Here is a 288358-nt window from a genome sequence, read left to right as displayed (position 1 = left end):
AGCTCTTAGATGGAAACTCCATAAATTACTGCAACCACAGGCAGGCTCTGCACCACACCCCTACCCCATTCTCCCACATACATATTTTTCCAGTAAAGGAAGTGGTCCTTTCTAATCCCAGGATATCTCCTAAATTATGTTTTGAATTCCATGCTTTCCGAACTTCTCTGGAATTTTATATTGGTTAATTATCCCTACTCTCATTTTGTGTAATTAACATCTCTTTTACAACTGCATCCTTCCCATCAATATTTTCAGATCTTCTATTCTATTCTGCTTAAAACAGAACCTACACCTAAATCCAGATAACATTATCTCTTCTTTTTTTCTTCCAACTAACTTCTCCTTAGATTTATCCCTCCTCAGTTCACACAAATCTAGATTTGCTTTCATCACATCACCAAAAACAGACATGCTTACTCAAGAATAATCTTTATTTTTCTATAAGCAAAAGGCATTTTCAGTGTCTTTTATTATTTATCATTCACTTTTTAAAATGAGATGTTCTGGACTCTTGAATTACATGAGACAGCATGCTTCTCTTTCACCCTACATCTCTCTGACAACTGTTTCTAACCCCTCTGCATGATTTCTCTACATTTGGTCTTGGAGTTCCTCTCAGACTGACCCTAGCGCCTTCCCTCTATAGACTTTCCTTAGGCAATGTTATACACATTGACTTCAATTTCAGCTATGCAAAAGGGATCTAAACATCCTTGTATTTCCTGGGATTCTCAAGTAGGAAATAAATATTTATTAAGTGAATAATCAAATAGAGCTCTCATTTCAAGTTATGCCTTTGTGTACCTTAAAACTCTTCACTTTTTAAAACTGAAACTAATGTGTTGAACTTATTTTTTTTTTCCTTGGGAAAATTAAAAAAAAAAAAAATCACCTAGGGAGTTTAATTACCAACTCTATAAAAATTTTTAAAAAATAACTCCCCAAAAGAAATACAATTTTTTTCTTTTTTTCCACTAAATATATGAACAACTCACATAATATTGGTTGTAAATAATTAGCAGTTTCTCAGCTGAATGCTTTACTCCAAGGGAATTTTTAATGGTCATACATAAGAAGTACAGTGTCCATCCATGGTTCAACCCTGTGTGAGGCACCAAATTCAGTTGCACCTTCAGTTTTGCCAGCATAAGGAAAGTAGTTCAAAATAACCACTTCTATTCCTTTTGAAGACGAGGGTGGGGGCTAGGGGGCAGGTGGCAGAAGTCTGTTCAGCTGTGGTTTAGAAAGTAAAATGCATCAGTGCATAAGCTCAGAGACACCAGTCCTTGCCATATAAATAAGGAGTGGAGTTGAATCCCTCTGGATCTGTGCATTCTTAAATATAAATAGAGACTAATATTATGTATCTGTAATTTAGTTTTTTTTTTTTAAGTTGAGATCAGTTTGCTCATTGGTAATATGGAAATCATAAGATGTTCCTCAAATTATTTTAGGAACAAGTCAAATAATTTACATTAAAGTACTAGCATTGTACTTGTTTCATATTAGGAGCTCATTAAAATTCTGTTATCTTTCTTGGTTTTTGCATTTCAGTGTACATCCCTTCTCTAGATGTAGCCCAATATTAATATGTGCTAGTCTTATCTATTATCTATCATCTATCTGTCATGTCTAATCTATCACTTGTCTCCCATCTATCTTTTTCTTTCCCTTCTATCCATTTAATCTATCTCCTCTCTTATCTTTTTCTTTCTCTTCCTTCCTTCTCTCATTTATCATCATCTATATATTTTTTACATAGCTCTTATTATATTTTGTTATCCATTAATATCTTAAATGACAACATAGTAAGTTTTTCATGACCTCATCAGAGAGGAGTAGAAGATAAATCTAGATGAGCATCCATCCTAAACTACTGATTAAAGTATACAAACTATGGTGTCAGAAAGAAGTGAGTTTGAATTTTACCTTAATCATTATAATGTAAGGCAAGTGATATTATCTTTCTAAGCCTTCATGTGAGAAATTAAAATGACATTTAATTTGTGAACTGTTTGCAATATTCACAATATCTGGCATATATGTAATAAAGCACTCAATAAATGCAACCTCTAATTTTCATTGTCACCCCTGAAACTACTAGTATATCTGACAATTCCTTATTCTGCCTACTTATAAGAGCTGATCCTAATACAAATATAAAGCATTGGGTATGCATAGATATTTGTGTGATTTTAATACCAGGCTTATAATTACTGTTTTTGAAAACTTTTAAGAAAGAATTAATTTCTATAATATCTCAGTAAAGTTTTATTTCCCTAGATTTAATGATTTAATAAATGAAACTCTGGAAGTCCTAGAGAGATTTAGCCAAGGTCTGCTTTTTTAAGTTCATACCAATTCCCTCATTTATTTTTAACTTATCAGAGCCTGGGATTTTATACCTCTCCACTTGCAAAATTAAATTAAATTGCTTAGGCTGCACTTACTGTCCTGTCCCAGGCTCCCTGCCTGGTGGGCTTGTAATACTATTATTACTTAGTCAGACTTGAGCTTTCCCTAAAAACAACAACAACAAAAGTATTTAATTAGAGTTTAAATTAAGGATGTGAAGAACTTATTAAATATGCATATTTTAGGATTTTATATGTTTCCCATAGTTTCAATGTTAAAAAGAAAATTTCAGGAATGTACACTTAAGAGCAATAAGCTGACCCATTAAACAAATGATAAATATCTCACATTATTGTTTCCTCCTTTGAGCTCATTTTGGTATAATCCTCTTATTTGGGACAAACTTACTTTAAAGTAACTTTATAAGGAAAGAATAGGAAGTAGTTGTTTATTAAGTTCTGTCAATATTTCATAACCTACCTTAGGATGTTTTTAATTATTTTAAAGATTGGGATGGAAAGTAGCATGGCTAGTATAACTATGCTATATGCAATTTTAAATATTACAGACCACAAATAAGTAACATTTACTTCAAGAATAATTCTTTTTAAAGCACTCAAAACAAAATGTATCCTGTGTATGTGCCTATTTCCTATTGCTTTAAATTGTATTGATGTAAAAGATTGTAGTTTTGTTGTTTCATATATTCAAGCCAGCATTAGTCCTCAGTCAATATATAGTTTAAATGCCAGATCTCTACCCTTCTACTTGAGCATGGTAACAACTTAAGTGATTATATATTTTTAAAAAACACAAAAATCTCATAGTCAATGTATATTTTATTTAGGCATTCCTTTATGCCCTTTTTATGTGTTAATTAGATAATACTCAGTAACTCTATGGGTTGGGCTATATCATTGTCCTATTTTACAGTTGAGGAAATTAAGACATGGAAATACATAGAGAGTTGCCGCAGGATACAGAACTAAGAAGAGAGTGCCATGATTATGACCCAGATTGTGGACTCCAATGCTCTTATACTCATGAAACTGACTTGATTGCCATGGTATAATATATACCAAGTGCAATAAACTTATGACATTTAAGTTGCTGTACACATGAGATGTATCTGATATAAGTTTTAATTTTAATACCAATTATGAAATATCATTTACATATTGATAGTAGTTAAACACCAAACCTCTAAGTTTGTGACAATAGAGGAATAATGTGTTTGCATTCTAAAGGTAAAGAAACTTTGACTAGAATGAGGTTGCAAATTTGAAGTTTGCTTGGAATAGTCATCATAACACCTACAAATGAAATTATTAATATTTGACTATAATTTTAAAGACTATGGTTCTGTTTGATTTATCATCCAGAGGGACAAGAGTTCCAACATAACTCATCTAAAAGCTGTGGTAGGAAAGAATTCTTTTTTTCGCCTACTATGCATTTTTTTCATAATTTTGTCTTTTTTCTAATTAACATATATTGTAATATCTGTTTCAGAGGTATAGGTCAATGATTCATCAGTCTTACATAACACCCAGCACTCACCACAACACATACCCTCCCCAATGTCCCTCACCCAGCCACCCCATCCCCCTACCCTCCTCCTTTCCAGCAACCCTCAGTTTGTTTCCTAAGATTAAGAGTCTCTTATGGTTTGTCTTCCTCTCTGGTTTCATCTTGTTTCATTTTTCCCTCTCTTCCCCTATGATCCTCTGCCTTGTTTCTTAAATTCCACACATCAGTGAGATCATATTATAATTGTCTTTCTCTGGTTAACTTATTTTGCTTAGCATAATACCCTCTAGTTCCATCCACGTTGTTGCAAATGGCAAGATTTCATTTTTTGATGGCAGCATAATATTCCTTCTGTGTGTGTGTGTGTGTGTGTGTGTGTGTGTGTGTGTGTGTGTGTGTATACATACTATATCTTTAGGCTCTTTCCATAGTTTGGCTATTGTGGACATTGCTGCTATAAACATTGGGGTGCAGGTGACCCTTCAGATCACTACATTTGTATCTTTGGGGTGAATACCTAGTAGTGCTCTATTTTCAACTTTTGAGGAACCTCCACCCTGTTTTCCAGAGTGGCTGCATCAGCTTGCATTCCCACAGACAGTGAGGGGGGGTTCCCCTTTCTCCACATCCTCGCCAACATTTGTCATTTCCTGACTTGTTAATTTTAGCCATTCTGACTGGTGTGAGGGGGTATCTCATTGAGGTTTTGATTTGGATTTCCCTGATGCCCAGTGATGTTGAGTACTTTTTCATGAGTCTGTTGGCCATTTGTATGTCTTCTTTGCAGAAATGTCTGTTCATGTCTTCTGCGTATTTCTTGATTGGATTATTTGTTCTTTGGATATTGAGTTTGAGAAGTTCTTTATAGATCTTGGATACTAGCCTTTTGTCTGATATGCATTTGCAAATATCTTTTCCCATTCTGTCCGTTGTCTTTTGGTTTTGTTGACTGTTTCCTTTGTTGTGCAAAAGCTTTTTATCTTGAAGTCCCAATAGTTCATTTTTACCCTTGCTTCCCTTGCCTTCAGTGATGTTTCTAGGAAGAAGTTGCAGCAGCTGAGGTTGAAGAGGTTACTGCTTCTGTTCTCTTCTAGGATTTTGATGGATTCCTGTCTCACATTTAGGTCTTTTATCCATTCTGAGTCTTTTTTTGTGTACGGTGTAAGGAAATGGTCAAGTTTTATTCTTCTACATATGGCTGTCCAATTTTCCCAACACCATTTATTGAAGAGACTGTCTTTTTTCCATTGGATATTCTTTCCTACTTTGTCAAAGATTAGTTGACCATAGAGTTGAGAGTTCATTTCTGGGGTCTCTATTCTGTTCCATTGATCTATGTGTTTGTTTTTGTGCCAGTACCATACTGTCTTGCTGATGACAGCTTTGTAATAGAGCTTGAAGTTCAGAATTGTGATGCCACCAGTTTTGCTTTTCTTTTTCAACATTCCTTTGGCTATTCAGGGTCTTTTCTGGTTCCATACAAATTTTAGGATTATTTGTTCCATTTCTTTGAAAAAAGTTGATGGTATTTTGATAGGGATTGCATTAAATGTGTAAATTAGAATATATATTATTATTTCAATTTATTTTAAGACATAGCATATTCAGATGATTATCTTTCTGTGAGTTTTGGTAGTTTGTGACTTTCAAAAAATTGGCCCATTCCATATAAGTTATCAAATTTGTGGGCATAGAGTTGTTTATGTATTCTTTATTATCTTTTTACTACTATAGGGTCAGTATTGAAGACCTCTCTCTCATTTCAGTTCCAATATTGGTCAGGTGTTGCTTTTCTTTTTGAATGTCCACCAAAGGCACTCTTCATTTTCTGTTACAGTGTTTTTGATTTCTCATATTTCCCTTTGATTCTTAGAGTTTCCATTTCTCTGCTTACATTACCCATCTGTTCTTGCATGTTGTCCAGTTTTTTAATTAGCACTCTTAACTTATGAATCATAGATATTTTAAATTTTGTGTCTGAAAATGATAACTTCTGTGTCATAGCTGAGTGTCGTTCTGATTCTTGCTTTTTTTCTTCAGACCAGGTTTTAGCATGGCTTTTGGCAAACCTTGTAAGTTTTTGTTGAAACCTAAACATGTTGTACTGAGTAATAGGAAATCAGGTAAATAGGCTCTTAGTGTGAAGTTTTATGTTAATCTGGCTAGAAGCTGGACTATACACAATGTTTGCTCTGGCTGTAGGATCAAGAGGCTTCAAGTTACTTTAGTGGACTTGTTTTTGTCTCCCCCCTTACTTTGATTTTCCATGTGTAGTCTCCTTAGTGACAATCTGTGTCTTGCAGATCTGTCATTTGTAGACCATAAAATTACAGATAACTTTCTTATTTATATCTTTTACATATTCAAATTTAATGGATATCCTGATTTCTTTTTCATCTTGGATATTATGGCTTATCCTTGGGGAAGTCCAAGGCAGATTAAAGAATGTTAGGTTATTGGGGCGCCTGGGTGGCTCAGATGGTTAAGCATCTGCCTTCGGCTCAGGTCATGATCCTAGGGTCCTGGGATCAAGTCCCTCATTGGGCTCCCTGCTAGGCAGGCAGCCTGCTTCTCCCTCTGCCTCTGCCTCTCTCTCTCTCTCTGACTCTCATGAATAAATAAATAAAACATTAAAAAAAAAAAGAATGTTAGGTTATTATTTGCAATCCCTATTTGGCTAAAATTATTTTTAAAGTTTGTTCACTAGTTAGATGAAATATTCTTATATATTTAACCAATTCTATCGTAAAGAAGCCAGAAGCTTATGACCCAGCATATTCAGCATTTGGATGATATTCCTTAGCTTTTTTTTTGTAAATTGCTCATAAAAACTACCTCTCTATCTTAGGAAATTCTTTGAGTATTCTGAACTATCTGGCAATTCTATGGTCATTTACTGCATGGTATGCCACATGACATGTAATCTTCTGAGTGTCCCGTACCTTTTTACATGGTGTCATAATTCTTTTTTGAGAGAGAGAGACAGAGAGAGGGCGGGGGGTGGGGAGAGAGGCAGAGAGAAAATCTTAAGCAGGCTCCATGCCCAGGACAGAGCCCGAAGCAAGGCTCAATCTCAGGACCCTGGGAACCTGACCTGAGCCTAAATCAAGAGTTGGACACTTAACCAACTGAACCCCCCCCGCCCCCTGGCACCCCACATGGTGTAATAGTTTTTAAGACAATTAAGGATCCATATTCACTTACTCGTGGCTCAAATAATATAAATGAGATAACAATCTAATGAGAAGTCTAATATTCACGGGTCCTGGTTCTTGCCTAGTTTAAGCAGAAAGGGAATTGATCATATAACATTAGGTAACTAACAGGCTTTCCAGAAGAACCTGAAAACCAGGTTTGGGTGCTACACAGTCATGAGAACTACAGATACTGAATGGATTTGGTGAAATCTCCATTGCTCCCAGGCTTTGCATCAGTGAATTGAGGGAGGATGACACATACATCATTGTTACTGCTACTACTGCAAAGGAGGGTATGTTAATCCTCCCATATGTTAAATGATCAATACTGTGCATACCTGCTTCTTCATATAATATACTTCTTCATGTTGCTCAAGTTCAGAATTATAAAGCATAGATGTCCTTCACTTGGGGAACCTGGGTTACGTGCCAACATTCCAGCTGCAAAGGGAATGAGTTGTAGCTTCTGCTTTGAAAAGGAAGGACAAGTAATGTGAAAAGCCTCTTTGAATAGAAATATGAGCTTATTCTAAGTTAAATTTGAACACTTGCAACAAACGAAGCTATATGTACCTAGATGACTGGTAAAATTCTTCCTCATTTGAATGTAAAGCAAATGTTGACTTTAAGAAGCTTAATATGTGAAAAAATACGTATATCTTAGAATCAAGTACAAAGGCATATATCATTTGTTTTCCCACTCTATGAATAAAGAAACTGAAAGCACAGCAGTGAAGTTATTTCCTCAGAATATGAGTTGTGGAGCCAAGACAATTACCTTTTTACATATGAGTACAAGTTTCAGGTTAGGAAAAAAAATGATGTATACTATTTGGTAGATTAACTGTAAATATAAGTCATGTTTTAAAAGACCCCGTTTTATTATTTACTGGTAAAGAATGGATTTCTAATTTATATAGTGCATATTGAGTGACAGTTATCACTGTCGAATTGAGAACTTGGGTGACTTTTATGGAATACATGGATCTTAATACATGTATTCTCAATATATAATTATGTTTCCTAAGTAGCTAGTAAATAAATGTCTAAGTAAATGATTTGAAACTTTTCCAGGACCTCAAAAGTGGAAGGGAAAATTTGTAACTGCACTGCAAATTGAAGAGCATATTACGATCTTTATAGAAGTTATTTATTTTAGCAATTACCTGTCATCTGCTGGGATAAAAGGATGGAAACAGAACCAGAGAGAAGTAAGATTCAAGGGAGAATTTTTTATAGACCCAAGACTTTGCATAATTGAAATTTTTCATCAGGAAAGAATGATCCAAAATTGATCTTTCAAGCTATAAAATTGACAAGCTTTTTCTGAGTAAATGGTGAATCTCGGGGTGGGGGGAAGGCTAAGACAATTTTATTTCTGATATTTGTATACCCCTTTCTATAATTAGAAGCATCTATTTGTGAATTTTTATTATCTCCTCTGTAATATATGTTAAAAAATTGTGACATTGAGATAACATGGCTAATATAATTGTGTTGCTCTATAAACTAAGAATTTACAATATGAATTGTTTTTCAAGACTTTAAAATACGGAGAGACAATGAACCTCATATGGTGTCCCTTTAATAGAATTTTACCTAAGAAGCTGATATCTAGACTGTACTTATTATTAAATCATAATATAAAATCATTAAAGAAAATAGAAAGGCATGAAAGACCAGAAAGAAAGAAGAGAAGCAAGGACAGAAGAAAGGGAAAGAAAGGGGGGGAAGAGGGAGGGGGAGAGGAAAGAAAAGAGGGTAACTTTCTCTTCCTTTTTTTCCCATACCAAAACTTAAAGGATTAATTAATTCAAATATCGATTATGTCAAATACACTTACCTAATTTTTTTTCATTCTTTAAATCTTTCAAAAATGGTGGAACCTTGCCATAATAGGGGCTATGTTATATGATGTAGTGTGGAATAACATGATTAATAAAGTAGGATCAATTTTTTGAATGGTTATGTAACAGGAAAAGATTTGCCACTTTACTGTACCACTCAGTGCATGTGCTTTGCATGTTCCCTTTCTAATGAGCAATGAGTCTCTAGTATTAAGAATGCCACTTTCTGTTTGGGGCTATTATGCATGTCCTGGAACTTTGAATGGTAGCACTTCAACTTGGGATACTACAAATGGATGACAGCAAATTCTTATAGCGTGAAATGACATCACTGCTTCTTGTTCACCCACATACAGCATGTAAGGAGCTGTAGAAGGAGACCTTCAGCAAAGATCAACCAGAAGGTGAGGTCAGCTAAGAGGGATCTCAGCTCTGCCAATAGAAAGTGCTCACTTAAAACAGTTGCAGGTGTTTTGCAGCCTTGCATAATTCTGGGCAATTTTTAGGTGCTGATTCTCTTCTTCCATTGGCAGGTGTAATCCCCTTGTCTCAGGTTTTCCGGATCAGCTTCAAAGTCATGACTCTCCTCCAATTTCTCAGCTCAGGTGAGTGCCCAGAGAGTTGACTAATCTGATCTTCCTCTTATGTCTTCCAAATTGTTGCAATATAAACTGTTCCCTTGATTCCCTGAGAGTCTTCTGTTTTGATTACTTTGAGACCTTTCTTTTCTCAGCCCAACCAGCTCTTTAGAAATCAAAAGCTTGGTTTTATTATTTCCGTAGTGTTCTTGCAGATCTTTTATAACAAGCCTAAATTTCCCCAAAGAAATATGGATACTTCTGACTAAAATAGTAGTTCTCAGACCTGGTCATACATTAGAATCAACTGGAACTTAACATTGCTAATACCTGGTACCAATCCGTGAATCATTTTTAATAGCTCTGACATGTAGCCTAAAAATCAGTATCTTTTTAAAAGCTGCCAGGAGAGTTTGGCATGCAGCTACAGTTGAAAATAACAGTACAACAAGAAGAATCATATACAAACAAGTGTCAAAAAGTAAAGTACAATGATTAACATTCCAATGTTATCTAGGTATAATCATTTAACTTTAAAGAGAAAGTTACCAGTTTGGAGGTTTTTCAAATATCAAATAATTGTGTGATTTGTTTAGTCTTTAGAATTATATAAAATGTTAGGGGCGCCTGGGTGGCTCAGATGGTTAAGCATCTGCCTTCGGCTTGGGTCATGAGCCCAGGGTCCTGGGATCAAGCACCACATCTGGCTCCTGGCTCAGGGGAGAGCCTGCTTCTCCCTCTGCCTCTCCCCCTGCTCATGCTCTTTCTCTCTATCTCTCTGTATCTCTGTGTCTCGAATGAATAAATAAAATCTTAAAAAAAAATAGAATTATATAAAATGTTAGAAAAAAGCTTATGCAAAAATTGTTTCATGGAATTGAATATGTTCCTCTTAAAATTAGCTATGGGAACTAGCTGAGAGTATAAATCATGCCATTTTGTTTCAGAACATTAGTGAAGAAAAATCTTTGATACAGCTAATTTAGAATGATTCGTAATTTCTTTTTTCTTTTTTCTTTTTTTTTAAATTTTTTATTTTTATGTTAATCACCATACATTACATCATTAGTTTTTGATGTAGTGTTCCATGATTCATTGTTTGTGCATAACACCCAGTGCTCCATGATGAATGTGCCCTCTTTAATACCCATCACCAGGCTAACCCATCCTCCCACCCCCCTCCCCTCTAGAACCCTCAGTTTGTTTCTCAGAGTCCATTGTCTCTCATGGCTTGTCTCCCCCTCCGATTCCCCCCCCTTCATTCTTCCCCTCCTGCTATCTTCTTCTTTTTTTTTTTTCCTTAACATATATTGCATTATTTGTTTCAGAGGTACAGATCTGTGATTCAACAGTCTGGCACAATTCACAGCGCTCATCATAGCACATACCCTCCCCAATGTCTATCACCCAGCCACCCCAACCCTCCCACTCCCCCACCACTCCAGCAACCCTCAGTTTGTTTCCTGAGATTAAGAATTCCTCATATCAGTGAGGTCATATGATACATGTCTTTCTCTGATTGACTTATTTTGCTCAGCATAACACCCTCCAGTTCCATCCACGTCATTGCAAATGGCAAGATCTCATTCATTTTGGTGGCTGTGTAATATTCCATTGTATATATATACCACATCTTCTTTATCCATTTATCTCTTGATGGACATCTTGGCTCTTTCCATAGTTTGGCTATTGTGGACATTGTTGCTATAAACATCAGGGTGCACATACCCCTTTGGATCCCTACATTTGTATCTTTGGGGTAAATACCCAGTAGTGCAATTGCTGGATCATATGGTATCTCTATTTTCAATTTTTTGAGGAACCTCCATACTGTTTTCCAGAGTGGTTGCACCAGCTTGCATTCCCACCAACAGTGTAGGAGGGTTCCCCTTTCTCGGCATCCCTGCCAACATCTGTCATTTCCTGACTTGTTAATTTTAGCCATTCTGAATGGTGTGAGGGGGTATCTCACTGAGGTTTTGATTTGGATTTCCCTGATGCCGAGCACTTTTTCATGTGTCTGTTGACCATTTGGATGTCTTCTTTGGAAAAATGTCTGTTCATGTCTTATGCCCATTTCTTGATTGGATCATTTGTTCTTTGGGTGTTGAGTTTGATAAGTTCTTTATAGATTTTGGATACTAGCCCTTGGCATCACAATTCTGGACTTCCAGCTCTATTACAAAGCTGTCATCGGCAAGACAGTATGGTACTGGCACAAAAACAGACACATAGATCAATGGAACAGAATAGAGAGCCCAGAAATGGCCCCTCAACTCTATGGTCAACTAATCTTTGACAAAGCAGGAAAGACTGTCCAATGGAAAAAAGACAGTCTCTTCAACAAATGGGTTGGGAAAATCGGACAGCCACATGCAGAAGAATGAAACTGGACCATTTCCTTACACCACACACAAAAATAGACTCAGAATGGTTGAAAGACCTAAATGTGAGACAGGAATCCATCAAAATCCTAAAGGAGAACACAGGCAGCAACCTTTTTGACCTCAGCTGCAGCAACTTCTTCCTAGAAACATCGCCAAAGGCAATGGAGGCAAGGGCAAAAATGAACTATTGGGACTTCATCAATATAAGAAGCTTTTAAGCGCTGTGAATTGTGCAAGACTGTTGAATCTCAGATCTGTACCTCTGAAACAAATAATGCAATATATGTTAAGAAAGAAAAAAAGAAGAAGAAGAATGTAGCAGGAGGGGAAGAATGAAGGGGGGGAAATCGGAGGGGGAGAAGAACCATGGGAGACAATGGACTCTGAAAAACAAACTGAGGGTTCTAGAGGGGAGGGGGTTGGGAGGATGGGTTAGCCTGGTGATGGGTATTGAGGAGGGCACGTTCTGCATGGAGCACTGGGTGTTATGCACAAACAATGAATCATGGAACACTATATCTAAAACTAATGATGTAATGTATGGGGATTAACATAACAATAAAAAAATTAAAAAAAAAAAAAAAAGCTTTTGCACAGCAAAAGAAACAGTCAACAAAACCAAAAGACAACTGACAGAATGGGAGAAGATATTTGCAAATGATTCGTAATTTCTATAGAACAATTTTGAAATGAATTTAATATTTATTTTTTGGAGGTTTTAGATTTGGAAATTGCAAAAGTGTTTGTAGATATACATGCAAGATTATTTTTAAAAACAAATTCTATCTTCTTAAATTTTTATTTCTTTCTGGGAATCATCCTACATTACATGATTTCCCCAAATGTTAATAAAATGTGTTTTGTGCTGTCTGGGAACTTATATTCTCCTGGAGAGAGAGATCTGATATAAACAAAAATGCTACCTAAAGAAAAGCAACTTTCTCTAATTTTATCCAAATAGTAATAGAATTGGAATACAGCTCGTCATATTTTCACCAGATTTGGAGAATGAGATTTGGGATGATCCATCTTAGAATATAGGCTTTATGGGACACTAAAAGAACAGCCCAATGATATAGAAGGAATGCTTAAGAGCACATAATGGATTTCTTTTGTGACTGTTAATCAGAAGGGACATAAGCATAGAACTAGGACTTCTCTGAAGCATTTTCAATAGTTGAATGGCAAGCCCTGAAGAATTGGTGAGACCCCTTTGGCTATGGTGTGGAGGATATATGGTGTCTAGTAGAAGACCTGGATTCAATAATAAGGAAGGTATTAAAATAATCCAAGGAGAGATATGGCCTAAACTGTAGGTTCTTTTACCTATTCTTCAATGCTTTTAGGGAAAAAAAGAACTTATAAAGTAAGATTCTTCTGTGGTGGAAAAATAAAGTCTTCTCCCAGAGTAATCTTGTTAAGGGCAGCACCATGAGCAAATGGCAGCATGACTGAGATGAGGTATAACCTCAAAATAAAGTTTTTAGACTGTAACACACCAACACACACATTCTAGAATTTCTAATGCACCTTTCCCACTATTTTGCAATCAAAATTGTAAAATGGGATGTGGAATTTCTATATATAATTGATACAAGGGAATAGAATTTGTAATCCTAAATTCTACTAATCAATGTAAATTGAGCCAGAGATTGTGTCTGACAAAAAGATGATATTTAGGTAAATTATATTTACTGATGTTCGTTTGCCTTATAATAACCAAAGCAGATAGAATACCAGGTTGTGGAATTTAGTCGATGGGTGAACAAAATAATTTGAATGAAATATTGTCAATAAAGGGCATATATAAGATAATATAATTATAGTGATACACTTTATTTCACTGTATTTTATTTTGCATTTTAGAAATAAGATCTGGACTTGTTTGATGAGTAGAACAGGCTTTTAAACTTTTGACGGTCACATCTTGAATCCACTTGACTTTTCTGAATGGAGTAAAGGCATATCTATCATCTCAATAATGTAATTATATTAGTGAGGATCATGGGATATACTACATTGGAAGAGATAGCCAAGTAAGCACTTTATTCTGGTTGTATGCCAAAAAGTAACAAGCATCTCCATGGACTTCCAGAGAGCACATAGCTTTTCAGTGTCTTCAGGCCTGAGAGTCTTCCAAAATACTGGGTAACATATGTTGAGTCTGCGGATAATGAAAAAACTGGTTTAAGACAAGGTAACGCTGCAAAGATAAGTGGAAAATATTGACAGTAAAATTAGTATAGGAGAACAGCTCAAGCATGTTAAAACAGTATCCTAGTTATGTAAAATTTTTAAGTTTATGCTTTCAGTACAGTTAACTAACAGGAATCTATTGCTGAAATTCCATTTCATTATGGGGTCAAATGTTCTTTTATTCCCATGGGGAGAAATTTAGTCCCTGATGCTTTTCTCCCCCTTTCCTGTAAGTAGAAGTTCCATATTTGTACCCGAGCATAGAAAAATCCTATCTTACTGAAAGCCACAAGAGACTTTATCTTAGACTATTCTCTAAAGCCTTGTTACAAAATTCAAGCAACTTTACATTATAAAATGCTAATAAAATTTTTGGCTGTCATCATCCACACTATTTTCTTCTCATCCCTATATTTACCTTAGTGGAGGAGAATCTTCCTTTCTATACCAACTGTTCATGCTTTGTAATGCATGTAAAGGGATGTTGTGCAATATGATTTTAGAGCAATGGTGGTGGTTCAAAATTTATTCTGAAGGTAATTTTATTTTTTAACTTTCTATCATAATTTCAAGAATATAGATCTATCATTCTCTGAAAATGTTCTATGTAATGTTAAAGAAAGGAAAGAGACCGTTACTCTTTGACACCTTGTGAATACTTGTTTTGTAGTAGTATGCTAGATACTACATATTTATGTCTCTTAATCATCATACCATTTCTGTGCAGTAATTATCATTAGTAAAATTTTGATGACTTAAATACACTTTCAAATAAGGAAAGGTTTATGTCAAGTCCTTGCTTTATTTGACTTTATTTCATTCCAATATTTTTATCTTGTTGTTCATTTGTCTTCTATTTGACCAAACTCTAGTTTTGAACAAATGTGACTATTGGGCTTCTGTGAGTCTACGTCCAACTGATAAGAGTTCCTGAAGGAAGTCAACCAATTGTACAGACTAGTATCCTATATGTTCACAGTTCAATATGTTATATTGTTCATGTATAACATGTTCAATATGTTATATTATTATCCTTTTATATCTTTAGCTAATATATCATAACTTTCCATAGAGGCTATTTTAAGCCTTTACCTCCCTCCACTCACAGAATCCACCTACTCCTTCCATATTTTCAATAGATGTACTCATCTTTTAGTTCTCAGAGCAATATAATTTATTCCAGAAAATCTTTAACCACAAAACCCCAACATTTAAATATATCTGCATATGTAACTTTCCATTTATTCCCTATCATTTATATAAGGCTATTACTCCTTGGTATAGCTTATCACTCTGGCTTCATTCTAGAGCTCTTCCCTTTTCATGTGCTCACAAACTTGAATTTTGGAGTACCCTGTATCATTATTATGTCTTAAAATTTTCCATCATTTTAATTGCCTTTCCATCAGCATAAGACAGAGATGAATAGACTTAAAACATAGAAAACAATGACAGCAAACCTGTACTCAGTCTTGTTTAATTCAGGAGCTACCACCTCAGTCTCTTCCTCGTAAAAGAACTCCTGACCAGGTTGGTTTTACTTCTGAACCTTCATTTACTCTTTGATCCTAACATTTCTATGCTGATCTCATTAAAGTCACTTAAGCCTGTTTTGGACATCTCTCAAACAGGCTCATCTCTGTTCTTTTGCCTCTGAAGCATTTGGCATCTTTGGTCAGATCTCTCCAGTGTTCACCTCTATTTGCTTTCACAGTACCACACTTTCCTGTTTTGTCTTCTAAATCTTTGACAACTGCATTGTGGTCTGAAGGAGACTGTAAATGTTGGTATAGGTCAAGATTCTTTTCTAGTTTTATTGACATAATTAACCTATAACATTGTGTAAGTTTAAGATATACAATGTGTTGATTTCATACACATATATTGTAAAATGATTACCACCATTGCATTAGCTAACACCTTCATCATGTCACATAATTATCTTTTTTTGTGATGAAAACATTTAAAACCTACTTTTTTTTTTTTTTTTTAAAGATTTTATTTATTTGACAGAGAGAGAGACAGCGAGAGAGGGAACACAAGCAGGGGGAGTGGGAGAGGGAGAAGCAGGCTTCCCGCCGAGCAGGGAGCCCGATATGGGGCTCGATCCCAGGACCCTGGGATCATGACCTGAGCCGAAGGCAGACGCTTAATGACTGAGCCACCCAGGCGCCCCTAAAACCTACTCTTTTAGTAATTCTCAAGTATATGATACAGTATTATTAACTATAATCACCATGCTATATCTTAGATCCCCAGAATTTATTCATCTTATAATTGGAACTTTAGACCCTTTGACCAACATCTCCCCCACTCCTACCACCCCCAGTCCCTGTTAACCACCATTCTACTCTCTTCCAGTGAGTTTGGTTGTTTTAGATTCAATATATAAGTGAGATCATACAGTATTTGTCTTTCTCTGTCTGACTTATCTCATTTAGCATGATGCCCTTAAGGTCCATCCATGTTGTCACGAATGGTAAGATTTCCTTTTTTTAATGTAAATTAAATTATATATGTTCAGTTATATATTAAATATATATATTATATAGGGCACCTGGGTGGCTCAATTGGTTATGTATTGGTTAAGTGTCTGACCCTTGATTTCAGCTCAGGTCATGATTTCATGGGTTGTAAGATGGAGCCCCATGTCAGGCTCCGCACTTAGCGTGCAGTCTGCTGGAAGATTCTCTCTCTCTGCCTCTTCCCACACTCACACACACTCCCTCTTTCTCTCTCTGTAAAATAAATAAATAAATCTTTTAAAAAATATATAGTATATAAATATATATTTATTTATAAACTATAAATATATTTAACTCTCTTCTTTTATTCATCTCTCTTTTTTTTAAGATTTTATTTATTTATTTGAGAGACAGCATGAGTGGGGAGAGGGGCAGAGAGAGAAGGAGAAGCAGACTCCCCGCTGAGCAGGGAGCCCGATGCGGGATTTGATCCCAGGAGCCCGGGAATCATGACCTGAGCCAGAGGTAGATGCTTAACCGACTGAGCCACCCAGATGTCCCATCCATTCATCTCTTGATAGACACTTAAATTGTTTTCATATGTGGCCAAGCTTCTTAGGTCTTCATCTTATTCAACATACTTTCCCTGAGTGAGGTTGTCTACTCCTGGTATTTCAATCACTATCTATATGTTGATTCTGAAAATGTCTTTTAAAAAAGACCTCTCTCTTTCTGTGGATCTTCTAATTTGTATCTTATCTCCTTCAGGACTTCTCCACCTGAGTATCTTACCAGCACTTAAAAATAATATTTCTAATATTGAACTCATTCATTATTTTCCCAAATACATTCAACTTCAAGTATTTTCTCCCAAGTGGTTAAATTTTTGACTTCTCATTTTTCTTCTGTTCCTCCATCAAATACCACATACTACAGACTCTGCTGCCTAAATACAAGTAGAACCTCTGCCCAGCCCCACTACTCCTGTGCTAGTCCTGCCTTCCAATTGGTCACCTAGAATCAGTCTTTTTCTCCCCCTACCCATTTTAGTCAATTTAGTTCTCTACGGCCACTTCTTTCTTTTCTTTTCTTTTTCTTTCTTTCCTTCTTTCATAGGCCTTTCCTGAAAGCTGTCTTGCTTCATCTTTATTCCTCTTCCCCTCATATTATTTGCTTTAGCTATACTGAACTACTATCTCTCAATATGCTTTATTCTCTCTCTTTTATTTGCTTTAGTTGAGACTCTCTCCTTTGTCTAGCACCATTTCTGTGCAAACTCCACTTTCTATACACACACATACACATAAGCACACACATATATACACACACACACTCTATCCACTTATCTGCCTGGTTCCTACTTATCATTTAGGTCTTATTTTAGCTCCCCCTTTGAATGGACAATTTCTCAGACCAATTCCCAACCTGCCAATCTCATCTCCAAACCCATGTTAGATGTCTTTTCTGTGTATTCTCTTAGCAGCCTGCCTTTCTCCCAGACATAGTTCACCATTTTATTATAACTGCATTATTAGTAGCCTATATTATCTGTATCACCATAGTGTGAGTGGGACAAGGGGTATGTTTGCTATTGTTGTTCATTTATTCCTATTTCTTGCCAAAATGGTGCTTGGCATATAGATGCCTCTCTCTAGTCTTAGATGCCTACTTCTAGTTATACCGTAGTCAGAATCATCAAGGTCATTAGCCCCTGGTTCTTCTGCCTCAGATGTACAGCAGTACCTTAAATCTGGAGAAATCCTATTTATAGCTACCACATGGTAAGCTTTCAATTGATTTTGGGGTGCTATATTTCCAAGTAAAGAATAATCCCTTTATTAAAAACTTGATGTATTTGTGGATAGAATGCTGACATGTGCAAAAATATTACTGGAAAATATATACTGCTGTGTAATTATGATTTTATTTTTTGATATAGATAATGAATTTTTTAGAGGACATAGGAGAATGAAGGCAGAAACCATCTTTTATAATTCTTTTATTTTTATCTCTAGTACTTTATACATTCCCTTACCCATTCCTGCTATGAACTTCACTTGAATTAATAAATGCTAGAAGAATCAAGGATGGTATCATGGAGGATTTGACTTCTGAGCTCTACCTGAGAGAATGGGTCCTTAGTTATTTCTGACTTTTATGTATGGTCTTTCAAAACCTGAGAAAGATCTTGCAAAAATGGACTATAATCCTCAAACTACCAATCTTTTCACTTTTAATCCTACTTGAAGTCTCTGCCAGATCTTGAAAGTTTCTCTTCCTATGGGTCTTATCACACTACAACTTTATGCCATTTTATTCAAATATACTGCTATTTATTTCTTTTGATAAATGTTTTTTTATTATCACTAATTCTTAAATATTGTTTTTCCATAGGAGTTTATATTTGCCCCTCTGTATTTTCATTATAACTGCCTTTCCCTCTTAAATTCCCAGCTCTATGGTGATGAGCACAAAACCAATTATATCGATTTCATGTATTATGCAAACCTTTGTATCCCATTTACCTAACTGCCAACTGGACCTCTTCACCTGGATAAAAACATTTGGAAGAAAACATGTCAGATAATTGGCTAAATTTTTGTATCCCAGAAAACTATCCTAAAATTTTGCATTTTTTAAGCTATAATTCTTTGACTTCATATTCATTTTAGTATGTAAATGCCTGATAAGGCATACATTGGCAAAATAGTTTTTGGGGGTGATGGGAGCTACATCCAAATAAGGAGAAAATATGGATGTGGATGGGTGAATCTACTTAATAGGGTTGAATGAACTATTGGAATATATGTATGTATACACGCATGTATGTATGTGTATGTGCATGCTGTTAGTTTTGTTTATTTTTCCAACCAAGAGTGCTTTTTCCAAGCCACTAAACCATGAGACAGGTCCTTAATTCTTAAGTGAATGTAATTAAAATATCATCAGGATTTTGAATGGACCAATGATCACACGAGAGGAAATTAAAAAGCAAAGCAGAGATACAAAATTAAAAATATGCTGTAAGGCCCATTTCTTCTCTACTTATCTAATCTCGCTTCATCTTTTATGCCTCTGGCTGGACAATTTTAGTGAGGGCTATATTTTGCAAAATAGCTATTACTCAACATAAAAGAGATAACATTTCCCATTTAGGCTTGAGGGGTAAAGAGATGAGAGGATAGATATTATAATGAATATATACATATACAACATTAAAACAAAGGCTTCTAGGGTATTATTGCATATTACTATTCTGAGTCAAATACTGAGCATTATGAACGCAAGAGATCATTAAGTAACCCCCCCCCAAATAAATGCATATTTAAACTCAACAGATCATAACGTCACTCAAAGCTTATTTTGTAAGTATCCATTTTATTATATGGCTCATTTATTAGACAAATTATGTAACCTTCAAATTCTGAGGGTGGCAAAAATCTGAGCCATTTATTCTACAATTTATGTAGTTGGAAATTGTTTTTTAGAAATATGATAGTATTTTGTATATGTATTTTTTCTTAGTAGCAAAGTAAAATAAAAGTGGCTAATATTTTATACAAAGTAAATTTTGATGAGGATATTTGATGTCAAAGGTACCATACCTTGCAATAATTTTACATTGTTTTAAATATTTGCTCATTAATAGTTACTGGTAACAACTACCCTACTAGTTATCTTGCAAATGCCAACCTTTACAAAGTGTCTGTTAAATAGATGTGAAGATATACCAAGGTGCAACTAACTATAATTATTCTATGAGTAAATATTTAGCGTAGATTTAGAAATATAACTGTTCAAAAATGCATACTCTTCCCTACACCCAGTAGATAGACATCATATTTATAGTGTTTATGTTCATAGTGATTTTTTTTTTTTTTTTGCTTTTATCAGATCCTCAAAATTGATTACTTACCACCCAGGCTGACCAAAACAAATAATTAAAAAAAAACAAAAAAAAATACAATTACGAGAATAAATCTCTCTAAACTAAAAAATGCTTTCTACACTTAAGATGTTATTGTTAATGACTGAGAGATGTCTAAGTCAAAAGAAATGAAGTTGCTACTTGGTGTGATAGTTGAACTCTTTTGTGCCAGGGGTTACCATTTAGGATTGCAGAGATGCAAATGACTGATTTTTCCCCTCTTTATTGGTAATAAGATAAAGGGTGCTTTCTGTATCTTAAGTTGAAAATAAATTATATACTAAAAGGAACAGTGGAAATATGTGAGAAACAATTATTAGGTTAGACTGACCCTGAATTCTGAGAACGGCCTCTCTGTTACCTACTTTTCTACCTTTAAAATTTAGAAGGCACCTTGAAATACATTTTGAGCAATGTAAACTGCATCCCACCATGTGCAGCATCCCTGAGCCCTGCATAATTGATTAGCCCAGAAGGGGACATATCATTTACTTTTCTAAGTGCCTGAATTCTTTATTTGGAAGAAAAGTTTAGGTTTCTCTTTGGGTTGCTGTAGCTGAACCGTGTGAGGTGGGCACCTTGCATCTTATATGTACAATAGAAAAGCAGAGAATTTTTGTCTTTGGAGTCAGAGAATGATTCTATGAAACTGACACCCACAGAGGAACAAAATTGAGAGACAAAGAGAAAGTCCGGAGAGTACTTTTTATTTCTTTGATTTATTCTAATACTTTAAGCTTCCTGATGGATTTCAATGATGCAACAGTTTGCTAGTGATTTAAGAATTGCTATTTTGTTTTGTTTTGTTTTGCTTGTGAGGGAGAGAGAGAGAGAGAGAGAGAGAGAGCATGCAAGTGTGAACGGGGGTTGGGGGCAGAGGGAGAGGGAGAGTGAGAATCTTTCAAGCAGGCTCCATGCCCAGCAGTGAAGAGCCCAATGATATAGGGCTCAGTCTCCACCCTGAGATTATGACTTGAGCCAAAATCAACAGTCTGACACTTAACCGACTAAGCCACCCAGGCACCCCAATTTTAAACTGTTTTTGTGTGTGTGTGTGTGTGTGTGTGTGTGTGTGTGAGTTACATCTTAAAGAGTTCTAACTAACAAAATTTAAATTTTGAAATCCAGCACTAAATTTATTGGTTGTATCAATAACAAAATTTCCAACAATGTTCATCACATATCATTTATATCAGTTATTTAATAATTTATTGGCTAACATTTTCCCTAATTTTTCAAAAAATCCTTGGTATAAAATTGAATATGTAGAAAGATGTATTCAATTGTATTCTTATTCTGAGGCATTATTGTACTTTTAAAACAGAATGAATTAGTAATATGTTGAGTAGCTGCTGTGGGAGAAAATTCCCCATGGGTGTCTCATGTTTTCACACAACTTGTGATCAAAGTACTGACAGCACTTTGTCCCAGACTATTTTTAAGATGTCTGTATAGTGAACAGCAGTCCCAGATATAGTGCCCACATCTGGAGCAAAGGGTTGCTTACAGTCTTTCAAGATAAAAACAATGTCTCCTTCTGGAACAGAGGGCAGGCATACTCACCACCCCCCACCCTCCTGAAAAAAAATTTGGGTTCCCTAAGCTCACGGTTCGTCTCCCTATAATACAGGTGTTATTTGTGCAGGTGTTATTTGGGCGGTGCAGGTGTTATTTGGGCCTGCTTGTGTCACACTGTGGGAACTGGGCTGCTTGGAAATGGTGGAAAAATGCTGATACTCTGTCTACTGCTATTTCTGTGAGTAATAAACTGTCTTTCATCTCTAACCCACAAGTCTCATGTCTTCTACAATCATCCATCTAACTGTGACAGGTTAACTTGTTAGCTTGCAAGTAGGATAAAGTCTGAGACCCTTCATTGTTCTTGACATTTATTTCTTGTCAAGTTTTTAACAAATTATTCATTCCTAATAATAATTTTGTCTAAGCATATTAACATGCACCTTTGATGGTAAAGAAAGAAGCTCAAATTAATTAACACTTTGCCCTTGCTCATTCAGAGACAGTATATGAACTCTGATCTGTCTGCTTAAAAAATATGTAATCCTTCTATAATACCACATATTAACAGGTGGATTAAGCCCCAGTTTTCTCCCGCCCCCCCCCCCAGTTTTTGATGATCTTTGTCAGCTATCTATTATTTATTAGATTTGTGTTTGCATGTTTCTGTTTAATTATTGAGTTTCAATCATCCATTAATCATCAGGAAAAATGGAATTCTTAAATTTCATGTTTAGTAGGATTGTTCACAGTTAATATAAAATTATTCACAAATCTCAGTTAATGTGATCTTTTGGCATTTTGTATTTATAGTGCTCTTCTACACATTCTTAAAGTTATTATTGAAAACATTACCTTATTTGATTAAAAATAAAGATGTATAGAAAAAGTCTCTGTTGCCCTTGCCACATTTTATTTTTTAGCTCACATCTGATTTCTGTGGCAGATGGTTCAGTGGGTGCTCAGCATTACCCCTCCATGCTTGTATCCCACCTCCAACATTGACACCACAATTTTCTGACTCAGTGCCTCCTCCAAAGCAGGGAACTCTTTCAGGGCTCAGGTTTTATGCAAGCAAGGCTGAATTGCTGGGGCATTAGCTGTGGGGGAAATTGTCAGAGAAGGATGAATGGCATTCTGTATATAAATATCCCTAAACTTCTTTATTCAAGGTGTACAGCTCTGGGAAGACTTCTGAGGGCTTTCTGAAGTTACCACTAAAATAGCCATTCTTTCACACGATAATGACCTCAGCAGACTCAGTAATATATCTTAATAAGGTATCTCTTCCTTCTTTGATTCACTCTTGAAACTGTGCCCTTCCAGGGTTCACCTTTCAAATATGCCAGTATATCACCTATAACCCTGCAGTGCTGACCACAGGCTCTATTCTGGGCAGAACTCAAATAAAAATGCAATTCAATTAAAATTTATTATTACATCAAAAACCACAAGATACCTAGGAATAAACCTAACCAAAGAGGTAAAAGATCTGTACTCTAAAACCTACAGAACACTTATGAAAGAAATTAAGTAAGACACAAAGAAATGGAAAAACATTCCATGCTCATGGATTGGAAGAACAAATGTTGTTAAAATGTCTATGCTGCCCAGAGCAATCTACACATTTAATGCAATCCCTATCAAAATACCATCAATTTTTTTTCACAGAGCTGGAACAAACAATCCTAGAATATGTATGGAGCCAGAAAATATCCTGAATAGCCAGGGTAATGTTGAAAAAGAAAACCAAAACTGGTGGCATCACAATTCTGGACTTCAAGCTCTGTTACAAAGCTGTCATCATCAAGACAGTATGGTCCTGGCACAAAAACAGAAACATAAATCAATGGAACAGAATAGAGAACCCAGAAATGGCCCCTCAACTCTGTGGTTAACTAATCTTCGACAAAGCAGGAAAGAATGTCCAATGGAAAAAAGACAGTCTCTTCAACAAATGGTGTTGGGGATATTGGACAGCCACATGTAGAAGAATAAAAATGGACCATTCTCTTACACCATACACAAAGATAAACTCAAAATGGATGAAAGACCTCAATGTGAGACAGGAATCCATCAAAATCTTAGAAGAGAACACAGGCAGTAACCTCTTTGACCCCAGCCACAGCAACTTCTTGCTAGACACGTCTCCAAAGGCAAGGGAAACAAAGGCAAGAATGAACAATTGAGACTTCATCAAGATAAAAAGCTTCTGCATAGTAAAGGAAACAGTCAACAAAACCAAAAGGTAACCTACAGAATGGGAGAAGATATGTGCAAATCCATCAGATAAAGGGCTAGTATCCAAAATCTATAAAGAACTTCTCAAACTCAACACCTAAAGAACAAATAACCCAACCAAGAAATGGGCAGAAGACATGAACAGACATTTCTCTAAAGAAGACATCCAAATGGCCAATGGACACATGAAAAAGTACTCAACATCACTCAGCATCAGGGAAATACAGATCAAAACCACAATGAGATACTACCTCACAACAGTCAGAATGGCTAAAATTAACAAGTCAGGAAAAAACAGGTGTTGGCAAGGATGTGGAGAAAGGGGAACCCTCTTACACTGTTGGTGGGAATGCAAGCTGGTACATCCACTCTGGAAAACAATATGGAGTTTCCTCAAGAAGTTAAAAATAGAGCTACCCTACGACCCAGCAATTGCACTACAGGGCATTTACCCCAAAGATACAACTGTAGTGATCTGAAGGGGCACATGCACCCCAATGTTTATAGCAGCAATGTCCACAACAGCCAAACTATGGAAAGAACCCAGATGTCCATAGACAGATGGATAAAGAAGATGTGGATACACACACACACACACACACACACACACACACACACACAATGGAATACTAAGCAGCCATCAAAAGGATTAAATCTTAACATTTACATTGACGTGGATATGGAACTGGAGGGTATTATGCTGAGTGAAATAAGTCAGTCAGAGAAAGACAATTATCATATGCTTTCATTCATTTGTGGAATATAAGAAAGTGCAGAGGATCGTAGGGGAAGGGAGGGAAAACTGCATGGCAAGAAATTAGAGAGAAAGACACACCATGAGAGACTCTTTTTTTCTTTTTCTTAAAGATTTTGTTTATTTATTTGACAGAGAGAGACATAGTGAGAGAGGGAACACAAGCAGCGGGAATGGAAGAGGGAGAAGCAGGCCTTTCTTGGAGCAGGGAGCCTGAGGCAGGCTTGATCCCAGACCCCAGGATCATGACCTGAGCCGAAGGCAGACACTTAATGACTGAGCCACCCGGGCGCCCTGAGAGACTCCTAACTATAGGAAACAAAGTGAGGGTTGCTGGAGGGGAAGTGGGTGGAGGGATGGGGTAACTTGGTGACAGGCATTAGGAGGGCATATGCTGTGTTGAGCACTGGGTGTTATATACAACTGATGAATTACTGAACTCTACATCTGAAAATAATGATGTACTATATGTTGGCTGATTGAATTTAAACAAAAATTTTAAATAATAGAGTAAAAAGATAAAATATTAAGTGACAAAAATAAAAAAATAAAATTTATTGAATGTTTTCCACATATCCCACATACTATATACTCTATCTCCATTAGAATCTCAGAAAAATTCTGTGATACTTTGTTTTCTCAATTTTACAAAATAGGAAAATGAGTGATACAGAAGTAACTACTGAATCTAGGTGTCTTAATCTAATGTCCATGATCCTTTTAATTTAATCTAAGTCTATAAAATCCAGTCCAAATTACATGCATTTTAGGTTTAAAAAATTACTTTGTGGTATTTTTGGACAGATCATATCAAAGATAATTCATCATTCTTTGTCCTAACTCTGACTTTCAGTCTGGTGCTATTCTACGGTCCTGGTGTCTCAACTTTGACACCATTGACATTCGGGGTTGGATAGTTTTTTGTTGCAGGAAACTGTTCTGTGAATTTTAGGGATGTTTTGCTGCGTTCCTAGCCTCTATTCACTACATGGCTGCAGCACCTTTCCTACCCCCAAGTTGTAAGAACCAGCAATATCTTCAGATATTGCCAAATTCTCCTGGGGAGGGGTGAAAACCCAACTCCCCTCACCCAACGTAGACACATACACTATTTAAAATCACTGTACTAAAAATAAATAAACAAACAAATAAGTAAATAAAATTACTGCACTACACTAAGCTCCCAAAGCATAAAAACTACAGATTACCCCACCTTTTTCACCCATCTTTCACAGTGACTGATACATAATCAGAGCTCATTAAATATATACTCCAAATAAAGAAAAAAAAACACCTTGTAATTAAAAAGAAAACTATAAATTTTATAACTCATCTATTTAAAGACTGAGACGCGATTTAAAGAGTCATTTACAAACTATGTTTTTCACTTTATCTGTTAAATTTTGATTACTAATATTGTGTAAATGTATTCTTTTTTTCTTCTCAGTTTTAAACATCCAACCTCTGCAGGGGAAAGAGAGAATCCTGGTGTGTTTTTACTGTTTTTTTTTTTCCTTTCCTCATTTTCACTTTTCTGTTTCAGCTAAAAACTTTGAGTTGAGTATTAAAGACTCAATATAATAAATTGATTATTTTCAAGTGTCTAATTTATGTGAGCTCAGAGAAAATCCTCAAACACTTGTAGCTGTTTATGACTTGTGATATTTTGATGTTTTTCATGAATATATCTCTCATCAGAGCTTCTTCTTCCATAAAATATATTTTCACTTATTGAGTGGTGTAATTTTCAAATACACAGCAATTTTCATGGCATTATGTGAAAATAAAATGGTAAATCCATAGATAATTAGGTATAGTTAAAATTGGATTCCCATGATTTATGAGGTTTGCAGCATGTTCAGAATTATGACCCATAAAATAACTGCCTCAGGATGAAATTTCATCACTTTTTTAATACTTAAAATATAATAATCTCATCAAATTTATCATCAAGATGGGTTTCAAGTTTTCATGGTATTTAAGAATCAAACTCAGCATTCCTTTTTTTTTTTTTTGTAATACAGATGTACTTGTTCCATATTTTCAAAATCCATGATTTTATGTCTTCATAAAATCAGTGGTTTACATGCCCTGTCACAGTATATTCAAATAAATTACATCAGAATGTTTATTAAAATCAATTCCAGAGATAATTTTTAAGAGTTACTTTCTTTATACCCCTGGTACCTGCTTCAGCGGAAACAAAAGTTAGTGAATTAAACCAGGGTTTGATATCGGGTTGGTAAACATGTACTGATAGGGGATTCTAAGTGTGTTTTAATAAGATGTAAACACATTTCTACTGCCTAAAATATCTTTATTCCTAAGTACAACTTCTCAGTTTTAGATCAGGGTAGCATTCATTCCAACGTTCATTGGAGATTGGGTAACATGACATGAGACCTTCGGAACTTGGCTACCTGGCTTCAGTTTCTGCGGCCTCACTTCCAACAAAATGTAAACTCCATGAGAACAAATTTTTACTTGTTTTGTTCAATGATGTATCCCAAGGAACTAGAACAATCACAGGAATTTAACAAAGGTTTAACATATTCAGGAACTTAACAAAGATTTTCATGAATAGAAGAATAAAGTCCTTATTTTGCATATGAGTTTTCAATTGCTGCTGTATCAAATGACCACAATCTTAGTGGCTTAACACAAACTTATTATCATAGAGTTCTGGAGGTCAGATGTCTGACATGGGTCTTCCTGGATTAAGGTCAAGGTGCTAACAAGGCTGCATTCTTTCTGGAGGCTAGAGAGGAAAGACAAATTTTTGTGTCTTTTCCAACTTCAAGAGGCTGCCTGAGTTCCTTGGCTCATAGCCACCTGCCATCTCCTAGACCAAAAACGGCTGGCTAAGTCTCTTTCACATGGCATTATTCTGACACTGACTCTTCTTTTGCTTCCTGCTTCTTTTAAAGATCATTGTGACTGGGGCGCCTGGGTGGCTCAGTTGGTTAAGCGACTGCCTTCGGCTCAGGTCATGATCCTGGAGTCCCGGGATCGAGTCCCACATCGGGCTCCCTGCTCAGCGGGGGGTCTGCTTCTCCCTCTGACCCTCTTCGCTCTCGTGCTCTCTGTCTCTCATTCTCTCTCTCAAATAAATAAATAAAATCTTTAAAAAAAAAAAGCTTAAAAAAAAAAGATCGTTGTGACTATATTGGGTCCACCTGAATAATACACAGTACTTTCCCTCTTTTGAAGCCAACAGATTAGCCCCATCAATTCCATATGCAATTATAATCCCCACTTGCCATCTATGTAACAAATATTTACAAGTTCCAGAGATTAGGATGTAAACATCTTTGGGAGGTAATTCATTTGCCTACAACTTGCCACTCAGCAATTACTCAATAGTAGATAAATTATTTAACCACATTGTACTAGTTTCCATGTCTATAAAATGTAAATCATGAGTTCCTATTTTTTCAGTTTGTTTTATTGAATTATTACATGCAAAATTCTTGGAATAGTATCTAGCACATTTGGCACAGAGTAAATGTAGTTCTTATTATAAGTGTGTCCTTTTTAAGCTAAAATTTTTTATTCAATAATTTAGTTCCATTCTTGCCCAAAAGAGAATGGGTTGATGACACCTGCTTAAGTTTCTTTGCATACTTAATGACGTTCAGTCTTTGAAAATAGAGAAGGTGAATGCAATTTCAAGTTTCTACCCTCAAAAGGAAGATCTTCTTGCTGTATGTCCTGAAGAGAATCACCTAAAGATATTATCAGAAAAGGTGAACATGTTTTCAGGGTAGATAAATTACTGAACCTCTTTAGTTTTATATATATAGTTTTTATATATAGTTTTTATATATAGTTTTTAACTGTATATAGTTTATTTTTGACATATTTACATTAAAATATACTTTATATTTCTCATTTGTTATATATATAATATACATATGCAAATATGTCAAAGAGATAATTTTCAAAAATAGGAAGGAGACTCCTTTGAATGTTTCTCAAAGAATAGGTCTAAGGGTAGTACAGGAGGAACTAATTAGATGAAACAAGGACTATCCCTCCAATCAATACCATTGCACAATGCAAAGCATTATGTATTCCTAGAAAATGGGTGTTTACATACTTGAATTAATCTCCTGGCCTCTCAGGCAAATCAACCAAACTATTTCTATGTCTTCTTTGGGGAAAAGTGAGGTATAATAATGATAGCTACTTGTTAATGTGAATAAAGAATACATGTTGATTGTGTAGCAAAAGAGGAAAAGCTGCAAACATAGCCATTTTCTCAAGATGCTAATAATTATAAGCAATTTAATTAATTAAATGAAAATTAAATAATTTTTAATACTCTCTAATGTCATTTAATTTGAAGTATGGGTTTGCTTTTTCTCTAGTAATCCTGTAAAATCCTGTAAAAAATAGATTCAGTATTCTAATTGCTTCATTTCATTTCCTCTGAAAGAAAAAAATTTTCAAACACACTCTAACTGTATTCACATTACAAACTTGCCTCCATTTGTAAAAGTACATGGATTTTCAAAATAAAATTTTATTGCCTGGCAAAGAAATTAAATGCAAGGGGAAAAATTGGTTTCAAAATACAAAATCTTTCTATGTTGCTTTTCAACATTTTCTGGCTACTGTATTCAAAACAAAATTCTAATACTGTTTTTGTCTTACAATGAGGGAGATTCCTTTTCTAGTACAACTTGTGTGACTTCTGGTCATGCATTTATTTCACCAAGTCTCAACTTTCTCACTTGTTAAATGGGCATATTATTACTAGTCTGATTCTACTGCCATTGTAAATATCAAATGAAGTGATAGATGACAAAAAATTTTTGGACTAAAGAAGTGTATGTACAAGAATCATATTACTTAGTATTTTAGTCCTTCTATTGAGTGCATTATCTCTGTGAGTTAACTATCCATTTGAACTTCCTGGGCATGATATCCTGACAGCTGTGTGGGGCCAGCAACTTGGAGTTGCATATATGGGTTTGATGACAGTCATCCAACATGTGAAGGAATTTAAGGTTTAAAATGTTACCTTTTAATTTTTTGTTACAATACTAGAGAATATTATTATTATTATTATTTAGAGAGGGAGAGAGAGAGAGAGGTTGAGGGGAGGGATGGCAGGAGAGGGAGAGAGAGACTCTTAAGCAGGTTCCACAGAGCCTGATGCGGGGCTTGATCTCATGACCCTGAGATTAAGACCTGAGCTAAAATCAAGAGTCATACGCTTAACCAACTGAGCCACCCAGGCACCCCTGTAGGATTATTTTTAATGTCTTGCAAGGAAGAAGTGGGTAGAAAGAATTTAAAGCAAAACAAAACAAAACCAGAAACCAAACCCATAACTGGAAGCAGACATTCAGTCATTATCTTACAATTACTATATTCACTACTGTTATTATTACAACCACCAATAATAATAGCCACAGTAAAACTTTTGTTATGCCAGAAAGTTTTCCAAATGCTTTAAATAAATTATTATGTATAGATCTAGTGGGTTTTTTTTGTATTTGTAGGTCATTTGTACATTTACTTACATGTATTTTTAAATTCAATAAGACCCAATATTCCCATGTATTTTTCCTCTTGAGTAATGTTATCCTTGAAAAAAATGAGGATATAGATAGTTTTCTTTCTTTCTTTCTTCTAGTTCTCATGAAAATAAAAACAATTATGGAATTTTTAGAATTTTTGTCAATTTGACTCCCAAAATAAGCTCTTGCCTCACCATTGGCTTGCTAACTACACTTTGGGAAAGAGTAGATGCATTTTATACCCATTTCACAGATGTAAGAATAAAAGCTTATGGAGGTCAAGTAACATGTTCAAAGTCACACAGCAAGTCAGAGGTAGAGCTTTCCTATTAGTGTAAAATTGTCAGTCTAGTGACCTGTGGGTTTATGTCCTTTGGTCTGTTAATCCAGACTCATACCATCTCATACCATCTATTAGGGATTTTGTTTTAAGAAAAAAGACAGGGCTAGATGTCCAGTTAAGCCTTTACAAACTTTATTTTTTTTAATTTATTTTAAAATATTTTATTTATTTATTTGACAGAAAGAGACACAGCGAGAGAGGGAACACAAGCAGGGGGAGTGGGAGAAGGAGAAGCAGGCCTCCCGCCGAGCAGGGAGCCCGACGTGGGGCTAGATCCCAGGACCCTGGGATCCTGACCTGAGCTGAAGGCAGATGCTCAATGACTGAGCCACCCAGGCCCCCCAAGCCTTTACAAACTTTAAAATGCTAAGCAAGAGAGCTCGTGTTCTTTGTCCTTGGATTGTGCATTTTATTTTTCATATATCAAGTGATGCATTTGTTTTAGCGCATCATGGCATTTATTAATTATCCAAGCTGAATTCTCATTTTCAGTAAATGGCACCTTACACAGTGGGACCATGTCAAACAGGAGCCTTGACTGGGGAACAAATGTCAGTGTGGTGAGGAGCCTGCTGAGTGTTTAATAACTACAAATGAAGTGCACTGTTAGTGTTATCAAGCATCGTTCCATCACCCAGTAGGTTTCCTTTGTAAGTAAAGATAAAATGACTTGGACAATCTGTACTGAATCCATCAGCTTTAACCGTAAAAGCACAAAGCAAGACAAGGTTTCTTCAAATAGTGGATGGTGGAGAGGAAAGAAGAACAAAAAGTCATTATCAAATAAGAAATGAAATAATTTCAATTTAGTCAATGACTGTACAGCATCATGGCTTTGGGAAAAGAACTTTGGAAAATGACCATGCTCATAAGCTAGTTTTGAGCCCTACTCATTTTCTGTATGTGGTGGAGATAAGGAGTTAGAAAGTTGTACACATTTACTGTAGTTATTTTTGTTTTATAATACTGAAGGAGACAATGAAAAATATTATAACTAATTCTCAAAGAAGAATTCATTGATTTTAATGTGCCTGTAGATATTCCAAAGATAATTATAAGGAAAATGAGTGCATTGCAAATCTTAAAAAGGTGATATACTGTCACCATGGCTAGAGATCTTTTAGCAAAAAATTCTAATGTTTTTGACATTGTCCTGAATTTTGGCTCAAAAAAATGTAAGACCTTGGAAAGAACTGTGGGTGAATTGGAAAAAAAAAAACAAACAATTGGATTAAACCTGAAAAATTCAGGAATATTTTATTAAACATAGATTATGAGCTATTTGTTTAGTAAATATCATCTTAATTCTTGTACCAGTCCTGCGACATTAGTAATATTATGACATATTTAAAGCTGGTGAAATTGATGCTCAGCAGATTTAAGGGAATTCAGGTTCTATTAAAACAATAAAGATCAAATCCATGACCTGTCATGGCACCACTGTGGCCCACCTGCATATTCTTTAAGAAATGTATAGGTCAGGATGAGCCCATATGATCTGTAGTAGAAGCCAAACTAAGTCTGGCCAGAGATATAAAAGACAAAGATCAGAGTATATTCCATGTACAGAACTGCATGTGATTGGAGAACTTTTATGATACCATTAAAGAATCACTTGGAGAAGCCAGAGTTGGCATACAGTGAAGAGGAATAGGAGGAGGAGAAGAAGTGAGAAGAGAGGGCCATCTTGATATGAGTGCATGAGGAATGCCATTGGCTCAGCTGGTACTGACTCAATCCTAAAAGCCCCATCACCTGAGCTTCTCTTACTCCCTGATTCTGCTGTTTCAGATGTTAAATAATCTTTCCTAGGGCACTGGATCCTCTACAACCACCTACACTGATCTTCGTATTGGTGACATTAAAGCTAACATGTAGTTGAGGAACCAGCATGTCTGGGTTTGGATTCTCATCCTTCCTTTCTTGCTGAATCACCTGGACATTGTATCTAACTTCTCTGAATATTCATTCATGTCAAAAGGGGATATAACTACTTCTCATGGTATGCCTCTGACCACTAAATAAAGCAATGCCCCTCTGCCTAATGATAAGTAGCATATGCTTACTATTGCATGAGGCTTACAGAGCTTTCTTCCTCTTGTATCATCAGAATTTTTCTATTAAGGTGAAAGAGAGTGGTCTGTTCTCTTGCAGCCGAAATAACTGGCAAGTTATATCAGTTCATTTTTGGAGCTTATAACAAATTTTACCATCTTTTTAAATAAATAAGTGACAGCAACATATAAATACCCTTACTTAACTTTAGCAGCAGACACCAGTACCAGGGAAAAAAGGAGTGCCTGAAAACATAGGGCAACCATGAAATATATGTATAAACAAGTGCAGTACCAAAATTTGATCTATCTGCTTTTCTTGTTTATTCTTGTAAAATGTCCAATTTCAATATTTTTTCAAAATTATTAAGACATTTTGATAAAGGAGAATCTTTTATGGAGGAATACATACATACATGTAGGAAAAAATACACATTTTTATCTACCCTCAAGTTTAATACTGTAGTGACTATAAGTAATATAATTTAAGAAAATATGTCTAGAGTTTCTGAACAATGAGGAATGCTACACTTCAGGGGTCTACCCTGAATCAGAGGTTGTTCTCTTTCTTTAAAAGGGCACAATAAGATCTACAATCTTGATAAGCATCTAAGAGCACAATAAGATCTATAATCTTGATACTATTTATACTTAAAGAGATGGTGGTAGGTTGGCCATTTTCTTTCCTGATGAATCTATACCATAATAAATACATCAGGCTTTCTTCTGAAATTAGCTGTACAAAAATTCAGCTTTCTGTTAAAATTGTAGCTGAATACAAATTAGAATCTTTCTTTGTCATCAATTCTAGATAGCTACTTACTAACATTAATGACTATACTGCTTTTACATATTTTGACATTATTTTATTAGAATAAGAAGGGAAAAAATGGGGTCCAAGTCATTTACAACCAGTAACAGTGTAGGCTGTCTTGTAAACTTCAAAAATTAACACTTGAATTTTAAAATGAGTATTAAAAGATAGCTGAAATTCCCTAATTTTATAAGGATAATGCTATAATTTGTTAAACCTAGCATTTTCTGGGTATTTTGTTCATAAGAATACCACTGTGTTTTGTCAACAAGTATCAAGTACAGGGCTAAAGCATGGCATGTCTTCTTTAAATTGTTGAATATACAGAAATATGAATATTAAAATGAGTATTATTTATTCATAACTATTCATACCTTACTATACTGATATACTTTTAAAGAAAAATATTGAAAAGAAACAAAAAAAATGAAATAAGAAAGCTAGAGTGAAGTTATTTTGTTTGATGTTGGTGACTTTAATTACTGATTCATAGAGCACATTTTAATGTCAAAATGTGCATCACATATCTACTGTGATATGTTTCATATGTATCTTTGTGCTAACAGAGATGCAAGCATTTTTGAATTACAGTCAGTTTTGTATGGAGATTAAAAGAATGGCCAAACATGAGAAATATGACTTTTTTTTTAAGTGTGAAGTGCTTTGATGTTCATCTCTTAATTATTCCCAATAAGGGAGTTATTGTTTTCAATCAAGAAAGTAAGTTAAACTTGGTTGAATTATATTTAGGGACCAGAATAGACACTTGGAAATAGTACACATCTTACATCATTAGTTTTTAATTGACCTTTACGTTGTATAAATTGCATCTGATTATTTTCTTTTCTAGACTTGTTGATACTTTGCCTTATATTTGTTACTTACATTATTTCTCCTTGTATTGATAGTCTCCTTATAATATCTCTTTATGCTAATTAATAAATGACATATTAATTGGAAACACAAAGAAAGAAATCAATCAATGTGATTCTTCAGAGTTATATTGGTCCTATATTTGTTTTAGGAGTAACACTTTTGGTTTCTGATCTTGAACCCTTTAAATAGAGAAAAGCAATGTTATTAAAGCAACTATGTTTTTCTTAGTAAATTATTGGTTCGAGTGTAATTTGATTATGTGCACCTGTCTCAGGATAATACAAAAGCCATAATTATTTATAAATAGCTCAAATTATAATGTTTTCACAGAAAATTTGAATATACAGAATAAAACAATTTTTAAGTTGAGAAACAATGAACTAGCTAGATAATGGAAGAGGAAGGTGGTGACTGGAGGCTTCTATCAATTTACAAAAATACATGGTTATATAAGTTATTTGATTAAATGCGTATTTATGGATAAGAATCCAAAGCATAAGACAAGAAGAATTAATACTGGCTTTCATTTAGTATATGCCTTTTGTAAAAAGTCAATTCTTTTGTGTGTGTGTGTTCTCTACTTAGATAATGGAATAACATACTACAAATTATTTTCATGAGTACTTTTAATGGCTATAAGGTAACATTTATGTAAATGTTGTGCATTAGCATCTTATATAATTCATTGCCCAGTTTAGCTTTTATCATAATTCAAATTCACTCAGAAGTAATAAATCTTCATCATTAATAAATCATTTAATTATCTTCCTATGAGAACAGATTTTATTTCCGCTTTTCATATAAATCCTTCCAATATAAAGCCTCTGATGATGGTCCATTATGAGGCCTAAATTCTTTCACCATCAGTCATAGTTATCCGTTGCTGCATGACAAGCACCCCCAAACTCAGTGGCCTAGACCAGTGACTACTTATTAGTTCATGATTCTGGTGGCTTCAATGTGGGCAGCGCTCTGCTTGGGCAGCTAATTTCTGTTCTACATCCTATTAGCTGGGCTCACTCAGCATTTGTAGTCACTAGCTATGTTAGCTGGGGCCATGTAAGCTCTGCAGGCCTCACACACATATTTTGGGCTTTAACCCCAGTGGCTGGAAAGCCTATGATAGCAGAGTATCTCTCTCCATTAGCTCTCTCTTTCTGAAGGATTCTATCCTGAACCTCTGCATAGGCAGTTGATACTCAGAGGGCTAGCACAGAAGTTATAAGATCTCTTAAGTCTTGGACTCAGAAGTCATACAATAGTTTTTCAGACACATTCTATTGGCCATAGCTAGTCACAAGGGAAGTCCACAGTGAAGGACTGAACAAATAGACTCTACTTCATTATGGGAGAAAGACATATGGACATAGTTAACCTACCATCCTATTAATTTTTAAAATCTTTATTGAAATAATACCATGGATTTTCCCCTCACAAGATTTATCCCAAATCTCCATTTCCAAATGCAAATCCTTTCTCAATGTGAATGTTTCTAGAAGGTTTCAGGAAAAAATGAGAGAAAAGCATCAGCACGTTTATGTAAATTTAAGAGGAGTTAGAAAACATATTGAAGCACTGGGTGTTATACGCAACTGATAAATTATTGAACACTACATCTGAAACTAATGATGTATTATAAGTTGGCTAATTGAATTAAAAAAAACAAAATAGGAAAACACCAACACATCAAAAAAAAAAAAAATAGATTGAACTCTTGGTTCCATGTCTCATTAGCCATGTGGTTAGCACGTGATTTCTCAGAGTATTTCTTTCCACGTTAATAAAAAAGATGTAAGATACAAATAAGACTTGTACCTAGGTTACAAACTATATAAACCAGTTAAGAAATGTAGATAATGCATAAGGAAGAATTCTAAATATAGAAAGTGTTATGTGTAAGGTGGCTAATTTATTCCCATGATACTTCAGTTTGGGCCAACCTCGCTGTAAGGAATTTGGGATAAACACACCATATGCAACTACTGTATGTCTCACTACTATTGATTGTCTCTTTAGTTCTTTTAATGGAAGTAGTGTTGCATTATAGCTGATGTCAGCTTTCTCCTAGGCCTCTATTTAGAAAATTAGGATGAGCACTAGAAATTCCGATTTTGCTGATATCACTTCAACTGTTTCAGTCAAATTTAGTAGTGTCTGGTTAATTTCCTTGGATTTATAAGTGAATTTGGAGGATTTTATTTTCCTATTTTGGAGGAGTTTATTTATTTGGAGGGTGATATTTTCCTATTTATGTTGATTTTTGCAAGTCTTTTTTTTTTTTTTTTTTTTCTGACATAATAGTTTTTAATACAGCCTTTGGCATTTTTGGTCAAGTATATCCAAATAGTTCATATCTTTTGTTACCATTCTGAATTGTTGGCTGTTGTGGTTAATGTAGAGCATGAAATCAGCCATAATACCTGGCTTGCTAAAATAAAACACAGAGACTGCTGAGGGCAGGGAAGGTTTCAGAGAAGGGTGGAGGCCTTTGGGAATGCCGAGGCCTGCGTGACCACTCTGCCGTTGGGATGCTGTGGGGAGGTACCTTCCCTGAAGCTCTATTAGCCCAAACAGCCGCCCTGTGATCTAAGAGATGTGTGCATTGTCCCTTAGGCTATGTTTAGTAGAACATGCAGATTAGCATATCTTATCTTTCTGGTAAATCCTCTCAGTTTCAGTAAGACCCCTTGTCACACATCATGGGCTTAAGAAACAGTAATAAGGATATCCTGAAAGACCAAGAAAAGCGGAAGCAAAGAAGAGCAAAGGGTCTTCATCTCTGAGCGTTGACCCCTTTGCCTTCTCCTCTCTTTCACGGCAAAGTTGGGAGTAATCTTTCATCCGTCAGTACAGGGATTGCTGGCCATTCCCAGCAGTTGGCCGTTTCTCTATTATATTCTATGAATGATATCATATATATATATGTGTATATATATATATACACACACATATATACATACATATATATACATATATATATATGCTAATTATTGTGGGATAGTTGTTATTTTTCTATTAGCTCTATTGTATGTATGTACGTGTATGTGTTTAGATGATTTAGGAGTGTCCCTTATAAGAAAGATATCATAGAATTATCTTTATAGTCCAACATAAGATGAATTTTCTTTCAATAGATGAATTTAATGTTAACATTCATAGTTAACATCCACGGTTATTTATTTTTTTTACCGACTTACTTCATTTTCAAATTTTGATACTACTCTGTAAGCTTACATTTTGCTTGATTACTTTTATGTTATAATTCTATTATATGGCCTTGGTTTACTATTATCTTCTGCAAAAATCTCGAAATGACTTTTAAAAAAAAATTCTGTTGATGGCTTTGTAGTTCCTTTCAGAGGTTCTTATATCTCTGTTAAACTGAGTGCCTATCAAAGAAAAGAGTTTAACAAGATAACTTCAATGTTTATGGGAGTTATGTTTTCAGCTTTCATATATCTATTTGACTTTATTAATTTTATATGGAGTCATAAACTATGCTATTTGAATTTTTTTTACATAATGGATTCTAATTGGTTTTGTAACCAAACTTAAACTATAATTATACTACATGTATGACTAGTTTTAATATTGTCAATTAATAACTAACAAGTTTATTAAAGGATACATAGTTGATGTGTTTTCTAAGATCACACAAATCTAATGATGGTTGTCTTATGGCTATGTGCACATTGCTTTGACAAACTTATTTTCAGAGCTTTGTAGCTATTCTATTTTCTCTTATACTCTGGTGTTACAAAAGAACAAATAATATTGCTTAGACTTTTGTTCCTTTATGGATAACTCAATATTCTTTTTCCTGGATTTTTATAGATTCTTTCATTTTGTTTGATAAATTTTCCATGAAAATGTCAAAATGTTACATCTAGAGTCCTATTTATTGATGTTAATAATATAGTTTTTGATGATTACAGAAGACCATGTTATGTATTTTGCAGAAAATATGAAAATATAGAAAATCATAATGAGAAAATTAAAATCTTCTATAATTTCAAGGCCAAGAGACAATTTGATCAGTATATTTTGTTTATTTAGATGTATAGCTTATAGCTAGCTATAACATCTACTTCTTCATACTATTATCCAGCTTATATTTGATCTTTTCTCACTTAATAGTTTGAGGACCCTTCAGTATAATTATATTTATAAAAAATATTGAATATATATAATATTTCTTTATATAGATATATAATTAGCAGCTTCCTAAGATTACTGTTTGAGTCCGAATACACTTCAATGAGCAAAGATGAACATAAGTCTTTTTTTATACTTCTGTCTCTATTCTGAGAATAGTTTTCTAGAAATAGAAATAATAGGTTAAAGGGAACATTTTAAAATATATGTACATATAATTGAGTTTCCTCTCCAATGTCAGACAAAATATGGCATACTCAGATACTACTGTATCCTCTTTGGCAGTGCTGCTTTTAATTAATTTTGCCTGAACACATAGCTTACTGTTAACTTTTGGCAGTATATTAGGACAGTGTTCTCCTTCCTTTCTTTTTTTCTGGGATTTTCTTGATCAGTTGTATAATGTAAGGAAACACAACTAGGTAACTTTCTTTAATAAATTTGTTGGCTGTTAACTGATAGTTTTAAAACCAGCGATACTTGTGGCATAATTATAGTTTAAATTTGGTTTCAAAACTTCATGTTTTTTTTCCCCCTATCCTTTAGAACTCAAAAGACCTCTGTATTACTTTTTCTCTCATTTCTGGGAAAATCTGCCCACTTTTATTTATGGGCAATTTAATATTTTCTTTTTGAAATGTAATATTATTTTCATCAGCATCTGACCAGCTCCTCACAGACACTGTTGTAATTTTTTTTTTTTTTTAGATAGACAGAGAAGGGGGAGGGAGAGAGGGAGAGAGAGAATCTTACGCAGACTCCAAGCCCAGTGCAAAGCCTGACACAGGGCATGATCTCACCACCCTGAGATCATGGCCTGGCCTGAAATCAAGAGTCAGACACTTAACCAGGTGCCCTGATACAATTATAATTTTAATTCAATAATCATCTTATTTACCTATATAATGTTTCCTAATCTTAGAAATCTCTCTTTTCCTGTTAAATTTTATAGATACACTTTTCTTCGGAATTTTGTTTAAATCAGTCATATGTTTAACTTCATATTTTCAAGTAGCAAATCCAGTTCAGATCATGGCATCTCCCATTTTCTTTGAATTTTGAGTAAGTTGTTTAATTAGTGGAAACATCTATGCTTTAATGTTATCCATTTGTCTGCCACTGAGGTAGACAACACCTGTTCTGTATTTGGTTACATAGTATGTATCTAAGTTGAACAGGGTTTTTCATGACTAGGTGACGTGCTTGACCAAAATTTACCCATAAGGATCTCCAGGGAGGGAGCTAAAACATTAAAACTTGATGGTAAATTTCTAGTCTGGTGGGAGAGTGTGGGAGCAATGTGCAAAAAGAACTAAACACATAGATAGCCAGGAATGCCTTGGAGACACTTTTTTTTTTTTTTTTTTAACTGAAAACATCTTTGTGAAACTCACAGGAATGTGATTTTCTTTGCTTTTTATAGTTAATGATTCCAAGTGTAAACCTCAGGTATATTGCTATGACTGAACTCAACTGTCATCACTTTCTACATTAGAAGGAAATCTTTGACCTCTGATATCCTTCTTTAACCAGTCAAAAGAAATGAGAGCCCAGACTTCTTACCTCCATCATCATCCTTTTAGTTGGGACCAGTAGAGACAGTTTTTAAAGATCTCCTCAATCTTTATTTTTGTTCTCTTTTTTCGGATGGGAGAGGAAGAAAGGGTCAACTGGAATAAGAGAGGTATGAAACAGGTTCTCAGTGCTTCTATCAAGGTCTTGTCAATGAAACTCTATCACACTAATAACATTTACCTTCTGTTTTCCATATTGATACAGGTTTTCTCTCTCTTTTTTTTTCAAAAAATTTTTTTTTTCACATAGAGTGGAAAGTAAGGGATTATAACTATTGTGTTCATTCTAACATCTTGTCTAAAATGTCTACAGATGCTTATTCAAATAACTTTTTTCTCAATTTAATAAAATTTTAAAAAATAGCATTGTTAACCAAATTCGATTCAACTCAATTCAATTCAATCTTGTATTTATTTATTAACTGTCATATTTTTATATTATAATATTTAACATTTAACAAATATTACTAAGTTACTACATTTTGGGGTATAAACTAGAGTTGGATGCACTTTTCATGGTTTGACACTCAAGAAATAAGGGGTTTTATTTGGGTGGAAAAAATTTTCTCAGTTTCTTCTTTTGCATTTTCTAATTATATTTCACTGTTATTAAGAACTAGGAATTGTACCTATTCTCTATATTTCATGCCCTGCTTTGTTTCTTTCCAACTCATTTTTAAAATCCTGCTAGTGCAAAAAGTGGCTTCAAATTTTTGGGATGTCTCATGCCTGAAAACAAATTAGAAATTAATCCATTTTGAGTATGGATAACTTTCTTACAGAACACCCTAGTCAATTGATATAAATTAATATCTTCTCTGAAGTTAAGAAAAAGAGTTAAGAGAAAACATTAAACTTACTCAAAACTAATTGTACTCTAATAGCTTTCTTTTTTTTTCCATTTTTTTATTATGTTATGTTAATCACCATACATTACATCATTAGTTTTTGATGTAGTGTTCCATGATTCATTGTTTGCGTATAACACCCTGTGCTCCATGCAGAACGTGCCCTCTTTAATACCCATCACCAGACTAATCCATCCTCCCACCCCCCTCCCCTCTAGAACCCTCAGTTTGTTTTTCAGAGTCCATCGTCTCCCATGGTTCATCTCTCCCTCCGATTTCCCCCCTTCATTCTTCCCTTCCTGCTATCTTCTTCTTTTTTTTTTTTAAACATATAATGTATTATTTGTTTCAGAGGTACAGATCTGTGATTCAACAGTCTTGCACAATTCACAATGCTCACCATAGCACATACCGTCTCCAATGTCTATCACCCAGCCACCCCATCTCTCCCACCCCCCACCACTCCAGCAGCCCTCAGTTTGTTCCTCATATCAGTGAGGTCATATGATACATGGCTTTCTCAGATTGACTTATTTCGCTCAGCATAACACTCTCCAGTTCTATCCACGTCGTTGCAAATGGCAAGGTTTCATTCTTTTTGATGGCTGCATAATATTCCATCGTATATATATATATATATATATATATATATATATATATATATACCACATCTTCTTTATCCATTCATCTGGCGATGGACATCTTGGCTCTTTATACAGTTTGGCTATTGTGGACATTGTTGCTATAAACATCGGGGTGCACATACCCCTTTGGATCCCTACATTTGTACCTTTGGGGTAAATACCCAGTAGTGCAATTGCTGGATCGTATGGTAGCTCTATTTTCAACTTTTTAAAGAACCTCCATACTGTTTTCCAGAATGGCTGCACCAGCTTGCATTCCCAACAACAGTGTAGGAGGGTTCCCCTTTCTCCGCATCCCTGCCAATATCTGTCATTTCCTGACTTGTTAATTTTAGCCATTCTGACTGGTGTGAGGTGATATCTCATTGAGGTTTTGATTTGGATTTCCCTGATGCCAAGCGATGCTGAGCACTTTTTCATGTGTCTGTTGGCCATTTGGATGTCTTCTTTGGAAAAATGTCTGTTCATGTCTTCTGCCCATTACTTGATTGGATCATTTGTTCTTTGGGTGTTGAGTTTAAGAAGTTCTTTATAGATTTTGGATACTAGCCCTTTATCTGATATATCTGATATCAGAAATATCTTCTCCCATTCTGTCGGTTGTCTTTTGATTTTGTTGACTGTTTCTATTGCTGTGCAAAAGCTTTTTATCTTGATGAGGTCCAAATAGTTCATTTTTGCCCTTGCTTCCCGTGCCTTTGGCGATGTTTCTAGGAAGAAGTTGTTGTGGCTGAGGTCGAAGAGGTTGCTGCCTGTGTTCTCCTTTAGGATTTTGATGGACTCTTGTCTCACATTTAGGTCTTTCAACCATTCTGAGTCTATTTTTGTGTGTGGTGTAAGGAAATGGTCCAGTTTCATTCTTCTGCATGTGGCTGTCCAATTTGCCCAACACCATTTGTTGAAGAGACTGTTTTTTCCATTGGACATTCTTTCCTGCTTTGTCAAAGATAAGTTGACCACAGAGTTGAGGGTCCATTTCTGGGCTCTCTATTCTGTTCCATTGATCTATGTGTCTGTTTTTGTGCCAGTACCATACTGTCTTGCTGATGACAGCTTTGTAATAGAGCTTGAAGTCCGGAATTGTGATGCCGCCAGCTTTGCTTTTCTTTTTCAACATTCCTCTGGCTATTTGGGGTCTTTTCTGGTTCCATACAAATTTTAAGATTATTTGTTCCATTTCTTTGAAAAAAGTTGATGGTATTTTGATGGGGATTGATTGAATGTGTAGATTGCTCTAGGTAGCATTGACATCTTCACAATATTTGTTCTTCCAATCCATGAGCATGGCACATTTTTCATTTCTTTGTGTCTTCCTCAATTTCTCTCATGAGTATTTTATAGTTTTCTGAGTACAGATTCTTTGCCTCTTTGGTTAGATTTATTCCTAGGTATCTTATGGTTTTGGGTGCAATTGTAAATGGGATTGACTCTTTAATTTCTCTTTCTTCTGTCTTGTTGTTGGTCTATAGGAATGCCACTGATTTCTGTGCATTGATTTTATATCCTGCCACTTTACTGAATTCTGTATGAGTTCTAGCAATTTTGGGGTGGAGTCTTTTGGGTTTTCCACATAAAGTATCATATCATCTGCAAAGAGTGAGAGTTTGATTTCTTCTTTGCCGATTTGGATGCCTTTTATTTCTTTTTGTTTTCTGATTGCTGTGGCTAGGACTTCTAGTACTATGTTGAATAGCAGTGGTGATAGTGGACATCCTTGCCGTGTTCCTGACCTTAGGGGGAAAGCTCTCAGTTTTTCCCCATTGAGAATGATATCCGCTGTGGGTTTTTCATAGATGGCTTTTATGATATTGAGGTATGTACCCTCTATCCTATACTCTGAAGAGTTTTGATCAAGAAAGGATGCTGTACTTCATCAAATGCTTTTTCTGCATCTATTGAGAGGATCATATGGTTCTTTTTCTTTCTTTTATTAATGTATTGTATCACATTGATTGATTTGCAGGTGTTGTCTAATAGCTTTCTTTCCCGAGTTAGTCAAGTGACCTGTAAAATAAAATGTGAAGGCCATTTTAAGTGGACACTCTGAGATTATTTATTATTCTTGACTGTTAAAACTTCCTATAATCTATGAAAAGCCTAATGTAATAGTTACCAATGACAACTACACCTTCTGAGACTCATTCTGAAGACCTCATATCCTTTTGAAAATGCAATTTTATTTCATCATAAATAAACTTAGACACATTAAATAAATAGACCTGGACTTCTAGTTTGGTAGTAGCCCTAAAAATAGGCATATTTTAGGCATATAATAAAAAAATAGGCATAAATAGGCATGGTTCTACTGAACTGGCTTCCAATGTTAGAAAGAAGGATAGCTGAGTATTTTAAAGGGAGACTCTCTTGTGGACAGTGTTAGGTTTCTGAAAACTATTATAGTGTCCTTGTCCCAATGCAAATACCATCTGGGATAGACATGGTTGAAGTTAAAGGTTTACTCTTATTTTTATTCTTTTTTTTTTTTTTAAAGATTTTATTTATTTATTTGACAGAGAGACAGCAAGAGAGGGAACACAAGCAGGGGGAGAGGGAGAGGGAGAAGCAGGCTTCCCGCAGAGCAGGGAGCCCGATGCGGGGCTCGATCCCAGGACCCTGGGATCATGACCTGAGCCGTAGGCAGACGCTTAACGACTGAGCCACCCAGGCGCCTCCTACTCTTATTTTTATTCTTAAGTTAAAACAATAAGGAAACCCATATGAAAATAATTTTAGTAACATTCTAAGTAACATTAATTTGAAATAAAATGTACATTGCAAATAATATATCTTTGGTTTCTTTATGAATTGCCTTTTTGATGACCATATCTCTGTCATGATGCCAGTGAGGACAATTATTAAGGGAGAAACAAAATATATATATAATTAAGAAATATAATCATTCTGCCCAATTTTTTCCTACAGTACACATATATTTACCTTTGTAGGAGTGTCTTGATCTTATTCTGAAGGTTTATGTGAATCTACGTGGATATAATAACTAAACCAAGGCGTATCAAAAATTATACTATGAAATACTAATTCTGTAAGACAGATGATCAGTGAAAGTAATTTTTATAGGAAATTCAACTTTGAAAAACACAGGATTCAGTCAAGTGCAGTGGTTTTTACATTGTAACAAATCTCAGAGGCTTTAACCTGCCAATATGTGTTTTTAATAAAAAGAAGGGGATGGTTGGAGCATTTTCTAAAATTATTTTACCATGACATATGACATCTTATTGGAGTAGATTTGGGAAAAATGATACAGGCTCTCTGAATGTGTTTTCCTTTTTAAAGCACATGGTCTTTTTGAGAATCTTTTGTACCTCATTATACCCTTGGAACAAGTCATTTTATCTGTATTTTGTGTAAATTTTTATACTTAGACTTTCCTTAGTGACTCTTCAAGATAAAGGCCATGAATATGCTAGAGTATGAACATCAAGGCAAAATGCAAGTTTGTTTTGTTCAGAAATATATTTGCTCCTAGAACTAATACTGGCACAGAATAGATGCTCAAGTAGTATTTTTTATTGAAGGAAATGGTAAGTTTTTGTCATTACTTTTTGAGGAAGGCTTTGATTTTTTTTGTCAAAACATTGGCTTCCTAGTCTGCTAATGCAATAGCTCTTCCATGGTGACATAAAAGCCTGGCATCTTGGTTACATTCTTTCTGCCACTCCTAATACCGAGTGAGACCAGAGATGGGGTGGCCATTTTGAACACAAAAATCAGAAGAATAGAAGCGAGTGAACACAAGGCTAACCATTACCTTCAGAGAATCAGTAAGATAATAAAACAATCAAAATTCTCACAGTTCCTACATATTTGATTTTTCTTTCTGGACAATACCATAGTTGTAGAGAGATATTTCTCTTTCTTCTCTCTCTTAATGCTTGCAGATCAGTATGGAAAGTACAATTTTAGTGTCACTATCATTCTCACCACATTTATGTATCTCTTGCTAGATGCTTAAGAAAAGGAATGTATAGATGTATATATGTACACACCTTACATATACATATAAGTACATTATATATATATATATATCTCACTTCTATATTCCTAGAGCCCAGCACAAAGCCTGGTACTTAGTGAAGAACATAAGTATGAACAGAAATTTGTAATTTTTTCAATTTCTGCAAGATCAGTTACACATTCTTTAGTTTATTGTTTTCTGAGATAAAATGAAATCTAACAGATTTCTAACACACAGACACCCCCCCCACCAATAGGCATGAGTAGAATAGTTATCTCATTGAGATAAATTTCCACAGTGTTCTAAGTTGGAGATTTTCAACTGAATGTTTCCTTGGCTGTTTTAATGAACATTGTTAGAAATACGTGTCCATAAATATTCATAGGAAGGAGTAATATGAATATTTATAAGGAGTAGGAAATTTTCTGAATTGGAGGACATTTATTTCTTGGGATTCCAGTATTAACAATAGCAACTACTATATTTCTCGTACCACTTTTATCTTCTTAAGGGCTTTCTATGAAAATTTCAGGAACCTCTGGGCAAAATACATCCAAGAAGCCAAACTTTATTTGCATTTGATTTTTTTAAATGAAATATTTGAAATGCTTTTTCCTGCGAATACCACAGAACAATACAATGAAATGAAATTAATGTATTTAAATAAACCACTTTCGTTCTCAAATATAGCTGACCCTTGAATGACACAGGTTTGAACTGTGCAGGTTCACTTACACATGGATTTCTTTGGATACATATGGCACTATACATGTATTTTCCTTATGATTTTTTGAATGACATCTTTTTTTCTCTAGCTTACTTTATAAAATATGTGTTGATTGCTTGTTTATGTTATCTGTAAGGCTTCAAGTCAACAGTGGGCTGTTAAGCTTTGGGAGAATCAAAAAAAATGTTTTGTGTAGATTTTTGACTATGCCCATAACCCCTGTGTTATTCAAGGGTCAACCGTATACATGTTGAAAATTTGAAAAGGAACAAAACTGTTGTTACTATTGACACAAATAGTAAACTTTCAATATAAATTAATTGCTGAATGCTTTCAAAGATTAATTTCATTTGGATTCTTGGAGGATACATATTTAAACCTCCATATTTGAAATCATGGAGTTATTCTCATAGTTCCAAAACTAATAGTAAAAGCATAAACATATTAAGAATTCTCCTATTTGTAATATCATGGAACATAGGCCATTTTAAAAAATCATTTTAAGTCATGAAGTAGAAAATCCAGGTATTGGAATTTGTACCATAGTGAGAAAGACGTTAACTTTTGTTTTGGGTTGAGTATGGCTGATTTAATCTTTATTTTCAAAACCAATGGCCCAAGAAATTGGTAGTTAGGAGACAGCATCTTTTGATGTTTCTTCAATTGATCTTATTTATAGTTCATTAATTTTTCATTTAATAACAATAATAAGGACAATGATAAATAACATCTATGGAATGCTTACTACATGTCAGGCACTTGTCTAAGCACTTTTAGAATGTAGAATTCTTATTTTTCACATTTTATAGATAAGAAAATGAAGCCTTGAAATATTTGAACAGCTTGCCTAAAATATCTCAGCAAATTGGTGTCTTGAGTTGGGATTCAAGCCCCTTCTTTAGAATCGGCCTGACTCCAAAGGTCTGTTTTCTTCAATTCTGCCCTGAAATGCATCCAGATGGCACTTCTGAGAAAAAAATCTTGTTAATGCAGACCAAAAACAGAAAGTAGAAGGACAGATTTCTAAATGAAAACTAGATGCAATGAATGAAAATATTTGCACTTACACAAATGTTCGTTCAACATCTATTTATTCATACTTTTTCCATAGTTATAACAAGATTGGCGATTTTATTTGCATGGCACAGAATCCAAACAATATGAAAACTATTTGATACGAGCATGTTAAGTACATGAGAGTAGAAAAAGGTGTCACAGAGTAAATAGTGAAATATTTCTAGGAAAATTGAGGAAAAAATTTAACATTGTTGACTGATACTACTTTACAAATTAATGTTTGATATACCTGAGTACATATTAGTTTTATTCATTTTCTATTGCTGCAGTAGTGCATATTGAATATACAAAAGGAGAAAATCCTATTCCCTTAATTACAAAACAAAATTTAAAAATTATTTGGTATGTTTGAAAGCCTGAAAATTGGACCTGTATTTTATCAAAATAATCAATATAAAACACAGAAAAATAGAGTATGTTACTTTTCAAATAAATGGTTGTTTCAAACTATGGGGATCAATTTGCTTACCAACTTACCCAAAATTTATTAACAATATTTTGTACAAAAATGCATGGGCTACTACTTCATGTTGACAATTGTCATTTATTTATACAATTTTTCATACATAGTAAGCATTAATTAATTATAGCTATCGTTATCATTATTTTTGTTAACTTTATTTTAGCATTTATTAGCTTAATCACTCTGGTGTGATTATTGACTCAGTTTCCTTCTTTCAACATGGATATAATAATAGTACCCACTTCACAGGTGATAGTTTCTGCATGTGAAATACTTAGTCCAGTGCATGGTATATAGCAATTTCTCAGGAAATGATGGCTTTACTGAGGTATTACTTGATAAGATATTTATTTCAGAGTTATGGCTTTACTTAGATATTACATTTTCTTTTTCAGATATATATCAGAGGTAGTAAGTTTGGCCCCATCCTTCATTTTACTATGATCTAAAATCTCTCTCTCTCTCTCTCTTCATTTTGGAGCTGCTGAACATTTTTTTTTTAACCTTTACTAGCCTCATTTTATGCCAAAAATTTATTATATTATATCTTGACTCTAATATATCTGGGTAATTCTGAATATGTTTTCTGGATCATTGCACAGAATAAGTCATTGATGATTTTAAATGATCATTGTGAGTGTTCCATGAACCAAAGAGACTTACTGGAATTTATAACTTAGACATAACACTAGTAACATGATGTTGATGCAAAATATGGACCTCATTTTAGAAAACATGTTTCTTTTGAAAAGTAAAATAAGCATATGTATTTGTATATACGTATGCATATGTACCTATACATATGTTTATGTAAAATAAACATATACATATACTAAAATAAGGTGATAACCCTGCAAGTATGACAACTTCTTTCTTTGCCTCATGACTGGTCTGCATATGGAGTCCAACGTGATCAGGTGACTACTGAAAATTCATGTTTAGTGGGAATCTTACTATATCTACTGCTCTGGGATGCAAGATGTCTAGACCCACAGGGTATAAAATTGTGAGGAAAGAAGTACAAATTCTTTACGTGTATCCTTGGGAGTAGTGGAGGGCAAAGACATTCTAACTTTCATACCCGATCTGTGTGGTCTAATTATTGGTGACACAGCAGCATATAATGCCAGATGGCTGAGCTATACCAGACCCTAACAGCTTCTTATAACTTCTTAGTATATCATCTCTAACTAGCTCCTTAGCTGCACCTTCACGAGGGTATTCCAATGCTTCATTAAGCTGCCATCTTCTTGGCAATGTGGTTTATGCTAAGAATAGTGGATCCATAATCATGTTCCCATTGCCACACTTCTTGGCCACAAAATTGGTTCCTTAGTCCATGGTGGTATTATTTGGGATCCCATGTTGATAAATGCTATACTCTGTGAGCCCATGGATAATGATGCTGGCTGAAGAGCTGTAGGGAGGAAAAGCAAACCATACTCAGAATACCTATTAGTTGTGGTCAGAAAGAATTGCTATCTTTCCCAGAGTGGAAGACGTATGAGCTAAACTATTTTTCACAAGTGGCTGTTTAATTTCTTTGATAACGAGAATTCTAAGATGCCCCAAAATGCCTCCCCTAAGTCCCTATGATTGTGAATGTGATGAGATATCAAACCTGTGATTATGTTACATTAGATAGAAAAAGGCATTTTGCAGAGGTAGTTAAATTACTACATCTCAAGTATCTGTATGTAATTAACTTACATGGAGGTCAGTTACTTATATCCAACAGTGGACTTTGAGTTAATCTTAAAAGTTATCCAGGTAGACCTAATTGAATCATATGAACCCTTTAAAAGCAGAGAGTTTTCTCTGGCAGGTTGAAGAAAGTACAGTGGGAGTTGGTCAGAGAGACTTGGAACAGGAGAAGGATTCAACACACTTTAGCTAGCTTTAAAGATGGAGGGAGCAATGTGCAAGGCCCTGAGACCCTCTTCTAGGAGTTGAGAGCCACTCTTGACTGACGGCCAGCCAAGAAAAGACTAAACTTCTACAGCCAAATGTTATTGAATTCTGCTAACAATTTGCATGAGTTGAGTTGTGGGTCTTCCCAAGAGCATCCATATCAGAGCTAAGCCTGGCTGATACCTTGATCTTGGCCTTGCAATACCCTATATAGGATGCCACACTTCTGACCTGTGGAATTGTGAGCTAATAAGTGCATATTTTTGTTTGTTTGTTTGTTTGTGTTTTTAAACCACTAAGTTCATGGTAATTTCTTATACAGCAACAGAATAATAATACATTCTCTTTGAGACATGGTACCATGCTGAGAGTTCAGTATTTTCCTTTTCTCCTCATTGTTTAGACATTCAGAAGGGCCAGTAACTAGAAACATTTTGGCAAGAAGGAGAACATGCTGTTGGGCCCAGCAAAGCTTCTGTAACTACTACTTTCATGGGCTATTGGGCATTCACATGAGTTGTAAAGATCAGAGACTTATTCATATCTATGAATTACTTATGTCTTCCACCTCGTTGTTGCTTCTTTTGTGGTTGTTTTATTGTTGGTACTAGGTGAAGATTATAGGTGAAAAATCTTCAGTTCAGGGTATCAAAGGGTAGGCAATACTGGTAGAAATTACTAATGACATACATACTTGGTTACAAACCATTTACATTTATTTCCTTCCACAAGCTAAGCAACCAGTGAGCTAATGGGAGTGAGAAGGGCAAGAAGCACATTATTGTGTTAAAATGGGTCAGTCTATCACTGCCTCAGACGCTTGAACTCCCCTGCTGGAATGTCAGTGCCCTCTGCTATAACTTTTTTTTTCTTCATAAGGCAATTAGAATTTCCTTACAGTATGTGCATCCCAGTCTACAGAAACCCAATTCAGCACAATCCATGAAAGTCAGGGTGATTGATGCTCAGATGCTCAATGCTTATTCATAATATAGTGGGCTGAGCTTTTGTGCCAAAATTTATCCTGGGGGATTGGAGGTTTCAGCAGCTTGAAATATTAGCAGACATCTCTATCAGTGTTTCCACAGGCTTTCTCTCAAACACAAAAACTAGTTTATATTACTTTGTGTTACAGGCTGAATGTGCCCCCCCCAATTCATATGTTGAAGTTCTAATGCCCAATATGATGATATTTGGAGGTGAAGCCATTCATAATTGGTGAGGCTTAGATGAGATCATGAGAATGGTGGCCTCATGATAGGATTAAGCTTCTGATAAGATTTGAATCCTCAGTCACTTAATGTCTGTTGCTTAGTGTCAAATCAGACCCTCTAGCCAATCCTCTAAAAGATATGGGTTTTGGGGCACCTGGGTGCTGGATGGCTCAGTCAGTTAAGCGTCTGCCTTCGGCTCAGGTCGTGATCCCAGGGTCGTGATCCCAAGTTCCACATTGGACTCCCTGCTCAGCGGGGAGTCTGCGTCTCACTCTCCCTCTGCCCCTCCCCCACTCGTGCATGCACGCTCTCTCTCTCTTTCTCTCTCTCTCTCTCAAGTAAAAAATAAAATCTTAAAAAAAAAAAATTCAAGCCACTAAGCTTGTGATGCTTTATTAGAGAAGAAGTAGGAAACTAACATGTTATGTAATAGTAAATTAGACTTCATATTTGAAAATATTTTTGTTTTAATCATATCAATAACTCATCTAATTTGTGTATTTCAGGAATAAATATACTGTTTATTTTTTGCATTAAGATTAAGTCTTTTTCCTACCTATAGTGAATAGGTTTTGAGATATCATTCACTTAATGTTACCAAAATAACACTTATAAAACACGGTAATTTTTTCCTCATTATAAAAGTGTACTGTGTCTATGTGTGTGAGTGCTGAAAGGAGAAGTAAAGCCTGTAAAGGATTTGTTATTCTGTTAAGGTGCACACACACACACACACACACAAAACATTGTCAGACATACACACATACATTTTATTTTTAATAAGGTAAAATTTATATACAGTGGAAAGCATAGATCTTGTGTAAGATTTAGAATTTTGAAAGATGTATAAATATCGGTAATCGATACCTTAATGAAGGTATGGAACATCCCCATCCTTCCAGAAAGTTTCCTTGTGCCCTTTTCTAGTAAATCAGTGTCAACCATCACAACACCCTCCCCCCCTTATTTGTTTATCTATTCTCCTGTTGAACAGTTGAGTTGTTTCTAGTTGAGGCTGTTACAATAACCTACTAGAAACACTTGAGTACAAGTCTTTTTGAGTACACATCCTTGGTTAAATAACTAGAAGAGAAATTGCTGGGTCATAAGGTAGTTGTATGTTTAATTTTATAATAACCTGCCAAATAGATGTCCAAAGTGACTCATTTCATACTCCCACCAGAAAATGTATGAAGATTTAGAGTTAATTTTGTAATCAGTATAAATTCTCTAAACCTATTTTGGTTTTATTTCAAGATTCTTTGGCTATTCTAGGTCCTTATCACTTCCCTTAATGAAGCAGCTTGTCAATTTCTAAAATCAAATCAGCTCTGTTTTGATTGAAATTAAATTAGATCTGTAGGTTAAATTGGAGAGAACTAGTGTTTTACCTATATTAAATATACATAGCATGTAGTATAATTTGTCTTAATTTCTATTATTTTTATAACTTTTAGTGCAGAGATATTCAATATCTTTTATTAAATGTATTCCCAAGTCTCATGTATTTTGATGGTATTCCAGATAGGGTTATTTATTTTGATTTTATTGTACAATAGTTTGTTGCTATCATACATAAATTAATGGATTTTTATATTGTCCTAGTATCTTTGTCCAAATTTAAAAGTTTGCTATTTAATTATCAGTTTAATTATCAGTTTTTTTTAAAACTTTTACAGATTGCTTAGGATTTTCTATGTAATCAATTACGATGTCTATGCATAAAGGCAGTTTTGTGTCTGTCTATTCAAAGTTTATGCATTTTCTTGTTTCTTGAACTGATTAGGATCTCCAGTGAAATGCTGAATTATTGGGATGGGTCTTCCTTGTTTATTTTCTGGTATTATGGAGAAAGCATAATAGCACATATGATATTAACAGTAGGTTTTACATACATGTTCTTTATCAGATCAAAGAAATTTCCTTCCATCTCTGTTCAGTTGAGAATTTTAATCACAAATGGCATTGAATTTTGCCTAATGCTTTTCTGCATCTATTAAAATGATCACATGACTTGTTCAGGTAATGTGATGATTAGTTTTCTAAGCATATATTCCTGGAGTAAACACAAATGGTTCATGTAAGAAAACCCCAGAGGATTATTCTGACCTCTTAAATAAGATTGGAAGTATTCATACCTCCTCATTTATTTGAAACTGTTTAAGAACCTTGAGGAAGGAGCTTATACATATGTATATATGTATATACATATACACACATATATATATGTATATGTATATAGTTCTTCCCTAGTCCTTACCAAAGAGATGTATGGCCCAAAACGACTAACTCTATACTGGGGAAATAGGAAAACCAAGATCTTTTTTTTTTTATTTTTTTTAAGATTTTATTTATTTATTTGAAAGACAGAGCACAAGCAGGGGGAGCGGCAGGCAGACGGAGAGTGAGAAGCAGACTCCCCGCTGAGCAGGGAGTCCAATGTGGAACTTGATCCCAGGACCCCAGGATTATGACCTGAGCCAAAGGCAGACGCTTAACTGACTGAGCCACGTAGGCTCCCAAAACTTCTTTAGATAATAAATCCAACACAGGTTTTACTAGGCTAAAATCAAGGTGTTGGCAGGGCTGCATTCCTTCTGCAGGCTGTATGACCAAATCCCATTCCTTGCCTTTTCCAGCTTCAAAAGGCTACTTGTTCCTTGGCTCAAAGTCCTTTTCCTCCATCTTAAAAACAAACAAGAGCAAGTAGAGTCCTTCTCATACCGTGTCACACTCACTAAATCTTTTCACTCCCTCTTTCACTTTTCAGGATCCTTATGACTACAGTGGATTAACCTGAGATATCTAGGCTACTCTCCCTATTTTAAAGTCAGGTACAACTTTATTTATTTTTTTTTTTTTTAAAGATTTTTTTATTTATTTATTTGAGACAGAGAGAATGAGAGAGAGAGAGAGCACATGAGAGGGGGGAGGGTCAGAGGGAGAAGCAGGCTCCCTGCCGAGCAGGGAGCCCGATGCGGGACTCGATCCAGGGACTCCAGGATCATGACCTGAGCCGAAGGCAGTCGCTTAACCAACTGAGCCACCCAGGCGCCCCATTAAAGTCAGGTACAACTTTAATCCCTCTTTGCCACCTAATGTAATCTATTCACAGAGATTAAGATGTAGAAATCTTTGGTGGGGAGGAGCTTCATTATTCTGCTTACTACAAACACACACATTCATGTATAAAGTGGGAAATATTTACTTGTCAAAAGTTCAGAAGTAATAGAAAGAAAACCAATGTATCACCAAGGTAGGAATTAGTAAACCTTTATTTTGCATGCACCAAAAATGTGGTTTGCAGACCTGGAGCTCTCAAACCAAAACTTGCAATGAGGCTCAGGAGTATATTGCTATAAAGCAGCTTATGTAGTGAAAAGGCAATGACTGTTTATTCTTCACAGTAATTGGTTATAATATTAGAATTTTCTTAAATGATAGGGAATTGGTCAGTGGTTATCTTATATCAACCTTGGGAAACAGTTCAAGCTTTGCTTATGATTTCGAGGCCTAAGCAAGAAATGACCCAGGTGAAGTTAGCCTTGCAAAAAAAGCTAAATTAAGCTTTGTTTTTATGACTAAACTGGTTTTGTCTGCTCAGGGAATTTCCAAGGCTGGTCTCTGTTTTTGATTTTAACATACTCCACAATTACTTTCCTTGCTAGGTTTAATTTAACAGCAGAATAAAATCCCATCTGTGAAATTCTTAGTTCTTATTTTTTGTTCCAATATCTAGCTTGCCTTTTAACTAGATACTTCTATCCTACATTTATATATGTCATGTATAAATATTTATAAAACATGTGTTATACATACATATTTATATATTTATATATCTATAATATATGTAAATGTAGGATACATATACATATAGATTTTATATATATCTATGTATAAAATTGTAATTTTATCATGATCTACAAAATGTTTGATAACCTTGTCTTATTTTAACTTGATTAAAATATATATTCCTAGAGCTAGATTCAACATGAAATTTATTTAGACTATAGAAATTGTTGTTCTGAAATGATAGGCGTAAACTGTTAGATACTGAATAAAGGGAATAATTTTGTAATGAAATTCAAATTTTCCTTAACAGACAAGACTCATGTTGCACAGTATGCATGATTCTGTCAATTGAAGCATTACAATACTTCAAAATACAAGCTTGGCTTGATATGCTAAATAGATATCATCACCAGATGATATTTATAACATGACATTTTATTACAGAGATTGCTTCCAGATTTGGTAGTTTGAAGCATACCAGAGAAAAATTGAACAAATCTTTGTTTGTTATCAAATGATAACTAATCTTAATTTTCAGGAACTTATTAGAAAATTGGAATAGTATAATTTATTATTGGATATAATCATTAAAAAATAAATTTTACAGCAAGCTAATCTAAATGATAACAGGGTTACAGTGAACTAATGCTATTTTATTCCTTTTTCTTCTCTCAGTTCAAATGATTATAGTCCTGACATGTAGTTTATCCTTGATGGATGAAAGGAGACAGTAAGAGGGGGGATGAACTGATAACAGTAAAGTGAGTACTGAATCAGAAATATATTGAGATTCTGAGAGAAATCAAGATATGTGCTTCAATCATTAGTTTGTCACTACTGAGATATGTTGGTTGATGAGCTGTCAATGAAGGAAGAGAAAAAGGTTTTATAAGAAGCAACTAGATTAGACTTTTATAAGAAGCAACTAGATTCTCAGTTTAATACCCAAAGGACTCTGTATAAATAGAACTTATAAAGTAAAAGTGGCAATAAAGTTTGTAGATCAAAAGGGATAGAGTTTAACTTAATTAAAAAAAAAAAAGACAGCCTCTCTCTTTCCCCCTAGTATCTTAAGTTCTTTACAATGACATTTAAATATGATAATGTTCTCAGCTTTTTCTCTAAGAGATATGTATATGCAAAATACAATAAACTATAGTATGCAATTTTGCCCTCAAAACAATCCATTTTAGTGTCATTAGAATAAACATTTTCTATGGTCAATTTAAATCAAGTGTGTATTATCCATGGGTCATGAATAATTGAAATTCACAGACTTTCTTTGGATTTAACTCTATTAAAACTTCTGAACAACACAAGCAATTAAACTTTTACTAGGAAGCTGAACATGGTTTGGTTAAATACTAGTTTTTTTTTTTAACTTTATGAATAGAGAAATGGATTATTACTGGCCATCCTGCAAAACAGAGAAACTAGATCATCCACATGACATTAATCAACTCTGTTAATTCCTGATGTGTCTCCAGAATTTTCTATTATATCTGTTTTTCAGTTTACTAAAATTTATGATGGATTCTGAAGACTTGTATCTTTATTCAGGACTAAAATTATCTATATGTGTCCCCTTTTCTGAATATTCTCAAGAAATTAAGAACTGACTTAACTGATATGATTTACTTGTTAATCTGTGTATCTACAAGAAAGATAAATTATTGAAGAGCAATCTACACTTGAGGTTCTTTGGTTTTGGAGACTGTCCCTCCAAAAGAACTGGTAATTGTTTTTTTACTAGGTAATTTGTTTTGAATTATTCATGTTTATCCATAAACCACACTCTTCCCAGAATCCGTGCTGTTGGATATTCTTCAAGCCTGGTTCACAAAGTCTCAGAAATGCAAATCTTCTGCTCATCTTAGTCCTAGATCTTGCTCACAGCCTTCAAGCCCCACATTTGATCTGGTGGCTCTGGCAGAAGTAGTTAATATTTTGATGGAAACTGGGAGAAGATAGCCACAGGAATGTGTTGAATCTGTCATCTTTCCAAAATTATTGACTAGTGAGAACTGTATAAAATAATGGGTCTTTTCCACTTGTTCCAATAGTGGTTACATGTGGTGTAAAGAGGATGATCTATTTAAAATAGAATTTTTTTCTGGGGCGCCTGGGTGGCTCAGTCGTTAAGCGTCTGCCTTCGGCTCAGGTCATGATCCCAGGGTCCTGGGATCGAGTCCCGCATCGGGCTCCCCGCTCGGCGGGAAGCCTGCTTCTCCCTCTCCCACTCCCCCTGCTTGTGTTCCCTCTCTCGCTGTGTCTCTCTCTGTCAAATAAATAAATAAAATCTTTAAAAAAAAAAAAATAAAAAAATAAATAAAAATAAAATAGAATTTTTTTCTATCATTTTCCTCTAGAATCAGCAAAATGTGTTTAGTGGACACTTAACATTTCAAAATATATATGACATTGAAAAGGCAATCTTTCCATAGGAAATTATATATATGATATATATTAAATATATATGTTATAAATAATATAACTTCAAATCAATTTGTTAAATCATAGCTTTGGTACCTGGGAACACAACTTTTTCTTATTTAATACATCAAATAAAAGTGCACAGAATTCTGAGTAGAGTCCATTGGGTAAATCAAAACATATAATTTATGTATATAGTAAATTGCCAAATAAATTACACATTGGCAGAGAGATATAGTAGAAAGGAAATGGAATTTAGTGTCAGATATAATTGGGTGTAATTCATAGTCCCTCCACTTATTAGATCTTTAGAATATTTAAGCTCAAAAAATGTCTGTAGTGTGTTTTACTAACCAAAGACTAATTTGATCAGGTGAAATGTACTCTGTCCTGGATAGTAAAGTGGAATTAGATGTCTGGTCCTGCCTTATATTTCAGTCTATTTGTTCATTAAGCAGATAGTTTAGTCAACGTGCTAAGCATTTGAGATACAAGGAATGAGATTAGAAAGTCCTTGCTCTTGCAGAGTTTACAATTAATTTGACAAGAATGGCATTTTAAAAATCATAATAGTTTCTTTTTTTGAAGATTTTATTTATTTGAGAGAGAGAGAGAGAGCACAAGCAGGGGAAGCAGCAGAGGGAGAAGCAGACTCTTTACTGAGCAGGGAGCCTAATAGAGGACTCGATCCCAGACCCCTGGGATCATGACCTGAGCCAAAGACAGACGCTTAACCGAGTGAGCCACCCAGGTGCCTCAAAAATTATAATAGTTTTGATCTGGATAGTTTTTATTTACTGGAGAAAAGTTTAATTCCTCCTGTACTTCTATATTCAATTTAAAACTTCAATGTTCTTTTTTTTTTAATCTTTGATGAGTTGAAACAGGATTTTTAACCTAAGTATGTATAATTTTTAGCATTATCTTTGGCATAGTGTATGAAAAATGCTGCAATGTAAAAAGTTTTGGGGATATATTCACTTTGCAGAAGTGAAATGGCTTTGAAATATCTACTTGGTCACTCCTCTAATGCTGCTCAAGTAATAAAATAAGACTAAAACACTTAAAAGTATATAGTTGATCTTAATCTTCATCACATTGCTGACAGAAATTAAAAAACAATAACTTTACACAGGGATGTATAACAGTAGTGAAGTTGCTTAATGAAGCCCAATGGTTCAGTTTATTTATTTGTGACATAATCTATAATAATAAATTTCTTAAAAGATGTATTATGTTTAAAAGAAATAACCTAAATATAACAGTGTTCACGGCATTTAGTAGGTTTTCAGTAACTATTATTTTTCTTCCTCTCTTTCCACTCTCAGTTGGCAACAATTTATTAACTGCTATATATGTAGTACTATGTAAGCATCAGAAAAGTAGCCCAAAGACTATTGAGTAGATTGGCAGATTGAAAGTAAATTATTAGAAAATTAAAGTGACAGGAAATATAGACTAGCTGTAGCAGTCTGGAATTTCTACCAAGATCAGAAATCTCTTGTATAACTTTTTAAAAATATAAAGCTAAATTCCAGGACATTTCAAACTAGATCACTTTCTGATACTTGAGGTTTTTAAAAGAGTACATGTTTTTTTTACTAGCATTTTTATGCCTTACCCCCTTCTTCAAAGGATCAAGGAAGAAGAATTGAAACCAACAAATGACAGGCAGTGCATAATCCCTCTTTTGCTTATTTCTTCTCTCTCATCCTCAACACAAATATTATCACATGTCCAAATGGAAATGCTTGCCAAATTCACATTTCCCTTGAATATTCTTGGGCATATAGATAGATTGCATTTTCCCGTCTTCCCTTGCTGTTATGTGTGCCTGTTTTCCTGAATTCCAACCAGTGATATCTATTATAGAATGAATGTTTTATCCCCCAAAATTCATATGTTGAAACCTAATCCACCATGTGATGGTATTTTAAAGGTGGGGGCCTTTTGGAGGAGATTAGGCCATGAGGGCAGAGCCCTTAAGAATATTAGTGCCTTTATAAAAGACAGCCCGAAGAGTTCCCTCACTTGTTCACCACGTAAAGACAAGGCAAAAAGATGGCCATCTGTGAACCAGGAAGTAGACCCCCACTAGACACTGAATCTATAGGTGCCATAGTCTTGGACTTCCCAGAGTTCAAAATTTGTGAGAAATAAATGTTTGCTATTTATGAGCCATCCAGTCTATGTTATCCTGTTAGAGCAGCCCGAATGAACTAAGTATGTTAACGGAAGTAAACTGTACCTGTTTCATGTGTTTTTTTTCTAATAGATACTATTGCTGCAATACTTAGCAGTTTAAAATAGTCACTTTATTTTTCTCAAATTTGGGGAGGGGGGTCAGGAATTTGAGAAGGGATTGATTTGGCTGTTCTTGAGTAGAGTTTTTCATGAAATTGCAATCATTTGAAGGCTAGCCTGTGCTTGATGTCTTAGATAGATATTCCCGTGGCTAGCTGTTGCTGGCTGTCGACTGGAAGTTCAGCTGAGAATCGTGACTGGATCATTTGCATGGGCTTCTCTGGTGAGGTGGACTCAGGGTGGTTAGAGATTTTAAATGACATCTGCTTCCCCTTCATGCAAAGGTCTCAAGAAGACCAGGTAGAAGTAGCATCTCTGTTGCTGAACTGGCCTCAGAGGTCATGGAACATCACTTGCACCACACTGGATTGATTGAATTCCATCTAGATTTATGGGGGCGGGGGGCATAGACCTCATATTTTGATGGAAGTATCAAATAATTTGGGGATATCATCATAAACTTCCACACTTCTTTTTCCTCTTTCTTTGGATCATCTGCATATAGGTGTCCAAGAGGACACTGGAAGTCCTATGTAGAATTTGGAAGATTCCCTTAGCTTAAATCCTTGAAGAAAACTATGTGGAAGAGCAGTTGCTCACTCATTCATTCCCATAACACAAGGAAGACTTAAATTACTATTATTTGCAAGATAGTGTACATGCACATTTTTATTGTGTTTGCTATGGCAGTGAAACATTCCTAACACACACACACATACATTTTTCTTCCTTCCAAGAAGTATTCTTTTATATATCTTTTTCTAATAAAAAGCTTTGGGTTTATAAACAACACACATTCCGTGAAATCCAGATTGGAGGATATGACATAATTAAAATGTATTTAAACAAATACTATAGCTTTTTGTTAAAATGTATAGAATAATTAATTATAATGTTAATTGTCACAACATTGATAATTGATGATAATAAATTCTGTACAAGTTTTATTCATTTGATTGTTTTTCAATTTATGCAGTGACCAGTGTTTCGTTGTTTGGTGCAAAATGTAATTACAAAAACACTATGCTTAAATGATTTAGGGAACATTATACAGTATCTCTATTTAATGCTGCAACATAAAATTAATTTTGATTCATAGTATAACTTTTCCATTTAGTTGTTTGGTCTCTTACGATATATATTCTTATTCAAAATGAGTTTATATTAAATAAGATGCAAAAATTCAGACATGTCTCCAATTTTGCTTTTTAAAATACAATTACTTAAATATTTCTACTTTATCAATGAGAAACTATCAGTTAATTTTTATCTGAGTGACTTGGGAAAATTGGTTAACCTCTTAGATGTATTTCCTTCTCAGAATAATCAGGATAATATAATTAATATCTTCATATAAATTTTGTGAGGATTGAGATCATTGAGGTCTAGCATATAGTCAGACTCAATAATTATGTTATTTTTTATTATAGTTCAATATCATTTAATATTTACTGAGAACCTACATTATTCCAAGCATATCTCATATACATATATAATAATTCACACAATAACCTGTAAGTTAAAAATATTTTAATTATCACTAAGCAATAAGTACACTGAAATCAGAGCATAAATCACTTTCAAAACCAATAGAAGCATGATTGAAACATAATTTTCCCATAAAATTCTTGTTTGTTTGTATTAGATCTGCTTCCATTTTATCCGTTGAAAGCATACTCTTTTTTAAAGGCCTCTGAAGAAAAGAAAACACCTATTCATCCCAAAGCAAAATGATTTCTTTGTGAGGTGTTCATATAATAATTATGATACCTATCACTGTTTTTATAGAATTTCATTTATGTGCATATGTTTTGTATTAGTTCGTAGCCTCTCTGAGGTCATGAACCATGCTTTATTCTTATTATGTTGGCTATAATTCTTGCTAGCATATATGTTTCATATAGTAAGTGATCAATACATATTTATTACTTAGATTTCTCAAATACAAAATCAGTTTCTGAAAGGAAATAGCTATTGGGGAGAATCCATTCTTAAGAAGTTTTAAGATAATGGAAGGAACACTAAATTAATGACTTCTTTACCTTCTGAGGCAAATTCACTGTAATTATTTTTGTTGTGACTATCTGCATGAAAATTTGGAAAGTCTTGTAATAAAACTTAATTGAAAATGACTAATTATAATCATTAAATTCTTAATTGTTTGCTGTGTAACATTGATAACATTTTGTTGTGTGTTATGTATAAATGAAAATGTTTGCAAATAAATGTAACCATAGGGACTACTCTATTCATCTAAAAATACCCACAAGGATATATCAGGGAGGGATTATCATGAAGCACATGATGCTTCCTAGGGAGCTCTTGAGGATTCTGAATTATAATCAATTTTTCACTGGAAGCTGCCAAGAAAAACAAGTGTCTTACTATCTCCCTGACTCCCCACCTCCACCTTTATCCCATACTTAGCTTCATGCCCAAGCATGTGCTCACCTGGCTAAGCTGGTCATTACTTCTCTTTGATAAGACAGATAATACTGTATTTGTGGGAAGTGGATTTTCTTCCCTTTCTTTCCCATGTAAGTAGGTAAGCTGTAAGATTGAAAAAATGAGTGTGTCAGTCTTTATCTTCTTCTTACTTCTCTTATCAACTTTATGATCCTTTCCTCATTAAATGAGAAGTCTCAATTTCTGAAGGTTTATTTGGCTATGAGAGAAAGAGTATAGATTAAGAAGCTGTGAGGAATGGTTCACTTGGTTCAAGGATAATTGCCTCGTGACTGCATTTTGCGAACCAAAATAGAATTTAACAAGGGAAATAAGTGAAAAACATAGAAGTCAGCATAAACTATAGCTGATTAAAAAACAATTAGAGAAATGAATAAGGCATTATTCTAAATAAAAGTAAAATTGAGTACACTTTCAACTCTGATAAAGAAGTTGCTCTATTCATTGAGCAAACCAAGACTATATCAGTATTTTACACATACTACTATATGAAACTGAATCAATATGAAATTATGGTATATAGGTTAATCAGCAACCTTCTCAAACTATGCTTTTATTGTAAAATATATTATTTCCCTCTGTTTCCTATTTTTTGTAATAGAAGTGAAAAGGACAATTTTTTTTTTTTTCTGTTAATTCTTGGTTGAAGCACAGCTAATAGGAGAAAAAGCCCCCAGTAGTGTATATATATATATATATATATATATACTCCCATGGTAAGCCTTTGTCTACTTATTAAATTATAAGTACATTCAATAATAACATTTCTCCTAGGAAAAGTATCAAATTGATATAGACTCCTTCCTACAAGGAGTAAAGACATAATTTCAGAACTTTTCTTGATATATTGGCAGATAGAGGAACAAGTTTAGGGGAACCATAAAAAAAGGAAAAGGTTAAGAAAAAGTAGGAGAAAAGCATTAACTTCTGACATTACATAGAGCAAATACACCTACTAAAAGGTGTCAGCTTCAAATATTACAGCTAGAACAACTACATTTCTGTCAAATCATTAAAGCAATTCAGTCTTTTCTACTTGGGGTTGCTCTTTCTAAAGTAAATTCTGAAGGCAATGTAATCAAAACTGTAAGAGCTTCACCATTATTTGGGAATCAGGAGACTGATATAAATGATTATCATTAAAATATTTACAGTAGATGCTATTTAAGATGAGGACAGGAAGGAGTTCCTTTAATCACAGATTTGGACCTTGAAGATTATTTCCCAACCATAGAACAATTCATGGAAAATGGAGAGTCTAATCTCTGCCATGATACTCCTGCCTTGGGCAGTGATCAGGAAGGGACCTGGATGATGGCTTTGTCAGTAGGGTTAAAAAAAAGTGAATCTATTCTAAGATCAATCTATTTTCCTCACCACTTTATATTTGTATGTATATATTCTTTCATTTACTCTTTTATTAATGTAGTCAAAAGAAACATTGAATTACACTTAATAGGTGCTGAAAATTATTATAGACACTGAGGAATCAAAGATGAGAAAGAACCACTTTTTGGCCCTTAGGAAATAATTTCCAAAATGTGGGCCATGAAAAATAGGTAGTCTCTATTGGTCTCTGAGGTGGTTTTCAGGCAGCTTAGTTTAAGAGGAAGCATAAGTAAAGATAATTATTTTAGAAACTTGGTATGTAAGATTTATCTCAAAGATGTTTATGCTTTTAAAGGTGGAACATATGCTACAAAAATTGAATTTATTAGTTGACATTTCACCAACAAGATACAGTTTATCTTAAATAACATATTTTCATAGCATTTGCATGCTATAGTTCACATTTTTTTAATTACCATTCTTCATATACACTATTGTGCTGCTGTAGGTTCTCAATTCTCAAAATATTTAAATCATTCCAAAGTTGTTCAGCTAAATGTAAAAACATATCTATTCGTTTAGCAGTTATGAATACTGCAATTTAGAAATAAAAAAAAATAAAATTAATGGAAAACTTACTGTGTGCTCAAGGGTGATTATCCAACAGGAAACAAGATAAAGTTTCCAAACTACTGAGCCTTCTATTTTAGTGGGCAGAAACACCATAAGTGGTTAAATAAATGAGTACATAACAACATTATACATAGTAATTACTGAGAGAAATATAAAGCAAGGTAAAAGGATGGTCAGTGGTAGAGGATGATTTTTTTAAATAATGTGGTCATCGGGAAATCTTTATGTAATGGTAATATTTGAAAGAGAGGCTAAGTGAAATGTGGAAGTGAATCAAATGAGTTTTGGGGTGAAAATTGTTCAGTGAAGGGAAAAGAGTAAGTGACCTATTCCTGAAAAGAAGCTTGTAACTGTAGAATATGAATTTGGATATACTAGTGGAAAGAACTCATATTGGCAACTAAAAAATGGAAAGGATATAAAGAAGAAAAATATTGAGAAGATGAAAATAAATACTTAAAAAAATCTATTCCATTCAGCCATCGTCTCTTGTAATTTCCTCTAATGGCCATTAAATGTTGAGTCATTTTTCATATAAAGGATAGAGTGCCCTTTTAAAGAAGTCAAAGAGTTTATCCAGAATACCCATAAAATATTACCTCCCAATATGAAATGGATTAACTTTGTTGTAAATTGTTAAACCATAGTATCATCATTGGAGCATGATATGGAATGTTTTAAAAGTTTATGAAACTAGTATTGGCAAATAAGTTTGGAGTAAAAAGTACAAAGAGCTACTGAAACTATTTGTTTATTGATTAACACAGAAGGTGCGTACTTTTATTGTCATCTATGGAATAATGAAATGACTATCATGTGTGTTCTACTAGATAGCTAACTACAGAGTTAGAAGAAATTGCTAAAGACTAGGTTATAAACTGGTTCTTGACACTGACAAGTACCCAATTAATTGTCTCTGTTTACCGTTGAAACCTCATGCTCTATGTCATTGAATTCCTTATTCAGATCATTTTTTTTATTATATTATGTTAATCACCATACATTACATTTTTGAGCCATGATTCTCTTTCTCTCTCTCCATGGACTTCAACCCTCCTTTTGTTAAATAATCAGGTGTTAGACTGTAGGTAATGGGCTTTGCCTTAACTGTATCACATGATTCTGACGCAGATAAGTAATTCCCCCCAGTGAATTGATGATAGAATGAATACTATGCTGGGCAATGCAACTGATGTGCTCTCATTCTACCCTTTCACTGCCCAATAATATGCAACAATCAGTGTGAATGACTAATATGGTAGTTATGATAGGTCATTAGTAGGTTATATGTCCATTCATTGGTACTTAAAAAAAATAACTGCACTTAAAATCTCCAAAAATTACACAGAATTTTAATTTTCTTTTAAGTAGGCTCCACGCCCAGCCTAGAGCTCAATGTGGGTCTTGAACTCACGACCCTGAGATCAAGACCCAATCTGAGATCAAGAGTTGGAAGCTTAATCGACTAAGCCACCCATGTGCCCCTACACAGAATTCAAGTAGAGAATAAGCAGTTCCCCCCAAAAGATTAGATAAAAGCAGTGTAGGACAAAGGGCAAATAGGAACAGTAAAAGCCTATTGAAATATCTAATGATGATTTTTGATATGTATTTGTGAGAATAATTGTCATCTTTTTTTTTTAAAGATTTTATTTGTCAGAGAGAGAGAGCGCACACAAGCAGGGAGAGTGGCAGGCAGAGGGAGAAGCAGGCTCCCGCTGAGCAAGGAGCCCAATGTGGGACCCGAACCCAGGACCCTGGGATCATGACCTGAGCCGAAGGCAGGCACTTAACCGACTGAGCCACCCAGGCATCCCTAGTTGTCATCTTTTATTCACAATTTAGAGAAAAAAATCTCTGTAACAGTTTTGTAAATCTTTTTTTTTTTTTTTTAAGATTTTATTATTTGACAGAGTGAGAGAGAGCACAAGCATGGGGAACGGCAGGCAGAGGGAGAAGCAGGCTCCCCACTGAGCAGGGAGCCTGATGTGGGGCTCGATCCCAAGACCCTGGGATCATGACCTGAGCTGAAGGCAGCTGCTTAACTGACTGAGCCACCCAGATGTCCCAGTTTTGTAAATCTTGAAATCAAATGCAATAAATATTCTAGCAGATATTGTGTATTGATTGAGATAATAAATCTTCAGTGCACTCCCGCAAGATAGACCTACATTTAAATGTGGTTTCTGAGGGAATGTTCTTATTAGTTACTGTGGAATAACAAGAATTCTGTGTAAAAATAATGTTTAGAAAAGACTGCACATTTTACTCACACCCCCCCTTTAAAGACTAGCAAACGTTATTCATATGGTTCTGCTAAGTAATACAGAAAACAATTTATTTAATTTGTTTACCTAGAATTTCCTAAATGTATTTGACCAAAAAATCTATTTTCTGGATTAAATTCCTATGCAATAATGTTCCCTGGCATACAGTTTGGGAAAGACTGTTTTAGGCACCCTTCTGCTTTACTCTAATATAGAGTTTCATCTGTTTTTCTTAACAGTGAAATTGAAATTTTGAAAGTGAAAGCATTGTTCTGTACTGCCAACTGAATTTGGCAGCTAGGAGAATATTTTCATGATGACTTTTGAAGCTAAGAGCTGAGATTTCTCTTGGTAAAATCCTATTTAATCATAATCTCTTAAAGCTTCAAAAACATCTATGAAATAGAATAGCCACAGGGATTCCAAAATGAGTGCTTTTATGTGTGGGGTCCCATTGGATCCTGTAAACTTTTACCATATTTCCTGTCTTTAGATTTCAGTGCTCATCAGACCCTGGAGATAGATAGATATACATAAATATATTTGTAGAATCTGAGATTGTAAAGTTAATTTTCTTTACTCCAATCTATCAGCAGTCAACTGCTAAATCTGTTGTTTTATTCCTATATCAAAAGTGAGTACTAGAGGGCATTTCTTCTGAAGCTGTCGAGTAGGAGTACAAACTGGACAGACTGATAAAATGCATTTTAAATGTGAAGCCATATGTAGGTATTTTATTCATGTGTTTTTGGTGTTTAGCTCCTGTGTGCTACTTTACCCAGGTGGTAGGATTTAAACAGAGGATGAGGGCATAGGTGGGGTAGATACTTGTGCATGTTTTATAGGTATTTCTTCTTCTCAACAAAGAAACTACATTATTCTGGTGAGTGTTTCAGGAAATCTGGATTTTGAATCCATGTGAATTTGTATCAAAAATATTTATTTACTTTCCTGAAAAAATATTTTCTCATGTACTACCACAGTATGTGACATGCATGTAATCACATTAAAAACGTGTTCTTGAAAAGAATATTACAGGTAACCGTCTCCTACATTTCTCCTGCATAACTCCCTCTGAAACAACTTTTGGAGCTGGTTATCTGAGGTCAGACAAAGCAAAACTTTGTGTCACATCTATTAAGATGATGACTGCAGTTAATGTTCAGATTTGAGTGCTGTTTCAACACTGTCACTCAAGACAATTTACTTTATCCCTTCGACTCTGTTTACAGATCAAGAAAATGGGGCTAATAATAGAGTGTATTACATCACATTGTTACAAATAAATGGGATACTATATATAAAGATTTTGGAACAGGGTATTCAAAACAGAAGGGCCCAAATTACTGGTAACTATTTTTATTACTAAAATTATCTTTCCCTCTAACTCCCTTTTCTACCTTTATTTTTTTATTTTTTTTAAAGATTTTATTTATTTATTGACAGAGAGAGACACAGCGAGAGAGGGAACACAAGCAGAGGCAGAGGGAGAGGGAGAAGCAGACTCCTCACTGAGCAGGGAGCCTGATGCGGGGCTCGATCCCAGGACCCTGAGATCATGACCTGAGCCGAAGGCAGACGCTGAAGGACTGAGCCACACAGGCACCCCCCTTTTCTCCCTTTAAATCCAATAAAGCTAAACTTTTATATGCCTTCAAATTTGGCTGTGTATCAGAATCATCATAAGAACTTAAGAAAAAATAAAACAAACCGAAACCCAAACCAAAACAGATCCCTAATATCTACCTGCATTCTTCGTGAAGCCAAATATTGAGCAGGGGTTCCTTGTTACATGGACTGATATCAAGCTTTCTTGATGACTCTTATGCAAGAACTTGAAGTCAAGTTTGCATTTTAAATATGATAATTTGCCAAATTATTCTCTTATTTCTACTTCCAGACAAATACCTCAAGTCCTCTTTTTCATTATTATGTGCCTGGCCGGTAGTTTTCCTTTATAGATTTGTTTTTTCCTCTGCCTTTGCTTTTAAAAAAAAATTCAGAAAAATTACAGTTTTAAAACCATTTAAAACTATTTGTTTTATATAGTAATTAAGCGAATATGTTCACCTATTTTTATTCAGTAGATTTTTTTCCCCTACTATCAATATGAATATGCAAATTTCCCCATGCTCTAGGTTGAAGCTTATTGTCTTTTGCTTCAAATTTTCAGTGAGGTGTGTTGGGACGCCTGGGTGGCTCAGTCGTTAAGCGTCTGCCTTCGGCTCAGGTCATGATCCCAGGGTCCTGGGATCGAGCCCCACATCGGGCTCCCTCCTCTGCGGGAAGCCTGCTTCTCTCTCTCCCACTCCCCCTGCTTGTGTTCCCTCTCTCGCTGTGTCTCTCTCTGTCAAATAAATAAATAAAATCTTAAAAAAAAAAAAAAAATTTTCTGTGAGGTGTGGAGGCTCTCTACTCAGATGTCTTAACATTAGTTCCCATTATTCTTAGATATAGATTTTGCTTTTTTGGCAAAGCGAATCTTTGCTTCCTCTAAAGCATGGATTATTTTTAGTCATTCTTCCAAACTATAAATATCTTCTTCCACTTTGTAATTAATTAAATGTATTACCTCTTTAAAATATGACAGAAGATTTTTCTTATTGAGAAATTTCATGGAATTAGAAATGATTTAGAGTACTTTGCTTGAGCATGATGAAGAACTTGACTTATTTAATACTGTTGGTAGTATCGCTGTTAAAATGAGGGTTGAGGTATTATGCGCTATGGGGTAATATTCTGTGTTAATTTTTAACTTGTAAGTGTTTAACAGACATTCATCAAAATGGAAGAACAGTATTATGCCTTAAAACTAACCAAGTAAAGAGTGATGACAGAATTATTTAAATGAGATGCAAAGAGAAGTTTCTGAGAGAAGAAAGCCCCTATGAAGAGGTATGAAAGAGCATTATATGTTAGAGATAGTACTTTTTTTCTGAAAAATGGAACACTGATATCTTTCAGAAGAGTGCATAAAGGGAATACAAGAGGTTGGGACAGGCTCAAAGTTCTGTTTGTATGCTTGATTAAATAATCTTAATCCAAGAATTAGAGCAAAATAGGCACTGGCTGCGGAGATTTTACTAAAGTAACCCTACAGATAAGTCATTTGCTACCAGTGAGGCAGGGAATGGTGCATGAGCCCTGAGACTTTTAATTTACCATCAAGTAGAGTGAAGGCAGTGTTGGAGACTTAGCTAAAACTGAAGACAGAGGATTTGTAATAGCACCCCATCGATATCATCATAATTTTCTTCCAACGGTGACAGCTACTTGAATTTGGGAGGATGACTAATGACCCTCAAAAGTATCCAGGTCCTAATCACTGGAACCTTGCAGCAAAAAGAATTCTGTAGATGTGACTAAGTTAAGGATCTTGAGAAGATGAGATTATTTTGGATTACCTGGCTGGGCTGTACGTGTAATCAAAAGTAACCTTACAAGAGAGAAGCAGGGGGATTTCTGACTAAAGAAACAGCAGACAATGTGGGAACCGAAGCAAGATCCTATGCTGCTGTCTGAGATGGAGAAAGGGGCCATGAGCCAAAGAATGGAAGGAATGTAGCTTCAGTCACTGGAAAAGCCAGGGAAGTAGATCTTCCCATAGAACGCTTGGAGGGAGCATGGCCCTGCCAACACCATGATTTCAGTCCAGGGAAACTGATTTTGGATGAGCCTAAAAAGTGTGATTGTTTTTAAGAAAAGCACGTTATTTTAATAATTAATAATTACCACCAAGTTTGTGTTGATTTGTTATAGCAGGCAGAAGAAACGACTGCACTGTATTTTTTTTTTTTTTTAAGAAGACTGAGAATTGACTGGATTCTGATGAAATGAGGCCACCAAATAGTGTGGATGAGCAAGAGACCTAGGGAATTGAAGTTATCAGTGAGAGAGAATTAAATTGATGACAAAATAGGGTAGTTTATTAGAATAAGTTGAGACCAGTAGCAAGAGCTGTGAAAGTGAGATTCAGAGTGAAAGGAGAGGCCAAGGCATTGGAAGATGTAATGGGTTAAAAAAAGAGGTTAAGTGAATTGAGAGAGCTGGAGGAATAAAATTGTGTGGTAATCAAGAATTTTAGGGGCGCCTGGGTGGCTCAGTTGTTAAGCATCTGCCTTTGGCTCAGGTCATGATCCCAGGGTCCTGGGATCGAGCCCTGCATCAGGCTCCCTGCTCTGCGGGAAGCCTGCTTCTCCCTCTCCCACTCCCTCTGCTTGTGTTCCTGCTCTCGCTATCTCTCTCTATATCAAATAATAAATTTTAAAAAAATCTTAAAAAAAAAAAAAGAATTTTAAAACCCACATGTGGAGCCCAATAAGGAGGCAATGGAGAGTTGCTGGGTCCTCAGATTGAGGAAAGCCAAGGTGTTGAGAATTGAGGATGCTATTCTTGATTTTCTTATCCCTTTTTCCTCTCAGTTCACCCTCAGGTAACCTCAAATTGGCAAGAAATTGCTCAACTACTAAAAAGTGGAAGTTGTGCATTTGATTCTATTTACTTAATTATTAAATATTGTTTAAAAGTATTTGTGATATTATCTGTACTTTAACCATGATTTTTAAAAAAGGACTACGTGAAAAAAAAATCGGAGAAACAAGCTCATAAGTAAACTCTTTATAAGTTTTTCTAGGAATACAAACTGTTACTCTATGTTATACATACACAGTTTGCTATTAATTTACTAATTAAATTCATTGTATGAGCTTTTGTTTCCCTAAAGCTTGAGTGCTCTCTCTCTCTCTCTCTCTTTTTTTTTTCCCTTAAGGCAATATCAAGGGAACATTGACATCAGTTTTCTCTTCTTAAAATACACCAACATATTAAAAGAGGATTGAGAGGAGACTAAGAAGATTTATAAGAATAGCAAGATTTCTAAAAGATTAGCAAGAAGTAAACAGTACTAAAATAAGCCCTTTAGTAAAAAGAGCCTTTTTATTCTTTCTGGCCTTTTGAGTCTGATTCTCTGTGATCCATCCTAGTGATTACTGCAAGAGGAAATTATTGTGCCCTAGTACAAACAATTGAATTGTTCTGGGTCAAGAAGTACTCAAACATAATATAGAAAGTTCTATGTCCTTGTCTCATAAAGATAGGTGTCCTATATCATGAAAAGGTGATTATTTCACATGTTATGCATTTCCAAGTTTTTAGGTAGGCTTTTTCTGATCATATATGTATCTACTATATTCCAGTTCTCTCCAGAAGACGGAACATTACCTACAGATATTTTTGGATTATTTATAAATTCGCCAATAAGGGATAATAGTAAGATTTAGTAATACTACTCCGGGAAATTTATACAAATTTCCTCATTTTTTTTTTTTTTTTTTGCACAAGTGAGACCTATATTTTCATTTTCATAGTAGACAGAAATAAACTATCAATTAAACCCATTCTTAGGTTATCTTTTAATATCCGACTGAAGAAGGAATTAATCATCATATAAAGTTAACTCATTTTGCAAAATTAATTATTTGTAATTAATTTGGTGATTATTTACCAAATAGACTGAAGCAAAGAAAATGTGTATTTTTAATGAACATATCTTTAATTTTTTTTTTACAAAAGTAAAATTTTCTGTTCAAGCTTTCTAAAAATATAGAAATGTATAGAACATTGAAAGTGATAGGCAGTAGTCCTCTAAGTTGTAACCAATAATAATTATTTTATAACTTTCTGTCTACCTATCTTATCTATTCTTTTATCTCTAACATTAACTTGTCTTACAATACATTCTGTCTTGAAACCTGACTTTTTCAATTACTAGTACATAAGGGAAATGTTTACAGATGTATAGATGCTTTATGACTCTTTAATATTCTACATTATATATAACCATAATTTAAAAAATTTCTACTGATGAACATTAAAGTTCAAAAAAGTATTTTACTAACCCAGACCATGTTTCTAATTTTTTTTCTTTTGTTCAAGTTAAATTCCTAGAACTAAAATTTGCTTTTCAAAAAGAATATCAGGTCTTCACACTGTACTCTTACATCACTATATTTTTTTCGTGTGGACATTATAGGTATTTTCCACTTAATTTTTATTGCTTTGGAAGGTGGGTGATGAAGAATATTTGACATTGCTAGCATATAAAGAAATATCTTGCATTCCAAACTCTAATTTATTTTATTGTTAAATAAAATAAGATTAAAAAATAAAGTATGATCTAATTTCAAAGCTTTATTTTTCTTGGTATACCTACAGTCTATTTTGAAGCTTTTTATTTTGGGGGCCACTTCAATGTTTGAATTATATTATTGAAATAACTCTCTAGGCCTAAGATAGACATGCCCAGTGTGCCATGTCAGCAAACCTAAACTCAGATAGCTTTCATGAACACCACATATTCAATCAGCCAACCCCCAAATACAAAACCAACTCATGAGGGCTTTCTCATGTCAGACAAAGTGGACTATGTGGCCCCAGTCAGTCAGATATTTTCTACTTGTCTCTCTTCTTTGTTTTTATTCTTTATTCTATAAAAGCTTCTTGCCCTCTTCCCCATTTTGCAGCTCTCCCAAAGGAGACTGTCTACTTCATAAAGTTTGTTTGTATCACTTAAATTGTGTTTTTTAGTTATTTTTTTTAAAGAATATTCATTTGTGGGGCATGTGGGGAGCTCAGTCAGTTAAGCTCAGGGCATGATCTCAGGGTCCTGGGATCGAGCCTCACATTGGGCTCCCTGCTCGGTGGGGAGTCTGCTTCTCTCTCTCCCTCAGCTCTGCCTCACCCTTGCTCTCTGTTGCTCCCTCTCAAATAAATAAATAAATAAGTAATAAAAATTTAAAAAATATTCATTTGTATCAATGCGGCAACATACCTGTTGGTTGGCCATAACTAAAGTGCTAGGCAGCTTTAGTGTAATCAAATTCTCATTTACTCTAACGTGCTGCTTACTTTCAAAATACAGGGACACCTAGAGATTTTTTAAATTTATTTATTCATTTGACAGAGAGAGAGAGCACAGGGGGAGCTGCAGGCAGAGGGAGAAGCAGGCTCCCCGCTGAGCAGGGCGCCTGACAGGGGGCTGATCCCAGGACTGCGGGACCATGACCGGAGCTGAAGGCAGATGCTTAACGACTGAGCCACCCAGGCGCCCCAAGATTTTGGAGCCTTATTTGATTTAATAAGGTTTCCTTGATACCTAAATATTCTGTATTTTGGGATCCCTTTGAACAGTTTATACTATGCATGGCTAAACAAATATACGTGCATTTACAAATAACAAAAATAAATATAAATGTATTAAAGTTGTACATTTATAGGATATAATTTAAAAAGCTTCAGAGGGGCTGCCTGGGTGGCTCAGATGGTTAAGCGTCCTTGCCCTAGGCTCAGGTTATGATCACTAGGTCCAGGGTTCAAGCCCCACGTTGGGCTCCCAGCTCAGTGGGGAGTTTGCTTCTTCCTCTCCTTCTGTTTGTGCTCTCTCTGTCTCTGTCTCTCTCGAATAAATAAAATCTTAAAAAAATAAATAAATAAAAAGCTTCGGAGGAACTTTTTTTTAATTAACTAAAACTGGTTATGGAATATTGCTATAATAACTATATACTCAATTATAAGTCTTGATATGACTCAAAAGGGAAGAAGCTACAATATATTATTTTTCTATAAGAAATAATGTAGGCATTTGAAATCTCTCATGTTCATTTGAGACCATAAGAACACTGTTGATAAATCCTCCTTTGTTTACGTTAATATTTGTAACTTTGATTAAATGTCATGTCCTTCCTTAAAGAAAGGAAAAGGAGAATCATTTTGGTGCATTTCTAAATCAGTTTATCCACCCCCCTCCTTTTTTTGTCTTTTCCTGTTTTTTGACCATGTTTCATTGCACTAAATCTGTCACATAGACTCCAAAAGTGGAGGCTGCCTGTTGACATTTCATCAATGTATCATACACCTTGAACTATTGTTTTATTAATGTTTTCTACCTCATTTCTTTGTTTATTACTGATAGATGAAATATAAATAAAAATGTCAGATGGATATCTTTGGGATAATGAGGAGGGACAAATCTCAGGGTAGCGACAATCAAAATAAAAAATTCTGATATATTGTGTATAATATAAGTTTGACATCTTAGTTTGTGAAAATCCTGATTTTTCTATTACAGCTATTACTTAGGCTTTAGATTTGGTTTACATCTCGATAAAAAATATCAATCATTTTGGGCTTAAGAACTAGAGAATCAAGACCCAAGGGAGTTTGCGGGAATAGCCATTTCTTTCTTTCAGAGAACTGGCCAATTTCTCAGTTTAAACCTACCTGTTGGGATAGGTAAAGAGGCTTCCCAGATGAGGAGAGACATCTTGAAATGGGGGACCTAGAGCAATCCTAAGTTTCTAAGTAAAACTTGAACTTAATCTGTGTACCCTTACCTAGCACAATTATGAGTCTATAATTTCTGATTTTTCAATTACACCTTTAGTTTGTTGACCATGTCTTTTCCTACTCAGGCATCTATTTTAAATAAAGTCTCCATAACATCATCCCTGAAAAAGGAAAGAATGCCTGCATTGTTTCTTATACCTTAGTGTCCAAATCTTACCCAAACCTCCTTGCATGGTGTCCTGTCACACCTCTTCAGCATCCCAGCACCACCTCTTGTGCTGTTTGCCCTTGGCAATAGTCATTGAAAGAGAGGCTGACAGTTTTAGATGGTGTGGACATTATGATGAACGTGTAACAGAAATAAAAAAGAAAAAGAGAAATAGGGACACCTGGGTGGCTCAGTTAAGCATCTGCCTTCGGCTTAGGTCATGATCTCAGGGTCCTGGGATCGAGTCCCGGGGATGGGCTCCCTGCTCAGCAGGGAGTCTACTTCTCCCTCTCCCTCTACCCCTCCCTTCTGCTCCTGCACACACACATGTGCACGCAGTGTGTACTCTGTCTCAAAATAAATAAATAAAATCTTAAAAAAGAGAAAAAGAAATAAAAGTGTGGTGAGATCCAGAATTATAGGTGATTAGAGAAATTAAAGTGTTAGCAGAAGTTATTCCAGAGGCATTTTTTAAATACACAAAATATGTAATAACTATCTATTGAGAATTTATCATGACCTGGGTTTGATCTTAAGAGCTTTATATGTTTTTATATAACAACCTTATGAAATAGGCACTATAATATATTCAGTATTCCTACAGGTAAGAAAAAAAGAAGATGTAGAGATTGCAAGTAATACATAATGCAGTAGTTAGAAATCTAAAGTCAAACTGCCTGAACTTGAAAGCTGGCTCTGTTTTGTATCAGCTCCTTAAGTTTGGATGTTATTTAACCCTTCTGTGTTTAACAGTACAATACAACAATGCATAAGAGGGAGGTTATGAGGATTACTGAGTTAATATAAATATACAACTTAGAACACTGGCTCCTAGTAAGCACAATCTAAATGTTTGCTATTATAATATTTTTGTCGAAGATAGCAATTTTAGACCTGGGATAAAAGACACAGGCAGTCTAAATACAGAGATCTAACAAAATTATTTTTCTTTTTCCCTTCCTTTCTTTCTCCCTCTGCCTCTCTTTCTCCTCCCCCCTCCACATACATACTTGAAAATACTCAATATCTTAAACAACTATTACTTTCTATCCTTACTTTAAAGTTTAAGACACTGACTCAGAAATGTTAAATGGCTCGTCATGGCTCACGAAATAAAGATAACAAGCTCTTTGGGTTCACGGATTGTGTTTTTCCAGTTCTAAATCTACAGCGTCCTTTGCAGTACCCGCTGTATATAACCATTCACTATGTTTTTTAACTGAAAAACAAATTAATTAAAGGCCACCATAGGACTTAGAACTGTAACACAAGAACTTTGACGACAAGTATACATTATATATTTTTGCTAAGTTTGTGGTCAGAATAAAAAGTCTTTGATACTAGATCTGACTTCATCTAGGTTTGGGGTCTTGAATAAATTAATCGTTTGTCTATTTTGAACTTCATTCAGCAGATGTATGCAACTTAGCCTTTACACCTATAACATCTAGTAGCCATGTTGTAGGGAGAGATATGACAGTGAATTCAAAAATACCCCCCAAAATAGATCACATTATTCAAATGTAAAGTGGTATCCCTGTAATGGATTGTGGTTTTTGGAACAGATTTTACCATTTGTTTTTTATATGTTTATACATCTATGTACATACATATATATTCACAAATATATACATAAACACACACATAAATAGAAATATACATACACAATATATACATATGCTTATATATACATAATCTATACACACAAATATATATATATACACACACATACACAATATATATATATATATATATATATATATATATATATACACACACACACATGTTTTGTGTGTATGTGTGTGTGAGAATAGGAACCAAAGTGGTCAAGTTTGAATATGCTGATCATGCAGAACCAGCGGGATAACAAAGTGAGGTAACAAGTCTACACTGGAGATCTGAAATGGAAGTACAGATACATGAACATCCAAGGCACTGAAGTCATGGGACTTTAGATTCTAGGTAGAGGTCTGAAACTGACATATGGATCTGAGAAACTCATGATATTCCCCAATCACAATGTGCCTTCCTTTAGACTTTCCCATCTTAACAAATGCTGTTGGTACTTCCTGAATTGCTCATGGAACAAACCTGGAAATCATTCTTGATTCCACCCAGTCTTTCAACCTCACATCCAGTTCAGTTCCAGCTGCAAAATATATCTCATTCCAGAGACATTTTATGTCCCCTGTCTCCTGAGGGACTGCCATAGAGCTTTCTGATTTGTCATCTTGATTTCACTCCAGGCTTTCTCAATCCATACACCATATAGACAGAATGATCTTCTTAGGAACTATTTTTATCTTGTCACTCATTAGAGCTTTTTTTAATACAGATTTCTATTCTAATCCAGTTGAGATTATTTCTGCACTTAAAAAGATGCCTTATGTGATATGGCCCTGGCTTTCCTTCGAGCCACCCCCCTTATTTTATGACAAACTCTTGTATCTCAGGGTCTTTCTGTCTGCTTGTTTCTACCATGTGATATGTCTCATTCTGCCCACCCTTGATTCTCGTTTATTTTATGTATTTTTCTCATCCTTAAGTCTCAGTTAAAGTATCAAATCCTCAAAATGCCTACATTCTTTAAAAAGAGGTGTTTTTATTTTATTTTCTCCCACTTCCATTGACTTTAGCCCATAACACTCATGCAGTGTCTAAGTAAATTAGTTGTGTGATTGTTTGTTAAAACCAAGTCTCCCTCAACAGGCACTCAGCTCTAAGAGGAAAAACACCATGTACCTTGTGCTCACTACTTCATCCCTGCTATGCAGGGAAGTCTTTGTCCCAGAATAGATAGTCAACAAAAATTTACTGAATTAATAACAGTAGTCATTGTGAAAGAAGGGCTGATGGTACTGATAGAGGTCTTTAAGGGCATAGATAGTTCTGGAATATTTCACATATATGGGTAATATTTCCATAAGAATTAATTATTCCAAGTATTGAAGAAGTGCTGCAGTAGGTTAATCAGTTTGAATGGTCTGAAATTCAGACTTTGGAAATAAGATGTCAAAGAACCCAAGAGAGTAAGAGACCTAAAAAGATGAAAGAGTAAGAGACTTAAAAAAATGGGAGGTTGGGTTCAGATATTAGTGATTTCAAAATTGGGTAATTTTTTGTTGTGATACATTTCACAGTGTATCTATAGGAATGTATGTATAAAATGGAACAAAGTTTATGTCCTTGATGAATAAGTAGGGACTAATCAGAAAGTTAGTGTATGACAGAAAAGTGGAAGAGTGGAGAGTAGTAGGCAGATGACATGACTTTCAAAGAAGGCTATTTTGCAGAGTGTGGAAATGTAATATTCTGAAGTTAGGAAGCTAAAAACTTATCAACTCCACTTCTACATTTCATGAAGCATAGAGTATGTGAGAAATAATAATAATAATAATAGTAATAATAATAATAGACAATAATCCTTATTTTATGCTTATCATTGTGCTAAGAGATTAACACTTATCTCTTAAAGTCACCCATATTAATGAATTAAGTGTTACCATTATTCATATTTACAAATTGGGAACCAGAAACTCTCAGATAATGTTGAATAGTAAGATCAGACAGCAAATAAAAGGCAACCTTGAGAATCAAATGAAGGAAGTGTGTCTGTAAGTTTACATGCTTAACTATTATGTTATTACTGTCAGTCACCATGCCAAGCCTTCCATTCAATTAATAATATTTGCAATAAAAATTTGTAAAAATGTAAACTCCGTTTATATAAATTTATAACTAAAATCATAGAGATGTAACATTTGTCTCGAATTCTGTCTTTGCTTTTCAAAATAATACTTGAATGTGCTTACATTGTAAATGTTTCTAGGCTTGCTCAATATCCCTGTGGGCAGGATGACCTCTTAGAGAGTAGAAGTACAGTTTTATAGACTTATTTTTTATTAATCTTGAAAATATAATAATGACATAAGTGTCATTAATTTCATATGCTCACTAAATGAGAAAACAAGACTCAGACACATTTTAGATTTTAAAATTTCAGGAAGAATAAAGTGATTTTTTTTCCAATTTTGCCATCTCCGTTTTTTAAACCAGAATAAAAACAAATATTTATTTATTTTTAAAGATTTTATTTATTTATTTTACAGAGAGAGACAGAGCAAGAGAGGGAACACAAGCAGGAGGAGTGGGAGAGGGAGAAGCAGGCTTCCCACAGAAAAAGGAGCCTGATGCGGGGCTCGATCCCAGGACCCTGGGATCATGACCTGAGCTGAAGGCAGACGCTTAATGACTGAGCCCCCCAGGTGCCCCTAAAAACAAATATTTAAATAAATTTGGATTCTCTCTTTTCTTTGCCCTTGAATTTCTGTTCTCACCTTTTGATTTAATACTTGAAAAAGAGCCACAAGGACATTACAAGAAAAATTGTCCTCTTGGTATTCCTGCTTTGGAACAGAGGCTAGAGTATAGTAAATCTCATGAGAAAGTCTGTTTTGTGACATTTACAGCTCATTTTTACTAATTTGGAAGCTTTGAATAGGCTTCAGATAAACATCCAAGCTTACCCAGAGTGAACTTGAATTCTGAAACTTCTAAAGGTTCATCATTGGTAATCCTACCTTACTTTTGAAGATGGCAGTTGTAGCATCCCAGTGGAAATCCTGGTTTGCCATTGTCAAGGATGTGTAAGGTCATGTATTAGCTGCTTTATTAATAATGTAGGGGCAGACCAACAGGAAAGTTCCTTCAGAAGTCACTGATGGAAAGAAGTAGGAAGATGTCTTAGCACGGCGATGGGTACTAAGGAGGGCACATACTGCATGGAGCACCGGGTGTTATGCCAAAACGATGAATCATGGAACTCTACATCAAAAACTAATGAGGTACTATATGGTGAGTAACATAATAAAATTAAATGAAATTAAAAAATAATGACTACATTAGGTAAGGTTGTACAATTCAGCTAGGGCATTTCAAAAGTATTCTTTAGATAAAGTAATAATGACACTGATTAATTAAATATAATTTTGTCAACAGAATTCATACTTTTATGTCGGCAGACTAATGCAGTCAACAGATAAGGGCTTTGCAAGAGTAGATGCTATATGTGGAATAAATAATATGCATAATAACAAATTATTTAGTTTTATACATGCAGGCAATGTCAGTGAATGTTAAAACACCAGCAGAGCATCTCTCTAATATATGTAATGTACAATAATCTGTGCACACTGTTTCAGAGCAAGTTTGAGGGACATTTATGTCAGGAATAATTAAATACCTATACAAGAATTGAGATTTATATCCACCTTTCTAAGAGTGCTCATAGCTGCATATTTAAAATCCTTACAATAAAGGAAAGTCAATTGATAAAGCTGTCTCAAATTTAAGTTCTTAGACTTTGGTACAGCTGAATGGAAAATATTTTTTTATCTTTGATTTTCTGTCACTAAGTTTATGTAAGAGTAAGGGATAGAAAAAGGTAAATCATCTACAAAGGTTTATTATGTCTTTTATAATTACATTTATTCCCATATACTAATTAGTTTTCTAACTCGCTTAGGCTAATCTCAGGAGCTCAGAAACAACTTTCTATACCACACTTTTATTAAGCTCAATGTACTGTATGCAATTTTTAAAATAGATTTATAGGAATTATAAAGCAAAGAAGAACTTAATGTGTGCATGTTCTTGTCTCTTTATTTTCTCTTTGAAGGAAAATCTTAGAATCCTGCTATTCTTTTCTTTCTGGTGTAGTGGACTAACATCTGTGCAATTATACAAACCTGAAAATTGCTTTTTTTCCTTGTGAGTTAATTGCTTCAAAATTATAATGAAAAAAGAATCCAAAACCTAAATGCAAAGCGATGTTAGGCAAAATTAAATGCTAAATATTCTGATTAACATAGAAAATTTAATGAGACTGTTTTGATAGAAAATCTTGAAAATAATGCAAGAGTATAGAACTGTTGGCAAATATTTAATTTAATTAATGAATTCCTGTAATTGATAGTTGTATTTCAATTTAAATAATTATTTAGCCCACATTCATTTTCTTTTCTGCTTTATGAGTTTTACTACCCTTAATAATCTGAGGGAAAATAAAACTGAGTTAAGTTATACTTCTTTTTTCACAAAGAAAAAGAATGAAAACACAAGTTTAAATAACAGTATTATTTTGACATATTTGAAATAGAAAAAACAGCTAAAAGTGTAGTCTTTAGGACCAGTTCATGTGTGGGAGTTTTACTATCTGGCCTCTGAGTATCAGTCAGGTGCTATCATCTGTCATTTTTGTCTCCCATTTCAAATTTTTAAAAATGAATCATTTGCATTCCCCATATAGCAGTACCTATCTAGAAGGTTCCTCCAGCCTTTTGTCCTAGCTAATTCTAACTCAGCCATCAAGTCTTAATCCAGATATTTCTTTCCAAATGATTTCTCCAAATCTTTAAGTCCACTTTGTAAATATATTCTATGCAGCTGACTTTTAAGTTTAGAGATTTCCTGTCTTCTGCGTATGGGGCACAGTGGTCTTTCCAAAATACAAATACAATCATACTTTTACTTATAATTAAGCAAAGTGGGGAAAACGGGAAACCACTTGAATATTTATAAAGGAATGGTTGAATTAATTTTGCCATATACCTGGTATGGATTAACATGCCACTATTTAACAAAGTGATTTAGATATTTCTCAGATACTGACTATTTACCTGGAAAGGCTGTTATAATATTTCATTAAATGATGAATGTTAAATACAGAACAATAAGTGTAATATTAATATTTTAAAACCAACATATGTGTGTTTATGAACATAAATAAAGGTTAAAAAAATATCCACCAGATAATTAATGTTGGTTATCTTAGAGAACAAGGTGTGAATAGGTGTGAAGTAAGAGTTTATTTTGTCTTTTATATGTTGAAGACAAGGAACCCCAAAACCTAAAGGAAAAGTTAGCTACATATAAATTATTCAAGGGCTATAACCCATGATCCAAGATTTTCAAGAGACCATTGCCAGAATAAAAACAAATAAAACCACACATCGGCACATCATAGTCAAGTGGCATAAAACTGAAGATTAAAATATAAAAATCTTAAAAGCAACTGGAAGAAAAGACTCATTACATAGGAGATGCAAGGATAATGGCTGAATTCCCACAAGAAAACATGCATAACAGAAACAGTAAAATGACTTTAATGTGTTGAAAGAGGAGAAAATCCTGTCATCAAAAAAATTCTAGAGCCTGCAAACATATCCTTTGGAAATTAAGGCAAAATAAAGGCATTTTTCTCTAAAGAAACAGATAATTCTTTGCTAGCAAATCTACGCACAAAAAAAATGCTAAATGAGGTGATTTAGTCTAAAAGAAAATGACCAGATGGAAACTCATATCCATAAGAAGAAAAAAAGGAATACCCAAATGGTAAATATACAGGGATGTGCACAATGTAGAATTTCTCTATTTTAAAAATATAGTGCTGTTTTAGATACAATTATTATATTGAATTATGAGGTTTTGCAATGTGTGTTGATATAACATATACAACAGTTAAAGTACTATGAAAGGGGCATAATAAAATTGCTTTTGCAAGTTTCTTACATTTTACATGAAATAATACGGTATTAACATTAAATAGTTGTGATAAATTAAAGATGCATAGTATGATTCTGAGAGCAAAATCTAAAAGAAATTGCTTAAATATAAAGCTAAGAAGCTAATAGAAATATGAAAATGGAATACCAAAATATGTTAAGCTCAGAATATGTTATAAAATATCTTCTTAATATAAAATAAGTAATTGATTTATCATGCTTCACATTAGAATCCCATTAGTAATATTATATATCATTCCTTGTGAGGATGTTTCACTAATAATTGCCTAAATAACCAGGAAAAATTATAGAGAAATTTAAAATACAGTGATAACCTTTACAAAAATATTTCATTCCTCTAAAAGTAAATAAATTATTTTATTTTAAAATTATATGATTATTAAAATTGTATAAAAATAAAATGAAAATTAGAAATTAATATTCTTCCCCAAACCTCCCCTAGGGAGGGTTCCTTATGAATACACAATACATGTGGTAGGAAAATCAGAGGAAAGATTGAGATAACAAAATTTAAAAAATCATGTGTGTTTATGAAGTGAGGGAAATATTGTGGAACAAGAAAAGGGAAACAGAGGTCGCCTTTCAGGGAATGCTGGAAGTCTGCCATTTAGCTCTTCAAAAACCAGCCACTTGGCCCATTGAGGAAGTATGGTTCTTATTGGATTTTAAGAGATAGTGTACTTGCCAGTAAAGTGAAAGGAGAAGGCACCCACGGACTGATTCTAGGAATAGGTGAAACAACCAACATACTTTTATTTATGCTGTATCTGCAAAACACAGATCCATGAATTGAGATTTGTCAGAATGGAAGCTAAATGCAAAGGAGTTATTCAAAGGACATGTGAAATAAACTGAAATAATCTGATTTTGTCATACTTGAAATTTCTTCTTCTTAGTTTACAAATATCAAAGACTTTAAAAAATAAAACAGGACAAGTTCAAGCCTCTTGACTATGTCTTATTTCTTTCTATTTGATTTTTACAGTGTTCTCTATAATTACAGTAGCTCACTGCCGTTATTACTAATATAAGAGATTTAAACTTAAATATTTAACCCCAGTAATTCTATTTCTTTCTCTTTTTACTTTAGCATAATATAAAAAAAAAACCCTGCTTTCAATTTAAATTTATATCTAGAAGAATATGTACAAAAATAAATTTAGTACTTAAGAATCCAAGTAGCAACAGAAACGGAATGGAGTATGATAATAACAAAAAAGACTAGCAGGTAGTCCCATATTTTTATCAGATATATGATCTCTTTAGGTTTCAGTTTTTTATTTTGTAAGATAGAGTGAGAAGTTTTAAAGGAGGGGCTTTTATAAGAGATGGGTATTGGTAAATCCATGCCACTTGAATCTCCCTGTTCTGTGTCCAGAGCAGTCACTGTTAATTGATAATAGCACTTTTCACTGATATGTCATAAGAGTGACTCAAAATTTTCATACAATGTTCTGGGTCATCATTATCAATTATTTAGAGTTTCCAATAAAGATGAAACTTACTTGTTATTTATTGATGAGTTTTATAGTCTCTTTACGGTCTTTTCCAGTTCAAACACATTATCTTTATTATATAAAAGTTATCATCACTGTATAAAAGCCATTTATTAAGATGTATACAATCGCCCAATGTCACATAGGTAGTAAGGACCAAGATATGAAATCAATTTAAGTTAATCCACTTTAAAAATCTGTGCTTTACTTATACTACCTATGATAGTCAATTTTATGTTTCAATTCGGTGGGGCTAAGGGACCCCAGATAGCTGGTAGAACATTTCTAGATATGTCTGGGAGGATGTTTCTGGAAGAGATTAGCATTTGAATTAGTGGACTGAGTAAAGAAAGTGGCCCTCACCGATGTGGGTGGGCATGATATAATCCATTGAGGACTTGAACAAAACAAAAAGGCAGTAGAAGGGCAAATTTGCTTTCTGAGTGGAGACATTCTTCTGCCTTTGGGCATTGGCACCCTTGGGTCCCAAGCCTTTGGACTCAGACTGAATTATATCACCGGCTTTCCCGCTTCTCCAACTCATAGATGACAGATAGGATGACTTCTCTGTCCACATAATCGTGTGAATCAATTCTTATCATAAATAACTAAATTTATATTTATAAATGGGAGCTATATATGTATCTCCTATGGTTTTGTTTCTCTGGAGAATCCTGACTAATATACGATCCATTTTACCTTCTTTAATTATTATAAAGTTTAAAATGACCCAAGATAAAAATAAAGTCATAATGCTCTATTTTTTCTTAGTGTCTCTAATTATGGAAGTTTCTATGGTAATCTTTGAGTATGTACTCTCTGTAAAAAGAATCCTCTAAAATAGAGGTAAATTACTGTCTTTTTAGGAGGTTTTTGTTTTGTTTTGTTTTGTTTAATTCAAGGCTGTTGCCATCTGTACACAACATTCTAATATTTCCTCATCCTTCCCAGTTGTCCTTGCTATATGTCACTTGAGGGTTTGGAGAAATACACACTAATCCTCATTTTAATTTTTTGCAAGTGTTTATAGGTAACAGCACTAATAGCCTCTATGCTTCATTAAGTATTATATTTAATTTTCTCTACAAATTCTTATGATCTGAGCCATTAGCTATCTTCTGAGCTTTTATAATTGGGAGTTCAAACCATCAATAATAAGCTAATATGACTGACTTTCACAAAGCTGTCATCACAATTCAGAATTCAAAATCAGGGGAAATGATTATTTTTAATGACTTAATAATTAAATTTAGTAACAATTAGCATTTTTGTTGGCTTCCCTGCTACAACTCTTTTCCTCTTGAAGTTTTTTATATACCCTACACAGATATTGATACTTCATAATCAGTACTCATTACTGAAAAAGTCAATTTAAAAAGGTGTATTAATGTATTGTATCACATTTATTGATTTGCAGATGTTGAAGCAACCTTGCAGCCCAGGGATAAATCCCAATAGGTCGTGGTGAATAATCCTTTTAATGTCCTGTTGGATCCTATTGGCTAGTATTTTGGTGAGAATTTTTACATCCATGTTCATCAGGGATATTGGTCTGTAATTCTCCTTTTTGATGGGGTCTTTGTCTGGTTTTGGGATCAAGGTAATTGTGGCCTCATAAAACGAGTTTGGAAGTTTTCCTTCCATTTCTATTTTTTGGAACAGTTTCAGAACAATAGGTATTCTTCTTTAAATGTTTGGTAGAATTCCCCTGGAAAGCCATCTGACCCTGAGCTCTTATTTGTTGGGAGATTTTTGATGACTGATTCAGTTTCCTTAATGGTTATAGGTCTGTTCAGGTTTTCTATTTCTTCCTGGTTCAGTTTTTGTAGTTGATACATCTCTAGGAATGCATCCATTTCTTCCAGATTATCTAATTTGCTGGCATATAGTTGCTCATAGTATGTTCTTATAATTGTTTGTATTTCTTTGGTGTTGGTTGTGATCTCTCCTCTTTCATTCATCATTTTATTTATTTGGGTCCTTTCTCTTTTTTTTTTGGTAAGTCTGGCCAGGGGTTTATCAATCTTATTAATTATTTCAAATAACCAGCTCCTAGTTTTGTTGATCTGTTCTACTGTTCTTTTGGTTTCTATTTCATTGATTTCTGCTCTGATCTTTATTATTTCTCTTCTCCTGCTGGGATTAGGCTTTATTTGCATCAATGTGATACAATACATTAATAAAAGAAAGAACAAGAACCATATGATCCTCTCAATAGATGCAGAAAAAGCATTTGACAAAGTACAGCATCCTTTCTTGAGCAAAACTCTTCAGAGTATAGGGACAGAGGGTACATACCTCAATATCATAAAAGCCATGTATGAAAAACCCATAGAAAATATCATTCTCAATGGGGAAAAACTGAGAGCTTTCCCCCTAAGGTCAGGAACATGGCAGGGATGTTCACTATCACCGCTGCTATTCAACATAGTACTAGAAGCCCTAGCCACAGCAATCAGAAAACTAAAAGAAATAAAAGGCATCCAAATCATCAAAGAAGAAGTCAAACTCTCACTCTTTGCAGATGATATGATACTTTATGTGGAAAACCCAAAAGACTCCACCCCAAAACTGCTAGAACTCATACAGAATTCAGTAAAGTGGCAGGATATAAAATCAATGCACAGAAATCAGTGGCATTCCTATAGACCAACAACAAGACAGAAGAAAGAGAAATTAAAGAGTCAATCCCATTTACAATTGCACCCAAAACCATAAGATACCTAGGAATAAATCTAACCAAAGAGGCAAAGGGTCTGTACTCAGAAAACTATAAAATACTCATGAAAGAAATTGAGGAAGACACAAAGAAATGGAAAAACGTGCCATGCTCATGGATTGGAAGAACAAATATTGTGAAGATGTCAATGCTACCTAGAGCAGTCTACACATTCAGTGCAATCCCTATCAAAATACCATCCACTTTTTTCAAAGAAATGGAACAAATAATCCTAAAATTTGTATGGAACCAGAAAAGACCCCAAATAGCCACAGCAATGTTGAAAATGAAAACCAAAGCTGGTGGCATCACAATTCCGGACCTCAAGCTCTATTACAAAGTTGTCATCAGCAAGACAGTATGGTACTGGCACAAAAACATACACATAGATCAATGGAACAAAATAGAGAGCCCAGAAATGGACACTCAACTCTATGGTCAACTAATCTTCGACAAAGCAGGAAAGAAAGTCCAATGGCAAAAAGACAGTCTCTTCAACAAATGGTGTTGGGAAAATTGGACAGCCACATGCAGAAGAATGAAACTGGACCATTTCCTTATACCACACACAAAAATAGACTCAAAATGGTTGAAAGACCTCGATGTGAGACAGGAGTCCATCAAAATCCTAAAGGAGAATACAGGCAGCAACTTCTTTGACCTCAGCTGCAACAACTTCTTCCTAGAAATATTGCCAAAGGCAAGGGAAGCAAGGGCAAAAATGAACTATTGGGACTTCATCAAGATAAAAACCTTTTGCACAGCAAAAGAAACAGTCAACAAAACCAAAAGACAACTGACAGAATGGAAGAAGATATTTCCAAATGATATATCAGATGAAGGGCTAGTATCCAAAATCTATAAAGAATGTCTCAAACTCAACCCCCAAAGAACAAATAATCCAATCAAGAAATGGGCAAAAGATATGAACAGACATTTTTCCAAAGAAGACATCCAAATGGCTAACAGACACATGAAAAAGTGCTCAACATTGCTTGGCATCAGGGAAAGGGAAATCCAAATCAAAACCTCAATGAGATATCACCTCACACCAATCAGAATGGCTGAAATTAACAAGTCAGGAAGTGACAGATGTTGGCGGGGATGTAGAGAAAGGGGAACCCTCCTACACTGTTGGTGGGAATGCAAGCTGGTGCAGCCACTCTGGAAAGCAGTATGGAAGTTCTTCAAAAAGTTGAAAATAGAGCTACCATACAACCCAGCAATTGCACTACTGGGTATTTACCCCAAAGATACAAATGTAGGGATCCGAAGGGGTGTGTGCACTCCAATGTTTATAGTAGCAATGTCCACAATAGCCAAACTATGGAAAGAGCCAAGATGTCCAACGACAGATGAATGGATAAAGAAGAATACACACACACACACACACACACACACACACACTGGAATATTATGCAGCCATCAAAAGGAATGAAATCTTGCCATTTGCAACGACGTGGCTGGAACTGGAGGGTATTATGCTGAGCAAATAAGTCAATCAGAGAAAGACATGTATCATATGATCTCACTGATATGAGGAATTCTTAATCTCAGGAAAGAAACTGAGGTTTGCTGGAGTGGTGGGGGGTGGGAGGGATGGGGTGGCTGGGTGATAGACATTGGGGAGGGTATGTGCTGTGGTGAGTGCTGTGAATTGTGGAGGACTGTTGAATCACAGACCTGTACCTCTGAAACAAATAATATATTATATGTTAAAAAAAAAGAAGATAGTAGGAAGGGAAAAATGAAGTGGGGGGGATCAGAGGGGGAGACGAACCATGAGAGACTATGGACTCTGAGAAACAAAGGGTTCTAGAGGGGAGGGGGTTGGGGGGATGGGTTAGCCTGGTGATGGGTATTAAAGAGGGCACGTATTGCATGGAGCACTGGGGGTTATACGCAAACAATGAATCATGGAACACTACATCAAAAACTAATTATGTAATGTATGGTGATTAACATAACATAAAATAAAATTTAGAAAAGAAAAATAAATAAATAAATAAAAAGGTGTATTGGTGCTAATTTTCTATTCTAATATCACATCTAAAGCAGGTGTCTACTTTAAAGCTTCCAGCCAGTTTTTCTGGCCCTTATATTAATATTTTGTTTGGCTGGGTTTATGAATTCAACAAAACAATTTATTTCATTATTGTAGAGTTATAATTAGTAGGTAGTTTTGGTTTTTGTTAACTTGAGTGCCCATTGGCTTTTGGAAAATGCTCTTGTTCTTCCCATTTTTATGAATCCCTCCCCCCGCCTGAAAGTTCTCCAAAATTTACTTAAGAAGGCTTTTGTTTTTCCCCCTCCATGTGTTTCCTAGTTAAGGGGATTCTAATTTACATGAAATTTTTGTATAATTTGTGATTCACACATTCTTAGCATTTTTGGATAAATCATAGTTTGTCTCAGTTCAACTCTGTATTAAAGAAAGAAAAAAATGGTTCACAACGGCATCTTGGTGATTCTTTTTCTTACTTGCTGTACAAAACATGTTAAGAAAAAAGGGTAGGTAATTCTTAAACTCTATCTCCAACAAGTCTTCTGCAAGACGGTAGAGACAAGGAGATGCTAATTGATCTTCAATTTCTTTTTCTGTTTTGTTTGTTTATTTGTTTTGGGTTTTTTTTTTTTGCAACCCATTACTCCATTTCAGTAATGAACTTTTGCAGACATTGTTTTTGGTGCGAAGGCTTCAAGTGTCCCCATAAGTTTTCTGTAACTCCAAAAATAAAACTTAAACCTTAAACGTAAGGATTATAAAATATTTTTGACACTTTCAGTATTTAAAATATATAAAGGAAGGTACACTGAAGAAAACTTGATGGAAGATGAGGGTTTTAAAATATATCTAGATTCATTTTATTCATATACAGCTAATACACTTTTATAATACTCTTCATTGTAAGGGCTATAGCTTCTAAGTATATGTTTGGACACATATATTTTAGTACAGAGTGGTTAAGCACATGAACTAGGAATTAAAAGAAGTCAATTTGAACCTATAATATTCAGCTGGTATGCCATCTTGGGCAATTTACCTAAGAAGGTGAGAAAACACCTAGAGAAAGTAACACATGAGGCAAATTGGTTCTACTCTAATTAATGATTATCAGCTTCAACAAACTATCAAAAGTGGTGATCCTACTATATTTCTCATTTACTTTAATCTCTTATTTTTTACAACATCTATCTCAAACTTTATCTACTAAATCCCTACCCCGTTTTCCCTCCTTATCCCAGTAGATGCTCAAACCTCCAAAATTACAGAAAATTTAATTTGCGTAAACCTAACTTATGGAAGCAGAGATGAGGGATATCTACCTATGTTTGCACACATCTTAAGATCCTCCTCTCATGCCTTAATAGCTGCCTTCCCTCCAAATAAATAAAGTAAGTCCTTTAAGACAAATGACATGTCTCATGTCCCCTTTTGGCTTATACAATTGTAAAAGCTCATCAAAGCCAGGAAGAGAATGAGGTTTTCTCCTATAATATAACAAAGAGTACGGGTTCAAGAGGAGTGATGAAGCAGTATACTCTGTAGATTAAGGGCTCCAAAAGAAAAAAAAATAATAAACATGTGAGACTTTTTTTTTATTAAATTTTACCTATAAATGTTATACAGAATAAATGCAATAAAAATTTTTAGGACTTTATAATACTAGAAATTCTTCATTTGCTGTACTCCAGTTTACTAATATCTCCTAATGAGTGTTATACAGAACTGAATCCACATGTCCAACTAGGTTCAGAGAGGCTTGGACAAGATCGATACTTCTCCCCACCTACCCCCACCCAATTCAGTAGAGGAACAATTCCCCCCACTTGCTTTAGTTCTTCATGTATTATTTTGCATTTAAAGGAAAATTTCCTCTAGGAGAGAATTATATAACTATACAATTTCCTGGTTGCAATGATGAATCTGACAATTGTCAGGCATTGACTCCCTGTCCCTTGTCAGCGGATTTGAGGTTTACAGGTGACACTAACCTGAGTTCTGAACGCCTGAGTAGTCCTGATCTGCTCCTTACTTAAAACAGAAACTTCAGTTCTTAGCAGTTTTGATGAACTTGTCACAGTGAATTCTTGGATAGTGATAAAACTTGCTTTCTTGGTAGGAAAAATCTCACATGGGGAGGGAGGTTTTGATACAATGAAATTTTATTTGTTTTTATTTTCATCTTTTTATTAATATGAAATAGTATAAATGTTCAAAACTGATTTATTCTTATTTAACGTAACAAGTCATATAGATTTAAGAAAACTTTATCGATACAATATTATTCTTCTATGATTTCCTATCAACTCTGTTCTTCAATAATATCTCCCACAAATTTAGTGGAAATTGCTAGAAACAAGAATGCTTAGGTTATTTTATGGCCCATTTAATTCTTGACCTCTTAACTTACACTGTCAAAAATGTCAGTTACAGTCAAATATATCAGAGGCTTTTTTAAAGTTCTCCTCCTTTTCTCTAAGTTTAGAAGAGGTTATTACTTTAGTCTACATTGACCTTGGGCCAAACTGTCATACCTCCTGAATATAGAATGATTAAGAATATGGCCCATTATAGCTTTAACTTTAAATAAAATGGAATACAGTTTATGGAGACAGATGTTTTCAATTTTAAACGTGTTTAATCAATACATATAATCTAGTATTTACATGTTTTTTTACTTATATTTAAATAAACCATTTATTTTTATATTTGAATTGTATGTCAAAAAATGACTAATGGCACTCTAAAATAACCAGCTTCCTTTGTTTTACACTTGCCCTGCCCAAAACTTTAAATTTATCTGCTTTTTTAATTGGCTGCAGGATCCAATTATTAGATAGTCCATTTACCAATATTAATGATTATATGCATCTATTATATTATAGAATATATGCTATATTAATGATATATAATTATATTATTGATGTTTATATACTGTGTGAATATATATTAACAATTATTGCTTCCTCTATTCATTAATTCAGATCTCATACTCAATAAAATATCATCTAGTCTCATATATCCCTTATTCTTAAAGACAATCATGTACACAGGCACACTCAAGAGAACTAGGTTGGTATTGCTGGTAGTAAGCTAAAAATCTGCCCCATGGTTATCAGGAGGGCAGAGAATGAATTAGATTTAAAGAGTACTGACACAACAGTTGAAGGAAGTAAAGTTCTGTGTGTTCCTATGTTAGAGGGGATTTGAAAGCAAGTAATGGATCAACAAAGATGGGGAGAAATTATCACACTTGCTGAACCCTGAACAAAAGGCTCCTACCATTTATGGACCCAGGAGTCAAGAGAAGGAAAGGATCAGGGGCTGGAATGGAAATGTACTGAATGAGAGAAGTATGTTGGTCAAAGCCAACAAGGGGGTCTCTGAAAAGAGGCACCTGGTCTGGAATGCAGATAGCTCGCTCTGGGGGTGAGGGTGAGTCCTTGATTGCCACTCCCACAGGGGCTACAATGCACTGGCTGTGTACTAAGCTGGTGTGGGGAAGACAGCTTCTCCCCTGATGCGGGCCAGGCAAAGTGTTTGTAATTACCTATGGTTAGGCCTGAACTAGCATGCAGGATTTTGGCTTCATTACTTCTTTATAGGTTTGAGCTGGGCTTTGAGTCTCTTTCTTCATCTATGAAAAAGGATAATACCTACTGTGTAAATTGGGTATGAAATTGAAATTAGGTAATGTATGTAACATTTCTTAGCATGGTATGTATCCTAAACTAAATAAAGATTAGCTATTATTGGCTTCAGAAAGCTGGAACTTTTCAGAATATTTCACTAAATATTAAAGGGAAAATATAATTACATATGGATATTAAAAGAAATAAAACACCTGAAAGAGTAGAAGTTTGAGTACCATAATAGTCGGCTTTTGATTGGATATGTCACTTTGTATCTTAGTATATTTATGCTGTTATATTTGTACCCTAGCCTAGTGGTTAAATATAATTTTGCATGCCCCTTGTCTTATATCAGAAAGAGACAACTCCATAATAGGAAGACAAACAACCCAACTCAAAAAATAGAGCAAAAGATTGGAACATACACTTCAAGAAAAAAAAGATATATGGATTGCAATAAAAGAAAAAGAAAAACATTATAAGTCATTAGGGAAATACAGCTTATAACCACAATGAAATAGTTAAAGTTCATTAGAATATGAGATTTAGAATAGTTAAAGTTCAAAAGCTGACTATACCTTGTCAATACTGTGGAGGAAATAGTATTCTATACATTGTTAGTGGGAATATAAAATGGTACAAACCCTTTAGAAAATACTTTGACAATTTATTTCTTGGGAATCATCTGAAAAAAAAAGTTATTTATATACCCCAGTAATTCAATTCCTAGGTAATCAACCACAAGAATTAAAAACCCATGTCAACACAGTCTTATACAAATATATTCATAGTACCCTTATTCATATTACCCAACATTTTAAGAAGAGGTAAATTTAATCTGTAGTGAAAAAGAAAGCACACCAGTGATTGTCCAGTCACAGTGGATAGGGACAGATAAACGTAGATGGGGTACAAAGGAATATTTTAGGATAATAAGACATTTTGACTCCACGGGTGTAACACATGAGTCAGAACTAATTCAAATGTTTATTTAAAATGGGTGCATTTTATTCTATGAAAGTTATACCTCAATAAAACTGATTTACAAAAGTATATTTTCTAGACTAAGAGCCAAATTATTGACCATTAGAGGAATATTTCATATTAAAAGCAGGGTTTCAAACAATTGCAATTAATATGTCTTCGTTGATTTTTCTAGTTGAAATTAGAAATAATTTTTACAAATTATATGGTCTTAGAAAAGAAACATGAATGCCATCACAGTTATTATAAACAGAAATAATTTTATGAGAATTATATCTACATTTTCTAAACAAAACTAATAGACAATTTGCATGTCCTAATTACTTGAACTTTTTGCGGTGAATGGATAACTTATGATGGCTTTGTTACACATATGGTTAGAATGCCAAGAAATAATGAACTAAAAACCAATAAAGCTGCGTTTTTTTCTTCTCTTTTTATTTATGTAAAGCTGAGCTTCTGTTACAGGTACAATTGAATTACATAATGATTCATTAATTATTTCAACAAATGTTTGTTTATAGAATGTCTATCATGCAAAAGGCTTGCTAATAATGATGGTATCAATGTAGTAACAGTAGATGGGTAATGTAAACATAAACATACTAGCAATGAGTTCACATTCATGTTTTGAGGTTCCAAATGAAGGTTTGTGACTGGTCTCTGGTGGCTTGATGATGAAGTCCTAATACACTCATTCAGTGTCAAGTATGGCCCTCAAAAGGGTTGATTCAAGGGCTTGAAAATGGAAGATGATTTTTACCATATTGCCACAGAAAGGAAAATTTTTGCTTTGAATAGGCACAGTATAATGTAGTACAGAGAACTTTGGATTTGGTGTCAGAAAATTCAGGTTTTGGGTATGGTTCTTTCAAAATAGTACCTGTTTAGCTTTGAACAAGTAAAATAAAATCAATTGTCTCATCTCTTTTTATATTCCCTAATTTTTACATCTGGGCATAATAATGGCTATCTTGCATATCTTATAGCATTTATTCATACATGAAAGTCCTTTAGGGTCTGTAAGACATTGTCAAATTCCTCTTGCATTTTCCCAACTCAAGGTTGGTCTCTGCAGTAGGTAGTCCTTGATGCACACCTGATTCCACCAAGGACACGGTCCTTAAACTTGGGCAAGTTACCTAACCTCAGCAATGATGTCTGTAAAATAGTGATTATAATAGTATTAATTCATATGAGTATTTTGAAAATTACACAAGCCAATTCAAATAAATTTTTATCAGGACATTTGGTACATTGTACATACTCATTAAACAGTACTGACTATTATCCCTATTCATCATTACAAACATCATAATTTAGGTGTTTTTTATTTTAAGTCTTCTGTTATTTAGCATATTTCCTTGCACACAAACATGGATTAAAGTCAATAAAAACTAGCTTGGTAGAGGAAATAATACTGATTTTTGAATTTGCATGTGTCTTTGGTATATTGGAATGGATGATTACTGAGAATATTTTAGTCTTGGGAATCAATTTATCCCCCAGTTTTATCAGCTGCAAGTTTAGAGATTCTTTTTCATAATTTTATTTTGGAAAGTTCACTTGCAACAGTCATTAAAACTATTTTACCAGGATAAAAAATCTTAAGGGAATAACTAACTTTAGCTAGTCTTCTTTAAAATTCTTAGCAGTAGTACAGCCTGATCAACAGAATTTGGAAACCTAAATCTTGAAAAAAAACCTATTTCATCAAATACCTCTGAACTCACATACTATCAGTTCACATAGAAATACCCTTTTCTCTTGATCATCATTTGCTCTATCAATATTGCAAGGCACTCAGAGCTACTAGCTCAGTGGATATGCGTATATTTTTCAGTATTGAGATTTTTTTCAGATAATAATTTCTGAAAAAATGAATTTATGCATTGTTAAAATAGATATACTAGTGAATTTTAATGTAATGTGAATGTAAAATACTTGGGAAATAAAATGTTAAAACCATACATTTATATGCATAAAATTATACACCTTTTGAAATAAAATTTGATTCAAGACTACATATGCATACATGACATGCATCTTCCAGTGTAATTATTAAGAAAATGCTGGACTTCAGGCCATTAGTAATTCAGCTTGTAAAGAATTAATGACAGACAGTTATTAAAGTGAAAATATGAAAGACCAAATTGTATCGTTGTTATTTAGAGGAGTTGCTCCCTTTAGGAAGGGCCTTGAATCTTTATGACCTTTTCAATCAACGATAGGTAATAATTTATTGCTGAATGTGCTACATTGCAAAGTCTACTCATGTGCAGCAATAATCACTACATCACCCCTGATACCGGAGATTGTAAGATGAGCTATTATAAGATGGTGCCAGTGATTGTAAGAACTATGAAAATGTGAAAAGATTTGCGTCTTGAAATCAATGTCATGGCTGGTACCAGTAAGGTAGTTGAGGAAGAAGTTACTGCTGCAGTGTAGCTAAACAAGCAAAGTGGAGAATTTGTGCAATTTGTTTAAAGGAAGAGGGAAAAAATAAAATAAAGCAAACAGAAACAAAAAAGAACTACCACCACCACAACTACACATAAAAATTTCAAAATATTTTATTAATTCTCTGGGATTTCAGATGTTTATGCCTTATATCTTGATTTACCTATTTCTGATATGGTAGTTTCTATGGTTCTAATTTGAGCTCAAAAGCAAAAATGGACTAATATTTTAGAAATAATATGAAAAGAAAAGTGTAACCTGATTTATCTCAACTTTATATTACTTTTCTTTTTTTTTAATTTTTCAATTTTGACATCCCTCTGGTCCCTTTTAGAAATGCATTTTAATTTTTTTGAAATGGAATATTTTCTGTTTTTCTGATTTAAAATCAACTGATTTTCATAATTAAAAGTTTTAATGAAAGGTTTTGAAGGAGAATGTAGAAGTTCTCAATGACACCTCTATTACCAGACATCTACTATTAACACATAGATTAGTGTTTTTCATGCATATGCAAATATATACATATAAATACTTACATTTTCAACAAAATAAAAATCAAGTTTGACTACTCTTTAATAATCCTAAATCTTTGCATGTATATTTAATAACCAATATTATTTTAACATTTTTTTTTACAGTTATTATTCTGTAGATTTGAGTTTAGTCAGAAAAAAATGGGGTGTTTTAAGCTGGTGGTTTGCAACTCTTGGAGTAGGGGTTGGAAAAAAATCTAAACTTATAATTTTATTACACTTTGGATTATAGCATTTACATATGAATCAGAGTAAGTTTTCTATTGCTTCTATAGAGGCTATTTTCATGCATTTCTCATCAATTTATAACTTTAGAACTCTAGATACTATACTTTCATATATATCATTAGAGGAAATACAATTTCATAATAATCAAAATATTTCAAAGTATTTTAAGGCACACATTTTTATAACAGAGTTTTAAATGAAGTGAAAAAGTAATATTCTATAACAATCTCATTTAACTTAGAATTAAAATATATGGTTATTTTTAGAATGTAATGAATAGGACTTAATATTGGTAGTCCCATACATTACAATATATATTTTATATATGTTATGTGATATGTATTATACCATTATATACTTTTTTTTTTTTTTTTTTAGAGAGAGTGAGTGTGAGCAAGGAGGGAGAGGGGCAGAGGGAAAGAGAGAGAGAGAATCTTAAACACACTCCCACTCTGTGCTAAGCATGGAGCCTGATGCAGGGCTCAATCTTATGACCCTCATATCATGATCTTAGTGGAAATCAAGAGTTGGAGGCTTAACCGACTGAGCCACCCAGGTGCTCCACTTCTATGCATTTCCGAAATCATATTTTACAAGAAATTTTGGAAGTTAGTACCTAACAACTTAACTGAGAAGGACCAAGGGAAATCTCAAGGAAATTCTCAAAATCATTTGCCAGTTCAACAATCAGAAGTGAACAACAATCATAATTGTTTGAAAATGATTATAAAAATAAAGCCTATTCTTATGAAAGATTAGAAATTAAGGGGAAAAAGACAATAGGATGAGAGAAAATAAAGAGAAGAAAGAAAGATGGAAATAAGAGTAGTGTGGCAAATGCTGTGGGCAACTATATAAGAAAGAGGACCATGCCAACGGAAAGGATGAATATCTACCATTTAGATAGACATGGATGGAACTGGAGGGTATTATGCTAAGTGAAATAAGTCAATCAGAAACACAATTATCATATGGTTTCACTCATATGTGGAACATAAGGAATAGTGCAGAGGACAATAGGAATGGGGGGGACTGAATGGGAAGAAATCAGAGAGGGAGACAAACCATATGAGATTCTTGACTCTGAGAAACAAACTGAGGGTTGTGGAAAGGGAGATGGGTAGGGGGATAGGGTAACTGGGTGATGGGCATTAAGGAGGGCACATGATGTGTTGAGCACCACTGGGTGTTATACTGAACTGATGAATCACTGAACATTATATCAAAAACCAATGAAAAAACAAATAAATAAAAATAAAAGTAAATAAACTAAAAAAATAAAAGAAAGAGGACCATGAATAGAAATATTGAAGTTAATGACTAGAGTTCAAATTAGGTGGGCAAAGTGAGTGGAGGAGCAGATACAGAGCTAGGAAATAAGTAGTAGTGAATAGGAATAGGAAATAGGTGAACTCTTTGGCTTTTAGGTTGAGTGGAAGAGAAGAGAGCACTATGTTGTTTAGATGAATGTGTTCATGGGGCCATTTCTTTGTGGGCATGTGTGGATGTTTAGGTAATTTAATGTTAGAGCAGTATGTAAACAAGCAACGTATACTAAAATTTGTATACTACACAATTTGAGCTTCATGATAACTTTTTGACTAGGTATAAAATTGTATTTTGGGTTGTTTTATGATTATATTATGCCCAAGGGATTTGGGATATCTGAATCTGATATGTAATATCCTGAGTTTTGAACAATCTGTCCAGTGTGCACATAGCAGAAGTCTTCTTACTGGGGCCACAAAAATGTGTACCGTTTACATAGACTTTTACAGAATGAAAAGTATATGCAATAAAACTGTCTTTATTCCAGTTAGGGTACTATTTTCTCCTTGACAATGTTTGAAAAGATGAACTTCTTGTTTGTTTCCTCTTCCACTCAGATAGGTAATCACTTGTTTGAGTCCAAGTTCTGAGAATTTCGGATGATGGTAACTTCAGTTTACTATCATCACTATCCAAATGGATATCTGTCTTCCACACACTAATTTATTGAGAAAAGCAAAGGAATTTATGATTTCCTTTAAGTAATTCCACAAAGAAAATAAGACAGCAGCCCTTGACCTGGCCTCCTATGTCTCATGTACCGTTCAGAAATTGCACTGCAATCGGTAAAACTATATGGAGCTGCCAGTTGAAACTCAACATTCTAGATATTGTAAAGGAAATTTCTGAGACCAGTGTAAGCCTTTGGTCTGATTACAAACACCATGATTTTAGTTCACTAACTTTCTTTGTTCTCAAAAGACATACTATTAATTATGGACTTGTTTCTTGGTCATTATATGGTGAAATGTAAGGTGGTTACCTTGGCTTATGCTCCACAATAACTGAGTTGGATTTTAAGCCTCACCACAATCTTTTGATCAAAGAAAGAGAAATCAAGAAATCAAGAAAACAGAAATAGTGCATTAATCAGGATATTGAGTTATAAGGTTAGATCTTTGATACCATTAATTCTAAAGCTTTCAGTATTTGGCTTTTTTTTTTTTTTATCTTCGACACTTCTATTGCTGGAATCAGGTCTTAAGTTCTAGGGTGGTTCTGAAAGACCCCTCGGTGAGGAAATGCTGCAATCATTGTAAAAATGATTGTCGGCTGGACTAAGATTATGGTCACAATTAACAAAGACGTGCACAGTTTCCACAGAAATAAGAGGATCTGCTCAACCACCAACCGTACAAATAATATCGGGCTCTCCCCAGGAGTGACCTCGCCCGGACGAGAGATGGACCCACGACGACACTGCCCCCACTGTGTAGCCCCGCAGTGGGACGTCCCAGTTCCCCGCCACATGGCCGAGCGGCGGTTCCTTGGACTTGTCACGGGCCGAGGAATCGTGGCGTCTCGGAGGGTCAGACCAGAGCCGGCGGACAGGGGCGCGTGGTGGTAGAATCACCCAGCACGAGGGAGGGCCCAGGAATGTTCGCTTCGCAATAGGACAGGAACTTAAAGTCAACTTTGCTAAAGTGCTCGGAGACGTCTCGGAACGAAAACACGAACACTGATCCCAGACATGGCACAGATGAGCTCGGACGCATCACAGGACCGAGGGAGGCCGCTTCTCCTGGCTCCGCGAGGATGCGCGGGTGCTGCAAGCCCCAGACACGAACCAGAGGCCGGGGGAGAGAAAGGAGCGGGCAGAGGTTCTCAGACGGGTTGGCTTGGCACACCATTCACTGTGCCCCCTCTAGAAGAAGATGACGTCTTCCTTGCTGCTAGTCTTCCTTGCCGAGTGGTGTGGTGGGCAGTGGTAAGGGGGAGGAGGTCAGTGTTTGGCTTTTAATTAGATTTAGGCCCAGATGTTTTTGATCTGACAACAACAAAAAAACTTGAAATAATTCTAGTTAAAGTAAGTGGAAGTGGTGTTTGTAGTTCATTAAATTCTTTATGAAAAAAAATTTAAAATGCTATTCTCAAGTTTAAAAAGTAATAGAAATAGTGACGATTTTCTAGAGTATAAGAAATTGATATGATATTTTTTAAGATCTCATTTATTTATTTGAGAAAGAGAGAGAGAGCATGAGTTGGGGGGGGGGGAGTGGCAGAGAGAGAGGGACAAGCAGACTCCTCACTTAGCAGGGAACCTGATGCGGGGCTCAATCCCAGGACCCTGGGATCATGACCTGAGCCAAAGGCAGGTGCTTAACTGACTGAGTCACCCAGGTGCCCTGAAATTGATATGATATCTGATTTAATAATGAATCGGGCAGAAGTTTTATGTTCTCTTGACCAGGAAGTCACATTTGCGTTTGTGATTAAAAGCAAGAAAGGTGATGAACAAGTCATTATTAGGGGATTTTTTTCAAGAATCTGAGATTCACAATTTACAATATTTCCCTGCTATCCCACAAGAGCCTTATTAACTCTGTGGCAATATTCTAGTATAAAAGTGGAGTAATCACGAAAGACTAAATTAAATTTCACAACATTGTTTAAGAAGCCAGGGAAGGCTAATAACTTAAAAATATTTCCCTCAGAATGTTTAAATTTAAGAAGTGCTACTTAAATCATTGAACTTTAGTTGTCAAACAATTAAATTTTCTTATAGACCCAGGCCCAGACAAAAATGGTTAAGGAAAAATAAAAGGCACTAGTGAATGGCTATGTGCTCAGTGTATTTATAATTTATATATGATATATACCCTGGGGAAAGTAGGTCCCAGAAATGGAAAGGCAGAATTGAGAGTGGAAAAGGTCAGAAATGTTTTTCTCAAATGGCATGGCCTATAGGAATGAATATGGAGCATCTGTCTAAGAGAAGCTGTATTTTTCCTTTTTGTCATTGAATAGAGCACGCTCTGCATAAAGACTGTAGGATTCCGCTGGTGATTGTGCTCCTCTTATTTGCAGTTTGACAAATTATTGGCTTCAGTGAAAATGGCTAAAATTCTCTTCTTTTAATTAAAGCAATCTTATTATTTCTCTAGAGTTTCATTTTATTAACTTTCAGTCATAGATAAATGTAAAGAATTAATCATGCAATGTGTCATGGTCAGCACATACTTTTGATTTCAGTAATTTTTCAGGGAATCTAAATTATTTTAAGAAAGGCAGACTTTAAGCAATGACTAACAAAAATCTATTTTTAGTAATTTGTTACTTGATATTTAATGTAATAATATTTTATATCAAATTGTATATGGCTCCAGTTGACAAACAGCTAATGACAATGTGATAGATAAATATATTAAATAATGTTGAAACTAATATCTTAATCTGGGTTTTTTTTCTTATCAATTAAAAATTCCATGAGGACACATAAGTTATACAGGTTTGAATCTAGTACATTTGAGTGTTTCTTGTGGCTAGATCAGCATTTATTCTGACCTTGATTTAATAACCTTATGGACAAGAAAGCTGAATTATTTTATGGAACTGTTGAAGCTAAAAGTAAAGATGCTATGATAGAGCTTTTAACTCAGTGTGTGATCAAAATTTGAAATGTAGCGGAAAGATTTGAAGGAGCGATTTAAACATTTTAAGCATCCGGCAATTGTATCTAATTAGGGCACTACTAACATGTATGTTGAAATTTGGATAGAAACAATTTTCTAGGTGCTTCCTTCAAAAATATAATTTATTTCTTTATTCTGTGAAATAAACATTTTGAGGCAACATGTTTTATGAGTATTGATTTTAATTTATGTTTTTAGAAATAGTTGTATTGGGTTTTCCTAGGTGTGCTATATCACGGTTGTATTTAAAGCATTATTAAAGTGTTAAGAAAGTATATGTACCAACTTTTAACATAGCACATTAAGGGATATTTATAATCAGCTTGCTAGAAGTTGCTACAATTGGTGTGAATATTAAAATATGAGGCACAACAACAGTGCAGATGATGGCCTGCTTAAAAGAGTCAATGTAATTCTTTAAACGAATAGATAATATCCAGGCAACAACCTTGAAAAAGATGTTGCTTATTCCTTTTTATTTATGAACAAATTGATTCAGTAAAAAGAATAGATTACACCTTAAGTAATGATTTATACAAAACGAATATGAGGATTTTATGTTATCTTGTATTATATAATGGGTTCCATTAATATTTGAGATCCACATACTCAATACTATATGTGTCAGATATTTCACTAAGTACTAAAAAACAATAAGAGAGTCTCTTCCCTCAAGATGATTACATTTTGGTAGGAAAGGTAAAGGTAAGTCATACAAATAAATACCTATTTATACATCCATATGATAAGTGCAAACTTAAATATTTGGATTATTAAAAATATTTAAGTCATAGAAATGTATATCAAAATAACTTAAAAGGCATCTGAATTCACACAGTTTAATATTTGCTTTACAGATTCATATTGCTTAATCAAATGCAAACCAAATAGCTACATATGTAGCCATCATAGCTATTTTTTTTTTTTTTTGTATTGATTATCTATCTCCTTTTTTCTTCTCCTAGCCAGAAGTTACTGGGGACTAGTTGAGCTGATGTTGGTGTATTGTTTCTTATTTTTTTTCTGTCTGCTTTTGTGCTACAAGCCTGTGCACTGCCAATATTGATCTCTGAATATCTATGGGTGTGTGAAAGGCTTGAATCACAGCAGATATAATTCTCAGTATGTTTAGAGTTGCTTAAATGTCAATCTTTGCAGTACAAAATTTGTAACACACACACTCATATTTCTTCCTTCTGTCGTGTTGGTTTTAGGTTAGAAATGTTGCCCAGGCTCTTTTGGCCACAATGACCAGATTGAAATTAGACATTATACTGTTGTGTGTGTGTGTGTGTGTGTGTTTAATTGAGTTATTAGATGTGCTCTTGAGGATTTACATACTGAGGATATAATATTGAAGAGATCTTCGTAGGAAATAGATTCTGCTAGGATTAATTTCAAGTCCCTCAAATCATCATAGAATAAAAGTCTTTTGATATTGCTTTTCCATAGACCAATCAACCAATTGTTTTTTCTTACTTAATATCTTTCACATGTATATTATAACTAGGTGGTTTTAAGTTTATTAATTGAATTGGTTTAATGGTGGGATCAAGAACACTCAGTTTAGAAAAAGAGAGATGAACTTGAAATAGTACTTCAGAATCACATGAATCCAACCTTCATTTAAAATTATCACTTTAAAATTATCACTATTTACTTTTTAGTATGAACTTCCCAGAGGGTTTTCATCAACTACTTGTGGAGTGCTTTTTATTTTTGTCTATTTCCTTAATACTGTTTCAGTTGTTTTGGTAGCCTGTGTAGGATTGAGGTCTCATAGGATGATGTTATTGTGTCTTATAAATCTTGCTATTTTATGTTCATTTTATAGATGAGGTAACAAAATGCTATTGAAAGTGGACAAATTTACAACAGGAAAGAAAGTCACTAAAATGCCAGATTTACTTAATGTACTATTCACCATATATTTCAGATTTAAAAACAAAAGAACAATTTTTCTCCCCTCTTTTTAAAAGCTAATCATTCTCGGTATCTTTGTACAAGTTAACTAAATAAAAACTGTTTTTTAAATGTAATATGATTTTATCGAGGTCAAATTCAAAATAATTGCATTGATATCAGACCAAATCTACTACTTTTGAGCACATTTAACACTTAAAGAATTTTTATTGATTTTGTTGACCGTTCCTTTATATTAATTTGTTTATTTGTGTTATATTGCATAATATAAACCAGTGCTGTGAAATTAAAACTGGAGAAATAGATACAATCCAACTTCTATCACAAAATCCTTAAAATAAAAATTAATGAGCACTAGAGTGTAAATTTAAACATATAATGAAGCTTTACATCTGATAAATGTATAAGTACTCTCTAATAAAGAAAAAAAATGAATATTAACCCATGAAAGAAATCTGTATATAATTGCCTTCAGATAAATGTAATAGTATTTGGGCTAAAGGTTGAAAGATTGGCATTTAATCAGGGTCTATCACTGTGACCATAAGCACTTTACTACTGTCAGGATCATATCCTTATTTTTATAATTAAAACTAAGTGGTCGGAGTACATAAGCTACCTATTCTTCTGAGAATCTAAGCTTTCTCTCTCTGAGTCTTCAAAATTGATTCTGGCTCTACTTCTAGTTTTTCAAAGTATACAATGTAACAGGAGTGCTCTATAATTATTTTTTAGCCTTGTTTATTTATTTTAAAATTTCTGCCATATCTTTAGAATAAGGAATATTTTTAAAGATACATCTATTTTAAAGTCCAAAAAATACATCTTTCAATAGTGACAAAAATATTTTTTTGTTATATCTCTTGTTAAGTTTTTGTGATTCAAAATTAAGTTGGGATGAGGGTAATATTACTACTTGATATACAAATTGTGCTTACAACTTACTATATGCAAATCCATAGTCAACAAATTCATCAGTAACAAGAAAGGAAGAGTTAAGAGCATTTATTATGTATTTGTAGGCACTAAATCACAAAATGTTAGATATATTGGACAGAACAAAATAACTCTGAAAATTAAAATGTCTTATAGTGTGTTCAAACCCATCTGGGCTGCTATAACAAAAGTACCACAGACTGGGGAATAATAAACAGAAGAAATTTATTTCTTATAGTTCTGGAGACTGGGAAGTCTAAGATCAAGGTGCCTGCACATTGGTGTCTGGTGAAGACCTGCTTCCTGGTTCTTAGACAGCTGTCTTTTCATTGTGTACTCACGTAGTGAAGGGGGCAATTGAGTTCTCTGTACTCTCTTTCATAAGGGCACGATTTTATTCATGAGGGGTCCACCCTCATGAACTAATTACCTCCCAAGTCCCCGTCTCTAAAAACCATCACATTGGATATTAGGTTTCAATATATGAATTCTGGGGGACACAAACATTCAGTCTATGATAGTGACTAAAGAATAACATATGATATCTCTTCCATACGATTCTACCGAAAAAGATATAATGCAAAGAAAAGGAAGTACTGGAAAGTTTGAAGATCTAGATTCTAGTCTTTGACTTGCACAGGCTGCTTTTTTTTGTTGTGACCAAGCTGTGCACTCTCTATTAACCACAAAGTCTTCATCTAGAAAATGCACTTGTTAGCCCCAGAAATAATCCTTAAGGTCTCATCAAGCTCTAAAATATTGCTTTGTTTTTTTGTTTTGTTTTGTTTTGTTTTGTTTTGTTTTGTTTTTAGATTTTATTTATTTATTTGACAGAGAGAGACCTAGCGAGAAAGGGAACACAAGCAGGGGGAGTAGGAGAGGGAGAAGCAGGCTTCCCCGTGGAGCAGGGAGCCCGATGTGGGGCTCGATCCCAGGGTCCTGGGATCACGACCTGAGCCGAAGGCAGATGCTTAACGACTGAGCCACCCAGGCGCCCCTAAAATATTGCTTTGTTAATTTGACTATAGATCAAAGTAACATGAAACATGAATGGTCAAAATAACATGAAAAGTTAGGATAATGTGTATGAAGATCCATGGATTGTTCCTATCATGAAAAAATGTATATTTTACATTTTAATTATCCTTACTAGAATATCACCTAAAAAAGATATGTATTATTATTATTATTACTATTATTATTATTAATGTTAGAAGAAAGTAACAAAGCTTGAGTGCTTCACATAGTGATAAATTTATAATATATTAAAAACCACATCCTGATTTGGCAATCGTTTTTTGGGGGGTATGTAATGAACTTGTAGCATTTTTCTTTCAAATTTCACTTCTGACTACATCATCTACAAATACATGTGCAAACATGTCTAATCTTTGGGTTTCCAGGGGTGACTGTAAAGAATTTTAAAAATAAATCCCCTTACAATCCCTCATGCAGTGCATATGTACTATAGAAACTTATTTGTGGTGAGAGAAATGATATATCACATTGTAGTTTCATTAATTCCATACTCTGCTAAAACATTGATACAACAGGAGCTGTTGCAAATTTTATTGTTGAAGGGCAAATGGTATTAAAGTATGTTAGATAATATGGTCAGATATAATGACCTGATTTCCAACCTAGACAAATTTTAATAAAATTATGGATAGTTACTCAGATAAGCCAGAGGAGGAATGAAGAGCCCAATTGTCCATCAATAGTACATTTAATTAAATTCAAAAATTTGAGCATTTAAGATAAATCAGAATAAAGATAAAAATTGAAAGCCATATACGTTTCAATCAAAAACAGGATTAGGGGCTAATATTGAACTAGAGAGAGTCTAACTTAAACATGCTAGCCTCCAAACTTTTGGAGCCCACTGACAATGGAGTTTTTCTGCATAATAGCAAGGCTCTATTAGCACATATTTCTAAAGAATATAACTTAGTCAATCATCACTTCTTTCCATTGCCTCCTTATAGAGAATTAAATGTCTAGAGGCTGCTAATATTATTAACTCTTTGAAATAAGCCATTGTGTCTTCTGAATAGTGGCAAATTCAGTAAAGCACTTGGGTGGATTTTTACATCACTGGAAAGTAATCAGTCAAGAGATGGTAGTCTTGCTAAGCAGATGACTGACGTTAAAGAGGTTTATTACTTCTGAAAATGCCAACTCCTTGTAACAGCTTACTGAATGTCCCTGCCACTAGAAAGGTCAGTGTGCAAGATGTGACTAATACTGTTGTCAGAAAGCTCATATATTTCAATGCCATTTTTTATTGCACTTTTGTTTGGTGAAAGTTGTATTAGTTTTCATCCACTTGAAAAAGTAGATAATAGATAGAATTCATTTACAATCATGGTGCTTGATCAAATGCATTTTACATTAAATGAATCAAATTTATTGGCTTTCTCTCTGTAACTTTCTGTTGAAGTGTTTAAGGTTATGCTGTGAATGATCAACAAAAACCTCTTGAATAAGATGCTTTGCTGACACCTTTGCTAGATTTAAGAATTATTTATCTGATGAGCCTGCATCTAGATAAATGTTTTTGTTTCAGCTATGAATGTTTCAATACCTGGTTTGGATTAGAAGGGGGAAAATGGTGTTTTACCTATAACTAGTATCTCTTAAAGATCCTCTTATAAGTAATTATATAAATACAAGGACGCAGTTCTATATAAATGTCTGTGGTGTTGGCACAATTCCTGGCATATGGTGATTATACAGTACATATATGGTGAATGGGGGGATAAGCAAATGATGGCTGAAAAATAGCACCAAATAAGAACTATGGGTTTTATTCATCCTCTAAATTCTGGACAATATTCGGCTCAAATATACTAAGTTAATATAGACTATTTAGTTTCTTCAGCTTCAAAGTCTTCAATTCACATTAACCTGAGAGTGATCATTGATGTTATATGATCTTGAAATCCCTTAAAGTGTCTGGAAGTGTTGCTGGGGGAGGAAAAATGGAGAATGATCTTATAATAGTTCTCTGAAGTTGGTTTATATATTTGAATCATATTTAAGTGTGCTTACTCTTGAAAGAAAGTATAACATATTCTCTGGAAGAAAAACTGTTCTAAAATTCAGTGTTTCCTATACTCTACTGGTGCTCAGGTTTTTATCTGAATATAACTTTAAAACTTTAAAACTTTGTAAAACGTGATAGGGTAAAGTCAAATACACTGGCTTACTCTGAATAAAGTACTCCTATCCCTTTTAAGAAAGCTGTCTGACCCTGAAATCTGACATACTAAAGTACACCAGAATTATGGTGATTTTTTTTTTTTTCTTTTAGGAGAGGCAAATTTTATAATAGGAATAGATGTCTGCTACATTGATGCGGTTGACCTCTGGTCATAGACTGTCCTTAGATGGTGACTACTATATCGTTCATATGAAGCAAAGAAACATTACAGAGGAGGCAAGGGAGGTTAGTGGCATTTGTCACATGGTCATGCAGAGACATCTCAGGTAATTTCTTGAGCCTCTGATGTATTGTGCTATCGGTCTTAATTTACTCCTGCCATTTCTGTATCGACTAAAGTAGAGAAACTATTTTCTTAAAATCTACAAGGGAATGTAAGAATAAGATCAAATAATCTATATTTAGCAAAGAAAGTTAAAAAAATAAACGTGGCGGATTTTAATTTTAGAAGGTGGGCCTGGCATATTATAGGTCTTCTGTAACAGATTTTTTAGTATGTTAAATGTTTCCTCATCAGATTAGTTTTTCTGCTAACTATTAAAGAATTTGAAGATAAAGTTTTCAAAAAAAATTAGACTGAAATGAGTACTTATTATTAGGTCTTTCTAATGCAAACAATATAAAAAGAAAAGTGGGATTCAAACAACATGATTTCAGGGGCACCTGGCTGGCTCAGTTGGAGGAGCATGAACTCTTGGTCTCGGGGTTGTGAGTTTAAGCCCCACATTGGTAGTAGAGATTACCAAACAATAAAATCCTAAAAAAAACAAAAACATAAAGCTTCAGTTCTATTCCAGTCAGCCAACATCTCATTATGAAATCATAGATGAGGGAATAGAACTATTGTCTCTGGATATTTAATAAATCTTTTTTTTTAGCTGAACACATTGCAATGCACACTATCTGAAATCGTGTTATCCATAATATCTTTAATTTTAATCCCTTGAGAACAAAACCAAATTATTAGCCAAAATCATATTTGGAAGTGATTTTTCGTATACATATGAATGTTTTCTATTTCCTTTTTTAAAGATTTTATTTATTTATTTAGAGAAGGAGCAGGGGGAGGGGCAGAAGGAGAGAGGTAAAAATCTCAATCAGACTCCCTGCTGAGCACGGAGGCTGATGCTCGGCTCGATTTCAGGACCCTGAGATCATGACCTGAGTAGAAATCAAGAGTCCAACTCTTAATCGACTGATGCAACCAGGTACCCCTGTTTTTCACTATTTCTAATCCTATGTCCCCATTACTATAAACATATGTAGGGAGAGGAGCAAGATGGTGGAGGAGTAGGAGACTTAAATTTCATCTGGTCCCAGGAATTCATTTAGATAGTTATCAAACCATTTTGAACACCTACAACCTCAACAGGATATTGAGGAAAAGAATAGCAGCAATTCTATGAATAGAAAAGTGACTACTATCTGGAAGGTAGGACATGCAAAGTGAATCTGAGGCAATATTTGGGAAGACAGATCTTGGGGGGAGGGAGCCTCTGTCAGCTGGCTACCGGCAAGTGATAGAGAGTGGAGCACAAAATCAGAACTTTTAGAAGTCTGCTCCACTGAGCGATGTTGCTCCAGTTGCTAAGTGGGGGGTGGAACCCTCCCTGGGACAGTGTGGTCTCAGGACCCTCAGGATCACAATAAGACCAGGGGTGTCTGAGTGCAGCAGAGCTCCCAGGTGTGGAAGCAGGGAAGCTGGCTGTAAAGACGGAGCCAAGGTGTGGGCTCTCAGCTCAGGGTTGCCATAAACCATGATCCGTGGCACAATCAGGCCACTGCTTATCCAGCAGGGACCCAACAAGTGGCAGATCTGGGGAGACTCCCCTTTCTCCCCCAGGAGGAGCAGCGGGAGCACACCACAGGGATCAGCTGGGTTTGGAGACTCCACACCAAGTCTGGTGCCAGAGATAGAAGCACGCGATCACAGGCCAGGTGAGCACGGAGTGCGGCTAGAGACCGGGGAGATGGGAGTGATTGACTGCTTTTCTCTGAGGGCTCACTGAGGAGTGAAGCCCCAAGCTCTCAGCTCTTCCAGGGCCAGAGATTGGGAGGATGCCATTTTCATTCTCGTCCTCTAATGCCTGTACGGAAAGCTTTCAGGGAAGAAAAGCTATGGAGAGCAAACCTGAGCAGATGACTTAGCCCAGACCCAGCAAGGGTGGTGAAATTCTGCCTCCGGCAAAGACATTTGAGACTCACTGCAACAGGCCCCTCCCCCAGAAGATCAGCAAGAACATCCAGCCAAGACCAAGTTTACCCATCACTGAGAACTGCAAAAGCCCAGCTCTAGGGGAATACAGCACATAGAATTCGTGGCTTTTTTCCTCATGATTCTTTAATCTTTCAAAGTTAATTTTTTTAATTTTCTTTATTTTTTCTTTTTATATTTTTTAATTTTTTTCTTCTTTCCTTTTTCAACAAACATCTTATCAATTTCTTTTTTTTTTTTAATTTTCATTTTTACAGTCAGATTCTATCCTTTCATTGTATTTAACTTTATTTTTTGTGTATATATATATATATATATATATATATATATATATATATATATATAAAACCTCATATATATATATGAGGTTTTCTTTTTTTTAAATTTTGGGATACAGTTTCTTCTAACAGACCAAAATATACCCTAAATCTAGTGTATGGCTTTGTTCTAGTCTCCCGCCTGATCACATTCTCTCCTTTTATTTTATTTTTTTTTTAAATTTTTCTTCTTTCTTTTTTCAACCAACTTCTTATCATCAATTCCTTTTTTAAAATCTTTTTTAATTTTCATCTTTACATCATATTCCATCCCTTCATTGTATTTACCCTTATTTTTGTATATATATATGTTTTTCTTTCTTTAAAATTTTGGGAGGCATTTTCTTCTAACAGCTAAAATCTAGTCTGTAGTTCTGTTCTATTCACCAGCCTGATCATATTCCTCTTTTTTTTTTTCCTCTTTCTTTTCTCCCCAGTTTTGGGTCTCTTCTGATTTGTTTATATATATTTTTCTGGGGTCATTGTTACCCTGTTAGCATTTAGTTCTCTCATTCATCTATTCTTCTCTGGACAAAATGATAAGACAGAAAAGCTCACCTTGGAAAAAAAAAGACCAAAAGGCAGTACCAACTGCCAGAGACCTAATCAAGACGGACATTAGTAAGATGTTGGAACCAGAGTTCAGAATGACGATTATAAAGATACTAACTGGGCTTGAAAAAAGCATAGAAGATACTAGAGATTCCTTTTCTGGAGAAATAAAAGAACTAAAATCTAACCAAGTCAAAATCAAAAAGGCTATTAATGAGGTGCAATAAAAAATGGAGGCTCTAACTGCTAGGATAAATGAGGCAGAAGAGAGAAACAGTGATATAGAAGACCAAATGATGGAAAATAAAGAAGCCGAGAGAAAGAGAGATAAACAACTATTGGATCATGAGGGCAGAATTCAAGAGATAAGTGATACCATAAGGAGAAACAATATTAGAATAATTGGGATCCCAGAAGAAGAAGAAAGAGAGAGAGGGGCAGAAGGTATATTGGAGAAAATTATAACAGAGAACTTCCCTAATTTGGGGAAGGAAACAGGCATCAAAATCCAAGAGTCACAGAGAAACGCCCTCAAAATCAATAAAAATAGGTCAACACACTGATATCTAATAGCAAAACTCACAAGTCTCAGAGACAAAGAGAAAATCCTGAAAGCAGGTTGGGACAAGAAAACTGTAAATTGCAACAGTAGAAACATTAGATTAGTAGCAGACCTATCCACAGAGACCTGCCAGGCCAGAAAGGACTGGCATGTTATATTCAGAGTACTAAATGAGAAAAATATGCAGCCAAGAATACTATATCCAGCTAAGCTGTCACTGAAAATAGAAGGAGAGATAAAAAGTTTCCAGGACAAACAAAAAGTAAAAGATTTTGTGAACACCAAACCAGCCCTACAAGAAATATTGAAAGGGGTCCTCTAAGCAAAGAGAGAGCCTAAAAGTAACATAGACCAGAACGGAACAGAAACAATATACAGTAACAGTCACCTTACAGGCAATACAATGGCACTAAAATCATATCTTTCAATAGAGCCCTGAATGTAAATGGGCTAAATGCCCCAATCAAAAGACACAGGGTATCAGATTGGATAAAAAAACAAGACCCATCAATATGCTGTCTGCAAGAGACTCATTTTAGACCCAAAGACACCTCCAGAATGAAAGTGAGGGGGTGGAAAACCATTTACCATGCTAATAGACAACAACAACAACAAAAATCTGGGGTGGCAATCCTTATATCAGACAAATTAGATTTTAAACCAAAGACTATAATAAGAGATGAGAAAGGACACTATATCATACTTAAAGGGTCTATCCAACATGAAGATCTAACAATTGTAAATATCTATGCCCCTAACATGGGAGCAGCCAATTATATAGGACAATTAACAAAATCAAACACATCAACAACAATACAATAATAGTAGGGGACTTTAACACCCCCCCTCACTCAAATGGAGAGATCATCTAAGCAAAAGATCAACAAGGAAATAAAGACTTTAAAAGACACACTGGAACAAATGGACTTCACAGATATATTCAGAACATTCCATCCCAAAGCAACAGAATACACATTCTTCTCTAGTGCCCATGGAACATTCTCTGGAATAGATCACATCCTAGTTCACAAATCAGGTCTCAACTGGATCGTTCCTTGCATATTTTCAGACCACAATGCTTTGAAACTGGAACTCAATCACAAGAGGTAAGTTGGAAAGAACTCAAATACATGGAGGCTAAAGAGCATCCTGTTAAAGAGTGAATGGGTCAACCAGGATATTAAAGAAGAATTAAAAACATTCATGGAAACAAATGAAAATGAAAGCACAACTATTCAAAATCTTTGGGATGCAGCAAAGGCAGTCCCAAGAGGAGGGTATATAGCAATACAAGCCTCTCTCAAGACACAAGAGAGGTCTCAAATACACACCCTAACCCTACACCTAAAGGAACTGGAGAAAGAACAGCAAATAAAGCCTAAACCCAACAGGGAAAGAGAAATAGTAAAGATCAAAGCAGATATCAATGAAATAGAAACCAAAAGAACAGTAGAACAGATCAACGAAACTAGGAGCTGGTTATTTGAAATAATTAATAAGATTGATAAACCCATGGCCAGACTTATCAAAAAAAAAAAAAAAAAATGACCCAAATAAATAAAATGATGAATGAAAGAGGAGAGATCACAACCAACACCAAAGAAATACAAACAATTATAAGAACATATTATGAGCAACTATATGCCAGCAAATTAGATAATCTGGAAGAAATGGATGCATTCCTAGAGATGTATCAACTCCCAAAACTGAACCAGGAAGAAATAAAAAACCTGAACAGACCTATAACCACTAAGGAAATTGAAGCAGTCATCAAAAATCTCCCAAATAACAAAAGCTCAGGGCCAGATGGCTTCCCAGGGGAATTCTACCAAACATTTAAAGAATTAATACCTATTGTTCTGAAACTCTTCCAAAAAATAGAAATGGAAGGAAAACTTCCAAACTCATTTTATGAGGCCAGCATTACCTTGATCCCCAAACCAGACAAAGACCCCATCAAAAAGGAGAACTACAGACCAATATCCCTGATGAACATGGATGCAAAAATTCTCACCAAAATACTAGCCGATAGGATCCAACAGAATATTAAAAGGATTATTCCCCACGACCAAGTGGGATTTATTCCTGGGCTGCAAGGGAGGTTCAACATTCACAAATCAATCAGTGTGACACAGTACATTAATAAAAGAAAGAACAAGAACCATATGATCCTCTCAATAGATGCAGAAAAGGCATTTGACAAAGTACAGCATTCTTTCTTGATTAAAACTCTTCAGAGTGTAGTACATACCTCAATATCATAAAAGCCATCTATGAAAAACCCACAGTAAATATCATTCTCAATGGGGAAAAACTGAGTTTTCCACCTAACATCAGGAACACGGCAAGGATGTTCACTATCATCACTGCTATTCAACATAATATTAGAAGTCCTAGCCACAGCAATCAGACAACAAAAAGAAATAAAAGGCATCTGAATTGGCAAAGAAGAAGTCAAACTCTCACTCTTTGCAGATGATATGATATTTTATGTAGAAAACCCAAAGACTCCACCCCAAAACTGCTAGAAGTCATACAGGAATTCAGTAAAGTGGCAGGATATAAAATCAATGTACAAAAATCAGTGGCATTCCTATACACCAACAACAAGACAGAAGAAAGAGAAATTAAGGGGTCGATCCCATTTACAACTGCATCCAAAACCATAAGATACCTAGGAATAAATCTAACCAAAGAGGCAAAGAATCCGTACTCAGAAAACTGTAAAATACTTATGAAAGAAATTGAGGAAGACACAAAGAAATGGAAAAACTTTCCGTGCTCATGGATTGGAAGAACAAATATTGTGAAGATGTCAATGCTACCTAGAGCAATGTACATATTTAATGCAATTCCTATCAAAACATCATCAACTTTTTTCAAAGAAATGGAACAAATAATCCTAAAATTTGTATGGAACCAGAAAAGACCCCGCATAGCCAGAGCAACATTGAAAAAGAAAAGCAAAGCTGGTGGCATCACAATTCCTAACTTCCAGCTCTATTACAAAGCTGTCATCATCGAGACAGTATGGCACTGGCACAAAAACAGACACATAGATCAATGGAGCAGAATAGAGAGCCCAGAAATGGACCTTCAACTCTGTGGTCAACCAATCTTCGACAAAGCAGGAAAGAATGTCCAATGGAACAAAGACAGTCTCTTCAACAAATGGTGTTGGGAAAATTAGACAGCCACATGCAGAAGAATGAAACTGGACCATTTCTTTACACCACACACAAAAATAGACTCAAAATGGATGAAAGACCTCGATGTGAGACAGGAATCCATCAAAATCCTAGAGGAGTACACAGGCAGCAACCTCTTCGACCTCAGCCACAACAACTTCTTCCTAGAAGCATCGCCAAAGGCAAGGGAAGCAAGGGCAAAAATTAACCATTAGGACTTCACCAAGATAAAAAGCTTTTGGACAGCAAAGTAAATAGTCAACAAAACCAAAAGACAACCAGCAGAATGGGAGAAGATATTTGCAAATGACCTATTAGATAAAGGGCTAGTATCCAAAATCTATAAAGAACTTCTCAAACTCAACACCCAAAGAACAAATAATCCAATCAAGAAATGGGCAGAAGACATGAACAGACATTTCTGCAAAGAAGACATCCAGATGGCCAATGGACACATGAAAAAGTGCTCAACATCGGAAATACAAGTCAAATCCTCAATGAGATACCACCTCACACCAGTCAGAATGGCTACAATTAACATGTCAGGAAACAGCAGGTGTTGGCAAGGATGTGGAGAAAGGGGAACCCTCCTACACTGTTGGTGGGAATGCAAGCCTGTGTAGCCACTCTGGAAAACAGTATGGAAGTTCCTCAAAAAGTTAAAAATAGAGCTACCCTATGACCCACCAATTGCACTACTGGGTATTTACCCCAAAGATATAAATGCAGTGATCCAAAGGGGCACGTGCACCCCAATGTTTATAGCAGCAATGTCCACAATAGCCAAACTATGGAAGAACCTAGATGTCCATCAACAGATGAATGGATAAAGAAGATGTGTGTGTATACACACACCCACACACACGCACGCACACACACACACACACACACACACACACACACACACTGGAATATTATGTAGTCGTCAAAAAATGAAATCTTACCATTTGCAACGACGTGGGTGGAACTAGAGGGTATTACGGTAAGCGAAATAAGTCAATCAGAGAAAGACAATTATCATATAATCTCACTGATATGAAGAATTTGAGAAACAAGACAGAGAATCATAGGGGAGGGGAGGGAACAATGAAATAAGACGAAACCAGAGAGGGACACAAGCCATAAGAGACTCTTAATCTCAGGAAACAAACTGAGGTTTGCTGGAGTGGAGGGGCTTGGGAGGGATGGGGTGGCTGCGTGATGGACACTGGGGAGGGTATGTGCTATGGTTTGTGCTGTGAATTGTGTAAGACTGATGAATCACAGACCTGTACCCCTGAAACAAATAATACATGATATGTTAATTAAAAAAAAGAAAAGAACATATATATTGGGAAGAACTTTAAAAAGCCATATGTACAAAGATTTTATTGGTTTATATTGGTTAATATAAACCTGCCAAAATAATCATTGTTTTAAAGTATTTGGTAAAAAATATAAAATAAAATAAATAAAATAAAATAAAATTTGGTCAAAATTAAACAGATTTTTTATTTTCAACTAAACAATATCATCATACTTTTTGGTATTGGAATGATGCTTGCATACCTCCAAATTACTTAGAGGACAGACATAATAATATAGTGAATGGTAGAAAAAAGGACTGATCCAGATTCCCTGTCTGGTAGGCCCTTGGGATAATAAGTTAAATCTTAAGGGAATGTGTTCAGTGGTAACACATTGGAACAGATAGCAGTTTATAGTCTCTCTGCTCCAAACCCAACCTTATTTTCCCTGTTTTGTGAATCCTGTGCACATTTCTGCTTATGTGCATTGTTAGGCTTTATTTTCAATATCAAGTGTCAGAGTGACATTGTGAGGTGAGCACCACAAGGCAGCACTTTCCTTCTGGTTGGTGCTGCTTCATGTTGCTCTGCAGGAGCTGAGGTTTGGCAGCTCATGTCATGAGCCCTCACAGACCAGTTCTAGCCTCACTGTCTTTCATGGTAGCTGCGCTCTGTAAGCCACACTCTCCCTACCTGGCTGGCTGCTTTTACAGGTGAACTTCATCTGTCGTTAGGCACTGACGACCTAGTAGGTCGTTGCTTCTAGAGGTCCAGCTCCGACCTCAAGCAACTGTCTCACCAATGGGCAGCTTACTTCTACAGACAAGCTCACATCTACCCACATCCCTTGGCAATGGCAGACCATTTTTGTGAATCAGCACTGGACTACATCCTCTGGAAAGCTTCTTTGGCACAGGCAGACTGCTTGTCCCCATGTAGTCATGACTTCTTCAAAGAGTTTGAAATCTCAGCCTTGGAGAGAGGAACCTCTCCTAAGCCCTCAATTTCTTTTACTGTCTAATATGTTCCAAACTAATGGTAGTATAGTGTATTTATTTGCATTTGCTAATTCTGGCCTCCTTAGAGTCCTCTTTACCTCTTATGGTAGTTAAATGCTTTTTATAAGTTAATGATCTTTAAAATAAATGTTCCCTGTTTAAATTACTGGTATATTTTTTTGCCTCTTGACTGGACTCTGATTGATAGAAAGATATAAAGGAAACCATTTGCTTTCATTAAGCCATTCAATTCTCCTATGTCTAGAAGTATATGTACAAAAGCAAGACTGCAATGAGTATATGAATGTTAGGAAGATAATGTGAGCTAAAATATACATCATTGAAAAAGTACTCATCAGAGAAAGAATATTGTTATTCTTTAGATGATATTGCTGATCACTCACAAAGCTTCCCGAGGACTAAGCACCTCTTTCACCTGCCAAGAGCTAGGATGTCTAAATAGGGCTTAAGGGTTGGACAAATAAATTAATCATGTTGTTGATAGTGACAACTAATTTAATCTTTTTAAAAATAGCCAGGTATTTGTGAGGTTTTTGACAATTCCACTTAGTAACATTTTAATATTTTCTTTTGTCAATGTATCCTGCCTCTTTTTAATGAAGGTAAGAAAACAGGGTAGAATGATAGATTGAACTGGTATAGTATATAAGAGCGAGAGAGAGGAAAAACTATTAAAATAAACCTTGGCCTTTATGATTCATTAACTGGCATACCTTCCAGCAAAATACCACAGAAAGTAAATTGAACAGAAATGAATCACCATGTGGTTATTCTGGAAGTTTTAATTGCATTTCCCTTCTCTTGTTCTCAACTTGCTTTTCATTAACACTCTGTCCACTTTTTCTTTCTATCTAACCTCTGCTAAATGTCAAAAGCTAGAATATCCCTAGTACATGAACATCTGAGCTTACTGAATCAACAAGTTGTGGTTAATAAATAATAACCATTTAAAACTGGAAGGGACCTTAAAGATTGTCTACTAAAATCCTCAATTTCATGGAAAAGGAAGATAAAGCTAAGGAAGTTAACTCAGATATAAACAATAATGGTTTGACGTGGATTGGGCAATGGTCATTTGGATCCCTAAGGTGGTGTTCAATTTCATGAACTTAATTCTCTGTCTATCGTATACTTGTGATTATATCAACCCACGTGACTCTCAAAGTATGTTAGGATTTTGCTCAGAAAGCAAAACTACTTAGATAAAATAAATTTTTGTTAATATTACATATATTATTAACTCAGGCATACCTGGAATGCTAGAGTAATGTTCTGAGATCAAAAGGACGCTCTTAGAGCTTTTTAGGCAAACTTCAAATATTCATCCTTTCCTTCATGCAACAAGCGACTACTGAATAACCTTAACGTGTTCTTGGTGTTAACAAGGCGTTGGGGGACGGCAAAGAAAATGAAAAGAGAGAAGCGAAAATGTTAATCCTTGGTTTCAAAAATTCTAAAACCTATATTTTAAACAACATAAGCATATTTGAAAGGTATTAGGACAATTTAAAATAAAAGTAAAATAGTATAATTCTAAGTAATAAATTAAATGGGTTATATATTCTAAACAGAAAGAAAATAAAGACAATCATAGTGAGGTAGATTTAATCTGGAAGGTCTCTAAGAAGGCTGAATAGCATAATGAACACAAGGGTGAAGAGGAGAAAAATTAGGGAAAGGTTTTTCAAATGCTAGAACTTCTACGATTCAGGGAGAGTGAATTATAAGGGAAATGATAGGTGAACAAATGTAGATGAAATAGCAATTAATAATCTGAGAAAGTAATTTAAAAAGTCAATATCTATCTGCAGTATAAGAGAAGAAACTTGGTTAAAAGTAGGTGTGCATAACACATAATTCCACTGAGATAGATTTAGCTACATACGTATCTGTATATACGGTACATCTATCTACTATGTACACTATGCATAACACATAATTCCACTGAGATAGATTTAGCTACATACGTATCTGTATATACGGTACATCTATCTACTATGTACACTATGCATAACACATAATTCCACTGAGATAGATTTAGCTACATACGTATCTGTATATACGGTACATCTATCTACTATGTACACTATGCATAACACATAATTCCACCGAGATAGATTTAGCTACATACGTATCTGTATATACGGTACATCTATCTACTATGTACACTATTTGAGGCCACCTGCATCATAAAGAGTAGTTGTACTATTTCTAATGAATGACTCCGTGGTCCAATTTCTAAATCCAGCATTTGGGGGAGAAAACATTAAACTCCCCATGCCTTAGTTTCCCCAAATGTAAAAGGAGGTGACAATGGCACTTACCTATAATGTTATTGTGTGGATAAAATGAGGTAACTTCTATAAAGTTTTGCATGGTGATGGTGACTCTGTAAGAATTCACTTAATGTTAACTATTTTTAGTAAGATGCAGAGATAAGCCATGAAAATATGAATTTGAAAGAATAGCTCAATGTATTTAAATTAATAACTAAGTTTTAAAAGTGAAGAACTTAAAGGCTATAAATGAAAGGGATGTCTACTCCACAATTAGATTTATTGACATCACGAAGGTTTTAAAAGCATATTGTTTGAGCATTTAAGAAACTGAACTGAAAAACAAATATCTAAAAAAAATCCAACATTCCTTGGTGACATCAAGTGGCTGGGGCTAAGGAGTAGCTGCTCATCATAGTTAGGATGTGTTTTTGTTGTTTTCACATGTTCCAAATCACTGCTTGCTGGGTTTTTTTTTTTTTTTTTTTTTTTCCTACTACTGAGTTTCTTCATTTATTTTTCATTATTGACCTGACCCAATGTTTTTTTTAAATTTACCATCTCCAGTTAGTCTACTACTGAAAATTCTACCAAGTTAAAGATCTGCATATGACTAGTAAGGGAAAATAAACACAAAAAGTATATCCTAAAAGGAGGGGGATCACTACAGAAAACATGAAGCTACATTTATATCTGAAAACAGCATCCCCAGAGGTAACCTTTAGTTCTCTTATTTAATATGTTGCTTATAAAGTATGCATTTCAATCAAGATATAAGATGATATTACCATAAATAATTCAAGTCAGTAATCCATTGTACAGCATTTACTATAAAAAGCTAACTGATGACATATGCAGAATGGTCATTTACATTTTGGACAGCAGAGGAGCATTGAGCCAATCATGCACTGATGCTTATTTTCAACAGAGTATTACTATATGCTTCTGCCTACATAGATTAGCACAAAGAAAGCCATTGCTTCTGAAGCCTGTAACCTTTTGGTTGGACTTTATTTTCTGGTGAGGTGAAACAAGGCAAGGAATTCTTGTGAATGTATGTTTTCTGATAATTGTACCTCTTCTAATTGGTCAGTTACATAGGGGCATCTAAGTATCCCAAATCCAGAAGTTACAAATTAGTAGTTCTAATGCTTTAATTATGGAAAAGTGTAGAATTAGGAACTTATTCCAAAGTCAGCTACTGATTTATTCTCTAGCTTCATTTCCATATATAAGAACATCTAAACTGTTTGAGGGCCAAGTGCACTGAGCATTTCCAAGGATAAGTGGTTGTTCCAACAACATGTATCAATCCAGGAAATATTTTTCCTCAAATACCAGTTATATTCTCATGGCCATGATATCAATGTTAGAAAAGAAAATTAAATGGTCAATTAGATACTATTCTGGAGGAGTGGAATAAATGGAATACATGGGAATATTATATAAATTAACAAGCTAGTGAAACAGAATCCACAGAAATATATAATGTCACAGGTGCTCGTGCTAATGGTTTTTACCAATTTTACAGACCACAGTCATAAAGAGCATCATTTAAATCTTAAAAACATGTTTGTATGAATCAGAGAAATCTATAAAATTACTTCTGTGGCACACACACACACACATGATTATATTTTCTTTCAGTTGTAAACTTAGAAAGGTAATGTACTTTAAGTGTTAGCAGTATTAAAATTCATTTGTGTCTAATATAATCTCATGTATTTTTTTTGATAGAAAGTGTTTTCTATGGGTGACAAGGCATGAGGGAAATATGTTTTTGATAGGTAAGGCAATATTTTTTAAATGTCTAAGGAGAACTCAAAGAAAATTCTATTATAAGAATTCTAAAAGAGAACTAGTTTTCCCCCTAAATAATCTGCTTCCGTTCTTTATCTCATTGAATGATACATTCCCAAATATCCAAGAATGCGCTAGTAAACAGAGAAAGGTAGTTCAAATGTTACCATTTTAAGTCTGTTGTCTACAACCCAGCTATTCAATGTGTGTTTGGTCCATAGACCAGCAGGCTGGGCATCATCAGAGAGTTTGAGAAAAATGCAGAATCTCAGACTCCCTGAAACAGAATCCACATTTTGACATGTCCTGTATTTTGATTAAATAAAGTTACAGAAGCCCTGGTCTCCATATCATTTAATCTGAGAGTCTGTTTACATATTCCCATTACTTTGGCAATTTCTAACCTATTTTCTACTTATCCTCTTTCTCTCTACCTAGTCGAATCTTCTACTTCTAGTTAAATCCCCATAAAATTCCATGACATTGTTCCCTTTCTACTTCTACATTTTTCTCTAGTTCAATATCTCTTTTTTCTGTTCTTCAGACAAGAGCAGAAAACTTTCAGTTACTCTTTTTGCTGTGATCCTTCTGTCTCCACACTGCTTTCCATGCTTGAATATCTCTCACCCTATTTTATATCATCTTTATCCTTCATATCTTAACTCTAGCCATCAGTTCCCTGGACAAACCTTCTCAAACCTGCGGGATTGTTTAGGTCTTCCTATTAAATGTTGTGATAGTGTCCTGTAAATTTTATTCCCATTTTAAGGGCATGCATATGCTTTTGTGCTTTCTAATTTATAAATTTGATTTCAAATAACTAAGAAATATTAACTAAGACTTTCTCTATTATTGAGTGTATTTATCAAGAAGAGTTATTGATTTTGGCCAGCTGCCTTTTCAGCCTTTATAAAGATGATCACATGGTTTTATTCCTTAAGTTTATAAATTCGATGTTTTATATGAACAGAATTTCTAATATTGAAAGATCTTTGAAATCTTAAAGTAATCTCTATTTGGTGGGATTCAATTAATGTGACTCTTTTTGTAGGAATTCTTTATTAATATCTATAATGTAGAATATTTTTTATCGTTAAATTATGGTATAACTTAACTAGCATGGAATAATCAATTAAAGATTTGCTAGAATTTGCCTATAAAATAATTCACTCTTACTGTTTTATTTTTTTTTAATCTACCTATTTGGCCATCTTTTTTTATAATGTAGGGTGTAACACCTTTACAAATTTTTCTCTTCCTATGGAAATTAGACAATTTGAAATTTATATTTTCTCTGAGATCAGGTTCATAAACTTTGTTATCCTATAAAATTATTCAGCTAATCTAGGTTTTAAATTTTTATTCAAGTATTATCAGGAAGGGGGAGCCGGGGTGGCTCATTCAGTTAAGTGTCCAACTCTTGGTTTCAACTCAGGTCATGATCCCTGGATAATGAGATCGAGCCCCTCATTGGACTCCACATTCAGCAGGGAGTCTGCTTCTCTCTCTCTCTCTCACTCTCCTTCTGTCCCTCCCCCTGCTCATGCTCTCTCTCTCTCTCAGAACAAAACAACAACAACAAAAAAACCAAAAACCAAAACCAAAACAAAACAAACCCCCCAAAAAACTACAATCAGGAAAAATATTCTCTTGTGAAGTTTCTTTGTATATGTGAATTTTGTTCCCTTATTATTCTTTATTCTGTGCATTTGCTTTCATTAATTTTTTCCTTGATTTAAATAGTGGTTTATTTTTTATGTTCTTTTACAAAAAATTTGCTTTATAAATTTATATTAATTCTGCTGTATTTTTGCTTTCTAATTCATTTAATATTGATTTAATAATTAAGTACTTTCTTCTCCTTTATCTTTATTTCATTTATTCAGCTTTTAAAATTTAAAGCTTAATTACTTTATTTTATTTTTAAATTGATATAAGTCCTTAATGCTTTGCATTTTTTTCTCTGAAGACTAAGTCAGGTGTAGCATAAGTGTTCCTCTACATGCTGCTTTCATATTTATGGTTTTCTAGAAATTCTTCAATTGTGCTTTGTATTTTCCTTTTTAAGATTTGCTGGATTTTTTTCAAATTTTTATTTAAATCCTAGTTAGTTAACATATAGTGTAACATTGGTTTCAGGAGTAGAATTGAGTGATTCATCACTTACATAAAACACCCAGTGCTCAACACAAGTGCCCTCCTAACATTTGTTTTTAATTAAAAGTGTTTTTTTTTTTTTTTCTGAGTAGTTTTAGCTTTACAAAAAAACTGGGCAGAAAAAACAGAGTTCTTGTATACCTTCCCCCCAACTCCCAATTTCTCTTATTATTAATGTCTTATATGGGTGGCTATATTTGTTATAATAGACGAACCAACATGGGAACATTATTATTAACTAAAGTCCATACTTCACATGAGAGTTCTTTTTGTGATGTACAGTTCAATGGTTTTTGACAAATGCCCAATGTCATGTATCCACCATTCTATAGACTGGTCTGACTGCCCTAAAAATCTATACTTCACTTCTTCATCCCTCCTCTTTACATACCTCCAGGAATGACTGATATTTCTTTTGTCACTATAGTTTTGTCTTTTTCCAGAATGCCATATAGTTGCAATCATATAGCATGTAGCTTTTTCAGATGGGCTTTTTTCTTTTTTTTTAAGACTTTATTTATTTATTTGACAGAGAGAGAGAGAGAGAACAAGCAGGAGGAGCACCAGGCAGAGGGAGAGGGAGAAGCAGGCTCCCCGCAGAGCAGGGAGCAGGATGGATGTGGGTCTGGATTCCATGAGCCGAAGGCAGATGCTTATCTGTCTGAGCCCCATCAGATGGACTTTTTTCACTTAGCAATAGCTATTTAAAGTCATTCCATGTCTTTTGGTGGATTGGATAGTTCATTTCTTTTTATTGCTGAATAATATTCCATCTACGAATGTAGCACAGTTTGTTTATCCATTTATCTATTAAAGGACATCTTAGTTGTTTCCAAATTTTGGCGATTTTAATAAAGTTGCTATAAATAGGGGAGGCTGGGTGGCTCAGTCAGTTAAGAGTCCAACTCTTGATTTTGGCTCAGGTCATGATCTCAGGGTCCTGAGATTGAGTCCCATGTCAGGCTCTCCACTCAGTATGGAGTCTGCTTAAGATTGTCTCTCCCTCTTCCCATGCCCCTCCCCCACCACATGTGAGCACACTTTCTCTCTCTCTCTTTCTCTAAAATAAATAAATAAATCTTTTTAAAAAATAAAAGGAGACCCTTGAATAAAGTTAAAATTTTTAAATTCAAACAAAAATGTATGCAGTACTTTCTCTATATATAACATTCTATATTGTGTCTCCAAATAGCCCCTTAGTCATTATAGTGTTGGAGCTCCTCTTATTTTTCTTTGTAATCCATTGACCTTGGACAAAGGCTAGAATATAAAAAGTTCTCAATAAATATTAATTGAACATGTAATTCAGTGAAAAATATTTTACATGAAATACATTTTTCTCTTAATATAGTTAAGATAATTAAAAAAAATTAAATTAAAGGAAATATAGTAAGATATAAAGCTCATGACTGGATTTTTTAAGTCTTCTTTTGTGCTTACATATTCCTTTAAATCTTATGGCTTAATGCTGAAACTTAACAACAAATGCATAAGAATGTTTACATATAACCATTAAACTCAGTAGTATTTTCATATAGAGAATCAAAATTTGTAAATTGTAATGACAAATGTATGTTTCATTTTAATGAGTTGGTGAAAAGAAAGTTATATTTATTGACCATATTTTATGTCAGGTACTATTCTAAGCATAAAACATTTATTTTGCCCCACAAATAGTGTTAAGCATTATAATCACTATACACAAGAAGATCCAGACTCCAAAACAAAAGATGACTTGCCTTTAGCACCATTCATGTAGAAAGATTCAAAACTAGGTCTCTCAGACTCTTAACACCATAGACTTTTGTTTCTAAACTGATTTCACAAATACTGTCTTTAATCTTCCATTTAAGAAGATTACATTTCATAGAGGAAGAGATTTACTTAATATAATAATAACTAAGATAAATAAAACTCAATTCCTTTCATTTAACAGCTTTTGGCTGTTCCATATGCTGATTGTCAAAATAAGAGGAATACAAAAACATATGGAAAACAATACAATGATGATATACCTATACTAATGTGAGGGGAAGGGAAGTGTTTATGTTTGTGTGCATGTGTTTATGTGTGTGTGTGCGTGTGTGTGTGTCTCTCAAAACTCTATTAAATAATTAATTTGTACTCTTGTTCACTTTTACTGGTTGTGTTTGGGGAATAAAAGATTATATGAAGCCTTGACCAAAAGCAAAGAAAAACTCAGCAGACTTCAGTGAGATTAAATGTTTCTAAGAAGCTCATAAGTGAACAAGTCAGATCATTGTGGTCATTTATCTATAGCTGATTGCATCCATTTATCAAACCCCTTCTGCTTCCCCCACTTTTTTTTTTCAGTACAAGTCAACTTCCTTACCCAGTCAGTGATAAAGTAACTTTACATGATGCTATTTTTCTTTAAATAATTATCTTCTCTGACCAATATTACTTTCTTCATTTCCTATGTCATTGCTTCTGATCATTCTTTAAGCAGTTTTAATGATGGAGAAAAAAAATAAAAACTAAAACCAGGAAAGAAGGCAAAAAATTAAGGAAAGTTGCATTGTAGTGAACTCATTAATTTCATTCCATGTTTGTCATATGAAAAAGGAAAATTTCTTAAAACACATTAGGATGTTACCCATAAAATCACTTGTCAGTTTTTCTAGAAATAATAATAGTCTTATCTATATATTCATAAACAGGGTTGGACTATGACTGCATGAAGGTTAATCACTCAATTTTTATTATGAGAGAGGATTTGACTTAGAATTTATATTTATGTCAATATAGATATTTGATATTACAGCTAAATTTTCTATTGCTATTATTGTATACTTATGATGAATTACTACAGGTTGAATGTGAAATTTTAAGGATTAACATAGTGTAGTTTGGGAAAAATTATGAACGTTTGATTGTCTTCATTTAAAAAAGCAAGATCTCATATCTTAGAGTTGATAGGCTGACTTGCTTTATAGAATATGAAACTATGCACTTTACTTAAAAAGAGTAAATGCTACTAAGAATAAGCCTTTACTGAATTAAGAAGACAGACTACTTATAAGTGACCAAGTAATGTAAACAAAATTAAAGCACATACAGTAAGTAGTACTGTTTCTAAAATTCTGTTAAACTATTCCTTGACTATAAAAATGAACAATACTTATGTCACAATTAAGTAAAAATCAGTATATATCACAAAAAATAATTTGAAACATTGTGACTCAAATGTAAATTTCTACAGAGATTTCTAGCCTTAAATCTGATATAATTTTCAAAATTGTTTTTAGTATTATCTTCCAGAATTCTCATAGGGTAGTCCTAACAGTAGTCTGATGTAGATGTTAGAGCATACGTGAGTAAACCTTTCAATTTGTACAACTCAAAATAAATATAGAAATTGATACTTTATAAACATTAGAATTGAGATGATTCTATGTAACTAAAATATTGAATGATTTTACATTTATGTGTATATAATTTTTTTAAATGCTAGAAAAATACTGGAATCAGTGTCAGAATTTTGGGTTTCCTATCTTGGCCTGTCCACTCAGTTACTTTAGAAAAAAGTTACTTTTTTCTCTCTGAGAAATTCTTTTTTATGTTGTGAATCCTTCTCCTAAAGTCCATTTCCTTCATTCTGAACATGTAATTATATGTCCCATCTTTAGGAAAGCAAAATAAAACAGCAAAATTATATCTACAGGTCAAAAAAATAAAATCTTTATCGGTTTCCCCATCTACATTGGTAGTTTATACTCTTGTTGGGGTGCCTGGGTAACTCAGCCGGTTAAGCATCCTACTCTTGATTTTGACAAGGTCATGATCCCAGGATTTCGAGATTGAGCCCCACATCTGGCTCCATGCTTATGGGGAAGTCAGCTTGAGATTCTTTCTCTCTCTCTCTGCCCCTCCTACCACTTGTGCATGCTCACTCCATTTCTCTCTAAAATAAATAATAAAATCTTAAAAAAAAAACAAAAAAACCTACCCTCTTGTTCTTTTCCTTCCTCTCTTTCTTCCTGCATTTACTTTTAGATCACAGGTGAAAAATATTGAGTTAAGTCATTGAAACTGATTATTTTCATTAGCGTAAAGCAAATTATCATCATCGGTAGAATGAGCCACTCTTAATATTAATTGTATTTCTTTCATGTCCATACTCCACTCCCCCCCACTGATACTTATGCAAACACATATGTATGTACGTATGTGTATATGTATCTGAAAAAATGGTGTCCTTCTAAAACATGTATTGTTGTTTTATATGTGCATTATACATGTTTAAATATACATGCATGGTAGTTTGCTGTTCTGACCTTGTTTTTCATTCAACATCATGGTGTTAATAAGTAGCTTTGTTGCTAATTACGTCTACCTTGTTGCTTCTAACTGTTGCATAGAATTCTATAATGACATTTACCATATTTTCCTTACCCGATTGTTCAGAGACAATCATCTAGGTTGTCTTCTCTTCCCTGCTACCACAAATGATGTTATACTCAACAGTCTCCCAGTTATCCTCTCATGAATCAGTGCAAGGTGTGCTATGGAATGTATATTCCAAAGTAGGATTTCTAGGCCATATTTTATTTATAGCAGTGCATAAGTGTTTCTCATTTCCCACATCCAATCCAATACTTTGTATTATATAACGTTCTTATTTTTGCCATTCTGGATGTGGAGTGGCATCTCAGTTTAGTATTTCCTTGAATACTGGGTGTTATCATCTCTTGATACTTTCTGTCACATTTAGTACCACTTTCAAACATGTTCCCTCTATTGAATAACTCCTTAATTCTAATGACATCATAGGAAGATTTCAGAGCTTTCCAGTTGAGAAGTTAGAGTGAAAGTCACTTGTCTGAATACCATCCACTCTCTTAAACAGGGGGAGTATCTCCAGAGGAGAAAATACATAAAATAGGCGATCCAGACTAACTTCTTGTCACCTGCACTCTCAGGTAAACAGCAAAATGATACCTGTTGAGAGGAAGAGAACTTATCATTAAAATATCTTTAATAGGGTGTCCCTTCCTAAGAATAATGTATGCTAAATAGAACCTAGGATCTCTGAAACATGATACCCTTGAGAATGCAGTCTCCAATATAAAATGGAAATGTGTCATAATTAAAATGCTTGCCACTGTGTGACACTGCCTACAAACCCATTTTAGGGACCTCATATTTCCTGTGCCAGGGATGCATATCTGACATGGAAAGGTGGGGGCCTGGGGAGCTGCCTCAGTTTCCCAGGCCTCCTTTTGCTTCACTGAGCCTCTTGCTACCTGTATGCTTGAAATTATTTAGAAAAGCTTGACATTCAGTGAGTTCTCTAATTTTAGTTGATTGGACAATCTGATCCTGTGTTTAGGTCATTAGTCACTTTCTTTTGTTAAATCAGTCTCATTTGATAATTAAGTGCATTTTCAAGCATTAAAAAAAGACATCAATTTCACATCCAGTCCAAAGCCTCCAAATCCAGTTGAGACCTGATCCTGGGTTCAAGGACCTGCAGTAGGGAAAAGAAACACTGCTGCTCTTTCCTTGATCTGTCCTCTCCCACTGCCTCTATCCATTCCTGCACTGGTAACTCTTCCATAATTGGGGTGAGAGGATAAGTGATTAGTGTAAAGATATAAAATTCTTTTGACTGCCACCCCATGAATTCAAACTTCAACGACAATTCTGCGGCAAGTATTTAAATACTGCTGTTTCTAGGCTCCCCTTCTTTTATTTACATTCTTAGAGGCACTGAAGGCATAGAAAGACAGATCCCTGATGTGGGCAATGTATTCCCATGAAAGCTGACATCTTGTGATCCTGTCTCCCACGCTCCTGCTACTGGCACCTCAAGCCTTGTGAAGGGTCTGTAGGAGAGCTCCTTGGTGGAGTCTGGCATGCCCATAAAGAGGGGAGACTGTTCACTGATTATCTGCTGAACCCTGAAAGATTATCTGAATTAGCCCTCAAAGTGTATTGCACAGGAAATTGTGTTTCTTGTTCACAAAAAACATTGATGTCCAAAAAGGAACTATTACCTATACCGCATAATGAAAAATTTTGCCCCTTTTCTCCTCACTATACTCATTCTATAACTTACGGGAAACAGGAGCTGTGGGGTAGAGAAAGAAAGACAAAAAAGAGCACAAAGAAGTAGAAGAATAGATCATGCTCCCATACCTTTCCCTGTGAATGATGTTAAGCCATGGTTCTGGTGTGAGTCGAGAATGAAATAAGTAATTGTATTTGCTGTGAGATTCAAGTTTGACACAGTACTGGACAGGACTTTATAATATCTGAATAGCAATCACCAGAATGAGGCTAACCACATTAAAAAAAAAAAAAAAAAAAACTAAAGGGAACTCTCTGAAATATACAGAGATTATAGAAGGGTAGATGTGAGAGATTTGGCAGAGTTTAACTGAACATAGGTATTGAATAACAATCTGTTTCTTATTTGTGCACCATTAAGGTCAACTCATTCAATGAGTCATTTTACCTAAATGATCTTTTTATAGTTTTTCTGCATTTTTCCTTTAGGGTTCCTGGCTTTTTTGACTTCTCTCTCAGCCGAGTATTGTGAAAATTAGCTTTACTCTTCATCTTCCATTTCAAATATATTAACACAGTTTCTATTTCTTCCATTCCATTAAAGTTGTTATCCTAAGATAGATTCCTCAGTATTTATCTTACTGAGACTTACTAATGCTGTCAGTTTTTAAATTCTGTTCCTTCTAGCTTTCATGATACTATTTTGTCTGGTCTTCCTTTCCCAGTCCTTTGTATTCGCTGGTATGGACCTTGATTTTTATACATGATTCTTTTTTTTTTTTTTTTTTTAAAGATTTTATTTATTTATTTGAGAGAGAGAATGAGATAGAGAGAGAGAGCATGAGAGGGGGGAGAGTCAGAGAGAGAAGCAGACTCCCCGCTGAGCAGGGAGCCCGACGTGGGACTCGATCCCAGGACTCCAGGATCATGACCTGAGCCGAAGGCAGTCGCTTAACCAACTGAGCCACCCAGGCGCCCTATTTTTATACATGATTCTTAAACATTGGCTCTACAAAGCTGTTGCGAACTAGTCCATCGTACTTCTTTTTCAGCACCCTCTCCTTGGTTGACTTAATTTATTCTTCTGATTAAAAATTCCATTAATATGCTAGTGATTCTCAAGGCCTCTCTTTAGCTCTGACCTCACCCTGCATTTCCATCTCATCTATTTAGTACTTGTAAGTCAAGCCTGTATGTCTTGAAGTTATCTTAAGCTTATAATTTTCATGGGGTGCCTGGGTGGCTCAGTCAGTTAAACGCCTGCCTTCGGCTCAGGTCATGATCCCAGGGTCCTGGGATCGAGCCCCGCATTGGGCTCCCTGCTCCATGGGAAGCCTTCTTCTCCCTCTCCCACTCCCCCTGCTTGTGTTCCCTCTCTTCACTGTGTCTCTCTCTGTCAAATAAATAAAATCGTAAAAAAAAAAAAAAAAGGTTGTAATTTTCATAATATAAATGAACATTTATTATCATAGGTCTGTTAAGTTTTCCATATATATATATATAATATGTATATATTTTCTCTAACTTAGTGGCAAAAATTTATCCACAGGAATTATTAGGTACCTCTGTAGTGTATTTATTACCTAAAATAGAGTGTCCATCCAAAAAGTATATATTCTATACATATTTTCTGCCTTGAACTGACTTTCAGTATCCTCTTGCAAAATAATATTTTCTCTTTATTCTTTCTTGGTAAGATTTCACTGGGTCAAGATAATCATTTATGTAAAATACTTTTTAAACAGAAATGTGATATGCAAATATTAACTTTGGCCAACCATCTCAATTGCTTTGTGCAATGAGACAGAATATAAATAAACAAACAACAATGGAAATGATCACTAAATTTAATTTATAAATTATTTTTCCTTGCTGTTTAACCATATGCAATGACAACTTTTGTAAAATTATTGACTCAATTACGAGAATGCCCCTTTATAGAGAATACAATAAAAAATACAAGAATGCTTCAGCAAATTGCCATAAAAATACATCTCACAGGTTCTGTTTTCACTCCTACTGCATAATGTACTACTTCCTTTCTTTTGCATAAAACTAAGTTCTTCCCTTTCAAATAAACTTATTTTCCCTTGTTGTATACTGAATCTCTCTAACAAGTTGTTTACTTCTATTTCTTGCAAGATACATTAATTTATTTTTTACACCTACTGCAGCTCTTCACCTTGCTTTCACATCCTTTCTCGTTACAATATAGCCTCTACATCCTCTTGTTCTTTATTCTCCTTAACATTTTTTGCAGAATCTGGCAATGCTGACCACTTCCTCCAGGACATATTTCTTATCCAAATACTGTTCTAACCAACTGCTCATTCTGTCTCTTTCTTTTTATGATAGAGAAAGTAATACATTTCCATTGATTTATTCAGTCAGAAACACATATTAAATGTCTCCTGTGTGTCAGCATTTTGCAAATGATAACACATCTCCTGTTCCCAAAGAACTTACTGTTTTGATGGGAAAGCACATATATAATGAATGCAAACATAAGATCATTTTCACGGTAGTGAGGTCTGTGAAGACACAGAAGGGAAGGCTTTCTGAGTAACATGTGAGCATCCAGACGGTTATTATTTGTTTTTGATCCAAAAAGTATTAAGGGAAAAATTAGACACCATATATCAATATATGGTGAGAATTTTCCTATCTAATGTTTGTTCCTTTGGAAAGCAAAAGCAGAATAAATTCAGCTATGAATCATTGATAGATTAATCAGAAAATACAAATCAAGAATAGCTTTACATTCTCAAATGATGTTGCTTTAGAAATTCCTCTGTTAATTTCCCACTTTATACAATTAACCTATCTTTTAAAAATGATCTCATTGGGCAAGAAGCTATATAATATCTATGTAATATTTTTCCCCTTCTGGTACCTTGTGTACCTAATTCAAGTGCAGTAGTCTGCTGTAGCATAAAGTTTTTATCATGCCTTTTGTGATATTTTGTACTGATAGGAGCTCTCCTGTCACTCAGAATGATCTTGCACAGTCTTGTGAGGACTCATGCATATGAAAAATAATCCTTCATGACAGTTTCCTCCAACTTTTTTTTTTTTTAAAGATTTTATTTATTTATTTGAGACAGAATGAGAGAGAGAGAGAGAGAGAGAGCACATGAGAGGGGGGAGGGTCAGAGGGAGAAGCAGGCTCCCTGCCAAGCAGGGAGCCCGATGCGGGACTCGATCCAGGGACTCCAGGATCATGACCTGAGCCGAAGGCAGTCACTTAACCAACTGAGCCACCCAGGCGCCCCAGTTTCCTCCAACTTAAGATAGCAATTTCTTCCATATCTCCCTGTATTATTGATAACCATCATTGGTAAAAGGGAATTGTCTGCAACCCAGTATAGATGAAAATGAATACTGTTGGAGATTAACTATAAATATAACCTTGCTTAAGAAAGTATATCAATTTAAGACATGTTGTCTCTTGAAGATAGACAAATACTAAAGAGCTGGACCATAAAATTTATGGAAAAATGTTTTCTCATCTCCTTTAATAAAACAAAACTTTTTTTTCTTTTTTCTTTCTTCCTTCCTTCCTTTGTCTTTCCCCCTCTCCCTTTTCTTTCCTTCTTCTTTTTCTCTCTTTCTTCTTAACATGGTATACATTAATTAATCTATGACTCAGTTTCCTCATGTGTAAAGTGAGACATTAGTCATAATTCCTTCATACAACTGTTGTGAAGATTAATTATGAAATACAACATTACTTGTCATATAAGTGCTATTTAAGTGTAGTAATGTTATTTTATCAGATCCTTATCACTATCTTATGGAACATTCAAGTATAAACTTTTGTACCTTCTGTTGTGAGTCAAGGGCTATAATTCCTTCTCTAATACTGTGTATAATGGGCAGACTTGCTCTCAGAGCTGTCAATGCCCTAATTGCTGGAAGCTGTGAATATGTTATCCTATGTAGCAAAAGAAACTTTGCAGATGTGATTAAGTTAAATATCTTAAAAGACGGAGATGATTATGAATTACCAAGATGAGTTCGATATACTTATATGAGCCCTTAAACCAGAGGTACATTTTCTGTCTGGAATCAAGTGAGATGCAGCAGGAGGAAAAAGAGAAATCCCAGTCCTGAGAATACTTCCACCAAGACAGTTAAATGCTTACTTTCAATATTGCTACTGAATCTCAGAGGCAATTGGATAAGAAAGACAGAGGGGGAGAGAGAGAGAGAAATAGGGAGAGGGTAGAGGTAGCAATAAGGAGGAGAAGGAGGACAGCAGGAAAGAATATGTAAGAAGCAATAATAACTAAATAGAAAATAAAATAAGAATATAGAGATACCATTAAAATAGCAACAAATTCTAAAATATTTAAGAATGAATCTAACAAAAATCACACAAAACATGATTAAAAGAAAAATGAAAACATGATTGAAAGTAGATTTTCATTTGAAACAAAACAATAGCAATATGATGAATGGTCTTCAAAGCAAAGATTATTTTGAGAAAAATAAAGGAGGACAATTTTTACTAGAAGTCAAGATATATTGTAAAAATATACTACTTAAAACCTAGTAGTTTTGTACAGAATGACAGAAATGACAGAATGATAGAAAGCTTTGTTTTAGAGAAAATCTTTTTAGCTTGATAAATGGAAATATATCTTAAAAAAACAGAAAACAAGGGGGGGGGGGCGCGCCTGGGTGGCTCAGTTGATTAAGCAACCAACTCTTGGTTTAAGCTCAGGTCATGATCTCATGGATCGTGAGATGAAGCCCCATGTGGGGCTCTATGCCCAGTGGAGATTCTGTTTGAAGATTCTCTCCCATGTGTGGTGATGAGCACTGGGTGTTATACACAACTAATAAATCATTGAATACTACACCAAAAACTAATGATGTACTATGTGCTGCCTAATTTGAACATAAGAAAAAAAAAAAAGATTCTCTCCTTCTGTCCCTCCCCCAGCCTGCATGCATGTTCGCACTGTCTCTCTCAAATAAATAAATAAATCTTAAAAAACCCAGAAAGGAAGAATCTTAAAGAACTGAGAAATTTTATCATATTTAAAATAAATATTTTGTAAAACAAAGACATTCTAAATGTTCAAATAAGCAAAAGACAAATGGGTATAAAATGGGCATAATATTGATCATTATAAAATTATGAACAAGCAATTTATGAAAAAATAAATCAGACTATCCAAAGATCTAAGGAAGAATTCTTCATAATCATATACAGAGCAAATAAATAAATAAATAAATAATTTGCCTTGATCTACATGTATTAACATGGATGCATTTTCAAAATATTGTGTTAAATAAAAACACTCAATTGCTATGAGACAGGATAATAGGGCACAACTTATGTGAATTATAAATTTATTCATTAAAAATATCATCATAAAGTTTGTGGCTATGATATTCAATATATGGAAATATGAACTGGAATAATAGACACCATTTTTTGGGAGGGAGGGTGTCTGCTGAGCAATGGAGCAGGGAAAAATATTCATACATATCAGTTTTGAGTGTTGTGCCCAACTTGTGTCTATAATATTAATCTCTGTGATTTTTATGTTTAAAAAAAGTAAAAAACCTTGGGGAAAAATCAATCAGGCATTTTGGCCCGTTTTGCAACAATATATTCTCATTAAGTAATAGTATAAACCATTTCATTTTTAGCATAAATTGTAAAAAAAAAAATTGGAGTTGAACACTTTGGCTTGGTTTTCGTGAGAATATTTGTATTTCCAAATTGGCATAGAGTTACGTATTCTTATTAACCACAGCAAATGTGACATAAAGCAAGCAAAACTGTAGTTTGCACTTAAAATACATAATGCATTATTTACTTAAACTCTGCTTTATATTTCTAGAACCATAAGAGGTGGCGGGAGCCTTATTTTATTCTCAAATAAAAATATGAAAATTATTTTAGCTTTGAGAATTTTTCATGCATTGATTCATACATTTTTTTCATGTAGGCAGTTTATTAACCTAAGCACAGTGTTATTCTTTGAAAATAAAACAGTATTTAGAAAAGCACTAGAAATCTTAGTCATTTGGAATTTTTTCTTTCCACTTTATATAAGCATAGAAAATTATTTTTTCTGACTAATGTTGAATATCTGCTTGGAAAAGACCAAAGAAATTTTTATTCTGCCAGATGACAGGGTTTGAGGAGGAGAGATATGCAAGTAACAGCATGACAGCTAAAGAGGTTGGCAGGTCTTTTGAATAAATACATTCCTGTTGATTATCAGAGTAATCTGTCTTTTGTTTCTCAGGTACTCCACGTTATGCCATCAAAATGACCTCCTTACAGAGGTTTGAATGAAATAATATATGTAGGTAGTTACACTTAATTATGATCTAAATAAATACTGCATTTCTATTTCTATAAGTGGATGAATAAAACAATTTTTAAAGTATAAAATTTCAAACTTTTTATTCTTTTATTTCACAGTAACTAGAAACCTGACTCATCCTAGTTGACAAAATTGCAAAAATGTTATATATGTGTGTGTGATTCAGAATGTTAAAGTCATACTTGAAACAATTGTAATCATTTGTTCTTGACAATAAAAAGTCACAGTCACTCACTTTGACAACACAATGATGGGTTCTTTTTATAGTTCGCTCAGATGTTCTAAGAACTTAAGGAATTACAGTTAAATTACTTACATTAAATTACATTTAAATACCATTTCTAAATCATGGACCCGTTCAGATTTTTTAATCAGCCTCAACAATGAAGCCCTAATACATATTTTAGATATTTAGAATTTGTCAATTTAAAAAACTGAACAGAAATGCTATTTAGAAATCACACAAATCTTTCTTACCTAAAGTTGATGAAAAAATTCTCCTACAATGCCCTTAAATATGTTACTATGTGTTAATAAATATAGTTTTATTTGCTATGAATTTTTCTTTTATTGATTATATTTCAAATAAATAGAAAAGTATTAATTATAGGCTCAATTAAATTCTCTAATGATATTGACATTGCATTTTTAATCCCTATAAACTTCAGTTGCCAATTAATCTTTCCAGAAAATTTGAATATTCTTATTGGCCAAGAAGATTGTCCATCTTTTATGGACAATGGACACCTAGGAGACCAAGAATTACTACAATGTCTTTTAATCTGTATAGTTAAAATTTTCCTTTATATTCTGAATAATCTGACAGATTTTTGTTTTGCTATTATTCATATGTAGAGGTAGTTGTGATTAATCATATTTTCAAAGTAAATTTATATTTTTGTCATTAAATTAAGTACATTTTCAATTGATGAATACTAAGAACATAAGTTGTATCTTGTGGTAGTCTGAAAATACTTAGACATAAAAAGAGTTCCTCCTATTGGATCAATTAGAAGATAGTTCTGCCATTGTTTGCTCACTTTAAGAAGTATTAAAGTGGTTTAAGTTTTTCAATGTGCTCTAACTTTTCATGAAACATTTTAATATAATGTCTCCATTAAAATTATTTTCCTGTAGAAAAACCTGGAAAAATTGGTATTGGAATTTTCTTTCAAGACAGCAAACATCTGATAAACAAAATTTATGTTAATTGGAAATAATAAATTACATTTTAAAAAGAGAGTTTGTGAGGGAGATGATATTAATATTGTGATTTAATAATATATATACATATTTATATATAATTATTTGTATATTATATATGTTTTATATATTACATATAATTATATATTTAGTCATTATCTAAACAACTTTTATTTTTTTCTCCTGTATTCCAAATATATCTTACATTTAGAGCAGACAAAAATGTGTAGGCATTACATTTTAGTTATCTACTACTGCCATGATTGTATTTTGCCAAAAGATTACATTAATGAACAGTATATGATGTGAATAACCTGACTGAGCAGAGTTTTGTAACTGATGTGTAGCAGTATGATCTGTTCTATTACATGACTTGCTCTGCATACATAATGTCTGAAATTCATGAATATAAATTAAAAATAAAGAGAATTCTAAAATAAAATATGTTCTTAATATTTAGTCAACTTTTATGACAATTACCCTGTGGCTGTAACTTCACAGGGTGCATTTTTATGTCAGGGGTAATGTATTTTGTGTGGTGTGGTAATATAGTTGTATTTTTAGTGTTATGTTGATAAGTGTTGTAATTTGGTAAGAATGGTTCACCTGTCTGTTTTAATGCTTTCAGGTTTTTTCTGTTATATCCATGACATATTATAGTCCAGTCTGATAACTTGGTATTTTGTTAACATTTTTTTTAAAGTTTGAGTGTGTATGTTTGTTTTATTAACCCTCTTATGGTATTTTACAATTGATATAATCTATAACCAATTATGATGTCTCAATACAATTATCTCCCAGCTACTAGTTTAAAATCTATTTTTCCAGGAAAGCCTGTCTAAATTAATAGAGCTATTATTTTCAATATTTATTATTCTACCAAATGAGGAACTGCGTCTCATGAAAAGAAACTCACATTAACATGTGTGTGCATACACGTGTGTGTGAGGTGTGTGTGTGTGTGTGTGTGTTATGGTGTACTTTGTAAATTTGAAATCTTTCCAGTTATGAGACATATAGCCACCTCATAAGTGATTCACATGGTACCCAGAGGTACAGTTCAAGAGGGCAAACTGCTGTCATGAACATGTTTGTATAAAGCTCTATAAATAATAAATTAGTTCTCTCTGGAAGAGTCGGGATACAGTGCCTATGTATAATAAATGGTGAACATGAAATTATGTAATTCTTTATTAAAAAATGTGTCTTCTAGACAGATAATATGTATCCTTTTGCTATTTGTAAATATTGTTTCTGAAGAATAACAATGAAAATATAGTGAAATGTTTAAAATAAAATTTCTACTATATATTTTTGGAAAATAAATAGGGAGCCTCCGTTAATTTCTAGTTCAGTACATTGTCCTTATGCATGTATGCTGGTCGGATACTACCACAAATTGTGCTAAAAATATGCTATGAAAGGAAACACAAGGAAGTAATTTTATGATTAATCTTCCATGTAGCAGACTTCTTATAACTTGATAAGCTTAGAAGGTATTTGAGAGTCGGCTTCATGATGTACTTCGTCATATGAAGGTGTACATCAATTTGGTGGTAGTTGTCAAGTGTTGTATTTTTTTTAACCAATTTTAAATTATTTTTCTTAGTGAAATATGAAAATTGAAAGTACTTAAGAAAATTAAAACTTCTGATTAATACCAGTGAATTGAGCAATAAGTTCTATTATGCCTGCAAATCACTAAAATGACCATAATGGAATTTTTAAAGGCATTTCCCACAAGAACAAAATAAAGGAGAGAATAGCAATATATATGATGAGATCTAGTAGGAAGACAGATGAATGGGAACTGGTTTACTTGAGTCAAAGAAAGAAAGAAAGAGAGAGAAAGAGAGAAAGAGAGAAAGAGAGAGAAGAGGAAAGGAGAGAAGGGGAGGGGGGAAAAAGAGGAGGGGACCAAGAATATCACTGGACTCATTTTTGACAGGTTGTGATGTATATATTTTTATAATTTCACCTGGCAGTCAACAGTTATCCTCCTATCTTTCAATGGCCCCAGTCTCATATATGCTTGTGTTTTATGTAAATTATTATTCCCAACCTTGGCAAGATCATGTGCAAGGGAATTAGTGCTAAGTTTTCATGCTACAAAAGCCATCTATTGTATCCCTGGAAGAAATCCTTCTATATCATGGTGAATGAATTTTTTGTAATGTATTGTTGGATTCAGTTTGCTAATATTTTGTTGAGGATTTTTTTCAAAGATTTATTTATTTATATTAGAGAGGTGGCACAGGGAGAGGGAGAGAGAATCTGAAACGGACTTCACATTGAGCTCATGACTGAGATCATGACCTAAGCCAAAACCAAGAATCAGATGCTTAACCAACTGGCCACCCAGGTGCCCCTTGTTGAGGATTTTTGAAAATATATTCATCAGAGATATTGGCCTGTTGTTTTCTTTTTTCTTTTTTATTCTTTTTTTTTTTTTTTTTTTTTTGGTAGTTTATATCTGGTTTTGGTATTGGAATAATGCTGCCTCATAGAATGAATTTGGAAGTTTTCCTCCCTCTTCTATTTTTTTGGACTAGTTTGAGAAGAATAAGTATTAACTCTTCTTTAAACATTTGGTAGAATTCATCTGTGATTCCATCTGGTCCTGGACTTTTGTTTTTGGGATATTTTTGATTACTGATTCAATTTCATTGCTAATAATCAGTCTTTTCTGAATAATCAAATTTTCTATTTCTTCCTGATTCAGTTTTGGAACGTTATATGTTTCTATGAATTTATCCACTTCTAGGTTGTCTCATTTTTGACGTATAATTTTTCATAATATTCTCTTAAAATCCTTCGTATTTCTGTGGTATCAGTTGTTATTTCTCCTTCATTTCTAATTTTATTTATTTGAGTCTTTTTTTTTTTTTTTCTTGATGAGTCTGGCTAAAAGTTTATCAATTTTGTTTATTTTTTCAAAGGACCAGCTGCTGGTTTCACTTATCTGTTTTATTGTTTTTTAGTCTCTATCTCATTTATTTCTGCTCTCATCTTTATTATTTCCTTTTTTTTTTTTTTTTTTCTGTTGGCTTTGGGCTTTATTTGTTCTTTTTCTAGTTCCCTTAGTTATAAAATTAGGTGATTATATGAGATTTTTCTTATCTTTTGAGGTAAGCCTGTATTGCTATAATCTTCCCTCTTAGAACAGCTTTTGTGGCATCCCAAAGATTTTGGACCATTGTGTTTTCATTTTCATTTGTCTCCATGTTTTGTTTTGTTTTTTAATTTCTTCTTTGATTTTTTTGGTTGACCCGTTCATTGGTTAGTAGCATATTATTTGGCCTCCTTATATTTATATTCTTTCCAGATGTTAAAATAATTTAATAGGTTTCCATACTTTTTAGTAAATTCCTCCTTATATTTTCAATCTGGCATCAAAACCACACTAAGAGATAGTATTTAGCTATTATCTTGTATATCTAAACCATTTGTTAAAATGTTGAATTTAATACTTCTACATTGGTTGGTAAATAGTCACTGCTCCGAGTCCTGATATGCTCCCTTTCCCTTTCTCAGGACTTCTGGACTTCTTGTAATCCAAAAATTAGAGGACATAGCCTAGCATAATAAGGAATATCCATAACTCTGTTCTAATTTTATGGTTTAGTGACTGTGTCTACTCAAAATTTTAATGCCCAAACATACATTTTGCATAACATGTACGACCAAATCTTGATAGTTATTCAGTTTTTCTCCAGCTAAGATTTCCTGGCAAGACTCATTATACCTTTTCCCCTCCTCATTTCTGAGAAGTATTGTTTATAGAGTTTTGTATTATGATTACATTAAATATATAGATAAATTTAGAGACATTGAACATCTTTACAAGATTGTAAATTTGTAGTTAACAACATGATTCCTCCACATAGATCATTTTTTTCCCCTGGATCTCAAAATAGACTTATAATTTCTTTTGCATAAGTTCTACACATTTCTAAAGAAGTTCATGTTTTCTAGATTTTATGTTTAAACATTTTGGATAGGAATTTTTTTTAAATTATGCTTACTAGGTGCTATTAAAGTTCAAGAAATATTTCTTTTTTCACATTTATTGGTACACCTGACCATCTTACTGAAATCTCAGAATTTTCCAGTGGTTTTTATTTCCTTATGCTTAGTAAATTCAAATAATTTTATTGATGAATAATGATCATTTTTATTCCTTCTTTCCTATATTTTTATTTCTTGTGTATGCATGATACACATCAGAGTTTTCATTAAATATTTAAGGTTTCCTCCTGGGCAGATGTAGAATTACACTCCCTTACTCCTTCAAATTGGATATGGCTAAGTGGGTTGCTGTGAACCACATTTATGAATGTCATTTCCAGGTGGAATCTTTAATAGCCAGGTAATAATTGACCATCTTTCCTACTCTCAGACCAGTAACCAAGAAATCAGAGATGAGTGTTACATCAGCCTGGGAACTTGGGTGATTCTGTCATATTTTCAAAAAAATAATTAGGTCTGTAGCATGAGATATTTACTTTTTTTAAAGAACATGAACTTTTTGTTTTCCTCTTCATATCTATGGGTAACGACAAGGACTCTAGGATAGGTAGAAATATTTCATTGTAGGTGTCCATCTAAACAACATCATATAATCATACCCTGCATCTTATATTCAGTATACATCCTGTTTAGAAGAAATTTTATATAATATACTAAATAAGGTTAGTATCAATCACTACTTTCAGCTCAAAGAGAATTTTCCTTTTTATAATTTTTCTATGAAGAACTTTATTTAAAGTATTCCATTCAGAAAATAAATGGTCATGTCAATTTTTGCATATATAAATGTACATATATACCTACATATATTCTTCTATTTGAGAAAACAATATTGGTTAAAATTAGGCAAAGTTAAATCAAACAAATTGTATCATCATATACATGTTTTATATATGATATTTTATATACATACACACCACACATACATACTTTTCTATTGTATAATGAGCTCCTTGAGAAGAGAGGATGATTACTTATTTTTTTATTTTTCTTTATATTATCACATGCCTAGAATAATATCTAGTTCAAGAAATGTATCTTGACTGAAGTTCGAACTATAAATGCTACTATGTCCTATAGTTTCTGTACTCCTGATGTAGTCAAATAATTTGTGTACTTACAGTATGAAAGGTTGTAAAACTTGCCTTTCTTTGTTTAAAAAAGAAGAAAATCATTTAATTTTCTTTTCTGCTATAATAAAATGCTGATATAATCAGAGCTTTAAATGACTGTGTGTGTGTGTGTGTGTGTGTGTAATTCTCTGCTTATAGTTTAATAAGTACAATTATTATTTCACAAGGCGCCATTAACTTTTATGGTAGTTTTTCTACACCTATAAAGTCACTGCCCATTTGATGCCCTGGATAGTCTTATTTTAAGATTGGTATAAATAATTGCATGCACAGGGCTCCAGTTATCTTTTTAAAGAGCATATTTTAATTGAGTTTGAATGCCTAGGCAAGGAAACAATAATTAGGATGCCAAACATAAAATCAATCATCCTTATCCAAGACTCTTCATTTATGCTAATCTTTAAGACTGGAGTCATTAACAAATATAATATATATCTTGAGCATACAAACCTAAAGGCAATGGATTTATCCCAAATCAAGTGATCTTACCTCTTATTAAAATTTTCATTTATAAAACATTGTATAAAAGCTGAGGATTTGCCTGTTGACTTAACTGTTCTACCTCCAACCTAACTTTGTTCTACCTATTCATCTTTAGAAACAAAATGTTCTTTACAAAAGTTATCAGTTTGACGTAGAAAGTAAATTTCTTCCTACTCTGTGAAGTATGATTAATGGGTATAGTAAATAATTTTTTAAATGTGATATTTCAAATACAAGAATGAAATAACAGAAATGAGATATAAGGTAACAATAGATGAAATATGGTGATAAATATAATTTGTATGGCAAAATAGCTAAATATCCAAATCACAGACACTCTAAAAAATGTAGTTAAATTATGAATGAAAGTAATGTTTATTCATTTATATAAATATATCATATCTAGAAGACATCACTTTTATCTGTCTGGAAGGGACAAGAAATGAATATTAAGATGGAGAATGTACTCACTCTTAGATGCCTTGTGGCTTATTATGGTCTCATTAAAAACAACTGGAGACTTGATATTTTCAGTTTAGAGGTCTTTGGGAGGGATACTAGTTATCATGCTATTTTTCCTATCTTCCTTTTAATTCTTAAAATTCCAAAATTATATTTCCACCTGTTCCAGGGTTCTCAGCTAAAGATGCTCACGGACTGCAAGTCACTAATAATATAGCTCAGTTCTCTATAATTCCCAGACATCATGTGTCACATTTTTAATTCTAAATTCCCAGGAAGGTAAATATGAATGTCCAACCTAAACCAATCAATTGTAACTAGGAGACCAAGTCCAAAATCGGGGATATGAGAGGAAGCCGTTATTGTTAATAGGGCAGGCTTTTCCAGCAAGTATGTGTTACACCCTTTTAACACATATTCGTGACTCCTATTCCGACTCTCTCTACAATCTCACCTTGTATCATTGTTTCTGTAACCCACTATCCTGCAGACATTCTGGTTTCCCAGTTTCTTGTCCATAGTAAACTATTTGCTCTGCTTTGGACCTTTCATTTGCTGTTTCTTCTTCTTTTTTCTTTTTTTAATTTAAATTCAAGTTAGTTTACATATCGTGTAGTATTGGTTTCAGGAGTAGAATTTAGTGATTCATCACTTATGTATAACACCCAGTGCTCATCACAAGTGCCCTCTTTAATGCTCATCACCCATTTAACCCATTTCCTACTCAACTCCCCTCCATCAAACCTTGCCCACAGCAACTTCTTACTAGACAGGTCTCCAGCGGCAAGGGAAACAAAAACAAAAATGAACTATATTGGGAACTCATTAAGATATAAAGCTTCTACAGAGCAAAGGAAAGAATTGACAAAACTAAAAGGCAACTGACAGAACGGGAGAATATATTTGCAAATGACATATTGGATAAAGGGCTACTATCCAGAGCTTATAAAGAACTCATCAAAATCAACACCCAGAAAATAAAAAATCCAGTTAAGAAATGGGCAAAAGGAATGAGCGGACATTTCTCCAAAGAAGATATACAAATGGCCAACAGACACATGAAAAATGCTCAACATCACTCATCATCAGGGAAATACCAATCAAAACCACAATTAGATACCACCTCACACCTGTCAGAATAACTAAAATTAACAACACAGGAAACAACAAATGTTGGCAAGGATGCAGAGAAAGGGGAACCCTCTTATACTGTTGGTGGGAATGCAAATTAGTGCAGCCACTCTGAGAAACAGTATGGAGGCTCCTCAAAAAGTTAAAAATAAAAATACCCTACCAGTCAGCAATTGCACTACTAGTTATTTATCCAAAGGATACAAAAATGTTGATTCTAAAGAGCACATGCACCCCAATGTTTATAGCAGCAATGTCCACAATAGCCAAATTATGGAAAGAGCCTAAATGTCTATCGACTGATGATGGATAAAGAAGAGGTGGCATATATATATACAATAGAATATTACTCAGCCATCAAAAAGAATGAAATCTTGCCATTTACAACAATGTGGGTAGTATTAGAGTGTATGATGCTAAGCAAATAAGTCAGTCAGAGAAAGACAAATACCATATGATTTCACTCATGTGGAATTTAAGAAACAAGACTTATGAACATAGGGGAAGGGAAGGAAAAATAATATAAGATAAATACCGAGAGGGAGGCAAATGATAAGAGACTCTTAACTATAGAGATCATTTGCTGTTTCCTCTAGCTGGAATGTGTCTCTATACTTTTCACAGAATTTAATCTGGACCGGGTCTCTGCTTGCATGCTTACCTTTCACAGGTAGATCACCCTGTGGAAATTAGCCTCCTCACCATGTGTATTCTATCTCATCACCCTTTAACCATCCTGCAAATAATTTATCACAAACTGTAGTTTTCTACTTTTTTGTTTTCTTATTCTTTCTTATTGCCATCAGAATTTAAATCCCATGAAGACAGAATTTTTTAATCCTTATTACTGCTATGTCTCCAGTGACTAGTTCAATCAATACATTTGCAGATGAATACATTTAAATAATTTTATAGTGAAGAGTGAGCTTGAATTTGTGATTCCTGAATTTCCCCCTCCTATTTCACAATTATAAAATATAGAGCATTATCAACTATGTCAAATAATTCTATATAAAGGTGAATAAGTTATATATTTTTTTAGTTTTTATTTTAATTCCAGTTAGTTCACATAGTGTTATATTAGTTTCAGGTGTACAATGTAGTGATTCAACAGTTCCATTCATCACCCTATGCTCATCATGACAAGTGTACTCCTTAATCCCCATCCCTTATTTAATTCATCCCACCACATCCCTCTCCTGGCATATAAGTTATTGATGCAAAAAGTGAGAAAATCACACATACTATTAGCATTATCAGGAGTTAATGTTCAAAATTCTTGTACACCAAAAGAGTGTGGTATGATGCCTGAGTGTATGTAGTCTAGAAACAAACTCAGTTTAAATTCTAACTTGATATTTTTTCTTTATGTCACTTAATGTCTCCATGACTCCATTTTTGTATCATGAAGAGAGAATAATACCTATAAAGTAGCTTTTTATGGAAATTAAGTAAATAAATATGTAAAATGCTTACAACACTAAAAGACGTTGTCTGTAAATGTGTTCTCTTCTTAAGACCGGAATTTTCACGATTCATTTGTTTACTTATCTGAAAATGAACTGTACAGAGAACTAACCAGCTTCTTAGTAAATTGCTCAGAGAAGTAGCAATCCAATGAGATGATGTTATATATGCCCTTACAATGTCAGTTCCCTTAGCAAATATAAACACAATATTCAATTTAAATTTGAGCCACATTTATTAACCTAAGTCAATCATTATAATTACAATGGTGCCTTTATTTTATAAATTATGGATTTTTTTCTGCAATATAATTTTAATTTATCTTTTCATTGACTTACCAATAAACTTCCCTTCAACTTGAACACAAGGGAAAAAAAAAAATGACTGCTTTTTAACAGTATGTGATTATCTTGTTTATTTATGCCCAGAGCCAAAAGGATGAATTTGCTGTATAAACTGCATGACGCATGCTAGACCATTACTGGCAATAATTGTCATTCTACAGCAAAAGTCTCACTTTCATTTTTGCCCCAAGGCAGAATATGTCTCTTTTTTATATTGAGAACAGAAAGGATGGAAAGAGATTGTCAGCCTAACCATTTGAATCCTGGGGTAAATATGAACTATGTCTTGGAATACAATGTCTCTCTCTTCGTAATGTAAGGTTTTGCCTAAATTTTATTTTCCTTATAAAGTGAAGAAAAAAGTTTATCATAATAGTGGAAGTACTCTTGAAATTAGTTTCTCATTGAAGGAAAATCATTTAAGGATTTTTTTTTTTTTTTAATAGTTCAAAAGTTTGTTGTAAAAGCAAATGTAGCTGATTTCACAATTTGAATAGATTATAAGTATCAGAAGGGATGTTAAATGTATCAGAATGAGAACAGTGAGCATAAAGACTTATGTCAAAAATATCTGCATAAATGAAGTCTATAAATTTCCCAGATTTGGGGGAAAAAACATTAGCTTACACATCCAAGAAGTCCACTGGACTCCAAATAAAATAAAATCAAAGAAAACCCCATGGATATACATAATAATGACATTGCATAAAGCTGAAAGTAAAGAGAAAATGTTGAATGCAGCAAGAGAAAAAAGACACATCACATTCATAAAACAATGAATCAAAAAATGGGTGAGTTTTTATCAGAAATAATAGAAGCCAGAAAACAATGAAATGACATATTCAAATCTTGTAAGACAAAATCTGTCAACCAAAAGTTCTTTATCCAGTGAAACTACTCTTTTAAAATGAAGGGGAAATAAACACGTTTCTAGACAAACCAACAGTGAAAGAGAGTTTGCTAGCAGACCTCTGTACAAGAAATTAAGGTAAAATTGTTGAAATGATGCCAGATGTTATTTGAATTGGCAGAAAGGCAAAAAAGCACCAGAAATAACATTATTTAAATTTATTTTAAAGTCTTACAACTGTTAAAATAAAGTAGAAATAAATACATCTGATGAAATTGTAATATGTAAAGTTAAATATTTTTCAAAATGTAGGAGAAATAAATATGCCTAATGATATCGTTCATGAAAATTTTTACATGAAAATATAGTGCTTTTTGCTTAAATCAAGTTATTTATAATTTTAATATCATTAATTTAATCTATATTTTATATGTACTATTGAAAATCTATTTATTTTAAAAGACAAAACGGATAAATTCAAATATCTTTGGAAAACAATTATAAAGGAAGAAAGAATTTCCCCTCTACTCTTCTAGGTTCTTGGCTGAGACACCCTGGCAATAAAAGACAGATAAATGGGAAAAACAAACAGAAGTTAAATAACATATATACTTCGTATATGTATGAGAGATACCCAGGGAAACAGTAACTCCCAGAAATGGCCCAAGTCACCACCTTAAGACCACCTAGTGTTAAAGATAAAAGAAAGGTGTTGGGGGTGATACGGGTGGTAGGAGGCCAGTTATGGGAAGTTACCAAGAAAAACACACTAAACAAAGGTATATTTTTTACGATTTGATCACCCTCCTCTATCTGGTACAGAGATGGAGACACAAATGGAGATTTCCCTTATAAATGCAAATGTCTTTTACAAAAGGGTAACTTTTACTTTGTTTTCAGAATTTCTCCTGCACAGTTTCTCAAAATAAACTTTATGTCAAAGATGCATATTTTAGGGTGGCATATTCTATTACCCTTTAGCTCTTATATGACTCTGCCACTGTTATAAACAGATAAACCTAGACTAGTCAAATATTCTCAAAAGAAGGGTAAGAGGTGGAACAGAGGTCTTAGCAGCTGCCTTGAACTATCCATCTAGATTAGCCCACACCTAGCCTCCACTAAAGTATAAATGACTTCCGCTGTAATCCGTAGAATCCACAGATACCCCAACCTACATCAGCTAACTTTCAGCCAGTCCACGGTAACAAGAACTAAATAAATGCTTATTGATGTATATCCATGAGTTTTTTGGTTGTTTATTATGCATTGTGGCAATAGATAATCAATGGAAATAATAAGAGAGTCAGGATTTAAACACCATCTCTCTTTGGCTTACTTGACTATTTATGCTTCAGAAAGTTTCTTAAAATTCAAGCTTCCTCATACATGTCGTGTGGATAATTATACTGAATTCAAGAGCATTAAATGAGAGGGTCATGTGATCATTGACTAGTAGGATCATAACTTCTGTCAAATGCAGCAGTAGTAAAAGTGTACAGATATCTCATATTAAATATTCATATTTTTTCACAAAACTTCCTCATCAATTTTTTTCATTAAATTAATACATGCATTTTTGAATGCTTACTATGTGTCAGGCTCTGTGCCGGGCTCTGGGAATGAAGTGATGAGGAAAATAGACTCAATGCCTGTTTTCCTGTACTTTATAGTTTAGAAGAAGAAATAGACAATTGAGAAATAATAATATAAAGATGCATAAACAATTGCAACAAGTGCTATCCCAGTGCTATATGATGATATGAAATTTAAAGCAGTGAGATCTAGTCTGGCCTGGAGGTTTAGAGAAGACATTTCTAAGAAATGCTGCTAAAGATAAAAGAAAGTTTCATGCAAATTGTCCTTATTATTTTTTTCTCAAATTTGAAATCCAGCATTTTGAAAGAAAGTTATGGAAAGCCTCCTAAACATGACAGTACTGGAAATATATATGACAATAGTCTACCACATAATTAGAACAAATAAAAGAACAGAGTTGATCAACCATACTAAAGAAAAATATAAGCTATCTTTCTATTACCTCTATACAAAACATTACCAAATATTTATTAATTATGCAAAGAGACAGAATGTACAGTCAAAATATAAAATGTGCATATATATATATATATATACTTATGTGTATATATATGTGTGTGTGTTGGGGAGTTAATTAATAAAAATGTCTTATATTATTATCAGGATTATGTGATTTGGGGTATTTTTTCAGTTTTTTGTTTTTTTTCAAATTGCTATTCACTATATTCTTTTCTCCTAATTTTAAACAGCTTTCACAAAACTCCCTCCACTTTTTTTTTCTATTTTTAAATTATATTTTCAGTTACTTTGGTAACAAAATTCAGTGGTAAATTTGAATGTAAAATGCTCAATTTTTAAATAAACAAGGTCACAAATTTGTATTCTACTATAGTACTTTGGCCTAAGTGGTTTTAAGACAAAATAATAATGTTGCTATGGATCATCATGTCTCAATCAATTCTAAACTATTGTGGATTTGTGACCCCTCAAGATTAACTAATAAATACATTAATCTTACTTGGTGACAAATTTGAGTAAACATTTTCTATAACGACTATGCTTACAGACTGCCCTGTTATAATCTGTCCTGCTCCTGTGTTTTCTATATGGAAACACCAGTATGTTACAGTGTTTGCAATGGTTAACTTTATGTATCAACTTGGCTGAACCATGGGGTCCCACATCATTAGTCTGGGCATTTCTGTGAGGGCTTTTGAAATTAACATTTAAATTTGTAGACTAATAAGTAGATTGCCCTTCATAATGTGGGTGCACCTTATCCAGTCAGTTGAAGGTCTGAGTAGAACAAAAAGACTGACCCTTCTCCAAGGAGCAGAATTCTTGCCCTGAGGACTTTGAACTGAGACGTTAGATTTTCTGTTCTTTTTAATTAATTATTTTTTTTTATCTTGCCTTTGAACTTGAACTGAAACATCAGCTCTTTCTGAGGCTCAAGCCTGCTGGCCCTTGAACTGAAAGAGCAATATCAGCTTTTCTGGTGTTCAGGCCTTTGGACCAGAAAAGGAACTAAGCCAGTGGTTTTTCTTGGATCTGCAGCTTACCATTTCACCCTGCAGATACTGGGACTTAATAGCCTCCGTAGTCACAGATGCCAGCTCCTATAACAAATTTCTTTATATATATATATATATGTATATATATATATATATATACATCTTTATATATATGTATATATATATATATATATATACATCCTATTGGTTCTGTTTCTCTGGAGAACCTTTCCTTAATACATGTAATAAATGTTTCAATTGGGAAAATAGTCTAACTGATTTTTCTATTTATCTTCTTTCTTTTCAAGCAAAAGATTCCAGTGTATATATAAACCAAGGCAAACATCTATTTTTTTGATGGCAGTTCAAATGAAAACCAAACTTAAAAATACTTCTTTTGTATGCTATATTTTTCCTTAAAAGGCTTTCTGAAAGAGGCATACACTAAAAGCTAATAATGTGCTTCAGCTTTTATAGTGTATATTTAATAAAAAGTTTAGTAACTTATAAGCCACCAACATCAGGTAATATTTTTCCATAGTCATTTATACATGTAGCTTATCAGAAGAATTACATCTAGTTTTGACTTGCTGAAATAGAAACTTTTTGACTTTATTAAGAGTTAACTTTCATGATTTGTATAATTTGGGGTAATTAAAAAAAGGCAAATTCCAAAATGTAGCTCTCCAAATTGTGTGAAATATGAGAAATTGCCAATTTATGACCATGATAGGTTAAAAAAAAATGTAAAACTATAAAAGGAGCTGTAATACATACTCTTGTTAAAAAGATTCTGCAAAATACATATCAAATAAATAACAGAGTTTAGGAAGAAATTAAAATTTGAGCAGATGTTACTGAAAACCTAGTTGAGCTATTTATCTTATCTTAATTTTTGCTAAAACAAAGCAGAATGCAAATAGTTGCTCATTTGTAGATTGCTTTTTATGTACTTCTTCTGTTCCTGAAGCCATAAGTTATTATTATTTTTGAACCATAAGTTAAATCAGAGAACACACTGGCCACATTTCTGGACATTTATAAAAAAAGATTTTTCATCATGGGAAGATCAAACAGATATACCATACCACACTTGGAAAGCTTTTACAAGCCATAAGCATTTTTCAGATTTCACCAGGACACCGCCACTGCCTAATTTATTTGGTGTAAACATTTCTGCTAAAGAAACTAATACCTTCCTGCATATCAGTTCTGCATTGTCTCTGGATTATTATACACATCCCAACCAGCAACATTTTGAATTACAATTCTTCCTTCTGAAAGCTATCTTCAAAGTGCTCATTCTCACCCTGGTCCCCCTACCTTTATAGCCCACTATCCCCTGGTCCGCCTACCTTTATATCTGACTAAGTGTGATTTTCTATATCGAAAATTTCCAGATTTTCCTGAGGAAAACTCCAGTTTTATCTCTTCTTTATACACTCTATATATACTTTATGTAGCTTTTAATCTGTTCCTTTGTACTGTGATTTACAGTTACCCCCATTTTTGTTTCTTCTTAGGAGAGAGCAGACAGTAAACAGGGTGAGTTTTCTTGGATTTGATTTTCAGTAAAGCTCTCTCCTTCTCCTTGTACGCTTTGATGTACTTCTTGCCACTTTGTTGCGTGACCCTTGATTTATTTTCATCTTATTCTACATCATCTGTTATTACCGTCATCACTTTCTCTTGGGGAATCTCTCTTCCTCAAAATCATCATCTTAGCTTAACACGTTCACATCATCTTTGTTTCCTGCAGCTTCACCCTCAATAACCCCATCTGCCTGATTCTGTAGTTCCTGTTACAGGAACAGTGGCTTGGATAGTTCCCTACATTTTTATTTTTGATTAAGTAATTTTCCTGTATCCTTATGATGCTATTGCTAACCTCTTCTTTGTCCTTTTCTTGTTGATATTGACTTGCCCATTTTGTTCGCCTGCTTCTCCATAGTACAGACTGGTTGTACCATATTAAACTTCTGTCATTGCCTGCCTTAAAGTGTTTAACCAACCACGTGTGTAGGGATCTATTGTGATATCCCCTTCTTTACCCAGCCTCTGATCATAGCCTCACAAGAACATTTCTCAAGTATTGTCATACCTATTCAGATTTCTCATCTTCAAATAAGACCAGTAGATTGTGAGACTCTGATTCTTTAAAACATACTAAATCCTGGATAGTTTAATATCCTAAGTTATTATTGGAATCTATCTAAATCATTCTCTTCAACGAGTGAGAGCTGCACAATGGAGATATGAATTGCTAAAGGCCATGAAGCCTCCTGAGAAAGCTTCATAAAGCTTCTAGGAATGTCAGATTTGAAACAGGAGACTCCCTTTTTTCCCCAACTCTGGGCCATTTTTATTTTTTGGCCATTATTTAATTCCTTTCTTGAAATAGTACACGGTATTTGTTTAACCATAAATTGTCGATGTTTTTCAAGCATCTGAGGAAACTTCATGGCAGCCATATGAGACAGGAGAATTCTGGCCTTCAAGCTGTTTGTATAGCTAAATGGAGCTTCATTAGGGAAATTAACCATCTCTTATTTGCTTTGGTATTAGGATATTATCAGTTGGTCTGTTTGTGGATTGTTGTTATACTGAGCCTCAAATTCAGAACCTTTATTATACTGAAGCTCAAATTCAGCTAACATCGTAATGAGACATTAGTTTTCTATATTTTAATTTTCATAAATAATGTATAAATCCATATGATGTGTATTAGGATCTGGTCTCCTCTCTAACAAATCAATACAACCAAGAACACAAAAACTGAAAGGTAACCATAAATTTCAATCTATACTGAGTAAAACCATTGACTTTTTCTGATTGACTCTCCAAACTGTTAAAGCATTTCCAAAGTGTATGGCTTAAGGCACTTCTATATTGTCAAATTCCTGCTATGTTTTCTAAGACTCTTCAACAGTTAACGTAATGTGAGCTCTTGTTGTCCTCACGGATACCACATTATCACATCCTTTTCTTGGCTTATAGTTAAGTAGCAGCAAATAATAATGTTTTAAAATTGCTACTACATATGTTTTTGGCTCAAAACTAATATTTACTTTTTTTAAGCTTAATATTTCATAAGGTTGTATTCTTGATATCTGTGGTCTGTGCAATTTCTGTGTAGAAGAAATGAAGTCAATAACTCTCTGTAAGCAGAATTTTTTTATTTTTATTTACTTATTTTTTTCCTGGTACAGAGATTTGGCGTATCCTTTCCTGGTATTCTTTCACTGGATTTCCTGTCATTCTGGTCGGGGGGCCTGATGGTGGCATGTGACCATGTTCACAGTGAGCCTCATGAAAGAGTAAAGAAATTATCTTTTTGACATTATATTGGAACTGCTTCCCCAACATGACAACCTTTTCTTCCTCATCCTTATCTCTCTTCCTACTATTGCTATTACCATGGTCCTGATCACTGTTCCTGCTCGGGGAGGGCAAGCCCCATGGGACGTAGCTCTGACCATGTTACCACTGCTGGTACCAACTCCAGCTTACCTACTTCTACCATTCAGTGCAGAGCCTCACTGTAAACTGACCGTTTATGTCATAGCGGTGTTTCTCAAATGCCTGACACAAACATCTTTATCCCCAGGATGCTTCCCCAATATGCAGATTCCTAGAACCCAAGACCAACTGAATCAGAATCACTTATAATTGCATCTAGAATTTACAAGTTTAGTAAGACTTTTTATAAAGAAAATAGTGTAAGGAATAGTGTATTCATGAAAGTGAAGGAATACCAAGTATTATCTCTACTTCAGCCTTCTTTGGAAACAAAAAAAACAATAATGGCTTTGTTCCCTTTCAATCTTCCCAAAATGAGAAAATCAATTTAAAGTTGTTATTTAGGGGCACCTGCGTGGCTCAGTCAGTTAAGCATCTGCCTTCGGGCCAGGTCATGATCCCAGGGTCTTGGGAGTAAGCCCCACATCAGGTTTCCCTTCTCAGTGGGGAGCCTGCTTCTCCCTCTCCCTCTGCCTGCTCCCCCTTCTTGTGCTCTCTCTCTCTGTCAAATAAATAAATAAATAAATAAATAAATAAATAAATAAAATCTTTAAAAAAAATAAGGTAAGCTTGTAAAGCTTTTTGACTTAATCTCTTTGGATGCATAGTCTATGTCTTGCTCATCTATGTGTTTGTATGTGTGTTGATATAGTTTTCCCATTCTGGTTAAGGAATTAAGTCCAAAACACCAGAGTAGATATTAGAAGAGACTCATTGGAGACCAGGGAAGAGCTCAGGGAAAAGGTGAGTTCATGGGCTATTCAGTCAAAGTGCTAGAAATCAGAGTGGTAGCCAAAGACCCTTAATGATTCTGTAAAGGCAAAAGTGCTAATTCAACACATAAACTCGTGGACAAGAACTAGAAGTAGTCAAAGTGGTCTCGCTAAGTTTTTGCCTTTAAAGAGCAATGTAAAGTGGTTAAGGTACCTAAGTAAAGGGGAAGGCGAACTTCAAGCGTGGAATAGAAAAGTATCACATATTTCTCTGTATTTATGGATCTGATTCTGTGTTTTGCCTGTTTGTTTATTCATTTGTTTTTGTTTGTTTGTTTGCTTCTGTGTTTGGTTTTTTTTGGATTCCACAAATGGTTGCCAGAGGGGAGGGGTTTTGGGGTGATGGGCAAAATAGGTGAATGGGAGTGGGAGATACAGGCTTTCAGTTATGGAATGAATAAGGAATAGGGATAAAAGGCACAGCATAAGGAATATAGTCAATGACATTGTAGTAGGGTTGCATCGTGACAGATGATAATTACACTTGTGGTGAGCATAGCATAGTGTACAAACTTGAATCACTGTGTTGTACACCTGAAACTAATGTAATATTGTGTCAACTATACTCAAATTAAAAAAAATAAAGTACCACAATTGTTTTCTAAGTAGTTTAGTTATTCACTCATTCAACTAATGTTTATCAAGTCCCTATTATATTCCAGACACAATTCTAGGCACTAGGTAGAGTACTAAATGAAATGAAAATGATACTTATCTTTATAAACCTGAGAGCCCAGGGAGTGAGATGATTAAACAAATATTCTAATATTTCTAGGCTGAGATAAATGACATGAAGGAAAATATTAACTAGACTCTGTTAGCAAAAATTGATTATAATTGATCAATTGATATTGAGCTGATATCTAAAGAGGGAGCCAGAGTTACCCATGTAAGAGAAAAGAGAAAGTGGGAAGGTTTGATGGAAGCCATAATTTGTTAAATAAAAGGAACTCAAATCTCAAATGTGATAGATCACAATGAACTACATTATTCAGAACCATAAAAAGTACTAATTAGCATTTTAAAGTGTTTATATCAACTTTATTTGAAAATAAGAATTATAATTCTATAAAGTTCCCATTTGGATAAAAAATATAATCACATAAGTAATGAGAGATAATTCAAAATTATATCAGAAGAGCAATAAGAGTCTTTGGTTTCTTTTAGCACTGAATAATATCCCATTGTTTGAATGTACCACAGTTTATTCCTTTACCTGCTGAAGGACATCTTGGTTGCTTCTAAGTTTTGGAAAAAATACATTAAGTTGCCATAAACATCTGTGGCCAGGTTTTTGTGTGGACGTAAGTTTTCAACTCCTTTGGGTAAATACCAAGGAGTGCAATTGCTGAGTATGTTTAGTTTTGTAACAAACTGCCAAACTGTCTTTGGAAGTGTCTATATCATTTTGTATCCCCACCAGCGATGAATGAGCGTTCTTGTTTCTCCAGGAGTTTGCCTTTTGGCCATTCTTTCATTGCTTTAATTTGCATTTCCCTGATTACACATGATGTGGAGTCTTTTCAAACGTTTATTGCAGTATTTTTTTTATTTCAGAAAATATTTTTTTAGCTCAAGAAGATTAATTTGTGTATTTTTAGATCTTTTATTTCTCTCATTATCAAGTTGATGTTTTTTTCCACCTTCCTGAACATATGTAGTGTCCTTTTAATAGCTCTTTTAATGTCTTTGGCCTCTACCTTTAAAATCTTTATCTTTCCAAAATCTGTTTCTGTTGACTGATTGATTTCCTTATTATGGGTTGAATGTTCTTACTACTTTGCTTGTGTGCTAATTTTTTTTTTTTTATTGGAAGCCTGACATAATGCATTCTACATTATTGAATGCTGAATACTTTGTATTTTTTTTTTAATATTATTGGACTCTTCTGGAATTCAGCTATGTTACTGGAAAAGGCTTTGATCCTTAAGAAGCTTCTAAGCTTTGTTTGCTGATCAGATAAAATCTGTGGCTACGCCTGAGGCAGTACCCTTCTGAGGACTTATCTTGCGTCTTGTGTTAGAGGTCTTTCCACTCTGACTACTATGTACCTAATGTATTTGCAGCCCTCCATGAGCTCTGTAGGTTTTTCTACCTGATCCATTTTAGGGGTTCTTTCCCTTACTTCACTGTTTCTTTTCATGCTGTTCATGTTTCAATGCTGTTCAGTATTCAGTCAAAGACTTGAGGAACTCTTGTGGATTTCCAGGGCGCTCTCTGCAGTTTTCTTCTCTCTGGTGCTCCATGCCATCTCTGGACATCTGGATTTACATGAGTTCTGAATCTTGTGTTCTCAACTTAGCAGAACCTCTGGTCTTTTTTAGTGTTCCTACTCCCTGCACTATAACCTGGAAATTCCAAGCAGTTAGTTTAGCCAATTATATGGCTCATCTCATTTGGTTCCCTTCTCTTAGGATTTAATGTCCTGTATTACCTCTTGTTTAGAACCTGAAAACTGTAGTTTCTTATCCTTTGTCTATTTTGTAAGTTATTTAAGGTGAAATGATAATTATTTTCCAGCTTATTCCATCATAGAGAGAGGTAGAATTCTTAATATTACGTTTGAAAATTAATTTGTTAAAATTTCTATTTCTTCAGCCAAATATACTTTTCAAGGAAGAAAACATTTCACAGTTATTTTCTACTCTGAAAACTCTAAACTCAGGGATTTTTATAATGGTTGACTTCATTATGATATCAGTTTATATTCATCAGTTAAACACCACAGGTTTTATTAGCAGATTCAACCAAATATCCCTCCAGGTAGAAATGATAATAAACAAACAGCAGCTATGTACAATCGGAATTAATTTTACATGTGGAACCAAAGAAGCTAGATGAAAAAAATATATATATGTTGTGTGAATCTATGTGTGTGAATATCAAAAAATAGGCAAAACTAATTTATGGTATTAGAAGTTAGAATCACAGTTTCTTTAGGAGACAAAGGAATGTGTAGTGATTGAGTAGAGCAAAATGGGTCCTTCTTGGGTGCTGGTAATATTGTATTTCTTAGTATGTCTTTTTTTTTTTTTTAAGATTTTATTTATTTGACAGAGACTGTACAAGCGGAGGGAGAGAGAGGGAGAAGCAGGCTCCCTGCTGAGCAAGGAGCCCGATGTGGGACTCGATCCCAGAACGCTGGGATCATGACCTGAGCAGAAGGCAGATGCTTAACAACTGAGCCACCCAGGCGTCCTTTTCTTAGTATGTCTTGCAAATATTTTTTCCAATCATTTTTAACCTATATTTTAATCATATGAAAATTTTTAATTTTTATCTAGTGAAATTTATAAGTACTTGACTTTTTTTATTACAACTTCATATCACTCATATTTTTCTAAAACATTTTAGGTTTAATTTGTTTAATTGAATTTAAATCTATGCTCAACTTGAAATATATGTTGAAGACAAGAGTGAGATAATATCTTTTTAATTAATTAATTTTCTTTGTCAATAGATAGTTAGTTGGTCTAACACCATTATTTTTCTCAAGGATTCGAAATACCACATTTTCTGGTTCAATTCTATTCAAATTTTTCTATTAAATATTACTACATAAAATGGATAAATACTAATGTTTCACTTGAATGCATGTAAGAAATAAGAGTATTGAACAATTACTGGCCAAGATTCCAGGGACAGGCAAAGGCCCAGAAAGGTAAGCATTTGCTGGGGGAACTTGGTGAAACCTATCATTCTGGGTTGGGACTCTGAAGTGCCTCACCTTAGGGGTAAGGGAAATCCATAAACACAAGATATAAAATTCTTACTGGCAGAAGAGAGACATTAAATTATTATTACAAAGAATTGTGCAAACTCATTATCTGGCATATCATAAAAAAATTTCAGGCATATAGAAAGATAAAATGGCATGAATAAAACACAAGAGAACAAACAAACCACAAAAACAGAAAAACTGGGGTCCAGTTATTGGTATTCTTCAAACGAGCTTTAATAATATAACTTTGCTCTGCTCAAAGAGTTAAAAGTCAAGATAGAAAAATTTTGCAGAGAAATGGATTGGCATAAAAGAAAATCAAGTAGAATTCTAATTCTGAAAAATATAATAATTAAATAAGAACTCAAAGGATGACTATAATAGCAGATACAAAAACAATTAATTATTAGGAATATAGTCCAGAGGAAAATATACAGGATGATTAAGGAATAAGACAAATGTAGAGGATGAACTAAATAAATGTAGCAATATGATATGTTTCCATTTGGGAGATTAAATATAATTATTATGTTAATTATTTTCAAACATTCCTAGAATCAAGGTTATTCCAATAAAAATCTCATGGATATTTTTATGTGAATGTATATAGAATTGGAAAGGAATGGACTCTAAATATTTTTGAGAACAAATGGGAATAAGTAGCTCTACAGTTGTAAAGAATTATTGTAAGACATTAGTAATTTTAAAAGTGTGTCATTAGCACATGACTAATCAAAGGAAACATCATTAAGATTCCCCCCCTTGTGCTTTCTTTCACTATCTTTCTCTTTCTCTCAAATAAATAAATGAAGTCTTAAAAAAAAAAAAAATTAAAGTAAGGATGGTTAAACAGTTTTAAATTTTTTTCTTTTTTCTTTCTTTCTTTTTTTATTTTGTTAGAATTTGGGCCCCAGGAATGGAATGCCTGAGTTAAGAACTTGGTTTTGTTCCTTATTGACTATGCCTAGCTGACAGTGTTCTTCTTTTTTTTTTTTTTTAAAGATTTTATTTATTTTTTAACAGAGAGAGACAGCGAGAGAGGGAACACAAGCAGGGGGAGTGGGAGAGGGAGAAGCAGGCTTCCCGCTGAGCAGGGAGCCCGATGTGGGGCTCGATCCCAGGACCCTGGGATTATGACCTGAGCCGAAGGCAGACGCTTAACGACTGAGCCACCCAGGCACCCGACAGTGTTACTATTCTGATCATATCTTCCTAGCTACCTTATTACCATTTTTTCTCCCCCCCCCCCGCCCCCATGCACACACTTCAGTAGCTTTCTGGTTCTAACAGGCAGATTGCAGCTCTTAAGCAACTTGAGCCTGCCCTGCTCATTTCCAGGAAGACCTTGACAATCCTGGGTATTCATAGCCCCACATTCCCCAAAAGAATGACTAGAAGGAAGGGAGGAATCAGGTTGAATCTTTCCTTTGTGGGACTTTGCCTGAGATCTCACTCTTACTAAACATTCTCCCTCCCCTGTCCTGTTTCTTCTGCACAGATTTGGTTTCTCCCTGTGACTATTTCCTTAGTAAACCCTGGCACAGGGGCCCCTGGGTGGCTCAGTCGTTAAGCACCTGCCTTCGCTTCAGGCCCTGATCTCAGGGTCCTGGGATCGAGCCCCGCATCCGGCTCCCTGCTCAGTGGGGAGCCTGCTTCTCCCTCTCCCTCTGCTACTCCCCTGCTTGTGCTCTCTCTCTCTCTCTCTCTGTCAAATAAATAAATAAAATCTTAAAAAAAAAAAAACAAAACAAAACACCCTGGCACAAGAGTCTTCATCTGAGCCTGTTTCTGGGGAACACAACTAAAGACACCGTATAACAGTAAACTAGTTATGCAACTTCAGTTTCTTCCACTGCATCGGGGATAAGAACACCCTTCTCACAAAGTTGCTATAGGAATTAAGACAATTAACACAGAGCTGGGTGTGTGCATTAGATAAATGTTTGCTACTATATAAATTGGATCATTTGGTGATAAATCAATCAGTTCTGGAATATTTTGCAAGGCTTGTGAGATGTGTGTGTGTGTATACATCATCTATGTTCTGATTTAGCATCATCTCATCATATGTATATTTTACATGCATCTCGGTTTCATTAAAAAGTTACATTACATTTTTTGTTTATTTTATTGTATTGGATAACTTTTGCAGAGGAAGGTATGTTATTGTGTTTTGTTTTGGTTTGGTTTTGACAAGATATCTAATAGATTTCAATAGGAATTGATTTTACTATACTGTTGTCCTCATTGTATATAAAGACATACACTTAATGGAAAAAAAAAGGACAAAATCAATTGTTTTATATTTTCCTTCATCTAAAAACTGTCTAAAAAATTGGTAAAAATCCATGAAATTAATGCATAGAAAGTACAAAGAATTCCAGTATATTTTTGAAAGTACAGTATGACTCTTCTTGTTTTTAATCAAAAAGCCCTAGTTCGCATTTTGTGAAGTGTTGCATGAGGCTCTCACCACATGATTCCTGTTAAAGTCAATGATCCCCACTGACTGTAATGGGAATCCCACAGTTACAACCCCAGGAAGGCCTTTGCACATTTAGTTATGTCTATAAAACTGCTTAGATAATTTAGGTATTATTTTGTTTCAATAAGAAAAAAAATAATTTGGTGTTTTAAAAAGCTTTTAGTTGGCACCAAAAAGCACAGTCAAAAGCAGTTTAACAAAACTTTTAAAAAAGGAATGCTGCACATAATTGGATGTTGTGACTAAGTTTTGGTACCACTTAATTTCATCTCATGTAATAAAATGAAGAAGTATAGTTCAAGGACATGAACATTTAAATAAGAATACAATGTCTAACATGAAGACCTGGTCAGGAGACTCCTGACCACAGTACTGGAAATTTTATTATTTTTACTACCTGTCTTCTTTCCTTTGCAAATAAGAGTGACCCTAAAACAGGGGTGCTTGGAGAGCTCACATGGTTAAGTATCTAACTCCTGGTTTTGGCTCAGGTCGTGATCTCAGGCTGTGGGTTTGAGCCCCACATTGGGCTCCACATTCAGCACGGTCTGCTTGAGTTTCTCTCTCACTCCCTTTCTCCTTGCCCCTCCCCCCACTCACACTCTCTGTCTCTAAAATAAATAAATAAATCTAAAAAGAAAAAAAAAATGTGACCCTAAAACAATGACCATTTCTTTAGAAAACTTAGAGGAATATTCCATTGTATTTATGGACCACATCTTATCTATTCGTGTGTTGAAAGGCATCTCGGCTCTTTCCACAGTTTGGCTATTGCGGACATTGCTGCTATGAACATTGGGGTGCATATGGCCCTTCTTTTCACTACATCTGTGTCTTTGGGGTAAATACCCAGTAGTGCAATTGCTGGGTCATAGGGTAGCTCTATTTTTAAACTTTTTAAGGAACCTCCACACTGTTTTCCAAAGTGGCTGTACCAACTTGCATTCCCACCAACAGTGTAAGAGGGTTCCCCTTTCTCCACATCCTCTCTAACATTTGTCGTTTCTTGCCTTGTCAATTTTTGCCATTCTAACTGGTATAAGGTGGTATCTCAGTGTGGTTTTGATTTGGATTTCCCTGATGGTTAATGATGATGAACATTTTTTCATGTGTCTGTTAGCCATTTGTATGTCTTCTTCAGAGAAGTTTCTTTTCATATCTTCTGCCCACTTTTTGACTTGATTATTTGTTTTTTGGGTGTTGAGTTTGAGAAGTACTTTATAGATTTTGGATACCAGCCCTTTATCTGTAGTGTCATTTGCAAATATCTTCTCCCATTCTGTGGGTTGCCTCTTTGTCTTGTTGACTGTTTCCTTTGCTGTGCAGAAGCTTTTTATCTTGATGAAGTCCCAAAAGTTCATTGTCGCTTTTGTTTCCCTTGCCTTTGCTGTGGGAGATGTCAAAGAGGTTACTGCCTGTGTTATCCTCTAGGATTTTGATGGATTCCTGTCTCACATTGAGGTCTTTCATCCATTTTGAGTTTATCTTTGTGTATGGTGTAAGAGAATGGTCTAGTTTCATTCTTCTGTATATAGCTGTCCAATTTTCCCAACACCATTTATTAAAGAGACTGTCTTTTATCCATTGCATATTTTTTCCTGCTTTGTTGAAGATTATTTGACCTTAGAGTTGAGGGTCAATATCTGGGCTCTCTATTCTGTTCCATTGGTCTATGTGTCTGTTTTTGTGCAAGTACCATGCTCTCAACCATCAGAAAGGATGAATACTCAACTTTTGCATCAACATGGATGGGACTGGAGGAGATTATGCTAAGTGAAATAAGTCAAGCAGAGAAAATCAATTATCATATGGCTTCACTTATTTGTGGAACATAAGGAATAGCATGGAGGACATTAGGAGAAGGAAGGGAAAAATGAAGGGGGGGTCAGAGGGGGAGATGAACGATGAGAGACTGTGGACTCCAAGAAACAAACTGAGGGTTTTAGAGGGGATGGGGTGGGGGATGGGTTAGCCGGGTGATGGGTATTAAGGAGAGCACGTATTACATGGAGCACTGAGTCTTATACGCAAACAATGAATCACGGAACACTACATCAAAAACAAATGATGTACTGTATGGTGACTAACATAACATAATAAAAAAAATTAAAAAAAAAGAAAACTTAGAGGAGAAAAAGAGAAAACAAAACCATGTGTTACATACTTGGTAATTTTCAGTCTTATTCATTGTATCTCTCATTTCTCTCCAATTTCACTTCACTTTTTCTTCTTTTTCTTTCTTCTTACAAACATACACATATACATTCAAACACACACACCACCAGAGCTTGGAGATGCATGAACATCTTTTATTTCTGTTTTCTAGATGGAAGTAATATATCACGATATGTAAGAGCACTTTCTATAGAGCCAGACTGCTCAAATGGAAACCTACTCTCATCACTTAATAGCGCAGTTAACTTCAATAATAGCCAAACCTCACAATTTCCTCTAATCTGTAAAATGAGGATAATAGTAGAATGTATATCATAGCATTACTATGATGTATATATGTGTTAATGTGTGGGAAACACTTATAACAATGTCTTGCATATTGTAAGATCTCTAACTGTAAGCTAATAGTCTAGATTATCTATATCCATATTTTAACTAGGTATTTTATATTATGCACACTTTGCCTAAAGGGAATGGGAATGAAATGAAAATATGTGCATTTTTTGTAGATGTAAGACATTGTGCTTGCATTATATTGTGCATTCTGTAAGTATACTGCAAAGTTTATGAATATCTTATTTCGACAGATGAGGAAGCAAGCTCACAGTGGTTCAGTAACATTTAGAAAGTCACAAACCTACTGATTGGTAAAACTGTGAATCAGACTTAGATTTTCTGGCAAGATATCAATTCATTTCAAAGTGATTTTTATATGCTGGGTATGTGCTAGACAATATCCCCGAACAAAACGGACAAGGCACCTTCTCTGATGCTTCTCAAGTTCTTGTAAGGAGAAAGAAACAAACATGTTAGTAAATACAAGGTAATTTCAACAATGATAATTCTCTTGAGAAAGTAAAATGAGGTAATTTAAGAAATCGTAACTCAAGAAAGGAGGCTTATGGTAGATAGAGGTAATCAGTAAAAAGCACTCAATGAAGTTAACACATGAAATGAGAAAACAACAATGGGCCAGCATCATTAGCCAATCTAAGGCAGGGTTTCAGGTGCGGTCAGCCTTCAAAGCAGAAAGAACTGAAGAGTAAAGACCTTGGGGAGAGAAAGTGAGGGATTCAAGATGTCAGCGTGAGCAATTAAGTAAATACTGGTAAGGATTAATGGGAAGGAAGAGGAATCCATTGGAAGTCAACCACAATAATTTGCTTTGGACAAGTTAAGTGTGTAATACCTTCATAGATATTCAGGTGGAAATGAATTGGTCATTGAAATGTAAGTATAGAGCTTAGGAGTAAAATCATCTTCATGTGTGTGATGTTAATTTTATTCACTACACTGAATGAAAGGATCTGGAGAAAGAAGTGTAGAAGAGATGAGGGCACAGGCACAAGCTATGGGGTACTCTAAATTTTAAGAGTAGGCTGAAAAATTATTCAGTAAAAGAAACAGACAAGGGACAGCAGAAGACAGATTGTATTGTCACAAAAGCAAAAAGAAACAAGTTTTTCAAAGAGAAGTTGAAAAATCATGTTTATGAGAAGCTATTAAATGGTCAAGCATGATGAGCACAGAGGATAGTATGCAATGTGGATTTCAGTGATTAATGTGGAGTGGTGTAGTAAGAGCTGTGACTGCTCTGGATTAAGGGGAGACATGGAGATGTGGGAGTAAAGGAAGTTGGTTGGACAACTCTTTCAATGGATATTCTGGAACAGGAGCAGAGATGTGGTTTCGAAGTAAATAAAGAAAAGTCATATAGGAAATTTAAGAGCACATTGGGAAAAAAAAAAAAAAAAGAGATCATGTTGTTAGCTGATGAAAATGACCATGTTGTGATAGTTAATTTGATAATGTAGTTGAGAGAGAATAATTGTTGGATCAAAATTCTTAAGTGATTAGAATATATTGAATCTGGAGCACATAAAGGAGTTAGCCTTAGACAAGTTCAGAAATGCATTATTCATTTTAAGAGGAGGAAAAGGAGAGAGTGTAAGTCCAGCTGCATTTGGGTTGGTAAATTTGAACATGGAGGATTATGGAACTCCCACTTGATTATATCCCTGTCCTTAAACAAGTGTAAAGTAAAGCCTTTAGCTTTCTTTCTTGGGTCAGAAGTTTAAAGATGGAAGAAAAGGTACAAAAATGTTGTATTGGAAAGTAAGAAAGTATGATTTGGCTCATACACTCAATGTTTTTCGGAAATCTTCATTCACTTTAATAAATATGTCAAAGGATTCACATAACCAGAATTACATGAAACAGAAATCAGGATTTGCTACTAATTTCAAGGTATTTAAAAGGGTCAGAAAAATTAGAGAGAGATCTGGGATGTTGAAGACAACTCCCTAGAGGTTTATTTAGTAAAAGATACCCTCTAGGCAGCAAGCATCCTATAATTATGGTCTTCCTTCTAATAAATATCATTAGTTTATTTACCTGAGAGTGCAGTTGACAAGAACACTAGCCTAGATCCATTCTCTCTTTTCTTTCCTTGCCTCAAAGGAATTTCCCTCCCTTTCCAAGGAAGCAAAACAATCACAGGCCAACTGTCTTAACTCCTTGCTCCTCAGTGCTCATTTGTAATTTGTATACTTACAGATTTTAAATGAGAGAAGTCATCATGGGTTTTGTTGTTGTTGTTGTTTGTTTTTATAAAAGTAGTAAGGTTAATGAATTGGAAGTCTTGAAAAGATTTTTAAAATATTGGAATGAGTAATCCTAGAGTACAAGTGTGTAAGATGGTGCAGTGATTAAAGTTAAAACTATAGAGTTAGTATAATTATTGGTGATAGTGATTTTAAGAAAATTATGGGAGTAGAATGTGGAGGGAGAATAAAGGAAAATACTATAGGAGATAGGTAAATCAAAATTGAGAAACCGGATTGAAGGGATAGATCCTTCAGTTAAAACTTGACCTAAAAGTTATCATAGGGAAGTTTAAATAGAATGTGAAATATTTTTGAGTGTCTGGAAACTGTTGCAATCTGTGTTATTATTCTAAAGGCATAGAGCTTTTAGGGCTGAACCATGTTTTCTTTAATGAAATCTACCTTTCAATGTTTATTCATAAGGTCCTAATTAATTGTCAAGTGTAATCCATCAAAACAAATTGGGATACATTTGCAGAACATTGTGTAGAATTTGACCTTCACCAAATTTACCTTGCTAAATCTTCCTCATACTTCTTTGAAAATGCCCTTCTAAGTCAAATGTATTTCTCAATTGTCTTGTATGTCATGGGGAAATACAGCTAGAGGAACTGAATAATAGGTTTACAGTCTATATTTAATAATTAGTCAGCCCTTTTCCACGCAACTGCCAACTCACGTAGTCCTAAAAATATTAAGAAAAGGACAGTGGAGATAAAAATGTTTGCTGCTTGCCTTGTAGAATGAGAAGGTTTCCTTCCTTTATCAAGTAAAGAAAGAGATTAAGATTAGTGCATGGTGCATATTTGCATTTCACACTTCTGACTGTAACTACACCATCAGAGAATAGAAAAAAGTGCAGGACTAATATGGGATAACTGGCAAGATCGTCAAGTAGGAAGAAAAGATTCAGCAGACACACTAAGTTAATAATAAAAGTATACTCATTTAACTGCATGACAAATACCTATTGTTCATAAAAATAGCTCAGGTAAATCTACGAATGCAGAAATAAATCTGAGAAGTAAAACATTGTAGATCAAATATTATAGGTAGGTTGGTGTCATTTCCAAATTAAAGTGGTTGATCATGAACTAAGCTATTTAAGAGGTTATCAGAAATTTCCTGCTTGCCCAACCTCTCTATTAACTTCTATCAATAAGGTATCCTACGAAAAACAGAACAATTAACAGAGTCTACATTTGCAAATAACTTAAAATCTCTTGGGCAGACAGTCAGTAAAATGTCAGTTATAATAAAACCTATTGATCATATTACAGACTCTATTGCAAGATAAAACAACCACCATGATGGAATCTCAGAGCACAAGATCAATACTTGCAGGGTGTTAAGCAACTATTTCCTTTGGTAAATGTATATAAAAATAGAATTTGTTAGCAGAATTTCTTAGGCTAAAACTTGGAGGGGGTTCAATTTCAGGCTGAGACAATGATACGACTTGATTCGTGGAGAAGATGCTAGTGTGTAGGAAATGTTCAGAGTGGTAATGTTGGAAAGGTGAATTGAGCCCAGCCTGTCAAGGATTCTGAAATATGGAGCTATTAAATAGTTTTACACCAATTTTAACTAGAATCATTAAACCCTGAAGGAGTAAGATTTCCACTGGAAATTGTAGGTTATAGTGTCTAGAGAAAATAATGTTTCTTTTTTCCTCTGGATGGTATATAAAATGTTTCCATAAAAGTAAAGAAAATATAACTTTTAAAGTCTGAATTGAACATTCCCAAATGTTTTCCACCAATGAAACAATTAGAATTATAACAAAACTAAGGAACTAAGAAAGGAAAAACAAAACCAAACAGAATTCCAGCATCTCTGTAGGCAACATATATCGAGGGAAGAAAAAGTGATTAACAATTACAGCAAGGCAAGGTATTAAATGTGTGGGGTAAAGCAAGAGAGGGAATTGTTCAAATGCAAAAATAATCTTTCTCCATAGAAAATTGGACATTATACTTTTTCAATATCCAATATGGATTACTCTAAAAATAAATCATTTCAGTCTTTGATTAAAATAACAGAAAGGAAAATATTAAAATCTTTAAGTTCAGAAATTGAAGGGGAAAAATGAACCAGAAAATTGATCATTTTGATACCAGAGAAATAGAATTCTAAGGAAATCTTAATTCACTAAAAGACTCAGTATCTGAAAAGTATTGATAAGTGTTCAGAAGAAAAGGAATATCTGTGGTTCAGTTCCAGTGCTAGGTTAGCAGTAATAGGAAAAATTCAACAGAGCAAGATTTATGACCAGAGCAAGAAATATCATCGACAAGAGGACAATGGAAATATAATAGTGCGAGATGGTGTAATAATAAAAATGTAATAAGAAAGTCAAAGGCTTATAGACTCATAAAACATTTTGAAAGGTGAACAATTCACATTATATTCGCCAGATAAGAACAAAATATGAATATGGTGTAGCTACTTTATCTGAAGTTCAGGAAAATACTCTTTGCTAACCCGTGCAAATTTGATGTGTGCTATGTATGCTAGGACATTACCCAGCAAACCTATTTGATCTCTAACAGAAATGTTTGCAAATGGAAGTTGATAAAAACATAGGAAAGTAGTGGTCTCCTGTAATATTATATTAAGGTCCCTCTAATTCTGAAGCATTATGTCAATCACAACAGTGGTTAGCAAATATTTTACTACTAGCAGCAAAGAATTTTAGACTGAGGGAAAATTCAAAATTAAGACTAATTGTAAGTATAAGAACATTTACATTTATCTAAGGAATTTTAGATATTTAGGATCAATACTAATGGTAGCATAGAAAGACTATGTGCAGTGATGCAAATGGAATGGCCTGTTTAGCCTCCCCAGTATCACATGCACACAAACACATATGTATATGCACACAAATTACATATTCCTTTCATATACTTTATTTCTTATTTGATATTTGTATTTTATATATTTAAGCTGTTGGATATGCCAGTAATTGATACCAAGAATTACAAAATCCTAAAAACCAATAACACAAAAAAATAAATAACATAAATGGAAAATAGTCATGAACAGTTAGTTAACAGAAGAAGCACCAGTTGCCAAAAGAAGATTTGAAGAAAGGCTAAACCCCATTTGTAATAAGAGACATGCACATCAAAGTTTTTTTGAAATAACATTTTATATGCTATCTGCAATTAGAAGTAGACAATACCAAATGTTGGGAAAGATATGGATCAGTAGGATTATTTATCTATTTTGGAGGAGTGGGAAGTATAGAATGCTTAGAAAATGAACTAGTGCTATACTTTTAAGTTGAGCAGTCACATTCCCTATTACTCAACAATTGCACTTCTTGGTAAAACCAAGATAAATTTTATCATATCTGAATCAAAAGTCAAAGAAAAGGATGTTCATACCATTGTTCTATTAGTAAGAGTTAAAAGAAATAACCTGGAAACAATTCATATGCCCATTGAGAGGAAAAATGTATACATAATTTATGGTCTAGTTACATAGTGGCATATCTTCTAATAGGAGTAATTATGCAATAATATGGGATGATTTCTAGTAATTTTATGTTGAGTTCCCAAAAAAGAAGTAGAGGAGAAGGAACATAATATGATATCATATAATGTTCAACCAAAATTAAATCATGTATTATTTGGACCAACATATATGTGTAATGAAACTTAAAAAAACTTAAATAGGAGAAGGATTATGACACCAACTAACAGAAAACATTTCAGGGAAGTGGAAGGTTCAGGGAATAAGAAAGAGAACATGGGCAAATATAAGAAACTGGTAATTTCATAGTTGTTTGAGAAGTAGGTTCATAAATATGAATCATATTACAAAAATTTTAATTGAGTTATTCACCCTTTAAAATAACAGAGGGCCATATATAGAAAAGTAGGATTAATATAATTCAGTGCATCTGAGGACAAAAACAACCATCAGAAGAAACCTATGATATCACTTCATATAATGTACATAATTAGAAGGTAAATATATGGCAAAAAGGAGAGTCAGATTTGTCACCAATATTTTTATGTTGCTTTAGTTTGTAATAGTTAAATGTATGAACTGGCCTGCAAGGGTTATCTCTTCAACTCTTTATAAGTTTCTCAAACTTTCTTAGCCTCACATTTCACATGTGAAAAATTAACATAATATCAATTTGCTCAGTTATTTGACACATTAAATGTAATTGTGTGTGTGGAAAATAGAACAGTATATTTTCTTAGTAAATATTAATATTACAGTTCCTGCCAGTGGCAGACTTCTTCCACTAATATTATTTGGAGAAGACATTCCATATTAAATCAAATGTTTTGGGTTGACAAACATGGTCTATTCAGTAAGCTCCTCTTTCCAGTGATGCCCTCAGATGAAAATTATGGACAGCCTAGTTGTTTATAAAATGTGATCATACTGCATACAGCATTCATGAAGTTCAGGCAAACACCATTACTTCCTCAATAATGATGCAATTTATATGAGTCATTAATATAAAATAATTTAGTTGCAAGCTATTGATATAAAAGATACCAGGAAACTCAGGTAAGATGAAAAAGTAGAAGCAAACATAGGAAAACTTTCCTGATTACTGAGGGAAAATGTGACATTTGTTTACAAGGTGCTTGAAGACTTGAGACAACCTTGGAGGAGTTCATAAAAGCCTTAGCTTGGGGAAGATATAGTGAGAAACCTAACACATGTTTACACAGTTGTTCTTAGAAAAAAAAAAAAATGAGGGCGCCTGGGTGGCTCAGTTGGTTGGGCAACTGCCTTCGGCTCAGGTCATGATCCTGGAGTCCCAGGATCGAGTCCTGCATCGGGCTCCCTGCTCAGCAGGGAGTCTGCTTCTCCCTCTGACCCTCTTCCCTCTTGTGCTCTCTATCTCTCATTCTCTCTCTCAAATAAATAAATAAAATCTTTAAAAAAAAAAAAATGAGCTGAGGGGTACCTGGGTGGCTCAGTTGGTTAACCATCTGCCTTGGGCTCAGGTCATGATCCTGGGGTCCTGGGATTGAGCCCTGCCTCAGGCTCCCTGCTCAGCAAAGAGTATGCTTCTCCCTCTCCCTATGACCCTCTCCCCTACTCATGCTCTCACACTCTATCTCAATGAATAATAATAATAAAAAAAAAACTTAAAAATTTTAGCTTAGTTACAAAATAGTTCAATGGAATTTCTTGAAGTTCATGTTCAAGCTTCTATCTATAGAATCTAGCTCAGTAAGTGTTCTGATTATTTTAAGTACATACAGTAAGTATACAATCACATAAGTGTTAGCTGATTGAATACAAATTAATTAAGAAAGAATTAAGTATGTCAATGGCTGGGGATAGACTACATGTATTTTTCTTCTTCTCGTCTTATTTTTTTTGATGCCTGAAATCACAGTTCATGCAATTTCACTTTTAATTCTTTATATATCCAATATCATCATTGCTCTCCATTTTCCTGTTCATAATTCATATGATTAGTTTTGATCTTTGGCCTCATTACCAAACATTCTGGTATATTTAATCACATTAGCTACTTATTTAGCCTGTAACTTTACCTAGGAGATTTTGAAAGATAGCATAATTTGAAATTCACAGTTTCTCTTTGTGGTCATTTGAGTCTTCTACAAATTCAGGGGTTGCATGTTATTTAATTTAGTTTACATAATTATGTATAACATCATTTTGCTCTGTGAAGAAGTCTCTTTTAGTCCATTTAAATAAATTGCAGTTTTTAAATATTTCTCTGCATAACAAGTACCTTTAACTTGGGGTCTATTAAAAACTAACAGTAAATTGAAAGTTGTTTGGGCTTAGCTATCATTCTAAAAATATTGGAAGAAGCCATAAAAATAAGGACGGGATTGCATGATCAAACTTTAAAAGTAAGTACATCAAAATTAGTGTAAAAGTAGTATTTTCTGTGTTTTCAGATTCATCTTACAGTATTACCAATCGTTTATTAGTAATTTCGTGATTATTTACTAACTCCCACTTCATCTTTTCATTTTATTATATGTGCCAATTGTTGGGAGGTATTTTCCTGTGTCCATCTCCTCTAAAATTCACTTGGAAATATCCCACAAACGCATTCTTTTTTTTTTTTTTAATTTATTTATGTATTTGAGAGAGAGAGTGTGTGTGTGCACGTGGGGGTAGGGGAGGAGCAAGGGGAGAGGGACAGAGAGAATCTCAAGCAGACTCCCTGCTGAGAGCAGAGCCAGACTTGGCGATCTACCCCACAACCCTGAGATCGTGACCTGGGCAGAAATCCAGGGTCAGATGTGTAGCTGACTGAGCCACACAGGCAACACTCTCATTGATGCATTCTTAAAATTTTAATTTAAAAGATAATTCACCAAAACCAGATTAACTGTTTTAGGGAGACAATAATGAAATTATTAGGAATGTTTTCAGTTATCAATATACAATAAACCAAATCATGTAATAATATCTGAAAGTCATTTGCTAAAATTAATTCTCAACTCTCCTTTTAAATATTTATTTTCTAGCCATTAGTTCACATACTATTGTTATAACTCAATCTATACAGTATATTTATTTTACTCTTAAGATGAAAAGTTATAGGTTTCCTATTAAAAGAAGGAACAAAGTGTCTGATAACATAACATGATTTGAAATTACAATTGATTTTAAATTAATGCTACAAAAAGATTACTTATTTTTGTCCAATGGATCACTGAAGCTGTTTTCTTTCTATGTATCTTTTTTCTTCTTGTTCATAATTTTCTGTAGTATCTAGGGCCATATTACTAATCTTTTACTTTACAATGTCTAATCTACAGGGTTGTTGCTATTGTTTCAATTTGAGGTATTATAGTTTGCATTACCAGATATTCCTTTTGATGCTATATCTTTCATTTCTCTTATCACTTTGTTCATGTCTTCCCTTAAATAATTGTTCACAGTGATAATGACAAGTTTAATTTTTCTGTCTTTATTTTTAAAGATTTTATTTATTTTGTTTTGAGAGAGAGAGAGAGCACAAGCAGGGAGGAAGGGGAGAGGGAGAGGGAGAAACAGATTCCCCGCTGAGCAAGGAGCCTAATGTGGGACTCAATCCCAGGACCCTGGGATCATGACCTGAGCTGAAGGCAGACGCTTAGCTGACTAAGCCACCCAGGCATGCAATTTTTGTGTCTTCTAATTCCATCATCTATATAATTTCTAGGTCTGGTTCTATTTTTTTTAAAGATTTTATTATGTTTAAGTAATCTCTACACCCACTGTGGGGCTTAATTTTACAACCACGAGATCAAGAGTCGCATGCTCTACCAACTGAGTCAGCCAGTCTCCATTAGGTCTGGTTCTACTGCCTCATTTTTATTCTTATTACAGACCACATTTTCTTGCTTCTTTGCATATTTATTACCTTTTTACTTGATGATGGGCATTGTGTTTTTGACACTGTTAAGTATCTTGATTTTGTTGTCTTTATCTGGCTTTTATCTGATAAGCAATAAAATTAAGTTATAGTTAAGTTTGCAAGATTTAAGTCTTATCTTAAAAAGCTTTATTAGGGAAGGTCTAGAATAGTTTTTACTCTAAATAGTTGAGCCCCTGTACTAAGATTTTATACTTATTTTGTCTCTAATGAATGCTCTGATACACAAGCTAGTTTATGGTAGCTTGCAAAATTATCAACAATTTGTGAACTTTTGAGCTTGGTAAGCTCATGACTCCCCACCTATGTTTTGCTCAGCCTTATTAATTTTTTCTATATGTGTACACATCATTATACTCTACAAAGACTCAAAAGCAGCCTTAAGCATGTTTCTGGAGATATTACTATCTTCATTCATTCATTCTTTTATTCACTGCATAGTTCCGTCCTCTCTGAGATTCTGCCTTGAAACTTCTATATTTCTCAGACTTTTAGTCTATCCAATTGAAATCCATTTCAGTCTCTTGCACCCAGGGAAACTGCTCTGCTTTGTTTGATTTTCATCTCTGCTCAGAAATCCGTGATGTGCCTCCTGGCAGAAGGAATGGAATATCACAGGGATTATCTCATTTGTTTCCCTCTCTCATGGGCCATAGTCCTACACTGTCTATTGTATGATGATAAAACCATTGTTTCATATATTTTGTGTAGTTTTCTCCCTGTTGAAAGGGAGAAAGTAATTCTGTAATAGCTAAAAGCTTGACAAACTCTTTAGAAAGCGATTATGAAGAACCAGAATTTTTTTTTCTAAAACATATGCATAAAAAGGAAGATTTCTAGTTTGTCAAAGATAGAATTTTAGCTATTTATTTAAAGGAAATGTTTTTGGATATTCAGATTATGTAATATTGATTGAAAGGACATATATTTAATCTACTATCTCCCATATATATTTGACAGCTTTGGCAAAAGCTGAGTTTAGTAATTAACTTTTGCCTCTTAGTGGAGAAAACATCATTATAAAGGTTCAGAGTCTTCAACAGTGTATAGAGGAAAGAGATTAAATGTTGATAATTTTTTTTTTTTAAAGATTTTATTTATTTATCTGACAGAGAGAGAGAGAACAAGTAGGCAGAGAGACAGGCAGAGGGAGAGGGAGAAGCAGGCTGCCCGCTGAGCAGGGAGCCCGATGCGGGGCTCGATTCCAGGACCCTGGGATCATGACCTGAGCCGAAGGCAGCCACTTAACCGGCTGAGCCACCCAGGCGCCCCTAAATGTTGATAATTTTTATAGTCTTGCTATAGTTTTCAAACTGGAGCAAGAAATAAGGAGAAAAGAACAACTATTTTTGGGATTTTAAATTCAACTAATTTATGATGTATCTTGAGAAAAGCAGTAGCATAATGTGTACAATGTCACCACAAAAAAGTCAAAATTTAGCTTATTGAAATATGTTAGTAAATGTTTAAGAAATAAAAAATTGATTGATTCAGCCAGTTCAATGCTCCAAATTTCCTGACATGCCACAGCAAGAAGAAGGAATGTTATGATATACTAAGAGCCACTTTCTGACCAAGGAAGAGAAAGCCTATTACCTGTTCAAGGTAAAACATAAAATTTTTCCTATTGTGAATCAGAAAAAAAAAAAAAAAAAGATTTCTACAAATGAGTGTGCTTTGTTTTATTATAAGAAGTAATATATGTTACTGTTTTATATTTTATAAGAAACATAAAATGTTCAATTAATTTTTTAATGGGTGGGAGTTTTTAAGCCTGGTAATAGCTTCCTTAAAGAATGATGAAGCAATCATATATTTAAGATTTGTTCAGAGTATCGGCTGGTGATTCTGGAACTCAGAGAAATTAACTGGAATGTGCTCTACTGAAGCAACAGCTACTTTTTCAGCTATCATAAGCCAGTGCCATGCAATTTTGCCCTTCACTTTCCCTTTTTGACACCATAGTAAAAAGAGAAAAGGTAAAAGGGAAATGAGGAGAAGTTTTATTCAGATTTTTCACAAAAGTTGGTCCTGATCTATTTATGTAGAGCTTCAGTATGAGCCTACATATAAACGGTGTCTGCAAGTCATGATAGAATACACTCAATCAAAATTTGTGGCTGACAGTCATGAATGGAAACTAATTAAATACCATTACATCCTGGACTTCAAGAAATCAAATTCTTTCTAGGGAACTTCCACGCCATTTCCCTCGGTCTCCTTAAAATCTTAGATTATAGGGTATGCATATGTGGTATGACTATGATATTTTACTGTATAATTTGTTCTTTTAATACAAACTTGGGTCTGTTAACACAGACCTGTGGGAGAATTCAGTCAGATATATTTGGAAAGGGCTGAATAACTCAATGATTTCTAGGAGTTAAAAAAATCCATAAAAATATTTTAATTTTTATGTAGCTCACTTGGAAAGAATAGTACAACATTAGTTATCAAAGCTCATGATGAGTATCAATTATTATTGAAAATTTCCTGGATATAAAATGAGTTTAGAAATGGAAAGAAGTAACTGTAATTTTAGTCAACCTCCCTACTCCTGGCGAAATATATCTTTCCGGTAGGGAAACCCAATCCTTGTAGTCCCTGTGATGTCACTTTCTTTGGTCCACACCTAAGGTGTATGACTCAGGTTCTACAAATCAGAACTCTTTGTTTGCTTTGCTACAAACACATTCAGGGAGAAGACTATTTAATTATATAATTCAAGAAATTTCTCCTTTCCTTTGCTTAAGGTATTCTGAGATGGGTTTCTATAGTAATTCTACATATATATATTAATTACTATTAAAATTGTATAATTGGTAATTGCTAATTTGATAACATGAATAATTGACAGCATTTGTATATTTCAGTAATAGTTGAAAATTCTCTTTTTAGAAGGGTAAAATAATTGACAATTTGAATAAATTCTATGTTGAAGAAATTTCAAGAGATTTGTTAAAACTAATCTCAGTACTTTTGGGGTGCCTGGGTGGCTCAGTCGGTTAGCGTTTGCCTTCGGCTCAGAGCTTGGGGTCCTGGGATCTAGTCCTGCATCAGGCTCCCTGCTCAGCGGGGAGTCTGCTTCTCCTTCTCCCTCTGCCTCTGCCCCCCAACTTGTGATTTTTCTCCCTCAAAAATAAATAAAATATATTAAAAAACAACCAACCAAACAAACAAAACAAAAAACAGAACTAATCTCAGAACTTTTGATATGCTAGTATGTGACAGAACTCAAAGAAGGGCTGTAGTTTGCTAATTATCCAGATATATTTGAAAAACATATGCATTTCACTAACCAACTAACATCTCTCAAGATACTCACGTTCATTGACAGGGATTGGCAAAACTGGGCCAGGGTTATTTTTGTAAATAGAGTTTTATTGGAACACAGCTATACACAGTTTTGTTCATTTGTTTGTTTTGTTTTGTTTTAGTGTATTCTCTATGGCTGTTTTGTGCTCCAGCAGAGTTAATATGGAAACCATATGCCTCACAAAACAACATATTAACCATTTGGCCATTCACAGAAACAGTAAATTGCCAATCCCTATTTATATGAACAGTTTGAGTGATCATATTTACATGGACTTTTAAAAATACTTCCAATCATTAAATAAATAATTTAATCTGAATAAGACTATTAGCATATGTGACCTTTTGGAAGGCTAGAGAGGTACCTGAAAACTAGCATTCATTGAATATGGGTTTTTTGTATTTACTCTAGTATTTATTTAAGCTCTATGAATCTGGGCTACATTCTTACCTTCTTGGTATTAATAGAGAGGAATAAGGTAGTTCAGACTCATTCTTTTAATTTCAATTCAGTAAGATGGAAAAGTGCTAGATTATTTGCATAACATCATGTGACAAATGTGTGCAAGGGTGTAATCATTTCTTTTCAGAAACAATTTAGAGCTTGAACATTCCATTAAAATGGGGTACATTAGACAGTTACTTCAGTCTCTTTTCTTATATGTGAGACATATAGAGATTCTGATCATGATGGGTTTTAATAACCAAATGCCTTGATTTTTCTGCAGGCCAACTGTAGACAGAATGGTGAGATCCATCCTCTTGTAGATCTCACTCACTATTTTAATTAAATACTCATGTCTTTAAACACATTCCATTTGACTGGGAAGGGGAGACATTAATAAAATAAAATATGTTAAGACTGAGCATGTCCGTTTCAATCTCTGACTTGCCATGTTGATGAAAAACATTTCTCTGCCACCAATTTTTACACATAAGTTGGTTTATAAAATATTTTATCTTAAATTCTTTTGAGATCATTCCCTTCAGGGGCTCAGAATAAAGTATTTATTTAGAAGTAAGCAATGATTTTAACGTAGTAACTATTTGGGGTTAGCTTGCCTTTTAAATTCTGCCTACACCATTAATTTGAAAACACTTACCAGTGCCCTTCCTTTAGGCATTAAACTTTGTTAAGTTTTTTTTTTGTTTGTTTTTTTGTTTTTTTTTCCTTTTTGACCTGTCTTGCAACTCAGGGAAATTATTCTGATATAATTATCCCAACAGAACTTGGTGATCAGTACATCAGCAGACTTGTATGTCTTGGGAGCAAAATCAGCAAATTAAAAGGGCATTTTATGAAGAACAGGTCAGTTAGGCTAGTTCAACTCCTGAACCTGCAAGCAAAACCATAACAGAGAGCTATTTTCTTAATGTCCTTGAGTATACTAGAACAAAATCTTCTCAAGTGTTTTACACAAAGAGCTCTGTTCATAAGAAATTAGGTCAAACTATTAAACTTACCTCTCTTTGATGTAAAATAAAACTCCTTATTGCAGATCTAACAAAACACTCGGTGTCCTATTAGGTTGCCTTCAAAGAATGTCCTAGATAACCTTACAGTAATTTAAAGCACAAGCTAACTTCAATCTGTCTTGTCTACTCTAGGTCTCAAGCACATTAGAATATACTTGAAAATGCAATCTTGCAAAAACTAAATAATTTCTTGCTGATTATATGTCTCTTTTCAACTGGTCACCAATGTTTTAATTTCTCTGTATTTCACATATAGCAGAGGATGTTTGATAATCAAAGGTAAAATAAAAGAACTAGGTTAATTAATATTAAATTGATGAGGTTTTGAAATATATATAGCTATATATAAAGCATCATTTCTTTTTTGTGTGACCTAAACAACTCCTTCCTACCTCCCTTCCCATTCTTCCCTTTACTTGCAGTGTATTATAACTATAGTGTACTTCATGTAGAACTCTATTTTCCTCTTTCATTTCCAAAACTGATAGAAGAGGGTAACTTTAATCTCTATTTACTAATGAAAACCTTGCAAATAATATAAAAGGTAATTCTCTAATTATCAGATTAAATTTTTTTTTGCACCATCAAACAAGATTATTTTGAGAATGCATATATGTTGATTCTGTATACTCTATATTTCTTTATCTGTAAGACAGGTAAAGATGCATTAAACAAGCTAGAACGCTTCTGTGCTATTCCATAACAAGGCAGCAACAAACTCTTACATATTTTTTAAAATTACCTGTAAACTGTTAATTGGCATATTTCTATTAAAATATCTGACAGCCTGACAGTGCCAGATAAGTTTTGCTTCATGACAAAAGATCCCCGAATGTATTAGTTTGAATGTTAATTTAGTTTATGAATGATCTGTGTAATTTTTCTTTTCTTGGTCAGGCTCAGTTAGTTTCTTTTCTTGGTCAGGGTTCACTCATGGGCTTTTTACAGTTGGCAGGTTAGCTAGAGATTGACTTGTACAGAATGGCCTCATTCACATGTTTTGTATTTGCCAGATTTTGGCTGGGGATAATAGAATCTATGGCCGTCGTCATCATCCAGTAGGCTAGCCTGGACTTGTTCACACAGCAGGAAGAGGGTAAGCCTCAAAGTTTAGCCTCAAATATTAAAAATTTTTGCTTGTGTCAAAGTGGCTATTTTCCTATTGGCCAAAGTAAATGACAAGGCCTTCCCACATTCAAGGGGTGGATAAGTCTCCTCATTATGATGAGAGGCACTGTAAATCTCATTGCAAGAGAAATAATATATGAAACATAAGAATTTTTGGCCATTTGTGAATTCTATCAAAATAGAACACTCTAGCAGAGCCTGGGTGGCTCAGTCAGTTAAGCGTCTGCCTTAGGCTCAGGTCATGATCCCAGGGTCCTGGGATTGAGCCCTGTGTCAGGCTCCCTGCTCAGCAGGGAATCTGATTCTTCCTCTCCCTCTGCCCTTCCTCCCTGTTTGTGCTCTCTCTCTCTCAAATAAATAAAATCTTAAAAAAAGAAAACACTATATTTGATTATTTTTCTGTTTTAAAATCAAAACCAATTATCAGGAATTAAAAAGGAATTGAATTGTAATTCAAATTGTGATTTAGATTACAGATATCACAACACATAATGTTAAATAAAGAGTAATTTTGTTCAGTCAAGGTTCCCTAGCTCTCTGCTTGCTTATGGCTCTGTCCATACCAACTCACCAGACTCCTGCCTTCTTCAAGTTCTTTCCTTCTCCCGTGGCTCCAGATGTTCATACAACTGGTTTTCCTCATTATTTATGCCTTAGATCATAGACTGCCAAAAAAAAAAAAAAAGTCTTCTCAGACCAACCTAGAGAATCTAAGGCCTCAGATATGTACTCTCTTTATGAGAAATTATTTTCTTGCAGCACTTACCAGTAACTTAAATTATACTATTTAGTCACTGGTTTGTTATTCAGTTTCTGTCTTTTTATAACAGTGTAGAGAGACCTTGTGTGCTGTAATTCTACTTAGTGCCTGGAATAGTGCTTGGCAAATGCATAAAAATTCAGTATATTTGTTGAATGATAAATGTTGAATGATAAGAAATTAATGACTTTTTCTTTTCTTTTTGGGAACAAAGTGGCTAAATTTCTGCTAAATCACTTGCTTTAGTGGGTTACCATGCAAAAAAGACTCAAGTCTCAAGACATTTGTGTAAACATTTTTTTACATAGAAGAGTGATCTCTGAAATCTTCTTTGCTTAGAGCTGAGAGATTAATTTTACTTTAAAAGTACTTTATATATAACATTCATTTGACACTTCACATTTATATTTTCAATTACTCTTCAATAAGTGACCAATACTTAATCAGTCATAACTGTTTTCAGATTAACACCATGCAATTTTTCCCATAGTAATCTTAGCTGTCAAGAGAGGATTGTATGCATAGAAACTTAGTAACTTAAATTAGTTTTAGATCATTTTCCAAGTATATTTATATCTCCTAAATGGGAAAAAGTATAGAATATAGGCATTTTTGAATATACAGGTTTTCATTAAATAGTGATTAATAGTCTAATTATAAAATGAACATGTTTTGATAATCTCCAGTATCCCAGGTGATACCATAAAAAAAGAATAGAAATATTACATCAATATTTTGAAGCCAATGTTGTTTAATATGTTAAATAATTTAATCCCAGTTTAATGTATAATCAGATGTTCATGGTTTATGGTTAATGGTCAGAAATGTCAAATTATTCAATGAGATATAGTTTGACATCGTATAGTGAAATTTTGTTTCATTGCGAAACTTCACTTCTTCAACTACAAATTGTTGATGACCTTGGGAAAGCCACAATATTTCTGAATTTCATTTCCTTGTTTGTGAAATGGGGGTACAAATTATGATTTTTATAGCTATCTTCTTGCCTACCATTTTTTAAAAATTTCTGTTACCTCTTCCTCTGCATTATTTATTTTTTGCTCTTCATATAATGAATTTTTCTTTTGGCACTGACAATTGTGCTCCAACTGTGTTGTACATTTAATGTGAGGTTTGAATTTTTATTTTGTCTACACTCCTTCCCTATATATATACTTCCTTTTCATCACAGCTTGCATGTCCTGCATTTCTATATAACACGAGACAAAATTAAAACCTTCCTCTATCCTTTAGAAAATATTTCTCATAGATATGATAATATTAAGGCAAAAAGAGCAATTGCTGAACCTTCATTTTGCTAAGCTTTAGGCTATTTGATGTAGACACACACACACACACACACACACACACACACATACACACATTAACTGCTATTTTCTTACCACCATGACATTTGTATTATTATCCAAGTTGTATACATGACAGAAGTATAGTTTATAATGATCAACTCATTTCTTGTCCAAAGTTATACACCTGCTAAAGCCAAGATATAACTGGAGGTTTTTTCTGATTCTAAAACTCATATTATTATGCATTAGCTGCACATTTGCTAATTTTGCATTGTGCAAATCCTTTTTTCCTGCCTTTTTAGAGCAATGATCTTCTTTCACTGGACATATTTTATACAATGTATCCAAATATTTTAAATGAAATACTTATTTTGGAAGAAGAAACAGATCTTCAATATTAGTGTTTGTCAACTATCAGAGTGTGTGCGTTTTCACAACATTGATTAATTCATTTCTTCTATGACAGTGCTATCAGTACTAAAGCTGGAGGGGATAAATAGCATTTAACCCTTAGAAAAATAATGAAATTTCTAGTGTAACTCAGGTATTCATCAAGGATTATTCTGCTTAAGTGTGGTAGGATATTTTCTTCCAGCTATCTACTCTCCTGAATATGAGGTATTTTATTTTTCTGATTAATTAAAATCTAGCATATAAGTATCTTACTAAAAATGGTTCTTTAAATATTACATTCCTTGAGGGCATTTGTCTGAGCTGTCCTTCTGCCTTTGCCATAACCGACTGGGTTTATTTCTAATCCAGTCTCAAATATGCCCGCCCATTTCACAAAAAGCTCACTTTTGCTATTAACTGGGCTGAGTTGGGTTTTGGGGAGTTGAAACTTCCTTTGGATATTTAGAAGTTCTGATTTAAAAAAAGGAGAAAAGATCAACTTCCTTTCTTTCTTAGAATTGGCTTCTGAATAAATGCAGATTTTTTTTTTTTCAATTATGCAGCCGAGCCTCTGACATCATGACACAAAGCAATTCTGACTCTATCTTGAGGAAAACTTGCTTTTTTTTAGGATTCTAGATTTTAGTCAGTGTAGTAAGTTGAATTTTGTACCCCCAAAAGATATGTTTGTGTCCTAAGTCCTGGTACCTGTGAAGTGACTTCATTTAGAAATAGGGTGTTTGCAGAAGAAAAGAGGTATAATGTACTAGACACTACTGATAAAGACATATGTTTTCCAAGGCTTTTTTCTACTATTTTTTATTCTACTATTTTTCCAAGAGTTGAAAAAATATGTAATATGTAATGTCACTAAAATGATATGTTTATGACAATAACTATTATTGTGTAATTATTATATTGTATAACCAAAACTTCTCTGAATATTCATTATGGAACCCAGAAGTTTCATAAAATAAAAGTGTTTTGCTTTACGTTATCACACATTCATTATTTGAAATAAGAATATAAAATTATCACTATTTGTAACTTTGGGAAATCAGAAAAACTAGTTTTTATGTTAACATAGTGGAATTATTCCAAAAATTCTAAACATGAGGGAAAAATTAATCTACATTAATGAAACATAAACACATGTTTTTCCTAAAAATGGTGACAATAAATGCTTCTTTAAATAAAGATAGCTTCAAAAATCCTTTTAACATATATTAAAAAAAAAAAAGAAGAAGATAGTAGGAAGGGAAAAATGAAGGGGAGGAAATCGGAGGGAGAGAAAAACCATGAGACACTATGGACTCTGAGAAACAAACTGAGGGTTTTAGAGGGGAGGGGGGTGGAGGGGATGGGTTAGCCCGGTGATGGGTATTAAAGAGGGCACGTTCTGCATGGAGCACTGGGTGTTATACGCAAACAATGAATCATGGAACACTACATCAAAAACTAATGATGTAATGTATGGTGACTAACAAAACATAATAAAATTAAATTAAATTTAAAAAAAATCAGTTATTTTCCTAAAGGTTATCAGTTGCTCATGTTTTGTTTTTTTCAGTCAGGATTTCAAAGAGGTAAGTGCACCCTCATGTTCACTGTGGCATTGTTCCCAATAGCCAAAATATAGAAACAACCCAAATGTTTATCAACAGAGGAATAGATAAAGAAAATGTGTTATATACATACAATAGAATATTAATCAGCCTTTAAAAAGAAGGAAATCTGGCATTTGTGATAACATGGATGAACCCACAGGACATTATGCTAAGTCAAATAAGCCAGTCACAGAAGAGCAAAGACTGCACGAGTCCACTTACAGGAGGTATCTAAAATAGACTTATAGAAGCAGAGAGTAGAATGGTGGTTGCCAGGGTCTGAGGGGAGGAGGAAATTGGGAATTGTTGCTCAGAGGATATAGTTTCTGCTATACAAGATGAGTAAGTTCTAGAGATCTGCTGTGCCACATAGTGTCTATAAATAACAATACGGTCTTATGCACTTTAAAAAATATTAAGGGGGACACCTGGGTGGCTCAGTTGGTCAAGAACCTGCCTTTGGTTCAGGTCATGATCCCGGAATGTTAGAATCGAGCCCCACGTGAAGCACCACATAGGGTTCCCAGCTCGGCAAGGAGTCAGCTTCTCCCTCTGCCCCCACCCTGCTCGTGCTCTCTCTCTCATTCTTTCTCTCAAATAAAATCTTAAAAAAAAATGTTAAGAAGATGGGTCTCATGTTAAGGGTTTTTACCATAAACAAACAAGCAAATCACAAAAGAACACAAGGAAATTTTTGCAGATAATGGGGTTTTGATTGTTCTGGTGGTATCATGGGTGTTTGCCTATGTCTATACTCATCAAGATGTATACATTAAGTGTGTACAAGTTTTTCTATATCAATTATACCTCAATAAATCTAAAAAAAATGTGTTCTCAAGGCACATTGTAAATATTCTTAGCTAATATTCAGTTACAAGATAAACTCTTGACGTATGAAAGTGGTTATGGATGAAACATTAACATTCCTTAAGTTTCTGATAATGATTTAATCCTGTTTGTAAATAAACAATATCAAACTTCAGTTTAAATAACATACAATTACTTCTTAAACTTTGAAGTATTCTCTTTAGTTTTTCATTATTTGAGAGACACGGACTCAATTTCATTAAAGTTTGTGTTGATTCTAACTATACTACAAAGCCATACACTTGTAGTCAAAAATTAAATTGAAAGACATTGTTAAAATACAAATCATTACTAAGTTAAGATTTATGATTATCTGGGAATACTTAAATTTTAACATTTCTCATATGCTAAATTATATACGCTATCATACTACAGAACATTATAAATGATAGGACAAGCAAAACAATATATGTCTATATTATAAATTGTGCATGCAGGTACATTTTTTCTTTAAAATTCAAGTATAGGAAAAACTCAATACAGAGTATTTTCCTAATTAAGAGCCTATAATCATTTAAAAATACATTGATAAATTTTATTGAAATATTAAATATACTTTTTTCAATTATTTTCAATTATTATAACATATAATGCATAATAAATATCTGTGAGATACTAGTAGAATATTCAAAAGTCAGAGAATGGATACTATGGGTATCAAATATTAAAATGTGTTGAAGGAAATGAAAATTAAAATTGATACCATATTGCGTATCAACTCACTCAATTCTTCAATAAGGCTTTGGTGGCACAAACATGTTCAGACATTGTTTCAGATTTAAAATTTACATACAATAAAGTAAAAATAATATTTTGATTAAGGTTTTCATACATAAGTATTTGATAAAATTTCCCTAGGATAAATTCATAGAAATACAATTACTGAATTAGAATTATAAATAATGTAAGAGTTCTCAATATGTGTTGTCAATCTATTTTCCAGAAAGATTATCTAAATTTATAAAGATTATAATTAAGTATTTTCATTAATTTGGATTAATTTTTTTCAAAATGGATCTTAAGTAATGAGATCAATTATATAAAGTAAAACTAAATTTATTTTTTATGTACCCATATAATCTTTGTACTGAACTCTTACATTTTTCCTTGAAATCAAATGTAAAAAATTTCACACAAAACAAGTGAATTAACCTGTAATTTCCTTTACTTATTAATACTCTTAATATTTTATTCCACTAGAAACAAATTTAACCTGAAATAAAATGTGTATTTCTAGAAAACACTTAGTTTAAATGTAATATATGGATACAAAATAGCAAAGATTCAAATCCTGGCTATATGTATAGGTACTATTTAAGACAATATTAAGATTTGAATTAATATCTTTGAGTGTTCTTCTAATTTCTAGGTCTTAAAATATATTGTCATTTTTTGTATTAAATTATTATATTACATTTTCAAGTCTTTGGAAAATAAGAATTACACTTAATTTTTCCTGGTATGGCATGCTGGTTAACTCAGTTAAGCGTCTGCCTTCAGCTCAGGTCATGATCTCAGGGTCCTGGGATTGAGTCCCATGTTGGGCTCACAGGGAGTCTGCTTCTCCCTCCCCCTTTGCAGCTCCCCTTGCTTGTGTATGCTCTCTCTCTCTCTCTCTCTCATAAATAATAAATAAAAATCTTAAATTTTTTTTTCCTGGTATGCATTGTTATATCCTCACTATAATATTTTACTTTATTTTTTTTTTTCTTATTTATGAGAGAGAGAGAGAGAGTGCATGCAAGCTGGGGGAGGGGCAGAGGGAAAGAAACTCAAGGACACTCCCCGCTGAGCACGGAACCCAACTAGGGGCTTGATCTTAAGACCCTGAGATCATGACCTGAGCTCAACGAGCTAAGCCACCCAGGCACCGCTATAATATTCTACTTTATTAAGTATCCGATCCATGTTCTAAAAGAAAGTCAAAATATCCCACATGATTATTAAATGATAAAGCATTTATTCAATTCTAGCTTTTTATCACAAAAACACAGTAAATCATAACTCCCTTTTAAAATAGGGAGTTTTAATCCAAATTTATGTGTCAGATTAGAAAATTAGTTCCTGCTAAGATCATGAAGGCAAGTAACATGGCATAGACTATTCAAAGCAGTGGGAAGATACAATTTTGAGTGTCTGAGGCAGGCTTATTAAAATGTGCAGAGTTCCAGTTACAAATTTTCATATTAGCTTCTCAGCTAATAAATCACAGTAAACCATATATTAGAGTGATTTTTAAAATTTTTATAATCAACAGATAAACTTTTCAGAGAGAAGTACTCAAACATATAATGTAGGTAAAAGTGATGAACCTAGTTTAAGTTTTAAAAATTTGACAGAAATGCATTGTTTCAGAATCCTATGAACCACCTCAGGGTGGTTTCAGGGTTCTATGGAGCATAGTTCTAGAGAGCAAATAATTTATTTTATTGATCTCCATACATCTTATTCTAATTTGGTTATATTAGATTGAAGAACTGAACAAGAACATAATTTTTAAAAGTACAAAACAATTTTTTGGGTGCCTTTTAGAGTTCAAGGTATGAGTTTAAAGGGACACAATGTGATTGGTTATAAATGATATAAACAAATACATCTATATTCCTTTTACCCACACATTTTCATTGCTCTGTAGTGATGATGCAGGAATTCTAACAATTGGAGAAATACTTTTGGGACAATGCATATATAACTCCCTTTTAAAATAGGGAGTTTTAATCCAAATTTATGTGTCAGATTAGAAAATTAGTTCCTGCTAAGATCATGAAGGCAAGTAACATGGCATAGACTATTCAAAGCAGTGGGAAGATACAATTTTGAGTGTCTGAGGCAGGCTTATTAAAATGTGCAGAGTTCCAGTTACAAATTTTCATATTAGCTTCTCAGTGCTGTTTATCTTTCCTATTAAAATTTATACCAATTGAATTAATTGAATTAATTCATTTTTTAGTGATTATTTGATTAGTGCACTAAATTGCAATCTTCATGTAGGCAAAGACTGTAGACTCCTCTGCCCTTCTGTCCACAATTTGATTCCTGAGCCTTAGTAAATTTTCTGGCACATAGCAAACACTCAGTAAATGGCTATTGAATGCATGCTTGAATGGGTGAATTATATATATATTTTATGTATATATATATATATATAAGAAATATATATTATATACATTAATACATTATTCATAATATATACATTATATACATTATAGTTAATATATACATAATATATATGCATTATGTATACATTATACATAATATATACATAATATATATGTATATAATATATATATTTAAATATAACACTGTTAAAGAACTGCATTCCTGTACTTGTTTTAGTACATGAATTCTTTCTATATTGTTCTTCCACCAAGTTTCATTCTCAAATGAAATTTATGGGAAAAGAGAAATTGGAATGTGAAATTTCATATTATGAGGAAACTTTGAAGAAGATATTTATTGTCAAAAACTATATGTATTTGGTTCAATCCTAGGAACAAGAAAGGATGCAGTGTGTTTTTCTTTATTTTCTGTATTTTCTTTAAGGAAGAAATGCTCCCAATGAATTTATTTTTTTAAAAAAATCCAATCTAGCAGATAGAAAGGAGCTCCATGGAGCTGAACAAAATGAAAGACCTTTATGGGCAGAAGGGAACAGAAACAAGGAAGTTATACTGGCAAAAAAGCGGGTTGGTTATTGCAAGGTTACTTTCCTGTAGGAGATGACAAAGGTCTATCAGACAAATCACCAACTAGTGCTGATTAGGCAATTCCTAATTGACTGGTTTAAGATGCCATTTCAGGGAGAGTCGAAACCATAATTAAGTCTCAGTTTGCTGACATAGGGCCTTGCCTAAGTCACTCTATTTGGGAATTGTCTTGATTTTAACGAGTACCTACTAATCCCTGGAAATCTTTTTTTTGGAATTATCTTGTTAATGACAAAACCTTCTAAATTGCGAGGATATATTTTATTTGTTGTATAGTTTTATTTTCATGTAATTTTTATATTGTTTAAGTCTTTACATAGATGTTTTATATTTTATATAAATAATGCAGTTAAAAACAAAACAAAATAATCTTTTATGAACTTTTTGAAAAACAGAAGAGCATTACTGTATCTGAGCATCATATGTAGAAAGAACTTGCACAGGAAAATTTGATTTTTCCAGGTATACTACCAATTAGTCTAAAATCTAGGATTAACTTAATATTACTGTGTGTATGGTTTTTACTGCCTTTTATTTTGATAATGTCTGTTAGTGATGTATACGAAGACAATTAAAACCTTTTAAGATATATAAGAAAATAAAAATGATGACGGGTCGATAACTTTCTGTTTTACATGATAAGAGACATGTCACATTTTCTAAATGACATTGTTAAAAAACACACAATCAATACCTCTACATCCTTGAAACACAATCACTCATTAAATTACAGATGAAGTAAAAGTATGTTGCCAACTTTGTTTGCCCCACACAGACAACTACCACCACCAAAGTCTGAAGTTGAGTTGTCTATTTGCTTCATATTTACAAGTTATATTGCAACTTTCCTAAAATTTTGATTTAATGTTTGTTATGCCCGCACTCAAAGGCAGAATCACATTAATGACAAAACCTTCTAAATTGCGAGGATATATTTTATTTGTTGTATAGTTTTATTTTCATGTAATTTAAGCAGTGGAAACAGTTTCTACTGCTTTACATCAGACACTGTATGTGATGTTATTTCCTTCATTATGCAGTGCATCTGTGTATACCGATAAAATTGGCAAATAGAAAAATAATCTTACAAAAGAAATGTATTTGTAAGATTAAAATTAATTGCTGATTTAAGAAAAAGTTGAAAAATATAATGTTTGTATAACTAAATCTTTTTTTTTTTTTTAAAGATTTTATTTATTTGACAGAGAGAGAGACACAGCGAGAGAGGGAACACAAGCAGGGGGAGTGGGAGAGGGAGAAGCAGGCTTCCCGCTGAGCAGGGAGCCAGATGTGGGGCTCGATCCCAGGACCCTGGGATCATGACCTGAGCCGAAGGCAGACACTTACCAACTGAGCCACCCAGGCGCCCCATAACTAAATCATTTTATATCAGTTTTTTTAAAGAGTTTAATTCTGGTCTTGTGAAAGTCTTTATTTATGTGAAAACTAATTTACAGTGGATTACTAAAAGACTCATTATTATATCTTTAATAAATCCATCTTATTTCGCTAAAAAGGACAGTAATGAAATTTGTTTGATAGTTGCCCAGTAAACATACATTTCATAAAAAGCTGGGGAAATAAATAGTAATTACATCATAATAGCCTCCATTTACAAATATAATTTACTTTTCTACTGAAAAAAATTTATTCTAAGCTTATGAATGTTTAGTGCTTCAGAGAGAGAATGCTATGACCTCATTTAGCAATTAGTTTCCTTTCTATGCTCCATAAAATTGAAGAGATTTACAAAGCAAGTGGAAATACTAACTTTTATAATGATGAGCCATATGGCACTCGGTTTACTATATTTATGCTTAGCAGAGAGTATAAAATTATAGTTCTTGCTTTTTTTTTTTTTTTACAAAATGAGGTTACTACTCCTATTATGCTTACAAATTAGCAAGAGGAGAATAACAACAAAAAAAAAAGTTTCTGGTTACTTTAAAAAATAGATTCTGCAGAGACTAACATTTTTCTTGAGCTATTTTGGTTTATAATAAATTTTAAAATGTTTATAAACATGAAATACTATGTTTATTAGAAAAATTGCCCAGGTGATATCCATGATACAGTTAGTTTGGTTTAGGAAGCATTTTACTTCTAGTCCAAATGTGCTCTTAAACAGAGACAGGAGGCATTACCTGTGATCTGCCTACTCTGCATCTCTTCAACTGGAGTACATTCAGTTTGGAATGGATATATTTATACTCGATGATAGGTTAATCTATAATTCATTGTAAAAGATTGTATATGCCTATAATCAGATAAATGTTAATCTCCAGTTGACATGGAGAGGCAGAGTTATGAATATGAAATGTGTTGGACTTAGCTAATAAAAGAATGGAAACTGCACTACACCATTTATTAGCTGTGTGGTTATGGTAAGCAATTTTCATCTACTTGGGGTCAGCTCCTGTGTCTTAAAGGTGATGGTAAAGAATATCAGCCTTTTATTTTTCTAATTATGTTAGGAAGCCTTAACAGTATTTTAAACAAAAATTAGTAACCTAGTTTACATAAAATTTGGTCCCTTTCACCTCTTGTGAATTAGCTACAAAGGGTCCAGCATAATGAAATGATTCTGAGAAAGCAATGATCAAATATGTTGGTGATGACGCATAAAAAAAAAAGTGCATCGCATCTCACCTCAAAAGAGGGTGAGGGTGGATCATACTTCTTTTAATATTCAAATAGTCATTATTTGAGTGAAAACTCATGTTACTGTACTGACTCACCCACAGTTTTATGTTATACATAAATGGGCGTAATTATTTTATTAACATAACCATGCCAATTTTCTGGGTATGAGTGAAACATTTATCACTACTATGCACATTTAAAAAAAAATCACCATAGCTCTTGTTTGCGCTGTCCTGGTTATGCATTCTCAATTTGAAAATCATCCTATGTGCCCTCATCTCAAGCAGCAAAACACAATGAAAATTTTATATGTAGAATTATCTTTTCTAGGAAATAGATAAAATATGTATACTAGCTATACTTTTAATATCAATTTAGTGCATATTTATGTTATTTTGGTGCTACACAATCAACATCTTATAATCAGAACCCGTTATATTGAGTTATCATACTCGCAAAATGATAAATTACTTTTTCAGGCTTCAATTCCATGGAGTTTTGAATACTAGATCAAAGTATCATTTTATAATGAGAGTAGCGCCGAGCTCTAAAGTTCATGGTCATTGCACTGAATTTAAGACTAAATACTTTATGCTAGTTTCAAAAAAAAAGAGTATAAACTATGTGGTATTTGCAGTAACACAGAAGGGAGCATAAACCCAGGAAACTTTCTGGTACTGTGTTTTTTGTTTTTTTTTCGCAAGTCAGAAAGATTAGCTTTGCTTGCATATAACAATGTGCTATCATTTTGTAATGCGAACAGAAAAGATTAAATCAAAAAATGTAAATGCAATCAGTTTTAAAGCCATCTGAAGACTCATCATCTAAGATATAAATTATAGGCTTTCCATGGCTGCTGAAAACTTAATAGCCTTTATTTCTAGAATACATACTATGTTGAAAGTGTGATGTTTTACATGGCTTAATGAGAATTCAAATCAGAGCATTTCTAAAAGGAAAGTATTGGTTCACACTAGGTCAACTATGATAAAAACCTGTTCCTGCAGCTATCTGAATTACTACATAAATCCATTCTCTTGTCAGTTGTAACTTGTTTCAATTGGCCCCTCATACCTTTCAGATAAAATGTAAATGGACTGTTGCAGTCTATAAATGGATTAGGTCTTTCATACATAGATATATCTTGTACATTTTATTTTCAAGAACCCCTAGTGTAATGTCAGAATGATCAGACTCATTAACAAGCATCACAAAGATCATCTCCAAACTTTTAAAACCCCCTCTTGGGAGCACATAAGCTTTGTCATTGACTTTTTTTTTTTTTTTTTTTTAGCTTATAACAGTTCTAAACTGACATTATTAATAGCAATGTAATCTGCCACTCTCCTGTCTTTGAGGAATCATAAAGGTGATGTACTTTAAAAGATGGGGCCTATTCTTATACAGAGTTCATGAAGATAATCTTTCTACTGCCTGAAATATTTGGAAGTGTTGGCAAGAACTGCGAGAATGATAAAATGTGATTAATACGATCTCAAACTTTAATTAAAATAAACTATTTTACTTGAATTAGGACTGGACAATTTATAGAAAAACATGGAAGTAGCTGAAGGCTTGAGGTTCATATTGTTGATATTTTATGAATATATTTGTATCCAATAAACCTTTGATCCTCAGCATTAGTTTGTCATCTGAATGGAAGATGAAAATGATGAAAGATTTGGTTTGGACACCCTTAAAAATAGTTTTGATTATATATGTCTACCAAACTCATGAAAACTGTTTTTATATATTTGGATGAAAGAGTTCAGGATAAAATCTGGTGTGCAGAGTGAGATCAGGCTGAAAGTAACTGGTTGATAATCACACCTGATGAGATTTAAAGATACAGGGTCACAATGGGATGGAGAACGGATTGTGTCAGGCCTGAGATGTGTGGATGAGGGGGTATGATACAGGTATCATAACACATTTTGGAAGTGAAGTGCCTCATGATGGGGGCTGAGTTGAAGTGAGGTGGAAAAAATGATCTCTATGGGCATTTTAATCAATAAATATTTCAGTAAGCTAAACGGTATAGAGAAATGTATTAAAACAGAACAATAAAGAAAGATGCAGAAGAGAACTGTGCTTTGGCAAAACCATCTCTTTTAAAGGCTACTCTTGATTAAGTTACATTGTTTACTTTTTTCAGTGAAGATTGGAGAGTGTCTCTAGAAAGTCAACCAGATAGCTTCTTCATTTTCAGCACTTTAACATTGAAGTGCTAAATTTCTCATGCATTTGTAGTGGAATTTTTCTCAGATTTTAACATCAGACTGTGTAGAACTGCCCTTTGTATTTTCAAGGATACTTAAACATTCTTTAATAGAATATTAATTATAATTTAGTTCTACTTACTATCGATAAATATTTTCATAGGTAAATATTTTTGTAGCTAAATTACCAGGTAATGTCTGCAATGTCTGATTTATTTCAATTATAATCTATTTTCCCACTGTCAATTAAGCACCATCTTGTTGCTTACACTGTATGTGTGTATGAGTGTGTGTGTGTGTGAAAGAGAGAGAGAGAGAAAGTGATTTTCCACGTGTGTATTTACATGTATATTCATACCACACACACATACACTTGGGCATGTGTGCTTCCTTTTCTCTTGATCTCTAGTCCCTCTCTGATTACACTTCCATAGTGTATTTCTGATGTCACATTCCCTTAGGTTACTCTCCACAATGTGGCAAATGGGCCATACATTTTTTACTGGAAATATCATCATATACCTCCCATGTGTAATAAAATACACATCCTATTGGCTTCAGTTTAAAAGCCAAACTTTTTGCCAAACCTGTGATACTTTATATGATTTGACCCCTGCTTACATCACCAACCTCATCTGTCAACACTCATTTCTCTTCTTCTCAACACTCTGATAAAAATGTCTTTTAATTTTATAAGCATATAGCATTCTGTCATGTCCATGGCCATTACACATGGTGATCCCTCTCCCTAAGACGTTATTCCTGAGGTCTATGCTTGGCTGACATCTACTTCATCCTTATATCTGAAAGAGACTCAGACTCCTCCATTATGTTAACCTCCTAAGAATCTTGTATTTCTCCTTCTTGGCTGATATGGCCATTTTCCAGCCTGTTCTTCTCACTAGCATGGCAGATGACTGAGGATAGAAACTTGCCATTTCTGTCTTCAACATTTCTAGGACTAGCTCATTGACCAGCATATTGCTTAAACATGTCTATTGCCTGAAGGAATAAACACAAGATATGAAGTTATACATGGTTAAACGTAAAGTGCCACATTGAATCCCTTTCCCCCTTTCTCCTGAGTACTGAAATCTAAATGAAATATTAAATGTTGCAAACTGTCACAGTACCCGTGCTTCTGCCCAGTGGCTATTACTCTTACAACTTCTTATTAAACGATCTACTGGATCTACTGTTTTGAAGCTCTTGCTATTTAACTAAACATGCAAATTCAGAATTGCCACCTATAGTCCTGTGGATAGTTCATGGTTTATTATGATTTTAGCATATGGCTTATACTTTACCTCTTTAATCAGATTCCTGATATTAACCTAAGGATATTCATGTCTGTCATCATGGACAAAGTGATACACACACTCTTGCTTTTACTTTTCTCTTTGCCCAGTTCGAATTCTATGATCCAGTCATCTTCACTCTTAGGCAAATTCCCTAAAACTATTGACATTTTTCCTATAATCAACTCAATTATTCTTTTGCATTAAAATAGCTTAATGCTACTGAATAATATAATCTGGAATTTGTTACATGATAATAATAGCTTCATTTACTTTATGCCAGACCAAACAGTTAATCTGCACAATATCCCTGAGGTAAATTTCTTTTATCACCACATTCAATGGAATTTTCAATTTCACCTGTTCATGTTGGTACATTTCTCTATTGAATTCATTTATTTACTCTTTGCTACAATGATTTTCATAACTTTTTGTCTCTCAGAATTCCTAAATCTAGGGGCGCCTGGGTGGCTCAGTTGGTTAAGCGACTGCCTTCGGCTCAGGTCATGATCCTGGAGTCCCTGGATCGAGTCCCGCATCGGGCTCCCTGCTCAGCGGGGGGTCTGCTTCTCCCTCTAATCCTCCCCCTCTCATGCTATCTGTCTCCCATTCTCTCTCTCAGATAAATAAATAAAATCTTAAAAAAAAAAAAAAAAGAATTCCTAAATCTAATCTCTGTCCCATTACACTCAGTGGATGACCTTGCCTCATCTTTCACTGACTGACTTAAAGCCCTCCAGTGCAACTCTCTCATCATCCTGCCACCATCTTTTTCCAACAGATCTGCAGGTACACTCTCCTTCCCTCCTGTTACAGTGCCACAATTCTCTCTCTGCCAGAGAAAATTTACACCACATGTATCTTGGAACCCAGCCACTTCTTTATATACAACTTGCTTTCTGTGGGATATTGTTCAATTTCTCATTTCCCATTCTTTTACATAATTAGCTTCTTCCTCCCTCCTGGTCCTTGTAATCAATCTTTAGTATTCAAACATGTGCTGATTGTTCCCATCTTCAAAAAAAGAAAGCAGAAGAGGATTGTTAGACATCATGCCTTCTTCCAGTTCCCTCCCACTGACTGTGACTTCAGATAGGTATTCATTATACTCATAATTTCTATTTCTTCATCTCCTATTTCTCAATCACTACTATTATATGCCAGATCTTCCCAAAGCCTTCACTCTTCACTCTACACTACTTACCTAGATGATTTCATCTCCTCACAAGTTGTCAAAAATAATAAACTTTATTCTATTGACTCTGTATATTTCTTTAATATTTTAACATCAAAAAAGTAATTCATCTGTAAGTTGATTGCATGTCATTTTCTATTGGCAATTTTTATTTTTTCTTTCTGAGTAGTACAAAAAATAGTGATGCATATGACATTCTATAGCATCTTCTATATGAAAAAAGACGCAATTGGCATTGAAACACATTGATTTTCCTCTCAATTCCAGACCTGCATTTGAGCAATAGAAGTTACATGCACCTTTTTCTCAACTTTCGTGCTTGGATTTCTCTCAAGTATCTTGTATTCACCATATAAAAAAAGCAAAAGCTTGTGGGTATTTTAGCTATACATACTCCAACTTTATTCTTTGTTATTAATAAAAGCCTCAATTTTCAGAAACTTGGAAATCATTATTAATATTTGCCTTAAACCCACATTCAGTCATTCAGTATGTTCTACCTCCAATATAATTATTAGTTTAACATTTATTGAAGGATTCATGTGCTAACACTTTAGGTTTTTTGCATGCATTGCCTTAGTTTTATTAGAAAATAAAACAAAAACAAAAACTAAGAATTTGGTACCATTTTATCCTCAATTTACCCATGAGAAACTGAGACAGAAATTTACAAGGTCATACAGCTAATTAAGTGGGAACCCAAAATTTGATTTAAATAATTTAGGATCTATGCTTTTTTAATTTTTCTTTTTCTCACACCTTTCATCCAATTCATCAGGTTATCCACTCTTAATTCCTTCTATTAATTCTGTACATGCACAGAAGTGATCTTTTAAAAAGATAAGTTGAATTATTGATGCTTCTCCTGCTTAAATTATTTAATTGGTTCCCATTTAAGATACAGTCTAAAATTCTTCTCATAATCTACAAAACCCTTCCTTACAGAGTCTCTGCCATTTTAAGTTAATTACATGGTATCATGGTATGGTAGGCAGAATAATAACTCCCCCAAAGAGTTCTATGTCCTAATTCCAAGAATTTGTGAATGTTAGGTTGCATGGCAAATGAGGGAATTAAAGATGTAGGTGGAATTAAGGCTAGTGACTTTAAAATTAAAATGACTATTTTATCCAGTGACTTTGAAAAAAAGAAATTATCCTGGATTAACCCGGGGTGGGGGAGGGGCTATTGTAATCACAAGGGCCCTTACAAGTGGAAGTAGGAATTGGAAAAGAGAACCAACGAAATAGCTATATGAAAAAGACTGGCATTGCCACAATTAAAGATGGAGGGATGGTACCATGAAGCAAGGAATACAAGCAGCCTCTGAATGCTGGAAAAGACAAGGAAATAGATTCTTCCACAGCAACTCCTGAAAGAAAGTCAATATACAGACATCTTGATTTTAGCCCAGTATGATTCATTTCAGACCTTCAGAAATGTAAGACAATAAATTTTTGTTGTTTTAAAAGCCACTCGGTTTGTGGTAATTTGTTACAACAGCATTAAGAAACATATGGTGATATTTCTTTCAAGCCTTCATTCAACACATTACTTATTCCAAAGTGTGTATTCAGTCATTTAGAGAAATACTCTAGTTTTATAAGATGTACATATTTTTTAGAAAAAAAAATATTGAGTTTACTTTAGAAGGATATAAAAATAAAATATGTCATCACGCTTATTATGCTAATGATTCTGGTACTTGTATCAACATTGAAGAATTTATGAATTGTTACAATTATCTATGCCCTCTTGCTTTGCCTCTGTGGCAAGTTCACTCTTGTGCTAAAGAACTCTAACAAAAATAATGAGAGTGATATCTCTGTTCTCTGAGGATACAGAAGGAAAAAAGAAATTGAATACTGAAGCAATGGGGAATGTAAAGATACATGTGTTTAGAAGAAATAGCAATGTATAACAATGGGTAAATATTTCATCTTAATTTAGAACGATAGACAGTATATATTTATAACAACTAGTAAAAACATATTTAGGCCAATCTATATTTTCTTGTATTTTAATACTTTTTATATTAATCCATTGTGACTGTGGGAGGAAACCATATGTCATTCTTATATAAACTTGTGTGGATTCATTTCCCTTGGTAATTGAGCAATTGAAATGGTGGGAGAAATAATAACAAAATAACAAAACTGAATTTTTACATTCCCCCTTTCCTATTTTCTTTTTAGAATATAATCAGTAGCTAGCCAGGAACATAATTTACTAATTGTTTCTTATTAAAAAATGGCCATGTGAATATTTTGAGGTGAGGAAAAAATAAAGGCATCACCTCTAATTTTATCTCAGACTATGCAATATGTAAAGCAATTCCATTCCTACAATAGATAAAATTTGAATAAAAACAGTATTAAACATGAACAAAGTAAAACTGAGTAATACTGAAAAATTATACAATGCTTTTCTGATATCTTTACTAAGGGAACTAGGCTATTTCCCCTATTTTACAGTAGAATATTAAATTAATGACAGGTTTATTTGTCCATACCAAAGGAAAATAAATGAACTACAAAATTTTTTATATTGTTAGTGAAGAACATTCACTGTTTAATGTTAGGATTTTTTGGCTTCTACAGTGTTTCAGCTACACTGATAATCAAATATGAATCTTGGTAATTTGCATTAAACTAATGGAATTATATAAATTAAAATGATGCAATCTGTATTATCTGGTGAATTTTTTAACAAACTAAACTCATTCTTAAATATAATATTTTGTAGCTTTGAAAAATTTTCTCCATTATTGTCATTTCACCTATATATTAGTTGTTCTACAACTTACTTGCTAATCTTTACGATTTTGTCTAAAAATGAGATTATACTTTATGCAAATTGTGCATTTCAATTGCTTGCATATAGTGAGAACTCAATGAATTGTAGAAGTAATAGTGGCAGTAGTAATAGAAGTGGTAATAATAGGAGTACTTTGGGTACTTGCCATCATTATTTCTATAAAATGCTTTATGATAACTAATGAGATTACACATTAGAACATACACTATGGTGCTTAGCATTGTTACCTCCAAATTGTTAAAGTTGTGAAAAAATAATGATTACACGGTGTGAATATTAGATTAAGAACAGTTTTCAGAGTCACAGTTTATAATCAAATATAATTCTAATGCTACCTGATATTCTTACTGTATGCTATTGTGCTAAGTGCTAATTAAGCAAATTAACAATTTCAGGTATATGAACTGATCAACATTAAGCCACACATCTCAGGGTTCAGCTAAGGAAGCAAAAGAGATCACGCAGTGGACCCTTCTTCTGCCTGGAGTCGCTATTAAAATTCTGATTCTGGGGCTCCTGGGTAACTCAGTCCATTGATTTCAGCTCAGGCCTTGATCTCAGGGTGGTGACTTCAAGCCCCACATGGGGCTCCATGCTAGGCATAGAGCCTACTTAAAAAAAGGAAAAAAACAAAACACAAAGTTTTTGGAGAATCTGGGTGACTCAGTCAGTTAAGCTTCTGACTGTTGGTTTTGGCTCAGGTCATCATCTTAGGGTCATAAGATCGAGCCCCAAATCAGGCTTCATGCTGAGCGAAGAGTCTGCTTGAGATTCTCTCCTTCTTCTCCTCCCCTCACTCACACACTTTCTCTCTCTCTCATTCTCTAAAATAAGTAAATCTTTTTAAAAAATTCTGATTTCATGACATGAGAAAAATTAGGTGCCTAACAATTCCTTCTTTCCCAGAATGGACCATATTTTAGCTTGTTTTGTGTTGTTGTTTTTCCAGAAGAAAAAAATCCAAGCTTCCATTTTTATTTCTCACAGTGGAATATATTATCAATAGTTTTATTCTTTTCATTATTCTCCCGCTAAGGCTTGGGAAAACCCCCCTATTGAGTGTTTTGTTGTTGTTGTTTTTTTAATTTTTGTTTTTGCTTTTACTTCCTTTTTTTTTTTTTTGCCTTTTCTCCTTCCCCTCCCCCCCCCCAGATTTGTTAGGATATAATTGGCATATATTAGCTGGAATATTGGGGCTTTGATGAAGAAATGAGGGATATTATTGCTACATAAGGGAAACCTCTTTAAAGAAAATACAACATTTTATTTACTGCTATATCCGTGACTTCTAGACCTGAGGAGCTAGTAGTGTTCAGTAAATGTCTACTGAATGAACAAATAAGTGAGTTGCCCACTGATTCCAAGAGGGATTCTAGGGAAAACGTACACCTCTTAGTTGCGAGCCTGTTAAACACAATGACATATCTGGACCTCAGTATTATTAGTATATGACATGATAGATGATTGGTTTATAATATCAATTTGTGGGTTGCAAACTACATTTTTGAAAAGTAGGATTTTTTATATATTTATATGTATAAATATATATATATATTTGAAAAATAGGATATTTTATATAAATATTTTTATATTTTTATATAAATATTAAGTAAGTAAATAATGGAATGCATTCATTTCATGTTGGATTATTTCTTATAAATTCGTTTCAGTTATATATAGTTAATGGTTTTCTTGGGTCATGACGTTGCAGGCGAAAAAAGTCAAACAACAAAAATTACAACAAAAAGTGCAACCCTGCTTCATGAAGATGCTAGTTCCCCAGCTAGTTTCCTCATTACAAAATGTGGCTTGCAGTTCATTAGCGACAGATCCAATATACACTGCTAGACATTCCTTACTTATAAATGTGTGCATGTGTGCATACATGTGGAAAATATCTATATGAAGGAATGTTCTATTTCTTAATACAAGTAGATTCCCAGTCTTTTATGTAAGGCAAATAGCAGTTTGCTGTATATAAAATGTAAGATTTCCACTCAGGGAATTTCCTGTTACATGACTACAAAATTATCAAATGCTACAAGCCTTTGCCTTCAAAAGGTTTGTGTTCACTCATGAGATCTTTAAGAGAAATATTGCTTATGTAAACGAACACATCTAATGACTAGAAGTGAAAGGAACATTACACTGGAAATGATCTAAAGTTGATAGAAACTTAAATTGAAGTGGGCTTAAAATATCCCTATTTCATCTATCATAGGGTTTAGTGATTTCATATGACTGATGGTACCTTTCATGTTACAGAATAATTTACAATGACTTTTGTTTCTTTTGAGGTGAACTAGGTAGTTTGTGAGGGTTTTTTTGTTTTGTTTTGTTTTGTTTTTGTAGCTCTTTATATCATTTGAAACAAACTAGTGTTACTGTGTATTAAGCATTTCAGCTGGGTCTAGTGCTAGCCTAAGAAAATGAGTTTATTTAATCTTCACCAAACCATATCAGATGGACTCTGTTGTTGTACTCATTTTCCAATGCAGTCGAGAGAGATTAAGTCACTACCCCAAGGTAATACATTTAGGAAGATGCAGGGTTTGGATTTACATTCAAGTCTCTGTAAGCACAGAGTCCAGCATTTTTACTGCTATTCACTGTTGTTTTTAATAGGTATTTCTTATCAAGTAGTTTTCCTGAACCTGATCTCACTTAATATTCAGAAAAATTATTCAAGAGAAGGATTTGCTTTTAAGAGAAAAAAATATTTTGTCTGATTGTAGAAATACTTTTTATTACAGAATGTCGTGGAAATACAGTAGCCAGAAATAATATTTAAAAATTCACTTGAAATAACACCATTTCCATAAATGAAATACTAATTCTTTAAAGCCTAAAGCTCATCCACTGTGATTTTAAATTCTATGAACATGCTTTTCATTTATGTGAGATCTTTGTCTTGAACTTTTATCTTTTTTAGACGGCCTCCTATATTTTCATTAATGAAATGCTCTTTTAAATATTACTGAGAAAACAAATAAAGTCACCTATACTTCACTTTAATGTTGTTAGAAGGAAATTTATTTCTGAGGTAGCTAGCTGCTTGAACATTGAAAATTAGTGCTCTTCTAATTTTTAATATTAATTTTTTTTTCCCTGTTGGGGTTAATGTAGAGCATGAACTCAGCCATAATACCTGGCTTGCTAAAATGTAACACAGAGGCTGCTGCTGGCAGGGAAGGTTTTGGAGAAGGGGGTGGGTCTTTGGAATGCTGGGGCCCACGTGACCACTCTGCCGTAGGAACGTCGTGGGGAGTTACCTTCCCCGAAGCTCTCTTAGCCCAAACAGCCGCCCTGTGATCTAAGAGATGTATGCATATCCCTTAGGCTATGTTTAGCAGAACTCGTAGAACTCGCAAATTAGCATATGGTATCTTTTCCGTAAACAGATCCTCCTAGTTTCAGTAAGACCACTTGTCACACATCATGTGCTTGAGAAACAGTGATCAGGATTTGTGATTATCCTGAAGGACCAATAAAAGCAGGAGCAAAGAAGAGCAAAGGGTCTTCCTCTCTGAGCATTGACCCCCTTGCCTTCTCCTCTCTTTCACAGCAAAGTTTGGAGTCATCTTTCATCTGTCAGTACATGGACTGCTGGCCATTCCCAGCATTTCCTTAAATCTTCTCCAGAAGCCCACCAACACTCTGAACGCTTTATCACTTTTTACTAAAATGATCTTTTTGTCATTTATTTAGCGGAACTTCTTCCAGATATCCAATATATTGTAGGAGTAGGATATATATCTTGCTTACATTGCTAAAACAGGGTTTGATTATTATTTGTATATTTTGTTACCTATCCACAAGAACATTAGTTAATAGGTGTGATAGTTCATTTTCTGTGTCAACTTGACTGGGCAAAGGGATGCTCAGAGAGCTGGTGAAACATTATTTCTGGATGTGTCCGTGAGGGTGTTTCTGGAAGAGATTAACACTTGAATCCATAGACTGAGTAAAAAAGATCGCCCTCCGCAGTGCAGGAGAGAATCATCCTATCCACTGAAGCAAGAATAGAACAAAACAGTGGAGGAAGGATAAACTTGCTTTCCTTTGGAGTTGGGACATCCATCTTCTCCTGCCCTCAGATATCAGTGCTGCTCGTTCTCGGGCCTTTGGGTTTCCCTGGTTCTCCAGATTGCAGATGGAAGATTATGGGACTTCTCAGCATGACCCAATCCCTCATAACTAATCTCTTCCAAATAGTCACATGCATTCCATTGGTTCTTTCCCTTTGGAGAACGCTGACTAATATAACAGGGCAAGGAGGTGTCTAAATTTATAATGCCACCTTGTCAAAATATTTTTGTATTAGTTGATTGAGTTATTTTAATAATTATGAGCAATATCAAAGAGCAGAAAATAGAGAGTATTGAACAAGCTCTGGGAAACCCACTTGTGCTACACCTAGTAAATGTAAATCTTTTGCATACATGACTATGATTAATTTTTTGGAAAAATAAAGCACTATAGATTGTATTGAAGATCTACAGCTCTCTCCAAATACAACAATTCTAGTCTCTTCCCTCACTTTGAAGAAGTGACTAATATCCTAATGTGTTTGAGCATCTCCTCCACCCAAGTATATATAATTTTACTAATTACGCAAGTGACCATAAAGAATATGTGAAAAACGTCTAAATTGTACATAAATGGTATAAAGCTTTGCTAAATTTTCATTCAAAGTACACTTTCAATATTTCTCTATGTTGGTGATTTCTATTTTTTATTTTATTAGCCCTTCATTATACCATTCAGGTCGTGTGTGAAGAGAAGAGAATGTGAAATATAATAACATGTTACAGTAGAAACAATTGGTTAAGACATTTTTTTCATTCTAGAGTTGCCATTTTAGAATGAATATTGGGAATATATTTTGCTGAACTCTCAAAATAAGGACAAAGAAACTATTTTTGGTTTAAATGAATTGACTTGATCATAAATGAAATTTAATTGGAACTTTTCCTGTTACAGAGAGCTACATTAAAATAAAGGCTTAATTAGAGTAACACTGTTGAATTGTTTGGTTCTCACACATTTTTAAAATTGTATTTGTCCCTCTGTAGAGTAAAGCCTTATTGTGAGTCTGTCAAACAGAATACTCCATGCTGTGAAGAACCAGTAGGATATGATAATTTCTTCTTCACAACCTTGAAAGGAAGTCACGATTCAGAAATATGAAAAATATAAGAGTGGGAAAACTGGATAGCCACATGCAGAAGAATGAAACTGGACCATTTCCTTACACCACACACAAAAATAGACTCCAAATGGTTGAAAGACCTAAATGTGAGACAGGAGTCCATCAAAATCCTAAAGGAGAACACAGGCAGCAACCTCTTCGACCTCAGCCGCAGCAACTTCTTCCTAGAAACATCCCTGAAGGCAAGGGAAGCAAGGGCAAAAATGAACTATTGGGACTTCATCAAGATAAAAAGCTTTTGCACAGCAAAAGAAACAGTGAACAAAACCAAAAGACAACCGACAGAATGGGAGAAGATATTTGCAAAGGATATATCAGATAAAGGGCTAGTATCCAAAATCTATAAAGAATTTATCAAACTCAACACCCAAAGAACAAAGAATCCAGTCAAGAAATGGGCAGAAGACATGAACAGACATTTTTCCAAAGAAGACATCCAAATGGCCAACAGACACATGAAAAAGTGCTCAACATCGCTCGGCATCAGGGAAATCCAAATCAAAACCTCAATGAGATACCACCTCACACCAGTCAGAATGGCTAAAATTAACAAGTCAGGAAATGACCGATGTTGGCAGGGATGCAGAGAAAGGGGAACCCTCCTACACTGTTGGTAGGAATGCAAGCTGGTGCAGCCACTCTGGAAAACAGTATGGAGATTCCTCAAAAAGTTGAAAATAGAGCTACCATATGATCCAGCAATTGCACTACTGGGTATTTACCCCAAAGATACAAAAGTAGGGATCAGAAAGGATACGTGCACCCCGATGTTTATAGCAGCAATGTCCACAATAGCCAAACTGTGGAAAGAGCCAAAATGTCCATCGACAGATGAATGGATAAAGAAGATGTGGTATATATACACAATGGAATATTATGCAGCCATCAAAAGGAATGAGTTCTTGCCATTTGCAACGATGTGGATGGAACTGGAGGGTATTATGCTGAGCAAAATAAGTCAGTCAGAGAAAGACATGTATCATATGACCTCACTGATATGAGGAATTCTTAATCTCAGGAAACAGACTGAGGGTTGCTGGAGTGGGGGGTGGGGTGGGAGGGATGGGCTGACTGGGGGATAGACACTGGGGAGGGTATGTGCTCTGGGAAGCGCTGTGAATTGTGCAAGACTGTTGAATCTCAGATCTGTACCTATGAAACAAATAATGCAATATATATTAAGAAAAAAAAAAAGAAGAAGAAGATAGCAGGAAGGGAAGAATGAAGGGGGGGAAATCGGAGGGGTAGATGAAACATGAGAGACGATGGACTCTGAAAAACAAACTGAGGGTTCTGGGGGTGGGGGAGGATGGGTTAGCCTGGTGATGGGTATTAAAGAGGGCACGTTCTGCATGGAGCACTGGGTGTTATGCACAAACAATGAATCATGGAACACTACATCTAAAACTAATGATGTAATGTATGGGGATTAACACAACAATAAAAAAATTAAAATAAAAAATATAAGAGAATTCTACTCAATGGGACTATAGATTAATTAATCCATTATGTTTATGTGTGTGACTCAGAGAATCTCTTTATTTTGTAAATATATCTTGCAGAAGAAAATGGAGTGATTGCAGAGTTTAACAAGTAATGATTTTCCTTTAATCTTCTAGAGGGGGCAGTTGAGAAGTCAGAGGATTCTCTGCTCTCTCTTCAGTCTCTTCTTCCTGTCCATCTTCCACTTTTATTTGTACTTGCCATTGAATTCACTCCTTCAACCAGTGTTTGTTGAATGCCTGCTATGGAGCATTAGCTCCAGGGGAAATGCATATTTATAGAACTCTTCAAATTGCACACAATCTAGTGGGCAAGGAGATACACTGATGTCTTCCTCTACATTGGTTAAAGAGTGATCTTCCTTAAAATATCAAATGTGAACTTTATGGATTTATCTTAACTGCTGGGAAACATACTCTAGTTTCTTCATGAGAAAAGGGAGACCTAGGTAAGACAACTCCATCCCCAATACCTGTACCTCCACTCCTAGGAATCAAGGGTATGCCCCTGCAATCCTCTTGCTTCTAGAAAGATCTGTCCCATTCTGCTCCCTATAAAATATTCACAGCTACAAAGATTTGCTGTGGTACTCTCTGGTAATCTCCTTATGATTTTCCTCTTATTTTATATCATTTTCATAAAAAATTCAGATTCATTCCTGAAACTATTTATTACCTCTATTTTGCTTCAAAAATACCACTCTTACCTCTGCCACGCAGTCAGCAGAATACAGTTTGCACCATGAAAAAAAGGGACTGAAGTAGGTCCCTGCATTCTAGTCTTGGCTTTATAGTTCTCAATGTGACATTTGAGTCTTGTTTTGACTTGGTTTCTCATTGCAAAATGAAGATAATCCCTTCCTGCTCAGTGGGTTGTTGTAAGGTAAAAATTACATAATGAATATTAATTTGTATAAAAATTATTAATCACTACACAAAGATATGCTGTAGAATATTGATAAACATTAATATAAACTTCAGTGATAAAATTTATTTTTAAGATTACATTCAAATCTGTAAATAATAATCTCTTTGCATACATGATACAAAATTGTCTTAGGATATGCTTTTTAAGTTAAAAGGCAAGTTTTCAGAGCATGAGTCAGAGATACAATGTGTTCATTAAGGAGCTGTTACAGACTTTTTAATTGGAAAATGAAATAGTCAGAGCCCTAGAGTAAACTTGACACCTTGTTTGTTATCTGAGAACTTGATTTTGTGCTATAATTACTTTAGGATCCCATTAAAGTTTCAGGCTAACCAAATGATTGAGCTATACATGTGAATAAACCTGAACTATGTGCAAAGTGAATTCTTTGATAAATATATCCTGCTGATTCAGTTTCAAGGGAATCTGCACTAATTTCAGGTCCTTTTTCATTGAACACCTAAGAGGCAGTCACTTGGAAAGAAGCATCAAAACATGTGCCTTGAGATAAGAAAACAGACTTTCAAAGTGCTAATTTATAACTTGTAATTAGCAGCAATGCTCTTTACTCTGTGTGTTTTAGTCCCAGTAAAGTTTGAAACTCTTTCCAGTAATTCAAGATCATTAAATATCAATTCAGTGCCTGGGATAAGTGTTGTGGGGAAAAAAAAAAAAAAGAAAAAGGGAAAAAGAAAAGAAGAATGTGACCTCTGATACTGAGTTTTCTAGTCGGCCAGGGAGGAAAAAGACATTAATTCAGCCCCAACTATTTTCTAGGAAATGGGAGAAGAACTATTTTATCTAATTTAATCCTTATAATCAAGTTTATCAGGAGGATACTATAATCCCTCTCATTTAATTCTCTTAATTGAGTTTAAGAAGAGGATATTTTAATTCCCTTTTGTGAATAAACAAATTCAGTCAAATGGCTCATATAAATGACTCTTTTTGAGCATTCAGTAAATCCAGAATCATACAATTTGTATGATTCAGAACTCATAGCTGCTCTCATGCGGTCTCTAAAAATAAGAGTTAAAATGTGTGTATGTGTGTGTGTGTATGTGTGCGTGTATATACATACATGTATATATGTATATATATGAATGAATTGAAAGCATTGCACATAATGTATAAATAGCAATGCTTTTAGCAACTGAAAGATATAGCAATGAACAAAGGAGGCAAATCCTTGCACTCATGGACTTATATTTTAGAAAGAGAGAAAGGGGCGCCTGGGTGGCTCAGTCGTTAAGCGTCTGCCTTCGGCTCAGTTCATGATCCCAGGGTCCTGGGATCGAGCCCCGCATCAGGCTCCCTGCTCCGTGGGAAGCCTGCTTCTCCCTCTCCCACTCCCCCTGCTTGCGTTCCCTCTCTCGCTGTCTCTCTGTCAAATAAATAAATAAAATCTTTAAAAAAAAAAAAAAAAGAAAGAGAGAAAAATTACAATATATTGAAATAAATATATAATACACTTTCAGTTCGCATTTCGGTGACGCTCTCAAGAAAAATAAAGCAAAGGGATTAAGATTGAAGGGGGGCATTTTAGAGTAGTTGGAGAAGGCCTTTCTGAAAAAATGACATTTGACTAGGAACTAGAACAAAATGTAGGCGAATGTCTTGGAAGTATATTTAAGCCAGAAAAAGCAGCAAGTGGAAATACTCAAAGTTTAGACAAAACTTGGAACATTTAAAGAATAGAAAGGTGGTAGATTTGGACCAAGCAAACAAGACAATGGTGCAAATTGTGGAATACTCTTTATTAAATTTTATACACCCTAAACCATGGTGAATAATTTAAATTTTTTTCTAAGTGTGTTGGGAAACCTTTAAAATCTTTTGAGCAGAATTTTAGCCTAATTCAATTTAAATGGAAAAAAAAAATCTAAGGAGAGTGGCTTCCGGCACTAAGGCAATTAGGACTCAAGAGAGTTGGGCTAGTTTTAGCAGGAGACATGTACAGAGTTATGAAGGTGGTCTAAGTGAGAGGTTACAACTGCTTGGACCAGGGTCATGAGGAGGTGTAAAGAAATGACTGAATTCAGAATATATTTTGCTGGGCGCCTGGGTGGCTCAGTTGGTTAAGCGACTGCCTTCGGCTCAGGTCATGATCCTGGAGTCCCTGGATCGAGTCCCGCATCGGGCTCCCTGCTCGGCAGGGAGTCTGCTTCTCCCTCTGACCCTCCCCCCTCTCATGTACTCGCTCTCTCTCATTCTCTCTCTCTCAAATAAATAAATAAAATCTTTAAAAAAAAAAAAAAGAATATATTTTGCCATTTGCAACAACGTGAATGGAGCTAGAGAATATTATGGTAAGCAAAATCAGTCAGTCAGAGAAAGACAGATATCTGATTTCATGGATATGTGGAATTTAAGAAACAAAACAAAAGAGCATAGCGAAAAAGAAAAAAGAGGGAGAGGCAAATCAAGAAACAGAATCTTAACTATAGAGAACAAAATGATGGTTATTAGAGGGAAGGTGGGTGGGTGTTGGGTTAATAGATGATTGGGATTAAGGAGTGTACTTGTGATGAGCACTGGGTGTTGTATGGAAATGTTTAATCACTAAATTGTACACCTGAAACTAATATTACACTGTATGTTAACTAACTGGAATTTAAATGGAAAAAAAAAACAAACAGAATATATTTTGAAGACAGCCATGATATGACATATTAACATTCTTGTGTGCATTAAATTAGGTAATGAATGTAAAAGTTTTGTCATATTTTTGGTAGCAAGATGGTAGACAACTACAAAAGACTAGAAAAAATCATGAAAATAAAAGTATTATATCCAAAGGTTAATATAGAAAGTTCTTTAAATTTCTGCTCAAAATCAAAGATATAGTAGTCAGCAAACTAATTAATGTTTTCATTTATAAAATATGTTAAAAATCTGAAATATTTCTCTATCAGTTTTTCCTTTTATATTTTCTCTGTACATTTAAAATGGGAATGCTTTATTGGTTAAATATGGAAGTGTCCAGAAATTAATCCCACTTTTTAGAATACACTTACATAGTGTGTTGGTGCCTTAAAATGTGCATCAGTTACACATATAATTTGGTTTTAAACTGAATTCTAATGTGTGTGTGTGTGTGTGTGTGTGTGTGTGTGTGTGTGTGTGTTGGGGTATGAGGCTGTGTTTGAGCCCTTGGGGTGATTTGGTATTCTCAGGGTGTTTTACCCATGTAAATAATTATGCAATTAGAAATTTCTCAGAGTAAACCCACATGGGACCAATGTTCAAACCTGCCTGTCAAAACTAATGATATATAATTTGTGCAGATCAAAGTAGCAAATTTTAATTAGTAATGGTGCTGTTAATAATTTGGGAACATATTATGTAAGACAGGTACTGAGTTTGTTTAAAAAAATTTAAAAAAACAAAACAAAAAATAAAACAGTGGCTGACAAGTAAATTGAAACCAAAGCATTAACACCTGTAGGGTTCTGCTTCTGAATAGTACTCTGACTCAGTTCATCTCATCTATCCATAAGGCAGAACCTGTCTATCAGGAGGCAGCCAGATGCTCAGCTTCCAACACTGGTGATCTCCTTCAAGGCTTTACTGGTTTCCTTCAACTTGTTAATTAGAAATATGAAAACCTGTTTTTGGAGGGAGGTGAAAATTGAGAAGTGCAACTTCTGTTTATGTCATTATCTTGTAGGCTATTAAGCTCCATGAAGACACTAATTGTTTTGGGTTACTAAGAATATATATATGTTATAGTACAATAAAAATGCTTATATGTTATGCAGTTTTCATAGAGAAATAAATGCTTTAAAGGAAATTTAAAATTTTCCTCCCCCAAAATGCTTCAAACCTTTGAATTAGAGGATCTAAGGAATAAAATTTGGAAAAGACCCTTAGCATAGTGCTTCTTAAAATTTAATGTACATACAAATCACCCAGGGGGTTATGTTAATATGCAGATTCTGACTCAGAAGGTTTGGGGAAGTATCTGAGATTCTGTTTTTCTAAGCTCCCAGGTGATGGTGATGCTGTTGGTCCATGAATGATACTTTGACTATCAAGGTTCCAGATAACTAAAAAAGACAAGAAAAATGGTAACACTTAAATAATTCTATCTTTAGGTTGATATAGGAAGTTTCTTTAAATTTCTGCTCTACATTAAAAGAACCCAAACTGAGAATAATAGATAATGCATTTGGAAGTATTTAGAAAAGATTATATAACATGCTAATCAGCAGATAGTCTCAGAACCTAGGGCAAAATTGCATAAGAAATCAATGCTTCCCTTCAACCAATCTGGGAAATCTCTGTTTAGTCTAGGAGCATACAGTTTAATCATTAGATGATCTCCTAAAATTATGGTCCATCCTCTGTTTCTACAATCATTGACTTGGTTCACCTTCTGCATTTTTCTTGTCTCATTTCTTGCCTAAGTCTATGAAAGCAATTCTTAGCTAATTTAATCCCTATAAATTAATGAATTTCTTCTTTTCTAAAAGAATACAAATACATAAAAAGCTTGTATTGCTTAATACTTTTAAAAGTTTGATTCTGTTGTTTTTGTTTTCTCACTACATCTTTGTTCATGGAAAACAAAGCAATTTTGCATTTAGTTTCCTCCCAACACCTTTACCCCAAATTCTGTAATGTACCAATTCTCTGTCCAGAATCAGTTTAACAGTGTAGTAAATGCCACAGAAATGCAGAGTAAAGATTTGAGAGTGATAGTTTTACAGTTTTTTAAGTTGAGCATGGTAAGCTTATATAACGAGAGATTCTCACCTGTCTTCTTGGCCATGATGGTAGGTCTCTCCTTGAACTAAGATCAATTTGCAGTGGATATTGTGTAAGGTAGAGAGAGAATGGGTATGCAAGCTTCTGTGAACCAACCTGAGTTTCAAGCCACATCCTCTTCTTCCTTAATCTATGAATATCTGCTGTCTACCACAAAGACAGAAAATTGACCCTAGGTTCCTGTAACAACTCTACTATACTTTTAACTTACTTAATAGAGATATAATTTGATGTGACTATCAATGTTTAATAGGAGTTGGAATACTATGTTTTTTTCCTGCAGAATTTTAGAGACAGAATGTCTAAGTCATTTTTTTTTTTTAAGATTTTATTTATTTATTTGAGACAGAGAGAATTAGAGAGAGAGAGAGAGCACATGAGAGGGGTGAGGGTCATAGGGAGAAGCAGGCTCCCTGCTGAGCAGGGAGCCCGATGCGGGACTCGATCCAGGGACTCCAGGATCATGACCTGAGCTGAAGGCAGTCGCTTAACCAACTGAGCCACCCAGGCGCCCCTAAGTCATTTTTTTTTTAATTGAGAGAGTTAAACAATACCTTCTGAAAGAATTGGTAACTGAATTTGAGTTTAATTCATGTGTATGCTTTAATTAGGCAAAGGTTATGTTTTGGGGATGAGTTCAGGGGTGGCAGAAAAGACAGTGTACATAAAGCCAAGAGAGAAGAAACAGAGTGGTGAGTTATTTTTTGAACTACTCACAACTTGGATATTGCTGATGTATATAGCTTAAGGAAATATGATACCAGAATAACAAAGGTACCCAATTACTGATGATTTTCTATCTCTTATTAAATATAAAATCATATTCAATTCTACAAATGTGGACATAAAGAATGGAAGTTTAAAAATTAAACAGTTTATGGTCTCAGGGATGTTTAGAAATATATATTTTTTTCTTATTTTAAAACTGTTATAATTGTCTTCTCAGCGGGATTAATACCAAAATTGATAAAAACATTTTTTGGAAATGTGGTAATAACAATATTCATATCTACTATTATTAAAAAATTCAATCATTTATGCTTTCTGAAAGTGCTTTTATCAAAAGATTTTGTCTTCTCATATTTAATAATAATGACATTTTTATAAGCCAGAAACGTTAATACAATGAATACATGAAAAAACTCTCAACATTTATTGAAAATTAGGTTTTGGGAAAGAGTCATGCTGCATTTGAAAATAACTTTTAATTCAAACAATGAAAATATGAGGCAGCTATTTATGGAGAAATAAAATCTAATTTCAGGATGTCTATTTTACTGACAGATTAATTATTTATGTTTTATACTCATAATAAAAATTATTTCTATAAGGCAATAGATTTATACTCATTATTTTAAAAATCGCAATGCTCTATTAAAGGGTATATTGTTGCTTGATCAAAAAGACTAGCGAATTTTTATTAGCATTCTAATGTAGGTTATAATTGTAAAAGAGGACTTAGTTAAGAATGAAAGGAAGGATAAGAAAAAGGTAAAAACAATTTAAACCGCTCTTTGGTGTATTCTATGAGTAAGCATTTCTCATTCTTATTTTAGGAAGAATCACAAGATAATAAAAATCCAACACAGACAGTCCAAAACCCTACGTTACAGGTGTCTCCCGTCAATTCCAGTCACCAGTTGGCTAAAAAAAAAAAAAGTAGGGTATTTATAGGATCACACAACTGAAGGCAGGGTTAAGGGCATCAAGTAAAATTCCCTTGGTTTTGCATTTCTCCCTAAACACATTCCAGATTTATCCATGGGTGCCAAATGTCCACAGATCCCAGGACTCAGAAATGCACACCACTCCATCCAGGGGAAAAATCTCCTTTACTTAAACATCCAAAAAAAAAAAAAAAAAAGTTCTTAATTCTCTCTTATTGGTCTGACCTGGATCACTTTCTCACCACTGAACCAATCCCACTGATTATTTTAGGTCATTTCCAGCAACTCTGTATGAGAAATGAGTGTTGCTTACACAAGCCTGCTACAAAATTTGGGAGTTGCTGTGCCCTGTGAGTTGGTGATACAGAGACAATTAACAAAATCTGATGCACTTTAAACACCTTGTACTTACGATTTCCAGAAAGAGAAGAAAATACATGCATAGATAATGGTCAAAATAGAAGGAGGAAAATACATTTCGTGCTTTAAAAAATGGTTTTTTACATTAGAGAGAATCATGCATTAATTCAGGATTTTCTGTGCGCCACTGACTTTGAAATCAACTCAAGTACTTGTTGCAATGCAGATTTTTTCCCCAATGCCTGGAAACATTTAATCAGTGAACAAAGGACTCAGAATTCTGCATTTTAAATAAGTTACCCAGGGAATTCTTAGGCACATTTAATTTTCAGAATTACTAAAATTAATTATAAACTCTTTGTATGTAAGGAGGATGCACCCTTTGTTTGTATTCTTGTATTACAGTGATTCACATCATTCTCGGTACATAGTATGCTTACTAGTGTATATTTATTACATGGGCAAACAAATGAACATACAGTCTGTGGCTCATTGAGAAATAAATGCCAGTCACTTAGAATAAGTCAGAAGCTGGCCTGAGCTGTGGAGTGGAGAAGGAGAGGCCTCCACTACATTGTAATCAATGATATTCTAATTATAAACAGTACTATGTAGTATAAAATAAGTGTGAACCATGCTATATGGGCTATAAAAATTTAAGTCACACTGATGTTCTTTTTGCTTCCTACTGTGGCCTGTTAAACCGTTAAAAACCCTTGTCCTTTTAAACTCTCTAATCATTTGAAATTTACATTATTCAACTGTGCTTCTGTCTCTATTTGTTCATTGTTACATTCTACCAACGCCTAAGCACCTCATTCATTGAAGACTTCGATGCCAAATATGCCATAATCCAACTTGCATGACCCATGAATGTCATATCTGATAAATGGCTTCTCCGATTTTTCATCTTCTCATTCCCAAACTATTTTTTTTTTCATGGATTTGTCTTATATGTATTTACTTTCCTTGCTGCTTTCATAGTCCAAGATACTATCAACTTTTTCTAGATTGCCTTAAAAATCGGTATTCCAATTTTATTCTCCTCCAAACCATTCTCCAAATTGCAGACATAATGTTTTCCATGTTAATCTTTTTCATGCTTAAAGTCCTCTAATTGATTTCCCATCTCTTAGGAAAAAGATTAAAAATGGTATTAAAGATTGCCTAGGGAGGGACGCCTGGGTGGTTCGGTCGTTAAGCGTCTGCCTTCGGCTCAGGTCACAATCCCAGGATCCTGGGATCGAGTCCCACATCAGGCTCCCTGCTCAGTGAGGAGCCTGCTTCTCCCTCTCCCTCTGCTGCTCCCCCTGCTTGTGCTCTCTCTCTCTGACAAATAAAAATCTTTAAAAAAAAAAAAAAAAAGATTGCCTAGGGAGCCTACATGTTTTACCTATGCAGTTTTAAACTTTTCTCCACTCATTCTCTGGACTCTAATACAACATTTCTTTCAGATCTTTAAATAAACCATGTTTGTATTCCATAACAGCTACTTTCCACATGTGACCAGAATATACCCAACCATCCTTCTTTACATCATTAGTTTCTATAAATCTTTATCTCTCAATTATATTTTCTATTTCTTAAAAGAGCTTTCTTAACCCCTGCACAATGTCAGGCCCATATAGCACGGTTCACACTTATTTTATACTACATAGTACTGTTTATAATTAGAGTATCATTGATTATTAATGTCTTATTACTCCCTCCATACAGTAAGCTCCATGGGAGCAGAGGTCTCATCTGCCCTGATTTACCATTTAATGTCAAGTGCCTACCAAAATGCCCGGCACATGAAAGGTTCTTGTTAAATGTTTTTAAATAAATGAATAAATTCTATGCTTCTGAGCTTCAGTTTTCTTATTTATGATGCTTGAGTAGTAGTTAACGCAGAGATTTCTTCAGAGGAATACATTCCACTCAAATACCTATCATGGTGCCTCACATAAAGCGGCAGCTCAAAAAACTGTCTTCATTTGTCTTTCTTTCCATACATTGACACTTAATGATAACATGTATCTGATGAGATTATTCTAGAATTGAGATTGAATTTGGATTTATTTGAAAATGAATCCAGATTTATAGACACTGTTGTTTGAAACTTACGTGTTTATGATGTTTATTTTGTTTACATACATGAATTTTTGTTAATTTGCTCATTTGAAATCTTATTTTTTTTTAGGAAAATAAGATAGCCTCTGTTGATTCTTCACAAATATGCTGCATTAAAATCAGGACCAGAGAGACAATTTGGAACTCCACTCTGCCATGAAAATAAACAAACAACTTTAGTGTTTGAGATACTGTAGCTATTAAAGAAACCTCTAAAGACCTCTGAATTTTATTATCATCCCACCTTTAGAGTTAACATGAGATGTTTTTATTTATTTGTATTTTTTCATAAGATGTTTTTATTGAGAAACACTCATGAAGTTGAGAAAATATAGTTTTCTAAGTAGTGTTTTTATTGTAATATCAAAGGCTGTATGTTGGAAAAGATGACTTGCAGAGAATAAATTATTCTGTTGAAAATTTTAACTGTTAAATTCAGAACTCATTTAAAAAGGATGACCTGAACCAATATAAGTAACGTGAGATGAGAAAGTCACCCTTAATGCAAAGGCAAGACTCTGTAAATTTTAGGTTGTACAATCAGGAATCAGAAATTACAGGGAGAAGAGAAAAGAGAGATTAGAAGGAAAAGAAGAAAGTTATCAAAAATTGTGGTGGAGGAGAAAAAAGAAGACTTTAAAAGGAGAATGGTATATTAAATTTTAATTTGCTCAGGTTTTCTGTACCACCCTCCGTCTTTAAGAAATTGCCACTAAAGTTTTATTCCCAAAGAGAAGCATATGGTGAGAGTCATTTTAAAAAATAGTAGTAAAAAGCAATTTTTGAGTTTTGAGGTTGTTCTATTTGGAACAATTTTTCTTTTTTTTTTTTTTTTTTATTTTTTTTTTAAAGATTTTGTTTATTTATTTATTTGACAGAGCGAAACAGCATGAGAGGGGATAGGGTCAGAGGGAGAAGCAGGCTCCCCGCTGAGCCGGGAGCCCGACGTGGGACTCGATCCCAGGACTCCGGGATCATGACCTGAGCCGAAGGCAGTCGCCCAACCAACTGAGCCACCCAGGTGCCCTGGAACAATTTTTCACCAGACTTTTCTCCTGGCTGAGTCCTTCTCAAAATTGAAATATCAGTTTAAGTTCACTTCTTCGGAGAATCACTATCTAATTATCTACCTTGGTACATAGTATAACACCTTATTATTTTTGTTTAAAGCACTTATCACAATCCACAATTAGGTAATTTATTTGTTCATTTGCTATTTATTTTTTTATCAACTATAATGCAAACCATAAAGGCAAGGACCTTCTCTGTCTTGTTAAGTCATTGTGTCAACAGTAGCTATCACCAAGTGTGAAAATATTTGTTAAATTAAAAGATGAGGGAAGTAAAGGATAACGTTCTGAAAATCACATATTTTGTCAATTTTAATGCAGATTAAAAAGCACTGCTCTAAAATTTCTAAGATCTTTAATGATGAACAACACTGGGAAAATGTCTCTGAAAACTCACATTCTCAGGAGTGGTAATAAGTTTCAATCCATTTATGTGTGTGTGTATATATACATACACACGCACAGGCACACATATGCTATATATAAAAGGCAACATTGATTCTGGGAAGGGTTTTAAGATTTTATGTATATTAACCATTTATTTATCATAATAAATCTATTATCAATCTACTAGATCTATTATAGTATCTATGATATAATCTTTTTTACAGATAATAAAACAAAGAGAAAGAGAAAATAAGCTGCCCATAAGACAGCTATTCATGGCTAGAGGTAGGATTAAAACACAGGTAATCTAGATCCTAAATCCATTGCCCTAAATTATCCCCTAAGGTAGAGGAAAGTTTTAGCTGATATCTGAATTAAAAAATATCAGTAAAAATGAACTTTCAAGATTTACGAGATATTGAAGATTGCTGGTTATCAAAGCTATCTGTTCAACTATTCTTTATGGTAATTGAGTTTTAGCAGGATGTATGACTGCCAGCTAAAGACTACATTCTTAGATTCTTTTTCTGTCTGCTAAAGATATGAACAGAAGTGATATGTCTCACTTCTCTGTCTGATCTTTAGTCTTTGTGTCCTTTCTATGTTCCCACAGACTAGGAAGTAGTGGAAACTGAATTAATCTCACTTTGGAAGATGAGAGATAATAAATACCCAGGAAATTCAATATCTATCTTAAAGAATGTCTCAAAAAACAAAACAAACCTATTGGACAGAAAGAAATGAAAGAATTAATGTTGGAAAAAATTGTTTTGACCAAGAGATTGACATAAATCTGGAGATCGACATATGAGATTTGGAAGAGAGAAAGTAGGAACTCAATTACAGTTAAGCAGGTAACTAAGAATCAAAAGGCACATGACCTTTAGTCTAAAAGAAAGAATGATTTACAGTGTTCTTAATGAAAAGTAGACTGTTTTAGATTTCTATATCCAGTTATTCTAGCATTCATGTTTAAGAGCAATGAAACATTTTCTAGGCATATGCATGCAGAGTACTTAAAACACATCATTCCTTCTGAATTCAATTACTCAAATATTTTCTCCAGCAAATGTAAGAACAAAAGCATGAAAGTAAGACATAGGAATCAACAACATCATTGTTATCATCATCAACAAAACAACAGCAACAACAACAAATGTGGAACTGGACAGGGTGGTGGTAAAAACAAAACTGGAAATTAGAAGCCGTTGTGAAAAATTTCTTTCTTGAAATTATAGCACATGAATATATGACTAAAAAAGAGAACACAAAAGTATATATGACTCTATATGAAAGTCTGTCTCTATGGATATCTCATGAAATACAAATTAAATTTTGATGTCATGATCCATAATGAGATGACTACAAGAAATATGCTTTCTGAAAAAAAAAAATATATCTACAACATACCTACAGATTAGGCTAGGTAATTCAGGAAAGAAGAGAAGAATAACTGATGTTCTGAAATCATGAGTAATATTCTTGGGTCTGTAGTTGGTAAAAAGTTATCATAATTTTCCAGTAGCATTCACCTTATCATCTGTAATTTTCTAGAACATGGTTTGCTGTTTTTGTAGAAAACTATGCCAAGTGATCAATATTTAAATGTATTAATTTTTAGAGACTCTTTCTTCATTTTTATTCACTGGAATTTATTGCTTTTTCTTAATTAAAAGATGATGGTGGTTTTTTTTCCCTTAGTCTCTGTGGGTTGGCATTTATTATTATTATTATTATTATTACTGAAGCATAATTAGCATACAGTGTTTTACTAGTTTCAGGTATATAATATAATCATTGAACAATTTTATACATTTCTCAGTGCTCATTAAGATAAATGTACTCTTAATCACCTTTATTTATGTGACCCATCCTGTCACCTCCCCTTTAATAACCACCAGTTTGTTCTCTGTATTTAAGTGTCTGTTTTTTATCTTTTTTCTTTGTTTATTCATTTGTTTTGTTTCTTAAATTCCACATTTGAGTGAAATCATATAGGATTTGTCTTTCTCTGACAGACTTATTTCACTCAGCATTATATTCTGTAGGTCTATCTATGCTGTTGCAAATAGCAAGATTTAATTCTTTTTTATGGCTAATATTCTATTGTGTATTTATATACTACATCTTCTTTATCCATTCATTTCTGGGTGAGCACTTGAGTTGCTTTCATATCTTGCCTATTGTAAATAAGGCCATAGTAAACACAGGTGCATATATCTTGTTGAATTAGTATTTTTGTTTTCTTTGGGTAAATACACAGTAGTGGAATTACTTGTTCATATGGTAATATATATATATATATATATGTACATAACCATATTTCTCCACATCTTTGTCAACATTTATTATTTCTTGTATTTTTTTTTAGCCATTCTGACAGGTGCAAAGTGACATCTCATTGTGTTTTTAATTTGCATTTCCCTGATATTAGTGATGCTGAGCAACTTTTCACGTGAGACCTGAAAACATGAAAGAAGACATAGGCAGACTAAATTCCTAGAAGAAAACACAGGAGCTAATTTCTTTGACGTTAGGTATAAAAACATTTTTCTAGATATGTCTCTTTAGGCAAGGGTAACAAAAGCAAAATTAAACTATTGGGACTCCACCAAAATAAAAAGTGTCTTCACATTGAATGAAACCATCAACAAAACAAAAAGGCAACCTACCTAGTGGGAGAAGATATTTGCAAATAATATATCTGATAAGGGGTTAATTTCCAAAATACATAAGGAACATATACAACTCAACACCAAAAAAAACCTCCCAAATAATCCAAATTAAAAAAAAAAAAAAATGTCCCAAGAAGACATACAGATAGCCAACAGACATATGAAAAAAAAGTGTTATCTTATTTTTATGATAGAGTAATTTAAATTTCTGGAAACATAAACATATTCCTATAATATCATATAACTCAAAAAATAGTTATCCCTTCCTCTGAAATTTTATTTTAATCTGTCCAATTCAAATTTACTGGAAACTATTTGGACCTAAACTTTCTCATTAGGAATTTTTATATAAAATGTTTACTTTCATTTCTTTTACATTTCATTCAAAATGTAATCTACACTTTTATTTTAAGATCCTAATTTATGTTAGATTTTGCCAGAATTTGCTTTATTTTTTCTGCATTTCAAAATATCTTTTCTTGAGCATTCGTACTGCTATAACCAAGAAAAATATTTACTTAATAGACGAATAAAAACATTGGAATTCAAAACTGGATAAAGCTTGCCAGTCTGCTAAAGTGTCTGAGTTTTACACCACCTGGAACCCCAAAGGCCATCCTGCAAAAGGCAAGAACAATTTAGGAGCCATACATGGAATAAAAATCACAGTGTAACTCTAAATTTTAATTTTCAGAATGTGAATTTTATAGTGCATTGGCACATATTACTCTTCTTTTTCCACTAACATAAAAATGGACAAAGATAGAGGTGCCTGTTGTGACTAATGTATCCCAATGATACAGAAATAGGAAAAATAAAATAAAAATCACATTGAAAACAGCCTCTTGCCCAATGAAATGTAAGGAAAATTTCCTTCTTTAATCTTTTTTTTCTTACCCTGTGTTTGAATTTCCATTGGCTCATAGCCTTTGTATATGTGTATGTTTAGAATCATTTAATCACCATGTGAGATACAGCTTTGTTTTGGGTACAACAGTAAACTATTGATTCACACAACTTAAAATATTACATAGAGCAAATCTATCAATTTAAAGATCATCTTGGGTGTGGCATGCCAATACATGGACTGACTGATTTTGATCAAAGGGAAAATTAAGGGTCAAAAAGATCAACAGTTGCAATAATAAAACTAGCAGTAACGAAAGCTGTAACCACACACCACGAAGCAGATTTAATGTCCCTATCAATCAGTTAATAACAAATGAGCATATATTATACAGTCTGCATCATATCAGTAAGAAAAATAGTAAGTGCTAAAATTCCCTGCCCTCTATGAGCTAACAATGTAATCAAAGACTAAATCATCTTACATTGTACATTAACAGACATTAAATATCATTATATAATTACATTTAAATGTAGTGCTCATTATAATCACCTCTATTCCAGGTGCTAACAAAATGCTCTCTCTTTTTCCTTATGGACATTTTAACATTTCTTGTAGGATTATTACATTTATCCTATACGAATGTGATGTGTATTATTATTGTTGTTATGTTGTCTCAAACTCTCTTTGAAAATATGTGGAGGGCGCCTGGGTGGCTCAGTTGGTTAAGCGACTGCCTTCGGCTCAGGTCATGATCCTGGAGTCCCGGGATCGAGTCCCGCATCGGGCTCCCTGCTCTGCGGGGAGTCTGCTCCTCCCTCTGACCCTCCCCCCTCTCATGTGCTCTCTCTCTCATTCTCTCTCTCTCAAATAAATAAATAAATAAAATCTTTAAAAAAAAAAAAAAAAAAAATATGTGGAAATTTTGAATCACTATATTATATACCTGAAATTAATAATACACTGTATGTTAACTAACTGGAATTTAAGTAAAACTTAAAATACATTTATATATATATATAAATGTATTTATATATATGGAATATTGATTGCCTTATCATTTAATTGATGTTGCCACAATAATTCAGAGGACAGGAAGATATGTGGTGGGACTTAAAATTCGGTAGGGAAATAAGATTTAATTCTGGAAGTAGGGAACAACAAACAAGGGAATGGAAGTAACGATCAATATGGTATTCTCATAAAAGAGAGAAGTGGGCACTGAATGACAGGAAATGGGAAAAGTAAACTTGGAGTCCAGGCAGGTAACTGGGAGCCATGCATATCAGGAAACTATGCAAAATGGACTTGATAAAGAATAGAAAGTCATTAAAGTTGTATGATTCTGGATTATATGTGATGAAATGTATGTTCAAAATTGTAATTTTATTTTGGGGTGCCTGAGTGTTGCAGTCAATTAAGTGTCAGACCCTTGGTTTCAACCCAGGTAGTGATCTCAGGGTCGTGATCTTGAGGTCGTGAGAGGGAGCCGCATATGGGGCTCTGTGCTTAGTGCAGAGTCTCCTTGAGACTCTCTCCTTCTCATTCCTCCCCTCCCCCCTAAAATAAATAAATAAAATATTTTTTAAAATTGTAATTTTATAGAGTTCAAGATGAAACAAATTGAGAAAAGTAAAAAAAAGAGGCAGTGATAATTACAAATATCAATAACAATGCCATATGAAGGAAGATTTTTAATAACTAAATTTGGTAATCTATTTTTTTGTTACAGACAGTGACATTTGGACTCATCAAACTGAGTCAGAATTTTAAAGGAAGAGTGTTAAAAAATGGAGAGAGATCAATTTTATGGCATTGTTTTAAAGAATAATACAATAATATAAAAATTTAAAGGGGACCTGGGTGGCTCAGTCAGTTAGGTGGCTGACTCTTGATTTCAGCTCAGGTCATGATCTCAAGCCCCACAATGAGCTTGATCCATGCTCAGTGGGGAGTCTGCTTAAGGATTTTCTCTCCCCTTCTCCCTTTGCCCCTCCCCCTGCTTGCTCTCTCTCTCTCTCTCTGGAATAAATAAATAAATTTTTTAAATAATCATAATAATAATATAAAAATTTGTTTAATTATGAGTTTGAAGGGAAAAGTTGGTTATACTCATTTTGTCTATGACACATTTAAATAAAGATATAAGCACAAGCTAATACTTAGTTGTTAAATGGAGTGTGCACAGAATGAACTTTTTATATCCTTGATATATCATGATAGGACAAATGCTAATTTACTTATAAACATCTTTACTGCAATATGTAAAAAGACAAAATTATGTCTTAATATTTGCACATCTACATTTTCTAGTCTTAAGATGAAGACATACCATTTGATTATAAAAAATATGTCTGTGATAAAGGCATTAAGAGGAGAAAGCCTTAATGAGTTTATGGATTTTGTTCATATGTATATGAGAAACCAATTACTTTTGACACTTTTGAATTAGCTAATATAAAAACAATGAGTAAAACTACAGAGCGAGACAATCATGAGCAAATTGTCATATAAATCAATCTATTTAGAAAAAAAAATTGGTAGTGCTGGAGATAAAAATATCATGAGCTCATGATACTGCTTCCCATTGGCAGTGGTCAAAAGGCAAGGAATGCCTTTGTCAGAGCCCCCAAAAGCCAGCCTCTAGAGGCACAGTGGAGAATGGATGTGGATGAGCCAAAGGAAAATATTCAGCATAGTCACATTATGTTGTGTATTTCATAATTTAGGTACTGTAATTTTTCTTTAATGAATTTGTACGACATGTAGAGATGAGATATGTCTGCATGTACTGTTTCTCAAATAGTTGTAAACCAACATGATACCTTTTTATACTCATTTTTAATAAAAGCAGAATTGAATAAAATCAAGATAGCTTCCACAAGATTGTGAAGGTGTCATGAACACCAACCATAAAAATGAGAGAATAGACTCTGGTCATCTAGACATTTCTGTTTGGTCTAAAGACATAGCAAATATATAAAATTTAAATTATGTTATTCCCTAAATTATTTACTTTTCTTATTGAAATACAAATTATAAGTTTTCTTTTGAAATCAAGTGGTAGAAAAACACAATTCATTCTAAAAAATATATATTTCTTTCACATTAGAGAATATAGGTGTTATTTGTCCTGATTGGCTCTATTTTTATGAAATTTAATATATATGAAACTTCACTGTAAAATACTGAAAAGACCACGATCTTCCTATTTTTATGAGACTAGTCTGGTTGGGAACCTTTTGAATTTTTATTGACTAGATAGTATTAGCATGAAACTATCTTGAAGACACTCTATAACTGAACTGTACTCTTGAAAGTTATTCTACTTCTTAGCGCCCAAAGGAAGAATTGGTTACATTTCTTGGACTATTGTTAATTAAAATACCTCCCTATAAGAATCTCTAAAAATATTCCATAATCTGTTTCACCACCCAGACCCTACCTCTCACTGCCTGCAGGACCCAATGTACTCCCTAAATACATAATCTGACTAAGCTACTCACTGATGTTTTACAACAGCATAATTTTAATTATCAATGATGAGCTAGATGATTATTTCATAATATACTTTCATCTTTCATTTCCTAAAAGTCAGGAGAGTGATCTATGAATGCATGTTATTAATTTAACCTGTTGCTAGTCAGTGGAGATATAAAGATAATTAGTAAATGATAATGATCCTCAAGAAACTCATAGTCTTGATGCAGATATATAAATAGAGAGCTGGTGATTCATCAGGCTGCTTGCTGTTATAGAAGTATCAATAAAATGCTTTCTGTGGATTGGAAAAGAAATAAACAAACTGGGAGAAGTGGAAGGATGTCATCAAAAATGTGCTTAGAGATTAAGTAACATTTTGAGAAGAAGAGAAGGATTTACAGGCAAAAGAGAATTTTATGCCTAATTTTATGCCTAAAACATCAGATGTCTTGAGACAGCTATTGTTTGAGAATGTAAGGTGACTTGAATTGGGTCAAGATTTTAAAAGGGTTGCCAGTTTCAAAGGTAGGATGTGGACAGAAAGTGAAATGTCTTGCATCCTAAGCGAAGAAATGTTTTAACCTTCATCTTTTACTCTATCAGGAACCAACACAGGTTGAACATAAAAGCAGCGCTGAGCCTATACTTCTATTTAGTACTTTAAATTGCTATTTTTATTTGTGTTTATAGCAATGATTATTAAAAATCATAATAATGGTTATCATAATGACTATTATGTCTCAAATACCTAAAAGGCAAGACACATTATGGGAAGAAACATCCAATTTTATGATTTTTTTAAATTGAATTCTCAAAATAATTCCATGAAGTAGGTATAGTTATCACTATTTTATAGACACAGATAAGTTAACTAGCTAATCCAAGTTGCCAGAATTATAAAGAAAACTGTACAAAAATTAAACCCATAACTTAGCTGAATTTGAAGACCTTACATTTTCTTTATGGCCAGTATTATTTTAACTCTCAAATACAAAAATCTATGCTTTTTTACTAAAATATATTTGACAGACAACATTGTGTAAATTTAAGGTATACATTAATTTGATACATTCATATACTGTAATATGATTGCCATGTAGCACTTAGCAAGTTTGATGATTATAATACAATATTGTTGTCTATAATCACTACGTTGTGCATTAGATCTCTAGGGTTTATTTGCTACTCATTGCAAATTTGTACACTTAAATAACATCTCTCCTACCCCCAACTCCCCATCCCCTGGTAACCACAATTTTATTCTGTTTCTATTAGCTTGGGTTTTTTAGATTCCACGTATATGTGATACCATACTGTACTTGTCTTTCTCATTTAGCATAACATGTTCAAAGTCCATCCACATTGTCACAAATGGCAGATGAATGGATAAAGACAATGTGGAATATATATACAATGGAATATTATTCAGCCATAAGAAAAATCTAGAATGTTTACTGAGATATAGATTTGAACTACTGTGAAGTATTACTTTTCATTATATTATATTTCATTATATTACTACTTGAAGTATATGTTGTTGCTTCTGATCAATAATTTGCTTCACTGAACTGATTCAATAACAGTAATATTTAGAGGATTATAAAAAAAATCAAAAGCTATTGGTGTCATGAATTTGTTTTCAATTCAATTTAAAATCCAGACAACTGGGACACCACTAATATTTTTTTCATGAAAGAGAAGAGCTTAAATTTTTATGTTTTATAATCTTCCATTAATGAGAAGAATATGTTTAATAATTTCACCACAAAAGAAAAGGTGACTGTTTTCAATTCATCAGAGTGAATGGAGCTGAGTTTCCCAAACAGAATTCAAAGTTGGTTTTTACTGAGGGACACGATGTTTCAAAACAACATTGGTATCACTAAGCAACATTATCAGATATATTTAGGAAGGCACATGTAACTTATGCTTTTTAAATAAACCTAGTCTAGTTTAGGTTGTTTACAAAAGGTAGAAAAATATTTCCCAAATTATCAGGACTGGTAACTTATAACCTAAGAGGAATGAATGGGTTTTGTTCTTGGCTAACAAACTGACCCATAATGAAAGAAGAAGAAATTCCTAGTTAAGATTTACTTAGGGGCACCTGGGTGGCTCAGTAGGTTAAACGTCTGACTTCAGCTCAGGTCGTGATCTCAGGGTCCTCGGATCTGGATGGAGCCCTGCATTGGGCTCCCTGTTCAGCAGGGAGTCTGCTTGACCCTCTGCCCCTCCCCCTGCTTGTGCCTCTCTTTCCCTCTCTCTCTCAAATAAATAAATAAAATCTTAAAAAAAAAAAGACTTACTTCGGGCTATATTAAAACTAATACCTTAAAATGCCATGTTGACTGGAAACATTGCTTTAAGTGGTTTTTCTAGAAAAGACTTTCACTTGGTGATAAAGTTAAATATACTGATATGGTAAAATTACAGATAAACAGTTAATACAGAGTGGACAAAGAGAGAATTAACTTGGTTTATCAATTCTAATCTACTTATATATATAATTTTGGCAGTGGGCCACAGGTTGTACACAAGCTAGTTCTGGGTTATTACCAATCAATTATCAATCTTATTAATTCCCAGGATGCTCAGGGCCATTTTAATAGGCATCCTGGATTCAAACAAAAAAATGCCAAATTTCATCACATGAATTTAACCAAAGAAAAGTACAGAAACAACACTTTTCCTACTATCTGCTGTCAGATCTATTCTTAAGGAGAAAATGATCCATGCTTAAGAAAGAACATGGAAAGTTTTATGGAGACAGAATTTTAGGGATTTCAAAATAGGTGTTGCCTTAGTGTACTTAGGCTGTCATAACAAAATACCATAGACTGGGTGGCTTAAACTACAGAAATTTATTTCTCATAGTTCTGGAGGCTGTAAAGTCTAAGATCAAAGTTCTGACCAATTCAGTTCCTGGTGGCCACTCTCTTTCTGGCTTGCAGATGCCCACCTTCTCATTGTGTCCTCACATGGCGATTCTTCATGCATGCAAGTGGAGGGAGATAAAAGTCTCTGTTCTTCTTGGGGTCCCTGGGTGGCTCAGTCGTTAAGCGTCTGCCTTCGGCTCAGGTCATGATCCCAGGGTCCTGGGATTGAGCCCCACATCCTGCTCCCTGCTCAGTGGGAAGCCTGCTTCTCCCTCTCCCACTCCCCCTGCTTGTGTTCCCACTCTTGCTGTCTCTGTCTCTGTCAAATAAATAAATAAAATCTTAAAAAAAAAAACAAAACTCTCTGTTCTTCTTATAAGGCCACCAATCCTATCAGATAAGACCCCCACCCTTATGACCTCACTTAATCTTGATAATCTCCGAAAAGCCTGATCTCCAAATACATTTTCACTGGGGGTAATAGCTTTAACATATGAATTTGAGGGGCAGGAGACAGTCAGTTCATAGCAGGTCTTATAATGAAAAATAAAGAGATAGCCAAGAAACTCTATAGGATAAAGGGAAATTTAGAAATAAAGGGAAAGAGGAGAAGGGAAGAGAAGACAGGAGTTAAAGAAATGGGCAATACTGTAAGTGGCCGGACCCTACAGGGGAAAGCAACAATATGAGATTTCTGACAGTAGGGTGGCTAAAGAATATCAAAGGACAGGGTTGCATGTCACTAAAATTTAAGGGTTATTTGTTGTTGTTGTTGTTTGTTTGCGTTTTACTTTACATTAAGTCCTGTGCCTGATTTTCTTCAAAATTCGTTGACGTTTGGCATACACAGAATGGCCAGTTAAAATATTTTATTTCCCTCTCTCTTTCTGAAATGGAGAACAGTGACTGACCTGTGTGTCCAGTGGCACACAATTATGGCAGAGTGGGAAGAAAGTAGCAGCATGTGGTGGCAATAAGAGGTGATGTATGCGTGAAATTTGGGATCAAGAGGAAACAGTGTAAAAGGAAAAGACTGTATGTTCCTGTGAATTGATATATTAGTTTTGACATTTTACTACAGAAGGATTGGGTAATTTCATTTATCTTAAAGGACAAGATGATATCAGTGGAGGCACACACATACTTTATAATGAGTTCAGAAGAAATATATGCTACCCGTGTGTGCTCACATATGCATGTGTGCAGTATATATACTATGTATATATCTTATATATAGGCAGTATATACATTGTATATACAGTACATACACTGCCTATGTATATATGATTTATATACATAGCATATATACTGCCTGTAATTCACACACACGTAAGGTGTATTTAGAATTTGTGGTACATGTAAAATAGTCAATAAAATGTATTGCCAGAATAGTACATCCTACTTGATTTCAAAGAAGTGACCAAATTATTATAAACTCAGATGCATGATAAATATTTGCTATAAAGAATGATTAAAAAGAGGTAGGACTTGGAGAAATAAAAGGAGAAGGGGGGAAATGTTATAAACAAAGTTTCCCAGATAAAATGAATAGAAATATGTCACAAAGATGATTGTAGTGTAGGGATATTGGAAAACAAGCGTAAAGAAGTAAATCGGCATCGCATAGTGCAGGGCCTCTACTGAAAATCTGAGTGTGAAATTTATCTTTTAAGTCTTAATTCTCATTTGTGATATTATAACACCTTAGAGTGCTCAGAAAAAAAATTGTTTCTAATTAATTTCTAAAGTGGACACATAATCTGTGTTTTTAAAAACATAAATTAGAACGAGTTTCAATTTAGCCTCTTGGTAAGTCACAGTTATTCGCTAGCATGATGATATACTTATATAGTGGGGGAAAATATCACTTGATTATACACTCTTGCCATGAATTATACACAGCATCTAGATAAAACTTAACTATAAGGTCTTACACATATTTTATTGGAATAAACTTTTTTTTTTGTCATGGTTATTTTCAGACAAAATTAAAAGTATGTTGCAGACTTCTGTTTTGAGCAAAGGAAAGCCTTTAGAAGTATTTGTACAGGATGCAGGAACTATAGAATGGTACTTTCAGGGGAGTCAGTCTTATAACAGTAGGTCGGGTATAAGGAAAAAGGAGTCTAAAAAAGAGACTAAAAAGCAGAAAAGGACTTAATCTATTGTAATATTCCAGTTTGTCCTGATCTCCAGTTCTCCTACCAGCAATAAAAGGCTATAACTATCTCTTAACGCAATACAAATGTAGATATTGTGTATATGAATATATGCACATACATAGAAATATATGTGTGTATACTTGTATATACACACATATATACTTATATATGCCAATATTCATATTTGGGTTATGAGTGACTATTTCTTTTAATAGGGATTTATATTACTTGAAGTCCATAAAAACAGACGATTTTAGAATATAATAAAATAGGATGATAGTTTTGAAAATTCAGTGTAACTGGAAAACCTATTGAGAAATTAAACAGCACTTTTCAATGTACAGACTCATTAGCATGAATAAAGGATACATCAAATGCCATTTGCAGCCCACTCCAGGATGTATTCAAGCACTGTCTTCTGTGGTTCGGCCTCAATGTACCCCTGTAGATTCATGTTGTGTGTCTGTCAGAATAAAAGAGGAAAGTTGGAATATCCAAAATGCAAACTCTAAATATTCCTTAATACTTTGAAAGAAGCCAAAGAAAACATTATTTTGAAATGTCTGAGCAGAGAAGAGAAGGAGGACTTAAACTCTAAAGTTTAAAAGACTGGGGAAAAGGTGTGCCCAGCCCTGACCCAGTGATGTCAGATCCTAGGGGACTGACGTGTTGGAAGCTGCATGTTCATCAGCATACACAGAAAAATGAGTATGTCTGGTGGAAGTTCCGGTCAATGGCCATGGGGATGCAGGCGATGGCAGCCCACTAGAAGCCACAGCAGCTGGGAGTCTGGATGAACATCTCACACACAGGAAGACGTGGAAGCACTACCTAGCCCCGTGCTTTCAAGTGGTCCACCCAGATTTCTCAAATTTACAAAGACACATGGCCCAGCACCTTTCCTGCATTTTTTCATGGAAACCGTTTTCTTTATTAGAAAGAGGGAAAGATAGACCTAGAAATTTACGAATCAGGATCACTGGCAAGTGTTATTATGGGGAAGGCCAAGCTAAATTTAATTTAAAACAATAAAACATGATGTTATTTGTACTCTAAACATAGCTAGCAATTTAGCAATTGATAACTTTGTGTAATTAAACAGCTTACAGAATTAGCAAGTTCATGACTTCAAAAAAAAGAAAAGTATGAAATTGAAAGACTCAGGAAGGGCATTTTACTTAACTTAGAGTTATTTTCAGATTGGAAATAAGAGCAGAAACAAAGTTAGAATTATGCAATCTTTTGTGTGTCATGAATTATATTTATATATTGTGACCCAATAAAATTACATAATGAATAGGGATTTTATACCCACAAAATAGCTTAAATTCTATGTGTTCTTGATTTATGTCTACTCTCAAAGCCATAGAAAGAGCAGTACACAAATTTATTTATGAGTAAAGGTTGTTTTTTTCCCAAAAACTAAAATACAATAAAAAATAAGAATGTCAATAGCATATTCCATTTTGTACTCAAAAATAAGTGATCTTACTTGTAGTCCAAAATAATTTATCAAAATGAAAATAGCAATAAAAAGTGACTGCTAGGGAACTATAGGAAAGATTATATTTTTAGATTATAACAAATAAACATAGAGCACTCTGTTATTCTTACCTACTAGCATTAATTATCGGGCCATCCGTTAAAGTGACCCCTGTGATTATAAGCATAGCCACAAGACTAGTCATGCTTTTGCTATTTCCCAAGGAAGATGATATTTTGATGAATTCTTCACTTCCAATTTAAACAAAAAGCATAAAAATAATTCTAATGAAATTAATGAGATTAGTGCTAATGTAGTTTCTAAGTACTATAATAGTGTTTTGCATATGGGAACAGAGACTATCAAAGTCAGTTCAGGAATAATGCTGAAAATAGAATGCTTTCCTCTCTTGACAGTTTTTTCAGACAGAAGAAATGGCAAGGAATACAGATTTTCATTTTACTTTGGTCCCTTAAATTAACACCTTTAAACCCAAATTATGCTGAAAAATGAAAAGATATATGTATGAAGAATGCACCCTAATGTTTTCAAGATGGATTGATCTTCAAACAAAACAAAAGATAGAGATGTGACAGAAGATAGTACAACAAAGGCTAAGAAGTGTTTAAGATCATTTCATTGGCAGAGACCATATGATGACATTTTTTTAGATAAAGAGACTTTTAATCTTCAATTTTACTTAGTTCACATAAAACTAACTTTATACACTTTTGTGAAAACATATGCTTTAGGAAAAAAAAAAAACTCATGGGACCAGACATTTTCTGGTTTAGTGTTGGGCTAGACTGAAGTTCTAAACACAGAGAGGGGGGAAGTTAGTTAATGTTGCTAAGTGAGCCAGAGAAAGATTTTTCTGTGGTTTTTTTTTTCCCCACTTTCTATATCATCTATGTTTTCAAATATAAATTCATTATTTTGGAAGAGAGTATAGTATGTAGACATGGGGGAAAGTTTTGTTTTCTACTGTGCAATTTGAAACACTCATTTGTTCAAGTCTGTTTTATTTTTAAAAAAATTTTTTTTTAAAGATTTTATTTATTTTTCAACAGAGAGAGAGAGAGAGACAGCGAGAGAGGGAACACAAGCAGGGGGAGTGGGAGAGGGAGAAGCAGGCTTCCCCTGGAGCAGGGAGCCCGATGTGGGGCTTGATCCAGGGACTCCAGGATCATGACCTGGTTAAGCAGTCGCTTAACCAACTGAGCCACCCAGGCGCCCCTCAAGTCTGTTTTAAATAACATGACCTCTTGAATGGTTTCTGACAGTGTCACAGTGACCTGTGACATATATACCTATACACACATGACAAGAAGCATGATGTACATTCTTTATTGTTGTGTGTAAAGAAAATGTCTTATAATTTCATACTGAGATAAATATTTACTTAAGAATTTTAGGAAAGGATCAGATAAATGCAATCATTTACAAAATATTCTTGAGAAGATAAAGATTCATTACATAATGCAATTATTACCTTAAAAACAAAATCAGATAAGGACAACAAGAGAATTGAAAATTGTAGGAAAATTTCACTTGTAAACATATAATGACCTACATAAAATATTAGGAAAAAAATGAATCTAATAATGCATTTAAGTGTGATGTCATTAGTTGGACTCATCTCAGAATGCATGAACAGTGTAAAAGTTTCTCTAGTAATCTAACCCAACCTTAAAAATTTAAAGAGGAAGAACATATAATTATATTGATAAATGCAGCAATTGAAAATTCTTATAGGGGTCACTTCCCCACTGTGATCAGGAGACTATCTCATAATAATTGATTTCATTTATCCTTATCTTTTTTTTTAAGATTTTATTTATTCATCTGACAGAGAGAGAGAGCATAAGCAGGGGGAGAAGGCAGAGGGAGAGGGAGAGGCAGGATTCCCATGGAGCAGGGAGCCCAATGTGGGACTCGATCCCAGGACTCTGGGATCATGACCTGAGCCAAAGGCAGACACTTAACTGATTGAGCGACCCAGGTGCCCCAACATTTAGCCTTATCATTGTCAGTCATGAAAAGGAAGTATTATTCATTTTTTATAAAATATAGGACTTTTTGCAGCTATCTTTATAGTCTTAAGTCACCAATTCCATGAAGCCTAATATTTTTTTTTAAAGATTTTATTTATTTATTTTAGAGAGAGAGAGACAGTGAGACAGGGAACACGAGCAGGGAGAGTGGAAGAGGGAGAAGCAGGCTTCCCGTGGAGCAGGGAGCCTGACGTGGGGCTGGATCCCAGAATCCTGGGATCATGACCTGAGCCAAAGGCAGACGCTTAACGACCAAGCCACCCAGGTGCCTCATGAAGCCTAATATTTTGAAAGAAAATAATTCATAGAATGAACTTTAAGTATCAAACTCTTGTTATTATTATTGCTTAGTTCCTCCATTAATGTAGAGGAATTGGAGAATCCATAAAAGAAAGGTGCAATCACAAGTTTCTTAATCTTCCTTATTCACCTAAACTAGTAGTTCCTTTTACCTTCAGGTTTTTTTTTCTATCTACCTGTGATGGTTAATTTTATATGCCAACAAGACTAGGCTAAGGCATGCTCAGATAGCTGGTAAAATATTATTTCTGGGTATGTGTGTGAGAGTGTCTGTGGAAGAGATTAGCTTTCAAATCAGTAGACTGACTAAGGAAGATCACCCTCCCCAGTGTGGTTGAGCGTTGTCAATCTTCACAGGACCTGATAGAACAAGAAGGTAGAGAAAGGGTGAATTCACTTTGTCTGCTTGAGCTGGAATTTCATCTTCTATCCTTAGGCGTTAGTGCTCCACATTCTTGGGATCTTAGACTCAGATAGGAACTTACACCATGCCCCCACCCCCACCCCATTCTCAGGCCTTTGGGCCTAGACTGAATCACATCACAGGCTCTCTTGCTTTTCAGTTTGCTGATGGCAGATCAAAGGACTTAGCTTCCATAGCTACATGAGCCAATATCTATAATAAATCCCTATATGTATATATATATATATCCATGTATATACTACTGCTTTTGTTTTTCTGGACAACCTAATATACTACCTAAATCCATCTTTCTTAATTTAAAAAAAAAAAAAAAAAACACAAAAAACCTTTCAGAATCCCATATTTCTTGATTGCCTTTTCCTTCCCCTATGCCTCTTAACACCACAATCACTACTATTTGCGAAGTTTATATTAAATAATCTAATTTTCACTTCTCGATTTTCTTGGCAGCAAAAAAGAAAGATGCATTTGTACAATTAGGGCCATAATATATTTATGATTTCTAGCTTCAGTAAGAACATAAGCAAACTTGATAATTTAAGAACTAAGAAATTAAACTTTCATGGTCTTGCAGCTATAGAAACCAAACAAAAATCATAAAGAATTCCAATATTTAAATAGAAATGAAGATACATATACAAACATTCCTGACTTTGTCCCTTCTTGGGTTCTCTGACTTTAAACCCATATTGTGAAGACGATAAAATGTCAAAGCATTTGCACAATGGCTTTCCAGTTTTTCATTTATTTTCTCTAAAAGTAATTGCATTTTTTTTTTAAGACTATGCTAGTTTTAGTTTTGGCTGGTGTTCTAAAGGCAATGAGTACAACTGATGCTGAGAATCCTAAAGCAAATAACCCATCCACAACATGCTAAGAGGTCATGTAACCGGTCTAAACAGTGTTAGTGAGCTTTCATTTCCAAACTTACATTAGTACATGAGGTTGCAGAAGTCAGGAAAGAGGCATTGCTTTGTGCAGAATTATTGAATTTTGGTGGCCATCCTCCCCTAATGTACTGCAAATATCATTATTTCCCAGAGTAACGCCTTAACTACTTCTCTTTCTTCAGATTCTTTCTAACAACAGACAACACTTCCCATTAACCCGTTTTCCTTGTATAGTTCTTTGAACCTAGTAAGCACATTATCTTGAATATATTAGAGACCCAATAAAAATGTTACTTACCAAGTGAAAGAACACAGGAAAGAGATTAGGAAATAGTCCATTTTTATTGCACTTGAAATTGAAATTAACATCCAGTAAATAAAATCACGGAGCCAAAATAGACAATGCATATCATTGGCAGAACTTCCATTTTACAGATAAGAATCTGCTTAAAAGATTTAAAAAGACAAATGATTCACTCAAACTCAATTCAATTAAAAAGGAAGAATATATGAACAGTAGAGTAAGTTAATAGTGAAAAGAATAGAGTAAGTTAATAGTGAATTTGAAATATCTATGTGTAATCTTCACTTTCCAGCCACTAGAAATGAATTCACCAGTGAACGTAGAAATGTAGAAATAAATCTTGTAAGTCAGGATCTCTGAAGATCCCAATTTGGTAAATCAAAAAATACTTATAGTCTGAGTGATACTATTAAGGTTTAAATCTTTATCATTGGGGTTTACTATTTCCTCAGTTATTGGTATCCAGAATATGTTATTCTTTAACCGTGTGTATAATAATGGTAATTCTACTTATGTTTAAAGTATGATTTCATCTGTGGAACTAAATTAAGAGGCAATATATAATGTTCAACTAAACTTGTCTGTAAAGCCTGGTGGTGAGTCCTTGCTCTATTCCAAGCGTCTGCATATAATAAATAACCAAGTCTAAAGTTGTCTTTTGGTAGTTATCTTCTGTTACAAATTTAGGTTATGTATTTGGTGCCTAGGAATAGGGAAGCAATTTAGTAAAATAATGATGATCGCTTTAATATAGGTAAACAATGTACTGTGTGAGGGCAGAGGGAAAATGTGAGAAGGCCAAATAAGATTATTTCATGATAAACCATGTAATGTGGAAGTAGAAAGTGGGAAATGTAGAGACATCAGTTAATTTTATGATAATCCATATAATAGGAAAAGATAAAGCTGTTGGGCACTGCATCCTTTTGGGGATTTTTTTTTTTTAACATATGTTTCTTAGCTGTGTTTACTTTCTCTTGAATCTAGTATACTCTAAAGTTTTTTACCAGAATTAGCTCCTTAAATGATTTGTTTTTTTTTTTAATTGACTGTGCCAATGTATGTGCTCAGGAGAAAAAAAAAAAAAATTGCATGTCAAATCAGAGGCTAGCTTATTTCTGGTTTTCTCTCTTACATTCACCCCCTAATAATTTTCATTTCTTATTTCTCTATAATTTCTCAGACTTAAGAATTTTAAAGTTTATACATGTTTCTTTTCATCCATTGTAACTGTTTCTTTTCCTGCATAGAAAAATAAGTTACCCTTGCAGACACACCTCACACATCACTTTTTGTGGACCATTCCTAAAATCTTCTTAAGCCTCCTTGCTTCTATTCTAGCACTTCCATTTTTTTTCTTCCAGTAGATTCACTATACACTCAATTCTATGAAGAGAAGGGCTATTCCTTAAGAATCTTTAGATCCTTACATGAAATATTGTGCTGGAAACACATATTATTCAATTAATTTTTGAATTGAATTAAATCAAAAGATATTTTATATAACTAATTGTTAATTTGATCAATTGTATATAGAGGTGGGAAAAAATAAAGTGAATTCAAAGATGAATTTAAGAGAGTAAGCAGTCATAAGATATCCAATATCTAGTAAATGATTTGGGGATGGAAAGACATATAATTCAAGTGGGAAGTTATGGGCCATTAAAGGAGAGAAAAGGCATGCATTTATATCTTAACTTGACTTTTTATCTTGAGTTTTTCCAACATCAGTGCAATGAACTATGTAATGCATAAAACAGGGAAACATGGAGATAGGTACTTTGATTTAGATGAAATATCCTTGATAATCATAGAGTATTACAGATGTAAAGCACTTCAATAATTACTTGGCCCTGTCAAAAACAACTATTTGATATAATCTTTTCCAAGGGGAAAGAGTACATTTTTTTCATTATTTTTTCCAATAATTAATGAAAGCATCCATTTCCGTATGTTTTATTGAGCTACAGGAACTAACTACTCCTATTTTTCTCCTCCTCATCATCTGCTCAACAATAAACTCGTTGCAATAATGACAATATTGTTCTTCATCATTTAACTAACATTTATGCATGATATTCATCTTGATTTATATAAAATTAAATCATAAATGATGTTTATGACCCATCTTATACAAGAGATAATTATTCAGATTAATTAACATTAATACATTGCTTTTATTTTTGTCATGTAGATGCTGCATACCAATTCAGTTCCAAATGATGTGGAATGTGGGATGTCACACCAGTAAATTTATTTTAAAATATGATTGTGCTCACAAGTAGCAATTAATATATCTAAGGAATTATACCTTTGCTGTTTCTTTGATTGAAATGTTTTCTTCTTTCTATAAGAAAATTTAGTAAAAGTTTTTTTATCATAAATGATTTTAAAAATTATTGCAGCTAAACTGCACATATGCTTTTCAAGTTAAAGAGTGCATCATTATTAATATCCAACTTTTATTAATACTTCAGTGACATTACTTTTATATAAAAAGCCATAAGAAAATTTTTTTTTTTTTTTTTTGGCCTGAGCTCTTCCAATCTGAGCCCTCAAGCAACATAAGCTTACACTCAGACTTGCAATGAGGGAGAAATGAAGTGAGTGAAATATTTGACCTTTTTCCAGAAAGGTCAGATTTTGAAGTTAATGCTTAGTGAAGAAATGGTAGAATTAATTGTAAAGTACAGATGAGTAGAGTCTTCTCTTTGAAATGTATTCATGTGAGGTGACTTTTTTCTTAACCTGCCGCTGGAATCCAAAGCACTGAGCAGGATTTCTTGTTCTACTCTTGTTTAATTCTATTATCTTAAAAAAATATATATTCACCTACTCTAAATCTTAGATTTGTTATCTACAAATTAAAGGCAATAATTATATATATATAGTTGCTATAAATAATAAAAATACTTATAAATTAGTAACTACTATCTTTAAGATATTGTGGAAAAAAGTAAAATAAAACCATTTGCGTGTATGAGAATACAGAATAGCTGAGGTTTCTTTAACTAAGGATGTCAATATATTTCCTTTCTTGATATTTTGCCAAATATAGGAAACTATTATTAGTTATACTGTTTCATTTAAAATGCTCAATTATTTTCTTTTCTATGTAAACTTGACAGATGAAAGTCCTACGTACCAGGCAGTGAAGTAACCATTAGATGGCTGGCAGTTCTTGCTCTCTTCAGGTGTACAATTAAAGTAGTGAAAACAGACACTGAGTGACTAAAAGAACAAGTAGACATATAATTTGTAGCAGGTAATATACACAAGAAATACACAGATTTATGAGACAATATAAGGTATATATATTTGAAATAGTGGGGGAAGTTCTTCCATAGGAGGTGACGAGATGGTTCCTGAATTAAGGGAAGGAGACATTGAGGGAAGAGTATAGGGGAAAGTTAGTAATGTGGTATGTGAGTGTGTGGACTGCTGGCTGTCAAAACAGAAATAGGAGCATGTGCAAAAGTCTTGGAGCAAGAACAAAATTAATATCCTTAGAAGGCTAAAAGCCATCTGTAGCTGAGTCAAAACAATGGCACTAGATAAAGCAAGAGAGAAATGCAGGGGGCAATCACCCAGGCTTTTGGAAAACATGTAAAGACAATTGGAAGCCTTCAGCATATTAGAAGCGGAGGGCATTTTCAAAATACCATCTGGTTCTTCTGTGGGGAATTGATTAAAGAAGTAGGAGTAGAAGTAGAGAGAGTGGCTGGCAGGAGAAATGGGGAGAGATTGTTTTTAGGTAGTGCAAACAAGTTAAATTGCCAATGAATAGATGTTGAAAGTGAATGAGAAAGAAAAGTCATGGATGATTCTCAGTATTTTGACTTTGGTAGAATTGACATTTACTGGCATGAGAAAGCTGGGAAGGAAATAAGTTTTGAGAGAAAATTGTTAAATTTGGGAAATGATAAATGAAAATGCTTATGAGATTTCAAGTAAAAAGAACAAATAAGAAGTAGATATTAATGATGGAATTCAAAAAAATAGTTTGTTTTTTTTTTTCTTGGTGCAAAATGGTGGTTTATTAAAGGACGGATTTATTAAAGCACGGGACCCGTGGGCAGAAAGAGCTGCTGCCGGGGGTTGTGAGGGGTGGCTGATTATATACTGTGGGGTTGGAGGAGTTAAGGAAAAAGGAAGGTTTCAAAAGAACTTTCATATGCTAAAGAGGACCTGCAAGATACCAGAGGCCTTGCTAATGTCAGTTGAGGTTTTTTTACCCCTCTAGTAAGACATTAACAGTAAGACAGTTGGGAGCTTCCTGGAGGAACATTACACTCTGCCTGCTTCAATTATCTGTCAATGGGCTGCAGGTTATAAGGGCATTTAATTGTACATTTCCTTCTGGAAGCTAGGTTATTGATAGAAATGCTTCGTTCTTGCAGATTGCTAAGACATTTGTAAACTGAAGGAGACTCAGGTCTTGGAGGATTGTGATCTCTGTTAGTTAACTATCTGTTTTTCCTTTCCTTAGTTTAGGGCAGCTAGGAGTGCCTGAGGAATGTCACATATAACCCGTGGTGGGAGGTTGTGGGCTGTCAGCTTCTGTTTTGTCCTCAGCTTGCCTTCTGTTCCCTCATCATTTCCCCCCTGAACAATTTTGACACTTAAATCAAGGTTGTTGAAGGTGGAAGGGCTCATCTTCTTTAATGTTTTCTTGCTGAATAGGGGCGTAGAGATGTCCCTACCTATGGGTCAATATTGGTCAGTTGGGGAAATAGTTCTATATGATCTATATACATTTGAGACTAATCAGCATATAGCTAGCAGACAATCAAGGAATGGATATGATTGTCTAGAGAAAGAATATACATGAGAGAGAAGAAGACTTAAACTCAAGTTCTAAAGAGTTCCTGCATTTAGATGCGGGATAGAGGTGATGAGGGAGCAGAAGACTGGCTGAAGACAAAGCATAAGCTGACATCCTGCAACCTCCACCCGCCCCCACTCCTGGGTGGGACATGTGTGATGTTCTTCCAGGAATCTCCCAACTATCTTAATGTTAATGCCTTGCTAGAGGGGAAAACAACCTTAACTTGACAATGGCAAGGCCTCTGGTATCTTACAGGTCCTCCTTAGCATATGAAAGTTCTCTTGAAACCTCCCTTTTCCTTACCTCTCCTAACCCCATAGTATATAATCAGCCACCCCCGTAACCCCGGTGCAGCAGCTCTTTCTGCCCACGGGTCCCATCCTGTCCCTGTGCTTTAATAAACAACCGTTTTGCACCAAAGACATCTCAAGAATTCTTTCGTAGTCATCGGCTCCGGACTCCACCCCACCTCACCTCACCGATATCCCAAAACCACATCAGAGGTGTGTTCAGCAAAAGTGGCTGTGAAGGAGCCACCACACCTGTCCTAGAAAATCTGGAGATGGTGGTATTGCCAAAAGCAAGAGAAATACGCATTTTGTGAAGGAGTTCAATGTTGACAGCTCTGGAATGTTTACATAGGAGAGCTCTAAGAACAGAATCAGAGTCATGTAACTGGAGGCAGATAGGGGACGAGTTTTATTTAGATTACATATGTTCATTCACTGTGGCTTGAAGAGAAGTGATGGAGAAAGTGACAGGGGCTAAAATTTCTCCACGCTCTCCCTTAATATGGCTGCTTTTCTTAAACTCTGCTTACAGTTCTAGATAAATAACAATATGCTGATTTTTAGCAATAAGAATGACATTGGGTATATCATCTAGACTCTAGATGGGTTTCAGTGTAATGTTGGGGACACTAGCCAGGATAGTGTATGTTGAACAATGGCAAGGAGGTGAGAGTGAAGAAAACAATCATCAGTAATTTTTAATAGGAGTTTATTTCTGTGATGTCCGAAGAAGTCAATGGACAGTTTCTTTGTGTTTTGTTTTGTTTTTGTTTGTCAATGGACGGTTTTCAGTTTTAAGACATTTTTGTTTCGGTGAAATCTCTCATTTCCTTTGTAATTTATAGGCCATTTTAAATTCTATTATTTCATGCTTACATGAACCAGGTAAATCAAGTATCTATACTTACATTTAACAATGGGACAAATAAAATTCAGGGAAGTGGGGTTACTTGTTCAAAGTTAGTTTTAAAAAGCAAAACAGAAAGTAGCAACTTAAATTTTAGTGTATAAGGGTTTATTTATCATTTATCTGTCAGGATTTGTTTTCAGTTCACCACTATTATTACAAAGTAATAGTCACAGACTGAGACTTACATTTGGCCAGACTAGTTTGGCCTGACTTGCTATTTTGATTCAGAATAATGAGCACTAATAAACAACAGTAACTTTCCACAGTCTTCATCAAAGAAAAATTGAAATTGAGATGCAAATATATTCTGAATTCATGTTCTTCTATTTCGTGTATTTATACTTTTTAAATGTGAGTTTGGTGGTTATGCTGCAAAATTAAACACACTGATATTTACAATGGAAAAAAAAAACAGAGAATATTGCATATTTCATACACCACCAAAATATGAATTAGGCTGAAGATGGTTGGTGAGAGAAAATTAACATAATTTATATCACAGCTATTGGTATTGAAGATCTAAACCATCATAAGAACCTTATTTTTAGTTGTAGTTCATAATTAAAGTTATATGAACATACATATTGTAGTTCATAATTAAAGTTATATGAACATACATATAATGTAGTTAGATAATGTTATACTGAATTGTTTGGGAATATAATGTATTGTTTACTAGACATGCTTTATATATAACACATAAAAATAACTTTCATAGAATTAAAACAAATGGTAAATAATAATGGTGAATAATACTACAATTCATTATGAACAACGATCCATTACTTAAAATTCTGGTTATGAGAATTTTCATGAGTAGTATCAAACTAATACATCTTGACTTTAGATTCACAGCTTCCAATGATTTTGAACTTGTTTATTTCTCAGGACCTCTCTTCCTTGAGTAAAGTTGCTTGGATTGTTTGTCTCTGGAAAACATCTCCCAAATCCATGTCTTTAGCTTCATCCTTTTTTCTGAGTTCTAGGCTTTCATTTCTATATGGACACGTTTCTTATTGAATATTCTGCTACCATTTTAAAAACAGCATTTCAAAGGTATAAAATATTTAACCCAGGATTATTTTCCTACCTATTTCGTATATATGCCAAAGAAACTACATTTTTTGTGGTCATACAGGCTTGAAATCTTAGAAATGTATTTGTCTGCCAGTGCTTTATTTCTTTACCAAGTTCTATTACTTTCCCTCTGTAAAATTTCATAGGTTTGACTATTCTGCTATATTTCCAAAATGCTACATTTATTGTAGTCATTTTTCACAACTATTGCATCTTCTTCTATCAAGTTTTGTACCTGCAAAACTCTCCTCTGCAGAATATCATATGATAGAATATTACTCCTAAATATACCTCTTCCTTCTCTTGAATAGCATCCCATTATCTTTAGAACAATGTTCAAAGCCTTTATTGTGACATGCAAGGCCATAAACGAACTGCCCAAGCAAAGATTGTTATATCAATACATTATTCACTTATAAAAATGATGCACTCCAGCTAAATTTGTAAATTATATTTACCCCAAAGATGTCCTATTCCTTCTTTCTTCAGTGTCCCATCTTTTTTCAAGTGCCCTGCCTCTTGCTCTGCTCAATGTCTGGCCCAGGCTCATAGGAAAGTCTCTTACCTTTGAACATTTACAGTGTTTATTTCACTATTGTTTGCCACCAAGACACCATACCTCCCCCTCCACCCCTCTCCCCACAGACAATTTTTGATATGCTGTTATTTATATTAGGTACACTTGCAAAACCATGAGGAAACAAATAACAGCACATTATTTAGGGCGTTTGTCACTTCTAGACTGTCCAACCTAGAGACCCCATTAATACAGTTCCAGAATGTCCCAATATGTGGGTCTTACTGGGAGAAGAGCTTACTTCCCACTATAGAAGATGAAATGGTTTTCCCAGGTATTCAGAATGCCAAAGTATAGACACAGTGTCCAGACTTGTCTATCAATTTGCTGAAACTGTTATGGAACCGGGACTGGATCGCCCAACGGAAGAACCAGGCGCCACTCGGAGATCTTGGAGGATAGGAGGTTTATTTAACGCCAGTGGGCTCAGAGGAGAGTGGTTTCCAAAGGCCTGGCCCTGAGCACAAACAAAGGGGGTAATTTATACACTTCTACTTCCCCATACTGGGCACTCTTGGCACGAGTGGGAAGTGGGGCAGGGAGAGGAACCAGGATTGGCGGGTGCGGGGAGCAGAGCAGGAGAAGAACCTGGAAAAGCCCCGGGGCAGGGGCTGGGACTCCCTTGCTGGCACGGTCGACCATCTTAGGACACAGATTTCCTTTCCCAAAACAAACATTTGAATCTGCAACTAGGGAGTTAAAGAGGCAGCATCAATAGCAGTCGGCCTAGTTTCAGAAGGCCATGCTGTAAGCTCCCAAAGTTGAGTGCCTACATGGTGCTCATGGGGACAGGGTGTCAGCATTCAATGGCAGCTACACTTGTGTCCTTTACTTAATTATTATGAGGCCTGATACTATCTCTGGCTTGGGCTTTCTGGAGTTCCTTATGTTTTCTCCTATCTCTGTGCATGCTTTCCTGAAACTTCCTGACAATCCTTGAAATACCCATTATCCTTTCAATGAATTCTCTCTCTGCCAAGATTAGCCAGCAATTTTTCAGTCTTGCAAATGAGAATCTAACAAATGTACTTGGCTATAGTATGGTAAAGTAAAATATTTTAAATACCAGGGTTAGGGGTTGAATTGTGCCTCCCCCCCAACATATGTTGAAAATCTTAACCCAATACTTCAGAATGTGACCTTATTTAGAAATAGAGTCATTGCAGATATAGTTAAGATGAGGCCACACTGAAGTAGGGTGCAGCTCTCGTGCACTAGGACTGGTGTCCTTACAAAAAGGGGAAATTTGGAGACACATAAACACAAAAGGAAAACACCGTGTGAAGATGAATCAAAGATTGGGGTGATATTTCCAAATGCCAAGAAATGCCAGAGGTTGCCAGCAAACCACCAGAAGCTAGAGGATAGGCACAGAATTTAGATACTTCTTCATAGTTCTCAGGAAGAATCAGCCCTACCACCACCTTAATCTCATACTTCCAGCCTTTAGAACTGTGAGACATGCAGTGGGAGTTACCACAGCCATAAACACCACAGAGTAGGATAATGCCTTTAAAGACGTTGTATGTACTGGAGATAGGCAAAGCTCCCACTTGGTAAAGGATGAACATTTGTCACAAGGGGACATTAGTTACTCCAGGTGATAAAGTTTAACAGAAATTTAGGCAGGGTGAGATAAGAAACTGCCCCGTAGGAAAGTTCTTTTGAGTGGGGAGGACACCATCTCTCAGCTTGCAAGAAGTACATTGTATCTCTCCTGCTCTGTGGTCACACCATAGTTATCATGAGCAGGGTAATAAAAGGAAAGAGAAATAGAAGAAAAAAATAGCAGGTCATAAACATATTTTTAAATTGAGGGAATGGATCAATTAAGAAGAAAAAACAATTCTAAATGTCAGAGATGGGGCAAGTATGGAGCTTTGTTGAGGCAAAACTGGTTAAAAAGCAAAAAGCCAAAGAATGACAAATTTAAATGGTGTGGGCAATTCAGTTGACCAATTCCAGTTAATGAAAATGTACAGCCCATGGGCGCCTGGGTGGCTCAGTTGGTTAAGCGACTGCCTTCGGCTCAGGTCATGATCCTGGAGTCCCTGGATCGAGTCCTGCATCGGGCTCCCTGCTCGGCAGGGAGCCTGCTTCTCCCTCTGACCCTCCCCCCTCTCATGTGCTCTCTCTCTCTCTCTCATTCTCTGTCTCAAATAAATAAATAAAATCTTAAAAAAAAAAAAAAAAAAAGAAAATGTACAGCCTGGAGTGAGATGATTTGAACGCTATGAAACTATTTGTTGGTTCTAGCACATTCAGATTTCACCATACTGAATGATTTCATGGATTAACACAAATCTATTGTTTTTGGTTATTTTACCCAAATGAAAACCTATAACTTATTAGCTAAAGAAGCAGCAAGCAAAGGTAATTTTCACTCCGAAATTTTTTTACCCTAATTCTAGAACTATTGGAATGTAGAGTTCATACTGGTCTTTGTATTAATCTTCAGTGTTTGGGAAGGCAAACTCAAATGGCTCTAAGGTGGGCCTGTATGTTAGAGCAAGAAGTTTCAGGTTTATTTGGCAAACACGAGAAGAGTATGCCTCCAGGGACCTTAGGGGATGATTTTTTATGTCAAAATATTAAATATTTCAAAATATTAAACATGTCCTGCCAGTACTTAAGTCACTCTAAGGTGGTCATTCACAAAATATACGGAATCAAGTTTTCTAACATGTCTGCTATCTACAGTTCTGTCTGAGGAAAATACCAAAACAGAAGTGACAGGAAAATATAAATATGATTGAACAGTGAGTTTTTGAAACAGAAAACTCACATGTTTCCATTCTCATCTTTTAAAAATGGAAATTATGAGTATCCATAGCCTTGTATAGTAAAGAAGTAAATCATGTCTAGATGATAGCGCCAACCTTAAACATAAAATGGTCAGTTATCTTGCCGGCAAAATGAGTTTATTTGGGAATGGCAGAGGAATTTCTTTTTTTTTTTTTTTTTTTTTTTGGCAGAGGAATTTCTATATGGACAGGGTAACTTGGGCAAACCATAGCCACCTCCAAAGAGAAGGGAAGGTTAGCGTTTATTAGACTTCAGGAGGAAACAGGGGAGGGTTGTTTTGAACAAAAGTTCATTGGAGAAGAACCCGAGTTTGAGGTTGTGCTGGTTTTTCATGGGCTGCAATCAGTGGTTAGTGCTGTGCCGCTGGGGGCAGGGAGGATCTCCCTCCTTTTTCTAAAAGCAGAAGATAAAAATCTTATGTAAAAATGTACTCCCTTGTCAAAATAATTCTCTTCCTTCTTCCCACTGGTTACACCTGCTGCAAAGCATGGTATCTGTGTGAGAGCTCCCCCTCCAGGGCTTCCCCCACTCCATTTTAATAAGATTTCCCTCACACCTTTTCACAGTATCTATTTAAGAAAGGGCACTCCAAAAGGTGACATTGCAGTTTGAATAAAACATCTTATATTTTGTAGTTCACAATGAATTTTCATAGGTAGTCGTTCCTTTGATCCTGAGAGTAATCCCCTAACTCATACAAAGCAGAGATCATTATCTGTGTTTTAGAACAGAAAGGGAAACTCAAAAAATAAACTGGTTTACTGAGGAGTAAAACACTGTTGGTGTCAAAGGAAAGCAAATTTTAGGATTTGGGCTCTCCTGCAGTTCAGTCTATGTGATATGAAAGGTTCAATTTGAAAGGTCGGCCACCCAAGACATGACTTTGAATGGGAAATCTTTTTCGGAATAAGTACTGTTGTGCCTTCAACAACATGGGGGTCAGGGGCTCTGACCCCTACACAGTCAAAACTCTGCGCTTTGCTTTTGACTCCCCAAAAATGTAACTATTAATAGCCTACTGTTGGACCTGAAGCCTTGCCATATGTTATGATGACATAAATGGTAGATTGACACGTATTTTATGTAGGTAGTATATACTGTATGCTTATAGTAGAGCAAGCTAGAGAAGTGAAATGTTATTAAGAAAATCAGAAGGAAGAGAAAATACAGTACCGTATTTATCAGAAAAAAATATGCATATAAGTGGACCTGTGTGGTTCAAACCTGTGTTGTTTGAAGGTCAAGTGTGTATTTTATGATTGTAAAACTAAACTAGACAAAAATGTGTTTGCAATAGGTTTTATATGGTGCTCAGCACAACTAAACAAGTAATTAACACATTTTGTTGTTTTCAGGGAACAATGATGATTTGTCACAAAACTATGCATATCACTTCCACTCATGTTGAAAAACTCAAGAAAACATTAGAATATGTGGGTAATAAATGTGATGGTTGAATGATGGAGTAAAGATGAAAGGAAGGAAACAGAAGTGAAGGTTGTGTTTATTTGCTGACAAAATTCAATGCAATTTTCAATGCACCTGCCAAAGGTGCTCTGCAGGTCATAGTTTTTGATTACTCTTGTTTATGTGAGAAATAATAAACGCTGAGATAAGAAATAATATAGATTATAAATAATTATAATTATTATATAAATAATATAAATAAATAATAAATACATAATAAATGCTGGTTGTGTCACACTTGAGAAACTAAGTTTATTTGGGAGGAAAAGGATTCATCAGAGAAGGGCTGTACTTTCTAACACTCTAAATGAAGTTAACTAGATGTTAAGAAGCTGGCTTTATGAGAGTTTCTGGAATATGTGGTATACACACTTCATCTTATAAAGGAAGATACTGAAACACAGGGATGTTTATGTTACAAAATTACAGAACTAAGAGTTAAGTCCAGTATTTCTAGTGTTTTACAGTTTCAACTACATCTTATTCAATGATGTTCAGTGGTCTCTCAGTATTTGAAAACCGTAATATTGCTGCTTTGTTGTTTAAAATATTTTCTTATGCATGTTTATTCTGCAAAGTGACAATCTTGAAGAAAAATATACAAAGACAAAACAAAACAATAACTTTGGGCTAATATTTCTAATGGCCAGAATTGAAATGAAAGGTAAGTATATCAACGACTGAGTTATGAACAATGACGATATTCTGAAGTATAGTATTTATAACTTAAATGAGATTTCTTACCACTCAAGGCTGAAAACATATCCATGATATAGAATTAAATTTATAAAAAGTCCTTGACATTATTCTGTTTAGAAGTAAATATATTAAATACCGTAATTAGTATGTTTAGCTCCTGAATAGGCTAATAAAACATAAATATTTAAAATCCAAATAACATATAGTTTCTTTGAGAAAAACGTGTTAAAACTTTGAAAATACTTGACTAGAATGAATCAGAGTAAAGTGGGGTTGGCTCTGAAATGATTAGTTTTGTACTGTTTATGATATATGAAATAGGAAAATAATATACATTAAAATGCTTTTTGATTTTAAGAAATATTTAAAGAAAAATATTCAGGTAGGGAGAGGTCACTCAATATGAGAAAGAAAAAAAAAAACCAGTTAAAGAATTACTATAACTTTAAGGATTTAAACTTTAAAAAACATCTCTTTAGGTCAAAAAATAGAGTCAAACTGCTACCTCTCTGAGCCAGAGAAAATAGATTAAAATGTTTCAATCTTAAAGATTAGTAATTTAAAAAAAGAACTTCTTATGACAAGATTGATTCTACAGCCCAAGAAAGTATCATTTTCCTAAGCTTCAAGCAAATATAGTCTAGTTTCATGCTGATTTTATGACAACAAGCTTCTCCCTTTTTAAAAACGTTTCTTAAATTCTTTACTTCTAAAACAATGCTATGTGATATTTTATAATCATATAAAATTTTATATTTTTCAAATGAATTTCTTTTAACCTTTGGAATGCTTCATTTTCTTTCTATTGCGCTCTCTAGTCTAGTGTTGACTGTCCTTTAGATAATTCTTCCCGTGTTGCTTGAAGTTCTTTTAAGAAAACACTATGGTCGGGCGCCTGGGTGGCTCAGTTGGTTAAGCGACTGCCTTCGGCTCAGGTCATGATCCTGGAGTCCCTGGATCGAGTCCCGCATCGGGCTCCCTGCTCAGCAAGGAGCCTGCTTCTCCCTCTGACCCTCCCCCCTCTCATGTGCACTCTCTCTCTCATTCTCTCTGTCTCAAATAAATAAATAAAAAATCTTTAAAAAAAAAAAAAAACAGGTTTATTTGTAAAAAAAAAAAAAAGAAAGAAAACACTATGGTCAAGTTAAAAAATGAACAGTGCTTAATGTGGAGTTATTTCTGGTTAAATTTTATTTTTCTCTATTTACCTTTTTTTCTGTCCTGCAGGGATGATCATAGTTGATAATCTTGCAAACATTTTAAACTATCCTTAGAAGACTGGAGCAGTTTTGAGTGATCAGCAGCAAGTGGAGGAGAGCCATTTATAGGTAATAAATGCAAGATGAAGGGACTTTGCAATTTGTTAATCTCTTTTATATACATTATCTCATGTAATCCTTGCAATATCCCTGGAGATAGGCATTGTGATTCCTGCTTTATCAGGAAAGAAATTCAGGTCTCAAAAATTTTATGACTTTCCCAAGGTTACATTGAGTGTTAAGAGGCAGAGCTAGGAAATAACCTCAGGTTTTCTGGTTCTCAGTTTACGTTTCTATAAGCAAAGCAATCATGAAATGTACCTTAATATTGTCAGTAATTGCTTTGGGTCCCCATGTGGCTTCTCTATTTTAGTTTTCATTTTCCTCTTCTCAAATAAAAAACAAAACAAAGCAAAAAAACAACCCTGGACTTAGGTAAGAAGAGACTTTTTTTGGAAAACATTATTGCAGGAGGGAAGGAAGGACTATGACAATAGGGGGAGGCTGAGAGAAGGGCTTATTCCAGTAGGGGGAATCTGCAAGCATCTCAAAAATTAGGTCAACAGGACTTTTTTTTTTTTTTTTAAGATTTATTTATTTATTTGAGATAGAGAGAGTGAGTGAGCCTGGGGAGGGGCCAAGGGAGAGGGAGAGTGAAACTCTAGCAGGCTCCTCCCTGAGCTCGGAGCCTGAATTGGGCCTGATCTCATGATCCTGAGATCATGACCTGAGCCAAAACCCAAGAGTTGGATGCTTAACCAACTGAGCCACCCAGGTGCCCCAACAGGGCTTTTCTTTTATAAGGAGTAGCCAAGGCTAGACAAAGGGGTATGGGGAAGTAGGATGAGCAAGGGTGGCATAAATGAACAGTAAAGGAACGTTTTACCCTAAGGTCAGTCTATTTGCCAGAGGAACCTTTACAGAGGGGTTGTGTGCTTGCTCAGGCTGGGGCTGGGTCACAGTTCAGGGGCCTGGGTTCACTTTCTCTTTAAATTTCTTACCATAAATATAATTCTCTTCTGTGTTTTTATTCTCCCTTTGGCAAAAGGAAATTGCTCTCCCTCTATGGATATGTAATATATGCAGTGTTTGTTAAACCGTTTAGAATTTGTAAAATATTATGCAAATATAAAATATCTGTAGTACCTGAACTTGTAAAATTGACCAAGGAACATTAATTTGATATAGCCCATGAGGTCAAATGCTTTGTCAGTCTGCAATATTTCAAGTTATATTCACACATTGGTTGCATGTCAGAATAAGAATAATGTTGATACCTCAAAACTTAGCTCACACTTCACTATATTCCAAAACCTTTCCTGCACTACAAAACAGCCACTAACTCTTTTTTCTGTGTTGACTTTTTCCACAAACATACTTTTATTATTTTACTCATCACATGGTCTTGACGTTTATTTATTCACATACTTGATGCTTAGTTTTCAATAAGCTCTTTGAGAAACGTGAGGAAAATTAATTCAAAATTTAAGACTTGATGCATAGAATTTGATTTATATAGTATCATATATATGTTTATTACCCATGATCATTGCAATGATTGGTAACTAGTAGGTGCTGGATTTTCTTAGCTTAAGGTCTGTTTCTCTTTATGTCCCAAATTGTAAATAATGACGAAGATGATGATGATGATAATGAAGGAAAAGAAAAGTTGTACTGTACACTGTATAACTTGTCTTGTTTAATTATTACTAGAATTCTATTAGGTAGATGTTATTATTTATATCCAATTTACAGATTAGGAAACAAGCATAGCATAAGCAAAGAAACAAGGATAACCACATAACAGTAATTTATATAATTAAATTATGCACCTAAATTATATTGCCAAATAAGAGTATTGATTTAGGCCAGACAAAGGAGAAGCAAAATTACCTTTAATATTTTTCTAAAAGTATTGGGGTACCTGGGTGGCTCATTCAGTTGAGCATCTGACTTGATTTCAGCTCAGATCATGATCTCAGAGTGTTGAGATTGAGCCTCCTTTCAGGCTCCACACTCAGCAGGGAGTCTGCTTCTCTCCCTCTCCTTCCACCCTCCCCCCACTCGTGATCTTTCTCTCTCTCTCTCTCTCAAATAAATAAATAAAGCTTTAAAAAATATTTTTCTAAAATTCTCATTTTTTGATCCTGAGCTCTGTAGGAAGACAAAATTACACAGACAAAGTTTAATTGTATTTCCTCACTTATTTTACTTTGAGCTTTTTTCCCTCATTTCCAGTTTATTGTTTTTATATTCAGTAGGTATTTTATAATATGAATAAGGATCATAAAATTAACTAATATTTATTCAAAAGTCACAGTGGGACAGGTACTATTCTAAGCATTTCATATGTGTTAACTTTCATTCTTTCAACCCATGTCATCCCCCCCTTCCCTAGTTCATGCTCTTCAACATGACAAGATATACCCTCTCTTAATAGATGGTGTTTGTTTTGTTTTGCAATGAGGAAAGTATAAATAAAATCAGCTATTTTAATAAAATGGTGGATATATACTCCCATTCTTAATACACTATAGCTGTTATCTATCTACATTTTATATTTTACATACTTGTTTCAGTAAATAGGAAAATGGGAATACTAATAACTTAAGACTTTTATACTATGTTGTCCAGAAACTCACACGCAAGTCCCTTTAGAAAATATACTAATTTCTTATTTATTCAGCAACTATTTAGTAAATACCTTCTATTAGGCACTGCCTTAGTTATCATGGATATAAAATAAACATGATTCATGTTGTTACCTTCTTAAGTGGAGAGGAAGACAGAAAATGAAACAAATCCCATATTTCTAGATTGTGATCTTATAGAATAATAAAATGGTTCCTGATTGAGAAATTTCTGGTAAATGAATAGCATTTTGTAGTTCATATGGTTATATTATTTTTATGTGATTTTTTTTTTTCAAGAAGGCCCAAATTTCCAGAAGTCATGGAGATCTGGGGAACAACCATTTGTTAAATATCTCACCTTATATAATGAATCAAATGATCATGGCATGGAAAGGATCCAGTTCTTGCTGATAAATAATTTGAGAGCTGGGATGTGCATTGACTCAACATTGAAGGAATTAACATGTGGAAAGTTTATGTAATAAAAAATCATGTGCAAATGGCAAAATGCTGAGGAGAGAGTAAAAATTCAGAATATGGTAGAATTTATTAGGAAAAATCTCCTAGAATGTTGGGTGGTTTTATTATGAATTGAATGATGTGGAATTGCAGAGGAGACAAGAAATTATACAAGAAAAAGAAAATAGCATGGACAAGAACCCTGAGGCAGAAATTTGGGATGTTTGTTATCAACAAATAAGAAGTTCTGCACTGTCTTGGGAATAAGAAACTGATTTTTTCACATCTAGATCAAAAATATTATATCAAATGATTAATTGCATTGAATGGGCAATTATTACCATATAGTGTTACGAATTTCTCACTTCTACTTTCAACAATGATTTGTTGGCTCTTATTCCTCTTATTTGACAATATCTTGGGTGAATCTGTACATGAATTATAGATTTGGTTACTGTGGTATTGTTGACATTTCTGAAGGTTTTAGCTCTTCTCAGTTTCCTGAACACATCATTATTCTGTGTCCTTGATATAATTTCATCTTTTGAAGTTCACTCTCTGATCAACACCTCCCATCATTCCAGATCTCTCTGTTGTTCTTTGATCTTGGGATTCCAGTCCATTGATATCACTGCATTTTTATACTTCTTCTGTTCTTCCATTTTCTGGTCAGAAATCATGGTCAATAGTTATAACATGGACTACAGTATCATTTGGATCATTATTAGTCTTCCTTCCAGTTCTAATTTTTCATTATTCTAAGCTTTCATAATTCTATTTAAATCAAGGGAAAACTCTGGACGCAGAGAGATGATTTGCTGGAAGGAAATAGAGCCATGCACTGATCAAGACAGCAACCCACCTGCATTTATGACTACAAGAGTCAGTCTTTTGTTTTCTTGAAAAGGACCAGTTTATAATAGGATAAACAATGCTTATATTGCTTACATCCAGGGCACAATTATTATCTCTGTGACTTCTAAGTGCATGTTTCTTCAATGATATGTACTGTAAGACTCCTGAACTTCTATATAATGAAGTAACACATCCATCAATATTTATCACCACCTAATTTATGCCATTTCTCATTGCACTAGAGAGGTACATGTTTGCAAATATCTGAAAGCAGCCTTAACACTGTGCAACTTTCAAAAAAACAAGCTGGGGGCTCTCAAGTGAAAAGGCTAATAGAAAATTGACTCTCTAATTATAGGCCCTGCGCAGTGTAAAATGCAACAGTGATTCTTTCCTGTGTCCTACTCACATTCCCAAGACCTGGATACAAGTGCTCATTTCTGGGAGGTATGGAAGTTCGGACATCCGTCTCACATAATTTTTCCTTTGTCTGACAGTGCTGCCATCCATGGAACCTATTAGTGCCAATCATTATGGCAAATATAAAAAATAGAGCACTGTCCAGTTAAAACTGGCCACAGACCTTATTTCACCAATGCACAAAAGTTTCCAATTTTCAAAGATTAAAAAGTTTTTACTAATGCCTAAAGAAATAGGAATCATATTTTGGGATCAAACTGAAAAATGAAAGTTACATGAATGTGTTTATTAGCATTTGAAGCAGGACCATAATTCTGCAGAACTAGTTTTGTAATTTTTATTGTTTTCAATATTATTGATAGTTTTTTAAAATATGTATCTTGGGATTTCTAATGTTATCATGTATCATATAAATTAATTAGTAATGTCATTATCAGTTTAGAGATGAGAGGGTTTTCCAGTTGTATTCTAAGGGTGTAATCACAGGTTTTAGTTCATCAAAGTAGTGTAAGTTGAACAAATGAATATTTTCCAAGCAAAAGGAAATTATAAATTAAACGGATGCACTTGACATGCAAATCTAGCATCTGAGGTGGTCCCGTTACACTAATGTGAAAAGGGAGAGAGCATGCCACTGAAATCCATAAGATGAAAAGCCATTATTATCTGGAAAGTTTGAGCAATAAATGGCTGTTACCTAACAGAGGTGAAGGAGCCTTGTTAACACTTGGCAATAATCTTTCATTTACTTTACAGCACAATTTAAAATAATAAAACAATACAGAAGTATAGGAGTTTAAAAGTTTCATCTTAAATCTTGCCCCCACACTCTAGCATGCATGGAAGAAATTTTAAAAGTGAAATGATATATTTGAACATTTATTAAATAGATTTCCTGTTATAGACACTATTTTACATACACCATTAGATATAATTAGTAAAGTAGTATAACCAATAAAACTGGTAGGCAATTTTTTTAAATAGATATTATTTCCACATTGAGGAAATCTTGAAAATTCAAACACCACAGAGAAAAATATTTAAATACATAATCTGTTGGCATTAGTCCTTGCCAAAATTTTCCATACATTTGGATCTCAGTGACAATAAGACTTATGAAACAAGATAGAAAGCCCAGAATCCCAAGAACATAAATAAAATTATGTGCTCATGGGAATGATTAAAATATTTAAAAAGCAGTGAGACAAATAATTATAAATGGGGAAAAATACTACTATACAAATACTAAAAAGTAATATGCAAGCATATTATAATACAAATTAAGAAACACTTTTAAAACTTTATATAAACATGTTAATATTTTTATGTAATTCCAGTATGAATTTCTCAGACTGTATCATGGCCAATATTTTAGAACTTTTAAAAAACATTCTTGCTGAATTAATAGTGATACATAATTCTTTCCTGGTTTGAATTTGATTTCATTTAATTTGAATTTCTTAGGTTTTGAGTGAAATTACCTATATTGTTCATGTCGCGAATTATCTATCTTGAATATTTATTTTTAATACATCTCTTAGTTTTGTGAAATATATATATAAGGAGTTTTTTTTTTATCTATTAAGGTATGGTATGTTTTTAAGCCTTTAGTGATGAATGTTTTATGTTGCTTTTATAGATGACTGATAGTTTGAGTACAAATAGAATTCTTCGATGACAACCCTATCCACAAAGCTTTCCCACTGGTTCTTGGATTATCATCCTCCTTTGTTGTTTTTCCTTAAACGTTCTTAAACCTTTGTATCTAGTTCCTTTATTAAACTCCCCATTTACCCCTTTTACTTGCCATTTACTTTCCGTCGGGACGCTACCAATCTTCCATACAGAATAAGGAAGGAAGTAATAAGATCTTCTCTTTCAGAAGTCTTCATATCAGAATATTCAATTGGAGTTTGTTAAATTAGCTATTTTCAGGAGAACTCTGGTAGCGCAGCCCGTCATATAATAATGCTGGTTTGAGTACTTTTTGTCATTTATTTCTGGTGTTGATCAATCCTTCATGTTCATGGTGTGCTTCCTTCTTTTTCTGGGATTATATGGCTTCTTTTAAATTCTCTGCTTGAAAAAATAGACATACGGTTTATTAATTCATGTATATATAATAAATATAGCAAATTGATCCCCATGTACATCTATAACAAAACATGTATATATAGCTTATGAAAACACATAAACTTAATAAAAATAGAATTCTATCTAACCCATTCATGTATTTATCTATAAATGTATATAAATATATGTAAATATATCTATACACACTTATATGTATCTCAAAATTTTTCGTCAGTTTATACTTAATTACTATATTTTGTTGTGATTGTCACTAAGATTATTTGCCATTATGATTTTAACTGTTTATTGCTGGAATGTAAGAAGACTATACTTCATTTTTTCTAATTAATAAATATATACATTATATTAGCTGCAGTATTCTTCAGTTGATTTTCCTGGATTTTCCAAGTATCTTATTTTTTCTTATGTTTGCTTTATTAGTATTTTTTTCCAGTTGTTTTAGCTAGTTTATTTGTTTTAACCAATCAATGAAAATAAATACAAAGCAATTAATTTTTGAGATTTGTCACCTCATTCATGTTTGTTATTTCTAGGTTCTTCATGTATTTTTTTAAATATATTCATATTGTTTTAAAAAAACATAGTAAATGATTTTAAAATTTGTTTTAAAAGATGTATACTATTCTGTTAGATATAGCATATTATATATCTATTACATATATTTTTCATACTTAATTTCACTTTCCTTTTCCTCAATGTCTTCAAAAGTATTTCAGATTTGTTTTCTTCACTACTCTCCAATTCTGCTTTTTAGATATTTTATTTTAGATTTGTTAATAAAGTTTTATTTTTCTCCAATTTCTTATTTATGTGTTATCTTTTCTCCAATAATTCTTTCTCAGTCTCTTATTTATATATTGCTTTAAATTTATAAATGCTATATTTTTCGATTTAAAAAGCTTTTTGAAAATTTCTTCAGGAATTTCTATGTAAAATACTTTTGTTAGGAGTCTTTATCTTTTGCAGTAAAATAATTAATTGGTCTGTTTTCCATGAAATTATAACATCCTCAGAGTTCTGAAGAAGGTATAGGTAGGTAAATATTGTGAAGAGGGAGAAGAGGCTTATGAGAATTTCCTGGTTAAAAAAAAAAAGTTCCCTCCCCCAACTCCAAGGAGACTGTCTTCTGTGAGTACTTATATTTGCATAACTTGTGTATGATGTTCAAATTCCTCAAATGCCTCTTGCCAATGACATCTACCCACAACCACCATATTTTTATTGTAATTTTTACCTCTCTGACTTTTCCAGCCCTACTTTACCTGCTATATTGTTATTTTTTTCCATAGGCTTTATTAAGTTTCAACAATATGTAATTTGCTTTGTTTATTGTTCAGAGTTCCTTCTTACCTCCCCACTAGAATGTAGGTTCCATGAGGGCAGAAAACCTTAGACCTGTGCCAGGAACAGAGCAGGTACTCAATAAATATTTTAATTCATGATTAAAACTCTGAAACCCACCCCAGACTCACTGAAAGAAAATTTCTGGGTATGAATTCTGGTATTCTACATTTTACATATGTTCTTCTCAGAGATTCTTATGCACAGTGAAAGTTGAAAATTACTGTCTCCTAAAATTAGGGATATGGATGGAGTGCAAGTATGTGTATTTTGAAAAGCTACCTGGGTCACTCTGATACACTCCCTACCTTACCCCCACTGGCCTGGTGGATATTCAGCAAGTACAGTCCTTTTGTATCAAGGCAGGATCTATTCTTAATATCAGGCTCTTTTTCTTGACACTTGAAATATATTGCTTCCTGCTAAAACCGTCATTAGTGGCACTTGGAATGACTAGAGCTAATCCTGCTTCTGCCCTTGCCTGGATCATTTATCTTGGTCTGCAAATATGGTGATAATCCAGCAGCTTTGGGACCCCACAAGCTTTCCTGTTTGTTGTTTACTGGACTCTCTGGAAGAGTTATATATAGTACTCTACAATAGGAAACAGTTCCCTTTGGAGGCACTAAGTGTCTTTCTACCTACTTGCTTTGAAGTAAATTGGGCTGCCTTTTACATGAGGCAAATTATAGATGGTACTTTTTTTTATATAAACTTTGTTCATCTTATTAGCAGAATCTTCCAAGTAATTATATTTTAGCTTTAAATGTTTAAAATGTTTAGCTTTCTTTTTTTGTCTTCATGGGAATTTTAGTGAGAAGTTGGGGAAGAATGAATGATAGGGATGTCTATCAGATGCCATGTGAAACCAGACATTTCCCTTGATATAGCTAATCTGCTTTGATGTTGTGCAGGAGCAAGAATTCCTCTCTTCAAAGGTCTTTCTAGCTGGACTAAGAATCAAATTGACATGAGACATTAATAGGGGAAAATAAAATTTAATAGTGTACCTATGGAGAATCCACACAGACACGGAAATTCTAAGACAGGCAAAATGTGGTGTATATGTCATTCTGAACTAAGGAGATGGGGTTAGAGGTCTGGGACTTCAGAGGAAAGGAAAGCAATTCACAGGACGATGAAAAAGAATAAATGCTTGGGAAACAAATGTTTGCCCTGTGGTATGTATGGGTTACTCAGATAAAATATATCTCTGGTTATAACCTTAACTCTGCAAACACCCTCCATTTAGATTCTTCTTCTTTTTTTTTATTATATTATGTTAATCACCATACATTACATCATTAGTTTTTGATGTAGTGTTCCATGATTCATTGTTTGTGTATAACACCCAGTGCTCCATTCAGTACGTGCCCTCTTTAATACCCATCACCAGGCTAACCCATCCCCCCACCTCCCTCCCCTCTAGAACCCTCAGTTTGTTTCTCAGAGTCCATAGTCTCTCATGGTTCATCTCCCCCTCCGATTCTCCCCCTTCATTCTTCACCTCCTGCTATCTTCTTCTTTTTTTTTTTCCTTAACATATAATGTATTATTTGTTTCAGAGGTACAGATCTGAGATTCAACAGTCTTACACAATTCACAGAGCTCACCATAGCACATACCCTCCCCAATGTCTGTCACCCAGCCACCCCATCCCTCCCACCCCCCACCACTCCAGCAACCCTCAGTTTGTTTCCTGAGATTAAGAATTCCTCATATCAGTGAGGTCATATGATACATGTCTTTCTCTGATGTGTTCTTATAATCCTTGATCTCAAAAATCGTATTTCCAGAATTTATCTAGAAAACAAAACTAAAAGAACAAAATATGTTATTAAACTATTAAGTAAAATCTTTAAAAGTAATACAGAAATGAATTATGTTGAATATTTTTCACAATTTTCCCTACCAAGTTTTATCACAGTATCACTTAAATTAATTTATGTTTGAATTTTACAGCATAAACATATATTTATATTTTTGCAAACTTTCCAATCCCCCCAGCTTCATTCACTCTTGAGATTCAAATCTTTTACCTTCGAGTACCAATCATATCATCATGCTTGTAAATACCACCACTTCGTTGTAATTGGCTTCTCAATTCTCCAATATCGCTTCCACTAGTTTCATGAAATCCTGCATATTTTATAAAAATGTTTTACTTTCTGTTTGCAGAAGTATCGCTCTGTATTTGCATTTTTGCTTTTGAAAGTTTCTAAAATCCAACAATCAGCCAAATTAGGCCAGAAAGACACAGTCTATGTAATGCCATAAATGTGGGACTCAGATTAGAGGTACCTGAAAAAAGATTCTTACTATTTCAAACACATAATGTGTTTTGAAATCGCTACTCTGTTTAATATTATAGCATAATTATTGTTGTCATGTTGTAAAGTTAGTATTATTGTCTTCAGGGGAAGAATTTAGACCAAAATTATATAAATGTAAATAGACAAATACTTTAAAAAGTAAGCTTTAGGTAGAACTTGCTGAACAGAAGAGCTATGTAAAGATGGTGTCCTTCGTTGTAGGTAGCAAAGCTGATGAAAGAGCCACCACGACAGCTACTGAAAAAGAATTGGAAGTCACCTCATGCTTGTCAATGTTGGTGTCTGGGCTAGATGGCCTTAATTCTATCATCCCATTAGTTTTCATTGATTTTAATATAAAGACCAGGAAGAGCCTAAAAGTAGAGCTTTTAATCAATTTGTGGATTCTGTCCCAATCTGCTGATTCTAGTTTATACAGAAGCATCATCAACCTCAATTTATTTTAAAAGGAAAGATCTTCATCTTCAACTCCTACTTTCTGATATTATTCCAGTAAATATGGACAGCAGAAACTAGTTTCTTATTCCATTTTCCTTTATCATCACTTTCTTTTTTTTTTTTTTTTTTTTTTTTGGCAAATAGGAGAGAGTTGAATGGGATTGGGGTGGTTCTACCCTTGATAAAAGACTTTGATTATAAGTTACAAATTAGAATTCTACAGCAAGAGGGTATTTTATTTTTAAGTTCCACCTTAATAAATAAGTAAATGGTGTCTCCAACACAATAATACTGACTCCTTTGAGTAGCTGACTGAGGATTTACTACCAATCCCTAAAGAGATAACCTGGGTGAGTAAATTAACACTGTAAATAATTTTACTTTCTTATTGCTAAACTAAAGGTTTAAATAACCTCTGCCCTTTCTGTTCACTGACGAATGGCTTGCCTAACCCTGAAGAACTAGCATCTTCACTAAGCAGCATCATCGTTTCTTCAGAGTTTCACTGGCCTCCATTACTCTTAGAGGTTAAATTATTCAGAATGATTGAAACACATTTTCAAAATAACTGAAAAGTTTTGACTTGATTATACAATAAGCATCTTACCAGAGTTCAACAAATGTTAATATACTATAATAAACTCTTTTCAAAATTATATTCTTTAAATTTATAGTGTGATTCGGCATATGAAAAGTAGATATAATGGAATTCTGAGCTTTATGGACACGGACATAGTTCATTCTCTAGTATAGGTTATGATTTCATTCTATTGCCATAGAATTTGCTATAAAACAAAATAAACCACAAACTGAAAATCCATGCTAACAAAAATCTTGTAGACAAGATTTTAATGTTTATTATAATGAGATTTTGTCAATAATTATGACTGCCAATTTCAGTTGCTTGAATTCACCAGTTAAATAACCTTCCAATCTTGCTTTATTTTTCTGAAGGTAACGAATTTGTCCTTCATCTGTGAACAGTGAACCTGAAATCTCTGCTGTCATTTGGTCATAGTAATACAAGTGTAAAAGCAATTAGTTTCCATCTTGGTAAGAATTATTTTTCTTCTCTGGTTTAAAAAAAAGTAAATTTATTGCTTCCTTTTGTCTCAAAACAGACAGCTTTTCAGCTTCCAAAGAGACTTTCAATGTACCTAGTCACAATAGAAAGCTTACTGTTATACATGCTTAACTTCCTTTTATACAATGACCCAGAAAAATGGTTATTCTTGATCAACAGAGGAGTCAGATACAGATGCCACTTTCAAAGAAATCATTTCTGAAGTCATGTAGGTGATAAGGGAGTGAGAGTGGGGATGGCTTAGTAATGGGGGAAGATGGGGTGGGATGTGGCTCTGATTTCTGAAAAAGCCAACCATGAATGTATTGAGTTGGGTCTTAAAAATGCAGAATCCTTTATTAACTCAGAATTTGGAGTCAATGATTCCTGTAAAGTTCCTAAATAAATAAATAAATAAGATTTAAGTATCAGAGCCTAAGTCATAAATTTAACCTAAGAGAGCCTAAGGAAGCCAAGTCAGTATGTGTGTGGGAGATGGGGTGGGGGTGGGTGAGAAGAGGTGGTAAGACTCATGTGGAGGACAATGGAGAACAGTGTATATATAACCAATATTACATTAAGCTTAGTATTTTAAGGCATATGGTTATGAACTTTGTGAGATCCAGAAATATCCATTGATACTTCTTAATATTCCTAATGTAAAATAGCTACTTTTTTAAAAACTTCTTTTTTTCATGTTATGCTTATCAGAACCCTCTTGAATGGATAGGACAATCTATCACATATAGCTTAAGTGTCTTACCTAAAAGTCCATCAAATCTTACTTTCTTACCCATTATTTTCCCTGATTTGTTTCAGGGATTGGATGAAGGTAATGTCTCTGTTATTTTTCTATCTCAACATAAAATTCTATTTTTGGGTCTTCCAAGAAAGTTCAAGTTCACACATTTTTTTTTTTTTCAATTTTTCACTATACCATTTTAATATTCAAATTCATATTGCATCTCTGTGAGTTATAAAAATTTGTTTTAATGTGTTTGTGATATATGACCAGGGGAATACAGGTTAGGTACTATTTGAGCTATGCATATCTGTCATAACAGAACTGTGATAATAGCTCTAAGTAAATTATATACCTAGGTACAGCTCTGTATTTCCCATGTAAATAATACTGGAATGTGAAAAGGGACCTCCACTACTTCTGGGCATAACAGGTGAAACATCTCTGCTCCCTGGCTGTCAGACGTCACAGGATGACAGAAGCAGAAGATCTAATCTGCAAGGGCCCTGGACTCAAAGGCTGTGTTTAGGAGGGCTATTTTCAGAGAGCTGAGAGAGGAGCTAGAAACAACATTCTGTTCTGTTGGTGGAAATATCTTTATTTCTACATGTTTGTCAGCATTTCATCAGGAAAACAAAAATGAAAGGGACATTAAGTAAAAGAAACTTAATACAAATTAAAATGGAGATACAAAAGTATTATCGAACTACCAGGAGCTCTGACTTGCAAACCAATGGCTGTTGGGAGTCCAGCTGCCTAAGGAGGGACTAGGATTCTGCTTTTTGCAATCTTCTGTTAACCTTAAAAATAAAGCCGTCAGTTATTTTACCAGCAAATGTTGGTTTATTTGGAAATAGCAGAATTGAAGTCCGTGACATGCAAGCTATGGCAAAACCGTAGGTAAATCCAACAAACAAAGGAGAGGAACATTATTTTATGGAGAAGGAAAAAGATGTTGGGAGGGGTTGTTTTGAATGAAAGTCAACTGGAGAGAAGCAAGAGTTCAGGGTCATTATAGTTTTTCACTGAGTGAGTTGCAGGTGTAGTTGATTTTTTACAGAAGATTCAATGTATATCTTTTCCTGTTGGGGCCTGTAATTGATCATTTTTTCCTGTTCATGATTCTTCTGTGAGGGTCTATAATTGATGATTCATCCTGTACCTGAAATTGGGTGGTACAGCTCCCCCTTCTAGACTCCACTCTAGTGAGGTTTCTCTTTATTAATTTTCACATTTCCAATCTTACTTTTTTCAAAGTTCCTGGTGATTGATAAACCTAGATATTAAATATTCAGATCTTTACTTCTGCTCATTCCTACACCCATTCAAAGCAAAACCTGAGATTTAAAGTTTTGCCCACAGGGAGATTTCCTGTCTTTCTGAGCAACTTCTAATTGGGGCAATAATGCAGCAGCAGTAAATCAATACTTTTTCTTCTTTTATCTTTTGATCTATAAAGAAGAGTCCCTGTGAATTAATAAGTATAGATGGAGGGAGAGGCAACAGTATAAGGACAATATGCCCTGAGCAGAGGCCACCTCCTCAAGAAAGAACTTGTGTTTTCCAAAACCTCTCAAACCTGTCACAGATTCCATTTCCCACTACCAATGAATGGCTACTTAGCACCTCTAAATTTTTGGTTTGGTGGAATAGATATTACTCACTTCAGGTTTCATAGTCATGTAGTGTTCCATGGGTAGAGATTTAATTTTTATCAGCTACCAGTAACAAGCCAAGAGCTGTTTCCTTAAAAAAAAAAAAAAAAAAAAAAGATGCCTAAAAAAGTCTATTTTGGTCATGGCTGTGGCCACATAGAACTTAGTGGTAGACTAGTTCTACCAGTAGACTACCAATCTATTCAATTTTTAAGAGTGCCCACTGCTGAAAGTTATCATTAGCTTACACTTCTACTTCTTAATTAGCTGATAATGACTTTGCATTTAACTTTACAGTAATGATAGAGATTTCCTTTTGAAAATAACATTAATAAAAACGTACATAGGTTTAAAAAATAGAGATTGTAATAATTCTCTCAAATAATTCTCTTAAATATAACAAAAATATAACAAATATAACAAAATTTTTTTTTTTGCAATTCATCCTCCACCTCAGCCACTTGAACCAGTCTAAAGAGGAAACCCTACAGGTTCTAGATGGCTACCGAGAAGATGATGCCCGAGGTCTCACGAGGCATCCATTTTGTGGTTGTAGAATTTACCCCATACCTGCTCACCTGCAGGTTCTGCCCAACTGACTTGGGTTAAAATGAACAGCCTGGACATTAAGTCCGTAAGTCCTAGCGCATCCCAGGTAAGTCACCCCTGAAGCACCTAAAATTCTTAGCAATAATATGCAGATATATCAATTTAGGTAAAACTGTTTTGAGATTTACATTTGATTGCAGGCAATAAAACTGGGGCTTTCCTAAACAAATCTTATTAACATAAGTGAAGCTCAGAGTCTCTCTTGACTTTGCATCTTTAAAGCTCTCTTTTTTCTTCATAGGTGCACATTTCCTCTTTATTCCAGCAACAATCAGTAAGTCTCTTAGGGTTAATAACAAAGAGTAGTGAGAATAGCATTTAATCCATGAGAAACATGATACATATTTCAGGAAGCATTCCGGTGGGCTTCCAATATGATTGTACCAATCCTTCTATTTTTGGTGGGAAAAATTTCCCAAAGTCTCCACTGTTATCCTTTCTTCAAAAATTATTTTTTTTCCAGACTCAGCTGCTAAAAGTAATGAACATCAGCCGGGCGTTGAATTAAATGATTGTTTCTAAAGGAAAGTCTACTTATTTAAGCTCCTCTATAAACTAGAGGCATTCAGATTTTCTAGCAGAAGATGAAGAGTTGGACAGAATAAGTATCCTACTTAACACAACAAAGATCCTACCTCTCTACTTTAGTGAAGCATATACCACAGTGTGATTCAAAATACCCTGAACCTTTCAACAAGAATGAGTTGAGCTCAGAGATGCATTTGGTCAGGTGAATTTTTTTCTTCAATTCATACCTTCTTCAGACATAGCACATGCTGATATATTCTTCAGCTTCACATTACTTTTCTTTATTCTTTAAGTAAATCCACAGCCAACTCTGACATTCGGATTTCATGAAATTTTGATGATGGCCAATGGGTGCATAAAAGATAAATTTTAAGAACCTGTCAAAATAAGACCAGTCATCTAAAGAATCCTCAGGTATTCTGACAGAATAAATATAAATGTTAAGACTTATTGTCTATATCTCTTTGGAGAGCTGAATAAAATTTTATAGAAAGAATATATATCAGGAAGATCAAAATCCTTCATAAGACATTATTTGTGATTAACATGCTTACTCTACCTTAATATTTTTGGCATGAAGCCATAGAGGAAAAGCCAAAATCTTGCACATTATATTAATATGACTTTTTCATACATAACAAAGTTCATTTGGTCAAAATTTTTAAATTTAATGCATATCACCATATTCCAAAACAGATTTAAGAACTGTGATGTTTATTTCAGAGGTAGTCTTTCAGTTAATTGATTAACAAGATTATATTTTAAAAAAGAGATGATAATGAGGGTATTAAATAAAGGCATGTGTATTTGGTAATGTTGGGATACAAGAATTAAGAAAAAGAAAAATAAAGACATGGGTCTGGGAATAAGAGTTGGGTCAATTTGAAACTCATCAATAAGGGGACATTTCAGGAACTTGGTCGAGGTCTCAAAATTAGCCCAGAATTTAAGAATGCCTCAAATGAACAATGTACTAATAAATGAAAGTTGGGATCATGTAATAGATATTTTGCATATTCTCCACTTGGGTGTTTGGCATAAGACAATTAAATGAGATTGAATTCCATATTTAAAATTTATTTATGTGTGGGGCGCCTATGTGGCTCAGTCAGTTAAATGGCTGCCTTTGGCTCAGGTCATGATCCCAGCATGCTGGATCTAGCATCTGGCTCCCAGCTCATCAGGGAGCCTGCTTCTCCCTCTCCCTCTGCCTGCCGCAGCCCCTGCTTGTGCTCTCTCTCTCTGACAAATAAATAAATAAAATCTTTAAAAAATATATTTACTTATGTGGCATGCTTTACCTAATTAGTGAACTATGATGGTGTACTGGGGAATCTTGCACATCTCTGTGACAGGTGTGCAGTGCTTACAGTCATAAAATGCACAATATAGTTACAGTTTTAGAATTTAAGATAAGAAAATAAGTTAGCATGCATCAGTTCCACATGGCATGTGCCACAAGGAATGCTTGCCCAACATCACTCAGCGTGAATTAATCACTGATGAACTGTGGCTTACTAAAATGTCTAGCCATTCTTTTAACTAGAACTTAATGCTTTCCTCAGAGATTCTCTGATTGCTATTCTCAGACTTGATGTTATACATTAGATTCCTTGGTCATGAAGGAAGGGGATTACCAACATTCTTGATATTTTGAGGATGGCTCATAGAGGGTAAAGAATGACCTCTAATACCTTTATAACCACTTATGCAGAAGGGTCTGAGACAACCATAAATTTGCTACCATTGAGGTTACCCGAGAAAGGCATCAATTCTGATGCATTTATTCAAATGCTCTGGGAATAGGAAGGACAATCAAAGACCATATAATCTAATTCCAAACCCCATCCAGTCTCTCAAACACTACCTTTTTATTGATGTATGGACACCTTTCCTTACCACATCTGATGTGTTTAAATATGTATACAGTCAATATATGTTGAAATATTAGTATGTGTCAGACATTGTGTTATGTCCTAAAGATATCATCGAGAAGAGAAATTGTCCCCAAACATGGAGTGGTTTGAATTTCAGTGTATGTGAAACTTCTTTTTTATTTTTTTTTTAATTGAATATAGTTGACACACAATGTTACATTAGTTTCAGGTGTATGACATAGTGATTCGACAACTCCATACATTATTCTATGCTCACAAGTGTAGCTATCATCTGTCACCATACAATAGTATTACAATACCATTGACTGTATTCCCTATTCTGTATCTTTTATCCCTGTGACTTATTCATTCCATAACTGGAAGCATGTACCTCCCACTCCACTTCACCCATTTTGCCCATCCCTCCCACACCACTCCCCTCTTGCAGTCATCAGTTTATTCTCTATATTCATGGGTCTATTTCTTTGTTTGTTCATTTGCTTTGCTTTTTAGATTCCACATGGTATGATTGAGAAACAAAAATAAAAACAAAAACTGTACAGGATTAACTAATATCTCAGAATTTTGCATGGTTTGTACTTAGCAGAGAATAATCCAACATCTACTCTTCCATGTGTACTCCCAAATGAGAAGTCTATATTATGTTTCCAAATGCCTGTGCTTTCATTAGAGGGAAATAAATGTGCGTGTATATGTGTATATTTCTGATTCATTCAGCAGAGCAATTATATTGGATCATGTATTTTCCTTCTTTTTTTTTTTTTTGGCTTACTTTCAGCATTCATAGTTTTGGAGAAAATCATTTATTACTTAAAGGATGCAAAGAAGAGTAAAATAAATAAATAAATACAACCCAGTGATATACTTTGGTCTCAGATAAAACCAGGACCAACATGTCAGATATTACTGAAATTGTATACCATCTCTTCTGTTTTCTTCTCTTAGCTTGTGGGTCTTAGTTTTACTCACTGAAGTTTGCCAACCTCGATGTGTCAAAAAAACAAAAGTTACTGATAACACCTTTCTTTTAAGTCTTACTATTCCAAGTTGAAGAAAGACTATTTATAAAAAAGAATTTACACTATATTCCAGAATCTTAGACAACATATGTAGGCGAAGTACTCAAATAAAAATAAATTTAATTGGCCATTTTACATTATCCCCTTGTTCATTAACTAACAAAGTAGTCAGATGTGTATTGGAGAAATGTGGAATGGTTTGTTGTTTGTTTGATTGTTTCTAGTTACACCTTAACTCTCTTTTGAAGATTTGGTATCTTGTATTTGCACTACATGGTATGAAATCGCATGCTAAATATAAACCAAGTTTACAGACATGGTGCAGGTATGAATTTGCACTAATCCTTAGAACTGTCTGCTGTGTAGGCCTGATTATTTTCATATTACATATAAAGAAACTGAGGTTCAAATATTTTAGGTGGTTTTTCCAAGTTCATAGAATGGATAGAGTAGTGCTTTTGCATCCTTTTCTGTTTTGCTATATCTTCCTCTGTATTGCCCAAAGAAACCTAGGACCTAAAAAAATTCCAAAGTCAGTGCTGCCTATAAGGTCAGGCAAATAAGACTTAGGCAAAATTTTGTGTTCCATAATTGTAAGTTTTCTTGAAATGTTTATTCCCTGTTACTCTAATTTATGATGATATCTTATGTACAGTTCCTTTGATATTTATTTCAACTAATTCAAAATCCACTTAAACATTTGATTTGAGAGCATACCATGCTGTTCCAGAGGTCACTACAAATACATATTAGCTTGCTTACCTAATGAATTAATCCACCCTGAAATAGCCTTGATTCCCAACCATATATTATTTTACTACATTAGAAGAGATTAGCCAAGCTTTTATTATAGTTGCTTATATTATTAACATGTAACTGATTAGCTATAAAAATTTCAAAAGATTATGTCTACAAAAAAATATTTTGAAAAAGACTTAGCAAGAGAACACATGAAAAGACCGTAAGTGGAAAACTTTACTATTGGGAGAAAATCATCTTAAAGTGAATAACTGTTATAATTTCAGCAAGAATTTTTAAAAAGGTAACTGAAAAGATAAAGTAAATATAGAATAATGATAAAAAGAAAAGTAGTATGATTTCATTAATAAAACTTGCTCAAAGAATCAAATTCATTATTTTCCTTATTGAGAATGGATTGTAATTTTTTTTTTTTTAGTAAATGATCAGTTAACAAAGATATTTATATTTGCTTCTTAAGCATGAAATACTGACTCATTTTAGGAAGAAAAAACAAATTTTTTGTATTAAGATAAGCAAGATGTTTGTGGCAAATTAGTTACTTTGATAAGAAATAATACTGATATATAATATTTATTGTTCATTGCCAAGTACATATATATGACACATATAAAAATAAGACAGTATCTTAGTTCTAGATAATACCAATATTATATACAGGCATGTGTATGTGGATATTGTCACCTTACTAAATAGTTTGCTGTATAATCAGAAAAAGCTGAAGGCAATCTGCTGGAGAATTTTCTGTTGCTCTGGTAAGACTGATCTTTTTGTGCTACACAAGCCTTCAACTGATTGGATGAGGCCCACCCACATTAGGGACAGCACTGGTTTTCTCAAAGTCCACTGATTTAAATGTTGAGAAGGTTTTGGAGGATAATTTAGTCGATCCTAATCTCTTTGGAGACTAAAAGCTGCTGCCAAGGTAATTTGAAGCATTGTTTTCTCTTTTTCTTAAAAGAGGCAACATTAGCAATGTTTGTTGAGCACTGTGCAGTGCCAGGCATTTTGCTAAGGGTTCCAATGAACAAAGCAATTCAAACTCATTACATTGATCTAAGAGTTGCACTTGTTGGGACCAGTCTTTCCAAAATAGATGTTTCATTCTTTAACTATTTAAACACCTTACTGTAGAGCTTGATGGTATCCTGAATATCACCTGTTTATTTTATTCTTTCTTTAATATATATTTTAATTTTTTAAAAAGTTAGTCTCATCAGAGAAAACTCTCACCGAGACATCCAAAATAATGTTTGACCAAATATCTGAGCACTCTGTGGGCCAGTAAAGTTGACAAAAAACTAACCATCACAAGTATACCCCTTGTCAATTTAATACACATATGCACTTCTTTAATGATACTAATCTCCAAAAAACAATAACAAGGCCATTCTTCCATCTGATATGATACAATGATCCTGCAAAGAAATGAAAATGCATTAACACTTCCCTGTAAGAGGAGGCAAAGTCCTTGGATGATGTTTACTTTTCTTGATATCCCATAACCTAAATACTATGCTATAAAGTCAATATATTTTATGTTACATAATAAAGGGAAAAGAAATCTCTCTCTCTCTCTCTCTCTCACACACACACACACACACCCACCACACACACACACATATACAAGGATATTTATAACAAGGAGGAAATAACACAACAATTAACAATCCTTGTTTCTGTAACAAACCTGTTGCAGAAACATAATTGTAGTTGGTAATCATAACTTTCCTTTTCCAATACCATTCCGCATCCCCTTCCCTTTAAGAAAGCACCTCAGCCGCTCATGATTCTTTATCTGGTGGTGTGACACAAACCTTCATTCCTGAAGTTCTGAGCCACTAATAGTCCAGCCTGGATTGGGTTGTTGCAGGTTTCCATTGACTTCAATCACAGAGCATGGTAATGCAAAGAGATACCTTAGATCTCCTGTATTCTAGACATACTCTTCCTTAGCTCCATTGTGGAGTAGTATCCCTGGTAGTCAGGATCAGTTCTACCTGCCAGCGCATTAACTCCCTTCTTTGACTGATTCAGAAGCACAAGAACCCTTAAGTAGCTGGGTGGCAGTCTAAATTTCCAGTTCAATGGAATTGCTGTGTCTCCTGGTGGAAGTTCTCTTCCTTTGGGAATTGAGACCTTTAGAGCCACAGAGTATAAGGTTGCAAGGTCAGGAAGCAAAATTTTTGGCAGTGGGTCACTAGGGATAATTGTGAATGGTGCTACTCTTATTTCCAGCCCTTGATTCCTGAACCTGTGAATCTGGGCTATGAGAGAAACAGCACCACATATCAGACAGTGATTTAGAACCTCCTGGAGAAACTTGCTACAGCCCTGCAAGGTATTATCACCTATTTGGCATTGTAAGTGAGTCTTCAAAAGGCCCTTTGTGATACAAGAAATACATGTTTGACTTCTCTTCCTTTTTCCTGGCACACAGTTCCTAAACCCTTGGAAAGTGAAGTGATAAGTATCTTTTTGTATGCTAATGAGATGATTGTTGCCTGGGACTGCTGGGTAGATTTAAGATGACTGGTTGCTAGAAGAACCAACCCTGTGGATAAAGGGGTGGGATTTTCAGCCCCACTCCCTGATCTTTGGGGATAGGAGAGGGGCTGAAAATGGAGTTAATCACTAATGGCCCATGATTTAATCATTCATACTTACATAATAAAGCCTCCATAAAAAACCCTAACTAAAGGGGTTGAGAGAGCTTCTGGTTGGTGAACACATCAAGGTGCTGGGATGGTGATATGCCCAGAGAGGCATGGAAGGTCCAAGCCCCTTCCAACATACTTTATCCTATGCAATTCTTCCTTTTGGCTATTCCTGAGTTCTATTTTTATAATAGTAAATGAGTAATTCATCAGGAACCCATAACAAACATAAATATGTAATGCCTAATATACATGGACTAATTACAATTTCACATGCATAACTAGGGAATATAATGCCCTTCTATAAGCAATTGATAGAACAACTAGATAAAAAAAAAATAGTCATAAGAGATACGAGCCAACTATCAGCTATCCTGAATATATTGATAGTTAATATACTACATTACTACTGACTACAATATGCACATTCTCTTTTTGAAGCTTTGTATTTTTACTAATTTAGATCACATATTGGGCCATAAAGAAAATTTTGATAAATTTGTATGGGATTAAAATGTGCAGAGTATTTTTTTTTTTTTAACCACAATAGACTGAAAATAGAGCTCAATAAAAACAAAAAATCTAGAAACCACCACTTAATTACGTGCTTCTAAACAATTCACAGGAAAGGAATAAATTATAAAGAAAATTGGAAAATAGGTAGAATTGAATAGAAAAATAAAAATTCAACATATGAAAATTTGGGGATAGAAATATACTTAAATGAAAATTTAAAAGTTTAAATATTAGAAAGAGAGAGGTAAGGAATAGAGACAGGGACTGCGGATCAGTCTTTGAAGAAGTTTCTCAATGAAGAGAACAAAGAGATTATAAACTTAGTGGAATATTTAATAGAGAGAGCTCAGTTGAAAATTGTAACTCCAAAACTGGTATTTGAAGATGACATGAGACAAATAAATATTAGTCAGAATTTTTTTTTTTTTTAAGATTTTATTTATTTATTCATGAGAGACAGAGAGAGAGAGAGAGAGAGGGAGAGGGAGAAGCAGGCTCCCCACCAAGCAGGGAGCCCGATGCGGGACTCGATCCCAGGACCCTGAGATCACGACCTGAGCCGAAGGCAGATGCTTAACCATCTGAGCCACCCAGGCGCCCAATATTAGTCAGAATTTAATGTTAATAATTATTAACATTGATTTTCTGTTTAGTATGTGTTAAATATTTTACAAAGATCACCGCATTTAATTCTCACAAAAATGGTAAGCCCTATTTAATTTTTTTTTTTTTTTTTTTTTTTGTTTGACAGAGAGAGACACAGTGAGAGAGGGAACACCAGCAGGGGGAGTGGGAGAGGGAGAAGCAGGCTCCCACGGAGCAGGGAGCCCGATGCAGGGCTAGAACCCAGGACCCTGGGATCATGACCTGAGCCGAAGGCAGACGCCTAACGACTGAGCCACCCAGGCGCCCCAGCCCTATTTAATTTTTGTGGGGAAAATGGAGACATAAAAATATTAAATTATTTGTCCAATATGAAACTTAGTAGGTGGTAGAGCTCATTTTGAAATTCAGAGAGCGAAACTCCATAATCTAAGTTCTCTTTGACATCACTGCTTCACACTAGTTACAAGGATCTTATGATGCATCTTACTTTAAAGATTAGGTTCTACTAATTTTGCTTTATGAACCATGTGGAATCATAGAGTCTGGAAAATAAGTTGGATCTGTTTCATAATCTCTTCTAACCTCCACCAATTCAAGAACCACATTGACAAAATTTATAAGTGATGGCTACCTTGCCACTTAACATTTTTTTTTTTTTTCATTTCTGATTATCAGGAAACATAACAGTTCATCTAGTTTATGGCAATAAAAGTAAATAATTCTTGTTAATATTGGTCTAAAATTTGTCTCTCTGTAGCTTCCTTTCATTAGTCCTAGTTATACTTCCTATATCTATAAAGACATACTCTTTAACTTTGCTCTATTAATCCTTTAAACATTCGAAGATTTACTCTCCCAATCCAAAACATTTCTCTTAGAAATATATGTATGCTATTCCTCCTCTTCTGTTTTGATTATTTTAAAACTAAATTTTATTTAACCAATATTTTTTAGTGTCTTCTCTGACACAATGATTCTGATAAATGCTGGGAAGACACACTACTTTATACAAACCAGACCAGTCACTTTAATGATCTTGATTCAATGCATCTGTGGGTCTTTAAATGAAGACTCAAGCTTCCCTGCACCACTAGTTCTACACTTCATGAGCTTGGAAGTGAATGAAAAGCACAAAAGAGGTATTCTGACAGTGTCAGGAAAAAAAAGACCTGTCTCCAGAATTCTAAGTATATTTTTTTCTAATTTCCACAATGGGGCTATATGCTGCACCTACAATAAATTTTGACATACGAAGGTAATGTGAGCAGGGAAGTTATTTGAAATTGCACAGGAAAATGCACATGAATAACAAGTGCACTCTGAACAAGTTCTATGCAATTACTGGCAGGTGAATATGCAATGTGCTTTACCTTCCATATATAATTAATTTGCATGACCAGCCAGGCTTTTTTTAAAAACACCTTGTAATTTTAACACATGTGGCTTTGGGGGCATTGGCTTTTGTCGACATTGTTTCCTGAGTTGATTTGGAAACAAAGTAAAATAAATATTCTAATGATACAGAAGCAAATATTCATATGCTTACTAAAAAGGGATTACATTACAATTTTAATTCTAAGATAGGATAGGAAGGGTCTGGCTCTGAATAAGTGATTAATGTCAATTTTAACATTGCATTAACTAATATTGATTACTTTGCTGATTTATAAATGATTAGTAATATATTAATTTCATAGATTAAAAAAGTGAAGGGCATGGCCAAATTTTTAGAATACTAGCACACTGGTCATTAACCACCCCTCAAAAAAAATCAAGATACAATTTATCAATCGCAAAATAAAAGAAAAACATTATCTCTCAGTTATAGCTCAATCTAAAGCTTTTACCACATCATTCATGATGATAATCACATAGACAGAAGTGAAAATCACACTCATGGACAGCCTTTCGATTATAGAAAATGACTTTTTGAAAGGAAAATAACTAAATAATCTGAACAGCATTACTTCATTTTCACCAAAAAGGCTGAGCCAAATTGAATATGCAGTATTGATTACTTACTCAATACCTAAAACTCATTAGTCTGCACATAAGTAAGTAGATAGCATGACTTTATGTCATCTCTGACTAATAGAAATAAGTTATATTTGCTTAAAATCCTAAGACATATTAATCTGGCAAATTACAAGAGAGGCAAACTTGTGTCATGAATGACTTTAAAAGGTGCCTGAGTAAATTATTCATAAAAATTAGTAAATGCTCTTTGAATGAATTAATCTACTTCTGAATGAGGCTAATGTCTCATACTTATTGAAGCCATACAGATAGGAATATCCTTGTTTTCTGAAACTGGTGCATTATTATTCTGTCTAGTCTTTTTTGTAAATGAGATAAGCAGATTGTACAAGTAGGTACCACAACTTTTGAGGTGGGGTTACCCATAGAAATTTCATTTGATATGTATAAATGATTTTAAATATGATAAATATGATCTGTTTCGGAATTCTTGCAATTTGACCTGCTTCTTTAATTAAGTTTAAAATATTTTCAGGCTCTAAAAAGAGTCATATTAAGGAAGAAGGTTATTTGTGGATCTCTAATTCTTTGACATTGTGATAACCTATAAGGGAATGTTTACTTCATTTTACTGTTGTCACCAATAGAAGACTAGACTCCCCTGGACTAGAAAAAGCAAATTCACAAAGCTGGAAGTTAATGATTCGATTCCCAAAGTGCTTATGGTTCCCATAACAATTATATATGGAAAGTACGACACACACACATACAGTGCACACACACACAGAGCACACACACACGCATATTGGCATTATATATGTTGAAAACAAATTGAGAAAGAAAACATGTAAGTTAGATGTGGAACAAAACATTTCATCCTGATAAAAGCTGGATTGGCTGCATGAAATATATGTGTGGCCACAATAATCTAATAATGAAATATACACATTCATTCATAGGCAGCAACCACTGTAATTCTCCCGCTGCAACCACAGGTCCCATCTATGTGGCTTATTGATGGAACTCTTGGGTAATAGCCTTTGGAAGTATGATATTATAAGCAATTGTGTAGGTGAATTATGGGTTTTAATTCCTTATGACATCAATTTAGATGTTTGAGTATTGAACCAGTTAACACATATTCTCAAGTAAATAGAATATTTTGACTTTGATATTTCAATGGTTATTTCATAATCTTAAGGATTACTAATATTAAAGTTTGGAGCATTTATAGACTACTGCTATAGTATTATTGGAATATAGCCCTGATATGATTTTACCTCATTGTATAACTTCCTATTGCTATTTTTGACAATGTAGTATGGGAAATGGAATAATAATAATAATAATAATAATAATAATAATTAGTAGTAATAATAGTAAATTACTATCCTGGAGTATTACAAGATCTTGGAGTGGAAATATTGATATCATATTCAAAGGCACTTCATGACTTTCTGTGGTCATGAACGTGAAAGTGCACACCAGCAGCTTAGAAGTACAGAGGATACTGTTCATGCAGCTGCCTCATAAAATCAGGAGCAGTAACTGGACATTCTGATATACTCTTGTTCTCCCCTACAAGGACAAGACACACCTCGATCAAACAGAGGCCTGTTGGCTAAGCCCAGTGTTAAGATGGTGTGGGGCAGGGGAGGAGAGCTGAAGAATATTAGGACAAACCTCCATTTCTCTGGTCTAATATTTCCATGTGGAGGTACTTCTGAAAGATAATATTCCCAACCTTTCTTCTTACTTCCTTGTGATAATTTAGGCCAAAAATAAAAAAAACAGCAACTGCAAAAGAAAACAAAACAACCACCTTCATTTGTGTGGCTGAGCGAATTTGGGATTTAGTTTTGGAACCATCCAGCCTAAAGGACATATATAGCCTGAAATATTCTCCAGGAATACTGAAAGCTAAATAGAGTTCTAAAGAAATTGATATACATTTCATATACATTATTTTTATACAAATATTTATACATTATTTTATAACTATATCTGGAAAGTGTCTATATTATGAAGATAAGTAAATCATTAGAAAGTTCATCAAATTTTTTCTATGATCTAATTTGGCAGAATTTAAGAGCTTCATGTTCAACATTCAATAAGTCAAAAAATATTCTTTGAGGATTTACTGTTTGTAGTATCTGAACACAGCAATAAAGTGGTGAGGAATGAAAGTCAAAGTACTGTCTTGAATGAACTTCTATTCTTAAAAATATTATTTCATAAATTTAAGGTGGTAATAATTGTTATTAAGATAAAAAAGCTAGAAATTCAGTTTGAAATTGAAAAGAGCATGGGTTATATTTGGGATAGTGGTGCCATAATAAGCTACTCATAAGTTGACATGTGAGCCAAGGATCAAGGAAGTAAAAAGATCATGTCTTTGGTGGGGAAATAAAGCTTCTAGGTGCAGGAAACTGGACAGGTGAAGACCATGAGATGAAAGTAGACCTGGAGTGTTTGAGGAATAGGATTGAGGCCATTGTGTTTGGAATGAAATGAATGAGGTTGAGAGTGCTGGAGGGTAAAGATGGCAGGGTACCACAATGTTCATCATGTGAGGCCTTTAATCAAATTAATGGGTCCAGATTTTATTTTGAGTGAAATGGAAAGCTGTCACAAGGTTTGGGGGAGAAGAGTGACAAGATATTAGTTACTTTCAAAGAATCATTCCAGCTATTGTGTAACCACCAGTCCTCAGGTTGACAGGGATCCATATATTAAAACTGGTTAAAAAGTTATTTCTATAGTTCAGGAGAACAATATGGGAGGTTTGAACAAGGGTGGGAGCTTTGAAGATAGTGAGGAGAAATCATATTCTGGATGCATTTCAGAAGTAGTGTTTTGAAACACATTTGTGTTAGATTAGATGTGAAGTATAAAATAAATGTATTAAATTTAACTCTAAAGTTTTGACCAAAGATTGGAAGATTGGAAGGAGGTCTTTAAAGGAGGAGGGGTATTCATGAGATCAGTTTTGGACATGTTAAGTTTGAGTTGTCTATTTAATGTCAATTCAATTCATAGTTATAGAGTAAATGATGGGATGTAAAATTTATACTGTCAGGGGAGAAACCATACTGAGAGATATAAGTTTGAGTGTATTTATCATACAAGTATAGCTAAAGATGAAATTATCTAGTGTGATAACCAGCTTCTAATGATTCTTTCTTCATGCTGTTCATACCCTCATATGGGTTTCCACATTGTACCTTGATTGGCCTGTGTGACCAGTAGCATATGATATAAATGATTTTTATGTCATTTCCAATATTAACTCATAAAAAGCAATATGCCCACTGCCTCAGTCACTTTCTCTGTCTTGGATCATTTTCTCTGGGGAAAACCAGTGACCATGTCCTAAGGACATGCTCTATAGAGTCGCATGTGATAAAGAATTGAAGGCTTTTACCAAAAGCCATTTGAGTGAGCCATCTTGTAAGTGGATTATATTATCCCCATCACACTTTCAGAAGATTAAAGACCTGGCCAATATCTTTACTGTAATCTCGTGAGAGACCTGAGTCAGAATCACCAGATAAGCCACACTTGCATTTCTGACTCAAAGAAATAATAAAGAAATACATCTCTTTTTTCATGGCACTAAATATTGAGGGTAATTATTTTTTTTAATAATACCATTACTTAATTAATTAATTTCTATTAGAATATATTGAAGGCAATTCTCAATGCAGCAATAGAAAACTAATACAGAGTACCTGGAATTGGAGTGCTGGTATAACAAAAACCTAAACTGTGGGAGAGACTTTGGAACAAGGGAGTTGTAGGGGCTAAAAGGAATTAGAGAAGTACATTAGAAAAAGAGTAAATTGCCTTCAACAGACTGTTACTAGAAATCTAAACTTTGAGGTGGTTGCCAGTGAGTAATTAAAGGGAGGAGAGGAATGTTTATTTTGAAACTGAAGGAGGAGTTATCCTTATTATGTAGTGGCAAAAATTCAGCAACATATTCATCAACAGTTATACAGAAAATGCACCTTAAGAACTGAATGATTTTGCTAAGAAAATTTCCAGCAAGGATGCTGATGTTCAAGATGTCATCTGATGTCTTCTCATTGCTTATAATAAAATGCAAGAGGAGAGAATTACACTAAAGAAAGGAACATAAACATAAAATAATCAGGACTTGATGATTTAAAAAAAATCTTGTTCTCTACAGATGTCAAATGATGTTAAAATTAAGAAATGGTTTCTAGGCAAATATCAAACTTAGGGCACCACCAGTAAAACAAAAGCAAAATTGAGTGGGTGATTTTAAAATCATTTGTTAAGTTCTCAGAAACTATGAGGAATAAATGTATATTTTGTGTTGCTAAATGTTGAAGGTATCTAAGAATACAGTTTAGTCACTCATACACACACACACACACAACAAAGGTCCTCTAAAATATTTATGACAGTGTTCGTCAAAGAACACCCATTTGATTCTCCCAATCAAATAAGAGAGCTTCTAAGAACGTTAAGAAGATCACGATGGTGACATAGGAGGCCCCTGACTTTCCCTTCTCCCCAAAACACACCAAATATGTAGCTACATATGGATCAATCCTTTCTGAGAGAAATTCAGAAAGTAGTTCAGTGATTTCTACATGGAGGGTAACTCTGAAAATACCCACAAAGAAATGGGTAGGAGTGCAATCTTGCTAAAACCCCACTCTTGGCAAAGAGACTTGAAATTGGGAAGGAACACCCAACTCCCAGCTTCTCCCTGATTGGACCATGCATATAGTACCCTAACTTTTAAGGCTATCACCTGAGGGATTGGTTCCCAAATCACCTAGGTTTGATTGCCACTGGGGCTTTGCATTCATGAGTCCCACCTGAATATAGCAAACAACAACAACAACAACAACAACAAAAGTTTTTAAATAGGCGCAAGAGCATTTCCCATGGCTGTACATCCAGGCTCAGTTTCTCCCCAGAAAAGGTTTAACTGCACACTTCCCTAGCTGCTGCCTAAGGGTCCTGCATCTAATCAGCCTGAACTGAGGTGCTGAATAGATTCCTCCCAGGAGCCCAAAAGAGCCAGTGGGCAGCACTTCCTTGCATTCTCCCTCTGCTCACTCCAACAATAAAACCAAGTGTTCAGCTTCTGGGAGATCCACACTGAGACACTATAATTAAATTGGCAAAAGTTAAAGACAAAGAAAGATTCTTAGAAGTAGCAAGAGAAAAAACAAATTGCTAGGAGTATCGGAATATTTTTTTTTCGGCAGACACTTTGCAGGCCCGAAGGGAGTGGGATGATATAATGAAAGTACTGAAACAAAAAACTGCCAAACAAGAAAATTCTACCCAGCAAAATTGTCCTTCAGAGTTGAAAGAGATAAAGAGTTTTCCAGACAAACAAACCTTGAAAGAATTCATCATCACTAGATTGGCCATATAAGAAACGTTAAGGGAAATTCTTCAAACTGAAATGAAAGGACACTAATTAGTAACAGAAAACATATGAAAGTATAAAGCTCCCCGATGAGGGTGAATATGTAGTTAAATTCAGAATACTCTAATATTGGAATGGTGGTAGCTAAACCAATTATAACTCCAGTATAAAGGTAAAATGACAAAAGTATTAAAAATGACTATAACTACAATAATTTGTTAATGGATACAATAAAAAAGATACAAATTATTGCATCAAAATAATGAAACGTTAGGGGAAGAGTGAAAATAATAAAGATTTTGGACTCATTAGAACTTAAGTTGTTATCACTTTAAAATAGATTTTTATAGCTATAAGATGTTTTATGTAAGCCTCATGGTAACTACAAAACAAAAACTTATAATAAATACACCAAAGATTAAAAAAAAAGGAATCAAAGTTTATCACTAGAAACTCAGAAAGAGAGAGAGCAAGAGAGGAAGAAAGGAGCAAGCATACTACAAAACAGCTAGGAAACAATTAACAAAGTGATGATGGCAATTCCGTACCTATCAATAATTATATGTGGCCTGGGGGAGACCCGCTTAAGCTTTAAGGACACATAGACTGCAAATGAAGAAATGGGAAAAGATATTCCATGCAAATGGAAACCAACAGAAATCAGGGATAGGTATACTTGTATTAGACAAAATAGGTGTTAAGCCAAAAACTGTAATAAGAGACAAAGGAGGTCATTATGCAATGATTTCCTACAGTATATCAAGAGGACATAGCAACAGAAAATATTTATGTGCCCAACAGGAGTATGTGTATGTATAAATATATATAAAGCCATAATATATATATATAAATATCTATAAAGCAATCATAACATTAAGTGACTTCAGTACCTCACTTTTAATAATGGATAGATCATCCACACAAAAACTCAATAAGGAAACACTAGACTTGACCTATGTGTTAGGCCAGATGGACCTAACAGATGAAAATATACAGAACATTCCATTCAATAGCAGCAGAATACATATTCTTCTCAAAGGCACATGGAACATTTTCCAGGACAGATCATCTATTAGGTTATAAATAAGCCTTAACAAATTTAAGACTGAAATCACATCAAACATCTTTTCTGACCACCATACAATGACACCAGAAAGCAGTTACAAGAGGAAAAGTGGAAAATTCACAAATATGTGGAGATTAAACAACATGCTCCTGAACAGCTGAAGCATCAAAGAAAAAATCAAAAGGGGAAAAAAAAAAAAAATCTTGAGACAATTGAAAATGGCCACACAATATGCCAAAATGTAAGGGATGCGGCGAAAGCATTCTAAGAGGGAAGTTTATCGTGACAAATGCTTACATTAAGAAAAAAGAAAGAGCTCAGGTAATAACCTCACTTTACACATCAAGGAACTAGAAAAAGAACAAACTAAGCCCAAAGTTAGTAGAAGGAAGGAAATAAGTATCAGAGCAGAAATAAATGAAATAGAAACTAGAAAAGCAATAGGGGAAAAAAATCAAAGCTAATAAAGGCAGGTTTCTTTTTTTTTTTTTTTTTAAGATTTTATTTATTTATTTGACAGAGACATAGTAAGAGAGGGAACACAAGCAGGGGGAGTGGGAGAGGAAGAAGCAGGCTTCCCGCGGAGCAGGGAGCCCGATGTGGGGCTCGATCCCAGGACCGTGGGATCATTACCTGAGCTGAAGGCAATCGCTTAACCGACTGAGCCCCAGCAGGTTTCCTAAGAAAGTGTAATGAACAAACCCTTAGTAGTCTACGATTTAGTAGACTTAAAAAGGAGAAGAAAGACTCAAAATTAGAAATGAAAGAGACATTACAACTGATAACACAGTAATACAAAGGAACATAAGAAATTACTATGAACAATTATACATCATCAAATTAGATAACCTAGTGGTCAGATAAAGAAATTAGATAAGTTCGTAGAAACATACAACCCACCAAGACTAAATCATGAAGAAATAGAAAATGTGCACAGATCAATTACTAGTAAGGAGACTGAATCAATAATCAAAAACCTCCTAAAAAAGAAAAGTCCAGGACTGGATGGTTTCAATGGTGAATTCTATAAAATATTTAAATAATTAATACTAATCCTTCTCAAATTCTTCCCCTCAAAAAGAAGGGCAGGGCGCCTGGGTGGCTCAGTTGGTTAAGCGACTGCCTTCGGCTCAGGTCATGATCCTGGAGTCCCTGGATCGAGTCCCGCATCGGGCTCCCTGCTCGGCAGGGAGCCTGCTTCTCCCTCTGACCCTCCCCCCCTCCCATGTGCTCTCTCTCTCTCATTCTCTCTGTGTCAAATAAATAAAATCTTTAAAAAAAAAAAAAAAAGAAGGGCAGACTTCCAAATGCATTTACAGAGGCTAACATTACCTTGATACCAAAGTTAGACAAGGGCACTATAAAAAAAGGAAATTACAGGTCAATATCTCTGATGAACATAAGTGAAAAAAATTCTCAGCAAAATATTAGCAAACCAAATTCAATAATACACTAAAAGGACCATACACCATGATCAAGGAGGATTTATTGCTAGGATGACAGGATGATTCAACATCAGTGAAACAATAAATGTGATAGGTCACAATAGCAAAATGAAGTATAAAAATCATATGATTATCTCAATAGTTGCAGAAAAATCATTTGACAAATTTAACATCCTGCCATGATCAAGGCTCTAAAAAGTTAGGGATAGATTGAATGTATTAAAATATAATAAAGGCTATCTATGATAAGCCTACAGCTACCATCATACTCAACAGTGAAAAGCTTAAAGCTTTTCCTCTAAAATCAGAAACAAAACAAGGATGCCGACTTTCACTACTTTTATTCAGATTTGTACTAGAAGTTCTAGCCAGAGGAATTAAGCAAGAAAAAGAAATAAAAGCCGTCCAAATCAGAAAGAAAAAAAAAAAATTGAAGTTACCTCTATTTGAAGATTACATGATGTTATATATAGAAAACTCTAAAGTTTTACCAAAAAACTGTTAGAACTAATTAATGAATTCTGTACAGTTACAGTATTAAAAAAATCAACATACAAAAATCAGTTTTGTTTCTAAACCCTAACAACAAACTGTTGTAAAGGGAAATAAAGAAAACAATTTATGATAGCATCAAAAAGAATAAAATACTTAGGAATGAATTTAACCAAGAAGGTGAATGATCTGTAAACTAAAAGACAATGATGAAAGGGATTAAAGAAGACACAAGTAGATGAAAGGATATTTTGTGTTCATGGATTAAAATAATTAATATTGTTATAATGGTCATACTACCCAGAGATCTACAGATTCAATGTAATCTTTATCAAAATTCCAATGGTATCATTCACAGAAATAGGGCAAATAATCTTAAATTTTTAAAGACACTAGAAAAGACCCTAAATAACCAAAGCACAAAAGTGGAGGCATCATACCTTTTGATTACAAAGCTATAGTAGTCAAGACAATATGGTATTCACATTAAAACAGACACATAGATCAGTGGAATACAATAGAGACCCAAGAAATAAACCCACGTGTATAGTCAATTAATTTTCAACAAAGGCACCAAGAATACACAATGGGGAAACAAAGTCTCTTCAATAAATGATATTGGGAAATCTGGATATCTACATATAAAAAAAATGAAACTAGACCCCTATCTTACACCCATATACAAAAATCAACTCAAAATGGATTAAACACTTGAACATAAGACCTGAAATCATAAAACTCCCAGAAGAAAGCATTGGGCATAAGCTCCTTGACTTTAGCCTTGGCAATAACTTTTTGGAATTGACATGTAAAGCAAAGGCAACAAAAGTAAAACAAACAAACAAAAAGTAAAACAAATAGGTGGGACCACTTCAAACTTTTCATCTGTACAGCAAAGGAAACCATCAAAAAAATGAAAAGGTAACTTATGTAATTGGAGAATATATTTGCAAACCATATATCTGATAAGGAGTTAATATCAAAAATATACAAGAAACCCATAAAACAACACACTATATAATGACTCGATAACCAAAACAAAAACCATCCCAATTTAAAAAATGGGGAAAGGACCAAAATAGATATTTTTCTAAAAAAGACACATAAATGGCCAACAAGTACATGGAAAGATACTCAACACAATTAATCATCAGGGAAATGCAAATCAAAACCACAATGAGATATCATTTCACACCTGTTAGGATGTCTATTATCAAAAAGTCAAGAGAAAATAAATGATGTGGAGGATATGGAGAAAAAGGATCTGTTGTACACTGTTGGTGGGAATATAAACTGGTATAGCCATTGTGGAAAATAGAATGGAGGTTCCTGAAGAAATTAAAAATTAAAAATAGAACTACCATATGATCCAGCAATCCCATTTCAAGGTATATACCCAAAGGAAATGAAATCATGGTCTCAAGAAAGCAGCTGTATTCCCATGTGTATTGCTGTAAGTTGTATGTTTGTTTTGGTGTGTTTTTCAGTAAAATGATATCTGAGAATTGAATTAGACTTAATGAAGTGGAAGGTCATTTCTCTTTGATATTTTAAATTATTTTATAGAAACTTCTTTTTTGAAATGAATTTTAATTATTAAAAAATTACCAATGTGTTTGCATAATATTATATTGAAGTTAGAATAAACCCACATTCACAGAATCACAAATTTTAAACACAATAATCTAGAATAAAATATATTATTTTACAGAATTCTACATGCCTAACCAAATTTCATCAAATTTATTTTTAAGTTCCCAAATGCATTTATCAGAAAAGTAAATACAGTAGATTAGCTATCAACTCAGCACAAAAAAGCCCACCCTTACAAAGCTATATTTCCTCTCAAGGACAATGAATTCCCAATTTATTTTTACAACCTTTGTACACTGGATACTAAATAAAAAATACACTCAAGTTAAATGTATAGAAAATTGATGTTCTCATAATCATTTTTTTGAGTAGTTTACTAACAACTCTGCTACCTAGTGCCAGTTTATTTTTGCACATGTTAGAACTGGAAGAGTCGGAGATTCTAGAATTGAGTTGCATTGTAATATTAGCATTCATTTTGATGTAATTAATTTCATCTGATCTTCTTGTCAGTTTTGATGTACATTTATCTAACATTCTTCTTCCATGGATTTCTACTCTTTTACTTTTGTGCTAACTTATTTGCAAAAATTTACAAAAATGTGGTAATTTATTTGCAAAAATATTTTTCATGCCCTTTACAATTTGATTTTGATGTTCTTTCTATTAATAAGTGGGGTCTGTTTCCTGGTTTCCTGAATCTGGGCTGTTTTGTTACTTGCTTTAACCAATAGAAGGCAGCAGTAATGATGTGCAAGTTCTGAATCAAGCCTTTGAAAGGCCTACCCCTGCTTTCCATCTGCATTGCTTATACCCCAGGCTAGCCTTTCTGAGGTTGAGAAACCACACACAGCAGGGAGAAATCACCACCAATGAGACCAGCCTAGACCAATCAGCCTCTGCCAATCCAGCAGCTGCCTGAGTCACATTAGTAAATTGTATCCATGATTCTTCATTTACATGCAATGTTCTTTCCTCCTGTCTTATCTCATAAACTCTCTTTACCCATTTCAATTGTGAAATTCCTATTCATTTCTAATTGTACATCCTCCAAATAAAGTGAAATGCAACTACTTCTTTACATATTTCCTTTTTATCAAATATTATGTCTCAAATAAGTTGTGTATTTCTGTGAAGCAGCAACTAGTATAAAAAGAGTAACTTGTGTACAACAGATGTCCCATAAATGTCTTAGATAAGCATCATATTGATATTATTAAAGAAAATGTGCTTGCAGAATAAATATGCCATTATTTAATTCCTTTTTAGTAAATATTACATTTTTGCTAATACAAAAGAAGTCCAGCATATTCTAATGATTATATATAAAATGCCCTTCTGAAATATTTTAATGATTGCTGCTCAGAAATCAACCTTCATATGTCACAAGTAAAATTCTAGTTTTCTAAAGTGTGAGGAATTACCAAGCTTCTGAAACAGAGAGATAGAGTATCTAGGTTACAATTTTCAGCTTTTTAGAAAAATAGTATAGGAAGATAAATATTAGGTGATTTTGATTGTAAATGTCACTTGAAAATGCTAGTGGCATTTGCTAAAAGATTTTCCTGATACTCAAGGAAGCATTTTAATATATGTATATATTAAAATATATATAAAATATATATATAAAATGTATTTTCCTTGGATTCTATATGTCCCATAGTGAATTGCAAAATGTTGATGAAAAATTTATTAATTTTAGCTGTCATTTGGTATTTTTTCAATACATTACAAGCAAATAAAGTTAATACCACCTCTTTTTCTTAATACCATGCAGAAACTTTCTATAAGAAAAATCAATAGGTTGGGGCGCCTGGGTGGCTCAGTCGTTAAGTGTCTGCCTTCGGCTCAGGTCATGATCCCAGGGTCCTGGGATCGAGCCCCGCATCAGGTTCCCTGCTCGGCAGGAAGCCTGCTTCTCCCTCTCCCACTACCCCTGCTTGTGTTCCCTCTCTCACTGTGTCTCTCTCTGTCAAATAAATAAATAAAATCTTTAAAAAAAAAAAAAAAAAAAGAAAAATCAATAGGTTTTAGGAAAGGAAGAAACATACTCTTATTAAAATGGACTATATATGTAAAATTAAAGAGTTTCCTTAGGAATGTTTTCATAAATCACTTTATATGTAACCTCTTTCATTTCTCAACTTAGAAACACGATCATTTGTTTCTTGTAAATTTATTTGATGCTTTAATATATTCATCCTGGACTGGGTTTTATAGCTTTAGCATTTTTCTGTCTCAACCATAATGAAATTAATAGCCTTATGCATATCTACAATTTGAAAATGAATAGGAAATCAATTTTCTGTAAATCTAAAATAGCTTTAGAAAATAAAGTCTATTATTAAAAAAGAATATCAAGTGAGAACACATAAATAAAAAGCGTAAACAGACTGATCTTTCTTATGTTTTACCCTTGATAACCAATCAATATTAATTTTTGTTTCTATTCTTAGGGAATATTTTTTAGGGATTAGTTAGGAGATAATAGATTTTCTTCTCAAAGAGTCGTCTTTATGTATCTTGCATATACCAATACCCAAATCCAGGTTTGACAACCTGAATAATGTGTGGCATATTTCAATTTTTTTAATTTAAATTTTGATAGATAAAATTCTTACTGATATTTTAGCATGACAGTAAATAAAAATTACAAAGAAACTCCAATTATTAGTTGTTATAATTGATTTTTTTGGGACTGGTACATTGAAAATTTAGATTAATATTGTTGTTGTTGATGTGATATTTAACATAACATAGTCAAGTGTAGTTGCAAAGAAGACACAGAAGTCATTCAGATTTGGTTTATGTAGAAATGTTAATGACAAGTACAAGAATAATTTCAATGGTGGGGCTAAGGAGTAAAGCTTGGTTTGTATGGGGGTCAGATTAACACACAATTTAGCTTTGTATTTAAAGAAATAAAATAATTTTGCCAAACCTAGGAAAAAATGAGGAAGAATGATTAATGATACTATGTTATAGCTCTGGCTTTATTAAGTGGACTAATAAAAATATTTCTATCTCTTTTTTTCCAAATAAGTGAAGAATTCCGACATTTTCCATAGGAATATTTCATTCTCTTGAGGGGTTTTGATAATGAAATAGAACTACAATGGATTAAAATGACCCAATTTTTCAGTAAATTTTTAATATGTATTTTTCTTGACTTACTCATTTTAAAGGGAAATTATTTATTTAACTGAATACATTTCTGATTTTTCAGTCTGCACATATAACCCGATTTAACTGCCTACATTCCAAGACTTATGCTTTGTGTTAGTCATTGCCCCACCCCCACCATGGCTGCCTTGATCTTTTTTTTTAATTTTTGAAAACGTATCAACTGTTTGGGACAGTAATTTCTGGATTAATGTAGCATACTGAAAACAATTCTTATTTTCCAATTTTTATCAGTATAGAATTTTATTATGCTTGTTGAAAATCTTATTTGAAAATTTAAGTTATTCATTTTTCTAGTTGTTCAAAATTTGAATCCCTAGGGAAAAACAATTAGTACTAAATTTAGAAGATTAAATTTAGTGAATACTCTATCTTTATATCATTATCATTTTGAAGTGAACAGAAAAGTCAACATGTAGCTACTTCCAGGATATATTACCATAATTCTAGAAAATATATTTCTAGGTCTCTGTTTTCTCTGTAACCTCCTCTTTGTTCTTTACCCATTCCTGCATATATGTGTGTGTGTGTGTGTGTGTGTGTGTGTGTGTGTGTGTGTGTGTGTTATTAGTTACTCTCATGAAGCATTTACTATGTGCCAGGAATTGTTGTAAGAGTTTTATACATATTACCTCATTTAATCCACTCAATGTCTTATGAAGTAGATACACTTTCATCTATGTTACAGAAAGAAATGAGGCTTGGAAACATTAATTGAATTGCCCAATATTACACAATGTTATCTTTCCATGCACTACCTACCACCTATCAGTATTTCCTCCATTTTAGTAAGCTGCTTATTCTTTTAATATATGTAATTTAAATAATTCATTCAAGTGCTTGAGGCAATATCAGGTCCTTTAAGAAAAGGATGTCGAATTTCTGCTAGGCTGGATGAGAAACTGGGTCCTGAGGAAGAATAAAACAAATGAATGAAACTACCTGTGTAAGGTTAAGGATATCTTGCTACAAGAATTGTTAGATATTCTAACAGAGGAAAGCAGGGTTAAAATAATACTCAGAGCAACTGACTCAATGACTATTCCTAGTAAAGATATGAGACCAATTACATTACATTTCCCTAGTGATCTCACCCTACTAATACATTATTGATTGGCACTTTACAGTCTATATTGACAGCATAAACTTCAGTCATAGGAAATGTCATATATTCAAACATTTTTATTTACATGACTTAGTTTTTTATCATTATTTACATGACTAGGGTAGTATGTTGGCTAAACCAGTGTTTGGTTGTTTCTTTAAGGCTTGCTCTATTTTCATAGTGCCTCATACAAAGTGCCAGACACATAGCAGGTCCTCAGTAAATATTTCTTGAATGAATGAATACCAAATAAATCAGTCAATAAGCCAGGCATCGATGTGAACTGCATCACTTTGTTTTTTCAAATTAGAAGGTGAGAGTTAAGATCAGTACTATTGACTTGATCCTCTTTGCTGATATCATGTGCCATTTTTGTATAATTGATCCAATAATATTGACTTTGTTTCATGTAAAAATATTTAACACAGCAACATTGAACCAAAAACCATGTAACATATTGAAAGCACAAAGTTAAATAAGCTCCTATCTGGCCTCCGAAGATTTTGAAATCTAGAGGTGGAGACAAATTCATAAATCAGGAATAACACTGGTGTGATCATTGCCTAACAGGGTAAGCAGGGAATGAAATAGGAACAAGGAAATAGCATCTAATGAAGTCTGGTATTCTGATTAAAAAATATGGGACAATTTGGCTGAGTTGAATGCTTTAGGATGAGGGAGAGGAAATTAAGATGAAAGGTCAAGGCTAAAGAGATAGCAAACTCTATCGCTTAATCTATAAGAATTTCAGCAAAATCAAAATGAATGGGACTTGAACACATGAAAGGCAAGAAATTATAGCCAAATTGAAGACAGTGATCCTGGGATATCTTGGACGCTAGCTTGTCTAATGAATTTGAACTTTATCCTGGAAGCCCCATAGATGGCAGTTGCATTGTCTGAAAATGAAATATTATTTTAAACCTTATAAGGATGGTAAATTGCTGAAAATAGTTATTTCATGAGACAATTAAGTTATTAAAATAGTACCCATTAACTATCAGTGTGAATAATGCTACAAAAATTCCAGTTATTATTAAAATTTTATCATTCCATTGAAATCTTGCTAATCAGGGATGTAATCCCTGAACAATACCAGAAGCATGGTGCATCCATGAAATTGAGGATCAGCAAGGTATTATTACCAAACTCAACTCGGGATAAGGAATTTTTTTCTGGTGTTATGAGTCAGTAATTTCTCACTAAGATCAGAAAGGAAAAAGCTTAGTTAGTAAGGAATCTCTGATAATTTGGAGAATTCAATTCTCTCCTTATATTCATTTTCTAGTTTCTTGCTTCGAGGAATATCTGTTACTTCATAAGCCTGTTTAAAGCATTAATATGCTTAAAACCTGCTCATAATAGAATATGTAGATGGTCTCCAAAGCAATCTACCACATTCAAACTCAATATTCATATTAATTTTCTCAAGACTCTTGAACACTTTATAGTGCTAATTATGTCTACTAATGTGTCATTTACTTTGAAATGATATGTATGTTTTCTTCTAAAATAGAAATCCTTAATTTTGCCTAGTAGAGTTCTATTTCAGTAAGCTTTTCTGATCTAATGACTCTGATTTCTCTTGGAAATAATAGGTTTACTTGTACAATGAATAGTAACACATATGTTTAATGCAGATAACTGGCTGCTTATCACATTGGTTCTAATTAGATATTTTTGCATTATGGGATTAATATGAGTGCTCTTGGGACTGGGCACACAAAGCATGTGAATGTTCCAAGTGAGAATACATTTGCAGAGATGGCATTTTCCATTTCACATTAGCTTTGTACTATTTGCCAAATGCTAATGACTACAGGTACACAACTAGGTCTTGATTGTACTTGCCTGGCAAACAGATATTGTGGATTTCAGAGGAAAAATATTTAAAATAATGACATTATATTTTTACATCGTTCTTCTAAAGAGATGTATGAAGAGATGGGAAATTTACATAGTAATAGGTTTTAGTGCTAAACTAAATTTATTGGTATGAAATGATATCTTTTTCAAGTTGCTGTTGAACACTAGCATAAAGGGGTCCTCGCTGATTCATTTCTGTGATTCCATCTTTTTTTTTTTCTCTCACTCATCCATTTTTTCTTTTGTGAATTTGGAGTTTGGCACCAGGTTTCCTGATTAAATGTTAGTAGCATAAATACAAGGCTAAATTAGTTTCCCAACATTTATGCTTTAACTTAAAGCAAGTCTATCAACTTATATATTTAAAGTTAGTCCTTATAGCATGTCAGATTAAGATGTATTTACACTTTAGCTAAAGAAACTTACCCTGCACATTTTTTACTTAAAAAACTCCTAGATGCCTAACTTTCCTTTGTGTGAAACTCCTCTCCATCATCTTCTTGCATAAAATCATATTCCTCACCATTATGACTTTTACCAAAATTTTCTTGTAATGATCATGTCTTTCCAATATGACATCTAGAAGGTAAATGATGAACACTTTATTACATGGGTATAGTATGTGGCATGCCAGCAGGGGCAAGTGGCAGAGAAGTCCTGGGCCTAGGCCTGTCAGAGTGGCCTGGACTGGGGAAACCTCACAGGAAGTATCCACAGCAGGTGTATAGGTCACCCATTGAATATCAACCTTTGAAACACTGCACAGCTATTTGGCAGGGCCAAGAATCGCACTTAAGAGACCTTAAAAAGGAACCCTGAATTTTGACCGTAGAGTTTTAAAGCTGTATAAACAGGGAAAACTGACTCTACGTCTGGTGTCTTAAGGGGTTAGTGCTAATATAATAATAAAACATACAGAACCTTAGCTATAGCCTTACTTTGCCAATGCAACATCATCCCCACCTGTGGCGTAATCCACTGTCTGGGGTCTGATATCCATGGTTGCAGCTGTTTGATGGGCCATCATTTGCTCCATCTTTGCTTATGGTTAGGAAATCTTCTGTTCCTTACCACTCTCCTCATGATGGAGACTGGGCTAGGATAAGACTGTGGTCTAAGCTTTGTAGCCAACCAGAGTTGATTGTTTAATACTGTGCTATGGCTTGTTTCTATGCACCTATGCAGGAGGTC

Source organism: Halichoerus grypus, chromosome 3 (assembly GCF_964656455.1).
Source record: "Halichoerus grypus chromosome 3, mHalGry1.hap1.1, whole genome shotgun sequence".
Lineage (NCBI taxonomy): Eukaryota > Metazoa > Chordata > Mammalia > Carnivora > Phocidae > Halichoerus > Halichoerus grypus.
The sequence above is the reverse complement of the archived record's forward strand: the minus strand, read 5'-3'. Positions refer to the sequence as shown.